This window comes from Micropterus salmoides, unplaced genomic scaffold (genome assembly GCF_014851395.1).
Source record: "Micropterus salmoides isolate LMB-PRFRI ecotype aquatic unplaced genomic scaffold, ASM1485139v1 Ms_hic_scaffold_7, whole genome shotgun sequence".
Lineage (NCBI taxonomy): Eukaryota > Metazoa > Chordata > Actinopteri > Centrarchiformes > Centrarchidae > Micropterus > Micropterus salmoides.
Genome location: NW_024044459.1, coordinates 18015824 through 18304181, shown reverse-complemented (window position 1 = coordinate 18304181; position 288358 = coordinate 18015824). Strand labels below are relative to the sequence as shown.

The window sequence follows — 288358 nt, the reverse complement described above, 5'->3', positions numbered from 1 at the left end:
TGGGAAAATTGGGGGGCTAAATCCTTTCAAAGGGCTGGTGAAAGTTCATAATAAATCTGTTTTTAGCAAATAAAAAAAGAACATTAAGAATCTTCCTGCTGAACATTTACTTCCTAATTGAAATTTATTTATCATGCTTGAGGAATATTTAATGATGTTGGAGTGTGACTGTTGCTCCATAGGATCTAAGAGGGGACATGTGCCCTATGTAGCAACAGTGGATTCCTGTTATTTAATGTGTCATCGGTAATAGTCTTTTTGTCATGGGTAATGTGGGTTACACATTTCTTAGCAAAGGACAGCAGCTTCTCAGGTGGAGGATCAAACTTCAGGCTCTTGAATTTTTAAGTTGGTAAAGTTTTGTGCTTTAATGTTTTGTTTGGAGAAAGGAGGCAAGTTCAGAATAGGGAATGTGTGTGGGTCAAAAAGCGTCAAATACCAGTGAACTAGTTATGAGCAATACTTTTGAATGAAGAACATATTATGAGTTGGAAAAGACTTAATTGAGAGTTATTTGGAAACTATTACTTGTTACATAACAATAGACCTTATTTACAAGTATAACTAAAGATTCTATTTAGGTTACATTATAATTTTCTTTTAAGAATCATACATCCATGTTGCAGTGTGAGTGTCGATTCATGCTATCTAAGAGGGAACTTGTGTCATTATATACCAGCCAACAGTGGACATTTCTGTAATGCAAATCAACAAACAAAATGCACACCTATAAATATAGATTAAAGAAACAAGTACATTGTAAAATTGATTAAAATCATGTCCTAATTGGTCAATATCATATTTGGAAGATTTGGGGGCTAAACCATTTCAAAGGTCTAGTAAAACTTAATAAATATGTTTTTAGCAATTAATAAAAAATTAATACAAAGTATCTTGCTGCTGACCATGTTGTTCCTACTTTTTATTTATTTATCTTAAAGTACTTATGACTCTCCTGACTTGTGGGCAGCCCTTCATTTTGATGCAGTGTCAAGATTGAAAATGGTTAAGCCATCAACTAAAGCTGAGACATCATATTTCATTACAAAACAATAATAACAAATCATGCTTGAGGAATATTTAATGATGTTGGAGTGTGACTGTTGCTCCATACTATCTAAGAGGGGACATGTGTCGTTATGTAGCAACCAACAGTGGATTCCTGTCATTTAATGCCATACAAGTGTGGACCTTTTTTTCTGTAGGCAATGCGGACCAGTAAATATTATGCATTCCTGATGAAAACTCATCAGGACATTAATGCTTCATGAATTAATTTGGGTAGCCCTTTATATTAGGGCTTGTCCATAAAGTACACAGGTACATCTAAGCTTGCAAGTCTGTAACTAAACCAGCATTTTCATTCCACACTTCAACAAGGGATCGACTTTGCCTCTGGATGTCATGTCATCGGTAATAGTCTTTTTCTCATGGGTAATGTGGGTTACACATTTCTTAGCAAAGGACAGCAGCTTCTCAGGTGGAGGATCAAACTTCAGGCTCTTGAAGGTTTAAGTTGGTAAAGTTTTACTTATGACTCCCAAACTTGTGGGCAGCCCTTCATTATAATACAGTGTCAAGAGTGAAAATGTTTAAGCCATCCATTAAAGCTGAGACTTTATATTTCATTACAAAAACATAACAAATCATGCGGAATAATTATTGATGCTGGATGTTGGAGTGTGACTGTTGCTCCATACTATCTAAGAGGGGACATGTGTCGTTTTTAGCAACCAACAGTGGACTCATGTCATTAAATGCCATACAAGTGTGGACCTTTTTTCTGTAGGCCTAATGCAAACATGAAAATACCATGCATTCCTGATGAAAACCCATCAGGACATCATTTATTTGGGTAGCCTTTTATCTTACAGTCTGAAGCTTAATACTAGTTAGGAAATCTACTATTGCTGAGCCTTTAAGTTTTGTTTCAAAAGCATATTATCAAATCATGTGTCAACAGACTGCTTAGTTGAGATTATATTTTTCTCATAGTATTATTGTTTTTGATTCAAACCAGTCTAAGATTCAGTTATTAAGAGCAAATACAAAGTAACTCTTTAAAATGCATACATCACAGGTCATAAAAATGACCATCCCACACAGAAGAATATGAATTCCCCAAAGAGAAAATTAAAATAAGTGCACTAGTGTAATAAGATATTTTATTATTATTAAACGGTATTTGAAACCTAGATCAAGTAATTTTTGTTGGTAATACTGTAGTGCTTGATATCAATGCATGCAGCAAAGTTACTTCTGAATTAAAGTTTAAAGTTTATTTATTTTCAGTTAAAGTGATTAAAGTTTGGATCACGTGAAATGTTTACACATTGCTCACATTAAAGTTAAATTATCCATTTTTGAAAGAAACAAGAAAGTCTTTGAGGTAAAACAGTCATTAGGTGAGAATGAGCACAGACAGTTCCACTGCATAACAATGGAGGTCCCCTCTTGGATAGGTAGCTATCGTTTAAGGATCTAAGTCCCCTCTTGGCAATTTCTTTAAAAAGCCAAAAAAAGCAAATTTGCAGTAATATTATGTTAAAAGACAGTAAAAGTAAATTTTGTATTATATTTATTTTACTTCAAAGGACTGGAAACACAGGTCCACACTTGGCAGTTTACTCCGACGGTGCACTGTTGGATAGGTACGCGTGTATGTGTGTGTGTGTGTGTGTGAGCGCTGCCTGAGCCACGCCCACGGTGAAACAAAAGTTTCAGCATAGTTTTCTTTCTATTTTTTTTTGTTCATTTTGCTTAGGTGCTGTTAAAGTCTTATATTGGTAGGGAAAACCCCCGCTGTTTGTTCTGGCATCGTGTTGGCTTAAATGTTGGTGACATTATTATGTAAACAACAGGTTTAAACACAACCGCAAAATCGAGCTCAGCGAAAGTCATTCGATGAAATACTTATTTGACAGGCCTGTATTTGTGTTTATTTACCAGAGTGTGACTGAGAATTGAACAGTGGGTGAAGGTAACTGTGGTAAGATTAGCAGCATTTAAGTCTGAGTGTCACAATGAGTTGGAATTGCATCTTTACTGTAGAGGAAATGTGACTCATATGTAGGCCCGGGTGATGAGCTGGAGCTGAATAACATTTTCAGTGCTGTCTCTATAGCATAGTTCAGTCTCTTTAAACTGCCTGATAGAATTGTGTTGCTCTAACCATTTTAGTTTCTATATAAATGCACCATAATGTCAAATGTTTGAAGTAGATTCGTTTACGTTCATAATGCAGAGGCAGCCCACTATCTCATACTCTGTCTAATCTAGTGCTCCTCACCTCTCATTATAGAGAAAATCTTTGTTATTTAAATACAATCCAAATAAATCAATTATCTGTAGAGGCATGCAGGTACTGAGGTATTGTAGTTGTAAAAGATATTTCACAGACTGATGGTTGTATTTTGTAGCTGCAGTTATCTGATGTGACAGGCGAATCCCGCTAACTCTGGAGTGTTATGGTTGCAGCAGGTTAAGCAAGGTAGCCCACATCTCCTTGTCCCCAACCATCTCTTTGGTGTATCCCGAGGCCTTGTGAAAGTATAATCGCTCTTGCATATCAGGGTCTGCCCCTGGGTCTGTATGAAATATCTAAGAAAAGCATTTGGGACCTATTCTGATCAGCATTTATAAATAAACAGGATTTCGGCTGCATTTACAAAACATTTTAAGGCTATGAGTAGCTCTTAACTGGGGAATGTAGTAGTGACTCCTGCAAATAATGGCTAACATTAGAAATAATTCACTTTTAGTCATTTACAAAGCACCAGATCCCAAAGTTGTTGTGTGTTTTTTTATTTTTTTTTTTCAATTTGGAGAAAGTGTATGTGGCAACCCAGGGAAAATGTTCTGCATTTTCAGAGCCCTCCCAACTTGTGCGGCTGCTCCAAGCGCTGAACTTCTCTCTGAACTTTTCAAAAAGCTGCTGGCAACCATTCATATATTAAGTGGGGCACTTGTCATGGTCAGGCTTGTCCTGCCTTTTCTGGTCATGTCTGTTTATCCTGAGCTTTGATATGTCAGACAGAAACATAACGGAGACAGAAAATCCCATTTGTGTGATCAGATCGGCCGGAAACTGAATGCTGCTGGTGAGTGTTGTGCTTTCGTCATCCTAAATCTTGTAAGTTTGTTGTTAGCTATATAGTCAACCCCTTATAACTAGTGATTTTTTTCTCTCATTGCACACACACTTCATCCCACTACTCCCTAGTGCCCTGCCAGTGCCTTTCTGTTTATGGACAGTAATGGGCCTAAGTCACAAATGTTTAGTAATAAAATGCTTCATGACTATCACTAGAGTGCTGAATTAAGAGCTCATCCTAATTAAACCAACCAAACCACCAACAAAAAATAAGGCGTGTCCATCACCAAAAATAAATACCAGCTTCCGTCAACACTTAGTGGTTGATGAAAGCGTCAGTATAATAAACTTGACATTGTTGGTAAGTGTCCAGGCTGAGCCCATGAATCCTGTAGCCTGCAGTGTCTGAGGCTGCTGTTTGAAAGGCATCACTCATTGGGGGGCCGTGTTTGTGCCTGTAGGCTGTTGCTCCTCACGCACACATCACTCCTCACACTCATCACATTCATCCATGTTGGCAGACAAAGTGTTTCTATGTGTTTAAATTACGCTCATTCTACTGCTCAAATAAATAGTGTCAAGTAATTGTGAATGTCATCCAGTGTTTCCCCTATATGTATTCAGGAGCGGCGGTGCTCCTCTGCTGAATCATGACCGCCGCTGCTAAAATTTCCCACAATCATTAAACTATGCGCTACAAATGTTTTCACTCGCACTGTGCGAGTACAGCAATACTCAGTGCTTGGCTAACTTCCTCTCCTCACATCTATGTGACAGGTACAGCATAAGAGCAACGTAACTCCGAATCGGGAGGTGCGTAGCGAGTGTTGGCCGAGCGGCAGAAAGTGATGGAGAACGCAAGCGGAGGAAAATATTCTGGCAGTAAATGTACTGTGTCGGTTACAGTGGGTCAGTTACTCAAGACCAAGAAAAGTCTGTCTGTTGTTTCCCCAGCTGCTGGAAAAGTGAAGCCTGTTAGCGCTAGCTAACATCTCCCCTCCCCTTCAGACTGCGCAGCTGAGCAGGGAAGCTTCTACAGTAGGCTGCTATGTAACTGAACATTAGCTCAATTTATAGAAAGTAACTGGTAGCTGTATTTTTTACTGCCTACTTGTCCAATGTTGAGAACATCAGTTACGATCTGAGAGTAAACTGGCATAGCCTACAGCTAGGGTTGAAGCGATGACCGGTTTTACGGTAAACCATGGTAAAATTCCCGACGATTATTATTACCGTACACATTTTAATTACCATGATAACCGGGTATGGTTAACCACGCTACTATAATCTCACGGCGAACACTGTCCAGCCACTCCCAGAAGGTGCATGCGCAGAATGCAACGTGGGTTTGTTTTGGACAATGACAACACGGCGGAAGACAACGCTGCGGAGATTTTTCAGTCACTCTGAAGTCCGGTCATATTTTAATTTTTATGAGAGCGCTGACGGAAACTTGATTGAAGAAAATGACCTTATAGTGAACAGAGGGTGAGTTACCTTTTAGCTTTGGTTTGTCTCTCTGACTTGCTAACAGCGTGTAAACTGAAGCTCTGTGTTGCTGCTCATCAAAACGCTACACGTTGTTCTGCTGCTGTGTGCATCGTTTGTCGGCAGAGTCTATTCAACCACTGCACATGATAACATGTTACGCAGTTTAGTCAACTAACCAGCATATCTAGAAACGCTACAAACTCCTCTGTATTTATGTCAGTTGTTGGACTCAATGCAGTTACTATCACTGTCTTCTAAAGACTATTTGTTTTCATGTAATTGTGCACGGGGTCATTGTATTACCTATTTAATATAAATCTTGATAATGCACACTTGATGATTTTCATATGTTTACAAAATGTATGTGCAAAACAAAATGGCAATTGTATTTGTAGTTTTCAATCTAAAACTTGTTGAAATGGTTTCAGTGTGTGTATCAGTACATTTTAATCTTTTTCGGCACATTTTTCAATACTGTGATAATACTGATAACCGTGATCATTTTGGTCACTATAATCGTGATATGAAATTTTCATACTGTTTCATCCCTACCTACAGCTCTGTCCTATAGCCTACAGACAGATATCTTAAACTATTTTTCAGGTGAGTCTGAAAATGTGGTTGTTAGGAAAAGAAGGGTGGTGCTGAACATGGAGGAGCTGAGGTTAGTAAAGCAAATTAGTGATGCAAACTAGTCCTTTTTAAGCTAATGAGGAAACGTTTCTCTTCGGATTTGAATGTGCAAATAAAATGCACCTGAGAAGGGAGGTCATTTCTCATGTTGCCTATTTTTTTTATTTTAATGTCTATACAGATAAATGTCAAAGGCTGTTAAATGAAGACACAAAAGGCAAACATGAACAGTCGTATCTATAATGATTCTGAGGTCATAGTATAACAGGGTTTTCCTGCCGTTATGCCCAAAACACTGTGCCATAAATGTAAAATCACTGTGGAGCATCACAACCAACTAAATTACTTTCCCCAAATCTATAGGTTGTAGTTCCTCCCCAGTAGACTGATCTTTGGGTGTTATTTATTATCTGCTCTAGCTTTTCCAACTATTTGTTCAGAGATATGGTGAAAATAAAGGCCCGAGATGACCCCCAAACCCCCTCGACCACGACCACCACCAAAGAGCAATGATGCTGAGACATGTTGTGTTGGAGTTTTGTATTCAGACAAAAATTTTGCTTCACCTCCGCTGCTACAACTCCATCCTAGGGAAACACTGGTCATCTGTATTTTTACCCCGGTATTGCATTTATATGATGATTTCACCTAGGCAGACTGGTCCTATCAGGAAATCCACAATTGTAAAGTAAATTTCCTTGTTCATGCAGCAGAATATTGTCTATAAAGCAATACGATCAACCTTGCCTTTACATTCTTAAGTATACACATGTATACTTAATAAGAATGAATAGCCATGTTTTCATCTAATTGTCATGCGAATTTTAAGCGTACTTTTGAAATGTCGCCAAAAAAAAAAGCCACTGCGAAACGTGCGTTTCCATCAGCTGGTTTAGAGCAAATAAAACGGGCTACGGCAAGCGTAGTTACGTCAGTAGTTGGTGTTACACATGGCTGTAATAAACAAGATGTATGGGTTCCTAACCAGAAACAAAACCAGTCGCATGAACCTGATGGCCATTTATCTTAGAAAAATTGAGAGAGGCCTGTGGGTTTGAAACTTACTGGCCCCAAGACAATTTTTACTGTCCCTCCCTCCAAAATTTATTTATCAGTGTTACAACAAAACCAAAGACGTGTAAGTTATGTCATTCTGTTAACATGTTTAATTGTTTATTAAATACATCCTGGATATAAAAAAAATAAAGTAAAATGTAATCACAGTTTAGTTGTTAACTTTTTTATAATTTTAACTAACAGACTCAGACATGACGTGCTCTCTCTCTTGCTGACAGCAATTTAATTAAAAAACAATGTACACAGAGCTGCGGATACAAGTCGCCTCTGTCCTTACTGACAGGTCGCCATGGTAGCAACATATCAATCACAAGGCAGTCCCACCCTAAAGCATATGCTGCTTTCTGGTCTATTTCCACCCAAATAGGACCATCATTTACTAAATAAACATCATTTTGTGTTGAAGACTTGAAACTAGTGACCGAGACCATAAACTCATGAAAGTGTTTACTGAGGTAATAATTCAGATGAGAAGTTGCATCATTTTACTATTTATTCTAATGGAACCGGACTTCTATTTGCAACCAGCGGACTCGCCCCCTGCTGGCCGTTGTAGAGAATGCAGTTTTAAGTTCCGTCAGTATGGTTTCACGGTCAGACCCAGAGGTTGCCGATTGATTGAGATGAGAGAAATCACATTTGACAAACAATTGTCACGTCACTACAACTGTTAATTAGCCAACGGTGTGGATGTTGAGTTTCTAAGGCAATTTTTTTTGTTTTATTAATAGCCTACTAATGTTTTTGTACTGGCCCGATTGGGCCAGTGAGTTGCTAGTTCAACAGTCCCGATGTTACTTTTTACTGGCCCTGGGCCATTGGGCCATTGTGCCACCGTTATTGTTGGGCCCTGACATGTATGGTTGTTTTCAGCTGCTCGGTTTAGGACGTTCTGTGGGTGATTTTCTACATGACAGAATCGGTTTTGATGACACGTCAAAGGTCAGCAAACTCATGTGTCAAGTCATGTCTCCTCATCTTACTGGTTTAATGTGGCTAAACCAGCCCTTTCTTTCTCACCATTCTTCTCTTGCAGTAATATTCTATGATCTTAATCCACATACTTTTGCTATGCTCATTTTCTAAAAGAAATACCAATAAGATTAATGTTTGTTGTCAGACACTTTATATAGACATATGTTGGCTGCAGCCTGCGTCCAGTGCCCTGCTTTGATTTAATGAGGAAAGCAATTAAGAGAAGAATTTTAACAAATCCTATAAAACTTCAACAAATTGCCGCCTACCTCCTTTACTGGCCTAGTGTGGGAACACGTTTTGACAAATAAACGCCTGCCTTAATTAAACGCCTGGTCTGGTTTTTATAGAAGTTCTTTGGATGTATAAAACCTCTTAAACCTCGCGGGGTCGCCCGCTTTAGCTGCTTCTAAGCTGCTTACATTTAGTTAATACAAACATTAATGTTTAAACGTATGATCAATATGTCAGTATGGACACGCCGAACATTGTTAGATCGGTTAGATTCTCCACAATACCACTGTTAAGTTCATTTAACGGAAACAACAAGACCCAAATTCTAATTCTTCTAGATTTACCGGTGTAACCTGCATGGCTACAAGAGAGGAAAAGTTTAAAAAAGTGCTGACTCAGGTTAATTTTGAAGTGCTCGTTAAGTCCGAATGTGTTCATAGTAGTTTCAGTTTTGTGCAAAAAGAATTAAAGGCCTGTCCCATATGGACGCCTGTCCCAAATAAAGGCAGGGTCAATTCAGTGATTTATAGCAAATAAAAGCCCGTGCTACACCCTGTCCCAACCAAAAAACGTGGTGGATTTAAGGTTGTCAAATGTTGTCAAAAACCATTTTAAACTGTCTTGGATATGCCTTCGATGTCATGCCTATCAGACCCAAGGTGAGCCTGTCAAACGACTTCTACTTATCTTTTATCCCTCTTTATCTTTCATCAGCAGTTGTTTCCTGCTTCTGTATCCTCTCACTTTGACTTTAAAGACCAGTTGCTCCATGATCCCTGGAGGCTGCTTAAAGATGAGTGGTGTCTGCATTACAGTTCAGTGGCTCAAGGGAGTAAGTTTTGTTTCAACATCGGAGGGTGGACACATTAAGTGGAGTTCTGAACGTCCACCCCCCAAAAACTTCTGTACAAATTTCTGCCTTTTGTGATCAATTTATAGTGGAAATGTATTTTATTTATGTAAAGGGAAACACGAAATTCAGGTGACAATTCAAAATCTGAAAATCACTACTCAAAAAAATAAAGGGAACACTAAAAACACATCCTAGATCTGAATGAATTAAATAATCTCATTAAATACTCCTTTCTTTACATAGTTGAATGTGCTGACAACAAAATCTCATAAAAAGTATCAATGGATGAAATTTATCAACCCATGGAGGTCTGGATTTGGAGTCACACTCAAAATCAAAGTGTGTGGCCTCCACGTGCCTGTATGACCTCCCTACAACGCCTGGGCATGCTCCTGATGAGGTGGCAGATGGTCTCCTGAGGGATCTCCTCCCAGACCTGGACTAAAGCATCCGCCAACTCCTGGACAGTCTGTGGATTCAGGTCTGGGGAACGGGCGGGCCAGTCCATAGCATCAACGCCTTCCTCTTGCAGGAATTGCTGACACACTCCAGCCACATGAGGTCTAGCATTGTCTTCCATTAGGAAGAACCCAGGGCCAACCGCACCAACATATGGTCTCACAAGGGGTCTGAGGATCTCATCTAGGTACCTAATGGCAGTCAGGCTACCTCTGGTGAGCACATGGAGGGCTGTGCGGCCCACCAAAGAAATGCCACCCCACACCATTACTGACCCCCCCAAACCGGTCATGCTGGAGGATGTTGCAGGCAGCAGAATGTTCTCCACGGCGTCTCCAGACTCTGCCACGTCTGTCACATGTGCTCAGTGTGAACCTGCTTTCATCTGTGAAGAGCACAGGGCGCCAGTGGCGAATTTGCCAATCTTGGTGTTCTTTCTTTCTTTGGCAAATGCCAAACGTCCTGCACGGTGTTGGGCTGTAAGCACAACCCCCACCTGTGGACGTTGGGCCCTCATACAACCCTCATGGAGTCTGTTTCTGACCGTTTGAGCAGACACATGCACATTTGTGGCCTGCTGGAGGTCATTTTGCAGGCTCTGGCAGTGCTCCTCCTTGCACAAAGGCGGAGGTAGCGGTCCTGCTGCTGGGTTGTTGCCCTCCTACGGCCTCCTCCACATCTCCTGATGTACTGGCCTGTCTCCTGGTAGCGCCTCCATGCTCTGGACACTACGCTGACAGACACAGCAAACCTTCTTGCCACAGCTCGCATTGATGTGCCATCCTGGATGAGCTGCACTACCTGAGCCACTTGTGTGGGTTGTAGACTCCGTCTCATGCTACCACTAGAGTGAAAGCACCGCCAGCGTTCAAAAGTGACCAAAACATCAGCCAGGAAGCATAGGAACTGAGAAGTGGTCTGTGGTCACCACCTGCAGAACCCCTCCTTTATTGGGGGTGTCTTGCTAATTGCCTATAATTTCCACCTGTTGTGTATTCCATTTGCACAACAGCATGTGAAATTGATTGTCAATCAGTGTTGCTTCCTAAGTGGGCAGTTTGATTTCACAGGAGTGTGATTGACTTGGAGTTACATTGTGTCGTTTCCTTTATTGTTTTGAGCAGTGTATAATTGAGCCATTCTGTGTTACTTTCAGATACGTCTTCTCCTGCAGATCAACTGTTTAACATCATCCCAGCTCATTCAACACATGTACGCATGATATAGTCTACCCTTCTCTTCTGTGGCTTTTGTTTGATGAGGTAACCTCTTTAAATGTGCATATGGCACCTTTTCACTTTCAGTGATACATGATTTCATTTATAAATCCCTGGACTTTAATAGCCCTTGTGTTTCAGCAAGTTTTTCTTTAATGTTCAAAACTTTATGCATATTCAAAATCTATCTCACAGTGCAAGCATTTTTTTTTTTTACAACTAAACTTACTATAGACCTTTAAATTTGACGACATTCTTTTTTAAATTTTGCGTTGAAAAACGAGGTGGGAGCAAGTCTGACAGAGTGTGTGACCAATGTGTGAGTGCGGGGGGCTTGTGAGAGATTGGTCACCTGTGTGGCCACGTCAACTTCACTCATGTGTCTCGCTTTTGTTCGTAAGAAGTCAACCAACCTTTTCAGCGTACCCTCTTGGATCCGCGGTGTCTCACTGCGGTCCTCATGTGAACAGGCAGAGAGACAGGCGCTCCGCGAGTAAACACCAGCCGCTCTATGGGTGGTAACCATGGCAGTCAATTCTGAGCGGTGCTGTATTTTCTCTATAGGCAAGAAAACATTAAAATATCTTACAGAAATTATTGAAAGACAGCTGTTTTTTGCAGGCTATAGGAGATCTTTTTGGATGCCTAATAGGCCTAATTACTTTCATTGTTGTAGTTTATGTTCAAGTTCACTGTGTGTGTGTGTGTGTGTGTGTGTGACTTTTTTATACTTTTGATATGATGGATGCTTGTATATAAGGAAAACCATTTGAGCAAACTCTGTATATCCCATTCTCTTTTTTGAAAGTGTAGGCTAATTGTTTTTTGTGTCTACCCTTGTACATTTGTGTGCGCTAAGCTTGGTGTAGGCTGTTTCTCGGGGTGCACCCATAGCCACCTTGAAAACTATTAAAGTGTTACTTTAATGGTCAGACCCAAATGTTTGTATTTTGTAATGTGGATCACTTTCTTCCCAGGTGAACATAGTGGTCAGATGTATACCTAATTCGGTACCGGTTACAGCAGCAAAGGATTAGTCCACAAAATGAGGTCTGGTGATTCCTGGCCTGTATTATTGCTAGATTTAGCAATAACACAAACACAAACTGTATCTACTGCACTAGATGTGGTCCACAAGATGTGGAGAAAACCAAGTTTGCTGAGGCAACTGGCACTGCACAGTTTTAACACAACACCTTAGTGAAGCACAACAGCAGCTTAAAACATACATTTTGTCAAGACAGATAGAGTTAAAATGGGGAAAATGCGAAAAATTGTATTCCAGGTTGATTTAAGGTGTACGCGCCTGTGCCCCTAAAATTTTCAGTTAGGGTCTACGGTGCTCCTAGTAAGGTAAGTTAGTCTGGAGCATAGACTGTATAACACAATGGACATAGTGTGTGAGCTGGCCGTCACTCCCGGATAACCAAAAATGGGCAAAGAGGTGGTACGTGGGTGGAGCTGAGGTGACTGGTTGCTGAAACCATTCCTGCCTAGTTTGACGCGACCGAGTTAACTCAGGCTAAGGAGCTAATGCTATATGCTACTCTGCGTTAGCAGAAGTAGCTTTTACCCAGAGGTTGTCTGGTTGGCGTTTGGGAGCCTGTGGCCGCATCGTTACCAGCTGGAGGTAAGTTAACCTGAAACATTACAGCAACACTTAAAGTAACTATTACTCTGTTATTTATGTTATACTAAATAAGGTTTAAAATGCTTCAACGTTTTCGTGTGGGTGTGGTTATTTGCCATACTAGATTATGTGGAGACTAACGTTAACATTACCAGCAGTTATTGTTATGGCTACTGGACATTTGACAGGTGATGTAACATTGTCTGTCTTCAAACGACAACACAAACATTGTTGACTACTGTTATTGACTGTCCTCTATATATCGAGGTATTGCTCCCTTGTTCCTTTTTCTCTCAAATATAACATAATAGTCAATCAAACTGAAAAAAAAAAAACTGAAGCATTTTTTATAGTTAACTTTATATATTACATTAACTACCTGCAACATTTATTACTCATTTGTTTTCCTTCCATAGTCACAGTGTGGATCAGATGTCCCACCTGGTGCCAGAGAGCTGCAGAGACCTGTGAAGCCTCCTCAGTGTGCTGGACATCTGTATCTGATGGGGTAGACTGATGTGTAAAGGCCTTTTCCCCTTCCGTTTACTTTTACATTGAGTTTTAAATATTGTCCATATGTGTTTTTTTGTATATTTAAAAATATATCAATTATGGTTCACATTGCAATAAATTCAATATATTTGCACTAATTTTGTCTTTATTACTGACTGAAAATGTTATATTTCACATTCTGTCTTTCAATTCAAAGGACAAGTTAATCCTACAACACAGATAAAATATCAAATATTAAAGCTGAACTCTTGCTAAGAGAGTTAAGTCTAGAAGTTGAAAAGTGAAAATGGTACACATGAAATGTTGAAAAGTAATTATGTAATTATGCTTTCTACCTTATACTTTAAGATAAATAAGGAGTCTTACACTCAGTACCAGAGCCTGAATAGTTTTTGAAGAGCGCCTTTTTTGCTGCTCAGTTGTAAGTCTATTTCAAATACAGAAGAACTGTGTACACATCCAAACCAACCTGTGGGTAAATGATGAAACAAAGAATGACCTGCATAGAGTAATAATGAATCCCAGTAGGTGGTACCATTAATTGTGACGACGCAAACTCAAACAAAGGTGTCAGAGCTGATGGAATGCACCTGTGGTAAACACGTGCACATCTATACAATGTAAGCCACACAGACCTTCTCAGAGTTAGCAATAAATGACACCTCCTACAGGGCTTCAAAACTATTTAGTGTGCAGATAATTCTTTGGTTTTCACAATAGAGTAACTTCACAGTGAATGTCACATTCATCCCTTAAAGAAATGTCCAAATTAAACAAATGCATATCAACAGCTTCTCACATGCAAATTGTTATCCTATACCATCTTAATATTTTCATTACAGCTGCTATCACATTAAGTTTAGATCACACTATATTTAATTAACAATCATGAATGAAGAATGTGATTTTATTTTAAGTGCATTTATTCTAATTTTATAAAACAATTTAAGTTTAATAAAATAAAAATCATATCTTGCATTCATGGAAACATCAATGAATGTAAGCAGTGCCTCGCAGGTTAAAAATGCATGCAGCTGGAGAGTCTAGACTTACTCAGAAGCCATACAGCTAATTTCTCTCCATATCTAATTTCTTTATCCAACTCAGGAACATCGCCAAAAAAAAAAATGATGCAAAAGTTGTTTTGTATGACTTAAGGTAATATGTTGTAATGGTAAATATAATGACAGAAGGAACCCACTGTCATAATTTGGAATCAGTAGAGTCCAGGTGTTGTGGAGTAAAAGTAAAAACAAAAGGCTGAGCAAAGCAGTAAGCTGCAGGAGCTGGCAGGGCCACACTGGTAGCTGTGACTTTTGTAGAGCTGGAGTCTCGTGCTTCACATCTGGAATGATGCGGTCATCGGCTCATCTGGCACCTGTAAACACAAAAATGGTAGAAAGTTAGTGACAGATCCTTCCCAACTGCCATAAACATACTGAACTCAGCATATATTATATGTGCAATATTAATCTTGCTGCTGGACACCACTTGAACAGTCAAGTTAACTGTCAAGTTAGAGACCAGACAAACTCAGAAGTGTCTGCTAGCGTCCTCAACACCGTCACTCAGTCCAGGTGGAGCCATTTATTGAAGTGACACAGTGACTCTGTTACAGTAATTTTAATGTTACCTAGCCAAATCTAACAATGCCTGTTTGGCAAGTTTACCGTTAACATTGCATAACGTCAGCTAACTGACGAGGTGGGCCATTAACATTACTTAATATGTTTTGACTTCTGTACATTGTAGCATGACTACTTTTGATCTAATAAATTTATGAGAATTAATACAAAATTATGAATTTTAATATTCAGAGAACATTCATAAAGCTTCTCGTTTCGCGGGGCACCACCCGAGATTCCGTTCGCCCAGGGTCTCGGGATTCCCTGTGTATGGTTAATAATTTAGACAATTATTCACTAGTGATCAGTTAGTTAACAATCGCTCAATTATCTTAAATCAGTCAGTCTCAAATCGAAGGGGTAAATTCTCGTGGCAGGGACTTGGAGACAGGCAATACACACAATTCCTTTGATTACAGTGAAATTTATTAACTAACTAAGGTGACTATAAATGCGGTTACATATACATCAAAGAAATAAACAATGAGAATGTGGGGTTCTATTGTGGGGAGCATTTGACTCATACGGCGGAAGAGAACTAATGAAAGTAGTTAGATGATACTAACTCGATTAAATTTGTCTAGGAGTTTAAGGACTAAAGATAATGGATTAACAGACTATTGGACATCATGGATCACAGAATGCCTTGTTTTGCCTTACTGTGGGTCGGCGGCCTGCCTTGGCCGGTTACACAGGTCCCCACGCCAGCTGCCCTATTCCTGGCTTTCTGCTAGGGAATTCTTCGGGGGTGCGCGTGCCGAAGCGCAGTTGAAGAGAACAGGAACAAGAGAGAGCGAGACTGCGTGGGTCGCTGCTTTTGTCTGTTGTGGTGTGGTTCCCAGAGGGCAGTCCTTTGTTCCCCTAAGGGAGGGCTTGTTTTCGGTTTCCCGAGAGACCGTCTTTCTTTAGACATCTTAAAAGTTAATCAAAAACCTATTTGCGTGTATTGTAATCAAATATCTTCTCACAACCAAATCTTAATTGTCAAACGGTTGTACTGTTCTTAGTTTTAAGCACTTGAAGAAAAGGAAAACAATTGTCAGTAGTTAGACTTCAAAAGGTTAGCATTTCATAGGAATCACATCAGATGAGAGGAACTTAACTAGCTTTCTGGATATTTTGGCTGTTACACGTTCTTAGAGAATATAAGCAAGATACACGAATGGCAGGTCAGGGATCCTTGCTGAAAATTAAACACTGCAAAATTAACTTCTTTAGATTCTTTTCAACAACAAATAACACCAACATGGTAACTAACTCAAATGGAGAGGAGAGACCTAATTAAGTAACTTAAAAATTATTTAATTAAACAAGGTAATGCTTTGAGTTTTGAGGAGACAGTACTCTTTGTTTACACAAAGAAGTTCAGGGCAGTGTCTTTGGTGTCCAGGAGGAGAATATCCTTTGATATCCTTTGATGTGATGCAATTAAACAAAGAGGAAGGTCAGTTGCCATGGTTACGTGTGCGGGGGGCAGTTTAGGGTTTCCTGCCCTCTCTTAAAAAGAGTTCCGATAGGCTGTTCAGGAGAAAGCTAGTCTCTGGTGAGTGTTTCTATGTCATTTTAACAGTCAGGCACCGAGGCTTATCTCAGCTGCTGCCAAAGATGGCCAGTTTTACGATCAACTGCCCAGAAGTAGCACTTAGGGAAAGCAACCTTTCAACTCCCCTCCTTTGGGGTCTCTTCAGCCGTCTGTTGAGGGTTGTTATCTCACCCCCTCCTTTTCTTTCTCCCAGGGAGAGAGAAAGAATTTGGAGTAGTCCAAATTTATTTGATGTAAAATGCACAAATCCACACTGTTTGTACACTACAGCATGATTCTTTAAAAACTGCAGTTAGCAGACTCCTGTTATTTTAGCATCGTTACCAAAGTTTGATGCTGGCTAATTAGTTGGTTAGGTAACGTTAGCTAAGCTAACAAGCAAACGTTATGTACCCATACCAGTCTAATTACTGTAACACATAAATAAAATACTAGAATTTCACTCACCAACTTGAGCACAGGCTTCGTGGATGTTCTTTCTCTCCAATAAATCGCACATCATGCCATTATTCGTCCACTGTCTGCATGAGGAAATGTCCAAAAGGCACAAACGGGGCAGAGCTGCTGAGCTTTGTGACTGACTGTATTAGCTGAGCTGACAGACGGCAGTCAGTCGGCTAGCAGTGACAGGGGCAGCAGCCACCTGTCAAAGCGTCCACGCGAATAATGCAGAACTTTAAGGCTTAATATAATTTAAACGGGTGAGTTATAAAGAAATTAACCCCCCTCACAGTTGTCATGAAGGGCAAAATTAGCTATATACACTAAAAAGAATCTTTTGTACCAGGCTGTAAACGTGTTTTATTGTGCTGTAATATTGGGCAATTTAACATGGGGGTCAATACAGATTGACTCCCTTTTGGAGCCAGCCTCAAGTGGCCACTCGATGAATTGCAATTTTAGGCATTTCTGGTATGGCCTCAGTCCGGAAACCGGAAGGTTGCTGCTTGGTCTGGAGCCCTGACTGCCAGGAAATATTAAAACACTTGAAGCAACCTATAATATTATAACTCTCAAAGCAGTTAAAACGACAAAACTCTTAACAGTGGTCCGGTTATTGTTGACAGACTATAAGTCCGCATTTTGGTTTTGGTTGTTCTCTTGCTAATTTGTGTGCCAAATACATTGACTACTGGTGGGCAACAGTGCTTATATTTTAATTGTTTGATTAAATTATTGCTGGGGACAACCACGATTTTTCAGCCTGTAATTATTAAGCTGCTGTGTAATAAAGTTGAAGTCAAGGCCACCATGATTAATTAATAAAGAGAATAATACGCAAATGGTCGTGGGGAAGATATTATGTTATTAAGAGACTCAAACATGACGTGCTCTCCTGCTGACAGCAATTTATGAAAAATGTACACAGAAGCGGACACGAGTCGCCTTTATCCTGATGAACAGGTTGCCATGGTAGCGACCTGTCAATCACAAGGTAGTCCCATCCAAAATCGTACGCTGCATTATTGTCTATTTTCCCCTAAATAGGACAGTAATTTACTCAATGAACATCATGCTGTGTTGAAGAAGACTTGAAACTAGCGACTGAGACTATAAACTCATTTAAAAGTGTTTACTGAGGTAATAAATCAGCTAAGAAGTAGCAACATTTTACCATTATTTCTAATGGAACTCGCCCCCTGCTGGCCGTTAGAGAGAATGCAGCTTTAAGTTCCGTCTGCATGGATTCACTTTCGACCCAGAGGTTGCAGCATGATTGAGATTAGAGAAATAACATTTGACAACCTCTCGTCACGTAACTACAACTCTGGATTGGACATCGGTGCGCGCCAAGAGCTGCAAAACAACTGCAGGATGTTGAGTTTATTGCTCGACAAGTATTATAGATGATGTTGTGCACCCAACAACAGTAGGTGCTGTGGACTAATAAATATGTGTTCATTTGGGTGTTTGTTAGACTACTATGTTATGGCCCGGTTCAGAGGCTACAGCAAATAGAGGAAACCACACTTAAGGGTTTACTAGAAAAGGAATTTTATTAACAAAAGTAATTTAACAAATTATTTTAAAGCTTAACAAATGTGGCTGGCTATACATAGTGCCAGGTTAACTTAAACAAACAAAGAGCAACACGGCATGGTGCTGGGGACCAGTAAGAAGCAAACAGTCAAGTCCACAACAATCAGAAAGGGGTGGGTTTTATGCAATCTAGAGACAGTGGCCAGTGGCTGCTGTTAGAGTTTCTGCGGTGGTAGGTGTGTGCAGTTTCTTCTGTGACATCCAGGGACTCCCATGTCTCGCTTGTCTTGTACAAAATTTAGTAAACTAATAAATTCATCTAATTTATACAGTGGCTGAAGGAGGTGCTGTCCCTCTTACCTTTGGAGAAATGTTGATATAAATTGCATAAAACCCACAAGAATTTCACATTAACATTTTGTTCATTTTGTACAGAATTTTCTTTCATGCAAGTATCAGTGGCCTAACCAAAGGCTGATATACTGTGGGGAGAACAAGTATTTGATACACTGCTGATTTTGCAGGTTTTCCTAATTACTAAGCATGTAGAGGTCTGTCATTTTTATCATAGGTACACTTCAACTGTGAGAGATGGAATCTAAAACAAAAATCCTGAAAATCACATTGTATGATTTTTAAATAATTAATTATTTAATTTATAATAATTATTATTTATTGCATGACATAAGTATTTGATACATCAGAAAAGCAGAACTTAATATTTGGTACAGAAACCTTTGTTTGCAATTACAGAGATCATACGTTTCCTGTAGTTCTTGACCAGGTTTGCACACACTGCAGCAGGGATTTTGGCCCACTCCTTCATACAGACCTTCTCCAGATCTTTCAGCTCCCTCCAAAGATTTTCTATTGGGTTCAGGTCTGGAGACTGGCTAGGCCACTCCAGGACCTGGAGATGCTTCTGACAGAGCCACTCCTTAGTTGCCCTGGCTGTGTGTTTCAGGTGGTTGTCATGCTGGAAGACCTAGCCACGACCCATCTTAAGTGCTCTTACTGAGGGAAGGAGGTTGTTGGCCAAGATTTCGTGGCCCCATCCATCCTCCCCTCAATACGGTGCAGTCGTCCTGTCCCCTTTGCAGAAAAGCAACCCCAAAGAATGATGTTACCACCTGCATGCTTCAAGGTTGGGATGGTGTTCTTAGGGTTGTACTCATCCTTCTTCTTCCTCCAAACATGGCGAGTGGAGTTTAGACCATAAAGCTCTACTTTGTCTCATCAGACCACATGATCTTCTCCCATTCCTCCTCTGGATCGTCCGGATGGTCACTGGCAAACTTCAGATGGGCCTGGACATGCTCTGGCTTGAACAGGGGGACCTTGCGTGCGCTGCAGGATTTTAATCCATGACGGCGTAGTGTGTTACTAATGGTTTTCTTTGACTTTGACTGTGGTCCCAGCTCTCTTCAGGTCATTGACCAGGTCCTGCCAGGTAGTTCTAGGCTGATCTCTCACCTTCCTTATGATCATTGATTTCAAATAATCTGTTAACTTTCTGGACGCGACATACTAATTTTTGCCTGTTTAGGTTCGTAACCTTTTCTGTTCCTCTGACATACCTCCTGATGGAGCTTGATATAGTTGTACTACATTCAAATATTGGTGTGATGAGACCATGGATAGGGCCCTATGAAACACGTTAAATTTTTTGCTAGATTAAGTTTAATTTTTGACAGATTCTGTGTTTTCTGTTAAAATTTTTCTGAATTCTGTTTTACAATTAAGCACCTTTGTCAACAGAAAGAGTTAGCAATCATATGGTGGTGAATAAAATTTCACCAATCCAATAAAATATTACAAATTGAATCAATATAAATTAATTGATGAAAAACAGGCTATTATAATACTATTTAATAGGGGACAGAATGAATGCATTGTCGCTATACATATCAAATAGGTAATTACTTGACAGCCTCCATATGCTGCTGAACACAGGAAATAAGTGGGTCTGACGGAGGCTACTCTCACTTGCTTGACTCAGCTTGATCTCGCGCGTCGGGGTTTTTTTTGTTTGTTTTTTTAGGAATGTACCGTAAAACTTAAAAAGTACCAAATAGCCGCCTACCCCGTTTACTGGCCTGGTGTGGGAACACATTTTGACAAATAGACGTTTTTTTGGGTGTATAAAACCTCTTAAACCCTGCGGGGTTGCCTGCTTTAGCTGCTTGTAAGCTGCTTAGATTTAGTTAATACAAATATTCATTTTTAAATGCATGATCAATAGCCTATGTCAGTATGGACATGATTGGTTAGATTCTCCACAAATCAGTTAATTTAACGGAAACAACAATCTCCAGTGGCTAATTCTTATAGACTGGTTTACTGGTGTAATCTGCAGGTACAAGAGATGAAAAGGTGAAAAGTGCATACTCCCTTTACCTTTAAAGCACTCGTGAAGTCCGAATGTGTCCCTTCCTTGATTATTTATGTTCCTTTAGTTTGTAATGGTTCACCGATCAAAAGAATCAAAACAGCTTTTCATAAAAATTAATCAAAGTGGTGAATCCTGTCATGTGAAGTCCATCGCTCTCTGTCTGCTAACTTCTGCCACACTTCTCACACCCTGTACCCTGTTGTTGTTTTCGTTACGATGCTGCCTTTCAAAATAAAAGCGCTTAAGCCGTCTGTTGGAGCTAGATCAAATGAATGTTGTGTATTTGATATTATGGGATCATTTTTATACAAGTAATATTCTGTTTGAAATAAACTGTTTCATAGTAGCCTATTTCAGTTTTGTGCAAGAGCAATTAAAGGGTCAGTTCACTGATTTTAGCAATAAAAGCCCGGGTCCTTCAATCATGTTATGAGTGTTGTCGCATAGTTTTTTCATCAGAAGACACTCAACTCCCCTGTTGGCAACACACATTTGGAATGCAACAAATCCAACACAAAACACAGCAATCAGCTGATATACTCAGCTCTACTTTTGTTCAAAGTTCTATATACAATAAACAACAATAAAACAATAAAAAAAGCTTATTTTTAAACTGCATTATGTCATGTTATCTTGGTGAAGTCTCATAACTACAAATAACAAATGTTAGGGATAATCTTTATGTTTTTTTCTGAAAAGATGGAATAAAGAATATCGCCCGATATATCAGAATATCGGATTAAAAAATCCTCAAATATCAGTATCGGTCTTAAAAATCCAATGCTGGTCAGGCTCTGTGACACTAACTTTTAATTAGCACTGAAATGAAGTGCCGCTCATACATTACTAATGGTTGTATTTAGCGTGTCATTGATCACCTTGTACGTTGTTTGGATTATCCCTATGCTTAGTAATCAATAGCCTAGTTGTGCGTATTCATTGCCTTTATCGAAATTTATTCATGATTGTATTTATTTATTTTATGCAAATATGTGGTTTGTGTGTATTAAATAGAATGTGGTCATTGTAAATGCCTTTAAGACTAACATAGTCAGCTAGCTAGCCCTAGTCCCAGGCACGTTTTAGAGGGTTTGGCACCTAAACACTTCCTGCTGTCAGTCCTCTTTTATTTTCAGCCACAGTCAGCACACACCCCCTGATCAAGGCAAGGACCCTTACTAACCTGACAGCCAGTCAGGACAGGTGGTGCCGTGACAAGAATGTGTAATTAAGGTCTACCACACAGGGGAATTGAAGCAGAAAAACACTCCCAAAACTATGTTCTATTGTAACTTTCAAATATTCTCAGTTTTACACACACACACACACACACACACACACACACAAGCATGAACTAGAACTCAAATTTATTTTTATTTTATCAGTTTACCTCTTGGGTATGGGTTACACAGCTAGAGTGCATTTAATATTACTCGCATGTGGACATGTTCTTGAATGTATGTGTTCATATCAAGGTCACTGGCTTGTAGCCATTTGGGGAAACTGTAGCTGATACTCAAAGCAACAAAGTTATAATTAATAAATTTATGGCAGACATCAGTACAGTACCTTCTCAATGGACCACAGTCTGCTGTTTGATTTTTCCCTCTGAGGAGAAGACTGTCTACTGGTTTTAATGGCCTATAAATGTGCCTAAATAGGGAATACCTGTTGTGGTTTGTGAATTGTGCAGTTTCCCAGCCTGTTCTCAGTGCAGTTTGATAGGTGACAGACCTCACAAAGCCAGTCTGTCTCACAAGCTCTGTTTTTGCCAGGTCAGAGAAATACCGGACCAATCTATGACAGCGTGTGGATAATGGTGTGACTCACCTCCGCTCAAAACCCCAGAATCTTTTCTGACAACTATTAAAAGTAGGCATTGCAGATACAAAATGAAACATGTTTTTGAATTTCAGATGTATCCAGAAAGGAATTCTCAGGAACAATGTAGGAGAAATCTGTTTTCAAAAAACTTTCAAAATCGAGACAACTGCACACCTGCAACAACCATAATATTTTGGGGGATGTAAACAGGAAGGGTAATAACTAGTAAAGCACTGTCTTTGTCTCACGTCTCTCCCTCGCACATTTGAAAATCTCATCTGAATGAACTGGTGATACTACAGTTTGAGGAGTAAAAACTGCTTAAACCTATTATTTCCTGAAATATTAGATGACCGTGGGTGTTAGATTACATAATGACATCACATAATAGTGAAATGGCAGATTAAATGCTGATACTTGAATTACTCCCCCTAAATTAAAACCCCATTTGGCTTTCTGATGACATTCATTAAAAATGCAGTAAGCTATGCATTCATATTGCATGTGTTTGCATAAAGTTGGCCACGGGTATGACAACAAGACCCAAGTTCCCCAACAGAGAGAGATGTGGACATTTACAGTACACCCATTTATTTTATCATCAAAGTTATTTTTATTTGATTGATTTAATGCCGTGTTTTAATTTTGACTGCTTTCCAGAGTTACAATCATTTGAGGGAATCGTAGGTAGAAAGACTGAAGGTGAGGGAGTGGGCGACAGATGGGAAGCATAGACTCTGGTCTCAGCTAAATGAGCTGTTGCTGGAATTATTGGTCAAATCAATCCAGTGATGCCAGGGCTGTCTACCTGCAGGGCAGGAGTAGGAGTTTTATATCCTTCTCCTAGAATGGAGCAGACACGCGCACACACACACAGAATGAAACTGCATAATCATACAGGAGTGTATGATTTTACCTCTTAAAACCTTCAACTGCAGTGTTCATTCTCCTTCAATTTTCATAATTTTCACTTGGCAAAAACTGTAAAAGTGCAAAAATTATTGTCTATAAGTGATTTGTTGGCTAAAATGTGCTGAAACTACGAACATTGTAATCCAGTCCATTAGTTCTGTGATGAATTCAACTTTTGTGAATATTGACAGTGTAAAGACGTGTTGATTCAGCTTTATGGTAATTTTTGAAGTGTTGCTTTGCATTATACTGTGTTGTCAGGGAAGGCCTAGTAATTGAAATGTACATGAACCCTATAAATGAAATAGTTGAAACAGCCTTCAGTATAATGCAGTCTCATACAACATTACTACAGACTCATAAATTTCCATAGAACTGAGTCAGCACACAAATGAGTAGTAGTCTCAATAAAAAATTAACATTTTAAGATGAAATACAGGGTGACTATGTTTGTTAGCATTGTGCAGGTGTTTCTGGTATGTCTTTCTTCTTGTCTTATTGTGCCACATTTGAACACACTGCAAAATTTTCACTGGAAAACTCAAGTTTTTGTTGACAAACGTGATTGTTTTTAATAGTTTATAGATACATAGTTAATAGATAAGGCACATGAACGTAATGGATTGTACATTTTCAGTCAAATAATGCATTTACTAGGGTACATTACAAGTAGGAACAATTGTTCAGTAAATCTATTTATCAACAGTAGTACAGTACTATCAGATATTTGCAGCAGAGAGTAAAGAAAAGTAGAAAAAGATTTTCCAGAATTTATTCCAGAAACGTTTGCAAGCATTTTAATGTTTATATTATAATGTTACCATGCAATTTTAGACTACATTACTAGGGCTGGCACAACACGTACAACACAAAGTAGACATTTTAAATTATAAAGGGAAACCGAACATGTTCATTAATGGAAATTGACAATACAGTTACAAACTGGCTGTCTCTCTGCTTACAAAGGGTGTTCCTTTGCTCTTCTATTGAAACGTTTGTCTTAAGGCCTTAGTTGCTACTGCCAATAGTTAAAGAATTCATTTGTCAGAGAAACTGATGACGGAGCTAACCCGGACCGTGACCTGGACTCTATTGATGAAGACCCAATGAGTGAAATGTGCTGAGGCAGGAGGATTGGACCACATTTCAATAACACTTGTTCTGTCCAACTGTTTTCCTGCCTGTCAGCTGTTTGTAGGCAGCAGGGGGATCCTGGGAATCTTGCTGATGCTGGAGAGCCACAGTGATTCAAGTTATTTTGATTGGTCATCTCTAGAAAGAAACTTCATGAATTAGAAAGTTATGGCCGGATTATCTCACAAATGACCATCTTAATTATTTTTCCTTTTTCCGTAGTGTGTATGCGTGCGGTGTGTGTGTGTGTGTGTGTGTGTGTATGTGTGTGTGAGTGAGAGAGGAAGAGAGTCAAAAAGCGAGATCCATCCAAGATAACTTGCTCACCATTACTTATGGCAACAGCGCAGATAATGCTAGTGTGGTTCTTTATTACCGTCATCAGTTTTATTGGTGTTGTTAATGCTATGGTTTGTTCCTCTGGCACTCTAATGCAGAAGAGATGAGTTGATCAATCACAGCAAGATTGGCTCCTGGAGGAGAAATAACCTGCGTGAGGCAGGGAGAGGCAGAGTGAGCAGCAGAACGAGATAAAAAGCAAAGAGGAAAAAGGAATATGATATAAAAGAATGAACAAAATAATTGAACAAATGGGCAGAGATGAGTTATTAGTCAAGAGAGAGGAACCATAGTAAGAAAGAAGGAAGAAAATGGTTTGCCCTAGATTGTGTTTTCGTTGGGCATAAAAGTGATTTTAAATTTAGTAAAACGCAACAAATGTGCATAGGAGGAGGAAAGGAGTCTTTTTTTTTTTTGTTCTTCATGAAAGTGAAAGGGTAAGCTTTTGCTAGGAGTGAGGAGGTCCAAGATAAGAATAATAGAAAGATAAAGTGAGTGCTTTACCTTTCTTTGTGCTGCAGACCAAAGCACTACCAGGAGCAGAGATTCACTAATACTAAAAGTACTGTGTGTTTCCTGCTGTACCTTTTATTATTACTGATAGAAACCCGGGCGCAGGACAAGATGAGTTGGATTCTCTTTTCATGTTTTTGACTGCAGTCCTTCATCGCTGTACCTTGCAGCTGTGCACTGCATTAACTAGCCAAAGCTCACATGACCAGCTCTGTCTTTTGACTTGAAGACAGCTCTTTAGCTGCATCACACAAATACATACGTCTGGACAGAAGCAAATCCTGAAGTGATAAACACTCTCGCAGTTACTCAATTTGTCATTTTAGTAGTAGAAGGCAGGGCTTCAGAGTGAGAATGTGGGGTTATTATTGCATTATAATTTTATCATTTCAGTGGAACTGCCCTCAGTACTTACATTTTTTCTTAAAGCTTCCCCACATATGAATCTTTGAATATCTCATTTGGAGGTGTATATTTAAATAGTCTCAGAATTCAGGTGAATTATTGCTGTGTAGATGGTTTTAAAGTTTCATACTTAAAAGGGGATTTTAAGGTAGAAAGTAGGAATGCAAATGCAAACTCAAAACAAGTAAACCATCACTCGCTGTGTTTTCACCCTGTTACCCGATCCATCATGGCTGCCTAGTTTCCACCACTTAGTTTTCTGAGGCGCTTTATGTTCCTGTCTAGCTCCACACAAACTGGGGATTGTGCTGTTGATGCTGATTCAGCCAGAGAGACAGTGTGTTCATGCTACAAGTGGTTAGTAAGCTTGGGGCCCTGTGTTAACAAGCTATGAGCTACTGGAGCTAACAGAGTTAACTGTGACTTTCTGTGAGTTGTTTTTATTTATTTATTTATTTTTAAATGAAAACAAGCTTTGGGGAGTTTGTTTTTGCGTGTATCAGTTTTTTGTATGTCCCCTGTGAAAGCTAGTATTTCAGAATCAATTTAGAGCAACAGTCGCTTTTTGTCACACGCTTCTGATCCAGTTTATCAACTGTAAACAACAGACCACAGAGTGAGGCTGGAAGGGAAAGCGAAGGTGGAATAGTGGAAAATGTGATGTTGCCTCTTGCTTGACAGTTTTCACCAGGTGTGCGAAAGCTATCTGTGATTGCTTGCAGAGTCTGGGGGCGGGAGACCTGTCCAGCATATTTAATGTAAGGAGACAGTTGTTGAGTGTAACAGAAAATAACATGATGTAATTAATCACTTTTAAAATGAGTCACTGTGTTGAGGAAAGCTTTTGGAGTAGTAAGTCTTAACTTCAAAAATACCTCAGGATACTCACAAATTGGGCAAAGTGGTGGCTTTTGCAGTATCTTTTCGTCTTATGTTTGTGACTAAAACTCTCACAACCGCATCACCTTGTTATTGTGATTGAAGAGCAAACTCAAGGTGAAGAAGAGACAATTGGTATCACCAGGCAGTAGATGATGGGGAAGATCAGGGACAGAAAGATGGCAGAGACGTAAACAAACTGTAAAGAAAGGGAAGACTGCAGATAATGCTTTGTAGAGACAAAGACAGAAGATCGTGGATAAAGACAGGGCTGGTGGTGATGGGAAAGGACAGTCTGACGTGTGAGTCTTTGTTTCACATCAAAAAAGTAGATGGTTGGGGGGGGGGGGTAGCTGGTGGTTAAAAATTCAAGTGAGAAGCAAGAAGTGGTGCAGACCAGGAGCCAAGTTATCAGAGCTTAGGAGGAGCAGGAGAGAGAGAGAGAGAGGGATGGCAGTAAGACAGAAGTAGTATTTTGTAGTGTAATTAGAAGAGCTCTTACCCCGGGCCGCCATTGGGGATGTTTTTGTTCTCCACTTGAGCGCCTTGTTGTTTATCTGCGCAGCTGGTTGAGAGAAGAAAGGGAGCAGGAGGGGACCGAGGCTAAGTGTGTAGGTTGGAGACAGATGAGTGAAGGCTTGGGGTGTCATGTTTTTGTAGAAAATATGCACACACCTGTGGAGCTTCCTCGCTGCTGTGTTCTGCCATTATTGGTTGTCAGTTGTGTTTTCACACCTACTGTAGCCCCTAAACCATGGGATGAGCCTTAAACTAAACTGTGGAATGAGCTACCTCCACCATAGGGGTGCACGATAAATAAACACAATATGGTATCGCAATATGACGTTGCGCAATATCCTCTCGACAGTGTCGCAGAAAGTATGCAATATTCCTTTATTTTGTGGCCGGATGCCTCCATTGGCTGTGTGTGTGTGAATGTTAGTTTCTGTTTGAGCACTTAGGCTCAGTGTGTGAATGTGTGTGAATGGTGAATGCGATGTAGTGTAAAAGCGCTTTGAGTGGTCGCAAAGACTAGAAAGACGCTATACAAATATGGAGCATTTATATGTACACAAACATACCCCATGGCGAGTACCACGTTATATGTGTGCAATACTTTGAAAGCGTGTGAGGGGGAAAAAAACAAGAGAGCAAAATGAAAAAGAAAGAAAAGCGAAGTGAGTCAGAAGAGCGAAAGAAATGGAATGACAGTAAAGTAAGAAGATGAGTGCGGCTCAGGGAGACAACAAAACAACGGAGATCGAAGGGGAAACGTATCAAACAGGGCTCATCAACCTGTCTTTTATTTATGTTTAAGAATATAGTTATCGCAGTATTCATGATCGTTATTGCAACATCATATTTTGTCAATATCGTGCAACCCTACGACCACAGGTCAGAATGGCACCCACACTCACTTTTATTCCCGGGCTTTTAATCCAGCATGAGAGCTGTGCGGTCTTTTGTCATTGCCTATGAATTGTTCGTGAACCATTTTTTTTGTGTTGTCGTCTATGTTTCTCTGTGTCCTATGGTTTATTCTTTGTGCAGCACTTAAACCGTAAACCTATTGGATTAAATATTGTTTGTGCACATGTGTACGGCATGCATCCCTGTTTAACGTCCTTGTGTGTCTAGTTAGCATGTATGTAGAGATTACATTAGCCTTTCAGATATTTTAGATATTGGAAAATACTCCACTACAACTAAATGTTCTGCATTCTGAACCATACTAAGGTAAAAGTTTATATTAGCATCTGTCTGATGAGGGATTTCTAACTTTTTCATTGTTATAAAGAGTTTGAACAAAAGTACAGCTGATTATGTCAGCTTAATGCTGTTTTGTGGGGAAATTTATGGGTTGAAACAGGGGAGTTGCAGAGTGCCATCTTGTGGACAAACTATGCAACAACAACACTCATAACATGACTGAATGATTCGTCTCCCCATTTCTTTTTTATATTTAATTTATCGATTTATCTGCAACTAGCTCATATCAGTCGGGCTCTACTTTTTATATTGTGGGGTAGTTTAACCGACAGCAAAGCATCAAATTCTACAAGATCATAATTTTTTGCACTATTTGAGAATGTACTGTATGTTATTTTAGACGAGAGGTGTATATCGAGATTTATATTGTATTTAGTGTCATGGCCTAAAAATATCGAGATATTATTTAGTCATATCCCTCAGGCCTAGTATATATTTGAATGTGGTTTACAAATGTCTGTGGTGCCGGACTAAAACTGCTCATCACTACGGTTTAAATACTTACAATTATTATAATGTGATATTCTAATTATAATATTAACCATTAGTTAGTAGTTAGTTATTGCTTGTGCTTAATACGGAAGTGCTGGGTCATTTGGGAATTTGGTACATTACATATGATTTGCTAATGGCTTCCTGTATGCTTGACCATGTATAAGATGATTGTCCAAGCCATTAAAGTGACGTAGACCTTCTGCAATAGAGTAATCTTTTGACTCAGTATGATTACAGAATCTGTATTGCAGAAGTGTGATTTTACTCTACAAGTCTGTATAGTAATTTTTTTACTCTTTCCTCTTTGTGTGGATATCCAAATGTGAATAACAAAAAATGTAGATGCTAGTAGATTAGAGCACTGGCTGATGTCATTACAAGGGACCTGACTTTCAATTTGCCGACCATAACACAGAAAACTCAGCGTTTTCAAAGCCCAGTCCCTCATGGCTGCCAGATCTGCACCACACATTTTCAGCGCGAATGAAGAAAAAATTATCTTTATCCGGCATGAGAGACCAGCAGAAGGGTGTGATAAAGTAAGTGTCAAGTTGTTCAGATGATGAGTACACTGCACAGGGAAACTGAAGCCACAGAATCACCCTTTTAAACAGCATTTACTACAGGGTTACTTCAATAAAGAAGTAAAGTTAATGAATGTAGGTCACAGTGCCATCACAAGGCTGTTTATTCAAACTAACACTTTTCTTAATGAATCTAGTTAAAACGTACAAAAGGTGTATTAAAAGTAGAGGCCAAGGTTCCCAAAGCCCAAAGATGTGTAACTTCTAGTACGCCAAATAAAATAACCTAAAAAATAGCTACAGAACAAACCAAAACTACAAAACAATCACCAGAAGCCATAAAAAAAAAACAGAAATTGTGTAAAATAACTCACCACTGTTTATCTATTAGTGTAAACTGTAGCCAGTCCAGTGCCATACTTGTACACAGTATTATTTTATGCCTGGACACAGACTCTACTGCTTCTCACAGTAGGTTTAAGATGCAAATTGTACCCTCGCTGAAAAGTAATCTTGTGTGCTGGGTTTTTTTCTGGATCCACATGATTCTACATCTGTACTAACGGGGGCACACGGTAACAAAAGATGCACGTCTTTCAAGTTAACAGTCATGTTCCTGTACCAGCCTTTTCTGCTGTAGACAGAACGTTGGTGTGCTGCTTACACCCACCGTTACACGCCTCCACTCCACCAAAAAGACCAAAAGACAAAAAGGACAGCTGAACAAAACACCACTCCATAGCGCAGAAGAGACAATTCATTCATTAAAATGCAGACTCTTTTAAGTTTTATTAATAATTATAACCCTGCTGGGTATCCCTAATCCAGCTTGTACTCTGATGCAATCCTCTATTATGCAGCAACTTATAAATATATAAATCCTTGAATTAGCCAATCTCCCGACTGACTTCTAAGCTTCCAAGTTAGTGTTTAGGATGATCCCCAGATTGCCCTTTAATTATGAGAAAACAGTTTATTTTCCAGGAAGCAAAACAGTACAACCTATTATCATTTCAGCTGCACCACTGCAAAAAGAAAAGCCTCAAATTGCATTTGACTTGAGGAGCTCTAATTAAACGCTGCTGCAGGTAAGGTTAAAACATGGTCAAATTCTGCAAAAAACATCAGAATTAATGAGACACCTTCAACTCCCTCTCGCTCTAATTTCCTTGGAACGTTCAAGACTGATTTCTAAGTAGTATCCTCTGCCGCAAACTTCTCATTGCTTTACACAAGAAAACACACAAACTCTCATTGACTAGACCTCAAATCAACTGAAGACTAAACTTTGTTCATAAAAACTAAGAAATTTGTTCAGTCTGCTGCAAGGTCTTTTTTTTTAATATGAAGACATTTAAATGCGAGGCCACTGCCTCCGCCACAGAGCACTATAATGCACCATTCAACAGCTCTCTGCAGTTTATTACTAGAGGCTGTTCCCACATCCAGCATTATGGCCTCTACAAAAAATCCACAGTAAGAAGGATATTGATTGCCTGTGTTTTTTGAGACTCCACTGAACAGGTTGCTTTTACCTTACATCAGCTGTGTATCTGCCTGATATGATCACAAATCCAGGATGGCTAGTGCTGGAAAAATTTTAGGCTTTTAGTGAGAGTCTCCTGAGAAATGAGCTGTGCTGAAACTGAGCATCCTAAGCCCCTGATGACTTTAAGAGTTTAAATACCACTTGTACACACAGGCGATAGAGAAATTATGTCAACACCACGTAGAAAATATTGAGGTATTCATCATAACAAGCTCTGACTTTGCCAGAGATTAAAGAGGTCTTGCAATAAGCACTTTGAAATGTGTTTTCAGAGCAACATAAGACAACTAAGTAACTTAACTAAAATTATCTGTGCGCAAATTGCAGGTACTTTTGTCAAACAATCTGTAAAATTCTTAAATAAATCAAGAGTAAAATATGCAGTATATATACAATTGACAAATTCTGTCTTAACATTTTTCTACCCGCTGTGGCTGTTGATATTAAACTTTTATCTCAGTGGTGTGTCTTTGTTGAGACATTGTAAGTTGTCTGTTTTGTTATTGATTACGAGCAGCAGTCATTTTAAATTTCCTTTCCAACTGGATTTCCTCGCGTAAATGAAGGTGAACACAACACATAGGATGGGGTGAACTTAAGTTCAACACTGATTAATGATTTCTGATATGTTGCGTGTTGAAGAAATTCATACCAATTTATCAATCATCGGAGGCAATAGCGTGTGCTATGACAGAAGATATTCGGATGAGGCCACTTGATTTTAAAAAAAAACAAACAAAACAGAACCCAGCTGTTTGTCATTGAAATGGGTGTCCTTGAAATGCAAGTACTCATAGTATTGCAGAGCACTTTGAATACAAGTGCCCCCTTGATGTTTTCGCATGAAATCACATGAATGACACTGGAATTTGAACATCCACAGTTATTGGTCACTGATAACCCTGAATGCAGACTTTATGCATTCAGCTTCTGAGCAGTTCTGCAAGGAAGGAGCATGCACCACCCAAATCTACTACTATAGAGAGTAGTCTTACTCTTACGAACCCATCAAATAAACATGAGTGGAATGCTTCAACATGCATAGACACTGAGTGCAGTATGGACTGGGCGGTATATCGGTATTATGAGGTACACCCACGTAATTTCAAAAGAGAGATAAAATGAGACAATACTGTTTATACCAATATAGTTTGATGTTGAGTTACATAATATGTTTCCATAAACATTTTGCTGTGATTTAATTCCAATAAACGGATCAAACTGATGCCGAAATAACTACAAAATGATGCCGATTTGTTAAACATTATGTTATGCTATGCTAACTTGTTCACAATAAAGTACAACGATAGCTGGAATAAAGTTACAGACACATTTTCTGAACTCACCAGGTAGTTCAACTGCCTCGCTTTCGTTTCCCCAAGCCATGTCCAGTTTTTATATAAATATGAAGTAGTAGTCCCACAGAGCTCTGGGTGCTAACACACACTAACAACAGTAGAACAGGAAATGCACGGAAGCTAGCTTCTGAGAAGCTCCAGTGAAGATAAATCAACGTTGTAATCCTTAAAACTAAAGTAAAAAGCTAATTTAATAAAAGCAGTTAACTTTGAGCTCCTTCCACGGATAAGTGGCTAAGTTGTCAGAGCATAATCTGGACCGACTACCAGACCGTGTTTATTTGTCCAAAAGCTGCAGTGCTGCTCCCGGCTCTTTCTTTTTTACTTCCCCAGAGTTTAGCAGCGTCAGCCAGCAGCGTTCTACTCCCCTGCTCTGCCTGGTCCTCTCCGAACAACGTTCTGAAGCCGTCAGTGACATCCGGACAATCTAAACGCTGATAGGCTTTTGCAACGTAGCTTCAAGCAAATTTCTTGCTCAAGTTGAAAAATTTCATTTCAAAAAAGTGCATCTTCCACACCGCCTGGAGCGAATTCGCACAAACCTCTTTGCACTGACTTTGTATGTAATCAAGTTGCGCCAAATGCTGGATTGGCTTTCAGTATGAACACGCCATTATTACATTACAAGTCGCGACATGGTGGATATTTTCCAAGCGCGGACCAGGTAAAGCGACAGTGAACCCACCAGTGCAGATGTCATTTGTTAGCTACACGTTTTTGTTTTGAAAGGCTACGTCGTCAACATGCCTCCTCAACATGCAGTGCAACAGCCCTTGTGAACGGAATCACAGGTGGTTTTGTTTTTTTTGTTGTTTTTTTTTTACGACTTTATATTACGTAGACTACTACTGATGGAGAATCAATGGATTTAATAAGTGAGTGAACAAATACCCGCTAACATCGATATATATTTTATATCGGCATTCAGCCTAATAGTACCTGGGATATGACTTCTTGTTCCATATCGCCCAGCCCTAGTGCATCATTTTAGAGTATCTGCTGCTGTAGATCAGATCTACTGCATGCCAGATTTTGTATACGTGCTAAATTTGTTGCAGTGTTTTTCAAATTGGAAATTTAACAGTGATTTTGTTATCTTATTGAAAGTTAATGCAAAATTTTGGACATTTTCTTAAGTGTTTTTGTGAGAAGGAAGAGAATTTATGGCTACTTCAAATAATATGTAATTGTAAATGTCATTAAAATGATAGTAGCTATACATGTTGGACAGATACAAAAGATATGGTTACCCTAGAGTATTAAAGAAACACTTTCATACAAGTTTAATAATGACAATGAGGAAACCACACCTTTTATTTATACATTATAAACACCTCTCTGGCAGGTGTGGTTAACCCTCCAAACCACCAAAACCAATTAATACAATAAAGTACATACTGTAGAAAAAGGTACATAGAGAAAAACAGTAATACAAAAAGCAATACTTCAAATATCAAGCACATTTATTATATAATATAAAAATAAACATTTCATCTGTTGTCCCATATATCAGAATCTGCATTGCCTATGTTAAAATGTACTGGTGTACATGATAAACAAATACAGGTGCTGGTCATATAATTAGAATATCATCAAAAAGTTGATTTATTTCAGTAATTCCATTCAAAAAGTGAATACTTGTATAATGTATACATTCATTCCACACAGATTGAGATATTTCAAGTGTTCATTCCTTTTAATTTTGATGATTATAACTGACAACTAATGAAAACCCCAAAATCAGTATCACAGAAAATTAGAATATTGTGAAAAGGTTCAATATTGAAGACACCTGGTGCCACACTCTAATCAGCTAATTAACTCAAAACACCTGCAAAGGCCTTTAAATGGTCTCTCAGTCTAGTTCTGTAGGCTACACAATCATGGGGAAGACTGCTGACTTGACAGCTGTCCAAAAGACGACCATTGACACCTTGCACAAGGAAGGCAAGACACAAAAGGTCATTGCTAAAGAGGCTGGCTGTTCACAGAGCTCTGTGTCCAAGCACATTAATAAAGAGGCGAGGGGAAGGAAAAGATGTGGTAGAAAAAACTGTACAAGCAACAGGGATAACCGTACCCTGGAGAGGATTGTGAAACAAAACCCATTCAAAAATGTGCGGGAAATTCACAAAGAGTGGACTGCAGCTGGAGTCAGTGCTTCAAGAACTTTAGGTTATTTGCATAACCCCAGGTTTTCAGAGTAGCATGAGTGAGATGTCTCATTATCGGATGCGCCTCCCCGCGTATTCCTCAGAGGCATTTATCTCATTACGCCAATCCTGATTAGCTGGTGATCGTGGTGTCTGTGTCTAGAGGACCCACCTACCCTTAAATAGCTTACGCTACAACGCAGACACCATTCAGAATAAGCACCTCTTCTCGCTTCGCCCCAGCAAGAAGGGCTGTCTGGTGAGACATCTCACTCATGCTACTCTGAGAACCGGGGTTACACAAGTAACCTAAAGTTCTCATTCATAGCATTCGTTTCGATGTCTCACTATGGGATATGGAGACTCCCGAATTGCCAGACAAGCTTGTCTCTCTTGGCTCTCAGGAAGCAGCACTCTGTTCCAGCGAGGGCCCTGTGCTCAGCACTGCACACGCCACAAATGTCCTGGATAGGGACCCCTTAAACAGGGCCCAGGATGTAGTAAGGCCACGAGTTGAGTGAGCTCGTAGGCCTGGCGGAGCCTGCAGACCCCGACTAGTGTAGACCAGAGCAATCGACCCCACAGTCCAGTGGGAGAGCCGTTGATTGGTAACGGGCTTGCCCATACAGGGGCTAGCCCAGGACACAAAGAGTTGGTCACTTCTCCGAAACCCCCTAGTCCTGTCCATGTAAAAGCGCAGGGCTCGGACCGGACACAGCACATGCAGCCGCTCCTCCTCAGGGGAGGAGAAAGGCGGCGAAGAGAACGCCCTAAGGTCAATGGGTGAGCACGAGCCAAAGACCTTGGGCACAAAGGCAGGGTTAGGCTTCATCGACACTCTGACATCCCCCCGGAGCAAACTGAGTGCATGAAGGATGCACCAAGAGTGTGTGAATGTCGCTGACCCGTTTTGTGGAAGCCAAAGCCAGCACTAACACTGTCTTCAGAGACAGATGTTTTAAGTCAACCTCCCCCAGAGGTTCAAAAGGGGGGCCAGAGAGTCCATCCAGAACCACTGCCAGATCCCACAGAGGGGCCAATGGCCTGGAAACTGGGAGTAGCCGGCGTGCCCCTTTCATAAAACGGCAGACCAAGGGATGTTGGCTAGCCGGTTTATAATAATAATAATAATAATAAACAAGTTACAAAGTGCTTTAACAAGTGTAAAGACAATAATACAAAAACAATACAAGATAAAAGCATGAAAACAATGAAAAGACTAAAATACAGATAAATATAAAATTAGTAAAATACAATAAAATAAAAGGGATAAAATAAAGTCAAATAAGATCGGGAAAGGCTCTCCTATAAAAGTATGTTTTAAGAAGGGACTTAAAAAAGTTCACTGACTCAGCCGACCTGATTTCCTCGGGCAGGCTGTTCCAGAGCCTCAGGGCCCTGACAGCAAACACTCTGTCCCCTTTAGTTTTCAGTCGAGACTCTGGAACAGACAACAGACCTCTGCCCGAGGATCTCAAGGTACGTGCTGGTGTATATGGGACTAAAAGGTCAGAAATATAACAAGGCGAGAGGCCATGAAGAGCTTTAAAAGTGATCAATAGAATTTTAAAGTCAATTCTAAAACACACTGGGAGCCAGTGTAATGAAGCTAAAATTTCTTTTTTCTGGTTAAAAGCTTGGCAGCTGAGTTCTGGACAGTCTGGAGTCGATCAATAGATTTTTGGGTTAAACAGGTGAAAAGGCTGTTGCAATAATCCAGGCGTGATGAGATGAAGGCGTGTAAAATGGTCTTGGTGTCCTTAAAAGTTAACATAGATCGAATTTTTGCTATATTTCTAAGTTGATAAAAACATGATTGAACAAGCTTTGTGGTGTGCTGTTCGAAATTTAAATTACTATCAAACCAAACACCATGGTTCTTTGCCACAGGCTTCATGTGATTTTCTAGGGAACCAGCAGATGGCAGTATTTGATTTGCCATCTGCTGGGACCCGATGACCAGGATTTCTGTTTTGTCTGAGTTCAGCTGGAGGAAATTATTTGACATCCATTTTTTAACTTCACAAAGGCAGTTGTTAAGTGAACTCAGCATTCCAGGGTCTGTGGATCTGACGGGCAAGTATATTTGTGTGTCATCAGCATAAATATGAAAAGAAATGCCATGTTTATGGATAATATGTCCAAGGGGAAGCAGATACAAGGAAAACAAAATGGGTCCTAAGACCGACCCCTGAGGCACACCATATTTAACTGGACAGAATGAGGAGACATAGTTGTTTACAGACACGCAAAACTTCCTATTTGACAGGTAGGATGAAAACCATTCTAGGGCAGTACCAGAGATCCCCACCCAGTGCCTCAGTCTGTCTAACATCATGTTGTGATCAATGGTGTCAAAAGCAGCGCTAAGGTCCAGGAGTACCAGGACTGAGCACATGCCTTCATCAGCAGACATTAAAAGGTCATTGGTGACTTTAAGCAGGGTAGTCTCAGTGCTGTGGTACTTCCTAAAACCAGACTGAAACTTTTCAAATATTTTGTTGTTTTCCAGTACAGTGAGCAACTGTTTGGACACAATTCTTTCTAGAATCTTTGCAATAAAAGGCAGTTTTGAAATTGGTCTAAAATTATGTGGGAGGGAGGGATCTAAACCAGGTTTCTTTAAAAGTGGGTTCACGCAAGCCATTTTAAAATAATCAGGGACACAACCAGTAGATAGGGGGCTGTTGAAAACAGAGATCAAATGGGGCCCAACAGAATCCATTACTTTCAGTAAAAACTTTGTAGGTATAACATCAAGTGGGCTGGAGGACACTCATTTGTGATACTGTTTTTAAAAGCTCAGACAAGTCGATGGGATAAAACTGGTTAAAACTCTCTTGTTGCTGGTGGGGAACCTCTGAGTAAGAGGCCGCGGGGGTAATAGAGGCTCTGATTGACACCACCTTATTGGTAAAATAAGATAAAAACAATTCACAGTCATCATTACTTCCAGCTGAGGCACAAGGAGGGGCTGGGTTTACCAGCTGATCCACAGTCTTAAACAGAAACCTGGGGTTGTGTTTATGTTTAGTAATGAGTTCAGAAAAATAGTGTGTTCTCGCATCCTTAACCAAGTTATTGTATTTAATTAATAAATCCTTCAGACTGCTTTCCTGCATTCCCTTTTTAGGCTGCGAATGCTGTCATTTATCCAGGGTTGCTTACTAGCTTTAGACGTAGGCCTAACCTTTAGAGGAGCAGTAATATTTAGTGACGACAAGCAGATATGATTGAAGTGATCGACCAGATTGTTGGTGTTGGAATCAGACAGGTGTTGGCTTTGGCTCTGAAAGAATGCGCAAAACTTTGAAACACTTTGTTCATTAAAGAAGCGAGAACACACAGGGCTTGGTGAGGCGGCATGAGTAACAGGCGAATCGCAGCTAAAAATAATACATCTGTGGTCAGATATGGTGATGTCCACTAATTCCACAGAGGAAATGCTGACACCCATGGTAAAAACCAAGTCCAGTGTATGACCACGGTTATGTGTTTGCCCTTTGACATGTTGTTTGAAGTTAAAAGAAGTGGCCATATTTAAAAAGTCAGTTGCATTAACATTGTTGGGGTCATCAACATGAATATTAAAATCGGCACAAAGAACAATTCTGTCATAATTTAAAACCAGAGTAGATAAAAATTCAGGAAGTTCTGATAAAAATCCTCCAGGCGGTTTTGGGGGGCGATAAATTATAACAAATATGATCTCCAACTTTAAGAGTGAGAACTTCAAAGGAGTTAAATTCATCACAGCGTACTTGATGACATTTTAAATATTTCCTATACACGCTCACTAGCCCACCACCACGACCACTGACCCTCGGTTGACTAAAACAATCATATTGAGGCGGACACAGTTCAGCTAGCTGGCTATAGTCATTCATTTGCAACCAGGATTCAGTTAAAAACATAAAATCTAGATTTGCAGACAAGATAAAATCATTTAAGATAAAAGTCTTACTTGAAAGTGATCTCACATTGAAGAGAGCCATTTTAAATGAGTTTGTTCTGGGTGCTGGAGTTGGTGCAGTTGTCCTAATCCTTAAGAGATTACTAATATTTCTGTGTGGGATGTGCACGTTTCGGTTTACTGGTCTATGCGTGATGATGACAGGAATAGAAGTCTTTGGAACAGCGCTGGTAGCAGACGGCTTTACATGCCAGCAGGTGAAGACAGTTGTTTGTGGCAGTGAGGCAGAGATCTGTTCAGTGAGCGGTGGTGTGTCCAGGTGTGCTGCATGTAAGTCATGTGTGGACCGCACCACATTCTGTATGTGCGCAGCTAACATTTCTGAGCCCCGTTTGTTTGGGTGAAGTCCGTCTGTCTTAAAAAGAGGCATTCTTTGCCAGAAAATATTAAAATTATCCACATAACACACACACGATGAGCCCTGCAGGCGGACTGGAGCCAGTTGTGGAGGCCAAGTTGTGGAGGCCAAGGAGTCTACTGAAGCGGCCAGCACCGCGACCAACTGAGGGAATGGGACCAGAGATAAAAACGGACTTTCCACATTGCTTTAAAAAGTTAAAAAGACGGTTAAAATCTGATTTTGTCAGCTCAGACTGCTGAAGAGCTGTGTCATTTGTTCCCACATGGACTATCACCCTTGTGATGGAGGATGGGAGCGACGGCATTAGGTCCTGGAGTTTTTTTTAAAGTGTCAGCCGTGGTGGCACCGGGGAAGCAGTGAGTGGTAGCGTTAAAGAAACGGTGAGAGTCACCAATTATTAGTGTGGTTGGGGAGAAAAGAGGACGAGGAGATGCCGGTTGTGGGGTTCCAGAGCAGGACTGAGCAGAATCTGCTTCAACACTGCGTGCGGACTGAGGATGGAGTGTGTGAGCTGCCGAGTGTTGTGTTGGAGTAGCAATAACAGATCTGAGAGAAGGGCTACCCGACGGTGCAGGGTAGAGACGGCCTCCGGAGCGTCTGAGCACAGCCTCCTTCAGGATCCTACGTCAGGAAGCGGAGGTTTTCGACCGGGATGACGGCCGCCGATCAGGCGGCAGACCGGCGGCCCAGTGCAGGAGATGTAGCCGGTGGAGGAGATGCAACAGTGTCGGCAGGCACTGTGCGCCGAAAGAGATCCGTATCAGGTAGACTCGAAGCCACAGGTGCATCCGCTGGATGGACCGGAGTGTCGTTAGACAAGGCTGCATAGCGGTTGGAGAGGTCGATGTGCGGAGGAGAGGCAGCCCCATCCGAGCCTCTCTTGTAGCCACGGACCACCACTTCAGCCCAGGTTGACTGATGCTTCGGAGTCGAGCAGGAGGAAAGCCTCGAGAGACAAGCCCTGCTCCAACTGTGCCAAAAGGAGCCAGTTGTCTGGATATGTAGACGGAAACCCTGCCATCTCAACGGGGCCACAGCCGCTTCGGTAGACTGCACTAACACTCTCGGGCTCAGGGACGGACAGAAGGGAAGTACTCTGTACTCGTAACATACAACCCGAAAAGCGAACCATAGATATTTCCTGTGTGGAGGATAAATTGCAATGTGGAAATACGCGTCCTTCAGGTCGACAGACGTGAACCAATCGCCCTAGCGCACCAGACGAAGCAGGGATGCATGAGTGAGCATCCTGAACTTGTATTTCCTGAGGTACTTGTTCAGAGCTCGCAGATCCAGGATAGGGCGAAGACCGCCCCCCCCCCCCCCCCCCCCGTTTGGGGGCCAGAAAATACCTGGAGTAAAAGCCGCTCTGACTCCGTTCAGGAGGCACTACACACATCGCTCTCTTTTCTAACAGCGAGACAATTTCCTCCTGTCGAATACGAGCTGACTCCTCCTGAGCCCGGGAGCATACATCGCCTGAGAAGCGAGGGGGGATGACAGCGAATTGAAGCCTGTAACCCCTTGATATCGTTCTCAGCACCCAGGCCGAAGTTGTGAGCGCCACCCACCTTTCCCTCATCAGCGAGAGAGGGGTGGCAGCCCCGGTGTGTCTTTTCCACTGCACGCCGTAAGTAATGGAGTTATGGGGCCACTTAGCGTTACTTCGGCCGCTTAAACTGAGGGGGCCGCGAGACAGCCTGAGCGAAGGTCTGGCGCGGGGCCGCTTGGGGGTGGGCCTCAGCTTTCCGGGGTAGGCAGAGCTGGAGAGCTTCGTCCTCCTTCATCATAGTGTACTTCCGTCAGGGACAATCAGCATGTCCAAGATGTCCTCCTTCTCCCTGTTAGACAGGTTTGTCAGTTTGAGCCATCATGCTCTTTCCTGTAAAACCATCACTCCCATAGATTTACCTGTGGCTTGGACCGAGCAGTGCTGCACGCAGATGCAAATGTCCGTTATCATGGTAATCTCATCCCACACTAAGGGGTCAGGCTTGGTGGCCATGTCCTCCATGAACTCCGCTTGATACGCGGTGAGCATGGAGGAGACATTCAGGGCTCTGACTCTCAAAGCTGATGCTTTGTAAGCCCTCTCAGTCATAGTCATAGGAAAAAGAAAGATGGCGGATTAGGTGAACACTCCTGATGCACCTGCTCGTCTGTAGAACAAAACTGCGCTTCAAATGATCAAATTATATTTAGTTGGCATCTACATGGGCAAGTTGAAATACAGACTAAAGTAACAGCACAGCGTATGGACGCTCCTAATATCATGAGAGGAGAGAAGAAGAAGTTGGAAAAGGAAAGGAAAGGGAAAAGGAAAAGTTTCCGCGTCGTTACAGGAACTAACAGGCATGGCGACGTCGAGGACTGACAACGCTGTCTTGATTGCTGAATTAACTGAAGTTATTTCTACATTAATGGACGATAAACAAAAAAAAATTACTGACAAACTCACAATTGTAGTGGCACAAAATGAGCAGAGACTCCAATTGGCAGAAGAGCGGATATCAACTGTGGAAGATTCCGTCAAGATACTTCAAACTAAAGTGGCTGTAATGGAAACACAGCTGAAAACAGCAAACGACAAAGTGATCGATCTGGAAAGTCGAAGTCGTCGGGACAACCTCAAAATCCTGAATCTGAAAGAAGGAATCGAAGGGACTGACCCGAAAATATTCCTTGAATCTATGCTCCCGAAGCTATTGGGCCTCCAGACTGGCAAGGACAGGGTGAAAATTGATCGGGCTCACCGCGTTGGACCCAAGCAGGATGACAGACCGCGAGCGATGATCATAAAATTACATAATCCTAGCGATAAAGATAAGATTATGCGTGCTGTGAAAGCTAAGGGGTCACTGATGTTCGAGAATAAAAAGCTGTTTATTTATCAAGATTTATCCCCAGCTGTTCGTGAACAACGTCGGGGTTTCAACGAGGTGTGCGAGGCGCTGATCAAAAAGAATATCAGATTCAACATGAAGTTTCCCGCAATCCTGTGCCTGTCACACGGAGGAAATCGCTACTCTTTTAGAAGCCCAGCTGAAGCACGTGAATATTTGACTATATTCAAGGACTAGTTTACACTTTTTGGATTATATCAACATCTCCTATTTATGGATCTTGCTGAACTGAAGGGGGGTGTCTTTGCTGGAAAAGGTAGGACCCCCTGTTTGGGTTATATATAATTTCTTATGCGTGAACTGTGAAGAAGGAGGACCACTCTATCTATCATAACATCATGGAAAACAGTATTGCTTTTTCCTCTTGTAAAGGATACTGCGACTGGACTCATGAAATTACCCTAAGGCTTATTTTGTTAATCAAAGTAACATATTATGTTAGAATGTGGCTGGAAAGCCTCTGATCTGTTACTTGTTTTGTTTGTTTATTCTTTGTTATCTTAATGCCTCTCGTAAAGAGGTCCTATCCACTTTTTTTTGTCTTGTATGCCTGTTTTTTATGTGGCCGCGTATGTTTGTGTGTGTGTGCGCGCGAGTGCGTGCTTGTCTTTTTTTCGTGTGTTTTTTGGGAAAATGCTTTTTTTTACCTTCTATGGGATTTAAAGATTTGACATATGATGGAGATGATATACATCACTGTATTGATGTTGAAAAAAACTTAACCTGTAAATATTACGACCCTGAGCATGTAAAATGTATGAATATAGTAAATAACTTCTCATTTCTGCACTTAAACATAAGAAGTTTGAATAAACATCACGATGAGCTTGTCTCCCTACTCCTAAATACTAAATGCTGCTTCAACATAATTGGTTGTAGTGAGACGTGGCTAAATGACAAATCGTACATAGATGCCTTAAACCTCGAAGACTATAAATTATATCATAAGGACAGATTTGGCAGACCTGGAGGTGGGGTATGCCTCTATGTACGTTCAAACATGCAAGCCGATGTGTGCGATCTTGCCGTAAATGATAATCATACAGACTCTCTCTTTATTGAGATAAAAAATGACAAAGGTAAAAACATTATTGTGGGCGTAATTTACCGCCCCCCAGATTCTGATTTAAACATTTTTAATAATAAACTAGAAGAAATTCTATTACACATAAATAAATTAAATAAAGACTGCGTCCTCCTTGGAGACTTCAATATTGATGTCTCCAAGGACGATGCAGTCAAAAAGGACTTCATTAATACATTACATTCCTCCTCTTTCTTTCCAACAATAAATATATTTACCAGAGTCACAAATACTTCTACAACTGTTATTGACAATATTGTCACAAATATACGAAATGTTAAGCTTGAATCAGGAGTTTTACTTTCTGATATATCTGATCATTACCCAATAATGCTGTTCTTTAATTTTGATTATAAATATTTACCCTTACGTCACCCGATAAAAATTAAAGTAGTAAACGATCGAACAATGTATCAACTTAAGGCAAGTCTGCAAGCTAAAGCATGGGACATTGTTTATTGTTGCTGCGATCCTGGTACTGCATATGATTTCTTGGTAAATGAAATAACAGACTCCATTCGCTGCTCCATTCCTATAAAAACTGTTACAAGCAGAAGGGCAGAACACAAACCCTGGCTAACAAGGGCAATCTCTAACTCCCTTAAACAGAAGAATAAACTTTACCAAAGATATGTTAATAAACCAAATATAGAGAACAAAACTAAATACAATGTTTACAAGAATAAATTGGTATATAATCAGGAAAAGCAAATATAATCACTACTCTGAATTGATAAAAACCTCGCAGGGAGACTCTAAGAAATCATGGAAAGTGTTGAATAATGTTTTGAATAGGGACCATAAAGATACCGTGCTCCCTGATACAACAAATAATACTGATCTTGCAAATGAATTTAATAATTACTTTGTATCAACAGGGGCAAATCTCTCAAAAAACATTACTCAACCACACAGTGTCTCTTACCAACAATATATGTCAGGCAATTATCCAAACTCCTTCTTCCTAAAGCCTACTGATGCCATTGAATTGTATAATATCATAATGGCTCTGAAGAGCTCAAATTCTGCAGGAGAAGATGAAATTAGCAGTAAAATATTGAAAAGTATTGCTAAAGAAATAATTGAACCACTTACACATTGTATTAATCTCTCACTGCTTACAGGAACTGTTCCCAAAATGACAAAAATTGAAAAAATAATTCCGATTTTCAAAACTGGTGATAAAAATGACATCATAAATTATCGTCCCATATCAATTTTACCAACTCTTTCCAAAATATTGGAAAGAGTGGTTTATAATAGACTTATTAATTATCTTAATACACTGAACATACTTAACCCATCCCAGTATGGCTTTAGGAAAAAACACACCACCTGTATGGCGATCCTTGATCTTACTGAAAAGATCAATGATGCCATTGAAAAGGGGGAATATGGTATCGGTATATTCCTAGACCTTTCAAAGGCCTTTGATACCATCGACTTTACCATATTACTGTATAAATTGCACCATTATGGAATCAGAGGTCAACCACTGAATTGGTTCAAGAGTTATTTACACCAGAGGCAACAATATGTAACTATTCACGAACAGAGATCAGAAAACAAACACATTCAATGTGGTGTTCCACAAGGATCCATATTAGGTCCTCTCCTCTTTATTATTTACATTAATGATCTGGAAAATTCCTCAAAGACCCTTCATAAAGTAATCTTTGCAGATGACACTAACCTGTTTCTATCACACAAAAATGAATTTGAACTTCAGAAACTACTTAACAAAGAACTTCAGAATGTGGATAACTGGTTCAAAGTAAATAAACTATCTATAAATACCAGCAAAACAAACTATATAATATTCTGTCCAAACAAAAAACAACTTGATTTCGATGATCTACATTTTCAAATTAAAATAAAGGGAGAGGAAATAAAGAGAGTGAGGACGACTAAATTTCTGGGTGTCTTTATAGATGATCACCTAAATTTCAAACACCATATTGAATATCTTGTCAAAAAGCTATCAAAATATGTTGGACTGTTCTTTAAGCTTAGACATCTGCTTCCTCAAGCAACACTACTTACTCTTTATAAAACACTCTTTGAACCCCATTTAAACTATTGCAATATTATTTGGTGCAATACTTATCATACTTAAAAAAATTTGAAATTCTACAAAAAAAAGTCATTCGTGTCATATCATGGTCTGATTTCAATGCTCCAACTCGTTCTATTTTTCTTGGGTACGGTATTTTAAGACTAAATGAATATAATATATTTCACAATGCATGTACTATGTATCAGGTGGTCTCTGGACTGAATAGCAGTTTGTGTGAGCTTGTTCCCATCCGCTGTCCCCAGCACACTCACCTCACTAGAAATAAGCACATTATTATTGGGAAAAACCGGAGGCGGGTAGTGCTCCAGTCTGTGGTGAGACCGAAGAGTCCAAGCGTGTCGAAGGCAGCTAGCGCCCGGCGACTGAGATGTCAGCTCTTATCTGTGGACAGTTAAGCTAGCTAGCCCATACGAGAGATCGAGATATGCTCCGAAGCGAGAAGAGGTGTTTGAATGGTGTCTGCGTTGTAGCGTAAGCTATTTAAGGGTAGGTGGGTCCACTAGACGCAGACACCACGATCACCAGCCAATCAGGATTGGCGTAATGAGATAAATGCTTCTGAGGAATACGCGGGGAGGTGCATCCCATAGTGAGACATCGAAACGAATGCTATGAATGAGAACCACCACGCACAGACGTATGCAAGACATGGGTTTCAGCTGTCGCATTCCTTGTGTCAAACCACTCTTGAACAAGACACAACGTCAGAAGCGTCTTGCCTGGGCTAAAGACAAAAAGGACTGGACTGCAGCTGAGTGGTCCAAAGTTATGTTCTCTGATGAAAGTAAATTTTGCATTTCCTTTGGAAATCAATGTCCCAGAGTCTGGAGGAAGAGAGGAGAGTCACAGAATCCACGATGCTTGAAGTTCATTGTAAAATTTCCACAATCATTGATGGTTTGGGGTGCCATGTCATCTGCTAGTGTTGGTCCACTGTGTTTTCTGAGGTCCAAGGTCAATGCAGCCATCTACCAGGAAGTTTTAGCTGCTGCTGACCAACTTTATGGAGATGCAGATTTCATTTTCCAACAGTCCACCTGCACACAGTGCCAAAGCTACCAGTAACTGGTTTAAGGACCATGTTCTTAATTTACATGGCTGATGAAAAGCTGATGCTTTTATCCAAAGCGACTTACAATTGCTATTTATGTCAGAGGTCGCACGCCTCTGGAGCAACTAGGGCTAAGTGTCTTGCTCAGGGACACATTGGTGGGTCACAGTGGGGAGTTGAACCCGGGTCTCCCACACCAAAGCCATGCATCTTACCGCCTGGCGCTTATCACCGCCTGTAATTGGCCAGCAAACTCGCCTGACCTTAACCCTATAGAAAATCTATGGGGTATTAAGAGGAAGATGCGATATGCCAGACCCAACAATGCAGAAGAGCTGAAGGCCACTATCAGAGCAACCTGGGCCCTCATAACACCTGAGCAGTGCCACAGACTGATGGACTCCATGCCACGCCGCATTGCTGCAGTAATTCAGGCAAAAGGAGTCCCAACTAAGTATTGAGTGCTGTACATGCTCATACTTTTCATGTTCATACTTTTCAGTTGGCCAACATTTCTACAAATCCTTTTTTTGTATTGGTCTTAAGTAATATTGTAATTTTCGGAGATACTGAATTTGGGATTTTCATTAGTTGTCAGTTTTAATCATCACAAATAAATGAAATAAACATTTGAAATATATCAGTCTGTGTGTAATGAATGAATATAATATCCAAGTTTCACTTTTTGAACTTTTTGATGATATTCTAATTATATGACCGGCATCTGTATGTACCTGACAAAGATCCAAGTAGGACTGAAACGTGCAGTAAGTGCGCAGGCTTTACCTTGTTTCATTCACACTGTTTTCTGATAGCCTTGCACCTATGTGATGTATGATAATCACTCTCCTTCAGCTCGTACCCTACAGTATTCCCATTGTTTCTTTCTTTTTTCCTTTTTTTTTTTTTTTTTTTTCTTTCTTTTTTTTCTTTTTACAGAAAACATGCACATGACCAAAGGCTTCAGATTTGCATTAAATCCAGGTCAGGAGCAGAGTAGAGATATTTTTTCTAGCCAGTCCCTAAGCAAGATGATTTTTTACTAAAATGCTGCTGACCCCTCTGTATTTGGTATTTTTTAATAACACTGTATTGGTGCAAGCCACTGTAAATAAAACTGCTGCAGTAACCGTTGAGGGCAGTTGGTAGTAGGATTTGCTGCTAACGCTACTGTGCTTTGTGTTGATTGCTCCCCTCAGTAACTTTATACTGGTCCAGAAACATTTGATCACCTCTTATTAAAAATTCTTTTTACATTAATACACATCACATTAATACTTTTACAAAAGTGACCTTTGTAGGACCACTGATTGTGTTCCTTGAAGGCTAATAATGCTAATATTTTATTTAATGAAATTGTAACTATTTCTTATGAGTTCAGTTGAGGCACTTTTTTCAGACTGCAGTGGCAATATTGACCTATTCACAGCCTCTATATCCCTGCTTCAGTCTGACATGGTTAAGGAACGTTTTGTGTGTTGTATTATAATATGTAAAACTAACTTGTGGTCTCATAAAGATAACCTTTTTTTCTCCCTTATTTCTCAAATGTTTGGCAGGCACCCAGTCATTCTTAAAACTCTTAGGACTATTTTCTACCAACTTCATCAAGCTCCCGTAAATGCTGTTTTTTTTTTTTTGTTCTGTGTCGACTCAAAACAAATAACATTATTTTCCTTCGATCTCACGTCTTCTCACTTAATCTATCCGTTCCCCTACCTGTGGATTGAAAATGTTTTTGTTGAGCGTGTGCCGTCTTGTTTTCATAAGACTCAAATTGTACATTGTTTTGAGAGTTAGCCCTAGAGTAAGTTTTGGTATTTTTCACTTCGCAGAGAAGGGATAGAGCTTGACAACAAGGTAAACAGTCAGGTCAGCACGAAGACGATTGACCAGTGGTCACGGGTTAGTCACAAGATTGCTGACATAATTGCTGACATAATCTGTACTCATGCGTTGGCGTCTGTAGCCACCTGTCTTAAACTGGACTCTTATCCAGTTTTATTCCACATTTTTTTGTTACGTTTTTTATATCCTTTTTATTTAACTTGAGTTTTTAACTTAAGTTTTATGTGGGTTAAGGATTTTAGTCATCCGACATGGATTTTAAGCTAGATGACCGTAAAAACGCTATCAACGCTACTGACCACAACAAAGCTCCGATGACTATCCTAGCAGAGATAACTCTGCCCCATGAGGACTTTACACTCCTTAAGAAAGCGAACAAAAAGATTGCTGACATTATGGAAGACATCCGACGACTTTCAGAGGATGGCTTTATGGATGTCGCTTCAGTACAAGCCAAACAGATTGTTTCTCTTAGTGTAACCGCTAACATCCAGGACACCGTGCTATGGGACCCCTCTACCCTTCCAAGGCTTTCCTCTTGCTCGACAAGAGAGGCTCGGACGGGGCTGCCTCTCGTCCGCACATCAGCCTCTCCAACCGCTATGCAGCCCTGTCTGACGACACTCCGGTCCATCCAGCAGATGCACCTGATACGGATCCCTTTCGGCAGATAGTGCCTGCCGACAATGTTGCATCTCCTCCACCGGCTACATCTCCCGCACTGGCGGCAAACGGTGATCAGCTGGGCCGCCGGTCTGCCGCTGCGCCTGATCGGCGGCCGTCATCCTGGTCGAAAACCTCCGCTTCCCGACGTAGCTTCCTGAAGGAAGCTGTGATTAGACGCTCCAGTGGCCGTCTCTACCCTGCACCGCGGGGTAGCCCTTCTCTCAGGTCTGTTACTGCTGCTCCAACAAAACACTCGGCAGCTCACACACTCCATCCTCAGTCCACACGCAGTGTTGAACCAGATTCTGCTCAGTCCTGCTCTGGAACCCCACAACCGGCATCTCCTCGTCCCCTTTTCTCCCCAGTCACACTAATAATTGGTGACTCCATAACCAGAAACATCCGTTTCTTTAACACCACCACTCACTGCTTCCCCGGTGTCACCACGGCTGACATTTAAAAAAAACTCCAGGACCTAATGCCGTCGCTCCCGTCCTCCATCACAAGGGTGATAGTCCATGTGGGAACAAATGACACAGCTCTTCAGCAGTCTGAGCTGACAAAATCAGATTTTAACCGTCTTTTTAACTTTTTAAAGCAATGTGGAAAGTCCGTTTTTATCTCTGGTCCCATTCCCACAGTTGGTCTCGGTGCTGGCCGCTTCAGTAGACTCCTTGGCCTCCAGGACTGGCTCTAGTCCGCCTGCAACTTTAATATTTTCTGGCAAAGAATGTCTCTTTTTAAGACAGACGGACTTCACCCAAACAAACGGGGCTCAGAAATGTTAGCTGCTCACATACAGCATGTGGTGCGGTCTACACATGAATTAGTGAATGACTAATCATACATGCAGCACACCTGGACACACCACCGCTCACTGAACAGATCTCTGCCTCACTGCCGCTAAGAACTGTCTCCACCTGCTGACATGTAAAGCCGTCTCCTACCAGCGCTGTTCCAAAGACTTCTATTCCTGTCATCATCACGCATAGACCAGTAAACCGAAATGTGCACATCCCACACAGAAATATTAGTAATCTCTTAAGGATTAGGACAACTGCACCAACTCCAGCACCCAAAACAAACTCATTTAAAATGGCTCTCTTCAATGTGAGATCTCTGTCAAGTAAGACTTTTATCTTAAATGATTTTATCTTGTCTACAAATCTAGATTTTATGTTTTTAACTGGATCCTGGTTGCAAATGAATGACTATAGCCAGCTAGCTGAACTATGTCTGCCTCAATATGATTGCTTTAGTCAACCGAGGGTCAGTGGTCGTGGTAGTGGGCTAGTGAGCGTGTATAGAAAATATTTTAAATGTCATCAAGTATGCTGTGATGAATTTAAGTCCTTTGAAGTTCTCACTCTTAAAGTTGGAGATCATATTTGTTATAATTTATTGCCCCCCAAAACCGCCTGGAGGATTTTTATCAGAACTTCCTGAATTTTTATATACTCTGGTTTTAAATTATGACAGAGTTGTTCTTTGTGCCGATTTTAATATTCATGTGGATGACCCCAACAATGTTAATGCAACTGACTTTTTAAATATGGCCACTTCTTTTAACTTCAAACAACATGTCAAAGGGCAAACACATAACCGTGGTCATACACTGGACTTTTTTTTACCATGGGTGTCAGCGTTTCCTCTATGGAATTAGTGGTCATGACCATATCTGACCACATATGTATTGTTTTTAGCTGCGATTCGCCTGTTACTTATGCCGCCTCACCAAGCTCCGTGTGTTCTCGCATCTTTAATGAACAGTGTTTCAAAGTTTTGTACATTCTTTCAGAGCCAAAGCCAACACCTGTCTGATTCCAACACCAACATCTGGTTGATCACTTCAATCATATCTGCTTGTTGTCACTAAATATCACTGCTCCTCTAAAGGTTAGGCCTACGTCTAAAGCTAGTAAGCAACCCTGGATAAATGACAGCATTCACAGCCTAAAAAGGGAATGCAGGAAAGCAGAGCACAGATGAAAAAAATTTAGTCTCCAAGTCCATTACCTCAGTCTGAAGCATTTATTAATAAACTACAATTACATGGTTAAGGATGCGAGAACACACTATTTTTTCTGAACTCATTACTACACATAACACAATCCCAGGTTTCTGTTTAAGACTGTGGATCAGCTGGTAAACCCAACCCCTCCTTGTGCCTCAGCTGGAAGTAATGATGACTGTGAATTGTTTTTATCTTATTTTACCAATAAGGTGGTGTCAATCAGAGCCTCTATTACCCCCACAGTCTCACCAGCAACAAGAGAGTTTTAACCAGTTTTATCCCATCAACTTGTCTGAGCTTTTAAAAACAGTATCACAAATGAGAGTGTCCTCCAGCCCACTTGATGTTATACCTACAAAGTTTTTACTGAAAGTAATGGATTCTGTTGGGCCCCATTTGATCTGTTTTTTTACAGCTCCCTATCTACTGGTTGTGTCCCTGATTATTTTAAAACGGCTTGCATGAACCCACTTTTAAAGAAACCTGGTTTAGATCCCTCCCTCCCACATAATTTTAGACCAGTGTTTGCTGTCAGGGCCCCGAGGCTCTGGAACAGCCTGCCCGAGGAAATCAGGTCGGCTGAGTCAGTGAACTCTTAAGTCCCTTCTTAAAACATACTTTTAAAAGCGTCTAACCCTTTCTGATTTTATTTGACTTTATTGATCCCTTTTATTTTATTCTATATTACTTATTTTATATTTATCTTAAACGTGTATTTTAGTCTTTTCATTGTTTTCTTGCTTTTATCTTGTATTGTCTTTGTATTATTGTTTTGGGGTATTATTGTCTTTACACTTGTTAAAGTACTTTGAAAAGTGCTCTACAAATAAAGATTATTATGATAAACAGTGACACCACTGTATTCGTTCAACCATACACCCATAGCTAGAGAGAGAAAGAGAGGGAGGGAAGGATTCACATAGAATATCCACCCTTGTCGACCCGTGGGCTCCTCATTGAGCCCACCTAATGATCCTCACATGTCTCCCTCTTTCACTCTGACATATAACCACAAAACCCTCAGCTTTGATTGTATTATATTTATCTGCTATTAAAGTTGTGATCATGAGGCCTCAATAAATTCCCTTCTTTCTTTTTCTCAGAAAGCTTGTAAACCATATGGCAGAATTATAATCACATTTAGATTATCCTTTTAATAAACAACAAAGATAGATCCTCCATATTGGGCTTGAGATGTGGGGCAGGTGGTGGAGCAGCTATAATAACAAAGCAACGCAGTGTAATTGAACAATATTACTTTTTTAAAATTGCACAGGTGTGCCTTTAGTCTGGCCACAATAAAAGTCCAGAGTCTACCTCCTCTCATCTTGCCAGAGTGTTGCACTGGCAGCTCGGAACATGGACTGCCCTCCGTGGTGCCTGGTCCGGTTGTTTGGGCCGGGGGAATCGTGGTGTTTGTGTAAGTGTGGGATCTGTGCGTTCATGCACACAGAGATTATCAGCCCTGTTTAAACAATCTATATGCACGTATGGTTGAACTACAGTAGATTGTGACCTACCTCCAATAGAACTCGTAGTGCTGGAATCACCTACTTGGAAAGAAATGCAAGGGGACTTTGACAGCAACAGGGAGTGCACAGGACCAGCTCGCATTAGTCAGATCATCTGACAAGAGATTACAGATGTCTATTACAGCCTGGCCGCGTAAGTGGCGTTTACAGTTGCACTTGTCATCCAACGAAGGTTAAAATCAAGGGCAACTGGACTTGGTTGAAGATACTGGAAGACGTTTCGTCCCTCATCCAAAGGACTTCTTCAGTTCTGTTCCAGGACTTCTTCAGTTCCAGAACTGAAGAAGTCCTTTGGATGAGGGACGAAACGTCTTCCAGTATCTTCAACCAAGTCCAGTTGCCCTTGATTTTAACCTTCGTTGGATAACTATGACCTGGATGACTGAGAATCTTCATAGACAGTTGCACTTGTCTTCGTTGAGGGACCAGCATGGGGTCCATGGCTAGTGGATCCTCTGACTTTGCCCAACAACAATCCATTTGACTACATATGAATAAATGCACTGATATTTAACCGCGGAGGATGAGCGCTGCTGCTCGTTGGGAACCCGCCTATGTAGGAACATCTTACTATTGGAATAATGAGCTCTTTAAATAAGAGGAATATACTCTGTCGTTGACTATATACCAGGTTTTTGTTGGTCAGAGGCGCAGTCTCTTCTTGCCACCTCAAGATAGCAGTGTGCCGACAACACATCTGACCACACCTCATTTTAAGACCATGACCATGGGCACACAGATGGGTGAACGTACATTTACTACTTGCACAACGTGGGCGCTGGGCGTAATTATGACAACTGCATCGGTCATAAACTAGCAGTGACACTTGCTGTGCACCACTTTGCATCGGGGTTGTAAGATAGGGCCGTAAGATGTCCCGCTGCTGCCAGTGAAACATTTTACTGGACACACTTTTGACTAGTGTAGGGCTCGACAATAAAACAATAACAATTATCGTGATATTTCTTTCAATAACAATATAACAAAAGTTCAATAAATATTCTATAAAGGTTTGATTTTATTCACTTAAATCATACACAAATTAGGACTTACTTTTTTATTAAGAAAAAGGGCTGAAAAAAGCTTTTACTTAATTTTACTCATGCATATTGGTTGACAAAGATTTTATCAATTGCTTTGAATGTTCTACGTCAGATTTGTGAAGTGATCCACTGTTTGGCCTCAAGTGATGACCATAAAGATAAAAATAAAACCACAATTAGCCATCAGGTTTCTTCAAATTTCACTTAGGGACAAAAATCAGCCTTTAAATTTGAAAGAAATAACTATTTGATACTTATTGTGATAATTATCAATATCGAAAGAAATTAAACTTTTTATCGTGATAACCTTTTTGGCCATATTGTCTAGCCCTAGTGTAATGGAAATCATATGTTTTACTGAGTGTAATGATTCACTATGCTTTTCCATAACATTGGTTCATCAATCATCAATCAACTAACTGAACTGAACCAACATGGGGCCGTATAATGAGAGCATCATAGGCTCCCCTGTTCACCTCTGTGATAATAATAATAAATTAATAAATAAAAAAATGGCAGAAATTCACTGATTCCAGATTCCGAAATGTGAATATTGAAAACTAGGCTGGTTTCTTAGTTTTCTATTATAGGAAATGTAATATCTTTGGGTTTTTTGCTGTTGGTCACACAAAACAATCAATTTGAAGATGTCACCTTGGATTTTGGAAATATTTGGCATTTTTCACAAGTTTTTGAAATTTTATTGACCATAATTAATTAAAAAGCTAATCTGTAAATTAAGATAATGGTTAATTGCTGCCCTTCCTTCTGCCCTCCTTCAAATGTGCTCTAGTGCAGTACTTTCTTAGCTACCCTTAAATTCAACACAACAAATTATTTACAACTGATAATTTTTCAAAGTGCGCAAAGGAGTGTGCTCCTTGTCACTATTTTAACCCCATACAATGCTACGTATCCCCCTGTAATGTAAGACACCAATCTTTTTTTCAGGGAATCTCTGCAAGAAAATGACTCTATTCTGTGGGAGAAGTTAAAGAGTGCATCCACTCATGATAAATCTGTCCTCCAAACCTCTTCAGTGTCGTTCTCTCCAGTCTGTTTCTTCAAGAAGAGACACAGTCAAGTCAGTGTGCCTGCCTTGATATAGTTCAGTGAATTCCCTCTGTAAGTGAGTTATTTTCAGCTGTTGAGGAATTTTACTTACTTTAGGGTATAAAGACCGACACATGAATGTCAGGCTTACCACTGAGTCATGCTTTCAATTGAATCAGTGTATTCTTGGCCTGCTTTGCAGCACAGGTGGTGAACAGCATGTCTTTGTAGCCACAGGAAGAGGACTGCTCTGGGTCAAAGATGAAATATTAAAGGCAGTGTAACTTTAATATAACGATAAGATGCTATGGGGCAGTGAATGTTGATCAAACAAGCTTACATTGTTCATTATCAAAGCAGCCTTTGAAGAAGTCTGATTTTTGACTATGCACCAACATGCACACAGACATATTAACATATGTTTACACAATTTATTCCCAAGTATTGCATAAAAGCGTCTAACCCTTCCTGAATATTTTTGGTTCATGAATCAATTACAAAATAGGCCGCTTGCATAAGACAGGTTGCATCATGGTGTTGGTAGATTACATTTCATATATTTGCACACATTTTAATGCATTTGGGTTTTTATGTGCAAAGGTGTGGGCCACATTAGACATTCCATAGTTGTTTAACTTTAGGAGAAGCATAGCAGCAGGTATCTAACCTCTCACCCTTACCGCTGTCTTTTCCAGGTCTGCTCCAGTGTCTTGTATCCCACAGTAGTTAATAAAACATCATTGGCTGTCAGGGAGAGATGAAAACCTGTTTAAGGGTAGGAGTGAGGGAGAAATGTGGAGGCGTGAAAGGGGGAGGGATGACAGGTATCTGACATATAATTAGCACTCTTCTTTTTTTATGAATTATAATTGTGAGGTAAAAACTTTTTATCTCCCAGTATCAGAAATGGCTCAGCAATCAGCAATTATCATCAGATCCTGTCAGGCAAAAACAATCTGATCTACCCCCCCACAATGATTTCTTACATAGTTTTGTGCATGATTTAATATTGAACATCAAAAACAGCAATTCGCTTTCTTTCTCCTCTAATTCTCATTATCTTTTTATTGTCTAGGCCTTTTGTGACTAGATGGTCTCCCAAAGGGCAGAACAAGATCTTATCCAACCACATCGGAGATATTTCAACAATAAATGTGAAAATGATCAACTTTCATTTTTCAGCGTAAACATTTTGACTCTTCCCAAAGCTGACTCTGGCTAATTCAAAGAAGGGTGGGGCTGAGATGGGCAGAATATAGCCCGGTTGCTGCGGCTAGCTTCCTGAAAGGGCACCCACTTGTCACTCAAAGCATCGACACCCTTAATTATGCATAAATTTAAGCCTTAATATAATTTAAACAGGTGAGTTATGTAAGATTTAAGCTGGTCTTCCTGCCCTTGCCGGTATACCACACAGTCAGGATTGCCACAGCCAGTGATAAAAGTAAAAATGTTCCTGACAGGTGACAACAAAACTAACAAGAGAGTTGGAGTGGATGTCAAACACAGTCTGTACACTGCCACACTGTGAACACACCGAGAAGAGGACAAATCAGGAATATTGAAAACACCTGTGAGCCATAGACGGTGTAGAAGCCTTACATGACACACTGTTTGACAAAAGTAATTAGTGTTTAGAGGACAATAGAGATAAAATTTTAATAAGAACAAATACTGTCGTCCAAGAAAAGTGATATTCGCACAACTGTAAACAGAAAGGTGCTTTGGAGACTAAGCTACTAAAGGTAACAAAAAACTCCAGTGAAATGTCATCTCTTACGGTAAATTTACTGGATACATTAGCTTTATTTTTTACAGCTAAATGACTGCTTCAGGCAATGTCATGCTGTCACTGTACCAAAATGTATATTTCATAAATGTGTGGGACCTGATTTTCATTAAAAAAGACGATTATGTGGTTCTCTAAAGAACGTTCAGAAGGATTCTTGTATTAATAGAATTACACTGTAAGTATATTATAAACCATCATGTAATGTGTTTAAATTCTTAATAAAAATAAATAACATTAACAGTTTACCCATAAATATAGAAATGTCCTATCTAATGAGATATTAGTCATAGCTCTGTAACAGTCTCAAAGCCTTTTAATTGGATTGCTGGACAGTTTTTATATGAAGATTTACTGCATGTACTGTACCGCAGACACTGGACAAGTAACAGTGTGATGCAAAAGGGAGGAAATCAACAGAGAGTAAAGGTAAAGAATTCCTTTTGTTCTGGGAAATCAGTGATGCTCTCTGGCTCCATGACGCACAGCTGCTGATTCACAGACTGATTGTGTTCTCACACACACATGGTTGTTCCACTATCTCTGTGGGGACATCTCATTGACATAATGCATTCCTTGGCCCCTTACCCTAACCTTAACCCCTTCCCTAACCCTTGACCTTAACCTTATTGTAACCTGAACCATGAAACCACGTCTTAACCCTTAAAAAGCAATCTTTGCCACTGTGACACAAGTCCTCTTGTGTTAGTGTGCATTCAGTCCCCACTGGCATATAAGAACATGAGACACAGACACACCAGGGATGGCAATTAACTTTTTGGCTCACCTGCCAAGGTGGCTGGTAGATGGAAAAAATCCACCGGCCAGCCACATATACATTTGTTTCAGTATTTTTATTTGAGATAATAAGGTATTATGTTGAATACAAACTTAAAAAAAGAGGAGTGAAATTTGAAGCAAAATTATATTATTGCTATTAAATGTACTTAAGACATAACAGTAAAGTGTTTTCTAAACTTACATGATGCTTATTACTGATTCAACTGAAATTTCATCACTGCTCACTCTTAATTACGCTTTATCATTCAACTTAAACCACCTCATCTGCTCACTTTCTACAATCACCCGCTTCTGGCCTCCTGGTTCTGAGTCCTGTTGCCACAGCATCACAGGTTTTGTGGGATCAACATTTTGTTATACAGCCCTATGGATCATTCTCCTTGATCTCTTGATCTCTCCTTGGAGGACAGCAGGACTATTAGAAGATCTGACAGTGTGTCCAACACTAGACTGGACAACTTTTATTTATTTTATTTTTTTTATTATCTGCTTCAAACTCCTCTTTGTTTTTCGTTTTGGTGGTAACGTTAATTGGGTTAATTGTCGCCACATTACGCCGGAGGCAAGCGAGCTAAAAGCTAAAAACACTCCAAGTACAACTTTTGTAATTAGCTCTTAACACTAGCTTTATTTCACGGGGTACTGCGCCAATATAACAGCTCGCTGCACTGACTGTATGAAGTAGTTTATGTTCATCTCCTATTCCTTATGTTTGATTGGCGTAGATTTGTAAGGAGGTGGGAGTAAGGGGACAGAGACAGGAGTCGGGAGGGAAAGAGGGGAGAGTGAGTGTGAAGCCGTTTTCATACGGAGATCAACGCGGAAAGAATATCCGCATATGTGTCTCATTCGCTTATTCATACTGAATAAAAGTTTGCAGAATTATCCCGCCACCATGTGTGCTTTCACATAGTGGTCCGGCTTTATTGGAACCAGCAGCGTGTAAAAAGACTGTTACATCTGGCATGTGGACTGCGGCTTTTCACAGAGAGATGTCTCGTCTGTCACCAACTTCCCTGACTCAGAGGCGGATAAAATCGGACCCCCCTTTCCGGCTCCGTACCCAACCAGTAAACCCCCCTAATCAGTGTGTTACACGATTTCAGATCCCTTGGTACATCAGGGACCAATTTAAGTGCGACACGCAACAAACAAGAACGTCGGTCTGCTGCTAATTACCGATATTATATGGCGATATCAAGCCAAATACATTTACCATCCAATGTGGCGGGTAGCTTTCCAACATTTAGCAGCCAAACGGAAAATACACCCGCATTTGGTGGGTGGCAGGTGCTAATTTCCATCCCTGAGACGCACACACACATCCAGGTGCGTAGCCGTGTTTACCACATTCATTTTATTTTCATATAGCTTGGTTTACTTGCAATATAAAAAAACAAAAACAAATCACAGTTGACGTCCCTGTGGTGTTATCTGTTTTCCTACTCAGCAGAATCCTCGCTCCCCATTGGTTTCTTTAAGAAAGCTCATAAGCATGTCAAAGACACGCTGTTATCCCTCCACTGCTAAAGCAATGCTCAGATTTAAATGTTCTTTTCAGCGGGAGGAGAAATTCTCTGACAACAGTAAACATTTATCACAGTTAGTGTAGTCACAGTTTGGCTATAGATGTTTTTACTCCACATAATGTAACTAAGAAAAAGGGGTTAGCAGCTCACAGAGTCGATGTGGCGATATACAGGACTTATGATTTGGGCAGTCCCTGTTTTGTTCCTGTCTGTGGCTACACACTGAAGTTTTTACCTATAATCTGATAACTGGTCATTTCCACGATCATTTGGCTCATATTGATGTTGTTCATTTTATTGAAACACACACTGTGTCTACCTTCCACCAGTTTGTTGGTCCCTGTCCTGATTTATACCAGACTGTTTCAAAGTGTTTGCAAACACTCCAGATGGAGATCTAGTTTATATCATAACTCATTCCCATCAGATACTGTTTAAAGATACAGACACTCAAAATTGTCAATTTGTTATTAAATGGACAGTAATTGGGCTGTGGTCACCAGCTTATAGAGAAGTCATTAATTACTGTTAATTGCTCCCATGTGGTGTTTTTTTACAAAGAACGTATAATATTTACCTCTGGATGAGGATGATGGGTTGTCCAAATATGGATTACTGCTCTTTTCCATGGGTTGCCTGTGACGTTTGAGAAAGCTAATTAGCTTGTTGCAGCACTTTTTTGTAAACTTTTGTTCAACATTGCAAAAACTAATATAAGAGAGACTTTGCTGATTAATCACCAGAAACGTTCCGTGGGTCTTATTCCAAGGAATGAGAAAACAGCTAATTTGTATGCAGCGTCAATTTCAGCCAGGACTGCATACAGAACAAACTGGATTGGTTAACAAGTTATTAGTGCAGGAGGTATTGCAACCGCTCCGTTGTGGGAATTCGGTGGAGCTCAGCAGCAGGTGCGCTCTTCCAAATAAATTATGAATATGCAGTGATGCTTATGTACTTTAACATATTTTACTCTAAAGCTGTAGCGTGGTAACATGCAGATGACACGTCCTTGTTGTCTCTTAATCAAATACATACACTGAGTGAAATGTAGACCTTGATTTGCCATTCATGTGGCTGTTTAATTGGATTCGGTGTACTCTGTCAGCATTCAGCACAAACACGCTTTCCATTTGGTCTCTTGTCGGGTTAACAATGGCAATGCTGCTCTTCAGTATTTTCAGTTCAGCTATTGCCATAATAATACGTGGCTTTTATTGTAGTGCTTGACCACGGGTTTCACGTTTTTTCCATCTGATAGAAACCATCCACCATCCTTACATTTTGACTTCCATGAGAAAGGTCAGACTTATTATTATTATTATTTTTTTTTTGTAGCAGGACATCACATCTGTACCTACATACAGATGTGTCCCGGACCCTTAATGTTGCATATGTGAGGACTGGCTGAGATGCCAAAAATGTATATATTGACAGTAAAGATATCTGATCTGATTGAGTCTCTAAATTTCCCATGTCTGTCTTCTTTTCGAACAGACGCTAAGTGTATTTAAAGCCCCCACTAATCACTGAGTGGTTTTGGGAATAGACTTGAACGCACCAACCAACATCAATTCGACTGCAGCTCTAAAATTATCTTCAATCTAATTTGACCTGGCAGCTTGTAATGGCTTCTGATTTTTAATCCTTTCTCATCATGGGCCCACTTAGGTCTGGGGGTATCGTATTAGGAAACTTCAGCGTATTAATTAGACTATAATTGATCACTTAACTTCTGAGGAGAGGAATAACTAAGCTAAGTGTGAAGAGGAACATGTGGCTCAGACTCGAATGCATGTCATGTTTCTACGTACGAGTGTGTGATTTCATATGTTTTATGTTGACAGGTAAGTGAAACTTTTTGTAGTGTTACACAGGTCTGGCCTCGGTACAATGCTGTCTCTAGTTGTTTCTGTGTGGTCTTCTATTCCCTCTGGAGTGGCTTATATAACCCCATTAGAGCCTGTGCTGACTCTGGCTGTGTAATTTACATTTTTACACCCTATACTCCCCGTGTTTGCTGCCTTGTGACCGCCATCACCAAGCTCTGGGAATCTCTTAGCAATGCCTTCATTCCCATTGGAGTTGGTAATGATTGTGGGAACCTGAGCCAGTTGAAATGGAGCATCTCCCTATAGGGAAGGCTTAAGTTTTAATTAGCAAAGTTAATGGGGCAGAGTGGGATCAACAAAGTAGGAGACAGAGATGCTCCTATTCAACCTAATGAGACTCCTGAATCTGATGGGTGTAACCACAGAAACATTTATTAGAAGGGAGTTTGTGCTGGATGACAGCAGGCCACGTCTTCATCCTTTTGTAGTAGAAACAAAGCCTTACGCAAAACTAAAGGGAGACTCTCCCAGGATGGTGGCTTTTATACTGCCGAAGCTCTCTCTTTGGAGAGTGCGCGCTGGCTCTTGATCTGTATTAAATCTACCTTAATCTCAGATGATTACTCATTTGAGCTCAGACACAGCCAATGTTATTAATTAGATAACCTATTTAAGCTAGATCGTATTACATCTTGACTTATGTTGCCAACTCTCATTACTGGGTTTCCGAGTGGGCGAGGGACCAGCATCGTTTACATAAGAGCTGTTTTTCAGCTGATGGCTATGTGCCCTGCTTTTAATGATTTATAACCCTCTAGTGAGTGTCCACCCTGCTCCACCTGTACATACGGCCTCGAGTTCCTCTCAATCTCTAACCTCTTAATGGCTCTTCTGTCCTTGTTTTATTACTACCCACATACAGAAGTGAGAACAAAACTTTTAAACTAAAGTTTTCCTCAAGTCCAATAAGAGGAAACAATGGGAAACCAATACAAGGCAACCAGCAGCAAGAAGCTACTTTCCCCTTAACTGAAAAGAATGAAGGGAAAGTTAAGAATTTGAGAGAATTTGTGATGGTGCAGGGGAAGTAGTGCTGGTTAGATGGTGAAATTGTAGCTATGGGCACTGGGTGATGGATCGGTGAGTGCTGCCAATACACTCCTGCCAAGGACCAGAGGACAAAACGAATTTTGTGTCCCACTGAGGTTGTGTGTGTGTGCGTGCAAGTGGATGTGTGTTTTATTTTCTTAAATTGGAGAGATGAAGCCGTTTTCTCAAAACATGAAAATTCTCTCTGAAAATTCTCATAATTAGCATTGTATCGTAAGGCACCTAAAAGTGACCGCCCTCTCACATTCATATGCGCTCACAAACAATCCATATTACCCAAAACAATGTGAGAATGCATGTTTTAACATGGCTCTGTATAATATACTCTTTTCCCCCAATCTTTTCTTTGGCAGGTCTCTGGGTAGAAGTCTGCAGGGGGCTCACCATGGTGCAGGAGAAGAATAACGGGATAAACAAAGACGTGGTCCTTCCACCAATTCAACAGAATAGACCTGCTGTAAGAACACTGTCTGCATGACTCTCTCCCGCTGCCATCTCCCACTAACTCCATGTGCACTAATCTCAAACTCTTTGTTCGTCATAATCACAAGCGAACATGCACAGCCCCATGTGCTTAATTCTGTTTGATGTTTACCAAATCACAGGGCGTGATGAGTCATACTGATCCATCAGTTATTTAAAGGAATACTTTGACATTTTGGGAAATATGCTTATTTGCAGTTATATGATGTTATATGTTAAATATGTCCAGAGTTCAAAAGGCCAACATCTCTAAACCTCACAAATTAACATTGTATATCTTGTTCGTTTAATCTGTACACAAACAGAGATGTAAAAACAAAATGTAGTGGTTTTACAGGGAGTTGAGTGCATTAACTATTCCTTGACAAACAAGGCATGATGACTTCCCATGAATACGTTTGTTTTTCATGTCTGATAATTATTTGTATTCCCTGTTGAATTTCCAAATACCATAGCTGATGAATACAGTGCTTTGTGGTAGCTGAATGGCTCTGTCGTCAGACCTTCACTGTCTTTTTTGCAGTTCTTTATTTAGACAACAGTTGAGAACATTTTACCAACTTCAAAGCAATAGCCTTGCAGTTACAGAGAGCATTAGAAGTCTGCAACAAATTAACAGCATGACTTGAAACCCTTTCCCTTTAATTATCTTTTTTAATAACAATATGCATCCTATAAAGTTTCTGCACATGAGCTACTAAAGGTACTGATTTTGTTATCGCTTTAGCAACATGCCAGGTTGTCGTTTAAATGACAACTGGCAGGCTAACGGAAAATATACAGTATATAATGGCTTTGGAGAAGAGACACATTCATTCAGAGCTAGATAAGTCCTTGTTGATTCCTTACTTAAGTATTAAATAAACATGATCAAAACTCAGAAAATCATAGTTATTATGAACAACTGGTAAAATAAACAAAGTCAATATATTGATTGCTGTGATTATAAAGGAATTCTTTAAAAAAACATTATTTTTCACAGTTGCATTTTTAGTAACAATTTAGATGTGATGATGAAAGCTTCAAGAGTCTGGATATCTTTGTATAGGTCCCTTGAAAGTGCTTGAATTTTACACTTAAAAAGCTGTACGAATCGTGCATTTATTTTTGACATACTCATAACATTTGGAATGAGATTTTTGTCATTTGATTCACAGATCACTCCATGGTTTTAACACTATGGCCCAATCCCAATGTCCACACTCACAGACTTACAGACTTTGAGGTGCGTTCCCGGGAAGTCCGTGAGGGCTTAGGGCTATCCCACTGTCAAATCGTCAAGTGCGCGAGGGCTCTCTCGCGGACATTTTAAGCCCTTTTTAAACCCTTCTTGTAAGTCCACATTTCTGCAGACTTTGCCGGAGGGAATTGCCCACAGTTCATAGCGGTATGTGTGTACATGTAACTGTGTTTTTTCTCTGCCGCTGGTTCCAGAAAGCTGGATCGCTTTGTGAAAGCACACATGGTTGTGGCATTATGCTGCAAACGATGGTGTAGTATGAATGAGCGAATGCAGAATACTGCCGGATATTCTTTCTGCGTTTATTGTGGGATCTCTGTGTGAAAGCGGCTACTGTGTTTGTGAGAGAGAGGTAGCGAGAGGGGGAGGCTGAGTGAAGATCTGCACTGCGCGCAGCTCCACAATGAAATACGAGTTTACCCATTTTAAGTAAAAAAAGTCAGTATGTGGTGGTCAGCGTTGATATTGTGACGGGCGCCACGAATAAATGCTTGTATGGGAAACACTGGATAGGATTGACTGGTATGCTCCTTTAAGATAGACCTATACTTCAACACGCCAATGTTAGAGTGGTATCAACATTCTCATCTAACTATGGTCAAGAAAGTGAAAACACTTATTTAACATGTGGGCTGGTGTGTTATTTAGCCTCATAATACTAAAACTTTGCCTTCATAGTAAATCACATAATTCATCAGAATTAGTATGGTCATTGGAATTACTGATAGTTCCATCCGAGCTTCGGCATTACAATAATCTTGTCTTTCAATCGACTTTTCCATGGCGAGGCACTAATTCTGTCAGCTGCTGTATTTTCTAGGAACCACCATCATCATCATCATCATCATCATCATTCAACCAGGAGGAACAGTCTATGATTTTAGGAGATTCATTAGCTCATTTTGTCTAAAAGGGGTAATTAGTCTGAATCCTAACTAACACTTAATTTCAGGCACAGTAACAGCCCACACGCACACACTGCATGATAATTAACGGGTGTCGTTGCTGTTTGTTATGTAAATATTTGTACTACTGACCAGCTGTCAACTTGCTGCAGGAGACCTTAAGTCTAGCTGATTAGTATACAGTACACAGTCTGGCCTGTGCTTCAGTGCATGAGCTGTTTATGCCTGATGTGCACTGATTGCCTGATACTGGGTCTCATATGGGGCCTCTATTAATATTTACTGCACTGCAAGTTATTGCATACTCCCATGAATTCAAAGCTAACCCAATCACAGCAACACAGAAATCATAACAAACCGCAAATTTAATCAAGAGCAAAAAAAAAATTGAAGGATTAAAACTGGCTCTTTTTTTTCCTCTTTTAATTTACCGGTGCTATTATGTTTCTGAAAAGCTGGTGAAATCAAACGTAGCTCGCTGACAGAAATATGAAATTTTATTAAAACTGATATTTGTTGTATTAAAAAATAAATAAATGGAATATAATGATGTAAGGCTTTGAGGCATTCTGTATTAGTTTGCAAACCAGATAACAAGTAAGTAAACTCAAAAAACATTAGCTGCCATCACAGTTCACACTTAGTTTTGGGATTTTTTTGCACATGTTGTGAATATTGAGGGGCCCACTGCACATGCCAGTTTATGAGGTACACCGTAGCTAAAACTAATGCAGTCTAACACAGCAGTCCTGCCCCCACTGATATAATTAGACAATTTGACAAAATAATAGAAGCACCTTTAGTATAACGCAATACAATTCAAGAGCACCACAAACTGCAGCCTCCAAAATGACCCCACAGTTGAATCAACACGTCCCTAAAACAGTTTCAACAAAATCTGAACATTATAACCTTCATGAAGGGAGGATTTATTGCAGGACTGTTGTATTAGACTGCATTAGTTTTAGCTAGCTGTACCTGATAAAACTGCAGTGTAAGCTCAATAAATGGATGTAGTTGTGTAATCCCTGTGTATGTGACACCTTTTTTGTGTAATTATGCTTCCTTCCCTCTCAGTTGTCCTGGGAATTAAAGATCAAGAAAGTGCCGAAGATTTTACCTCCCTGTCTTGGCAAGTTCAGACCAATTGTTGGCCAGTGCTGCCACCAGTGCACCCCAGACAGTCTGGTAAGTGTGCAGTGATGAGGTTGGAGAGAGAGAAAGGAAAGGAAGTGTTCACAATTAGACTAATCAAAGGCTGTATGTTATTACCATCTCACAAATGTAATATCTATAATCTAGTGCTGGGAATTTCCTTCCAAATTACAATGAATCAAACAATTTCACTGACTGAAAAGATACTTACATGACATGCTAAGCTTGTTTAGTGAATGTCCCCACTCAGATGGCATCAAGTGTGGACGCTTAAATTGCTTGAATTGGATTGTTCCCAACAGAGCTCATTCTGGGTTGATGTTGACACCCCCTTCATCTGTCTGTGTGTGTTTTTCTGTCATGGCTTAGCGCAAGTCGCTTGGACAAAAGTCTTTCCTTGGCTTCCACAACCTGCTGAGTGTCAAGGAGACACACACTAGGTATTGGTAATATCAACATTATTCAGGCAAACAAAAACATTTTTGTCAGTCCTAACACACTCACCCATGCACATTTTCTGCCTCTGCATTGTGTGTTTTCTATCGTAGGTATCGAGGCTGGCTGGTGCGCAGGGTGTGCTGCGTGCTGTTTGTGAGTGGATGCAAGGTTTACGCGAGTCCTGTTAGCAACAGACTGGAGAGAGTCTGTCAGAGCAACAGGTACCTGAGGGGGATGAGAGAGAGGAGTAGAGATGCCAGAGGAGAGTAAATAAATGATAGGCAGAGATACAGAGAATGAAACAGGGCCTGGAGTTCTGGAGAGAGGGAAAGCGAAAGGAGGAGAGGAGATAAGAAACACAAAGATACAGAAAACGAAGGCTATCATGGGGTCTGTGCAGAGTAAATGAAGAGAAATGGGATAACTTGGGATTGTCGTCACACTTCCCGTATCTCTGTCATAGAGGCTTCGGTTTGTATTGTTTTCTCTCCTTCGGTGTAATTGAGTTTAACCTTTATATAACCTCTTTACTCAGGGATGTTGTTGTTGTCGTCTGACTGGAAGGCAGGCGTTTGCCTATGTGTTGCACAAAAGAGGCTCTGTGCTGTGTTAAGTCTGCTGTCCTGTGACCATGTGTTTCAGGGTGAAGGAGGCGCTCACAGCAGAGCAGGAAGCACCTGAGGAGGGAGACAGCCGAGGGCAGATCAACCGCCTCTCACCGTTCCTCCCCCTCATTAACACCTGCATCTCCCCAGGCCTCCTACGGTCTGTGTGTGTGTGTGTGGGGGTGTGGGGGGTGGGTTTGTGGGTGGGGGGGCGGGCTGATGGGCAAATGGGCAAATGACAAAGTTCAGAGATTGTTGTTTATTATTTATTCATAAAATACTTTTGTTTATTGATTTTAAAGCTGCACTATGCAAACCTTTCACTTCGAAGTAACAAGAAATAAATTTGATATATTCTACATGATCAGTGTGATTGAAGCAAAGATAGAGTTGTGATGTGCAATGAGCCACTAATTTAAAGTTTTATTTTAATTATTATTCCTCAATATTTCTTAAAATAGAAAAACTAGATATTATAATGATATTAATGCTTTTTTTGTAGCCAGCATTTTAAATTATTGCAATTTCATTTTTAAGAGATGATCATGTTTGTACTACTTAATGGATAAGGCTGGTGATATTCTATATTTATGTTATTGTCAACAATTGCCAAAAAAAGACCAAGACCAACAGTTAGTTGGATCTAATAACAAGTATTATATCTGTATCCCAAGCCTGGTACAGCTTATTCCTCTGTGGCATGGACCTCCATGGTTGTCCAGAGCTATTAAAACCCATCAGTGAGCCACATTGTTGGACTGGGTGACATGTTTTTTTCATTACGATGAGCACAGGCACGGTATTTAGTTTGAGTCAATTGCACATACACTTTCCTGCTGCCATAAATGCTCACGAGAGCAAAAAATCTGCTGGAAATTGTACCCAACAAACGCACTGTTTGAGCAATGTGTGCTGAAAAATTTTGACCTTCGAAATCAAAAGCAGTATCGGCCATTTTCCCATTGTTTTTCTCTCCACCCCTGCCTACTTGTCTATTCACTTCAAAGATGACACAGCCTGCAGCTGCACTTTTCAACTCCATAGAACTGAGATGCATCACAGTTCTTTGACAGACCCTCACTAGTGTTACTTAGCTAGTTCAGTGTTGGAATATTACATTACAGCACAGTTGCGTTTCATTCAACTCTGCTGTGAAGAATGCAGGGGGACGCGGTATTAACGAACACAACATACAGCGTTTCAGTAACTATAATGCTCATCTAGCCATATTATAGCTACATCTAAAATAACTTTTACTCGTTATACCACGCACTTCTTTGTGACCTCTTTGTTGCAACCTGCTGGCACTGGGAGAGAGTCACTTCCCACAACAAACCTACCACATCACACATTAGGGTTCAGGGTACCCACAAGGCCGCCTTCCTTTAAGGGGGGCTACTGGATTTTTGCAGGTGAGGAAAGTCAAGCTGTTTATGTAAAGTACCCTTGTGTCATCTACTGACTCTTCTTATTGTTTTTGTTTTTAAACAAATGGCAGTTACATCACACTTGATACCAGGCTTCTTTTTTTTTTTTAAGAAGAATTTGAAAATGTAAATGACACTTGGGGCATAAAACAAATGATCTGTTGTGTGTCGATCTCTGGGGCTGAGAGCAACAAACAGGCTGTAGAGGTTTTGAGAGACATAAACTTCTCATGGGATTTGTTGACAATAACAAAAGTATAGAATACTGCCAGCCTTATCCATAAAGGTACTGCAATACCCAAGAGCTTCAGCTGCCGTTGCTGTGGAGAATAAGCCAGTCAAATGAAGAAGGAATCACAGCTGTAACATATTCACAAATGATTTGTAATGCATTATAAACAAAGCAGAGCACCGTAGTTTCCAAATTCATCCAAAATGGACAGAGAATATGAAAATAACCTGATTTATCTTGATGAATGTGTCATCAGTTTTCTATAAATCAATCTTTAGCTTCTTCTCGTCGATAGCTTTGAGCAGAATTTGAGGCTCGGTTATTAGATTTTCCTTCAAAAAGCTCCTATTTCTATGCACACAGGCTTGTCAAAAGAATGAGTTGTTTTCTCACGCTGTTGTTTTTTATTTTTACTGATGATTAATCTGGTGAAAGTTTGCCTACTCAAGCCTTGGAAGTGTTCCAGCTACCAGTCACCTAACATTGTCTGGGCAGAAAAGGAACAGGACATTTAGATCTTGGACCTTGGATTCCCAAAATAACTTCTTCCTTTTGGCTGCTCTATGCCAGAACAGTCTGTAATCGATCCCGGCAAAAAGATGCGTGTTATATTTTAAATCGAAATTGGGTGTTATGAGTCTGTCAGGTCTTAAGAGCCTGTTCCTGTTGCCACAAACAGTATTAGATTTCTGCAAATGTCTTGTGAAATGGAGTGGAAACTTCTTTTTCCTTTTTTTCTTTAAGGAAACTTTTTTGACTTTCTTTTAGTCTAAGAATCTCTTCAAAATCTGCCCTGTACTATCTTTCTTCTCCTCTCTTTCTCTCTCACTCTCTCTCGTTTACAGCGCCTGCCTTCGTCTCTATCTACAGCTGTCACCCTCACACACAGCCCTCTTTATCGCTTCCCATTCAGATTTTTCCCTATGTCATCAGTTTCTTTCTTATCGTTATCCCTCTTCTCCCCCAACTTTGTCTCAACACCCATCTATCTCATTTACATGTTGTCACACTTAACTCCATTTCCACTTTCTTTGCTGAAGCTCCCTTTTACTTGACATAATGTTATTGGCGGCTACTTCTTCTTAGCTTCACCACTATCTGCGCATTATTCCCTCATGTACATTGTCTCCCTCTCCTCCTTATCTTCAGTAATTAAGTTTAAGCTTCTTCCTTCTTTCTATATATTTCTCCACCCACTATCCTCTCCTGACTAGGTTTGTGGGCTGGATGATGCTGAAGACGTTTGCTTCTGTATTTGGCGTCATAGAAGTTAACCTCAACCATCTGTCGGCTTTGCACAGAGCCTCACAAGAGGTACGAGCATCTAAAAAAACAAAAATGCACATGCATATATCTTTTTTTTCATGCATAATTAAATGTGCCTATAACTGCTACCCTGAAGGGTGCCGACTCTTCCTGCACAACGTGGAAAGCACACGTTGTGTTTGAAGACAGGTATTTCCACACACTTCCACACTAGGTTGTTAAACTAGGTTGTGCCATCTAATGAAATAATAAACAGCCACAGCCCTTTTACCCTGTTGGTACACAAGTAAAGTAAAAACATCTAAATGTATAATTACTTTTCTCTGTAAAAAAAACAACAAAAAAGTATCTATAACCTATAAAGTTTCTCTTACTTGCTTTGTTATACTTTTTATTTATTTTATTTATTTTTACAGAACTCCACTTACATGGTTGACTAAATACATTTAAACATTTCTGAAAATAAGTGTGAGTAAGGCTGCTGTTGCAGAGGTTCCAGGTCTCACTAAAAATGTGTCAATTACATCAAGGCAAATCAATGTTTGTAGTGATGCTTATGGTTTTAAATGGTTGTCAGTGCATATTCAGGGTTTCTTACACAGTGTGAAAAGTATCATCTCTTCTGACTGACTTTTACTTTACTTAGAAATACGTGGGCCGTGTACAAACTGGGGTTAGTTCTTGATTTATTCAGTGTGTATCAATTTACCATCAAATGTATAATCCCATTGTCTATATTTTCACTATAAACTTTGTACAAAGATGGACGACATGGCTCCCTTCATCCCACCGTACAGAAATGAAGCCTAAATATTCCAGATACGGGCACTGTCATCTTGCGCTGGTGACATCATTTGGAGCCAGTCTGCACAGTGGTGATCAGGTCGGAGTTGTGGTATCGAGGTCCCGCCCTTACACCCGGCAGTCTTCAACTGATAGCAGGGCTCAGTTGTCAATCATAACATGAAACCCCCCTATTTATAGAATCAAATAACTAAAAACAAATTTATCAGAACACTTTAACGTACATCCGCATGATGAGAACTAACTAAAATGAAAAAAAAATTTACATGTATTTGTATTTTGATTGGCCAATGTCCAATCCACTAACAATGAGGGGGCGGGTTCATGACCAATCAAGATGTTTTGGCTTCTCTTTTGGGATAGTGTGTCATGTTGTCCATTTTATATACAGTCTATGACTTTCAATTTTACTCTGACATTTACTTCACAAACATTTTCGAAAGAATAATTTAAAACTTGTTTTGTTTTCCAAATGTTTGTGTGTGTGCTTCAACTGTCCTTTTACAGTCTACTTATTTACAGATAAAATAATTGATAAAAGCTAATTCATGACGTCATTGTAACTTTTGACCTTTTTGAGATATTTTGAACAGGTTTGCCAGATAAATAAAACATGAAAAAAGTAATAATGTTTTCATCATGGCATTAAAAGAAGCCAGCAATACTCTACTCTACTAACGTGTTTTAATATTGCCATATTTACTTTTATTACATTACCTGTTTTACTGTAGTGACACTATCATATCCACAAAAGTACAATCATCTCTCTGCTTTTAATTCACATGATATATAACTGACTTTGCAACAGCAGCTCTTCATTTCTATGTCTGGAATGAAAATAAACTTACAGAATAATAGAGCTGTTTTTGACCTTGGAGAAATTGTGTGCCGTCACCCTCTTCACTACATAGTGACTTAAACCACATTCATGCTTAGTCTCTGCCTGCATCTTTCGTAGGTTTTAAATTATAAATGTATTTTCGCCATTCTGCTGATACTGACGCTTGTAAGGGCTTCATTATAATATTGATTGAATATAAGCCCACAGAAACCCTCTCCTCCGTGCGCCACCTCTGCACAGTCCACTATAGTTTGCCATAATGAAGGACGATGTGAAGACTCTTATTTATCTAAAGCCTCTTCTGTAATTCAGGGATCTCTGCTGGTGTATGTGCATGTGCATCAGAACATCATGGACTATGCTCTCATCCCTCTGGTGCTATTCTGTCGCAACCTGAGAGTCCCATACACTATTTGTCCCCTCCAGATTAACAGCTCCTTCCTAAGGTACAGTCATGCACACATGAATCCACATAGAAGCTGCCAGGCATGTTGCACCGAGATAACAAGTATACAATATATATTCTTGTATACAGTATCTTCCCCCACAAATAATGCAGATGCCTTTTTTTGTCCGAAGAGATGCTGAATTTATCACTTTTATTCGCAGTATCATATTTAGGCCAGTCAATTTAATTTTAAACACAGTGTGAAGATGCATCATCACTCCAAGCTTCTTAAATGAAACTACTTATGTCTGAGCTACTGTTTTTTTTATTTATTATTATTTTGGCTCCTGCAATGGGTATGGGGACGTCCCATCCCTGTGCGTTGAGCCGACCAGATGAACCAGAGGGAACTGAGCTACAGTATGCTCTATTTTTCCTGTAGATCAATCCTGCAGAAATTAGGTGTGATCCTCCTGCCACCTTCTGCACAGACTGAGCAGGATGCTGAGATGGACAGTATGTACTCACCTGTCGCGACCACTGTAAGTCTGACCTGTTTTGATGGTTTGGGTTTAAGGTTAAGGTAGTGTAGCTCCATGAGATTTGATGTAGGAATTAACTTCTGAGGCGATTATGAACACCCAAAAACAAAATGTTGCTCTTCACTGTGGTCCGGACCATTAGCCATCAGTGTTTTAACAAATCTAAGAATCTGCAGCTATGCTAGTGGCTCTGAGACACTGTAGTTAGGCACAGCAGTGCTGTGAGCTAAATGCTAACCTTAGAATGCTAACTTGCTCACAACAGCAATGCTAAAATACTGATGGGTAGGTAGGTACATTTATTGTCACAATATAATATATATGTATATTATATAATGAAATTGAGTTTGTAACTCCCTTCTGCTACATAGCAGACAATATACATTAATACAGAAGTAATTATAAAAATTGTAAACAGAAATAAACAATATTCACTGATCAATTTGCTCTGCAGTCTGGTGGTTCAGCAGCTGAAACTTCTGTATCTTTTCCCAGAAGGGTGAACAGGCTGTGGCTTACATTGTTCGAGTTTTATAGGTATTTGGTCATCAACTAAAGTTTTTGACAAATTAAAATTTCACCTGATGGTGGTGCTAAATGAAAAGGCATGGGGTTTAAAGTTATTTCAATACAACCTCTGGGGACCATAAATGTCGGTACCAAATGTCATGGCAACCCATCCACAAATGTGAACCTCATGGTGGCACCAGAGGATTACTGAAGTTAGTGCTGTACGATTCATACCAAGCAGACATCTGCACCAAATGTCAAGGCAACCTATCCAATAGTTTAGTTTAGATATTTCAGTTTGGACTAAAGTGGTGGACCGATGGACCTACTGACACATCAACACCAAAAATATGTAGAATTAATTTTTAGGCATCACTGTCAGTTGAAGGTAATGAGCCTTGATTGGAGCTTGTGGTTAGTGATGCCAACTTCTTCGCACCATCAACCAAACAAAGACAGACTTCTTGTTTCAAATTTGTGTTCTGCACCCCCAATTAAAATGTACTTAAATAACATCACTTAAGTACAGTAACTTCTGCAGTTTTAGCAAAGCTTCCTTTTGAGCCATGGAAGGCTTTCAACAACTATTTTTCACATATGCAAATGTACCCTTCAACAGCCAAAAGCTAATTCAGGTTTCATGTACCCTTTTCTCAGTCACAGAGTCAGAGTCACCAACCATGAAAACACCCTCTCGGTACAAACCCTTCCAGCCTGACAGTTGGAGCAGTTCCTCATTAGCTTTTTAGGTGAACCCAAAAATAGTCTGTTTACAAGTAGATGGGAACAAAGCAATGGGCCTCAAATCAGAAAACATGTTGCTAATGCAGTTTTGCTGGAAAAAATAAAAAAAAAACCTTCATAGACAGCAGGTAATTATATAAAATTGCAGTGTAAGTAAAGGATACCTGTAATATGGCTGTTTAGTGTATGTGCATTCATTCAGTTCATACTCACTCGCATACATGCGCTATTCATTGCACTCCATGGTGGAGTTTTATCACAGTCGGCCCCTCAATCAGAATACAACCTGTCTTTTCTCCCCCTCTTCCTCATTCCCCTGCCTCATCCCACTCTCTATTCAATCTCAAAATTACTAAGTGGCATGAGTTTTGCTACAGAGATTGCAGCTTTGGTGTTGGCTGGAGTGACAAAGCAATGAGGAGAGGGCGGAGAGACGAAAAGAATGGTGGTTAGTTTATGCATTTAGTTTGTGTGAGCTTGGCAGGTCTAAACGGGTTGTTTCCCTTTTTTTCCCCAACCTTATTTTGGAGATTTATGTGGTCTTCATTCATGGCTACCTCCCCTCTCTCACTCACTTTCTGTCCTCTCTTGCATCTATCGCACTTTCTTGTAGTACCTTCTTTGTACTCTTTGTCTAATGCCATGTCCCTATTTACGTAATTTAGATTTTATTGATCAACACCTGTTCATCATTAATATCTTCCTGTCTTTGTATCTAGCAAGGGAGTTTTGTGTTTTGTATCAGTTGTATCACTTTCGTGTTTTGTATCAGTTAGCTTGAAGACGTTTTTCATTTGGAGGAGTTACTGGCTTCATTAAGATCAATATTGTGCCATACAGCTCAATAAAACAGCTCAGTCTGACATTAATCTACAACACTACAGCCACAGTGGAACATAAACAGGTTGTTTATGAGTGACGCAGTGAGTAGTTTTTTTTTTTTTTTTTCATTGACCATTTATATGAGTGTGAGCATATTGGCTGTGCGTGAGAAATCAGGCTTGTTTATTGGTTGTATTTCAACGTTAATAGACCTTTATTGTTTATTGAGTGTAGGCCTGCTTAGCTGCTGTTCAATGGTAATTGAATTTTCCTTGTCTGTAAGGGCAAAATAGTACTTGGGGCAAGGGTAGTGTCTCTGAATGTCATGAAGTATCCCCCCACAGTTGCTTTTTATTTCTGCTTTTTATCCCTCCCTGCTTCCTGCATTGTGACTTCTCCTCCCTTCACTGCCCTCCACTCTGTTTTCCTCTTTGCATTCCCTCCCAGGTCTGGTTTGCTATATTGCTTATGTATATTTTAAAAATGCATGGCAGGCATTTTGTGTTAATGTCTCCCCGACTGCAGTGATTTTAGATCGTTATCTCTATCAATTTTCTCTCTCCCATTTCTCTTTCCTCCCTCCTCAGCTGGTACGTGAGCTGCTACATGAGGGCCAGGCGATAAGTGTTGGTGTGTCAGCGGAGTCTGGACGAGGTGGCCAATGGCTGGCTCGCATCAGACAGCTCATCAAAGAGGGATCTGTCCCCGATGTCAGTCTGGTCCCTGTGGGCATCTCATACGACTGTTTGCCCAAGACAAACAAACAGGTGGATGTGTGTAAACACTCACTTGCCATCTTTAATGTCCACAGGAGCAAGTGAACAGGTTTGGTTCAGAGCACAGGATCTCAAACTGTGAGGTGTGCCTCCACAGGCGGGTGCGGAGGAAGAGACAATAGTACTTCACGAGGTGAAAGGGAAAGGTGCATGCCGGTGTTCTAAACAAGAAGGCAGTTAGTTGTAGTTTGGCCTGCCTACGAACATGTTCAACGGTTGGAGCTGCAGCAGAGGCTGTGACACAGAGTGCATGGATGAACTTAAGGAACTTTTAAACCCTTAATGCCAGATTGTCTCCTCAGAGTCATAACAAATCTGAACACACAAACATGATGCGCATATTTCAGCATGGTAAGACAAAGACTATTTTGACATAACTAACACAGAATATCGGGGGGGGGGCACACTCAAACTTCTTCTTTAAAGGGAAAATTGCCAGTGATTGCTATATCTCCATTAGTCTTGCCCTCTGCTATCTGCACTTTGAGACGATACTAGAGAATGGGTGTAAATTTCCATAATAAGGTCCTTGCCTCATCATTTTGTTCTGTCATTCACACACATTGCACCTACAGTACCGAACACACAGTCCTACTTCTCATAGACACTCAGACTAGCTATTTATCTTATTGCTGATCATAGCTCCTGCTTATTAGGGGTATTGCTGCTGTTATGTCCCTCCTAAAGGCAATGCCTCATTATGATATAATTGCTAACTCACTGTATGTTGCACTGTTATGAATGTGTACGTGTGTGTCTCACAGGTTGGCTTAAGCTCTGTGTTGCAGTGGCTGTGGTCTGTTCTCTGGAGGAGACCAGAAGGAAGTGTGCAGATCCACTTCGCTCAGCCTTTTTCTCTCAAGGTGCACAGAAGAAATGAGCGTGTTATCATACACCTGTCTCCATGTGACACCTCATCACAGGTTATAGACTAAGTGTGGGCGTGTGTTGTGAGCAGTGCAACCAGAAAGTTTCCTTCCCCTGTTGTTTCATTTCAATGATTTTAAGTGATCTTAAGAAGTAAAAGTATTAATAATAAAAAAAAACATGTTTTTTAACAGATTTTTCTTAACCCTGATTATTTCCTGTCCTTCCTTTAACCATTATCTTGTGACCCCTCATATTTATCTTAGGGTCCATTATGGGGTCACAGCTGGACAGGCAAAGAATCAAACTTGCATCGTAAATTGCACTTACCATGGTAGTGGACTGACTAAATTAGCTTCTACAAATGCGTTTTGGAATCTTATTTTAAAAAATGTATCCTCATTCAAAACTTGTGATATTGGGACGTATAAATAACTCGGAGCAACAGATGGTACAGGGTCAGTATTTGTCATTTGCTTGGCAGCAGTATGTTCAGTTTGAGCCCAATTTCCCAACAAACCAGAGTGTTGTTTTCCTTGACCTGAATTTTTACTGGCATAAGAATTCTGACTGTAATGATGAAGTCTGTACGTATTTGAGTGACCGATTATCCTGTTGACAGAGGCAGGATAGTTTGCATGGTTTGGGAGCTCGGCTTTGACATTATTTGTTCAGCCAATGTTGGTTTGAACAGAGCCAGCAGTGGCTCCCAGTCGTCCAGGAACAGGATCAAAAATACCTCTCAGAATAAATCAATATAGTTCAGTCTATAAACTGAAGCCTCCAAAATTATCTATTTTTAGATCAACACCTCTCCAAAACAGTTTATATAAAAACTGAACGTTGTTAGAGTAATTGCAGGACTACATTAGTTTTACCTAGGTGTACCTAATAAACTGGCAACCTAGTATATTGCGATAATAGAGGAATGGGCTGCAGTAATAATATTTGTATTTTAATGTTTTAATGCAAACTTTGTCTAAATTTCTTTACGTGGTGTATGATGAATAAAGAATGAATAAAGAAGAATGATTTAGAGACGCTATTCTTCGAAAGTGCATGTGTGCATCCATATTTTTGTGTGTTTGTGTGTGTAGGAGATATGCGAGTCGGGGAGGTGCCGAGTAGATGAATGGCTCCCTCTACAGGACCTGTTGCTGCCTGTTATCCTCAACAACAGGTAATCAAACCACCTGTGCGCATGCCTGTATGCACGAGTGAGTTTGTATACTGCAAACCACAGTGGGATCTGGATTGTGTTTTATCTAACATCTGTGAAATTAAAAAGTTACTTCCTCTTAAACTTTGAAGATAAACTTTCCTCTAAACCTTGAATCTGGCACAGATACACGATGCAAGCTCTGATGAGGGTTTTCATCCTCTTAGACTCGGTCCAATTACCGTCAGCATTACACAGTCTGCCAGTGAAATAGATAACAGAAAGAAAATAACATCCTCACTCAATCTCTGCTTGGCTTCTGAGGAGCAAAGTGGCTTCTCCTTTCATATGTTTAATTCTTCTGAGAGAGTGGGATGCAGGGGGGAACAAAAGTGAGTGAATTAGATGATGTGATAATGAAAAGAGGAGAGTGGGATAGTTGGATTGGATTGTTATCAGCATGTGAGCAGTTTTAGTTCTTTCTGCATGTCTACATCATTAACATGCTCCGCTACCACTGTGTCTCTGTCATGCTTCCTCATTCTGTTTGTCCCCGGTTGTTTCAGCTTTTGAAGCATTTTTGTTCCCATGTATAAAAAATGCAGCCTATGTGAAGGCTGACATAATGGAAATGGAAATTCCTCACGTACACTTATTTTACAGAGGTACACACGCTTTATTTATTCTTCTTTGAGATTCTCACTGTCGGTAGGACTTGTGTATTAACATAGATGTGACAGGTTCTGTACTTTACATATCGAAACATGCACAGGTAAGAAGCATAAATAACACTCATTTTACTCCAGCGTAGCCTCAGATAAGCCGCTCATTAAATGTATCGCACACGCGTACATTTTTGAGTGATGTAGGTGCTATTTTTATGCGCTTGTATGCACTTAATGTATGTACCTTAGTGTTATTATATCCACTCACGTGTTCCTTTTATTCTCAGAAACATGGTGTTAACTCATCCACTGAACTCTCATAATGGCCATTAAGAATTTATTGAAAATGCAGCTAATTTTGTAATAAGAGTGAATTGGTCATTACTGAAACATGTCATGTAATATAATGAAATACATTTTTTCCATCTGGAGCAAATAATACTTTCATAAAAACTAAACTAAATTCACATGATTTGTTACACAACTGCCTTGACAATTTATGCACTTTACTGCAACACATGATGACATAAGGCCAACAGTTTTCTTTAAACTGCCTTATCCCTCTTTGAAGTTTTAATCCCTAAGGTTTCAGTCCTGGTGAAGAAGTACTTTTTCAGAAATTCAGCAGAAGAGCAACTGGTGTGTCTGTTTACAGTGCAGTCAAACAAGTTTTAATTAAAAAGTCAGTAATTGGCCTTTTCCATTATGCCGTGAGTAACCGCGATCTAATTTCATGCTGAGCAAGGCACGAGTGGCCCTCCACACAACAGCAGACAGAGTAAAGTTGGTTACTTTGCCTTCAACTGTTCATCTAACAGCTCACTGTGTCTGCTCCCTCTTGTTCCATTACTCCCAGCAATATTTAAAACTTATATGCTGTCAAATAAATGCTGAAAGTGCCAATGTTTTGTTTTGTAGACGCATTTTTATGAACGATCGTTAGTGGCAAATACATTGCGTTTCCTGTGGCTTCTTTACAATAATAGCCACCCCGTGTTTCGCAGTTCACGCTTTAAAAGATAAAATGCGATGGGCTACATGCATGCATCGTTTCCTGTGAATCCCTTGTGCATGTGAAGGCAATCCATTAGGACAGTGGCAGGTTCTGATCCATCCATTAGTTATACCTGCTTATCCTTGAGGGTCGCCGGGGTCGGAGGGTCGGATTTTATATCATGTCATGAAAATCTTAGTCATCGTTCACCTGCTTTTCATTTACAATGATTTATAAATCAACAGAGATGATCTAAAATAACATTTTTACATCCTTCTTTCCTCACGTTTTCCCTCCAGAGCTGGCTGTGTGTATGGGCGGAGAAGCATGTCGTGGCTCCTGCCTCATTCTCATCATGCATCTGAACTCAACAAGCCAACTCCTCCAGAGAGAGACCTCAGCATCGCCATCATCCTCCACCTCATCTTCTGTAGGTCCAGGATTATGTACCCTGCTCATAAAAAACTTTTTTATAAGCTCTTGTATTATTATGCATTTGTGTTTGTGTGTGTGTGTGTGTGTGTGTGTGTGTGTCCTATTTCTAGCTACAACCTCCTGTATGGCTGTGATGTCCACCAGTCTGGTGTCCAGTCTTTTGCTGTACAGACACCGCAAGGTACGTGCATCATCCCTGTGTTTGCAAAGCAATTTCCCCTTTGGTGCCATCTGTGTTTAAATCCGCCCCCGGAACCTCTACGGATCCATCGGTACTCCGAGACGCCCATAAACAGAATTGGTTTTCTTGCTAGTGTATTAGAGTGTGACAGTGATTTTCTGAGTCATACCCACCAGTCTTCAACTAATGTCACCAGATGGTTAGTGCTCTCTTCTGATTTTGTAACAAAACTTCATCCGTCTCCTCCACAGGGTGTGCGTGCGTCTGTCCTGTGTCGTGATGTCGTCTGGCTCACGGAGGAACTGTTGTTCAGGAACAAAGACGTCGGTTTTGGGGGAAATTTAGTGGAGATTGTACACTATTCCCTCTATCTGCTTGCCCCTCACCTCATCATAGCTGCAGCGCCGTCTAGGTTGGTTTTCTGAAGAGAAACAAAGAACATTGATAAGCTCTATACTGAAAAACTGTGTCGCTTATCAAAAATCCAATTTCCCTTTCCGTGAAACCTCTGTCTCTATTACTGCTCTTTCCTCCTTTTGGTCCTTCTAGGAAAGACCCACTGATTGTGCCGCATCCTTCTCTTGGTGCCACACTTCACCTCACCCTCCAGGCCCAGATTGTCAGACACACCTTTATTTTGGAAGCTGTCGGTGGTGAGTGACTCGTGTCGCTGACAAAAATGTTCCTCTAACATTTAAGCTTAAATGTCATCTTTAGACCTTGTGTTCTACAGGCACTTTATTTTTCGTGGGAGGCCTTGGCTGTGGCTCCAACTGTTGGCATGTCAGTATGGACATTTTCAGAGTTTATGTACTTAATATTCTGAGCAGAGTCGGGGTACTGTACAATGCTGACAGATATTATGTCTCCTCTAAACATAAAAAGACAAACACGTGATGTGAGCAAAGGTCGTCGTTGGCAGTGCAGTTCTTCAGCTGGTTTCAACTGTTCGGTTCTTGCATGTTATTGTCTTCTGGTTTTCAATTCTGTTTGATGTGTAGAGATAATAAATCAAGTACTGTCCCTGTAACAAGTGAGTTATCCATGCATATAAGACCATTCAACTAGAAAACTCAGATTTACCCCAAACCATGTCTTCTCCAGGTTTTGACTGCCCCTTTTATTAATTTGGAGCTTGTTCTAAATGATCATAAACCTTTGACTGTTCCTTCTGTAATCCATGTTGTCAGTTGAATTCTGATTGATACAGTACTGCATGATAAATATTAAGGACTGCTCTATCAAAAACAAAAAAGTCTAATTGTATTTTATAGCTGATGAGAGCTTGTTTTTCCTTTTAATAATAGAAAACAACAAATAATCCGGTATACTATATGAAGATGAGCATTATTATAGAGCTATCCTGCATGCTCGTGTAACTCCTACACATTTTGGCACTATTTACCACAGTGCTATTCATGAAGCTTATAATGTTCATTTTCAACAAAATCTGAACATTATAACCTTGGAAGTAGGATTTATTGCAGTGACTTTTTAGACTGCATTATTTGTTATCTAGGTGTATCTAGGTATAATAAACTGGCAACATAGTGAATGTGTAACATGTCCTCGGGTCTCATCTGTAAAAGACATCTTGATCTGCATCAATACTGCAGCCCCATTTTAGCATTGCTGTTGGAGGTCAGAATAATGTGTTTTGAAGTACAGGAAGCTACTTCGCCTGCATCATTCATTATTCCTGCATGATGTGTTTTGGTTGTATAGGATGTGAAGCTGGTGGGCTGTGTTCTGCTGAAAGCCTTAATACATGGCTGCTAACCTTCAAGTGGTAAAAATAGAAACAAATCTAGCTATATTTTATTGAGTAGTAGCAAATCTACGGATCATATGATGAAGACTAATTTAAGGACACTTAAGGAAACTGAAATCTCCTAAGCATTATGATTGGTTTCAGTATTTGTCTTCCAGGTTTGATTTTGTGACAGACTGGGACAAAGGCACATAAACAATCCGGGTGTCAAGACTTTCCCACCAGCACATGAAAGCAGGATAATGGGGATAAAAAGTATAAATAAAGAGATAACACTTGTGTAAATGGCCGAGATCCTACTTATTAGGAAAATCTCATCAACTGATCCATTAGCCGAAGTCCGTGTCCAGTGTCCAACACGATTCAGACTGAAACCTGCTTACTTTGGATAACACCAGCTTTCTCACCCGTGTGTATGTGCATGAAGAACCAGAGCAAATGATCAGATGTTTATGTATGTTTTTGTTCTTAGCGTGTGCGGTGTCAGCCATGCTGTGCGAGGTGGCCCGCAGTGGCGTCAGCAGCAGGGTGAGGAGTGACGGCGTGGACGGAGAGGAGGTCAAAGGTGACATGGAGTTTGATGTGGCGCTCTGCCAGTCCGAGCTGACTGAGAGAGCCCTGCAGCTCTGCCATCTCCTGCCTCCGGGCTTCATGCCAGTGAGTTTGAATTCATATCACACACACACACACACACACACACACACACAAGTGTGTCTCATTCAATGGATGTTTAATGGAGCTGAACAGCCATTCATCCTGCTCTGCTGCCTCTATCTCTGGCAGAGAGGTTTCAAATTGTGTGTGTGCGTGTGTGTGTGTGTGTGCGTGCGTGCTCCATCAGACTGACTTTTAGGGCTCCGAATGTGAGCCAGAAATACTATTCCTTTCTCTGTTTGCCCACCTTTCATTTAGGCAGCTGCTCTTTCTTGTCTCTTCTGCTTGCAGCTATGTTTCCCACCCTATTCCTCACTGAAAAATATGGCTGCTGTTCTCATTCTCCTGTCGGCCATCTTTTATTCTGATCCTCTGATCTCTGCTACACACCTTATGCTCTCTGTCAGCTGTCCTCTTAGATATGTGATGGGCTGAAGCTGTTTGTGCCTCTAACCTTGCCTCACCATTGAGCTCACTCATCCTCTCTCTCTCGCTCTCTCTCTTTTTTTCTCTCTCTACCCTCTCTCCCCCCCAGCCCTGTCAGCCGTCCCAGAGTTTTGCTCTGGATGCAGTTGACAGTCTCGTACGCTGTGGCATCCTGATTATGGAAGAAGTAAGATACATTTCTACTTTTTTTTTCACCCTCTAAAATGCTACATAATCTAATTCCACACTGTTTTGAAAAACATTGCCTCAAGTTAATTTCATTTTTCGAAAATTTTAAAACGCTTGATACAATACATTCTTATTTGTTTGAATTTAGTTTCACTTCCACTCCATTATTTTATTTACTGTAGATTATTTTTTATTAATTATTAGATTAATCATTTAGAATAAAAACATTCCCAGAACCCACGATGACTTCTTCAAATAGTTTCTTTGATCTACTGTATAAAACCCAGATATTCAATTGAAACAGAGAGAAGAGGCATATTCTCACATTTTGAGAAGCATGAAACAGTGAATGGTTAACTTGTTTCCTTAATAAATTATTTCATTTTGTCCTCAGGTGTTTTAATACATTGCATTTGTGGAGTTTTATTGATAACTTCAAGTGTGAACTAAATTTTCCATGAGTCATTTGCATAACAAAGCACAGGTGTCATAAGATCTGGTATTCCCTTTTGTCAAACATTTTCCCTTTATAAAGTTTAGTGACCAAAGAGCTTGGCTTTATCATCAACTACTTGTATCCGAATATTTATATATATTTAAAGCGGCTTATTGATATTTTTAATATAATGGATAAAATAACAATGTGAAAACGATGTGACAAGGTGAAAAGGGTCTAAATAACAACTGCACACTACCTGCTCTGCACCAAACATCAGACAGAACAGTTATCGACCTAAAGTTACAGAGAGGTAAAAAGTGTGCAGATCCTTTTTTTCTAAATATCATAATTTGGTGTTTAAAGTCTGTTCTACTCTACATCCTGTGTAGATTCCCAGGGACGTTCCCATCTGTGATTTCTGGAAGAGGGAGTGCACTCTGACCTGGACCACGTCTGACGAGCCTTATCACAGTGACTCTGACTGTGAGGAGCAGGAACTGCGTTCCTACAAGGTACAGAAGAGCACTGCTGGGCCCCTCTGGCTTCTTCACATGCCTTAGAGAAGTACCAGGGGTTACGTTAAGGGGAAATTATTCCATGCTGGCATGACCTACTAATGATGGCACCCTGGGTGACTGTCTACAGGGCGCATACCAAAAAAAACAGAAACACTACATGAAAAGAACCTTGAAGTAACCAAATCTCCATTACAGAAGCACCTACACAAGTGATTCACGTAACTTGAATGCCAATTAGCAGTATGTGTCACCTTTAAAAGAAGCCCAACTGTCCCGACTGTTACATGTGATTTCAAAGCAACACAAGGCAGCTCACAAACTTCCAAAGGGAGTGAACAGCCAGTGTTCAGAGTGCATCAATCACCAACACTGCGAAGTGACTTTGAGGCCTGAATCATGACAGTACATGTAAAACTTAAAACTGCATCATAAAATAGAAACGATCAAAGCACAGTGACATGGATGGTCATCAATCAATAATTTTTTTGTAAAAATGCCATAAAAAAAACTCACATTTTCATTCAAAGGTACACGGAGGAGTTTTAAACAAACCGTAATGTTGACACCCAGTGTTTCTTACCAAAACATTGCGTGTCCATGAGGTTTAACAGACATGCTGAGTGCAGTTCTGGCGTCAGAAAACATTTTCAATGTCACGAATGTATTGAAACCTCTTTTGTTTACAATCTGTGTGGAGCCTGTGGTAGTTGAGACACGCGCGGGAGTCATGTTAGAGTCACATATTCCAAAACCTTGACACGAGTGTCCTGACTGAACGAAAAAGAGCAGTGGTCCACACACTAAATATGGCAAGGGCTCAAAAAAACATTAATGGAACACTTCGGCCTTCAAATTTGTTGTCAGGCAAACATCTGTATGAACAAAAAGCAGGTTACATATACAGACGAAACTGACGGCTTCACCTACAATTAGAAGATCACATGATACGGACAAACACCCATCACCCAGTGTATACTATGTAAATGTCCTACAATAGGCTGTACGATAAGCACACAATCTCATTCAGTTCTATTTGAATTGAACCGATGGGCAATATTGTGTTTTTATGTACTCAGTAGGATCTTCTTACTTGCTTACTTGGGATACAGCCATTATTTGACACCCTGCTTGTATCAGAAACTGGAAAGATCCCTGTAAGTAGCTACAGTAAACTATACAGAAGACATCCAAATAAGTTCTTCCTGCCTGTGCCGCAAGCTAGTTCACCTACTAGTCCAGTGAAACCAATGCCACCTCCACACTGGTATAAAATCCTCTCTCTGACTTCAGCTTTGTCCACTGAGAAAGAGCCTCGCCGGTGTTTTATACAGCTTTTCAACTCTAATCTTTTCACTTTCTCCATCCACTCTTGACGCCTCTGCTCTGCTGGGGACAACAAACACCTCCATACCAAACAGAGGTAGAGACTACATGTAGTCCTTTTTGTTTTTCCAAAGGCATTTGCATTTTTTTTCAGCAATGCAAGCTCAGGAACAATATATTCCATCATAAGTCATTTCTTGTTACTTATCCTCCAACATACACACTGATACAGATCCATCATCCCATTAGTGTTTATATATTTACTTTACAACCACGCTCGGAACCACTTGCTGATCTTATTCTGCAAATACATCTCATCCACATCCACTCATTCAGTCTATTAGGATTTAATTTTTGCCAAGCAGCCTCTCTGGAGCTTGTTCGTAGCTGTTGATTTACCCTTTTATGTTTTAATGTGTTTTTTACTCCTCATACAACTCAACTAATTTGTTCTGACTGCTCTCTCTCTCTTTTCTCTCAGTCATGTTGATTTTGAAGTTCTACTGTGTATTGAAGCTTCTAAGTGCTGCACATTCACATAATGATTGTTTAAATGCAGATTGAATTAGCCCCATTGACTAAATGGCGACTGTTTGTTGAAAAATTGGAGGAGCTCCATTCAAAATGTCACGTTGAATGAAACATCGCTTTGTTGTCAAGTCTTTATGTGTTTTGTGAAACAGTTTGTAAGGAGCAGAAAACAAGGGCCCCCTTGGGCAACGACAAAAACAAAATGATCTGATAAGTTTCCTACACTGGGATGAGTTCAAATGTGCAGAAAGGAGAAGAAACCCATAATACTGTATCTGCTGCAAGCTGTTCAATATGCTGTGCTGGTGTGAGATTCCAGACTTAACATTTTACAATGGTTTTGTATAGCTCAGTTTTTCATTTTACAAGACCAGCTGCACTCGACATTACAGACTCTGCTCCCGTATATTTCCATATTATTGATTGATATCATGATTATAATGGCCCCATACTCACTGTTAAACTATTTATAAAGTGCTTTAATGAACCCCCAGTTTTATGGCCTCCCTCATTTACCAGATGTAACCATTAACTTTTTGCTAAATGTTTGAATACATGAATGCAGAGCAGATGTAGATTTCCAGCTTCTGAATCCCTCAAACAGATGAATGTTTTTTTTATGAAATAATTGTCCAGTTGTTCAATGTACACTATATGACCAAAGGTACATGGGCACCCCTGTCCACATACTTGTGTGTACTTCCAGTGAGGGAAATCTTAATTTTACAGCATGTAATAAACCTTTAGCTTGCAGTGTGCTTTCAACTTTGGGCAGCAGTTTGGGGAAGGCGCTGTCCTGTTTCAACACAGCGCACACGTGCACAAAGCCATGATTAAAGTGATTTTGGTGTGGAAGAACTTCACTGGCCGGCCTAGAGCCCTGACTTCAACCCCATCCAACGCCTTTGGTATGAATTAGAAACCTGAATCTAAGCCAATCTTATTACCCAACAACAGTGCCCGACCTCACTAATGCTCTCGGGGGACTGAATTGGGCGAAATCCCTTCAGCCAAAATCTTTCTAGAGAAGTGGAGCCTTTCAAAGCAGCAGATTAATGCCCAGTGTTTGGAATGAAATGCTCAACAATCACATAATGGGTATAATAACGGGTAATGGGTTTTGGTGTCTACATACTTTTTGCCATGTAGTGTACATAGATTTCAGGACTCATATTGTAGGACTGCTTTCTGATGACAACTGGTTTATGGTGCAAGGTTCAATTTATTCATCCATAAAATCCCATCCTAATCAACCAACACTTATTACAGGACAGGAAAAAAAATACCCATAAAATAAATCTAAAATCTATCTAAGAAAAACTGTTTAAGAGAGAGAGAAGACCATTCAAACAACTGCATAGAAAACTAGGATTCAAATTAGAGTTTACGTCCTTCTTAAACGTTTCTGGTTGTACTATTGTATCTTCTGTGGGATAACAAAGGACAGAGAAGGGAATAAAAAAGGAAAATGCTCTGAAAGTCTTCTGAAGACACAGGGTGAGTCTAGTCTTTCCTTGGTTGTTTCAGTTGTTTGGTCCATCTCTTCTGCCAACAGTATATCACCAGTGTCTTCACACACCACTCAAGAGAAGACAAACCCCCTTTGCCAACACTAGTGCACACAGTGACTCGGTGACTGCCATATATTATTAGTATATTGGTTGTCTTTAACTTAAAGGTTTTAGTTTAGATAAACATAAAAACATCAGGATTTTACTGCATGAAGCCAAATACAAAACTTAACCAGCGCTGGGATTTAAACCTGGGACACCCACATAAAGGTATGTTACTTTTATAGTGTTGTGCCTCTTCATCCTTCAGATGTATTACTTTCTGAGGCAGACAGACCAACTGACAGTGAGGTCTCGTCATGTCAGTGGTTCTGAACCTTTTTTAGGGCCAGCGCCCCCCAATCCAGGTCCCTTACTGCCCCCCATCGAAAAGATGTTGGCTATTTGCCCTAAAAATTGTTGATGATTATTATTATTATTAGGTTATTGTTTGCTGTTGTTAGTATTGTTATTAAAAAACATTTAGAAAACACATCATTGAATGACAAACTTAATTACTTTCCCAGGGAACAAAAAAAGCCAGTAATGTTACTCCCAGAAACTCTGTGTGAAGCCAGAGGCTGTTTTATGAATGGGGATCTTAATAAGTGGGGGGTCTTGGTGTCCACCCCCAGAAGATTTTGAGCATTAAAGACTTAATTTCCTGCATTCTGGTGAAAGTTTCTGCACCAATTTATTGTTGAAATGTTTTTACATAAAGGGAAACGCAAATATGTTACTCTTGTAGATCAACTTAATATCATCACTGCTGAGTTAACACACATGATTTAGTCTTCCCTCCTCTTTTGTGTCTTTTGTTTGGGGATTTAACCTCTATAAAGTTGTTTGAGGCACATTTTCACCTCAGTAATAAATCATTTTAATTCAGTTATTGACTGGATTTTAATAACTCATTTGTTTTAGCAGGGACCGGCAGGGGGAACAGACTTCTTACTGCTGAATCATTAATAGCATCATTAATAATATTGATAATAATAATTATTATTATTAATGTCATATGTAGCCATTTTGCTACAGTTACGCTTCACACAACAGCTGCGGCTGTGTTTGCGACCTGACCTTTCTTTTCTCTGTGAGGGGGAAAAATGTAGAAAGTTGCGTGGTGCTGCAGAGAGCCCCAAGCTGCAGTAGTGAATGGCTTTAATGTTGCAGACCACAATTTTTTGCAAGTAGTTGAAAGTTTAAACTCCTATTTTTGTGAATCTTTGGGGTAAACTCACCTCAAAATTTTCTACCAAACACCCCCCAAAAGTAACTCAACGCCCCCGTTTCCAAGATATTGCTTCCAGCGCCCCCAGTCACACTCTGAACGCCCCAGTGGAGAAACACTCCACTATGTGTTCATTGTAGGGGAAAACGCTCTTTCATCCTTCCTCCAATCCTCATTTTACCATTTCTGACCACTCCTGCTTCGGTCTGTGTGTACTTTTCTAGATAAGCCAGCCAAATCAGTGTCCAGAGATGCTCTTCTTCCTCTGCAGTATGCTAGCTGGTCATCTAAGGTCGCTGTGCTGGGCGACCGCTGGACTGGACCTTCTACACACACCTCTGCCAGGTATGCATGTTTTATGTTTTAGGGGCAGTATTGACCACATGTAATTGGTAGAAACTTGTTTTTGTGGCAACTTGAAGAGACTTAAAGAGGTGGTATTATGCTTTTTGGCTTTTCCGCTCTCCTTTATTGAGTTTTATACCTTTTTTGTGCTTGTAATAGGTTTGCGAAGTGAAAAAGCCCAAAGTCCAGCCCAAAGGGAGTTCCCATCTCCCACAGAAAAGTCTGCTCTGAACTGTTTGAAAACAGCTCGTTTGTAGTCCAGCCATTTCCCTTTCATCCCTGTGACGTCACAGGGATGAAAGCTAAATGCACCTCGCATATAACGCTTGCCAAGTGGCTACTCGGACACGCCCTCAAAAACACCGGTGGAAAAACACTGAGCGGCAGCACACAGTGACATTTAAGCTTCACCCTAAGCCATTTGCAGTGGCCATCAGTATTAAAAATACAGTTAGCATGTCACTGAACCATGACATCTTAGCAGACTGTCCTCACATTGCTTTGAGTGGAATAATTGTCTCAATTTTCATGTCGTTCCTGCTGCAGAAGCAGAATTTGTGGCTCAGATACACTCCCATCTGTGTGACACTGCAAACAAGAAGAAACAGCACTATGGTGAGCTCAACCTGACATCCCCCTCCCCAAAAATGCCCAAAAATGTTCGATTTCTTTGTGTCACAACTTCAAAAGCTTGTCACCTTGCCTTTTCCCACTGATTCAACTTGTGTTGTAACAAGCCAGCAGAGACTGGAGAAGAAACACAGCACAGCTCTCCCACTCACATCATCTTCTTCTTAAAAAAACACATAAGACAAGAGATCAGAAACTACCCAAATGACGCCCTTCAATAATACACAGTATAAAATTTCTAACAATCCCACTGGAAATGGCTTTGTTCTGTTATCCCGACCTGGTTTTTCTATATTGTCTGTTCTTCTGATTCATGTGTGCCTTTGTGCCGTATCTCACAGAGAGCTGCTCAGAGGAGGCTGCACGCACTGCAGTTAGAACACTAATAGACCTGGGGGTGAGTAACAGCCTGTGTGTGTGTGTGTGTGTGTGTGTGTGTCTGTGTATGTGTATGTGTTTCTAAATCTGTCTGTCTGCGGAGAATTACAGAACAACTCAAGACTGAAAGTTTAGGTGCAGTCCAACTCCCAAAAAGTTTGGTTTTAACATTGGTCTGCTACCAGGTGAGCCTGAATCCAACCTAAATCCCTAAATCTCAAATAAATGGTAAATTGCTGGCGGCGCTTTTCAGCCTCAAGCTCAGCGTGAGCAGGAGTCCAGCATTATTTTGATGCAACAAGAGAGAAACTGAGCCCGACTCAAGCCAGCCATATCCAATCATCTTTGAGGCAGAAATGCCAATCTTTAAAGAGAACTCACTGGGCCAAGGAAAACAAGTAATTTAAAATTAGAAATCGGAAAGGTGTAGTACAGGAAACACTTCGTCTTAGTCTCTTAACCATGCTGAAGTGATTTACATTTCACATTTTGGTCTTTAAAAAGAAAATGGCTAGTGTTAATGGCTGTACAGGATCACAGACGCATCTAAATGAAACACAGCTGGGACCTGTGCTATACTTAAGGACATGTACTTTACTTTAGTTCTTCCATTTTCTGTTACTGCGTAACATAACTTGTGATACACAATAATAAATTACACCTCATATGTGCTCAGATCAACATAAATCCTTGTTATAATGAGGACATACACAGGATCTCTCTTTATGCTCTTAAATACTACAAAGTTGTGAACATAAGCCCAACATTTGTCAAGGGAAGAACAAGGATAGAATACAGTACTATGATGCTTAAAACTTTATTTGGACATTTAACGGAAACATTTAATTCTTTTCTCTGTGAGAGGGAAAAATTTAGAAAGTTGTGTGGCGCTGCAGAGAGCCCCCAGCTGCAGTAGTGCATAAATAATGCGTAATATTCATCCAGCCAGAGGGAACGATCACAAACCATTCATAGCATGTCGGTCGTACTAGCGACACAACCCGTACCAGAAAGGGAGTCGGCCGGCGGAGCGTACAGGGCCAGGAGATCGCGGAGCGACCGGCCCGCTGCGGATGGTCTGTAATCGTTTCCTCTGGCTGGATGAAGTCTGACACTCCGCATGATCCACATGATAGAGAAATTTAGAGATCAATGTCAATAAAGCATGCTGTCAATATTTTAGAGAACCACCAAAATATCACAAATCATGATTTTAGGGGAGCTGATGTCTTGTTAAGGGTGCTAAGCTCCCCCTGGCTCCCCCGTAGTTCACACTCTGGGAAGGAGTCTCTCAAATCGTTTGTCGGACAACCTGTTCCTCATCAGAGTCAGCAAAACCCGCCGGGCTAAAGAGCTTCGCCACAGGCACACTAGAGGGTATGCTGTCCTTTCGTGAAACAACATGAAGTAATACCTCCACCCCCGAAAGACGTCTTTGGCAGCTCTGTAATTTCTGCTTCCTCATGAACTGGTGCTGAAGTCAAAAGTTGGGTCGGAAAAGTGTTACGCACGAAAAGGGACGTTTGATTTATTTTTCTCACCTCCTGTCATGCAGATAGTTCAAGATCCAGTTCGCAAGTAACACAACGATTTTGTTATTAGTAACTGTAATGTGATTACTGAAGTTACATTACTGCATTACAGACAAAAGTAATCTGATCACAGTAATGCGTTACCCCCAACACTGGCTGTGCATTAGCCTAAATTATTGCCCTGCTGATGGTAGATTCACCTTCAGACCTCTGACCCGTTTGGGACTGTACTGGATGAGACAAGCGCACTTGCTCTTCATTGGAGGTGGAGAACGGAAACTAACAGAAAACACTTCTGATCAGGGATAATCTCACCACAAATCCACACCAATGGTAACTTCAGCACCTCTGATAAAGAGTAGCTCACAGCGCTTCAGTGGGAAGCCTCCTGGAGTACTGAGACAATCCCAAACAGAGCAAAGGTGTCTCTGAGTGAAGGGGATGCAGAGACAGCAGAGCTACTGGCAAGAGGGTAGACGCCACACTGCAGTCGGAACTTGTGAACTAAACAACTAAATGACTAGAGACTGCCAGTAAATACTAAAACATGAACATATGACTCGAAGCAACCTATTCCTTTATGACTTTATTCTCAATCTCAGTGGCCCTACTACTCCATCGTAGTGTAGTCAGACTACAATTCCACCTTTTGGATTATGTTAGTCTCTCGCTATTTTGCGGCAGACTGTTAACTGTTTGTGTAGCCTACTAAAAACATTGACTTTTAACAGACAGTACTGGTTATATAAATGTCTTTAAATCAAATTATTGCTGGGGACGATTCAGTAGTCGCTGGAGATTTGCAGGAACATGTCCCTGTCGTCCCTACCTAATTCTACGCTCTTGGAGTAGCATCTTTAGTGCTGCGTTTCTAAACAGGATGCGTTCATGTACAGTATTAAGTGTAGGTCACCCGTGTCTTGGCAGCGCTTCAGAGCCCAACACACGATCACTGTAGTGACGAGCATAAACAGAAGAAAATAGACTTGAAGCGAAAAAATACGCTTTGGGTCATGTTAATTCGTCTTTTTCAATCAGACGCACATTACAGAGACTGAACAATATACTTCAGCTGCACAATCTAACGAAAGCAGATATTAAACTTTTTACTTGACCACATTTATGTGACTAGCTATATGTACTACTATCACTGATGATACATTTACTCACAAAATAAATGATCATCTTGTAAAATAGTATTTATTGTTACAGATTAAACCATCCAGCAGATGAGTAGAGAGTAAGTGAATTTTTACCTTTGGTCAGAGCCAGGGTTGCTGTTTCCAACCTTTTTTATGCTAAGCTAAGCTAATCGCCCGCTGGTTGTAGCTTCATATTTACTGCACGGACACGAGAGTGGTATCGATCTGCTCATTAATTCTCAGCAAATAAGCGAATAAGTGTATTCCCCGAAATATTGAACTGTTCCTTTAAGTACATTTTGCTGATAATAATGGGTGTCATGTTTATAATGTGACTTATTTTTGAGGATTTCTCCGTGACACGTTTCCCTTTCTTCCTGTGGGTTGTAAGGTGACCTGACATGAAAACACTCCACTCAGGCACAGTGAACCAAGGATTAAACAGAAGCTTCGATGAGACCAGATAAATGCTTCATATTTATTGTGATGGATTATCAAGCTGCAGCGATTTTCAAGTCTTTGGAAGTTGTTTCTCATACAGAAGAAGGAAGGGAGCAAATGGTGTGTCTTGCAGAAAGGAATAGGCCTATAAGCATCAGTTATCTCCACCTGCATTGACTCTACAAACAACAGCAAGGAATAATAAAAAGTAGGAGGGCAACGTATACGATTGGCACTGACTCAAAATCTAAGAACTGAAGAGAAACACTTGTTCTAGTGAGAAAAATGGGGAAAACTGCAGCTCGCTCAGAACTCGGATTCAGCGTTTGTGTTGTTAATGTCATTGTTTTGGCACAGATTCCCTGCTCTCACAATTTACCACTCAGCCTTTCAACTTAATAAAGTAGACGGTGTCAGCGGCCATCAGTCTCCTCTACCAGTCTGTGGGTTGGGAATCGCTATCTTTTAAAAATAGAGCATCGTTGACCCATATATCTGCAAAGATCTCATGAGGCAATTATTCACTATCTTATCAGGGTTATCAGAAATGGACGTAATTCCACTTCCTGATGTCAAGACAGCTTGATTTCTTTGATCTACAGGTCAAATCAAACGGGAAATGTGTTTCTAGTGTTTATGCAGCTATAAAACAAAAGAAAAGGACAGTGCGATCTGAAATTCTCCTTTTGCCCAATTATTTCAGACCTTGCTAAGTGGCTCAGTTATTTATGTAACATCTTTGTTTTTCATATTTTAAGTGTTTTGAAAAGTTTTGTTTTTTATCTGTGTTATTTACTGTTTTTTATTTGGCCTTGTGCACAAAAGCACACCATAAAGATAAGAAATGCAGCGCCCCCTCAACATTCAAATGAAGGTTGCTGAATAAATAAAAAACATTGTGGTTGCAAGTGTCCTGACGATGCTGGTTTTATGTTCACTTCAGGTCCTTTCAGAGGAGCGGCAAAAAGGAGGCATCTTCCTGGGTGTCAGTACTTTGTTCCAGGTATCAGAGAACAGGCAGAAACTGCACCGCTTCATCTCACAGTACCTCTTCAATTAATGTGTTTAACCGAGCAGCCTGACTCGAGGCCTTGAAGCGGTTTGTTTTGTTTTAGAGAAGTTGTCTGTTAGTGTAAAATAAGCTTGTGTTCGGTGTTAAATACCAGAAGCATGCTGAGCCGGGACGCTCGTGCCTTTTATGTTAATTGTATTTTGATGTTTCCGTGATGAGACATTGATTTTAAGTTTATGTTTTGTAATAGCATTAGCATAAAGCCACAGGAGGCGAGGATTATGAAGTCCCTGTAATCAGTTGAAAGGACTCCGCTCGCTGCAGCTTGTGTTTACCATGTTTATGTTGTAATGAAGGCCGCCGATGTTTTTATTTGTAATGCGAACATTTAGCTTAGTGCTGCTTTTTTTCTGTTTTTCACAAGTTGATCAGTACTACTGACAATAAACACATTTGCTTGAGGCATACCGGTTCTTTGTACAGAAACATAAATGTTTTGCAGTAGTGTAATAATGTCATTTTTATGGATATAATATCTTCCAAACAAGTCATCATTCAGACCTGCGGTCCTCCTGAATATAGATCTTTCTGTGCTGACTCAGACCTCTGGAGAGTTTGTCTGTTCAACCTCTTGACACCGAGAAGCAGAGTCAAATCGATGCCTCGCTTTGATCAGGACGTTGAGCTTTTTCTGGCAGGCACTAATATTTTGGAGTTTACGACCGTCTGCTTGATCAGTCAGTGCGTCAGGGGTTTTTTTTCTTCATTTGAACTCCACCACAAATCACATCTGCATTTCACCAGCTCCCATCGACCGTGAAACTCTACTGCCACCCGGTGTTGATCTGAGTGTCCTATTAAAGCCGCAATACTTTTCACACATGCCTTGCTTAAATCCATACTACACAATTACCGCACACTAATTCTGAGCAGGTATTGAGTATGTGTATTAAGTCATTATATTAATGATTTTTGAGTGTGTTTTGAAGTACACTATTCTCCCACAATACACTACAAACAGGAAGGGCAAGACCTGGGGAAAAAAACCTAGTACTAACTGTGGATGAGGGTGAAACAGCTCCAGAAATACTTATAATACAAAACGTTTTGCTTGGTCTTCAACAGTAATTGGCATCAATTGGCATTTTAAAGTTGCAGATTGAACATCCAGCACAAGCATAGATAATTTCCTGAGTATAAAACCGTTATGTTTATTGATTTGTCATATACTAAACATGCAAGAACAGTATATTAAATATTTGTCTATACTGTATACAAGTACTATGGCACTGCTTAAGATCACACCCATTTAAAACTAATGCAGTCTAATACATCAGTCCTGCAGTAAATACTCCTTCATGAAGCTTAGGAGCATTTTGGAGAATGTAGATTTAGTTGTTTTGTGTTAGTGAAAAGTGCTTCTTATGTTTATATCAACGACAGTAGACTAAATATAAACACCTCTCAGTATACGCACAATGTAGTTCAGCAGAACCACAACCCCACATCCTTCAAAATAATCAACACCTCTGAAACGGTTTCAACAAACTGAATATAACCTTCATGAAGGGGCTGAAGCTAGAAGGTGGCAGAACCGACAAGCTGCTTTAGACAAAATAATCAGCCAAATTAATGTAATGCTGAATTTTTAATCATTTCACACATTTAGTGACTCAGTGGTGAAACATAATTCCCAGGTACAGCATGTCACCTCATCACACTGCTGCAAAATGTAAATGGGTCCATTTAGGCCGGGGATTTCTCTAAAGCTGTGTCTGTCAGAAAAAAGAAATGACCTTCGGTGATTTCAGCAAAAAAGAAAATGAAGCGAGCAGGTACATGAATCAAAGCCCAGATCGCAGTAATTATGAAGAACTTACTGCCAGGTGATGTAAGGGACAAATATTGAAGACAGCATATTTTATTTTATTTATTTATTCCTATCACTGGAAATCTGCTTACATTTTATGAGAAAGTGATGTTAGTAGAAAAAGTTTATATACAATTGATCATCCAGAATATCAAACGTATTTAGAAATTGTTTAAATTTTTCTATGAAAAAAACAAAAAGTCAGGAGGTTCACAGTTCCTGCTCTGTAACATGAGTGGGTGGCTGCTGATGACTCAATATCTGAGGTCGAGCTGCAAAAACACCATGTTGGGACACGTAATTATACAGTTTCATGTTGTAAAAATACCGTGTTTTCCTTCCTCTCAATTATTGTAGTAACATTTATCATGAGTCATATTCTTTACACATTTCCAGCTGATTTTCACACTGAGAAAATGTGAGAGACTTTTAGTAAATTCGTCGTCGATCAGACATGCAGTTTATTACCAGCTGACAATCTTTCATGGATTGTTGGTGTTTTCAGCAGGTTGTCTCGGGGTTTAGACCATTTTGTTGATTATAGACCCTATCTGGTCAATCTGGCACTCCACCACGTCTCCTTTCTGAAAGAAAACACATTTACTCCTTTTAAATACAACCACTCCCCGGATATGTATTCAAATACTGTGTTATGAATTAGCCAGTCCCTTTTAACTCGGCACTGTATGTATATTATATTATGTAGCCTTTAAGTTGGCTAAAGTGAAAGTAAAGCTGCAGTTGTTGTGCAGAACTTGTGCAGACTACCTCAACATTTGTAGATTGTTATTACCTTGAGAAAGACGGGTGGCTTTTTGAACACACCCACGCCTGGAGGAGTGCCCGTCAGGAACACATCTCCTGGAGTCAATGTCACAAACCTGACCGGAGGAAACACACAGAGAGTGGAGGCCCAGATTCAGGAGCAGGAAGAGCATGTGCTAGACTGTAACATCAACTTTACCATGACTTGCTATTGACTGTGGAAAATTAGGAATTCTTTCTCATGTTCATATCATTTTTGTATTCATTTAGATTAGGCAAGGGAATGCAAAACAATAACTTCCCCAAACGATCCCAGTGTATTTACAGATTCTGTGAGATGTGCCCTTATTGGAAAGACGGGCATTGTTGGCAGCAGGAGGGAGGGAGAGGGAGGCTTTTCCATCCAAGAGCGCTCCAGGTGCTTTGGGGCAAAAGGGTTTCAGCCGTGGTGGATAGGTTTTAGCTGAATCATTTCAGCTTCGAGTATGTGATACACGGAGGCCATTTGCTCGCACGGTGCTCCTTTTGTGGATTAATTTGTGAGTCGAGTTGGTTTGCATAATTCTAAAAATGAAAGCTCTGCGCACTCATCTTGAGTCACTGAAGCAGAACAGTTTAAAAGTTCTGTACATATTCTGAAATTTTTTTGTGAGTTTGAAACACGCAACATCTCTGTGAAACAAAGACAGCATCACCATGAGCAGAAATAGTGGACTTACTTTGAGACCCAGGCGACCAGCACCTCCGTCTTGAAGATCATCTGATCAGTGTTGCTGCTCTGGACTGTGTCTCCATTAACAAGGCAGCGGATGCCCAGGTTGTGAGGATCTGGAGGGGGATGATAAAAAATTAAAACAGCACCGTTGACTTAAACTTTAACTAGACTAAAGCACACTCAGTTGTGTTGATTAATGGAAAATACAGGGTTTCTGCATTCGATTCACTTCCATCAAAAAAAGGCCTAAGAAGACATAAATATACTTCAATTTCATGTGTTGGTTTTTTTTGTGGGCTGTTGGGAGACGTTATGCATTTATATATGTGAGACTGATTTTAACATTGAAATGTTTAGTTGTGGAGTTTCAGTCAAAACTGTCATACCCAGAGACGTAAACTTACATTCCCTACTGGTTTTCTGTCATTCTGTTATTAAATTGGGTTATTTGTGGTATTAAAAAGGAAAAAAAATTTTAAAACTTATATTTAATTTTGTAAACACTGCAGAAAATACTCAATAGTAAATTAAAAGTAGCCATTATTATATTAATAAACCTAGAGAGAGTGATATAACTCCTTGATATTAATACTGCTAAATAATCTTTCCTAATCTAACAGTGCTAGGATTAATCCTATAGTATCGATTAACTTATTTGTCTTATCAAGCCATGTTCTGTAGAACAAATATGTAATGAGATTTGTTAGCTTGAGTTCCTGTCAAACATGAAGTCACTTAAATATCTTCTTTGAACATGGCAGCTTATGACTAACATAGCTCTAGTTAGACAGTTAGATCTGTTCACAGGTCTAAGTAAAACATTTTCAAAAACAAAATCATTTTATTTTTTTGAGTCATTGTGAACCTCATCAAGCAGAGACTGCAGATCAATTTACTGTATTCTGGAGGTCGTGCCGTAAACATGATCATCAGGAATGTTTAACCACAGAAATCTATTTTGACTGACATTTATTTATCATAAAGCTCCACTCAGCCAATGGAACCACACTGTTAACAGAACTACAGCTTGTTCCTGACGTGCATCTTTAATTCTGCTTTCTGTTTTGCTCTCCCTGCTGTGGCTTCTCGTTCCCTCTCACCTGCCACAGCATCGGTGGTTACTAATGCAGGGCCGAGAGGACAGAAGCTGTCAAACGTTTTTCCCAGCAGCCACTGCTTCCCGTTGCGCATCTGCCAGTCACGTGCGGTGATGTCATTGGCCACAGTGAACCCAGCCACGTAGGAGAGAGCATCTTCCTCCTGAACAAGAGGAGTGGAAATGGAGTCAGAATAGATGCTTCATCAAAGCGTCATGGCCATCATAGGTGATATTGTGGTGCTCACCTTGATGTGTTTTCCTCTTCGTCCAATCACAAAGGCCAGCTCCACCTCCCAGTCCACCTCCTTCAGTCAGACAAAAGACCAAGATGAAGCAAATACAGCATCAAAAATGACACTAAATCTTAGCAGGTTTTACTATTTATTTAAGTACACTTAAATCAGCCAGTATGCATTTTTAAAATTTAGATCTGAGTGTTCAGTTGATGCACACTGTCCCACAAGGAAATGAAGATGCTGCTCACACTTTCAAAAAATGTAAATATATTTTTAAATGTTGGTGAGACAACTCCACAAAGTTCTTAGAAAACAACTAAAAAGTATTGAATTTATTTAATTTGATGGTGCCATTTAATTGGCATTCGAGCACCACATATCATTTCCTCTTTGTATTAACTGTAAAGGATGTGGATTGTGTGTCCATTCACTGCAAAAACATGACACTATAAAAACAAGTATGTTCACTCTGTATTCATGAATAAATTCATCTTGACTTTTCTTTCAAGATAAAAAAATAATAATATCAAGTGCTTGAGAGACAGTTAAAATAACCCTCATCTCCTGGAGATGAAGAATTTAACTAAAATCTATGCTCAAGTCTCAACATTTTCTACAACTTAACTGTGACACAGATTGTTTGCATTTCCCAGATACTGTTCTGCACCATAACTCACCTGCAACCAGATTTAGCCACCTACCTACTTCATCCATGGGGAGGAAATTTTCTGGGTAGATGAAAGTCTACTATTGTGCTTGACATTTTGACCTAAGATGCCTCAGTGCCCTTCAGATTAGCCATACTTTGTTAGGAGGTGCCAACACGTCCAGAGCTACAGATGAGATGAACGTTTCAGAGTTTGCAGGCTCCCTTTTTTTGGCACACCTGTGTGCATGCTGTACCAATATCGTCTCTGTCGACAGATTTGGGTTGTAATAAACCTATATGTTCAAGTGAAAACAATTTAGGATCATCAAGTTCATTATTTTATTAATCAAAGTGAAGACTGACGAGCACTGTTTTACCTAAATGAGCTGTTGTGGCCTCAGACCACTGGAAGGAGCCTCAGATCTTCAGAGCAGGGACTTCTGGCTGCTCTGAGGTCAAGGTTGAAAGCTATAGGTGATTGTACTTTTGCTTTTGTTGCTTCTTGACCCTGAAACAACCTCCCACATCAGTGCACATCTTTAAACAGCATCTGAAAACCCATTAGTTTTAAGCTTTTTCTTGATTCTATAACTTTTACATTTTTTTTTTCTTCCTGTAAAGCACTTTGTCCCCCTCTTTTTTTGAGAAGTGACACAAAGTTAGAGTGCGTGCTCGCTCTCACCTGGCTCTCTGAAGGCAGATGTATGTCATCATATGGCCCGGTGATGGCGCTGGGGAATTTGCTGAAGATGATCGGTTCTTTGGGGATCGGGGCGTTCTGCTCCAGGCAGTGGTCCCTGTAGTTCAAACCCACACACACCACCTTCTCCGGTGCCAACACGGTGACAGCAGCTGGATGTCCGATCGCTCCACCACACACTGACTGGACGACAAGGCTCTGAGGAGGAGGAAGAGGAGTTAGCGATGAAGTTGACTGAAGAGAAGAAGATGATGTTGAGGAAGATATAAACAAAGAGGATGATGGGAGAATGGGTGCTCATCTAAAAGTCCATTCAGGAAGATGATCATTAAGAAAGGAAAAAGGAACAAGATGATTTAGTTGAGTGACGAAAAGGATTATGAAGGTGATTTAACAAGCAAAAAGGTTGATGTAAAAAGGTGGTCATGATTCAAGATGATCAAGAAGACGATCATTTAGGAAGATGAAAGATTACACAAGAAGGTTGTTGATTTTAGATTACATTTATTTTGGGAAAAGATGATGATTTAAGAGGATTATGGAAACCTTGAAGATGATTTATTCAGGAGATCAAGTTGAGGAAAAAGAGGAAGACATGCTAAATTGGGGAAGATGACCGATGAGGATAAAGAAGGAGGAACTACTGTAGAATCTAAACAGGACGAAGATATGTACTAAAAATATAACTGGATGTGTTTGATACCTCTGTGCACACTCCAGACCCTTGTCTCCCAGCTCCAGCAGCTCTCTCATTGTTGAGGGCATGGTGGGGTCATACGCCTTCAAATCCACCACGCCGAGCCCCTCGCCTTGCTCCACTCCCACTCTGATGCCACCTCCATGGCAATGAAACTGCACCAGGCGCATCGCTGCACTGCTCAGGCCTCGCCGCCTCTGCAGGTTTGTGGTTGGCCTTTGAGAGAGTAAACTCCTGAATATGCGAAAGGAGCGAAAAGGGAGTCTCATCTGTGGAGGACAAAAGAAGTGAAATGTGAGAAGAGGAAGGAAAACAAGATGACTGGTGACAGACAAGAGAAAAGGGAAATCTAACAAGACAAGTATTTCTTTCTAAATATAAGACTCTCTGAGAAATAGGCCTTTTGTGTACATTTTGTGTACATTGTACGTTAAATCTTTGAGTTCAGCTCATGATGAATGGGGGCAAAAACAAGTACTGCATTTATAATTTTTTTCAGTGTAGATTGCAGCAGCTACACAAATCAAAACCCACATTTATTAATAGTTTTTACAGTTAATAATTTGTCTACTAGATGTGATAAAATGGTACCCATTAAAGTTTCCTAAAGGTCAAGGGGACAGCTTCAGACCACAAGTTTTGTCCAACAAAAGTCCCAAACCCCAAGATAGTAAATGAAAAAGTGCAAAGCAGCAAATCCTCACATTTAAGATGCTGGAGCCCTGAGAAGTTTTGGCATTTTTCTTTGATAAATCAGTAATCAATCATCAAAAAAAGATAACCGTTATGTCGACTAATCAATTTATGGACATAGTTTCAGACCTTGTCCTGCTGTGAAATGACAAAACCTCATCATGTCTTTGTACCAAACTGGCCTTTCTTTTGCGAGAGGCTGGTGAAAATTTGCTTATAATGCAAAGAAAAGTGTAATTCTGGTATTTTCTTCTATTGAAAAAAAAACTGCTTGTTTGTTAAATTTTCTCAAATTTCCCAAGCTTCCCTATGAAATCTATCAAGTTATCTGACTGTTACTGTCCAAAGCAAAAGTCTTAAACTCTTAAATACTTCAGTGAGAACAAAATGTCGAAAGGAGGAAAGTACACGTTATGTCTCACACAAGGTACAATGATCATTGCCTCCTAACACTTCATAATTGAGGTGTAAATCATAACCACGATAAGAAAAGCAAGACAGCTGCAGCAGCGTAGCATCTGCCTACCTGCAGCTCGATCTGTAGCTTTGAAGTTTAGCTTTTATCTTAGATAAAATGCCATTTTAAGGAGAAACGTGACACCGTAACCTGCTACCGAATAACCAGGACAGCTACTACGTATTTGTCGCCCTTTGTACTAGTTTTAGTCAATACGAACCTCCACTGCTCTGCACAGACAACACTACCTATAACTACTTCCGGTAAGAGTTTGTAGTCCATGAGGTCAGCCTTGTCAAAAGCGAGATAAAATGCTCAAACGAAGCTAACGACTGAGTGTAGCCATGCTTATGTTATCATACCAAGCTATAATTGCTACATTGGTCATAATCATCTTAATGCTGCTTTTCGCGTTTATTGAATCAGTCCTGGAAACTACAAATCCCTACTGTATCCGTGAATGTGTCTTTAGGTACAGTGGGAATTTAGCAACTTTCGCGGACAAATGTAATTTGCCCTGTCTCTTTTTAAAAAAAAACACTCCTAAACTTTAACAGCTTAAACTGGAACCAAACGGTAACTAGTTCATATCAGTTGACATAATTACCAACTGACATTATAATACCACTAAACGCTACTAAAGATAAGCAGCATTTTACGACTCGGATGGTCGTAATTACGAGCTACGAGAAGCCCGCGAAGGCAGCACGAGTGCAAGTTCATGGTGATCACGTGGCCAACCAGCGCACTGAAGGGAAGGAACCGTAGTCACCGGCTATCAGCTGACTCTTTCATCCTGAAGACACTGGAGGAGGACGACGACGACGACCAACATGTGCACCAGGTGAGATTAACGGATTAACCTGCCTGGTTTGCGTTTTGATTCAACGGTTTTCTAACGTGCAGCTGTCCCCCGCGTGCTCTTTGTTCACGAAACAATCAGCTGAGCAAATGTTTTGTGGAATGTGACACTTTTCCCCCTCCCCAGCGATATAATGTTTCTCCCAGTTGGTTTAATTTAGTAACCTAATGTATCTGTGATAGTTTGGTTATTCATTCACAGCTCATAAATCTGACCCTCTCATGTTTCAAGAGAGGTTTGATATTTTCTGGGTTCAGGTTCCACTTAAAGATCCCGTCATCATTTTTGCTTAAGTTTTACTTTCAGGCTAAGTTACACTTCTCTATACTCTATGGAAGTGTCATATGATGCCAGAAATCTCTGACAAGTGTAAAACTGGTAACATAATCTGAAGTTAACAGTAATATAGCCTCATCATTAGATGGAAACTGTGGCGATTGCTTCCTATAAAGTGCACACTTGGTACAAAGTTTTGATTTCACTGCAGTGAGACATGAAATGAACCTGTCTCATGTTTTTAACAGCTGACATTAAAGCAGATCTCAAAGGTCTTGCAGGCTTCCACACTTTGACCCACACTGTTATCATTAACCTCTATTATAAAACCTGACACAGGAGTCTTAATTGCATCACTCTGATATATCTTATCCGTGTCAGACAAAGCTGGAAATAACTCCATTATCTGTGTGTGTTTCTCTGCCCAGCGTCCAGCCTGTTGAATGGACCACTGACCTCAAGAACCAGAAGTGAGTATTGGGAAGAAATGCTTTGTCTCTAGCTGGGTGTTGGGGAGTTATTTTGTGCACCTTAACAGACTGAAGCTGCGTTAGATGATAGTGATGTCTTTTCTTCTTAGTTTTGATGGCGTCGTGTTGGTGACCCAGAGCCACGACACACTGCCCTCGGAGCTCGAGAGTCTGAAAGCTCCACTGCAGGACTACAGCTCTGTAAGCCTCTGTTCATCTACCACCTGCAGCCAGTCTTTCACAAACCATAAAAACATCTGGTTTTCTCACCTGATCTTTCTTTGTCTCTTTCACACCATACAGATTACTGCAAGTAGCCTAATGGGTGGGACTGTAAAAAACAATACATTTTAGCAGGACTTTTATTTTTGATTTTGGCTTCCAACGATTATGAAAACGAGATAAATTTATAAACAATCATGTCGTATTTCTGTCACACTGATGCCCTCGTGTTGTTTTTCTGTTAGAAATCCAGCACACTCCTTTCCTTTCTCCCACCCTTTGGCCTCTGCGAAAGGGTGTGGCATGTGTATTCAGCTTGAGCCAGGGTGTAGACCTGCTATAACCTGTTGGTCAACATTATTAGCTTAAGCCTACAGCACTTTACACTGCATAAATATGTATCAGCTAGTGGACCTTTAGCTTAAATTATTTATTTTATTATATTTTTCTTACACCCAAGTCACTGCATCTCCCTACAGAACACTACAGTTGAATTTTAGCATTATGTTGTCATCCTATTGCCTCTAAGATACGTTTTGAAGTTAGTGATGTTGGATTCCTATTTCTTATTTCACAGGGTAATGCATATGTAATTTTAAAAATCATTTCATTTTGAAAGTTCAATAAATGTGTGCAAGTCAATAAGTAATCCTGTTAAATAATTGTGATCTCAATATTGGCCAAAATAATCGTGCCTTTTCTTAGTTAAAATTTGTACATTTGCAGGAAATGTTGTCGGACTGTAGTGATTCATCATAAATGGTTCGGTTAGGGTTACATGATGCGTAAAACATCTACATTGTCAAGTTATTACAAGTCGCACAAAAAGAGCTATTTTCAGTCAAAAAAGCAGTGTGTGTGCAATAGGAGCTTAAATTAAGTCAAAGTGCTTTTATATTTATGCAATATGGGGATCAATCAGATGTGACTCCGTCAACACTTGAGACAGTTAACAGGGTCAGAAAGCAGGAAATATAATTTATGCTGCATTAATATAATATAATTTCCTTTCTCAGACATTCCTGTTTATATGCGGGGGGAATTAGTGAATAATTTCACCTCTTCAGGCCTGGGTTGGCCGTATGCTGTACCACCAATGACAACAGGTCTAAAGCAGACACTGCTTCATTTAAAGGGATTGTTATCAAAAGGATTGGGCACCAGGTCACTGAAGGATCTGACGGCATCAGCCTTCCTGCTAACACTGTACACAAAGATGGAGGGTGACGTTTTTATTCTCTCTAGATGGTGTTATGTGTTCTTTAGTGATAATGTTTCCTGGTGTCACTTTTCCCTTTCTGCTCTCCCTGTAGGTGGACAGCGGTCTCGGGGAGGAGGTGGTGGTCCTGAAGGTCCCTGGTCTTCCTGGTAACCGCCTTGTGTTTGCCTCCACCGGCCCAGTAAACCGCGACTACGATGACATCAGGCGTTTCAACGATGCAGCAGTCAACGGCATCAAAAGGTCAGTTCATGGAAGCTGACCCCCCCCCCCACCACCACCACCACACCCCCCACCCCCCACCCCAGTGTCTCATGTTTGTGGTTTACCTCCAGGTTTCTTTGCTGTCTTGCTCATCTGTGTCCTTTTCAGGGCCTTGAAAGCAGGCATGCAGCGCCCCCTGCTGGTCTGCCCTCCACATAAGGACTATAAGAACAACACTCTGGTGGCTGCGCTCGGCGCCCTTCATGCTCTCTACATGGTGAGGGAAGACACTCTTTTCACACTCAGCGTGTCCTGGATGCTCCAACTGCAAGTGGACAGTTTTAAAAGGAAACTCCACTAACTAAAGTTTAGTGTGAAGTACTGCTTAGCTAATAGATGTGGCGTGTGGTGTGGAAGATCGGCCTTGTAATACCTTGTGTGAACTCTAGTCTGTCTTAGCTGTATCTCTGTGTATCCAGATTTAGATGCAAACTTTTAAAAGAAAATGTATATGCCTCCCTCCTTAAAAGCCCCTGGAAGTGCGGGAGGTGAACCTAAAGCCCACCGACTTCAAGGTGTGTGTTCTGGGTCTGTGGGCAGCGCAGGAGGCGGAGGGAAAGAGACTGGTGGAGCTAGCCAATGCTCTGGAGAGCGGGAGGTGGGTCAACTTCTTCACGTCATTCCCTGTTAAGATTTCCTCAGGTTGTGGTGTTCATTTGTTCACCATCCCTCGTCCTGTTTCCCGTCCTCAGACTGGCATGTCGTGACATTGGAGGCTCGGACCCTGAACGTATGGCTTCTCCCCGTGTGGCTGATTACGTCCAGGAGCTCTTCAAGGACAGCCCTGTGCAGGTAGAGAGCAATATTAATACCACGTGTGCAAACAGCATAGCATGATGGTCTTATTTATTGTGATTGTTAGGAGATAGTGATCTGTCATCTAAGAATCTGGAAAATGTTTACAAACAATATCAGTCACAGTTAAGGACAGTTGTTTGGCTCTTCAATGGCCCCAAACAAAAGAACGTGTGTTTGTTAACCTCCTAGGTCGAAGTGGTGAGCGACCTGAAGGTTCTGGAGAAAGAGTACCCCTGTCTAGCTGCAGTCAACCGCTGTGCCAACAGTAGGAGAACATTTTGTTTTTATGACTTAATAAGTGTTTAAATGTTGTTTTTTTTAAAAATACGTTTGGACACATAATATTCATGGTTTCCTCCTACATACAGGTGTACCTCGTCACCAGGCCAAAGTGATCAAGCTGCAGTACTGTGGAGAGGGGCCGGTCCAAACGACGCTCATGTTGGTGGGAAAGGTGAGAGACTCTCAGACTTCAGTCCACTAAAACAATAAAGACAAACTCCGAACATAATAAGTCATGTACTAACCAAAGTCTTCATTTTTAAAGCGTTACACATTTCAGAAAAAAACATGATGTAACGGCTCCAAAATATTCATTAAATGTTTGCTAAACATCACCAGACATTCAACCACGGCATTATAAAAGAGAAATGTATACCATACTACAATAAAATATAATATTGAATTAAAATATTTAATTTAAAAATTATGTATGAGGTAAATATTTGACTCCTGGATCTGAGGTGCATCTGTTAGATTGAAAACGCTTGAGTTATGTGGCACAAGCTACAGAATACGTGAATTAGGCTTTTGTTCTTATTGTTTTTGGAGCTGTAAATGGTTTTATCAATCTAAAGTTTGGTGAAAGGCTGATATGGAACGGTTGTAGTCAACGTGCTGCATGTTTGGTGATCTGACAAATGTGACTCTGCAAATATTATCTGTTGTTAGAGACCCGGGTTCGATTCCCACTGTGGCACATCCACCAATGTGTCCCTGAGCAAGACACTTGACCCCTAGTAGTTTAGTCCGTTCTTACAACATTTAGTGGTTCCAGCTTCTAAAATGTGAAGATTGTTTTACATGATAGCAAATTTATTTTGTTTTTGACTGTTGGTAGGTAAAACTAGACGTTTAAAGAAGTCTCCTTGGGAAATGGAAAATTAATAATAGAGCAGATAATGAAAATTGTGGCCCATCTATTAATCAGGGAAAGGAAGGTTGGTTTTATTTGGTTCAGTATTGGCCACACATTCAATTGTATTATCTGCATGTGACTGACTACTTATTAAACCGAGGTTGGTTCTTCTGTGATGTTTCCAGGGCATCACATACGACACTGGCGGAGCAGACATCAAGGCTGGTGGTTTCATGGCTGGGATGCACAGAGACAAGTGTGGAGCTGCTGCTGTGGCCGGCTTCTTCCAGGTGAACCTGAATAATGAACTTTGCTTTTACTGCGAGTCCACACCTCAGGACTTGAACTTAAAAGTCAGCACTTGTGACAGACATGGAAACTACTGAGTCATGGTTAACAAAAGGTGTAGTGAATGCAAAGAGATGAATATTTTCCTCCATACATGTCTTTATTAAGCCTCCAGATGAAAGTTGGGGCCATTTGTCAAACTTGCTCATCCCATGAGTTAATTAACATGGACAGTGAAACCGGGAGTTTGATTCATTTGTTTATAGTTTGCAGCACTGCTCCTTACATAATCCCCGGTCTCTCTCTAGATTTTAGCCAAGTTGAAGCCAAAACATCTGAAGGTCATCGGCTCCATGGCCATGGTGAGGAACAGTGTCGGTGCAGGTCAGTGTAATATGCTTTTTATTTATTTATTTTTTTCTCCTCCATCATAACTGTTCCTCTTTACATTTCTCTGTTGGATCTGTGTTACAGTACCTCCTCAAGCGACTGTGTGTGTGTGTGTGTGTGTGTGTGTGTGTATATATATATATATATATATATATATATATATATATATATATATATATATATATATATATATATATATATATATATATATATATATATATATATATATATATATATATATATATATATATATATATATATATATATATATATATATATATATATATATATATATATATATATAAATAAATAAATATATAAAAATGTGTGTTTTTTGCCAGACTGCTACGTGGCCGACGAACTGCTGGTTTCCCGTGCGGGTCGCAGAGTGAGAGTGGGAAACACAGATGCTGAGGGACGTATGGTGATGGTCGACCTGCTCTGTGAGATGAAGGAGAAGGTGACCTAACATCTTGTCATTAATACTTCTTAACTAATTTCTGCACCTGAATGTCTCGTCTGCACTTCTGTCCCTTCTCCTTCTCATGATCTCAGCATCTGTGTCTGCAGGCAGTACGTGAGACTTCTCCTCAACTGTTTACTATTGCGACTCTGACTGGTCACGCCATCAGAGCCATGGGACCAGAGTACTCTGTGAGTGCTGCTGTAACACAGACAATACTGAGAGATGGTGCTACTTAAACATTAAAAATGAACCTGCTGCAGTAGAAAAATTTGCGCTGAGTTCAGTTCTGAATCTCTCTTCTTAGATCATCATGGATAACGGACCGGCCCACCGCAGCAACAATGCTGCTCAGTGGCAGAAAGGTGAGACATTTAGTACAGATAAATTTGAAGTTCACTTTTAAACAACAGGATTTTGACAAAATATTCTTAATTCTAGTACCACTTGCTAGGTTTTCCGAGGGCTTTCAACTGTAGCCATGAGATGCAGTTAAAAGTCCCAGAAAATGTAGTTATGTGTGCTGCTTAAATCTGAACTGGAACTGAATAATAATTTAATCCATTAATTGTTTTGTTTTTTTATTCTAAGATTTCTTAGTATTTCTATTTTTAACAAAATGTTTAATTGATGATTAAACATTTGTTATTTCTTCCACAATGCAAACAGTTGCATGCTTTTCTGTTTAATTTATAAACTAAATATGTTTTATTGGTCAGGACAAACCAGCCGCAGCGATTAATCGATTAGTTGTCAACTATTTCAACAGAAACTACACTGAACAAAATTATAAACGCAACACTTTTGTTTTTGCCCCCATTCATCATGAGCTGAACTCAAAGATTTTCTCGATGCACACATAAGGCCTATTTCTCTCAAATATTGTTCACAAATTTGTCAAAATCTGTGTTGGTGAGCACTTCTCCTTGGCCTTCTCCTTTAATCCATCCACCTCAGAGGTGTGACATATCAGGATGCTGATCAGACAGCATGGGTATTGCACAGGTGTGCCTTAGGCTGGCCACAATAAAAGGCCACTTGGAAATGTTTATTTCAACCAGTTTGAATATTACTTGCATAAACATTTTATTTTTTGTGTGTCTCTTGTTTACCACACCAGTAAATCTGAAGTGTTCTTCTAAAATCAACTTAATGAATTAATTGTGTAGAATCTAATCAGTCTAACGATGTGTAGCATGTCCACATATTTGTATGTGCTCAGAAGTAGCTCAAGCAGGTGACCTGGTGGGCTTCAAGAACTTTTATAAAAAAACAGACCAGGCGTCTAAATGACACCTGAGTTTATTTGTCAAAACGTCTAGTACGTGTTTATGGTACTTTTATTTAATAAGTGGTCAGTTCTTTGAATATAACCATTATTTAAAAAAATATAAAAGACAGCCCCCGTGTCCGCGTGGGTTCTTCCCTGGGTGCTCTGGCTTCCTCCCACCATCCAAAGACATGCGGACTAGGTTGATTGGTGATCCTAAATTGTCCTTAGGTGTGAGCGTGAGTGGTTGTTCGTCTATGTGTGGCCCTGCGATGGACTGGCTACCTGTCCAGGGTGTACCCCGCCTTGCGCCCGATGTCAGCTGGGATTGGCTCCAGCCCCCCCGCGACCCTGTACACAGGATCAGCGGTTGACGATGGATGGACAGATGGTTAAAAGACAGCAGGTCATTTATCACGGAGTCATCCTGCTCTTGGATTCAATCCTTCCTTACAAATGCAATACCACGTATTGCAATGAACCAACGTAACGAAACAACAAACCATCTCCAGTACAATTACTTCAGTGGTTTGAGTGCCTTATTTCCGCGATCACTAGCTAACGCATGGTCTTGGTCCTCTCTCATGCAGCTGGAGACGTGTTGGGTGACATGTTCGAGGTGTCCAGTATCAGACGAGAGGACTACGAGTTCCACAAGGGAAAGTCTGAGTACGAGGATATTCTGCAGTGCAACAACCTGCCGTCCTCGGCTACACCTCGAGGACATCAGACCCCTGCAGCTTTCCTCATCATGGCCTCGGGGCTTGACAAGGTGCTCATACGTTGTCATAACGTATTATCTTTTCTGCATGAAAAATATAATATGAAAGAGGTGCAATGATAACTTGTATTATGTTGTTTCCAACGCAGCATGGTGTGGATTCTGCCAAACCTTTGCCGTACTCCCACATTGACATCGCTGGGTCCAGTGGTCCTTTCCCCGGCATCCCAACAGGAGCCCCCATCCTGGCCATGGCAACAAACTACATCCTGTCTGATAGTCTCTAAACAGATACCCCCAGTGTGAAAAGACGACTGTCTTTGCACTCAATCCCAACACAAATTTGTAACCGTCCAAATATAAATGAAATCCCTGCCACATAATACAAAATGTGTCCTGTTTCATGTCTGACATTCCTTTACACTTCAGATTGCTTTTCTGCAATGCAAGAATGCTCTTTTCTAAGATGTTGTGTCGTGCGTCCTGTCTGCGCCAAGTGTCAGATGACCCTGCTCTTAAGTGGTCTCAATCAGTTTACACTCAGGGGTTAAATGGCAGTAAAAAAACATCCTTTTTGTGTCTGTATGAGTGCGACAACCAGGGGACATGGATGTGTGATTAGCGATGCTGTGAGTCAAACCAAGCACTCCTTTATTGATCAATAAAAAGTTGAAAATTCTTGTTGAAAATTAAAAAGTCACTGTTCTTTGCGTAGAATTATTTTTGTGCAGGTTTGCATGTTACACAGGTTATCACAGGGGCCATGATAGGAAGGGAAAAAATCTTGACTTATCAGCCTGCACATGTTCTTGCCTCACAAGAAAAACACAGATACATTGAAAAGGGTAGATTTATTTGTTGTAAAGTGAAATTGAGTTTGTAACTCCCTTCTGCTACATAGCAGACAATATACATTAATATAAAAGCAATTATACAAATAGTAAAAAGAAATAAACTATATTCAGTGGAGCAATATGGAATATGAATTTGAGAAGGCAGCAGGGTGAACAGGCTGTGGCTGGGTGGGTACTGTCCTTTAGTATCCTTTGGGCTCTGCGTAGGCACCTCACCTCACCGATATCACTGATGCTCGGGAGATGGGTACCAATGATGATCTGGGCAGTTTTAATCACCCGCTGCAGAGCCCTCCGGTCCTGGGCCGTGCACATCCCATGCCAGTTTGTGATGTTTCCAGTCAGGATGCTTTCTATTGCTCCTCTGTAAAAGCTGACATGAACTTGGCGTGGGAATTTGGCCTTCTTAAGCTTCCTCAACAAATACAGGTGTTTCTGAGCTTTCTTCACCAGTGTGGGGATGTGAGATGACCACGCCAGGTTCTCTGTGAACCTGCTCCACCTCAACTTTACTGATGTAGACAGGAGTGTTTGGGATTTTGACAACTGTTCAAAAAAAGGTTAGATTCCCATCTTATTCCAGTATCTGCTTTTTTGAGTGTAGATTTTATATATATATAGCATATTAAGTTTAACTTAAACACATGAATTGGGTCCTTTTATGATTTATAATTGTATTTATTTATTGTGTTACGGTTTTTAATCCACTGCCTATTACTCTTTTGTCCATCGGTAGTATTTCTCACTGTATTGTTAGGTTTTCTGTGTTGTTGTCCACAATTTGCAGTTTGCCCTCTCCAATATGGCCGAAATCAGAGTCCGCTTCTTCTAGAGGTTGAAAAGAACCGAGAAGGAAACGGAAATGACGCAAAGACGCCGAGTCATTAAAACCGGACGTTAGCGCGCGCTTGCAGCTCAAACCTTCCCTCTGCAGTGAGAGTGGTGTGTGCGTGCTGCACTTCTGCTAGCTAACAACACAAAGACTGAACTCTTAGAAGAGTCTTTCTCTCTCCTACTCGGTAATAACTCAAACTACAGCCTCCTTTTTAACGGAGTGACACTCCAGAGCTCTTACTTTGAATCTACGCAGGCTTAAATCTCCACAGCAACCATGTTTGAGGCTCGTCTGGTCCAGGGATCCATCCTGAAGAAGGTGCTGGAGGCTCTGAAGGACCTGATCACAGAGGCCTGCTGGGACGTCAGCTCGTCCGGGATCTCCCTGCAGAGCATGGACTCCTCTCACGTCTCCCTGGTCCAGCTCACCCTACGGCACGACGGCTTCGACTCGTACCGCTGCGACAGAAACCTCGCCATGGGAGTCAACCTCAGTAGGTGGGGTAAACGCTACACACAGCTCTCTTAGAAAACATTTCATGTTTAATACTAATCAATACACATTTCACGCCGAATATTAAATCAATCGGCTGCGGTGTTTGGATAAATGAAGCATCTGCTGACTAATGACAGGTGGAGGTGCCAAAGTTTGGCGATACTAAAATCAATGTAAAAGTATTAGCGGTTTGGTCTGTCTCTGTCTAACGTTAACGTTCAAACTGTCAGTTAAATAACATTGTTTTGTCAGTATCCGTGTGTTTTTAATAATTAAACTTTAGAAAAAGGGTGGCCATCTTGGCGCTTTTTGCCCGGGCATGCCTTTTTGTTGAACTACTTTAGTTAACTCTTTACTGCTCACGTGCAGCTGTCTGCATATATGTGTGTTGTTTATAAATAGGTTTATTTTTATATAAATTTGTTTTGTGCTGAAAGCACATCTGGCGCAGTTTGAAGGGACAACAGCCACTCCGTGATGACGTAGCGACGTCATTTGAGCGCCAAATTCTGCAAAGGGAAGGTTGGCGGGAATTTGTAGTTGAACCCGGGAACTTCCACTTCCGTTTCACTGCTCCTTCTTTGTGACGTAACACCGGTGCTCTGGAAGATTTAAGTTTTCAGCTACGATAATGTCCCTTAATGTGTTTGACTTAATTCCTATGTCTTAACGCATGTTTTAGCAACGTATATAATGGTTTGGTTTACCTTAATGCACTAACGTTACTTACAAAGGTATGAGCACAACACGTTTATAAATCGGTATTAAATGTTTATATAAACAACTATCATTTTTTTCATGTTTTAATATAAACTTAGTATAGCTTGAAGGGACTACAAATTTTCGTTTAGTCATACAACCTTGTGCTGTATAATGACAGATGAATAACCATTTTCCTCCTTTTATATAACTGGGGTCTAATGAAGGACTGACAACAAACAGCAACTGTTTTGATTTAAATATAGATCGTTTTAAGTAATTTTTCTTAAGCAAAAGTGCAGAAAAGTCACTGGTCCTGATGTCACATGTGTTTTTGTTTTTTTTAGTCGTCTCATAGTAAATCAGACATCTGTGGTTTTAATTAGGGCTGCAACTAACGATGATTTTTGTTATTGATAAATCTGTCGATCACTTTCATGATTAATTGATATTGATTGAGTTGTTTAGTCTGTAAAGTGTCAGAAAGTGGTGAAAAATGTCAGACGAGCAAAGAAACCAGAAAATATTCATTTAGGAAGCTGAAATCGGAACATTTTTTCTGATTAATTAAATGAATCGATTATAAAAATAGTTGGTGATTAATTTAATAGTTGACAGCTTATCCCACTAATAGTTGCAGATCTAGTTTTAAGGACATGTCTGCTTTTGAACTTATTCACATTTATATTTTCATATACCTATTATGAAAATAATCGCCATAAAAATATTAGAACTAAAACTTTTTAAAATAGTTGTTCATCACATTTTAGTGCGTTGAAAAATATTTAATTTAAGTTGGGAGTTTTATTCTTCTGACGTTACAAAATCAGCTGCCAGGACTTTCTCTCGTTTTTACTTATTGATAGTTCGTTACACGTTTTGACCAGTTTCTTCTCCATGTTGTTCTCTTTACAGTATGTCAAAGATCCTGAAGTGTGCAGGAAACGAAGACATCATCACACTCAGAGCAGAAGACAATGCAGACACACTCGCACTTGTGTTTGAGACGATCAGTACGTTTCTGACTTTAAGTTACTGGCATTGTTTATATATTTCTTATTGAGCATTAATGTCTTATTTAGCTCTTCTTTTCTTGCTCTTACAGACCAGGAGAAGGTCTCAGATTATGAGATGAAATTGATGGACCTGGATGTGGAGCAGCTCGGTATTCCAGTAAGTCATTTGTGGCGTGTCCTTGTCTTTTAGGTCCAACACAATACTGTTCATGCACACTGTTCCTGACTTTTCCCCGTCTCTGCCACTGTCTATCCCTCCAGGAGCAGGAGTACAGCTGCGTGGTGAAGATGCCCTCTGGGGAGTTTGCCCGTATCTGCCGTGACCTTTCCCAGATCGGTGACGCCGTCATGATCTCCTGCGCCAAGGACGGAGTCAAGTTCTCCGCCACAGGAGAGCTGGGCACAGGAAATGTCAAGCTGTCCCAGACCAGCAATGTAGACAAAGAGGACGAGGCGGTGGGTGTTGATGTTTGATGGCGCTTCAGAATAACAGCAGAGTCAGACGATAAATCTGTGGGCTAACGTCGGCTTATAGTTCTTTTAATTCTAATTATAGGTGACTGATTAAAACTAAAGAATAAATATTTATTGCTGGTTTAATGTTTGTTTGTCCCCAGAAGCATGAAGAGCTTTTACTTTACTAGGACCAATTAATCTGCAACTGTTAATTGTTTAATGCATTTTTGGAGCAAAATGCAAATCATTCATTAGTTCAAGCTTCTCGCTTAGTGAAGATTTGTTCCTTTTCTTTGTCGTACGTGTACAATCTTAACATGTTAATTGTTTTAACGGCAGGTAGTGAGACAATTCAAGATGTATTTGTAAAGACATATATTTGATGTTGTCATGGCTCTTGTTTTTGACAGTCCCCCTTCACTTTCCGTTTTTAGGTCACTATTGAGATGAATGAACCCGTCCAGCTGATCTTTGCCCTCAACTACCTGAACTTCTTCACCAAGGCCACACCGCTTTCCAAGACCGTAACCCTCAGCATGTCCGCTGATATCCCCCTTGGTAAGTTTGTCCTTCCTTTTTATTAAAGACTCAAGTCTTCATTTGGATTCTTGTTTGCAGACGTCACCGTGGCCCTAACTTTACTTTTGTCTCTACAGTGGTGGAGTACAAGATTGCTGATATGGGACACGTCAAATACTACTTGGCACCGAAGATCGATGAAGAGGCTTCCTAAGTTTTATTATCTGCCCCAAAAGGGAGAATAGAGAAAAGCAGGCGACTAGGACTTGTCCTGAGTGATTAAAGGGCTGAAGTGATGTCATGGTGGTCGTTGATCACTGTCTGTCGTTTCTGATGTCCTCCTGTCTAATGCGACTCACAGCAGGAGGTCTAGTGTCAACTTTAATTAAGTCAGCCGTATGAATGATGCCATCTGTGCGATGTGATAAAGTGTCAGTACTTCGACTCGTGACTGTGTTCGGAGCGGCTGGCTGCGGTCCAGACAGCCCCGGTGTAAATTTCAGCACTTGGTCACCCCACTTTTGTGTCTTTCTCTCTATTTTTGCCCATTTTTGGTAAAGCAGATTTCAAGTATCCCATTCCTCCTTGTAGATAATGCATTTGTAAATAATTCCTGTGGTTTCATACTGTCAGCCAACCTCCAAATGTTTTTGTATTCATTGATTCAGTCCAAAATAAATGATTCAGGTTGTTACCAACATCCTTTTGTGTGTCTGACATTTGTGGGCAAAAGCTAGTTTTAGACTAAAGAGTTCAATGTGCTTCTCTTTGGAAATCTTTTTTTTTTTTTTTTTTTTATACATCTCAGTCGACCATCTTATTCAGTTGCTGCTGCTAATAGTCTTTGATCATATGTAAAACCCATAGCCGAGCTAATGATGACCTGATATACTTGCCTGCTACACTTAGGCCTGCTGGGGAAATGCATTTTAGATCAACTTTATTCCCTTTGTACTTGCCCTGTGATCATTATTGAGAGCAACTTAAAAGTATCAGACTATGTGTATGAAGAGTCATGCTGGGGTTTGTTACACTATTATGCAACTTATCTGTAGGAATCTCGGACACCCAAAGATTTTTAGTGGTATTAAATATATTTAAATCATCCACCACACCTGCATTTTAATATATCAAAATGAGGGCGTGGTGGATTTAATTAAGCAAAGCCTTATTGAGCATAAAAGTACCAGATGCCTTTTTCACAGCAGATGTTTGAACTTGTCACGGTGGAAAAGGCACACGTGTAACTAATGATTTACGCCTGCACTACTGACATGTCAAATAATTTTGCTCTGTGTCAAATGGCAGTGGTGGAAGTACTCAGATTGTTTAAGTAAAAGCAACACGACAATCTAGAAATACTCTGATCTGAACCTCTGGTACACAAATATGTAGTCTTTATGTAAAAACCTTTTCTAATCTGCCATTGGACAATTTTCATAATCCTTTAAATGAAACCATCTTGACAGGTTGAGAGGTGAAATGTCTTTGTTAAAACTGCTACAACTCATAAATCTGAAATGTGACATGGTACTCATTAAAAATATTTTTTGTAAGCGGTCATATGTTGACGATCACTTGTTAATCTTCATCAACACCGTGTATTTTATAAGCACATTTTGTTTTATGTAAAATCTAATCGTGCTTATGCAGGAAATGACAGTTGCTGCAGCAGTAACCAGGTATAGCCACTAGGTGGAGCTCTTTTACTACGTTTTGCTTTTCTTCAGCAGTAGAAAGCAAATCGCCTGTCAGGTCACATTTAAAAAATTATTTCTTCTGAAGAAAAACACGCTTAATTTCCATTTGGCAGTTTCCCCAAAACAAAAGTGGATGTGGGTTAATTTTTTCAGTCACTTAGTTTCTAAACATCAGATTAGTAATTTACACCTGGCTGACAGGTCACGAGCAGGTCACCTGCGGTTAATTTATTCTAGCAGTTCAACCACATTATGGGGATTTCATAAAAGTTGTTGGCGTCTGGCAGCTTCAGAGCTTTAGGTCTGTTTTCATGCTGGTCAGTGAGCAAACTGAGTAAAACTGCTGAATATTCAGATAATTCACTTAACATGCAGCCAGAAATACCCAAGAGACACAAATCTGTCTGCCTGTCTGCTGCTGGAGCTGTTTACTGTTATAGTGCAGTTGGCTTGTGGTCAGATAGTTTTAATCCCCACAAAGCTTTAATCTGGCTCTAGTGTGAACTGAACTGAACTACTGTACACAAAGCGTGCGCAGTGTGTGTGTATTGACGCAGTGTGTGTGTATTGACGCAGTGTGACAGGAATGACACATTTAATTAAGTTTTGTTTAAATAAAAGAATAGTTTGACATTTTGAGATGAGAAAACCGTTTTATATGAAGCTAGCTTAGCACGAATGCTGGGGAACAGCTAGCCTGTCCCTTTGGGCTCTGGGTAATGGTTACGGCATTTCTCTATTTCAATCACTCAACCAAAAAATCAGTCAGTTAGGCCTAATTCATGGAGAGAATAATCAGATTAACCCTTAATGAAAATAATCATTATTTGCATTCCTATAGGCTCCAAAATAGTTAAAAAAGTAGCTCCACCTCAACCTACTACAACAGTAAAATCCTGCTTTGACAATAATCTAATGATGTAATATGACACAGTCACAGGGGATTGAGCAGGTTAGCATTAAACTTCCATACTTACTTTTACTTAAAGCTGGGGTAAACAGCGCTGGAGAAACTAGCAAGAGACAGATAGATTTTGAAAGTATCCAACAGAAAATCTCATCCTCTCCCTGCAGGCCTTCCTCTGAAGCTACTCCCCCAAAACACAGGTAAACAGGCCAATTTATTGCAGTGCTTCCACAGCCACAGATACCAGATTTTTATTTTACTTTTGTTAACAAATAAAACAAAAAATGCTTCTGAAATAAATTTCCTAACCCAGCTTTTAAGTACAAGTACTAACAGCACACTGTAAAAATATGCGGTTACAAGTAAAAGTGCCGAATTGAACATGTTACTAAAAGCTGGGGTAGGTATTTATTTCAGAAGCATTTTTTGTTAAATTTATTGAAATTTTCTTTGCATCCCGACAGCAATCCAATAAATGAAATGCTGTGACACAAAAATGAAACAAATCTGTTACATGTGGCTGTTGCAGGACTGAAAAAAGAATGGCCAATCAGGTTTTGGCTGGCCTACCTGCCTGTCTACCTACCTGCGCATGCTATGCTGTGCATTGACTGTGCATGACAATGTTGGCTAACCCAGCTTTAAGTAAGGGATCTGAATACTTCCTGCATCACTGTCACTTCACAGTGAGAGTTAGAAGTGCTGTTATGGGGTGTTTGTTACCTTTGGACACGAGACAGTCTAGCTGTTTCAAGTCTTTATGCAAAGATAAGCTAAGCTAAGCTGAGCTGAGCTAACCGACTGCTGGCGGTCGCTTCACAGTCTTATGAGAGCATGAGACTGGCATCAATCTTCTCATCTAGTTAACCTAACTTGGGAAAAAAAGCTAAATAAACATATTTTCCTAAATGTTCCCAAAACGTTTGCTGTCCATTTTTCTGTCCCATTCCCATTTTCTATTTTTTCCAGGCCGTCACTGTAAAATCTGACTTTACTCTTAACTGTCATAGTTAAGAGCAAAGAAATAAAAGCAGCCAGAGGTAGAAGCACACAGCATAGACAGAGCAGATTATAACCTCACAGTGGATTGCCTGCCAGTGTAATCCCAGTGTAATCATCTACTGAAAGGACTGGACTCTAATGAGCTTGCACCCATGCAGTAGGAAAAGAGGATTGTATTCTTTGTATATTTATTTATTCCAAATACCTTTGATTTGGTAAATGTATTTTATAATCCCTAATACCTGTGTGTATGTTGGAGTTGTCTAAATCCACTCAAGCTTGCTTTTTGCTCTGTGTACTGAAATATTCTTGAAAACTCACAGTATTTTATTTTCTAAAACACAATGTACTGCAGCTGTGTGTTAATCTGATGGAGCCACTGTTTCAGATAAGGGATAAAGTGTGTGTCTTCAGATGCAGAGAAGAGAAAAGAGATGGGGCTGTCATCTTAGGATGTGACCGATAAAGCAAAGCGACGGCTTAGCCGTTTAAGCTGCCTCAATATTTAATTAACCACTGCCATCCAGGTTAAGATTAATTACTTCCTGGAACAGAGCAAAGAGGGTCCGACCTGATTGGGGGTTTCCACTTCTGCATTGGCCACAATTTCAGACTCCAATTCAAGTCGCGCTTCGTAATGAAGAATAATGTCAGAGCTGTAATTATGAGATAAATTTAATGAGAAATCAGAGCAGATTTAGACTGAAACAGGCCAGTCAGACATTGTGTTTTTATGTCAGAGCCACATAATTTGAAACTTACCACATCAACCACACAGCTTTTGTATCACACTGACTTATTTGTTTTGTATGTTTTACTTGAATCAGTTTGGGATAACTGTTTAAATGCAGTTTTTTTTACTGTGCAGTACAGTACTAAGTTTTAGGCAGATGTGGAAAAATGCTGCAAAGTAAGAAGTCAAAGTCATGTTAAGTGATTGTATTTTTCAATTAACAAAGTGAGTGAACCGCAGAAAATAGAAAATTCAAAGTTTGATTCATCAGTCCAGGTACCAGTTGCCATTTTATTCATCTGTTCTCCAGTTCCTGTGTTTGTATGCATAGTTGAGTAACATGGCCTTGTTTCCATGTTGCAGGTATGGCTTTTTGGCCGTAAGTCTTCCATGAATGCCACTTTTTTGCCAGCTCTGAGCTGATGGCACTGCTGGACATCTTCCGATTGCAAAGGGAAGTAAACATGATGTGTATACACCTGATGATATACCTACAAAATCCCTGACTTTGTGCAAGTGTACCTATAAGAACTGATGTTGTTTCGAGGGCAAAAGTGGTTAGTAACACCAAATACTGATTTGATTTAGAGTTTTCTTCTCTTCCCCTCACTTTGCATTTTGTTAATTGATAAATATAATCTATAAACATTAAAATCCTTTTCAGTGTGTTTTCCACACCTAAAATGTTTGCACTGCATTTCACATAACTATCTAATCCAAAAGGTGGTAATTACCATCCAATTTTCATTTAACAAGCACAATGAACTGCTTCAGTGATCTGTGGCATTACTTTTTTTTCATCTGCCTATTCAGGCAGCCCGAGGACAACACAACACAGTGTGTCAAGTATTACATTAACAAAAGGGTGCTAAGTTTATACCTTAGCACCCTTTTCACAACAAGGCGCCCTGAAGTGCTTTAAATGAGACATAAAGAAACATAAGACTATAAAAAGACACATAAATTTGATTTGTATGTTATCACATCAGTACATTTACTAAGTACAGTACTTAAGTACAAAGTTAATATACTTGTACTTTGCTTAAGTATTTCCATTGCAGGACACTTTATAGTTCAACTCCACTACATTTATCCAGAAGCCATAGTTCCTAGTTACCAAACCTATCTTTTAAGTAAAGGATCTGAAAACTTCCTTCACCATTGCCTACTGGGAAAAGACCTCTGACAGTTTGTGCAAAACTTGAGTTCCAACTGTTGGCATTGATCAGATATTACAGTTGACAACAATAGAGTAGAGTAGTAGAGTTAAATTTACCTCAAGCCATTGTAATAGACAGCCATCTGTGTCTTTCAGCCAAGCTAGCTGGTTTAGGAGTTTCTATGAGGTTTGTGATACAAAGGGGAAACTAGGCCAAAATATGAACAAGCACCTCCTGGGAAAGGACTGTAAAGTCTGACAAACAAACAGGACTACAAAGCTGAGTCACAGTAGGGGCTCCCCTGATCTTTAGGTCTTGATATTGGTCGACGAGTTCAACAAAACAAAAGGATAACTATAACACAAAACAGAAGAAATTTGAGCCCTGCCATTCATTTGAATTTTTATTTGTATTTCTTACCTTTTATTTAAATGCATGTTTTAGCCTGCTTGTGCTTACATTTGCCTGATCTGTACAGTGTTATCATGAGGCTGCATGCCTGCATCTCTCTGACTCTCTCTATCTCTCTTTCTCTCTTCTGTCTCTGTCTGGCCTTTAAATTGCTTTCTGGAAGCAGGGGATTTTGGCCAAGGAGATAAGGGGGAATGCGATGAAACACTCTGCGAGGCAGGGGGAGTCTACTGAGCGTGGTACATTTACTGAGACAGAGGAGAGAGCAGGTTGTACTCACTCATCCCCTCGGGTCACTGAGGCTAGGTAGACGTGGGCGACATCTTTTCGAACCCATTTCAATCGCCATCAGCCCTATCAGCAACAAAACAAACATGAAAGACATTGAAGCAAATGGTAGATTCAGACTAAAAGTATATTTCAGGATGTACAAGACAGATGCCGCAGAATGACTGAAAGCCTCTGTTTCTCCTCTGTAACAGTTTGATGTGCACCTTCTTGTGGGGTTTTTCTTCCTCCCCTCTTGTCAGTCAGTCAGGTCCTGGAGGGTTGATCCCATCCCAACTCCCAGAGCTGACACTCTGTTACATAAGCCCTCAATGCTCTGCTGTCTCTCCACAAGAGCAGGCTGCATTGATTATTGATGCCAGCATAGGGCGGGCATGGCCGCACCAGTCACACATACTGCACGATCCACCTGCTTCAAACCACTCCGTCGAATATTTCAGATCAGGTTCTTTCTATTGCAAATATTTGGTGGGGATTCCCCACTTTTCATGCACCCAACCACAGCTCCCTCCTCACCACCCTCCTCCTCCTTCGCCTCCCCAAGCTTTGATTTCATGCGGCGTGCCTCACAGTTGACACACATGTATTTCTGACTATGCTCTGCGTGTTGAAGTCATCCCCGCATGGATTAGCATATTAATGGGATGTCCTCTTTGTCCCTGTTTTCTGTCACTCAGATTTCACAGCAGCAAGTGAGAGGACGAGGCGAAATGGGAGAGGAAGAGGGAAGGGAGGTGCAGAGGTGCAGAGATGGAGGTGCGTGCTGTAGCTTGGGAGCCACACACCTGAATTTAATTGGTACCGGTGGAACAAATAATCAATATGGTAATCAATATGTTCTCTGTGACCATTGAAAGTTGTTTTTTGTGTTAGTGACACCAAAACCAGTTTCCCTGTTTCTATCGTCCTGAATCTATAAACCACATTAGATTGCTTTATTTGATGAGTCATGATCCAAATTAAAGACAAAATGCAGCTTATTTTAGACTGCTGTTTTTGATGCTTAAACATGCTGTGTGAATAAATTGTGTACAGATGTCACAATGCATTGCACGTGATTATCGTTATCTATGTGTCACCAAAACTTTTCATGAGCCAAGAAAACCAGCCCCTGTTTTCAGCTTTTTGAGATTTTTCAGACAGTCGGGTGGGTTTTTTAATTGTTTATTTACGCTAACAAATTGGAAAATGTTCTCAATCCATACAGGTGCACTTTAACCTTCACAAAAAAAAATTCTATCCCAATTTTCTAATTCCAGCTTCTCGGTTGGGCAGATTTGCTGCTTTTCTTTGTCTTCTTCAACAGTTAACAGAGGATGTGTAGGTTTGGGGCAGTTCATTGGGCAAAAAAAGCAGGTTTGATCCCGTTGGTCTTTAGGATTGTGATTTATTTGAGAAAATAATGTGTAGATTAATAAATAATTTAAATAATGGTTAGTTGTTGGAGATTCATGTTTTTTAATACACAGTGATGTTGCTCTGTATTGTTGTATTGTTACACTGTGAGTCACCATGATAAAAGTGCTTTGGTCCTCTTTATCGAGCATCGCTCTCTCTCTCTCTCTCTCTGTCTCTTCCTGCAGTTCGCCTCCCGTCACAATCAGATATTCGTCCCTTTTCATCCAGGGATGCCTTGGTTCGCTACTTAGCAACTGTTTCCACGGCTACGAAGTTGCACCCTGTCTCACCCCCATCCCGTCTCCTCGATAAGTCGCCGGTGTCCCTCTGGTCCTTGGCGTCCACTTCCTAAAGCCTTGTGATGATGAAGCGAGTGCAGCGTGGTTTGTCCCGTGCTCAGGAGAGGACATTATCCAGCTCCATGATGCAGTGTTCCTCTGTGTGGGGAGCTAGTGATTATCCTGGAGGACGGCTCTGTATACTGTTGTGAATGTGACCACATCTTACAGATAACACTTTTCCCTCAGTGTTGTCCTCGTACTCTCAGTGTCAGTGTGCTCTGAGAATGTTCACCTCAGCACTAATGTCACTGAGACAAATTGCAGCTCAGTGTCTGCATTTGACCATTAAAGTGTTCATGTTTCTGGTTGTCATTCACACACACACACACACAAACACAGAGTCCACAGAGACACACGGAGATAAGAAGATAATATACAGTAAAGACTGCTCGGTACGTTCACACAGGAATGCAAGTGTTGGAGCTACAGAAAGATCTATTTATATCGCTCCTAAAAATAGACATTCTTCTCCATAGAGACATGAAATCCTTCTGAGCGGTGAATTACTCTCAAGCTGCTGTTGTGTATGTGTGTGTGTGTGTGTGTGTGTGTGTGTGTTATTTGTTGGTTTCTTGCAAAGGTGAAAGCAAATTACCGACTGTATCATCCCAGCTGTGAGGCTCTTTCTTGGGGAATGTCCGCTCTTCCTCTCTCAGCAGACAGGATTTTACAGTGCTTTGATGATCATCCTTCTTTCATAGTGGCGGACTTTGAGCAGACAGACTTTACAGTAGCAAAATGGGGGAAGTGTGTGAATCCGTGGCTAATCTTCCGTGGGAGGGTACTGTCTAGTTGTAATGGAAAAGACAAAACAGCATGAAAATGTCTCTCCAGCCTCTACTTTACTTCGTCTAAACAAAAATTATCAAATGTGCCAAATGACCCATGTCTGAAAGAATAACATTTAACAGAGATCATTTGGATATTTTTTCCCCAGCACTTTCAATGTTGTGTTCACTGTTCTGTTCTGTGTTCTTTGGTTCTGTGGTGAGGCCTTAAGCTTGTGAAATAACACTATCAGTAGCTGCAGCACTGGGTGATGTTGATTTTAGTAGCATTAATTTGCCTGTCACTAACTGACTAATGCTTGATACTATACTTCCTACACATGCTGTACTCAGATACTGTAGATAGATAATAAGAGTACATGATTAATCCCAGTTGGAAATTGCAGTGGCACATCAGATTAATAAACCACAGACAACACTCTCTAAACAAATCCTAAAAGTATAGTTCAGAAAGACAGGCTTTCTCGGTTAAAGTAGTGGGGAAGTCAAATTATTTTTTGTCCTGTTTATCTGTCCAACAGCTGCTTGCTAACTCCGGCACAATTACTTTTAAGTGCCTGCTGTCCTATGGAAATATAAACAAATGACTCACTCAAAGAGATAAGTAAGAATACAGAATATAATAAGCCATATTATGAACTGCCTTTCTTTTGAATTTTGTTTTTTTACATGCCTCCTTAAACCAAAGAACACACTAAGGCAGATACTGGTCCACCCTAAAGACTGCTCTCTTGTCTGTAACAGAAGCCCTAAGGTCAGCAGCCCTGTCCTCGATTCTTATCCTGCTTGACCTATCAGCTGCCTTTGACACAGTCAACCACAGGATCCTGCTATCCGCACTCTCAGCAATGCGCATCTCGGGTAAAGCACTCCTGTGGTTTGAATCCTACCTCTCGGGGCGTTCCTACAATGTTTTGTGGCAAGGATAATTATCCTCCTCCCACTGCCTCTCCACAGGGGTGCCCCAAGGCTCAGTGCTTGGGCCCCTTCTCTTCTCAATTTACACCACCTCACTGGGGCTGATCATGCGCTCGCACGGCTTCTCTTACCACAGCACGCAACTCTACCTATCCGTCCCGCCAGACGATCCCACCGTCTCGGCACGGATCACAGACTGTCTCTGGGACATGTCTTCTTGGATGAAGGCTTGCCACCTTCAACTAAACCTCTCTAAGTCTGAACTCTTGGTCATTCCAGCCAAGCAATCTATCCACCATAACATCAAACTACAAACTGGCTCCTCAACCATCACTCCAACCAGGGTGGTGAGAAATTTGGGTGTCATGATTATTGACCAGCTGTCCTTTTCAGACCATGTTGCTGCTGTCTCTCGGTCATGCCGCTTTGCTCTGTACAACATCAGAAAAATCAGGCCCTACCTCACTCAATATGCCACCCAGCTTCTGGTACAGGCCATGGTTATCTCTCACCTTGACTACTGCAATGCCCTCCTAGCGGGTTTTCCAGCTTGTGTGGTGAAACCCCTACAAATGGTTCAGAACGCAGAAGCGTTTTTGATCAGCCCAAAAGGACGCATGTCCACTCCATTTCTGTGTGATCTCCACTGGCTACCCGTGGCCTCCAGAGTCATATTCAATTCACTAATGCTTGCATACAGAGTGACTACTGGGTCTGCACCCATCTACCTGAACTCCATAATACAAGTTTACATTCCTTCTCTGCCACTAAGCTCACGCAGCCTGGCTCTGCCATCCCTTCACACAAAGCAATCCCAGTCCCGGCTGTTTGCATCTGTGACACCACGATGGTGGAACTAGCTACCACAGGCCATCAGAGCAGGGGCGTCCTTCTCTAACTTCAAGAAGCTCTTGAAAGCTCATCTCTTCTGAGAACACTTCCTCTTATAACACCTCTAACTCCTAACCTCGAACATGCACTTCCTGTACTCTTCTTCTTTTATCCCCTACAATGATCTTTTGTTGATTGCACTTTTTTGCTAACTCTTACTTCTTTCCCTAGGTATTTACCCCATTGATGCGATATGTGCCATTAGCGCTTACTAGTATTTATTGATATTTTATTAATATGTATTGTCAGTTGTAGACCTCGTGCTGTATTTGATGCTCTGTTAATAATTGTATGTTGTTCCTCAAATGTAAGTCACTTCGGATAAAAGTGTCTGCCAAATGAGTAAATGTAAATGTAAATGTCCATGTACCTGTTTAGTTAGCTTTTGGTCTGTGGATTTGTTCAGCTGGTGTTTCCGCATTTTGGTCTGGTCCTGTCTGCTCCCTGTCTTGTTGTGAAGTTTGTCTATGTCTGCCTGATGGCCCTGATTTGTGTCACCTGCTTGCCTGTGTGTGTGTTCAAAGAATATGGGTGAAAGAATGGATTAGCACATGCAGGTAGCAGGGATCGTCTGAGCTACAGAGAGATCTGGAGGTGAGTAAAAAGTATTTTGCGGTAAAAAGGTAGCTGCCTGCTCTCATTGGCTGGATGTGGATGTCGAGTCGGCCGACTCCTCCAGATATTTGGCATGCCAGATATCTGGCAGGCGTCTGCAAAGTGTCAGCGATGCGTCAAGGAGCCGTTTTGATGCGTCGTTGTGTAGTTCACAATTAACGACTGGCAGCCACCAATCGATTGCTGATTAAGCCCTGATCACAGCCTGACGGTCGCCAAGCTCACCGACCGGCAAATCGGGCTTAAAATCGTGTAGGCTTTACAATGCTGTCCTTTCATCCCTTCCCAGAAAACAGAGCTAACGCTCATATTTGGCCTCATGTGCTAATCATGGCCTGACTGTAATGACTGTCGTTACAACAGCCAGGAACACTAACGAACCAAGCGGTACTGATCATCATTACAATGACCCCACAGAGGTTAAATAGCTGGGATTCCCTGCCAGTCATTCAGAACTGAAAAATCCTCTCAGATGAGAGGTGAGAACTGCCTTCTAGTATCCTACACACACAACCTGTACACACTGCTGTCATTGCGTCTGTCCAATAAGAACACGTAGCGTTTGCTTGCCTCCTCTACTTCTGCAGAGACTATAGATGTCATTGGGAGGGAACTAGCAGTTGATTCAAACAGCCCAACTCAACCATCTTTCGACCCCCACAGAGAGAGCCGCTCATCTTCAACCAGAGCTGTTTCCATCATGTTTATTCTGTTTGAGGTGGTGGAGTTCAGATGGAGCTGACCCTTGCACTGATTGTTTGTCCTACTGAGCCGTTCTCTCTGATAACTGTTATCCTTCCTCGCTGGGGAAGACAAATTGAATGCTGAATGTGTGTGTGTGCATTGGTGTGTAGAAAGAATGAGATATTGAACCTGAGATGGTTGAGTAAAGCAAACACAGAAAAAGGGTTCTTGGACACGTTGCTTTGTGAGGACCAATTAGAGTTTTAGACCTGGAAAGTGAGGACGCTTTAGGAAAGTAGACAGACAGACCTTCAAAGGGTTGTCTGAGGGTTCAGATTGGATTTTAAGGTTTAGGTTAGGGTTGGGGTTAGGCATTTAGTTGTGAGGTTAGGGTAAGGGGTTTGGAAATGCATTATGTCAAGGAGGGTCCTCACAAGCACAGACACATTGTGCAAAGGATCCCTCACTCCATCACTCACACATTAATATGCTGTCCTCCTTCATTGGCCTCTAAATGATGCTCACCCAATGAGAGAACATGCAATTATCCGTGTGGTGTCAGCCGTGGATGTATTATATGCTTGCTTGTGTGTGTGTGTGTTTGTTACATAAAGCGAGTGAGGCAGGGATAAAGTGGAAAACAAGACGAGAGAGGAGAGGTGGAGATGGAGATAACGTCAGAGACAAGGACGAGGATGCTGACAGATTTAAGATTAGAAGAAATCCACTTTGTCAAAAGTCACTTTAGAGATAAGAACTTGGAGAACAAGCGGTATAATCTTTTTTCTGACCTTTTGACTTTCCTTACAGACCAGACTATTGTGATATTGTGTTGCATATATTCACAATATTTTCGAATTAGCATGGTCAGTTGATTCTGTCTCGGAGATAACATGTTGAGCTTAAAACCCTGCTTTGTATTAAAAAAATAGTATTGTTAAAATGTTTCTGATTTATCCAAACATGAATATCTATTACAATGACAGCCACATATATCAATGGTTTAAACTTAATATAACCCAGCAGACGTTTTGCAGACTCATAGCTACAGGCGGAGATGGAAGATGCAGATCTTTAACGGTAAATTACAGTGAAAGTACAGAAGTATTAGCAACAAAATATATATTATGAGTACTCAAAAGTTCTCATTATGCAGAATTTCCCCTTTTAATGTTAGAGTATAATTATTGATGCATTAAGTCATACTTGAATGTTGTAGGTGAACGAGGAGAAGCTGATTTTAACTGTATTGTGTTGTGTAGTTTCATCTGTATTAATTCATCATTTCATAAAGTGATCACGTTTTGTATTTAAAAAATCTTAATTTGCAAAGTAAAGCTGTCAAATAAAGTTAGTGGATTAAAAAGTTAAAATAAAAATAAAATTTAAACACTCAATTAAGCTGAAGTACACCTACAGCAAAATTGTACTTACATATAGTATTTGGGCAAATGTACTGTAATTACTTTCCAGAAATGGTTGCAGGTTGAATAAAGTTGTCAGGGAGTTTTGTGGTTATTGACAAAAACGTCTTATTTCAAAGTCCACTGAGTAGCTGTTCGGGAGCTTTTTAATATATCACACTTTGGAAGAAGTATCTCAACTTTTAAGCCAACATGGACGAGAAGTCCTTAAAGTACTCATGAAGACTCAATCTGCTGAAGAAAATCCTGTGACATGACAGAAAACTCCAGAACAGCCACTGATTCATTGAAAGACTTGTATGCATATTTGTGGGTTTCAAATTGCAAATATGAATCTCAAATGCAAGTCAATCAAAGCTATTGTATTGCGTTAGATGAGACGTTTTATAAGTAAAGATAAAAATTTATATTACTCCAGACTCACAAAAAAAAAGTTATTTAAGTTTTAAACTTGTGCTGGTGTGGCTGTGAACTGGAATGTACTCTGATATATAAATAAAGCCAATAACAACACATCAGCAACATAAACAAGTGATCTAAACATTTTCAGGGTGGAAAGTCACAAATTACATTTACTCAAGTACTGTACTGTAGTTTTGAGATACTTGAGTATTTCTTATTCCATTTTACTTTATACTTCTACTCCACTACATATAATATGCAAATGTTTTACTTTTTAACTCAATGCATTATTTAATAACTTCAGTTACTAGTTACCATACAGAGTCTAATTCACCGCTGTCATTCACCGCTGTCATTCACCGCTGTCGTAGATAAGCGGCGTGCATTTGTTATGATTACATTATATTTAAAAACTATAAAGTGCAAAGCAAGTGCAACAACATAAGACATAGCAATATTACTAACTAGTCCAACAGAAAGAAAGCCAGCTCGGAGTCTGTCTGTAGCTTTATTTCTATTTCTATTATTTTTAAGTAACATTTTCAACGCAGGACTTTTACTTGTAACAGAGTGGTATTTGCACTTTTACTTTAGAAAGTATTTCTTCCACCACTGAACATTTTTGATGAGTATAAAAAAATTCTTTAACTGTGACTAAGATATTTCTGGATATTTCTGGTCAAATATATGTTTGGTATTTCTGTGTTGTAATTTCCCTTTTGTTGGTGTTGTATATTTGCAGCATTGTATGATATTATGTATGATTTAGTTTAACAGTGTTCAATTTTAATTGTACTGTAATGTTTGTATATTATTCATCCACCTTTCTTGAAGATGCAAAATTCCTATTAAGGGAAGTACAACTGATCTGATGTGAGGATGTGTTGTTTAAAAAGCACAAATCTGTGTGTAGTCAGGACAATTGCACAGACTGTATGCCAGCAGCCAATTTGCCACTTTTCTGTTTACCACAACTACATCCAGCATCATTTCCTCTATGTTTAATTCTCTTTCCACTAGTGGAAACACTGGAGGCTAACTTTGAAAGTAAACACCATGTGAATGTGTAAATTGATCTCTGCAGTGCTGTCAGGCTCACGTGAAAGCATATGGAAACGTGCCTTCAGCTTTGGTAGCTAACAGGAAACAGTTCTATTAGACAGATGGCCTTTCCCCATTCATCCTGCAGGCTACTTACATTTCTTGGCTGTTCATTATGCAATCAACGTTATGTGTGAGGATGCTTGACCTGGCTTGATTGCTATTTAGCATCTTGCTACAGTCTCTCTCCCTCTCTGCTCCAGGCAGCTCCACAGAGAGCCAAGGTCACTTAAATTGATTCAGTTCCTCATGTGCACACGGATTCTCCAGCAGGGCTCTAATTGCATTTCTGTACCAATCACTCTAATGACAATCACGTACTGTAATCTAATGCAACACACACACACACACACACACACACGCACACACACACACACACACATGCAGGACTTCCCTGTCTTTACTTGAAATGCAGAAATTAGCCTCAGTGATCACAGAGGACAGAAAACATGAATGATAAAGGTCAAAATGATGAATACTTTGTCTCCTTTTATGAGATGCTGCCTTCAAGCACTGTTGTAATTGAACACCATAAATGACATTACAGTGTAATACAAAAATAATCCCCTCAAATTGAATGCCCTAGGTTTAAGATATTACAATTAAGATAAATAATACATTGGCACCTATTTCTAATAAGGGAGTTTTTAAGAGTGTATATGTTGTAACTAATATATGTATTGATTAATGAATCATGCCAATCAAAGCCAGGTTTCATGATGTTTATCCTCCTGCTTTGTCTTTATGATCATTGAGTCTCTCAGCGAAGGTCACCTTCAATTATTTAATAAGTTTTAGTCTATGGATGCCTCTTAGAAGGTTAGAAATGTTAACAGCAACATTAATAAACACTTACAAACCTCTTTACAGCTACGTTATAAATAGCTACATAAAGTGTTGCTTATAGTTGCTAAATAGGAGGGGTTGAAGTTAAGAGTTACCTGCAGCTGCTTTACCTCAAGCTAAATGGTTAAACGTCTATCAGAGGTCTTGATAAAATAAAGCAAAAAAGACAAGCAAATGTCATGCTGGATACACATCAGGAAAAGGGATGTTAAAAATGTAAAGCATAAGTAGATTATTTAGTAACCACTAGCCATTATGTACCACTTATAACCTCTTTATAAAGAGTAGGCCTATCAGCACAATAGAGGAAAAGGATAAAGATAAGAACATATAAATCAGATGCACAATATGTGTCTTAAACTGTATGTGCAAAACCCATTCTTCCGTTTCCTGACATTCCGGATCAACATTAGTCCAGGTGTTCACCCCCTGCAGCTGGTTTCAGGCTGATTGAATTAGGAGAATTAAATCCGCTGCCAGCCTGTTGACGTGCCTTCACATCATTAGGCTTATGCTGTAAAAAGATGAAGGTCCACTTGGTTTCTTCTCAGGCTGCACCCCTTATTCCCCCACCCCCGCGCGCGCGTGTGCGCGCGCGTGTAAATGTGGGCATTCCTTCGCATCCAGAAGAGCGGCAGTCGGAGGTTGAGGGTCCGCGCAGAGAGGACGCACTCCGGCAGAAATCAGCCATCGGCGTCGCCGTTACAAAACAGGAAAACATGCAGGTAAGACACAAATATAATCCTTTTCTTTTTAAACCGACGTGCGACGAGACGACAGGTTGAAATGATTATTTTTTGCAGGTGGCAAAAGCCAAAAAAAAGAAAAGAAAACGCGTCTCAAGTTAAACCAACAGTATGGATCTGCTCGCCAGGTTACTTGTTGGGAAAATTAATATTTGGATTCCTTTTTTATTTCCTGCACGACCCTCAGCGGCTCATTTGCTCCCACTTTTGGCGAAAATCTGAGTTTCGGAGTGAAGTTATGTAATTCCATCCCTGCTGGAGGCTGTGCAGGAGACTCTTCTCTGCAGACGGCTTCCAGCAAGTGTCACTTGGCATCACGTCTCAGCACCACGGCTTTGCCTCCCTCTCACTCCGTTGGTTGTTAACGTGTGTGTTTTATCTGTGTTGGAGAGACCCCCTCGTGTTGCTCCAAGTGATTCTGGCTTAAAATCCCCACAGGCTGCCTTAAATCCTCCATTCTAGGAAGAGGAGGGAGATTGTGTTTACTGCCTCTGAAAAAACAATTTAGCAGATCAGTCGTCAGCAACAAGCAGCCTCTGAGTCTAAATCGGACATAATATACTGGAAAGTGAAAGCCCTGTCTCCCCAAAGTGACTTCCCACACCTTGAAAAGCAATGCTCATTAATGCTCCCAGATTTAGCTATGTTTGAGTTTCTTCCTCTATGAATGTTTCTCATGGTGTGCTGGAAAACAAGGAAAACCTGTTACTAGGAACAGTTAGGAAGGATGGCAGCTCCTCTGCACGCTTACTAAGAGGAAAGCTGCAATATGTGTTTACCTGTTTGTCTGTGCACAGATGTATACATCACTGACAGAAGAAACATTGGTCTACACACAGTCACCTCTGGATGCACACAAACATCTCACATCTACATGAGCACACAGCTCTCATTGGTGAGACTGGTTGGATATTGAAGTAAAAGCAGTGAGGACGAGGCAGAGCTTCTCTGTGAATGATGAGGCTCATCTTCAATCACTCAGCGAGTCACTCTGTCAGTCAGTAAATCGCTCGATCAATCACACAAACATAATCAGATGCAGAGCTGCAGGCTTCAGTTTGTGTGTGGATTTATTTATGCATGTGTGTGCACTTCAAACTTTTTTCCCCCACATCTTTGATTCACCATGTTACCTGCGTTTGTTGGTAATGACTTCAATGTATTCATTTACATTCAAACAATTGTTTCCATTGACGATTATTTCACAGACTGTCTTCTCGATTCATGAGTGAAATATTTGGTCAGGTCGAACCAACAGTTTGAAATGCAAAAATATTCAATTTAATATCACAAAGGAAAAAGAAAAGCAGCAAATACTTATATTTGAGAAGCCAGGATTAGGAAATGTTCTGCATTTATTCTTGAAAATTAAATGAACAGTTCATCAATTCTAAAAATAGTTGCAGATAAATTTTTGTTGATCTTTTCTAGCTGTAATTTTTATTTGTTTTGGGCTTAAAAGCAGCCCATCTCTCACGTGTCATTTACAGTATATAAATGTTAAACAGTTTCAGTTGTGAACATGTTGCACATTATTGGCATTAGCAGTCATTATTAGCACCAGTTTGAGAGGCCGACTGCAGCAGCAAGTCTCCTTCAACATTTAGATCTTTCTCTTTCCCCCTCTCTCTGCTTATTGACATGCAGGTGTTTGAATTAAATCACGCTGTGAGGCACCCGGGTGCCTGATATTTTACTGTGTGACTCACTTCAGTGTATTTTTTGCTGAAGAATGACTGTATGATCAGCGGGGCTTTTGGCTGTTCGCTCATTCTGAGATATTTCTAGTGAAATCAGAGTTTCTGTCACAAAGATTCCTAACATAATCTTATATAAAACATCATTACGTATCAGATTTTTCATCTGTTTCAAAAGGCTCTGCCTGTTCCAAGAATTACTTTGTGTTAAAAATGAATTTACTTGATTTAGTGATCCCATTTCTGCTGGTATGCTTCCATTAAAGGAGAAATCTGGACATATTCCATATTTTTCTTTAACAAACGCTGTCTGTGTAGCCAAAGCCTGATATTTCCTTTTCCTCTATGTCAGAGAGCTCCCTTGTTGTACAAATGCTATCAAAAACACATAACTGAGCCACACTAATGCACTAGGTGACATGTACCTTCATTATTTGTTATGATCATTGGCACTGTAGTTTATTTTGAGTTAGTCCCACAAAAGCCATCCCCAAAAAGAGCACTATTTATTCCTGAATAATGTCTGCTAAAAAGGAAATTATTTTTTTTTAATGAAAGTGCTGCATACATTTGTAAACTTGTTTTAAAGATTTACATCTTCAGTAGGAGCTAAAGGGTTTGGGGCCACAAACAGGGCCGGTGCTTGAAAAGTGTTGGGAGACGGACCTAAGCTTTATTTACATCTGTATGTTAAGGAGTTATGGCGTAGCTACCGAGCCTACACATGAAGCTATGGCGGCTACCGAGGTACCACATGAGGACCACAAGAGTCTTGATTGGTGGGTGGAGATACTGAAGACTAGGAAGAAGTAAGAAAGCCTCAGCAGCTGTCACTCTGTATCAGTAGAAGTATCTGTAGAAGTTATGTGGATGAAACTCTAGTTATATAAGTACATAATTGGAAAGCAACAGTGTAGATACCTACTCTAGGTAATCCTTGACATCATTCATAAATCTGGATTAACACATGGCTCGTTTTGGTCTTTTGATGGGACTCGTTGACAATAACAAAAGTATAGAATGTCTTTATACTCTGTGGCCTTATACTTTAAGTCTTCCATTCACAAAATTTCCTCCATGAACCTTTCAGAAAGAGTGAACGTTAAAGATTCATTTCTGGCTTACTGTATATGTATGTGGGTAAAAAAAAAAGTACCAGCAGAACAAGAGTTCAAAGTGCGAGTAATTCTTACTGTAACTCAGATCTCAACATGTCACGTGGCTGCCTTCTGGTCTATGACGGACTCGGTCATGAAAGAAAGATCATGGTTTGGGTTGACATCACTACTTTATTAAGGTCAGTGGAGCCTCGTCGTCACAGTTCCAATAATACTGGTTTATGTCCTTGGTTATTGTTAAACAAAACAAACTAATGTGGACTGAAAATGGAAACAAACAGCCGTCTCATGTGTTAAAGTGCAATGTTTTGGAGAAGGATCCAGCTGCAGCTCGCAGACAAACGTGAAGGAAACTGAAGGAAGTTGAACTTCCAAATATGGTTCATCCCAGAAGCCACATAATGCGATGCCGTTTATCTCGGCCCACACAGAGATGTTCAGATAAGATCATTTAAGTGTGAACTAATGAATGTACATTATGCTGTCCTGCTGCCTTTGAACCACAGCAACGTACATTCTGACTTCAAAAGTTGGCTTAGGAAAACAAATTAAAAAGGCAGCTGCAGGTTTTTTTTTCTATATTGAATCTTGAATTAATTTCATACAAAGATCTTTAGCCAAAACAAAACGACAAGATAATAAAGCATGACCCAACTAGATACGAAGGGGTGTCACGTAACAATGTTTACAGATTTTAACAGTTTTAATTGCTTTACTATTCTTGCACCATACAATCTTACAGTTCAATATATAGTAGTAAATATATAGTAATATATATTTTACAATCAATATCAATCTTGTTGGTCTCCTTGCCGCAAATTAATAGTTGAACCAGTTCTTAAAGAAATATATAGGGTACTACGTGGGCTGAGATAAACGTCATCACGTATTGTGCGCGGTGTCTTCTGGGACGAACCATATTTTAAGGATAAGTTCAGCTTCCTTCAGCTTGCGTCATGTCTGCGGGCTGCAGCTGGATCTGCTTGATGTTTTGACCTCATCCCTCTACAGATTATCGCTCTACAGTAACGTCACCTCACTTCCTCCTTTGCTCCCGTTGTAATTACCACAGACAATCGAGGCCACTTGAACGTAAACACATGCATTTTGGGGCACCAACTGGTCATGTTTACTTGGGTGGACAGGCTCATATTATCAATTTAGTTGGTTATGGATTTGTTTCTAGCATAGATAGTAAAAGATGATGTATTCTGTTGTTTATTTATCAATTACTGAACACAATCTGTAATTGAAATGTTGTGAGAACCGTCCCACAGTTGCACTCACTGTGACTTTAACACTTACAGAACGAGTTTCTTTCCACGTCAATCAAAGCAGTCATACACAGTCAGCCTGCACAGATCAGTGACCCTATATGAGACAGGCTGACACACGCACACACACACACACAACACACACACATACACACACACACACACACACACAAACACACACACAACCACATACACATACACACACACACACAAACACACACACAACCACATACACATACACACACACACACACACACACACACACACACACACACACACACACACACACACACACACACACACACACACACACACACACACAGAGTCCATTGTGCTGCACCTGATATAGTGTCTGAGGGACCCACCTGTTCAATAGGTGGTGTGATTGGTAGATTTAAATAATTGAACAGGTCTGGTAACTGTATCCTTTAAAGTGGGAACAGGGATGGGCACCACACACTCCTGATCCAACTTCAGCAGCAAACACTAACTAAAATGCTGAAAAAAATATTGTTTCGTGAAATCTTAATTTTATCTCACTGTAGTTTTAATTCTTCCAGGATCTGGGCTTTATGAAAAGGACATATTTATCATTATAAATTAGCTTTCATGCGATAAATTGGTCCAAATGGAGAATTTCTTTTTCTTCAGCATAATCGCACAAGTTAGCGTGCAGAAACACACACAAAGCCACACACAGCCAACATGACTGTACCGAGGGAGGCATAGTGTTCGACCTACAGGGGGGGAAAGCAGTCAGGTGAAAAGCTGCTGTAAAATATAAATCAGTGATTAATTAATGTCATGATGTTCATAGATGGTATCTGTATTATCTGTCAACGCACGTGTGTGTGTGTGTGTGTGTGTGTGTGAGTGTGAGGAGGAGGAGCTGATAATTGTAACATGGCTCCTCTATTGCTGGAAGCCTCCCCAGAGTATTAATTCTTTCTCCACATGAAGGCTCATACATCAAATATAATACTCTTTCTCTCGCTCTCAGTCACGCACACACATACGAACAGCATGCAGTCCATATGGATGTGCCATCTTCCCACAGACACACTGATTCACACTGACAGCCATACTGAGAGGCTCAAGCAGTCAGGACACAAATAGTATCAGATTTCGACCATCAGCCTGCTTGCATATTTTCTTCAGGCGTCATGTAATGAGCCGCACTATGCACAAACATATCAAAATAATTGTAAATATGTAATGCCGATATTTTCTATTAACTCTCAGTAAATGTTACAGTTCTGCTGGCAAATATTTGGAGCAAATTGAATAACAGAAGAGGGCACATTTCATGTTCATCAGTCTGGCTGTCTAACTACCATTGAGCATCTGTGAAGCAGTTTTTCTGTTATCGAGCAACATGGCTTGTTTTTTGTTTTCCAAAAAGATGTGTGTTTTTGCTTCAGCTTCCCTGTTTGTTTTCTGTGTTCTTTCCTTGCAGAATCGTTTTCTGTTGATTAAGACTAATTACATTACAAGAAAAACACGTATTACAAAAGGTCCAGAACGCGCAGTATTTCCTTGTGTAACGGTTGTTAAGTTAAACAGAGAAAGAAAATTAAATAGAAACTGATTTACCACTGCTAATAGTTTGGTTAGGGTTAGTCATCAAAAATGATTTGGTTGATCAGGTGTTGGTCAGGTGAAGGTGAGGGAAATGTTACTGTCATGGTTTAAAGAAAAACAACGTTGAAATTAAAGGAGGGAAGTCACACTTTTTTAACCATCCATGTACGCAGACCTCCTACCTACGAGCTTATGTGGCTCTAAAATAACATAACACTACTTCCATTTGGTGGAGAGAAGGTCAGGTCGCTCAGGTCCTATCTGTTTGACAACACCTGAAGTTGCTCAACGTCCTCCTGGATCCACCTGTTTATATCTGTTTACAATCATTTTTACATCATGATTGTCCATACAGTAATTTTATTATGTTGGTCTATTCTGTACATACAACATCTATTACATGTTTGTCTGTCCTGGGAGAGGGATCCCTTCTCTTCCTGAGGTTTCTGTGAAGGTTCTCAGTCATCCAGGTCATAGTTATCCAAAGAAGGTTAAAGTCAAGGGCAGCTGGACTTTGTTGAAGATACTAGAAGACATTTCATCCCTCTTCCAAGAGGCTTCTACAGTTCTGACTGACTGGTAGGGAAACTCAGCTATTTAACCTCAGTGGGATTGTTTGCATCGTCGATACACCTGGTAGGTTAGTGTTCCTGGCTGTTGTAACGACAGTCGTTATGGTTGTTAGAACCACCCGAGGTCTGAACGACCATTATTGGCATCTTCACCTGAGGCCAAGAGGTAAAGTTTCTTAAGTTTCCTGGGAAGTGATGAAAGGACAGCATTGTAAGTGGGGTGATAAGTGGTGGCGTAGACCTCCTCTTCTGTTCAGTGACGGCTTCTCACACCGGGTGTAAATGGCTTCCTTGACACCTCTTTCAAATAGCTGAGTTTCCCTACCAGTCATTTCAGAACTGAAGAAGCCCAGTTGCCCTTGAATCGAGGGTCAGAGGACAGAGGTTGTCGCATGCCATTACAACTTGTTCTCACTCCAACTCGTCACATATGGACCCTTGGTCAAGACCCTTGGTACACTGAGTACCTCTTTAGCGCTGTTTTTGCATGTGCAGGGCTGCGCGTTCAAGTTAGCAATAATGAATACATCTGACTTTTAAAATAAAACACGTTGGTTTAATATTGTGAAATGCTCACAGTTTGGTTAGGTTTAGAAAAAGATCATTTGAGAAGTTTGTTACATAAGTTAAGTTAGTTGCGAAAGTGTTGTGTTTAAAAGAATCAACATTGACTTTTTGTTTCACACAGGAAAAGAACTCCTGAGTTAATGTCTGGTCTTTTTTATACTAGGCCTACTTGTAGAGTTCTAAAGGGGTACCAGGTGCGTTAAAAAGTAACACCAAAAGGTTTTAATCAAGCGTCCACATGTGATGACTTGGGAGTGAGAACGGGTTATAGTTTGTAAAGCCTTTTGAGGCAAATTTGTGATTTGTGATATTGGGCTGTATGAATTAAAGATCAGTCAGTTCAGCAAACCATGCATGAGTTTGGCGGCCCCGTGGCAGCTGCTTAGTTAGCTTATAGGAAGGGCCGACTCTAGTAGGGAGGAAGGTGGTCGGGATGAATTGTGAGCAAACAAGGGTTGGGACTTTCTTGACACTTTCCGTCTTGAAATATACAAAAAACACAATTTTATGTAACCTTAACCAAGTGCTGCGAATAGCTAAACATCAACATCAACAGTAAAAACACGACTTATGCTTTATTTCATAGGAGTGGATTTTGTGAAGAACCTAAATCAAATACATTGTCAGTGTTATAGATTTTCCCAGTACAGATGTTGTGCAGCATTCATTAAAAACATTTCCTACTTACGTTGTTAAAAAATTTAATTAATTAAACGTTATGTTTCCTTACAAACAAGTCTGTTGTTGCAAATCGGTAGTACATAAACGTAACGTCTGGCAGAAAGGGTTGTAAGTCTCCCATGATGTTGTGATTTGAAAACAGAAATGAACAAAATTGAAGCAGCACGATGTAACCTGACTGAATGTCTAGTATGGATTAAGCTTCAAAACTTCTAAAGCCTACGTTTTCCATAATGCAGCCTTCTTTATGTTAGACTGTCACTGGTAGCCGCCCACATCTGTCAAACTCTACTCCTAGTTTCTAACACCATTTTATAACTCTAGGTATCACTTCATCCCAGCTTACTTTGGAACAAATCTCTCCCGTGTTGTTTGTGAACACATATGCCCAACAAAATGAGCTTACTCCCAGTGAATTTGTGTCGTTCTCATGCTGTTTCACGCCTGCATGGCAGCGATTTGAGACCATCTCACCCATAGCTCGGCTCCTTTGCAGGAAATCCCCGGTGGTAGGATTTATGTGCGAGTGGTTTTTATCAAGTATTTACTGGATCTCTGCCTTTGTGCTGTCAGTCCTTGTCACCGCTCTCCTCCTCCTGCCTGCCCGCCTCATTTCTCTACATATGCAAGCACACATGGGCTCACACACAAAAACACACACTCTGTCTTTCTCACACTCACAGAGGCTGTCCATCCCCCTTATGTTTAGATACCAGTTGGTGTTTCTGCTTCACCCAGAGGTAGCATGCTGACAGGTGCAGAGGGTCAGGTGCTGGTGAGACAGAGAAGGAGTGACTGACTTTGAAATAAATTGGAAGGAATGAGGAGGTGAGGAGATCGGACGACAGCTTTGTGACGACATCTAGGGTGAAAAAAACGATAAAAATGATCATAATATGAACGACTGAATAAATTAGTGATTAAGTTAGGTTTTTGAACTGAAATGTAGATCAATATGATCTCCTCAGAGTTTTATGAGGGAGTGTTGAACAAAAATTTGTATTGAAAGAGAAAGTAGTGCAGGAAGGAATTAACCTTTTGAAATGTTTTTTTTTCTAGTAACTAGCTAATAATGCAGTTAGTCCGGTAGTACTGAAACGTAGCCACTTACTTCGGCTATGCATGTCATGATTTCTGTCCTTGCACAGCACGTATGCATTTACAACGACAGTGGCAGATTTAAAGCTTAAAATATTTTGTAATTGTAATTGTTGAATCAGTGTGTCTTTGGTCTCAGACAGGGGGTACAAAAGCAGCTTCTCATTTCTAGCCGCTGACTGTTTCATTTTGCTGGCTGAAATACAACTGTGGCTAGCAGGTTTATTAGTTAGCTAAGCTAATGTTACCTTCATGAGTTGGTTGATAGCGCTGTTTCCAAATGAGTTTTTAATATTTCCATCTGACTTGTTTTAAAAAGAAAACATCTTGTAAATGGTGTAAAGTTGATCCATATAGAGTACATGAAAATAAAGAAACATTGTATTTCTGTGCAAGCTAAAGCTTGGTAGAAGTCCATTTAGTATGATAAAGAAGAAGATCAACATAAGTTACTGTTTGGCTGCTTATTAACTCACATACATACATATTTTCACACAGTATGTTTTCAATTTTGGTAAGGATCCCTTCAGAGATAGACCTTTTTTTTTTTAAAGAGTAAGATCCTTTTTGTTTAACCAGAAACACTCATTATATCGTTCTATTAAAAGCCACCAGACTCCCTTGACGAAAACACAAATTTTACCCCGGAGCACTCTGAAGTTGATTCACACAGAGCTATGCCTCGTTATTCGACAGTCAATGTTTGGGTGGCGGTTTATCAAACAATCAATTCTGCACTTAATATAACCCAGGTTTGTTGGGTTTGTTGGGATGCCACTTCTGAGTGTTGTTTTCTACTTCTGCATGCAGTATCACTGAGCTGCAGAGTGGGTACGTGGGTGGTTGTTGTATGTGTGACAGATGTAAAGGGATGTGTATTTGTGTATGTGTGTGCATTTAGGTCTCTGTGTATTTATAGTCTGTTCGCTTGTGTCAGCTTGTCTCTGCTCTGAATGCTCATCTACAGATGTGTTGTGGATACGTCTGTGTGGTCTCAGATAGGTTTGCATGGTTATTTTTGTATTTCTACACTTCAGATGTCCTCACAGGGATAGAATATAAAACTCGAGTAGCGCAGCTGCATAAACATCAGCTAATTTATGACAAAACTGTAAACTCTGTGACAAGTTATGGAAGTTAGTGATGTTCCCTTTTCTGAATTTCTCTCCAAAAAGCGAGGCTATTGCTTGTCTAAATTACTTCTAATATTGGCTGGTTTTCAAGTTTGGATCCGGTTCCAAGTAACTAAAATACCCTGATCCATTAAGATTCAAAACATTCATGTCAATCTTTGAGTTTTAGTTGTTAAGTATTACGTTTTGTGCACCTTTTGTTACTTACAATTGTGGGATTCAAAAGGATTCGATTCAGTAATCAGACAATGAATTCAAGATTCTATTCAAAAATAATCATTAATGTGTCTACAAACTATATTATTATTATTATTATTATTATATATTAATTTATACCAGATCAGGACAGCAAGACACAATATTTCATGTAAGCAGCAGTTTTTGTTATTGACATTTTTGAGACATTGTCTGTGAGCCACAGTTTTACGAGAAGCAACACAACTTTCAGTAACGTGAACCTGTTAACATCACGTTACTGTGAAAGGTCAGGAGATCGAATCATCTGTTATAATAACGCCGATTGGATTGTCATTGTATGATGTTTAATTAGAACAGACAACTTTTCAATGATAATTTCCAAACATTCTCATATGCTCAATAACAACATAAATGGTGATATTGTGGTGACAAGTGGCCAAAACTAAAAAAGAAAAACCTGATTACTTTAAAAAATAGAAAATAAAATAATATACAGTGGGTACGGAAAGTATTCAGACCCCTTTAAATTTTTCACTCTTTGTTTCATTGCAGCCATTTTCCAAAAATCAAAAAAGTTCATTTTATTTCTCAGTAATGTACACTCAGCACCCCATCTTGACAGAAAAAAACAGAAATATAGAAATTTTTGCAAATCTTTGCAAATTTATTAAAAAAGAAAAACTGAAATATTACATGGTCATAAGTATTCAGACCCTTTGCCGTGACACTCATATTTAACTCAGGTGCTGTCTATTTCTTCTGATCATCCTTGAGATGGTTCTACACCTTCATTTGAGTCCAGCTGTGTTTGATTATACATTTTTGATGTACATGTGAGCTGGGATGTTATAGCAGAACATGTGAGAGAGCGAGATGCTGTTCATCTGCTAGAATGTTAATCACATGACTTATTAATGGAAACTCCCATCACTGATATGACACTACAACACTACAGCTCTCTCTCTTGCTCTCTATTCCCTTTCCGTCCCTCTTCGTCATTCTTCTCTAACTCCATCAATGTCTTTTCTGTCACAATGAGAGGATCCGTGCTGCTCAACTCAATAAAGCCACACTAACCAATATTTATATTAACAATGGATCAAATGGCTGTGTGTTTCACTCGTAGTGATGAACCCACAGAGAATGATCTTGTGACTCTGCAGTTCATCTCAGCTCTACTGAGCTTTTTAGTGTCTTTCAGCTCATTGTTTTGATGTATGGGGTTTTGATTACTGTTTTAAGTCACTCTTACCGCTCTTATCAACATTAAACAGCAGACTGACACATAGTTATATTCTCTGTTGTAATACTTACATGCAATGTTCTCTGTTTTAATACTTGGGTTACTCAGATAAGGATTTTTAATCCATTCTACCTCATCACTACCAGCACTTATTATTATTATTATTACACTATTTTTTCATTCCTGCTACTTATCATTAAACTTCTGTTAAATACTGGATAATACTGTAAATATCCACATTTAGTACTTTATATTCTTAGATCTTTATGCTTTCTTATACGGTATTCTCTACTTACTAACTTCTACTATTTCTACTCCTTTAATGCCTTTATGTGCAAGTGAGTAAATATCTGTAACAAAGAATGTCCCATTGGGGATCAGTATAATATTGTGATTCTGATTGACGACTAGCTGGTAAACATAGTGGAGCATTTAGCAACTAAAGGGCCCAAAAAAAGGATCTAATAGAAAGTCAATATTAGAGTTACATTCACCAGGTGGACAAAAACAGGACTAAATTCCGCAAATGCTGATCTATGTTAGCTGGATGTGTAAATTGTTAGTTGTTTCATAGATATGCTCAATAACAACTTTAAATGGTGATATTGTAGTGACAAGTGGCCAAAACTAAAAAAAAGCCCTGCTTACTTTAAAAAATAGAAAATAAAATAATATATATGATAAGATATAGTTTCACATTTGATTGGAGTAGTAAGAAAAGGGATCAAATCAAAAAGAGGAGTTAGATTTTGAAGGTGTTCAGTGCAGTTTCATGTGTTTTTCTGCTGGTTTCCCTCAAGCTCTGACATATTTCTGCTTCCATGCCAATATCAGCTTTTCCCCCAAGGTAAATATTGAATTTTGATTTGGTCTGATAGTGTGTTGAACCCCCTCGTATTTGAGTTTTATTTTAGTAAAAATGATGCAGGAAGTGTTGCTGTGTTTCTACCTCTTGTTGTTGGCAGAAGTTTTTTTTCCGCTGAGTTTCCATATTTGCCTGTGTCCACCATTGACTGTATAAAATAAATGAATGTAGCCAATGTGACATATGTGGACTTTACTTTTGAAGCCTCAAGTTTGGCATTTTTTTTGAGCAGAAGTGACCATATTCGTACAAGAGGGTGGAGCTAGCTTGATTAATTAGTAGGGTGCATCCATAATTCATGTTAAATGTGATATTAATTAGGCCAATTTTGGCTAGAGAAAAACAGGATTGAAACTAAATGTACTTAAAGGTTCAGTGTGTCTGTATGTCTGAGGATCTATCAACAGAAATGCAATATAAGATCCATAACTATGTTTTCAGTGATGTATAAAGACCTTATATAATATAACGTTATGTTTTTATTACCTTAGAATGAGACATTTATATCTCCATAACCCCGGGTCCCCCCTTCCATGGAAGTCACCATGTTGCATTGTCATGTTTCTACAGTAGCTGAAAACAGACAAACAGTGCGCGTTTCGTCACTACGTTCTTCTTCTTGTTCTACTTCTGGTAGAATTCAGGCAGTGTAGACACTCACCACTATGTTGAATATGTATGTTAGAAGAAGAAGATGATGTAATAATATCCAGCAGGCGTCGACAAATAAGTTTTGCATCAGAGCAATTTTTTCAACCATTAGATGCTAGATGAAAACATAAAAATTATTTATATTATATATTTATTATATTTAAAGCTAGTGCTATGGTGGTCAGTTAGCTCAGCTGGTAAAGTGTAGGACTTTCACCTAGAATGTTGTGTGTTTGATCCTACTTTGGGACAATTTTTCCCCCCTCTCTTCAACAAATTGATTCTGCAGCGACTGTTTCTCACATTACAGCATGTGCTGCAGTGTTTCGGTGTTTGATCCGCATCCACCAATCTACGGACGCTATTTAATTTCCCCAGTATCTCCAGGCAAAGGACATTTAGGGGAATCACAATTTCTGACGGCTCTTTCAGAGGTGTGTCAGACTCTTTTAATGTATTTCAGAATTTTTCAAAGCAAAACAAATGAAGGATTGAAGCAAAAAACGCTGTCATGACTGAGATCTATTTCAGCACCGCAATGAACGTATTTTTTAATTTTTATAAAATATAGTATATATAGCAGTTTTGTCAAGGGTCCATAATCACAGACAGAACGAATGTGTTTCCCTTGTCAATGTTTGTATTAACTTTATTTAATGTGTGATTTATAATGGACTGTGGTGTAGAAACAGTGACAGTGTTTCACACTCTTCGCTTACATTGCTTGTGTTATCTGTCAGTGGCCAAGTCACAATAACATATGGTTTTACTGAATAATTAAGTAAATATAATGTAATTTGTTAATATATCTACTTAAAGAAACCTAATTTATTGACTGGCTACTCTCTGCTGTCTCAGAAGAGACACTTTTTGTGCTGTGTTAGCCACAGTAGCTGTCCTACACTTTGAAAGTGTAGGGGGCAGTGGTAGACCGGACTGATGGTTGCAATTCGGAACCTCAGCTCTAGATGCCACTAAATCTCACACACTGAACCTTTGATGGAAAAAATGTGCAGCCATGCCATGAAGCTACCCTGCTTTATTGTCTGTTTTCTTATATATGAGACTATAATTTAGAAAATGAACATCCAGCTGTATTGAATAAGATTTTAAACTAGGAATTAAGAACATGAACTCATTAGGAAAGTGTTTACTGAGGGAATAAATCAAGGGAGAAGTAGGCCCATTTTGTCATTAGGTGCTTTTGACTTAATGCGGTGCTGCGCGGAGCTGACTTAACGTGATGCATGCTGGACTTAAAACAACGCATGCTGGTTAGAAATTGTGTCCGACTTTCGCTGGCGCTGCAAAACATCACCGTGTCACATGACATGAAAACCTCACGGGAGCAAGGCGTCTGCAGGCGCCGAGTCCGGCAGCCGCAGTTGCTTTTCCCCGACTGCACCAAGTTGGAACCACACTATTGCCTGGTCTCGCAAATTCCGCGAGATCAGTCATTGATCTCAGCTCACAGTAAGCTGCTGCAGGTAGAATATGTCGGACTTCTCGAACGCACCTATTGACTCCAGTGAAATCAGACTTATTCTTGCAACCAGTAGAGTCGCCCCCTGCTGGCTGAAAGAATCCAGATTTTAAGGATCATCTGCATTGGTAGTGACCTGGCTGTGATCACTCAAAGTTTCCATCCACTTTTTCACGTTTTCAATTTGTACATAAAAACTCTAGAGTGGAAATTTAAATAAACTGCTCTGTGGGAAAGTTGGTGTATAGAAAATGGGACTAAGTGTAATGGAAACAGATTCAGGAAATAAATCATGATATGAATGACATAAATGTCCACTAAAGCTTCTGCTCCACCGAAGATGTAGATAAAACATCAGATCTGTGTGGAGCAATGAAGAGGCCATAACCTTCCTTAAATTAATACATGAAACAAACACAAATGCGTGATATTATGACTGGAGCATTAGCATCCCCTACTGCTTATTACCTTGCAATATTCTCAATATTGAATAAATTAGCATTTCCTTTCGATTCTCTGTGAATTCAGTAACGTTTTTTGTTACAATTGGGTGTCCTCCTCAGTTTCTGGTCACTCACCAGGCCTAGAGAAGCTGCCACTCACTAGTTGCTGTTCAGTGCCAAAAAGCATAAATGTTTTTGTAGTATATGCCCCGAGGTTGATGTACTTATTTTTCTATAACTATATTTTAATTGGTCCAGATTCTCTCTCTGTCGGTACAGTGTTACAGTGAGAAGACTTCATGTAATGAGGCCAGAGTTTACGCTTCATGTAAACCAACATTCATTCAATCACCAACACGGCGACTGATATTCAATCATTCATGGCAGAGCACAGCTATGTGCACTGCGTCGCTGTTCTGTGTTTGCTTATATGAAGATGTGTCTGAGTATTATGGGTATATGCTCTGCCTTATAGGATGGGTGTGTGTTTGTGTATCTGTGTGTGAGGATGTTGTGCAGACATTAAAAGCTACCCCAGGACAGAGCTAACTGAAGCGTTAAGAAGGAACGTAAGATGCTAGTTAAAACTCTGTGTGTGTGCCCATGATTGTGATTATGCCTGCGGGTCCAGTGGTCCGTAAATAAACAGCTAATGTAGCACTGCATTTTCTTGTGTTTACACTGCGTCTGTCTGCATCTGTTTGTCTCGCGGCCTCCTCTTTCCAATTTGTGACTTCCACTAAAAAGTCACATTGAAAACAATTCCTTTCTTCTAATTCACTTTTCCGGAGAAACAAATCACTGCTGAGCTCACTCGCCGCATTTTCTCATATTACTCCTCGCTTCTGCGCCACGGTTGATCTGTGAATAAATAGATGTCAGGATGAATGGAATAGTTTCCGTCATCTCTTTCTATTTACAGTGTGTCGTCGTGTCACGAGCCAGTTCGACTGTGTGTTTGTCTGAGGATGTATCTATGCAAATGTTCACTCCTCTCTGTGTACATTTCTCTTCCTCCTTTCCCGCCCTTTCCTCTCTCATCTTTTGCTCTTTTTATCCATCTGTTCATGTGGAAGATGCACAGAAATAGCCTGTGGGAAATGTATTCCCCAGCAAAGTGCTTTCATATCTCCATCACCTCTATCTTTCCCTCCTCCATCCCTCCGTCCTCTGGCTGTCCTTCTCTCTTCTTCTCAGATCGGCCAGTATTCATTATGCTAATTGACTTCAGTTCTTCCAGGAACATAAGCAGAGCTTGTTCTCCTCACATCTTTTTCTTTTGCTCTCTCACTACCTTAAAGTAAGGGATTTGCCTGGTCAGACTCCCATGGGATCAAATAGCCGTTCAAAATCCTCTGTTTGTGTGTGCTCCCTTCTCCCTCCCTTTCTCTCCCTCTGTCATCCTTTGCTTTCCTCTCCTCTCCACAGAGTAAACAGAGCTACTGTTTGTTCTATGTTCACCTCTTTCATCTTCTTTCCCACACTTGCTCCAGTGTACACACATGTGTGTGTGTGTGTGTGTGTGTGTGTGCGCACTTTAGGAGCAGCTTAATAAAGCTCCTGAAGAGTTTAAGAAAAGACATTCTCATTAAATCATATCACATCAGATAAAATCAGTGTTTGGCCGCAAAATATACTGAAACGATACCAAGATGTGAAGGTAAGAAAATGAAAAATATATTAGTATAAAAACACTTCAATGTCAAGTTTATCTGATCAAAGAGGATAAACGCTGAATGTTAATCAGTTGGAGGGGATTGCATAGTTAGGAGTTATGAAGATAAATTGGAGCTGAAGATGAAAAAATGAACAGAAAGAGGCTTTTAATTCATCTGGTATTAAGCCTGAAGAGGAGATATTTCAAAATGAGATAGAGCTTCACTCAGAAATACTAAAGTAACCTCACCTCTACCCTGATTTCTTAGAAAGCTGATGTCAAGGTTTAAGTCTTTTGGCTGCTCATTTTCACTCATCACAGATCCGAACATTTGTAGATGAAATGAAAATCAACTCTCGTCAAACCTCAATTATTCTTTTTCCTAGTATTCTCTGGCTACAGTATTTGCAGCCAAGCTGCTCTAATCCATCCTTATTAAAACACTTTCAAGACCATATGGTGAGTGAAGCTACATCATGGTGGTGTTGGCTAATAAAACATCTTGTGTGGGGTGCACATTCAAAGGGATCCAACAGTCATTCTGACATTTAATTACTCTGGCAATTAATTAGTGATATATGGATGGGTGAGATTTTTATATACCTGAATATCAAGACATTAAGAAAATATTACAATGTCAGTCAATCACATCACTATAAGTAAATTAGTAAAACCAAATCCTCATTATTCTTACATAAGTTAAAGCCTCCATAATGTTTCTACCTGGTACACCTTTAGGGTTTACTAAATACTGTATAAGGGATGTCACAGTGAAGTAATTTCCCCTGCAGCGCGGTACATGGTGGTATTTCCGTTTTTGTTTTGTTTTTGCAAATTACTTCATTTATAATAAATGAAGTACTTTGGTGCAGTAATGTGTAGTTGCAGTGTATGTTTGTGGATTTAACGTCACTGCCCAGTGAGCCACTACCTGCAGCTTTATCGACTGAGCAAGCTGGGTGCTAACGTTAGTCAAAGTTAAACAACGTTGCCAAGCAAATTTATTCCCACAGCCATATCGTTACCTTCAGGGCATGTCTATCAAGTCATTTACATACCGCAGAAACACGCACACACACCCATCATTTAGTTTCCTTCAATTGAGGCTTATCGTTCACACGATTTCTTTCTTGACTGTCAATATCAATATTATCAATATTACGTTACAACATTACAAGATCCAACATCGCCCAGCCTGCAAGCCACATTAGCCACGCAGTATGCTAATGGCAAGTTAGCTAACCTTCAAAATAAACAGTAAAACACACACAACATAAAATGTACAGCTATCAAGTTTGAAGATGGGCCACAGACAGCCCATTGCTCATCCATCCTTGTGCTTGAACTGTTACCATTACAGCCCTCCCCTTGTTTTTTGTATAGATTTTTTTAAAGCACTGATTTATTCATTTGTAAAACAAGAAGGTATGAAATTTAAATTAGCAATAGCTCAAATAGCTACACGTAATGTATTCTTTCAGCTCATTGTTTTGGTTTAGTCTTCCTGGTCAAAAAAATAACAAAAACATCCCAAACAAATAGGCCAACAATACTTGCCAACCTTGAGACCTCTAAAACAGGGGGTGGTGGCCGCAGTGGGGGGCGTAAGCTCTCTTCTGCATCACATGCATGCTAGTTGTCTGGGTAGAAAGAGTAGAGAAAGAGATGTAGTGCTCACACAGGTTGTACAGTGCCAGAAACAGTAATGAATGCAATGAAAAGGACACAATGTTATGAACTCTGGGAAGAATGAGTGGGCAGTGAAAAACATAATTGTCCCAGGAAAATCGGGACGGTTGGCAAGTATGCAAATAAGATTAGTGAAAGTTATTTTAACTTACACAGGTTGTCTATGAAGATTCTCAGTCATCCAGGTCATAGTTATCCAACGAAGGTTGCCCTTCATTTTAACCTTCGTTGGATAACTTACACAGGTTGTTTTTCAATTTTCTCTCCTAACCGTGATGGGCCTAAACAGAGGAGTGTCTGTCTGATTATATAACAACAGGTTCTGACTGATTATTGCACTAAAATACGTAATAAGCATTCACAAAGTGAAGCTTCAGGAGACAGTAGTTTTGGACACAAAGTTTCCAAAACTCAGATAAGAAAGAAACCCATAAAACACGACAGATCTACTGACTTGAACTCTTTTTGAACCTTTTTTGAAGTGATCCTGAAACACCTCCAGATCAGAAGCTGATCGTATTTTCCAGGCACGCAGATAATCTCCTGCCTAATTTAAAGATCTCAGCCTGGTTTGTTTAATTTCCATAACACCTTAAACGCTGTCTCTCTCTCTCTCTCCCTCCTATTCCCCAATTCTTCCCCTCCCTCCAGGCAGATGGCAAGGTGGTCGATGGCAGCCTGCTGGGAGATGCCAACGGCGTCGAGCCTGCACCAGGCAGAGTTAAGGATTCTGGGAAGTGGCAGAAACCGCGGTTCTCTCGGAAAGCTCTGATGAAGTGCTGCCTGGTCAAATGGATCATCGCCAGCACGCAGCCACAGGACAAAGGTGAGAGAGTGGGGGAAAGACAGAGCTCGAGTGAGTGTGATGCGTTGGTGAGGCTCGCAATGTGATGAATGCACAACAAGTGTGACTAACAGTGTTTGAATTGATTGCTGAATTGACTGGCTGTACGTCTCCTGGCCTCCTGAGGTCCCTGTGGGCACAACTCACTCATTGTGCCAGGCAGATGACCTCAGGGTCAAGTACCCTGAGATCACTTAGTTGCACACACTCATTCATCAAATGTCTCTACACAGCCTCGACCCACCATTACTAATCCCTACACAGACCTGAAATACTCTGATACTCTTCCTCTTCTATGGTTTTTAAGTGCCTCTGACCATTTCTGCCTCTCAAGAACACACATATACATGCACACACTAAAAGACTCATTAGGACTTCCTGGATGTTTTCCCTACCTTCCTAGATCTAGTATGTTGCTTTTACTGGGCTCCGGTCGTGGTTAGTCTCAGTGCTCCACCCAGTGGTCCAGCTGTGATCATGCACACTTAATCTTTTGCCTGCAGAGAGAATGAAAGCATTCAGTCTGTCTGCTGTAGAGCTGCAACGATTAGTCAATTATTCGATTAGTCGGTCAAAAGAAAAGTAATCCACAAATATTTTGATAATCGATTAATCATTAATTTTTTAAGCAAAAAGTGAAATTTGCTGGTTTCATCTTTTTAAATTGAGGAATTGCTGCAATTCTTTGTCTTTTATGATAGTAAATGAAGAGTCTATGGGTTTTGGATCGTTGTTTGGACCAAAGAAGCAATTTGAAGACGTCACTTTGGGCTCTGGAAAATTGTGATGAGCATTTTTCACAATTTCTTGATGATTAGTCGATTAATCGTGAAAATAGTCGGGAGATTAGTCGATAATGAAAATAATCGTTAGTTGCAGCTCTAGTCTGCTGAGCTCTTAGGGTTGTTACATGCTGGTGTGTTGTAGTTTAATCCACATAATTCATTCACCAACTCTTATGTCAGCCTCTTCACATGTTTTTACTGCTGTGTTATCACTTTCCTTTCAAAACGTAAGTCTGGGAGTTTGGTGGTAAAGCACTGTTAATAAATAATAATAATAATAATAATAATGATAATAAAAGCCAACGTTAATAGTTTTAGTTATAGTGTTAGCATTGTTTGAAATCACAAGGAGCAAGAAATATGTTAAGTACGGTATTCTCTAATTTGTCAGTCTGTGAAACTATCAGGTTTCCTTCTCTTTCCCTCCAGTCCTTACCCCTCCCTTCATGACCTCCTTCCGTACCTCGTCATTTCCTGCCCTGCCTCTTCTTTTCCTTCACTGACTCCTTGTTTCCTTCCCTACTTTTCCATGTTCTTCTCCGCCCCATTTCCCTCTTTACCTATATTTCTCCTTCTCTACTTCCTCGTGTCCTGTTCCCTTATTCACTTATCTCCTTTTCCTTATTTCCTCCCTTATTTATCCCTCTCCCTTCCCTGCCTCTTGCTTTCCTTCATACCTACTGTCCTTGTTGCCTTGCCCTACTTATTCCTGTTGATGTATGCCTCGTCTCATGTCCTTCCCTACCTACTTGTCTCCTGCACTACTGTTTTGCTATTTATACTTTCGCCCTCCTCTGCTTTTCCTTCACTACTTCCTTGTTTTCTTCCCTATTTTGTCCTGTCCCTTCCTGCCTTCTCTTTTCTTTCTTTGCACACTTATCTCATTCCCTACTTCTGCCTTTTATCCCTAGCTCCCTCTTTCTGTATTCTCCTCCCAAACTCCTTGAAGCTTATTTTGTGTTGAGAAAAAAACAAAAACAGTTTCAACGGTTTGAATAAAGGCCCCATTAATTAAAAAACAAACATTAACACAGGCTCCAGAAAGATTTAATTAAACCAAATGAGGGATGTGTGTGATTGTGAGCTGCCTTTAAGGTCTGAGGCCAGCTCAGCCTCATGTACCATGTAATGGTACTCTAGCAGGTCACTGAAATGTGAGAGCTAGATCCAGTCGTATAAGACCTGACCTTGTGGCTTATCATGCACACACACACACACACACACACACACACACTTTGCATCAGATAGGTGTCTCCTCGCCTCTTCCTCCCTTGGCTCGAGCAGCAGCACTTCACTAAGTGCTGCCATGTTTTTCCTCACAGATTCACAAGGAAACTTTGCACTTTGGCGGCCCTATGTGGCAACAAGAAACTGTTTAAATATTTGAAAGTTCAAATGGAAACGCTGTTGCAAGCTGTCTGATAAAACATCTTTAGACTTTAAACAGATGGAGATGCAGATCCGGCGTTGCTGGAGAAGGTGTCCCTGTATACCTTAATAACATGTTATCAGTGTTTGTGGGGTTGGGAGGCTCTTCTTAGCTGCACATGTAGTTTTAACTTTCCCTGATGCACATTAACAATGCACTGTAGCACTGTTGCTCTATTACTGTCCCTGGCTTTTACTCTGTTTTTATCAGCTTTGTATCTTCATTTATGTAACTAATCATGGCCATGACTGTGCTTTGATTGTGATTGTTGTGTTTGTCTTATCTGTCCACGCAATTAGATTTGAAACAGGAGCACGGTGCGTAAAGAACAGCACAGCAGAGAAAGAGAAGCAGGGCTGTGATGGGATCTGTTTCATCTGAGGGATGCCAAGGGAAGAGAGATTCATTGCTGGTGGGCAAGCCCTCACCTCTGTAATGGCCAGCAGCTAAAAATAGCAGCACAAAGATGGAGATGCATATCAGAGAGAGGTGGGGGTGGGTGGTGGTGGTGGTGTCAAAGTGGTTCCTGTGGTTTAGTTTAGTCGTGAAGAGGTCGAGACAGGAGCAGGGATGAGCAGGATAACTGGTTGACAGACTGCTGAACATGAAGCAGAGTGTTTGTGGAAAATAAAAATGGGCAGAGGATTCTGTTGTTAACAGAAGGAGAAACTGAGAGTGAGGAGGCTGTGTCTGCTGGTCATAATCGACCAATCAGTTATTTCTCCAATAAATCGATTAATCATATCCAAAGCTGAAGCTACTGGCAATGAGATGTTCTGTCCTCGATGTTGTGTCTGGCGTTTAATGAATTAAGGGTTTTACGTTCTTCAAATACATACAAATTACCCATCATGTTGAGTCAGTATCTTAAATTTTGCATTTTCTGCTTTTATTGCACAGTGAGGGTAGAGTGATCAAAGGAAATAATGAAAGAGAAAGAGAGGGGATGACAAGCAACAGAGTTCCACAGTAAGACTCGAACTTCATGGTCGACGCACAAACGCCCCGGGACATCAAAGCACTGCAAATGTGACTGTGGAGGAAAAAAGGGAAAGATTTTTTAATTCCTCCACTGAATTAACTTCCTGGCAGTGCGGAAAAGCTTCAAAACAGCACTTAAACTGTCATTTAGAGAGATAAAATGTTCACATGTTGGGCTTGATCTCTTTTAGTCATTTTTTTTGCATTTGTATTCCAGTTACTTTACTGACTTGCAGCACGTGGTGTTCGGGTTCGGAAGGCGTGTGCTTTGTAGTCAGCCTATAAAGCTGATTTTGGTTACTGTGACATTAAATATATTAACCAACCTCACGTGTTGCACTGGTCTATAAAGTGTCACAAATGCCCAACACTATTTTTCACAGCCCAAGGTGACATCTTCAAATTGATTGCTGTGCCCACAGATATTCAATATACAGTGAAATACAAAGTAAAAGAAAGAAGAGTAACCAGTAAATGTTAATTATGTTTGCTTAACTTAAGCAATTAACTAATTATTATATTATTATAGTAATTGTTATAATAATTGTTTTAGCACTAATTAATGATTTCCCTTCCAAACCCAGAAATATAAACGGCAAACATACAGTCCCACTCCTGGACTATCTGTTCTAGAGAGGCATGGTGACTTTTTTTTCATTTGATAGTAAGAAACTACACTCAAAGTTTAATCTCTGAATTAAACGTAACTCCCACACATTGGAAGAAGAGTCAGATAACGAGGCCATATCGTGGCGAGATATGAATGTGTGTAATATGAAAAGGGTAATATGACTCGAATTAGATAAGAGAGACAAAGGACGGAGGTGCAGTGAGATGTGGTTTCTTCCCTGAACAGTCAAATATTTCAGCTTCTGTCGGTCAGAGAACGTGAGCTGAACTTCAGAGGGCGTGTCCCGTGTCCCGGTGACCATGCAGCACTGTGGCCTAATGAAGGCTGAAACAGGAGGAGTGTTAACGGGTGTCAGTGTTGTGTGTTGTGGTTTGTCAGGGTCGGTCATTTAAAACGGCTTCAGGACAGACCGGACCTAACATCGGACGATTCAGTTCACCTATACTCTGAGGCGACAAGGGTAGAGGAGAGAAACAAGTGAAAGAGGAGAGAAGAAGAACAGGAGGGGGAGGAAGGAGGAGGGAGTGATCACCTGTAAGCAAACTGGGACACTGTGTTTAAAAAGAAGCTTTCAAGTGTTATCTAAAGGGAAACAGGCAACATCAGACCGAGGAAACATCCTCTGGGAGAGTATTTACTTTTACGTTTCTTTAGTGTGCGCTTTCAAATTTGTCCTACTCAGTGACTGAACACAAGCGTCTTTTTTCTTTTGGCTAATGTTTTGGATGAAGCCTCTCTTTGTTTTTTGTTGTGGGGTGTTTTCGACTGGTTTTGTCTTCTGAGACCCCCATATTTTCTCTTTGCTGCCGGTGGTTCAGGTGGTCAAAGTTTAGAGGATGAATGCATGCACGGCAGAGTGTGAAAAAGAGATCTCCAAGCTGCTGCGCTGCTTCTTTGGCTTCATCACTGGGACACTAGTCAAAGGTACTCGCTCTTTTTTTCTGCTTCTTTAAAACCAAAGTTAAATTGCTGTCAATGATAGAAACTGTATATTTTCCTGTGCCCACAGACTAACACGTCAGTAGAGGTTCCTGTTGTTTACAGTTTCAAGAAAATCAGATTTTTTTGCTGGTATCTGTAACAACATGCTCTTTCATTCAGTATTTATTCAGTGGTGTAAAGTAACTACTGAGGTACATTTCCTCAAGTACTTGTACTTCACATAATTATTTCCATTTTATGCTACTTCTTCTTCTACTCCATTATATTTCAGAGGGAAATATTGTACTCTTCTTCTTTTGTGGTGTCACATTTAAGATGTGTATGAGTTGCTGGCAGTTACACCAAAGAGAAATTTACACTCAAACCTCTCATATGGTTTTATTATTTCATAATAAAAGTCCCAAAGAGGTAAACTTATCCAATATTTAACAGAAAAACAAAAGATTTGATCATCTCACGACCCCTCAGATTTATCCTGTGACCCTTTGGAGGGGCCCCGAGCCCTAGGTTGGGAATCACTTCTACCTAAATTACCTAACTGTATAGAAAGTAATGAAAATTTATTTATTTATAAGTCACACAGGCCAAGTACTAGTACTGTTGATACTTTAAGTACATGCAGCTGATACATTTTACTTTAGTACACTTTTAAAAGTAGGACTTTTACTTGCAATGGAGTATTTTTACATTGTAGTATTGGTACTTTTAAGTAAAGGCTTTGAGTGCCACCACTGTATTGAATACAGGTGTATTGAAGGAGTTATGTAAATTCTCACGTGTGTGTGACTGAAGCTTAATTCATTTGTCGAGTGTGGAATTGTTTGACCCAGTGGGAGACCTGAGTGTGGTGATACACGTTGGGCTTGTTTTTATTCATGTAGCCACATTGTGATTAAGACTTTTTAAGTTTTGTACATTAAGGAACCAGTGTATCTTGACTTTCTTTTATGGCTTCAGATTCAGAAAGTGCTTCCTCATCAAATGTATTTGTTTTGTTTTGTTCTTGTCTTTAAGTAAAGAAAATGTCAAGTGTCACTGAAGTAAACTTTTTGAGCATTTTGTCTGATCAGTGGCACCTTTTCCACATAAAGATTGTTATTTTTATTACTGTCCTGTTCATGTTTTTTACCCGTCTGTCCTTCTTCGCTTAGTCTGTATGTCCTTCCGTTCATCATTGATTAGCTGTAAGTCTAGCCTCCTCCTTCTGCGTCCTTTCATCCAATTCACATCATCAAACCACCAGCGGCTGAATCAGCACTCAGTATCCCTCTCTCTTCAACCCCAATCAGTCCTCTCTTCACTTTCTTTTTTTTTTTTTTTTTTTAAGTTGATCACCAGTCCCATTCTGTCTGTTATTCCCTGCTGTTTCCTCTGTCCCAGATTCTCCTAAGGTTTGTGCAGACAGGGCAGGTTGCAGTGTTTACACATCCTCTTTAGAGAAGCAACAGGAGACAGGACTTGATGATGAATGCCTTCTGTGGAGGAAAAAAGACCCTCTTTTGCCTCCAGCTTTGCTTAGCGTCTCCTCATCTTCTTGACATTTCCCAGTTGGATTGTTCATAATGTAGTACTGCTCAGGTAGGAGTTTTTGTCTCCACTGATCCACCACCTAAACCTAATTCTACCTTCACCGTACGATGAAGGAAGGGAGGAGAAAGAGAGAGATATTTTGGTGTTGGATAAAGAGAAATTAGATTAATAAAGCAACAACCAGGGCAAAAGGAGAGGAGAAAAAACTAGCTTTGATTAAGAAGTCCCTGTTTTAATTACACAGCTAAGGTTGGCTTTGAACCTGCCCAGCTGAGGTGATTTTTATGAAAAGAGGATTATCTCATATGGAAGTGAGACTGGGTTTGGTTTTAATTGGAACATATTAAGCAGTACGGGGTGAGGCAGAGATATCAGGAGTGGGAAAAGCCTGACAGTGCTGCCATCTTTCCCCTAATAACAGGTGTTTGATTTGTGCAGCTCTTGAAGAAAGTTTTAATGTAGAGGCCATGCAGCAAATTTAAATGTCTCAGCTGTTGTTTACTGAGTTTGGAGAGGGTACTTGGCGCCGCTTGTTAGGGAAGATGCGAGCATTAAAAAGACACCGAGGGTATAATCATCTTTATGCAGTGTGCACAGACTCCCGGAGGCTTACTGTTTGATCAGCTGGCTCTGCACATGCAAACATTAAGAAACAAATGCACTTGCAGATTTTCACTCGTGTGCATGATTGCACAGATTTACAGCGAATAACAGGCAAGCTCATGCTGCAAGCTCTGTATATTATGTCTTTGTGGCTTGTTTTATCCATGTACTGGTTGTTCCTCATCAATCATTTCCCTGTGAAGTACAGAAACTGATGATGTGACAAACCACACAGCATCCACCTATTGGTTTGCAGCTGAGTAAGCTTATATATGCTCTAGGAATAGTCAGAAAAAAATGATCTGTTCTCTTATGTTTCATTTCCTTCTCTTTTCTTCTGATTGTGTCAGTGATTGTAGGTGAGCTTCAGCTCTGCTGTGTGCTTTATGGTGTCCAGCGTCCTCTAGTGGACAGATGTTACATGGCTGCTGGTGATCAAGAATATTGTGCAATGATGAGCTGCTGCTAATGATTATCTTCATTATCACTTAATCGATTTATGATTTGGTCTTGCCTGTTACAATTTTTCAGAGTCTGATGTCTTGGGGTGCCTTGTTTTGTCTGACTGACAGTCCAAAATCCAAAGATATTCAGTTGACTATGATAGAAGAGCAGTAAGAAAACCAGAATATATTCATAAACCCACAAATGACCATATTACTATCAAAACTGCCAATTAATTTTCTCTCAATCGACTTTTGTTGCATCTGTTTGCAACATGCATGGGCATGCATAATTCAGCATGAACAGTTTTACCTCATCAGGATGATAAATTGTTAAGGAAGACAAAACATCTAATATTGATCTGGGTTGTTGAGACTATTGGTTTGTTCTGTGTAAATGAAGCATGTTTGTGGAAAGTTAGTGGCGGATTTAACAATTTTTGTAATTGTTTTTCATATGACTGTTTACACGATGAACCAGAGCTAGAACTATTAATTCATTATTATATAATCGTTTGGTCCAAATTTCAAGCAAAATGCCAAATATTTGCTCATTCCAGCTTCTCAAATTTGAGTATATATATGTATTTCTTTTTGATAGTAAACTGAATAATATCTAGTTTTGAACAGTTGGTCAGACAATACAATTTGACATGGTAATTACTTAGTAGGTAGTTACTTTCAGCTCTGAATTATACTGGGTATTTTTATGATAGTTATACATTTTATGTTGTTTTTTAACAAGTAACCGTTAAATCAAGAAAACAATTGTTAGTGGCAGTCCAGCACTGTAAAAAAAAAAATTATGCAGCTTTTGATTGTCTGTCTCATACTGCATGTTTGCAGTGTTTCATGCAGTGACTAAACTGATAAATAATGGAGACATGAACTAAACTATGAGACAAAAACAAGAGAGAGCCTATCAGTAAAGACCTTATACTGTTGTTTACAATCACTGTCAGATCTAACATAGAGGTTTTTATCAGGCAGTTTCATACAGAGATAAAACTACAAGAAAGCAATTTTGTGTTTTTAAAACATTTCACATTGTCGTCATTGTTGTTTTGATGATAGCACTGGGAAACACTTAGACACACTCCTTAAAGCGTCGTGTCCAGAAGTAAATGCTCCAGGATTTACTGTAAATGCAAGTTGTGGATTGTTAAATATAGAACATCCACCAACCTGTGGTAATGACAAACAGGATATGTGGGAAATTAAGACAGGCTCCAATATCTTCCATTTGTCATAACCTGCAACAATCACCCAGTGACCACAATCAAATGTGTTGTGTGAGATACTCAGAAATTGTTATAAGTTACTAGCTACTTTTAAAAGCAATAATATTACTTATAACTGGGTGATAAAAGTAACTAACTAGTTATGTTACTCGTTACATTACTATATTACTGGCTCTAGCCAGCACCTGATTAACTTAGCTTAGCTTAGCATAAAGACTGGGAACAGGGACACAGCTGGTCTGGCTCTGTCCAAAGGTAACAAAATCAGCCTACTGCCTCTTATACTTGCACATTAACAAACAAGATATAATGTGTTAATAAGTGAGATTTAGAGCCATGCTACCTGTTGCCATTGCCAAATTAAGCTAACCAGCTGCTGGCTTTAGCTTTATATTTTACTTAACAGAGAGTGGTATCAGGAAAAACATGCTTGAGCATATTTCCCAACATGCTGAACTAGTCCTTTCATGGTTAACATTCAATTCTAAAATAAGAATGTTTTTGGTTGCAACGTTTCAATGCGTTCACCAAACTGTACCTATCCAAGGAAGGCTAACATCAAGGGCTACTGGACGTGGTTGAAGATACTAGAAGACATTTCATCCAAGGGGCTTCTTCAGTTCTGACTGACTGGTAGGGAATCCCAGCCCTTTAACCTCCGTGGGGTCGCTATCAAGGTAATGAAAACTGCTTGGTTCAGCTGATCAGCAGTTGTGGTTGTTGGAGTCACGAGAGGCCAGGTTTGAACGCTCATCGTTGGCATTGTCACATGAGGCCAAATGTGAGCTTTTGTTCACTCTTGTGAAAAGATGAAAGGACAGCATTGTAGGTGGGGGATGAGTGCTGTCTTAGCCCTCCTCCCCTGTTAAGTGATGGTATCTCTATTTTGGTGTAAATGGTCTCTTTCACTCCTCTTTCCTCCAGGGGAGGAGGGCTAAGACTGCACTTTTCCCCCACCTACAATGCTGTCCTTTCATCTCTTCCCAGGAGAGTGAACAAATACTCACATTTGGCCTCGTGAGAACAGCAACAACGGTCTTTCAAGCTTGGCCTCATATGACTCCACCGATCACAACGACTGTCATTACAACAGCCAGGAGCACTAACGAACCAAGCGGTATCCATCACCTTGATTAATGACCCCACAGAGGTTAAATAGCTGGTATTCCCTGTCAATCATTCAGAAGAACCCCCGTCCAGTTGCCCTTGAATTTAACCTTCCTTGGATCACTATGACCTGGATGACTCTTCACAGACAAACTGTAGCTATGAAATCTCATCCAGTTCATCTTCTTCTTACAATATGTTCTGAACATAGTACATGACCATTGTTTATGTTGTTTTCATATTACAGTATATTTCTTTACTTTACATTTGTGATCCATCCTAATGGTTAATCCGCTTTTTAATATGTTAATGCTTTTTGTGGCATGCCTTGTGTGCCTAATCAAAACAGTGTGAGTATCTTGACTCACTTCCAGATAGAAGGTCAGTAGACTGCCCCTTAATAACCTTGACTGGCATTTTCATTGCCCTTTCTGTGTAATGCAGATCTAAACTGAAGCTAAAAGCTTTCTTGCCTTCATTATACTTTCACGGTGGTGGTAGATTTTGTTGTTGTTGTTCTAGTTTATAGAGTTTGTGTTGTATGGCATTTTCCTGCATGGCGCCAGATTTTTCTACCGTTTCCAGCTGTGTATTCTTGTCAGTAGCAAAACACTATCAAATGAATCTTTGGTTAAGGAATTGGTATGAATACGACAATATTTGACCTTCTCTATTCTGTAAAGTCTGCCTACCAGCACCTCTAAAGCTAACATGCTGCATCTAGTTTATTGATAGGGACAGATGTTATAAACATAGAGACTTGTACAACAATTTTCCAATGAACAACATCACAGCATTTATAGCTACTTACAGTAACAGTAAAACAATTGTGCACATACATGTATACCACCCACCAATCCCTCCCTCCACCCCCCATCCCTACACATGACTATATCTTTTAAAAACTTCTTCAGTTTAGTTTTAAGTTGTTGATGATTTTGTTCTGTTTTTAGCTCAATAGGCAGCTCGTTCCAGATCTTAGCTCCCTTGATTGAAAAGGAAGTCTGGTCGAAGGATGTTTTCCTATAAGATATTTTGCAATTCCCTGCAAGGCCTTTAACCATCTCACAGAGAGCCTGAGAAGTCTGTCCATGCAAACACTTCATGATGAGGTCTGCATTTGCAAATGCAATATAGTTATCAAAACTCAACATGTTCAGGTCTCTTAGGATGTGACAATGATGTGATCTAATGGGCTTTTTGTTTAGTATTTTTAGGGCACAATTGTATAATCCTTCCAACGGTTAAATCACACCTTGCGTGCCACAATGAGGTAACACAGTAACAACTCAACTGTGAGACAATCATCGTGTAAACAAATGTTTTGGCTGCATCAAATGTTAAGCAATCTCTGATTAATTTGAAAAGATATAAATTTGCTTTTATAGTTCTCCCTATTTTTTTTAAACATGTTTATCAAATTTCAAATGAGGGTCCAGCATTAAGCCTAGATATTTAACTTCTGAAACTTGCTCTATATGTCGATTATGCATCTTGACATCCAGTTTTTCCAGAACTGGCCGTCTGCCCGAGGAAAAACAAATAGACAGTTTTTTTTACATTAAGCGTCAGACATGAATTTTGTAGCCATCTTGCTATAGCCTCCAGGTGCTGTGATAATTGATCTGCCACTGCGTTAACTGATTTACCATATGCATATATACATGTGTCATCCGCATTATTTGAAGACCAGCCCCTTCGCAGGATTCCAGGAGGTCATTTATATATCGACTAGTGAGGATCGGTCCTAACTGTGGGATTCCTGTTTTACATTTTAGAAAAGATGATGTTTTGTTGTTGATAATGACACACTGTTCACGATTTGCAAGATATGATTTAAACCAAGCCAAAGTTTTCTTTCTAACTTTGAGAGTTTGGAAACAAGAACATTATGATTAACCCCCACCAAGTTTCCCTTATCTATGTATGATTTCAACAATTTGCACTCTCTGTAGAGAATTTATGTCTAAACCCAAATTGCAATGGGTGCAGATAATTATTTTTTCTAAATGATTCATTATGTGCATTGCCACAATTTTTTCCAAGACCTTTGAAAAGACAGGCAAGATACTTATTGGTTGGTAATTACCCACCTGCTCAGCCGCACCAGATTTAAGAATAGTTAGTACTCTGACATTTCTGGAAACTGTCCTCTAGACAAAGAAATATTGAGCAAGTGAGTTAGTGGTTCAGCAAATATGTGACAATGCCACTTCATCTCTTTTGTTTAATCCCTATCAAGTAAAAACGACACGTGGGTTCATGTGGAGCTATGTGCAGAACTATAGCTTGATCAATATTATTAACTTCCTGAAGAACATAAACATAACTTTCTTTGTTTAAAAGACAGCTCCACAGGATTCCTTTATTATAGATTTTCCAGAAAACCCCTACTGCACTCGTGATTTTCTGCAGGGAGATAATGGAGGCTTGCTTGCAGTGAGAATTTGTTTACCAGAGAGTCTATAAGAGTGAGACTGTGTATAGGAGTTATTATTATGTTTCTGTGTGGAGAGAGCGATCAGAAGAGAGGAAGGAAGGTGAGACAGATAGAAAAAAAAAGGAATATGGAGGTGTGTGATGTGAAAGGTCAGAAGCTCTGCAGTGTTGTTTGATCCCTTTCTCTTTTTTATCTCTCTCTCTCGCTGTGACGTGGTGTCACAAACTCAAACAGATTTTCAAATGTGGCCTCTGACAAAAGCACGTGCAAACACACACACGTACACGCACACACACACACACACACACACACACACTGAAAAACTCTCTCACCTGTCACCTTTTCCACAGTGCCAGGCAGTGCCTTTGTTGGTACGTGAGATTCAGACTTTCAAGCTTTGCTCGTTTTTGAGATTTCTAGAGCCAGTGTTTTAGCAATTTAAAGCACTCTGTTAGCATCTGGTCTCTTAAAGTTTGGATCGTCCCTTATTATACTAATCCAGGATCCAGTATTTCAGAGCAGCTTGTTAGCAGAGTTATCCTTGTTGTTGTGATAGTTCAAGCTGCATTATGGGAGCTGTGATGGCTGCTCTGTCTGTGGAGGCCAGGAGGCGCCTCTCTCGGCCCAGCTGCCTCTCTCACTGCGGCCACAGTGCGGCCAGGTACCATCGCTCAGGTAGGCGCTCATATGGTTTCACCTCCGCATCATCACATTCATTAATTTTTTTTTCTACTCACTCCATCACTCTCTCACTTTGTCTCTCATTTTTTGCTCATTATAATCACAGCGGATCATTGTTTTCTTGGAGTTTGGTCACGTATTAGTTTGCTCAACACATCCCACAAATCACTTTAAAGTCAAACAGTTCAGTTCTGTAAAATACTTTCCTCTATAGTAGACATTAGAGTTGAAATTTGAGTGGGTTGTGCAACTAACTACAAAAATTAAACACACGACTTCTAATATTCCAGAAAGAATGGTAATACATTTACTGTAGTACAATGTTGATGTATTGTACTTTGAGTATTTAAAGTGTGTATGACTTTATTTCTCTACATTTCAGATGTTGAATTTATTTCATAATTATTTGCTAAGCTACTAGTTATGTTTCAGATTAAGAATTTAAGTAAAGTATTGATACATTTGTTGTAGATTTAACTAAATTTAACTAAAATAATATACATAGTTAACCCCTTCAGTGGATCAGTCATGAAGAACTCATGTTGGTTTATCTGAGCTTTGGAAAAACCAATTCTATTGCAGACTCCAAAGATTTCATGCTGGATTAAATGATGCATAAAATGATGCACAAGACATCATGCGTATTTCCATTTAAGAGAATGGTGTAGCCATAAAGAAATATAACTTTGGGTTGAATAGTTCACTCAGAGTCAACACCGTATGTACTTAATGAAGAGTTGTAACAAGCTGATGCAGAATATGTGTGATACTGTGAGACAGTGTGGAATAAGGTGATTTTATCACTTAAAGGGAAAAGCTGTTTAATTTAGCTCCACGTCCACTAGCTGCAACATTAAAAGGCTTCTTACACCACAATACAACAAAAAAACTGACAGGGGGCATTTTGCTCCATGATGAGTTATTAATTCTTTGCATTTACGTTTTTATTCGTTTTAAAGAAGACACTGGAATATGACAGCAAATAAATCTAAATCTAAAACACGTCAGCGTCACTGCAGTTGAACAATTACAAAACATGAAATTAATGAAGTTATATATCTCCCAAACCACCTTTTAGAATTGACTCATGAGATGCTTTCTCCAGCTATGACTTTACCAATTCTTTTAAATTAGGAGCTTTATAATATAAAAATAATTAGTTAACAATGTTTGAGGTTGTAATCGAGTACTTTTACGTTTGATACTGTAAGTATATGTTGCTACTACTTTCGAATGATTGTGATGGATAACTTTTCCTTTGTGGAATTGCTACATTTATTTAAGTAAAATATCTAGATACTGCTTTCACCACTAAAATACCTATATTAACAAGGACTGTTGCTGAATGAACATTGAATGAGCTGCATTTAAATATGTAATTATATTAGACCATGCAAAATATTACAGCTGCAATTTCAAAAGCAAGGAGTAATTTTCTTATGATTTTAAAAATGCCTCTGACATGTTTAAGCATTGTTTCTTGCTCTCCAACTCTGGTGAAGAGTGAGGGGAATTTGCTGATGCGTCTGACTGAGAGGAAACAGTCTGGGTCCTCTCTCCCTATTTACTGACTGTTGTGTCAGCAGGCAGCGCCAAGCCTACCTTTTAAAAACCTGTTAGTGTCTTAATGGCTTGCCGACAGGAACAACCACACACACACATGCACACCGAAGACCTCACAAACTCACTACACTAGCACTGGATATACAAGAGAACAAACTTAAATGCGCAAAAATAGATCCAGAAAGCATCAGTAAGCACATAATGCCCAGATACCTACATGCATGGTGTGTGTGTGTGTGTCTGTGTGCGAATCCCTGTCACATGATCCTAAAACGTAAGTTTGACCTTGATGGTGATTCATCCGCTGCAAAGGTAGACACCACAGACTCTCACTTATTAATGGATAGCAGCTGGAGAATATAAAATAGATGTGTGATTTTATTACTGATGGTTGATTTAGATTTTTCTTGTAAAGTGTAAAAAGCTGAGAAGGGGGGAGCTCCACCACCACCGCCTCACCACAGAGATATTGATCTCTCTCACTCTGGCCTCCCGAGAGCTGTGTCTCATATCTCCAACCAAGTCAATGCATTAACACACACTCTCTCACACACACACATCTGATCTTGATGCATTAGCAAGTGCAGCGTCATCAGTTATCCTCTTCTGACCTGCTAAAAACACACACTCTAATAATATTTTTCCATGTCATCTATGGCAAACTGTTGCACACAATCCAGGGATCCAACACTGTCTTCATTTCAGAGAGAAAAGGGAAAATAGATGAAAGTAAAAGGCCTGCAGAGGAGTTAAAGTGTGGGGAGGTAGGGTGTTGATCTGTGTGTGTGTGTGTGCGTGACACACTGCACATATTTGGGTAATTTAACGTCACACCTCATCTGCAAACTGTAGCAGCTAAGGAAGATGTAGACAGGCAGCCAGGGGCAGCCCCCCCCCAGGAATCTGATTGGCACCCATGGTTCCCCCCATCAGAGTCAGAGGGCGATAAGAAGTTGGTTTGTTAGTATCATATGGATTACTGTTTAGAGGCTCAGGCCCGGGGATCCTAGACCAGAACCTCTGTATGAAGAGACTACTAACATTTCTTTTTGGAAAGTCAACCAAATCACTACAAAGAGACACAAATAGACTAAGAAAAACGACCACAGATAAGGCCACAAGGCCACAAATAAGCACCAAACGACCACAGAGATGCAAAACAAGAGGGACAAGGAGAGAAAAGTGACTAAAAAGAACTGTAAAATGACCTCCCCCCCCCCCCCCCCCTACCCCTATTCAAACATTTCTAAACCCGCCCCTGAAAAGGTAGATGTGGTGGAGGAAAAAGAAGGACACTATGGAGCAGGAAAGTGAAGCAGGGAGTTGAGCAGAGGGTAAGAGAAAGTCTGCGGTTTGCCAAAGTTATGGAATGACAGAGGGGATGGAGGGAGGCAGAGGAGGAGGGGTGGCAAGCTTCGGGCTGCAAAAGCGAATCAGATGGACAGACGGAGAAAAAACAGAAGTGCAGTGGAGTAAGAAGAGACCACCAGAAGGACTGGATGGGTGGAAGGTTTAGGGTGGACAGGGCACTTCAGTTTTAAAGCTCAGCCAGAGTGAGCGCTGACTAAGTGAGGCGAGGGAGGAAAAGTTGCAACTAGAAGCAGCAACAGATAAATTGAAGAAGCTGCAGAGAGAGAGAGGAGTGATGGAAAAGTATGTGCAGAGGAGGTAGACACCAGGGGAGGAGGAGGTTTCATTCCCCACAGCTCCTCTCAGTTTCTTAGGATTTCCCTCCCTGGACGCTGCTGCTCTAAGTGCCTTCTCTCCAGGGCCATACTCTTCCATATCTGGAGCTGGTTTTGGGCAATACAGTGAAGTGGACTGAATCAGACGCGACAGCAACGCAGAAGCTCAATTTTACTATTTATGGTTAAATTAAATCTGTTCGGAAAGGTGTTTGGTGGACCTGAGGATTACTGACTGTAGGAAAGCAGGAAAAGTGGTAACTTGGCTGATTTAAAACCTCACAAGTCCCATAAGTAGATGTCTGATCAATTGTTTTGACTGTTTGGACAATCCAGCCTTATTCTGCCCAGTTTTTACTTTGCATGCAATTGAGCTTTTTATATCTTGACTGACAGGTCTGTTTTAAAAGATGATCTCATCCTGAATGTTTTGAGCGAATGCCGCTAAGACTAGAAAGTCAAATTGTCCCCGGCTTGCAGATAAACAGTATTTACAGTATGTTGTTGTTGCAGAGCTAAGGTTTCAGAAACTGCTTTTGTGGTTGGCATATATAATGGGGTAATTTATTTACATTTGCTAATGTTGTTTTGCCGTTTTATGGCATGGACGATGAGAAGACCAGAGTATTTCTGTTCTCAGATGTTCATTATTTCAGTAAGTCAGCTGGATTCACCCGGACTTTCTCACACCTAATGTGAGCAAAATAATGAAAATGGACCAAGAGTCTGTACCAAATCTTTCCCAAAAGACATTTTCATCTAAAACCAAGAATTTATTAGTGTAAACTATGACGTGAGGACCGATAATAGCTGTTTGGATTAAGAGGGTGAGCAGTAACTTGTGACTTTGCTGAGCTCCTGCGGGTGCGTACAGGAGGAAAGCCTGGAAAGTGACTCTAAACGTCTCGTTTAATGCACTGTAATAAATGGCTCGTGACACAACCCCCATTTTCCCTCATGGGTCTAGAGAGGGAGGTTTTCCATATATGTCGGCTCCCACATATTTTCCACTTCAGCATCAGTGTTGACATTAGAGCAGCCTTCGTCCAGCTCGCTGGCCTGGCTCTCATGCTGTCTCCTGGTCCTGGAAACATTCCACGATTCCTGATTACCTCTGTTGAAAACACTTGTTGTTGACTTGCCTGGCCCAGCTTTACTCTGGGCCAACCCAGGTTTCCTTTCGTCTTATCCCGCCGGGGGCCAGGCCTTTTCGTGCAGGCTGGGCCCTGAGTGGGCTCCCCCTGTCCTGAAGTCATGGGGATCCAGGGCATGGAGCTGTTTGCCATCGGCGTGGTCATCATCCTTTTCATGGCAGTTCTCAAGCAGTTTGGCATCTTGGAGCCCATGTCCTCATTTGAAGGTAAGGGCCCACCTGAGGCCCCTCTACTGGCTAACATATACTTGTGTTTTGGTGCTACGGCATGGCTGTACTTTGGACTGACTATTTCAGTGGGCAACTCTTTACTATTTAACATTTATAAGCACAATAAACATCTAAATGATTTATGACAAACTATAATGTAGTTATACGCAGATATGGGGACATTTTAAGTGTGTAATAATATACAGTATTATTATAACGTGCCCAATGAAGAACTGAATTGATATTATGACAACTGTGTTTTACTATATTGTTATTCATTATCTGTTTATACACCGACTCAACAGAAGGAGTTATAGTTGTTGACAAATACATCTTCAAACACAGTTTCCTCTTACAAAAACATTGCATTGTGTTATAAATCATTTATTAATTGATTATATACTAAAAGCTACTTATAGAGGGGTGGGATGTTAAAGTAAAGCGTTAAAGGTTTTATCTTGTGAACTGTAGTGTTGTCTAGAAACATTTAGGTTGAGTTCCTAAACTAATATAATAATGGTAAAATGCTCCTTTAAGGAATTAGAAAATTCTTGTTAAGCTAAATAAAATGCAGAAAAATTGGATAATCTGAAAAAAGCATTGACACGAAGCTGAAAATAAAATAGGGGTGCTTTTCTTCGCTCATGAAAGGTTTTGGATTTTTCTTTTACTTTTGAAGCCCAAATTCTTGTTTGGATATATCGTAAGAGAGACTTGCCTCCAAGTAAACACAGCTGGCTGTTTTATGCAACCATTCTCCAGTACTTTCAATTACTCGTTTCCTAAAAGGGGAACCAAAAGTATATTCCAGCATTAAATGAAGGAAAGTACGTGCTTTGCTTTACATTTTTAACATCCATGAGATACATTTTAAGAAGTTTTGCTGGTGTATAATAATGATAATTTTGTTGGGTTTAAATTTGCCCACCGCATCTCTATATGCAAATACAGTATCCTCTCCTCTTAGTTTAATTTAAAATATCATATCCTTGTTATAGATTTAACTACCCAACTGCTTATGAAGTAGTTTTAGAAGTAGCAGTTTGCTCCAAACTTCAGCAGGTACAACCATAAACATGTTGCTTACATATTAATGCACCAGTAATAATAACCCATGTATATAAATATAATTAATCATTAAAACATTTTTAGGAGCCATTGTCCTTTGCTGGAAAAATTTGATGATAATACATTTGCACTTTTGTGTATGTAAGTAATAATTTAAGTATTTTCATATTGCCATGTCGATAGTTTACCCCTATACAAAAGTAAGTAAAGTACATTTTATTTACATTACATTGTCTAGAAGTCACAAAGTGGTTTACAATAAAAGACAAAAGCAAGTCATAAAATAAAGACTCAATGAAAAAGTAATGTATAAAACAGAGACGGGGTGTTGTGGTTTTAATTTAACATCTTGCAAAGGGTCAACATCAGTGAAATTGATAAATTTATATTGTGCCTGTAAGATTAAATAAATAAAGAGTGCATCTAATCTCACGTTCCTGGTCAGGCACCTTTGTTACGTCTCTCTTTGCTCTGTCTCCTCATTCCCTGTCAGCTCTGCACTATGTATAAATTAAAAAAATATAAAAGGAAATACACATAAATAAAACTCAAAAACACTACAACTACTACAGTACTACTACATTACTACTAGTAATTATGTTTTTTTATGTTTCAAAATATAATCTAAGATCTGGACTATCGACAACTCTATGTTCGGCATCCGAGTGGGAAAAGGTTAATGTGATGTTTTATTTTGCCTACAAAGAGATGCACCATAAAACCGTTGATGGGCCAATACACTGTACACCTGGGACTGTAAAAGAGCCATCAGATCCTGCTCTTTGAAGGATGCAGTTCCCTTTGATTAGAGTTTTGGGCGTAAGGCCAGCCAGCCAGCCAGAGTGCCCTGCAGTCAATGTGCCAAGACAATTACAGCAGGAAGGCTCCAGTCGGCACATTAGGGCTTCTCATATGGTTCAGCATCATAAGTAATAAATTCAACAAAAACACCAGTAATGTTGTATAATTTATCACTCCTCTGAATCTCTTCAATTCCTCCAATAAGACAGCCTCCTTCCTCCCTCCTCCTCTTGCCACTGTGGCGGGGCCTACACCCGAGTCTAGCATTACTTCACATCAATTATACATGCGGTATCGAACAGGCTTTCTATGAGGCCGCCTAAATATGGAGCCTGGAATACTCCTCCAGGACCCTGAAGGACACTGGCCATTCCTCAGTAGCCTCCGAAATGTCACGTGTCTTCATCCTGATTCCCGCCATGTCATTACTTCATCACCGCCCAGTGTGACAAATTTACCAACTGCTTTTCTCATTATCTCATCTGCTTGAGGATCTTCTCATCGACCTTTACATGTTAAACTTTTTGGCAGCAGATATTATACATTTCATCTCTTTCCAAATTTTCACCTGTCTGAAAAACGGTGAAAAGTGCCTGATGAGGCTGTTATACTTTTTCAGGATTCACAAGTCAAGATGTTGTGCTCCCTGTTGATTGGTCTTGGACAGAAATAGACTCCAAATGCAGCCCTGCTATAAATACCAGCTTTGTGATGGTTGTTATCGAGAATCTCACTGCTGTGCTGATTCAGCCTGCAGTCATTCATGAGCCAGCTTGTCAGGATTGCGATTTTTGCGAGTGATTCACCTGTAGCTCGAGGACAATGAGGTCACGTCCTCAGAGGTATTTCTGGGAATTTGAAAGGTTTAATGACATTAACAAGAGTTCAAATTCAACATTGTATTAATAAATAAATAATTTGAATAAATTAATGTATTAAACAATAATAATTAAAAGCCCATGATAACATCTTAAAATTGCTTTAACAAACCAAAACCTAAATATTTTCATTTTACTATAATGTAAGATTTGGAAACGAAGTTCTTACATTAAGAAGCTGGAACCATTAAAAGTTGCCAGAAAAATTAATATAACATTGTTGCTAATTAGTTGTCTGTCAACAAACTAATTGATTAATTGACGTAATGTTTGATTAACTCATCATTCTGCAATTACACACATATTCTACTTGTTGGTTTTTAGGCTGATTCCTATATTTTAAACATATTCCTTTATTTTTAGGCAAAAAAAAAAATTGAAATAAAAGGGGATGTAGAATTACATGTGTAGAGAGGGCTTAACATAATTTAGGGAGTTAAAATGAACAGAGAATACTTGATTTGTTGAATTAATGTAGAAAATGTGACTGGCCTAGTGGTTTAACAACTATACCATGTAACTGTCATTATTCCTGTCTGTCTCTCTACATTTCAGCACAACTGAGAATTTTAGTTTTAGAGGAGAAATAAACACAATAAAAACACAATAAGACAAGAAGACATTAAAATTATGTATATGTTCAATTTAGGCAAAATCTTTCCACTCAAAAATTTATTTTGTTTAATGTTACATTTCTTGGATGTCTGAGCTTCACTGAATTAATTTGCAAATTCATATATTCAGGATTTTTCAATGAGGGAGAAAGATTAGATGTAATTGAGATTTTGAGAGATTATTAAATTATTTTGTGGAGAAATCGTTTCCGACTGTGTTTTTTTGTTTTTTGTTTTTAGCATCAGCAGTACATTAGACGTCCTTCATCAATCAGCAAACCGTTAAGGTCTTACAGCTTATTTGTTGCACTATTAATATCATCAGCACTCGAGGAAAAGACCCTTTGATGCGCCTTCACAACAAAATGTGCACATTGTCTCCTTATGTGCGTGTGTTTCATGTTTTTCATGTGCATTGAGGTTAAAGTCTCCACCGGAGACCTTAACTGATGGGGAGGTCTCCACGGGCAGAGACTGCATCATAAATGCATACTATCCCATGGGCAGAGAGCAACAAACGTGTGTGTGTGTGCGTGCGTGCGTGCGTGCATGCGTGTAAAATTCAGTGAAATTATCTGATTTAAAACAAAACCTGCTAGCCTTTGATTGTTTTGTTAGTCCCGGTCCTCTCTGCTCAGATGTCGATTTTGGGTTCAGTCCCAACTGGTCCTATTTTGGGCCGACATCTGATGCCAGAGCCTTGTCTTTAGAGATGTACAAGCTCTATTCCGAGGTTCTCCGATGACCAATATCTGGTATTTTTACTCCCATCATGACTCTTGTGCATGATGTGAGTGAATTTCATTTGTTCATCTCTGACGTGTTTGCTCATTTCCTTTCTTGTCTGCTAGATCAATCAGATTGAAATGATGATTGGTATTTCTAGAGGAAAGTATTACAAATTAGAGTATTAAATACTATATCCCTCTTCCCAATTGAATTTAGATTTTCTTTACAACTAAATCTGTGTCCTCATACTGTCCAGGGGCCAAAATCCAGATGAAAGAATGTGGGGGGGAAATGATAATGATCAGGAAATAACCAGGTCTAAGTGACTAAACATTGATTTTAAATTGGGTTAGTGCATTAATAATACAGAGATTTACATAAAAATATAATTGTGTATGAACATGGTTGAGTAAACCAGATGCCCGAAGCAATGGGCCTTTTTTGTGAACAAAAAAGAAAGAAGAATTTTTGTACATGTTGGATGAAGTTACTTGTAATAAAAACAAAAACCTCCTGTGCTGACACACTGTCTGTGTTTTTCTCCACTAGAGGGAGGATTTGTTCTCCATTTCCCTTACATGAGTATGAGTGTGTGACACAGTATTAAATCTGTGTTACGGACCCCAGGAGAGACAGGGGAACAATTAGAAACTGGATCACGGAGCTGCCTGGGAAAATGAGATTCAGGGCACCTGTTGACCTCTGTCAGCAGCCTCTCTGATTGCTTAAAGACAACTTGTTTTGTGTATGTTACATTTAGAAAAATAAATTATAATCTTGTCCATTGTCCAAGCTTCTGCATTAAGTGCCTCGTTGTTTTTACTTGGTTTTTATTTTGTTAGTTTGATGGAAAAAACAGCTGTTCTCTAGTTCCTTGGGAGTTCACAAGTTAATTAGCAGAAATTAAGATGTGAGATGGAGGGAGAAAATAGGAAGGAGTTGCAGTGCATCAGTCATTCAGTTAGTGGCGGATTTTGTGACACCTCAGGATACATGTTGGATGTCTTTTTTTATTTGATTCAAGAGTTTTGTCACCAAGTAGAGGAATACTATTCATTGGAGGAATCCCAAACCAACTGTATGCTTGTGCCGAAAAAACCTACACGTGTGATGTGAGAGTATCTGAGCTTCCTCTCTATCTGATTGGATTTCCCATGGATTAACATGGTAGTCCAGATTTTTCTCTCTATTTGGAGGCATTTTTACAGCAATAATCGGATCCACTTGGCCTTAATAAAAGAGTTGGGCCATCAGACCCTGCTCTTAGTTGTGGAGAATATCCTGAAAGATCCACTAGAGCAGGAGAGAGCATGGAGGGAAAAAAAGGCAGTCAATTAAAAAAGGCAGAAGGGGAGAGCTAAATAGAGTAACAGAAACTGCAGGGAAAAAAATTGTGACAGAAAAGGAGTGATGAGTGACTGACACTGTTTCCGAAACAAGCCGAGAAAGAGAAGAAGAACAGAGAGGGTGAGATTGAACGAGACAGATGGACTCAGAGAAAGGTGTATCGAAAGTCCAATAATGTAGTAGTGAAGGAAAAGAAAGAAAGGACCCTGGAGGAAAAGATAGAAGAAGAGGGGAAGATGAGTGTGAGGTGGGAGACGGAGGGACTCCAGACAGTTGGCATCGTCTGCCTGGTGATCATGTTCCTCAAACTGATGCACCTGCTCGGCCTGATTGACATCACTGAGACCGGTGAGGCAACTTGGGAGAGGGGCAGTGAGGAGGAGGATAAAATGAAGCGAAGAGGCTGGAGTGTATGTTTTTTAATCCACATAAATATTTGTGAATGTTGTTTGACTCAGCTCTGGCTTAATCATGAGAGGAGTATAAGTAGCTGAACAAAAGTTGTAAATAATAAAGATATTATAAAAGGCTGTTGTGGAAAAAACAGATTTGACTTTAAAGAATAAGGCTGTTGATATTTGACAACAAAACACCAAAACCAAAAATGTGTTACTTCTTCCCTTAAGGACTTCCCCAGCCTGCCTGTAGATCTCAGCCCCAAGAACATACATCTTTAAAGATGGGTCACAAATATATAGTTTCATTTTTTTAAAAACAGGTTCACTGATTCCCTAGAAAAGCTGGGCACTGTTGTTTTTAGCAAATGTTACTCATAGCGGCGCAAAGAGTGCATTTGTTGGGGACTATTTTCAGCTGGGTATGAATACACAGTTGGTGCTCTGTGTGCTCTGCCCACAGTGTTTACTAAGTGGAGTTTTACAGATGACTAAATTAAAATGGGTTGCACCACACTAACTTATTACTTAGTTGTTACTAAATACAAGAACCAAATGCAATTTGCTGTTGAATATTATTTTTTACTCTTTACATGTTGATATTTAATCATATTTGCTTGTATCATAATATATTATGTTTATCCAGGTGTTCTCTAGATAATTATATTTTATTTGTTTGTTGTCTGTAATGTACTAACAAATAGAAACATGTCCCTTTAGGACCGACTGCCGACACTTCAGGGCAGTAAGTAGCTGCAGAATGGAGCTTCACAGTTTTATGACCATATTGTGGACTAACTTGGGGATAATTTGAATGTACAAGGATAAACGGCAGTGTTTTCTGTAAATATGTTAACTTGTTTCTATAAAGGAATTCACTTGTTCACCAAGTTTATTTTTGAATGAGGGAAAGTGGATTAATAAACCCTGTGTAACTGTTGTGTAGCTAACTGAACCAACTGACAAAGCTCACGTTAGCTTGTTATATATGTTATATATGACGCGTTTAGAGTGAAGAGTAAAAACAGAAAAATATATAAATAAATGATGTTTAAAAATTATGTAAATCTTGAATATTTTAAATTACATTTCACAAAAATAACACACCTCACCTACGAAACATTATACCAATAACGTTTGACTAAAAGAGTGAACGTCAGTTGAGTTAGCATAATCACATAATTCCCTCATTTCTACAGTATGAATATTATTAACTCTTGCACACAGATTTCTCCATGTATGCAGACTTAAATAAAACAATAACACCCTCATTTGCAAAAGATATATCTTTTGCACCTCTAAAAATGTACTTTTAAGTTATGCTAGCTTGTGATGCTACAGGGACTTCCTGTTTGCATAGTTCATTGCTGTTGATTGGACTGATGTATCACCATATGGGTTTAATTACATTGAACTATAAAATGTAAAAAATGACTTACTAGCTTTTTTAAGCATGTCCCCTTGAGTTGAGAGATGATTTTGTGCAGGACTGAACTTGAATTATTGTTTTAAATGAACCCTAAAAAATCCAAGGTTAAAATTAAGGGCAGCTGGACTTGGTTGAAGATACTTAAAGACGTTTGGCCTCTCATCCGAGAGGCTTCTTCAGTTCTGACGGACTGACAGGGAATCCCAGCTTTTTAACCTCTGTGGGGTCGTTATCAAGGTTGTGGGTACCGCTTGGTTCGTTAGTGCTCCTCCTGGTTGTTGTGACGACAGTCATTGGAGACACCTGAGGCCAAGTCTGGGAGATAAGTGGTGTCGCAAACCTGCTGGAGGTGGTCCCTCCACTCGGGTGTAAATGGCCACCTTGACTCCACTTATCTCCCACATACAATGCTGTCCTTTCATCATTTCGCAGTAAACTAAACAAACGCTCACATTTGGCCTTGGGTGTCTCCAACGACTGTCGTCACAACAGCCAGGAGCACTAACAAACCAAGTGGTATGTATCATCTAGACAACGACCTCACAGAGGCCTCTTGGATGAGAGACGAAAGTATCTTCAACCAAGTCCAGTTGCCCTCAGAATACTATGACCTGGATGACTGAGAGCCGTCACAGGCAACCCTAAACAATATCACATAAGAGTGGTTCAACTCCTTCTGCTAGTTTTGGTTTGTGTTTCTCAGCGTATTATACATTTCTGTGCTCTGCTGGATGTTTTATCAGAATATAACTTGATTCTTTTCCTCTGGACCGCTGAGCACCTATCAAATAAACCTCTCAGTGTCCAATCTGACTAGTTTTCTTTGTTCTGTTTTTCTCTTCCTCTCATTATCACTCTCTCACTGTTCTCCATTTACGCTCTTTCACTCCATCTTGGTGTCAATACCCCTCCTCCTCTTCCTCCTCCTCCTCTCTTCTCTCTGTCTAAAGATGGTGAGTATGGTATCAGAAAAAAACCCAACTAACTTCGAGCACTTGAATGTTTTCCTTTTTCCCAGTCATGCAGTGCTTTCTCTTTAGAGCGTGTGAACTGGTAACCAATAATGCTGCAACACTTAATCGTGCATTTGTGATTTGCTCTGTGAGTAAAAAGTGACTTTGATTGAATTTCTCAAAATCTGATTTTCTGCAGTTTTTTTCTTTTTTCTTTCTTTTTTTTTTTTTTTTTTACAGTAAACAGATCATTATTGAGTTTGGTGACATTTCCACCATAAAGAAAGTACCTCCTCTTCTTTTTCACTCCCTTGTTCGCCTGCCTTTTGCTCCTCTAAAGCTTTTTGATAAATCTCTCTCTTAAACTCGGCTGTTTTCCACACCTCCTCTATACCAAATGCCTCCCCGTTGAATGATCCCACCCCTCCCTGAATGTTGACCTGCATCCACACACTCAATGTCCGCCCCATCCTCCCTGTTTTTCTCTTCATCTTTCCCTTGTCACTCTTTATTTTATCGCTACCTGTCTGTCTATCCATCCCATCCTCTGTCTCTCTCTTTCTTCCACAGACAGCAGCGACAGTGATTTGGAGTTATCGACAGTGCGTCACCAGCCAGAAGGGCTGGACCAGCTGCAGGCTCAGACCAAGTTCACCAGGAAGGAGCTTCAGTCTCTCTATCGAGGCTTCAAGAACGTACGTCCGGCTGCTGATATGTTCTCCATTGCTTTACCACCTTTACTATTCTTTATATAGACTTGAATTATTCTGATATCTTTTTTTTTCTTTCTTGGTTGAGCAGGAGTGTCCCAGTGGGATGGTTGATGAGGAGACATTCAAGACCATCTATTCTCAGTTCTTTCCCCAAGGAGGTTAGAAGTTAAAACAGTCTCTCCTCTCTTGTCCTTTGAGAAATTAGGGATGTTGCAGTTTTTTCTATGAGTGTCCAAAGCAAACATTAAAAAGCCTGGAGAGGGTCCATCCCAATAATTTTCTCCCTTGTTGTTTTGGATGCTTTGGTGAAATGTAGTACACTAAATCTATGAGCCTGACTCCTTTTGTCCACAGATGCTACCACATATGCTCACTTCCTGTTCAACGCATTTGACATAGACAGAAACGGTTCAATCCGCTTTGAGGACTTTGTCATCGGCCTGTCAGTGTTGCTCAGAGGTTCAGTCACTGAGAAGCTCAACTGGGCCTTTAACCTCTACGACATTAATAAGGATGGCTACATCACCAAAGAGGTATGTGTGGCTTATGGAGTATGCAACTTTTTGGACATGAAAAGTTCAACAAGGTGCGACAAAAGCTGGAATCACGCCAAAAGATTGCAGTTATGTGGTATCTAAATGCGTCTGGACCACTGGGTTACCAGGACCCCCATTGATTATGCAATATTGAAATTTGAAATGATTCACAGTTATAACAAATGGTCAAAGCGGTGTCTGTATCCAGAGCCATTGCAGGAAGGTGGCGAGGCTCAGGACTTTAATCGGGAGGTCCTGATCACTAACATGCACACACACAGACCACAGTACAGTTTTTGTTTCTCCAACTTGATAACAAGGTGCTAAAACATCATCACAGCTAGCAGAAACAGCAGCATGCTCACCTTTAACAGCAATGACTTTAACAAAGAAAATAACAGTTCCTAGATGGCTTTCTTATAGTCCCTTTGGCACACTATGAAAAACTCTTTCACTTCTGTCTTTCTCTTCTTCAGGAGATGCTGGCGATTATGAAGTCAATCTATGACATGATGGGGAGGTACACCTACCCCTGTGTGCGAGATGAAGCACCCTATGAACACGTGGACAAGTTTTTCCAGGTTCTGAATGCACATAATTTTAAAAAGATATATATAAGCACACTGTGTTACAAGGCCTCTTTTCAGTTTTTCTACTCAAATGAACATTACAAAGTGCCCTCTAAATGCTCACTAATGTGTCATTTCTCTCTGTTGCGTTGATTCTTTTTCCAACAGAAAATGGATAAAAACCGAGACGGTGTGGTGACCATTGAAGAGTTCATTGAGACCTGTCAGAAGGTGACTTTTTCACCCAGTCCCACCACAAACAGATAAGGGCAACAAAATCAGAAAATCACACTTACTCAGCAACACGTAGTGTACAACAGGTCACGGTTCAGTGCCAGTAACAACATGATGTCACAGGTATTGACCGAGATTATCCACTTACAGTAAAGCACCACTCATGTCTTTGAGAAATACCTCACTTTCCCGTCTTTTGCCTGAATCATGTCCAGACCCTCCCTCTTTTTATTATGGTATGCTTGTTAGGTGTGGCTGAAAAGGAAGTTAACTCAGGCAGATTTATTTTCAAGTAGCAAGAAGTGGACTGGGGTGTGGGAAGTGGACAGACAGGTGAGAGGACACCAAGGCAAGCTCCAGCTTGACGGGCTGCGTCCTCCAGCAAACAATTTAAGGCAGGCGGGCAGGTAGCGTCCTCAAACAGGCGGGGATTCTATTCACAATATTCTCAAATTGGCCACTGAAGTTTCTGACAAACTGGGGAGGAGTGGGTGAAGAGCCGGTGTATTTCACTGAGGTTGATTGTAGGATGAGCCACAGGTCAGTGCTGCTGCCGGTGGAGAACAGCCAGGAGAGAGGGAGCCACAGCGACACGCCCACAACATCACACGCAAGACATGACAGACAAAAAACAGACAGAGACGGCAGGGAGGGGAAACAGTGAAAACAAGGGGACAGAGGTGGTGGCAAGGTGGCTGTTCTCCGCAGACTGGAGCAGGGAAGCCCAGTTGTCCTTCCACAACCTGCGGCAGCGTTGGAAGTGGTGCAGGGAACAGAGGGGGCTGGTAGCCTAGGGAGTCTTCGAATTTTGACAAGCCCGTGGCAGAGCTGGTGAGGAAATTGTGGGCATATTCCACCCAGGCAAGGAGGATACTCCACGTGTTCGGGTTCTGGGTGGTGAAGCACCGTAGGGCTGCCCCCAGATCTTGGTTGGCCCTCTCAGCTTGACAATTAGTCTGCGGGTGGAAACAACCATGAACTGAGGGCCTCTGTCTGAAACGATAGACCATGCAGGTGGAAACATCTGCCTCAATGGAGGACCACCAGAAGCTCCGCCTAAGCAGGGACAGGGTTCTCCGATAGCCAGGGTGACAGGTGAGGCTGGACCACGCTGCGGCTAAACTGCCCCCACCCCGCTGTCAGATGCATCCACCTCCGCTATGAACTGGTTGGAGGAGTCAGGATTAACTAAGATGGGAGCGGAGGTGAACTGGGTTTTTAGCTTGGCAAAGGCTGCTTGGGATTCAGGAGACCATGTAAACGGGGCTTTAACAGAGGTTAGTTGTGTTAATGGAGCAGTTATCTTGCTGTGGTCCCTGACAAACCTGCGGTAAAAGTTTGCAAAGCCCAAAAACTGTTGGAGGTGCCTTCGGATATTGGGGACTGGCTACTATACTACTGCCTTTATCTTGCCTGGATCTACTTTCATCTGCCCGCACCCAATGATATACCCCAAAAAACTCACACAACTGGAGTGGAATTTGCATTTCTCTGCTTTGACGTATAGTCTGTTCTCCAGCAGCCGCTGGAGCACCAGGCAGACATGGGACACGTGTTCAGTTTCTTGAAAAAATCTAAATGTCAGAGATAGACAAAAACAGAGCGGTTCAGGAAGTCTCTGAATACGCCATTGACTAGGTTCTGAAAAACTGCAGAAGCGTTGGTTAACCGAAATGGCATTACCTGATACTCAAAGTGACAGAAGAGGGTTTTCCTCTCGTCTCCTTGCTTGATCTGTACCAGGTGGTACGGGTTACAGAGGTCCAGTCTGGAAAAGATGGTGGCCTGTTGTAGCGGTTCGAAGGCTGATTAGCGGCAGTGGGTACTTGTTTTTAAGGGCGCGGCCCAATCATAGACAATGATTATTCGTCTTTCCCACCACCTCTCATTCACATGATCACTAGTTACCCAAATACAACCCGGGCAATGGTTTTCAAACAAGATTACACCTAATTTCATCTAAGAACACTTCCGAACACTTGTACTACTACAATTATGTTACACAAACTAACATAAAACCAACAATCACAGAAGGACGAAGAGTAATAAAAGGAGGAAAAACACAAAAGCCATTAGTTGTTGGTAGTTAGTTGGTGGTCACCGCACTGTTATTCACTTCTCTGCTATATGGATAGGAGAGACAGAGCCACCTACAGTCCAGTATAGGGAAAGACAGGCATGTCTAGGCTACAGCTGAACCATACATTGTCACACATTATCCAAACCACAAGAGACTGGAGGTGGTTTGTAACAGCAGAATACTTATTTGACTGAAACATGCTGACAAACTAAAACTATAACGTCTGTAGTCTGTAAAAAAAAAAAAAACTTAGTTCATGGTATTTGGATTGACACTGTCAGTCCTTTTGGGGAGTTAAAGGAGAAGCCCCCCCCCTTCCCCAAATACGTAAATATTTACCCACAAGTGTTGTAGACCACCTAATACACGCCTTTTCTTTAAACCTGCGGGAAACTGAACCATGATTCATACACAAATGTGTTTTTTTACATTTTTTGGTTAGATACATGATTTATTTACTGTTTTGAGTTTGAATAACTCGGTAGGCCTGAGCTCCATGAATCTACACCACTGTTGTTCACCTTGAAGCAAGTCAAAACTTGCTTTCTTCATGACTGTACCTAAAGAACATCACCCTTAAACATCCTTAGCGCTATAAAATGTTGATTGACATTTATGGGTTACGGTGGAAGACTTTATCTCTTGATGTTGTGGGTCTGTGTGGGCACAAATCTCAACATATCTTAAAAAAAGCAGTGTCAGTGAGGAAAATATGGGATATGATGGTGCAAATATGCAAGTATTTGACTTTTAACTCCTTGTTGTAATTGCTGTGCCACAAAATTGGAATTATAATGTACCAGCTGTGATGGCCACTTTTTTCTGGACTTCACAAGTAGTTGAGTGCTGAGATTAAACTATGTGGGCTCAATCATGTTGTGTTTGGTTGTCCTGTAAACATCAGTTTTGACTCACATTTACCCCAAACTTAAACACTGGGCAATGTATCTGCTACAGCTTTGCAGCTGTTCTAACATGCCACAGAGGGATTTAGCTACCCTTTGAGGAGAATTGACTAAACTAATATTTTTTTAATAACAATAATGAGAAAGAGCTTTGCAAAAAAATGTAATTTTTTTGTAGAATGCCAAAAATTACGAATGTTTTTATATTGCTTCTAAAGGTACTAGAGGGCTAAAATTTGAGAGCACAACCTCGAATTAATACAAACCACATCTATAGCGAATAAATCTTCTTTTCTCTGTTGTCTTCATTCCAAAAATTCTATTCTAAATTTAAAAGTACTTCAGCAAGTCTTTTAGACAGGATCAAGTCAAGTTAAAAGGATTATACAACAAACAGCACTAATTTCCAAAATCATTCTCTTAGCAGCCACTTTTGCTTGACTTCTTTCTTGGACAGCTAGATACCAGTAAACAAACAACAGGACCGGTTTTAAGTTGCTTTCAATGTACTTACACACAGTCTCAGGAACTAGAAATAGACAAACAGCAACAAACAAGGACAACAAAGCTGAACAAATACTGGTAAAAACATAGAACTATCATGTAAGTAGGTAAAACAAGTGTATATTTAAAATGCAGCAATAACCAACAACAAACAATGTCTATATACAAGTCAAGTGATCTGTAGATTGTAAACAAATACAACTAGTGCATAGAAATAAATATTAAATCGGTAATGTTATTGATTACTTTATATACATGACGTGGGTGGTTATGTACAGTATACATATATTTTTAATTACATTTTATTTTTAACTTTATATTTATGTTTTTTGACTTGCAGTACTTGTTTTAGCTCTCTTCTTCTACTTACTATGTTTATTGTTATGCACCAACATACCAAAGCAAATTCCTTGTATGTGAAAACCTACTTGGGAAAAGATAACCGGATTGGGATGCTGATTCTGACACGTTAAAGCACAGTGTGCATTTGAAACTGTAAATATATCATTTTAAATTGTAGGTAAGTGGATGTTTTAGTGTTACGGGTTACATCCATAATTAATTACTAATAATGAATCAATCACTTTGGTCCGGAAAGAGTTCACTGGAAACTTTGTTGTCACTGTGGCCACTTGATAAAAACACATGATTATGTCCTAAACAAATGTTGACAAATGTTTTTCTTCATCTTTTTTTCCCCCAGGACGAGAACATCATGAACTCCATGCAGCTGTTTGAGAATGTGATATAAAGAATCAGAAAGCTGTCAGTTGTTTTTCCTTCATTAGCATCACATCTACAACTCACAAACAAACACAGCACACCCATGCAAACTCATCCTGGCATACAATGTAGGAACTGTAGCGTTTTTTGTGTTTCTCACCGCGCTCCTTTAGCTGTATCTTGCAACTGCTTCTGGATTGAAAGGACTGCTACAGACAGAAGAAGAGCTTCCTCAGTATACCTCCTGTCTATCATAGTGTGTTTTTGTGTCCTACTTGAAGAATCAGAAGAGCTCCTTGTGTTTTTATCAAGGAATAAGGACGCTTACAATAATCCACTGACCTGAGCACACAAGGATACAAGCTTTAACACTAATACACTTCGTCTCTCTCTCACACACACACACACACACACACAAAAACACACTCTCACATACACACTGATCCGCTGTTTCCTCAAAAGGTTTTAAAGCACTGGATGAAGTGAACTACGAGCAGCACGGAGGAATAAAACGAAATGAACTAAAGCATGTTTGTCATCAAATATGTGATGTGGAATGAGCTTGCACTAAAATTTTACGTATTATGTGCTCCTGAAGTAAAGGCACTGTAGATACCTGCACCTGATACACCACTGGTGGAAACCAGTGTATGTATATATGTATAGTTAACAGTTATATACCCTACGTTGTATTGGTCTCATCTGTGCTGCACTGAGTGATGGAATAGGACCAGAGTATTTGTTTAAAAAAATCTCTGTGTTAATCAGTTTGACATCGTGTTTAGTAGCAAAATTTAAATGTATTATTCAAATATTTCTCTCTCTCTTTTTTATTTTGAAAGATGTCGGATTATGTTTAACTGGTCAGATTGGAAATGTTGAGTCTGTTCAGTACTGTGAGGAAACAAAAGGACTGTTAAAAGTGTGTTCTTGTGCTGAATTAAGGCTTTATCTTGGTTCTTCAGTATCTATGAGCATGCTGACTCTTAAGTGCCACAGTATTATGTACAGTACAGTTAGACCTTTTGTGATGTTGGTTCATTAAAGATGCTGTTGACAGGTGAGGCTTCTACTTTTTTCAGTCCCTTCACCACATTTCCCTCATGCATTCAGATGACGAAGCAGCAAAAACTGTGGATGAACAAACATGAAGTCAACTGACAAGAGTGAAATTAAACAGTAGGAAATGGTGACACAAAAAAAACAAAATAAGGATGTTTTGTCAACAAATGTGAGACCAGAACAACTGAATATTTGTAACTACTAAAACTCTGAAAGTTTTTTTATCCTTTTGTTAGTTAAATTGAGTTACATATTGAGGAAGAGCACTGAAATCCCATTCACATCAGTTGCTTAATCCATGCCTCACCTCCAAGGGCTTATTTATCAGCCATTTGGCTTCCAGCTGACTTGTAATGTCCACTCATATTCATGCAGGAGTACACGGCATCCTTCACAACCTGACAGTTCTTACTATCACTCTGCTGATACCATCATGACATCGTTTGTGGCTTCAGCTCCCTCCACCACCCAGACCTGCTCCTTATGTTCATGTGCAGAATGTAACTAAGTATATGTAATCAAGTACTGTTCTGAGTTTTTCTATTTTATACAATGATATACTTGTACTCCACCATATCTCAGAGGCAAATGTTGTACTTTTTACTCCACTACATTTGTCTGACAGCTTTAGTTACTTCTCATTTTCATAGCGATCCTGTCCAGTGAAAACCATGTATCCCCAAATTTGGTGGTTTTGGATGTGAATTCTTCTGATAAAGTGAAGGATGAAGTTTTCCTTTATGAGTTGAGAGAATTCTCCTACTTCTTAAGCTCAATAAACTATTAAAAACACTCCTTGAATTAGCTGATAATACCTGCATACTTTTACTTAAGTAAGGTTTTGAATGCAGGACTTACTTCTAGTGGAGTATGTTTACAGTTTGGTATTACTTTTACTTCAGTGAAGAATCTGAGTACTTCATCCACCATTCCTTATGTGTTGCAGCTCTTGTTATCGTTGACTTTACTAAGATCTAATGTTCTTGTATGTCTTGGGTTTTCTGGGTTAGATTTGTTTCTCCCAGCAGAGTCCTTGTTGCTGCACTTTTGAGTGCTGACATTTGAGTGCTCCCTCAGAGAGCAATGGCCCTTTCTGCTAAATCTATAAACATTTGCTATAAATGGTCAGTTCCTTTGACATAAATGACTCCAACTGAACTTCCACAGTTTTGTTGTTTATCCCTTTTCTGGCTGAGAACATCATGAAATCCATGCAGCTCACACAATCTGTGATCTAACATCATGAATTCCATCATCAACCCACAAGCTCACACCAGGTTAACTGCCACTTCACACACACACACACACACACACACGCACACACACGCACACACACCTCATGTTACTTTATCCTGCAACTGCTTCTGGACTTAATGCAAACAGCTGGCTTGTGACCCCAACAGCTGACAAAGGCTTCAGTCAGATATATTCAGTGTGTTTACAACATGCACTTAAGTTACCAGGTTACTCAGAGAAATCGTGTTATAATTTCAAGCAGAGAACACATTTAGATGCACTGTAGTAACCTAGTTATTGTAAATCCATGTAGACATGCACAATCAGAGTGTTTACATGCACAACAATCCTAACCACTCATAATGCTATTGACTTTTATCCCCAACATTAATGTCAAGCCAAGACATACAGTAAGTCTGTGTCACTTGGTTGGTCATTTAGCAAAACATAAATAATAATTTATTGTTGTGTTTAATTAATAGCTCATGGCTTTCCAGTTTAATATGTATAGATTTAGTGAGACCGAGACACGTACCAATTAAAAGGAATAAAACACTCTCATGTCTCATAGTTGGCCTACATGTTGTGGTGTAAACAGATCTGGGGTCTGTTTAAGCCCTCTCTCCGCGGATACGGCGGGCCAGTTGGATGTCTTTGGGCATGATGGTGACCCTCTTGGCGTGGATGGCGCACACTGCCCAGGTGTCCTCGAACAGACCGACCAGGTAAGCCTCGCTGGCTTCCTGCAGAGTCATGACGGCGGAGCTCTGGAAGCGCAGGTCGGTCTTGAAGTCCTCAGCGATCTCGAAGGGCAGCTTGCGGATCAGCAGCTCAGTGGACTTCTGGTAGCGGCGGATCTCTCTGAGAGCGATCACTTCACAAATCTAAAGGTAGAACATTCAATACTATTATGATAAAATCTTTTTTTAACAAATATGATCAGTAAATCTTTTTTCATTCCTTTTCCACAAGAAAATAAATATCTTAATAGAAAAAAAAAATAAGAATAAGTGCTAATTTGTTCGTGATTCAAATGAATTCAATCAAACATTTATTGAAGCTATCTTGAACATTTGTTATGTTATTGAAGAATGTTAAATTGCGATAATTATCATTATTGTTTTATTGTCCAGCCCTACTTCAAAACATGTATTTTAAGAGTTCACTCACAAAATTTGTTTGTCTCTTTTAACTCATTAGGCTATTTTGGTTTTATGCCTTCCAAATCCACATATGGTTTAGTCTCACCGCTCCAATAAGCCTTATTTTCAGCAGCAGCAGAAAGAAGGCATAAAACTGCCCCCTTTAGGAAGCCTGCAGGCTCCAGGTTAACTGAGTGTCAATTAATTTGTGGTAATTTGAATAAAAATGTGTTTGGTAATACTGTATGCACCATCTAAGCAATATCTCAGCTCTCAATAATTGAGCCATCATTTGCATGACACTCACCATAGCACATGATCCCCACACCCACTCAGCCCATTTTTAACAGATAGAGGACAGTTAGATGTGATTGTCCCCTGGCTAGTGGTGCTAAATTCCATAGCTGGGTAATTACTAGAATACAGTATCTATTCTGTACAAATTATGTTCTGGAGGTACATAATGGGCACTCTGTGGAAACAAATCTATCTATATAAACTTAAAATAATAATGGTCTTAAAAAGGACCCTTCTTGTAGGCACCAAACATATTTTGTTTTGCTAAATCCCCACAAACTAATGACCAGTTGTTAATTGAAGCATACACAATAATGCACAATGTGGGAGAAACTGGGATGTCATTATGGGCTCTCTGGCAAGTTAAGATGTACCCCTGATCAAGTGGTCAGAGACAGACTCCAAACAAATGCTGCTCCTTGTGTGCTGGTTAGTCACCAGGCCATTGTTTGATAACATGTCACGCCTACCACTTTTTACCTGTTTACCTGCTGTACACTCACTACTTTACATTGTAGCAAAGTGTAATTTCTTCAGTGTTGTCACGTTAAAAAGACATAATCAAATATTTACTAACATGTGAGGGCTGTGCTCACTTTTGTGAGATATTGTATATTGTTCAGGTTATGGAAGTCAGGGATGAAAAATTTGGTTCAGTAATACCTTTGACCCCTATGTCTGTGAAGATTCTCAGTCATCCAGGTCATAGTTATATAACAAAGGTTAAAGTCAAGGGCAACTGGACTTGGTTGAAGATACTCAAATACCAAGTTTTATAAACATGTTAACTCCGGTACCTCTCAAATACTTGTATCTAAGCGTACTTGATGCCATGTAGGCTAAAAATGTTAAACTTAAAGGCCAAAAAACATACAACGTTGCAACAGAGCAAACTTTATGCAACCTGTTGGTTTTGCCCTGTTATCCAACATTCTGCCAGCTGCAGTGGTGGATGAAGTGCTCAGATCCCTTACATAAGTAAAAGTAATACCTCCCTGTAAAGATACTCTGTGAAAAGTAAACGTACTGGATTGAAAATGTTAAGTAAAAGTATGTAACCTAAGTGTATTCATGAAAATCTTCACATTTGTGAACCATTACTGGTTTTTACATGAAAAATGACTTAAATAATCATCAAAATAGTTTTCTGTCAATCAAGTAATGGTTTCAGCTTTCTTTTTACAAACTGTATTTTTTTAAACTCTTCATCTGTTTTGTGTGTGAAAATCCTCCTTTGTAAAGTAACTAGTTACTGAAGCTGTCAGATAAATGTAGTGAAGTAAAAAGTACAATATTTCCCTCTGTAGCAGAGTAGAAGTAGAAAATGGCAGAAGCACTTGGCAGTACTTCAGTAGGCCAGGCTTAATGCACTTAGTTATTAGTGCTAGTTACTACTGGCCAAAGGTGTCACGACATAGACTGTATAAAAGAAGCGTGTGAATGTAGGCCAGTAAAGGCACTGCAAATAAACAACCATCAGATGGCAGTGTTGCGGGATTCACAAGCCTAAAGGCGAGCAGAAATTTTAATACTCCAGGACCCGGTGAACCTGCTGGAGAAGCAACCAGCACAGCGGCAGAAAAAAAGCTGCGCAGCTTTTACAAGAAAGGTCATCACAAAACATTACAAAACTGATGAAGGTACTGTTACTCAAGATCTTCACAGGGGGAGGAGGCGAGAGGTGTGCGTCACCGCTGCGCCGCCCCTGATTGGCTGAGACAGGTTTCGAAGGCGGAGCACTTGATGTCACTGGAGGATGTGGGCATGCGTGGTGACTAACGTAAACCCCGTGGCTCTATGAAAGACAGGATCACTTCGTAGTGGGACGAGTGACTGTTAGCGGTTCAAAACCCTCGTTTGTAGAGGAAGAAGAGCCTGTCTGGGAAGAACCGGGCTGGAAGAAGGTCTCACCGCAGCACGTCCTGTTCGGGCTTCCCTCCGGCTTCAAGTGTAACGCTAGGTCATCTTTGCCCGCCTCATTTCACCGCGATAGACAACACAAACCACGGGGACGAGCCACCGGACGTAACGTTAGCCGAGAAGGGACGTGGGCTCCTCTATTATCACGCAGGTGAGTACAAAACGTGCAGTTGTTAAACCCACGGGACAGAGTAAGCATACATGTAGATGTTATGAAGCAGGTCATTTGGAAACTCGTGCTTTGGATGCCTCCTGTAACGTTACGTCGTCGCAGCTCAAGCTGGCAGCGGAAATTGATTCAGCGGTTAACGGAAAGGTCTCTGTATCCTTAGCTAGCTAGAGGACCTGTGTGCCAGTGTGATCGTGTGTCTGCTGACGCCGAAGTGTGTCCGTGAAACCGCAAGGCCCAGTTAGTCCAACTCAGGGAGAAAACACGCACGCGGGAACTATTAGCTACTTCTGTTTATGCTGTGGAGGCCGGCTGCCTCAAGGTTTCTAGATACGATGACTTTATTGTGTCTCTAAAACACACTGCAGGAAGACTAAACATGCAGCTGGCAATGTCCTTTCATCACCTGAATTAATGAGACCCCGAAAGAGAAGAGCTGATAAGAAAGTACAGCTACCAAGCAGCGGTAACTGGGACACAAGAGCTTATTTGGCCATTAGGATTTATTGGCTCTTGATGATGGGGTTCTTCTGGAAACGTGGCTAAGCAGAGGTGTGTTTGTGCTTACAGTATGTGCGCCTGTGCATGGGTCACAGGCAAATTAACAAATTACCAAACAACTAAAGTACATTACAGGGAAGATCACCTCACACCCACAAGACCTTTTTGAGCGGTGTAGTATTCAGCAGGCCAGTTTGATTTGATATTTATTGAACTCTTGAGTGTGAGCCAGTATATCCTGGGCATGCCTGATGTCCCACTGTGTAAGCGCCATCATTACTAAATCATGATTAAACTTGTTAACAGGCAACCCTTGGGAGGACAGGCAAAGGGTGAGCAGAGCAGTCAGATGTAACTGACATGTATGTTTGTATGATTGTAATTTGCAGGATCAAGGTGTTCAGTTTAGGCCAGTGTTACATGTATGTTTTCTGTTTATTAATTCCTTTAATCCAGGACAATTGTCTCTTATCAGGGACAATAAAAGCAACCCTGAAGCTGGTCTGATAAGAGCCTGATTGCTGAGATCAGCGCTTGGTGGACTGTTTTTATATCGAGTCTTTTCCAAAAGTGGCCATCTTGTATTTCATTTATTCTTAAATTAAACTTGTGTGTTAGGCTTAGTGGGGTTCTTTTGAGCACCTGAGTGATAGTTGTTGCAGCACAATCTGTGTAACACAACACTATTCTTGCATGCTAGAGTATTTTGCATTGCACCTGTGCCTGCAGTTTGCATACGACTCAGGACTGGTAAATTGTGTCTTGTCTTGTGACAAGTGTGTAGGGGCAAGACCAAGGTTTGTGCCAGTGGTTATTTTAATACACTGTCTCAACTTGATGGATTTCTACTTAATGTTGTATACCAAGTCAACCAGCAATATTTAATGGCAATATCAGTGCACAGGTAGTATGTAAAACTGTGCTTCCATAGTTGTACATACTACCTGTGCACTGATATTGCCGGTCATTTGAGCTCTTTTTTTCACTTATCTTAGGATTTATTATCCTGCTGAGTCACTCTTGGAACCCAGCAAAGGCCCAGAATAAGGTTGTTTTTTTTTGAGTGTAACCAACAAATATTTTCAATGTAAATTAATCTTTTGTTTTAATTGATTAGTTGTTTGGTCTGTAAAATTTTGAAAAATATTGATATTCAGTTTGCTTTCTAAGCGGATTAAAGAAACCAGAAAATATTCAGCTTCTTCACTCAAACCACTAATCAAAACTGTTCTGATTTAATTTTATAGTTGACAACTAAAGGCTTGTGCAGACTACACGACTTTCAGTGTCAGCCGATCACCATGCTGTTCACACTACACGACTTGAGTCTTGAAGTCGTTGTGGCGATAACACTACGTGACTAATCGGTGACAGTGGGTCACACACTACGTGAGCTGACAGCGGCTGTGTCACCCGACGCTGGTCTCCAAACCACGTTTTGCCAAGAAAACACACGGGAAATGACGCAAACCTGCACACGAAACAGCTGTTGTTTGTTATTATAAAGATGGCAATTATAAAGACAAAGAATATGGTTGAAAGAATGGATTACCTCAAGCAGGTAGCGGGGATTGTCTGAGCTACAGAGAGAGCTGGAGGTCAGTAAAAAGTGTTTTGCAGTGAAAAATGCTCTGCCAGCTGCCTGCTCTCATGGACGTAGATGTAAAGTCGGCCGACTTCTCCAGATATTTAGCATGCTAGATATCTGGCAGACGCCTGTGATGTGTCGGAGCCGTTTTGATGCGTCGTTGAGTAGTTCACACATAATGAATGACTGGCGACTGCTGATCGATCACCAATTTACCCCTGATCACAGCCTGACGGTCGCAGAGCTCTCCGACCCGCAAATCAGGCTTAAAATCGTGTAGCGTGAACTAGGCTTAATGGATTAATCGTTGCAGTTGTACATGTGAATACAAGGAATTTGGTTGCCATTAGCTTACTATGCACATACAGTATATTTACTGTTATGCCAAAACAATCCATAAAAGCATAAAAATTGGTATAAAATATTAGTTAAAAAGGCAATAAAGCCATAAGGGAAGACGTTTTCAGATTTTATTCAGAACAGTTATCCAGAGAACTCAGGTTCTTGGCAGTGGCCCCAACCTCCTGGTCATTCTCTACCCTTTACGCATATCGTCCACTGTCTCTGATGTGACCGATGGGGGATGCAGAGAGGACCTCAGGTGCAGTTGTGACGTAAAGGGAGCAGGGATGTAGGGACTGTTGACATCCCCAGGTGGTGCCATTGTTTACTCTGATGGTGGTGGATGTAAGATTGTCCAAGCTCTCCTGCTGCTTTCTGTCTGTAAGGAAGTTGAAGATACAATCACGTGTGGGTCAATTACATGTGGATCAATAGCCTTTGTGACCACAGTTTTGGAACTGGTGTGATGGTTGAACATCTTAAATAGAAAGCAACATCACCGTCTCTTGGGACTAGTTGTTTTTAGTCTTGTGCCTTTTTGAAAGTGCTGACATGCATCCTCTTTACAAATCCTAAGTACAGGTTGAGCGGCAGATGAGCTGGTTGGAGTGTTAAGGCTGCAATCCTCCAAACAACCTGTTCTGCAATTGGCTTTCTGTCCTACTAGAGCAACAGCAGAGTGTCATTGAATGGAAGGACGCCAGAAAATATTCAGATGAAATTCAAAACAAAGATGCCACAAAGTCTGGCTGCGTAAAGTACAAGATGAGAAGGGATATGCTTTAAAACCACTACTTATTCCTTTTTTAATAAACTGATTTTGTATGTTTGTTCCATAAACCAAACAAGGATATTGGATGGAAAGGAGATGGAGGTGTGCCAGCCAGTTTGATCAAAATAAGGAACCCTTTTTATTAAAAATCTGGTCCCATCTGTCAGTCAAGTTTATGCCTCCAACTTTTTGTAATGGATTAGTCTGCCGATTAGGTGGCATCTGCCAAAACCCAAATACATTAAATTTAGTATAACTTACGCACCAAATTGGGACATTTGAGAAGCTAGAACCAGTGAATGTTGCTTGACTGATGACTGAAACAATTAATTGATTTTCAAAATAGTTTTAGTCTCATCCAATGCCACATCGCCAACTCCATGTAGTTGATGAAGTTAAATTAAGTAATGTTAACATCAGGACTAAGAGTGTGCAACTCATCTTTCCTTTGTTTCAACGTATAAAGGAACGTCCTTTACATTCAAGCCCTCACCAAACAAGTTCACACAATGCTGATTATGAGTTTCCCCTCCAGGTAAATCTCTGTATTCGCAGTGCGCTAGAGTTTTTAAATCTGGTGTCTGTGGCGACATTTCCCGTGCTGGCGCACCGGTAATGATACGTTTTACGCCACCCAGCAATGACTAGTTTGCCAGAGCGGAAGGGCGTGCATTGTTAAGAGAATTGTTTGTTTATTTTGTTTATTATAATTGTGTATAGTTTGTGTTTATATGCTTTGACAATGTTGTGTTTTCTGAAGTCATGCCAAAAAAGCCACTTGAGTTGAAATCGGAGGGAGGTGGCGCATTTCTGTCTGTATCGACGGAGTTTGGCAGAGCCCTTTGGTCGAAAAACAAACCTAAGAAGTGTACATAACATCTCTACCTAAATGATGGATTATTGTCTCCATACTGTAGAAAGTTGTCTGTATATCTTTTTTTTTTTTTTTTTAACACGAGGCTGAGTATAAAACTGTGCGCCTGCAGTCAAACTCACCTGTATGGAGGACTGATCCTGACAAATTCAGAAATGAATACAGAAATAAATAAATGCTCAATAAATAAATAAGCATCTGATTAAATGCACAAACCGCCGTGCCGCCCAACCTGTTACATGTGTCTATTAAAAGTAAAATAACACAAATGTCAGGGAAATGACTTTACTTAGATTTAAGTACTGCAGTTATACATTGAAATGCCTTCCTACCTTTCTTGAGGTGGTATAAAACATTTCTCCTTAAATTCTGATTTGAGTTGTGGACAACTATGACCCCATGAATTAAAAAATGAAACATTTCACTGCCCAAGTCAGCTATAACCCAAGGCTTGTTCATTAGGCTACATGCTGTACAGTATTTGTCCCAGGATTTATTATGCATTTCTTCTTCATTGCATGATTTAGAATAATAAGTTGAGAAATGGGTCTGTTCTGAGTTCATCCTGCACTGCAGCAGCTAATAAAGCCCATTTAATCCCAAAAATGCTTTTCTTTTAGGCAGGCTGGAGCGGAAAACAACTTACCTTTCTCAAGTTGTACAGTAATGTCACACATGTGTATGAAGGTGGATCAAACACAGCTAACCTTAAATGTCAAAGTAGAGATAAGCCTAGTAGGCCTATTTATTTTCATTCATTACACAAGATGAATAAACCATACGGACAGTTGTAAAAAAAATCTTGAATATTCTCCGCTTGTTATAGTTACACAGTAATATTAGGGATGTGGGCTGTATTAACCGTATCCACTGCTCTCCCATGCTCTAACACACAGTAACGATGAGGTGTGTGCTGTGTCCCATTCTTCCTCTGTATCTACACATAAAACAACAAGGCATGTAAGGGGAAATATAAAAGGAATTTATTTTATTATTTGGGGATTCTTTTCTTTGTTGACTCCGAATCCTCCGACTCCTTCTCCTCAGAATATGGTTATGTTCTCCGCAGGCCTCTCCCTCTGTTTTCTGTGTAAGACATAGAAGTACAGTAACCAGCCTTCATTAAATCATTTTGACTGGTTAAGTGCCGTAAAGTTAACTTTAAATTGACTCCACCACCACACATAAAACACGGCTTACTAGCAATCATACTTAACAGAAGCATAAAATTCTTAACGGTAATTGTCAAGATTAGTTTATTTTGTCACCACCACTAGCTTATATGATATTAACACCACATAAATTAGCCCAGCGGCTAACGGACTTTTACTCTCCTCATAGCTTAACAAATTACATGTAGTATTCATAATATTTCTTACTCACCGCTGGTTAAGTCACTGCATCTCCTGACACAACACCACGGTTGAATTTTCATCCTGAATTGCATTTTTGTTGAAACAGCAGAGCAACAAGCTGCTCCATGTGGGAGCATTTACCGTAAATACTCGAATAGGGGTGTACTCCAGATTTAGCTGCGGCTAACTGACCATGTGACTCTCAGAAACAACAGCTCACTTTCCTGCAGTTCTGTGTCCGTATAAGTTGCTAACTGAAAACTCTGTAGGTCAGTGTGCACATGAAAAGAATGAAGACATGGCTAGTAGTACTGTCTTCAAACAGAGTTGCTAAACACCTCCTCAGCGCACTGAAGGAAGCCATCTGACTGTGTGAGGAGCAAGCTTGTTGATGTGTGCAGGTAGAAAAGGCCTAGAGCTCTCCCGTCTAACTGGTCCACGAATAGGGGGGGGGAGTTCACCCCTTGAGACACAGCCCCTCCTCATTTGCATAATGAGGGAGAAATGTAAAAAAGACAGGCAGAAATATATAACCATTGGGGAAATAAATAGTAGAAAATGCAACAGAAGAATAAACAGACAAATATTAAAACACACACAAATAAATACATTTAAAAAAAGAAGTAATTAATAAAGTTGAAAATTATAATGGACAATAAATAAATAAGGTAATTATTACAAAGGTGAATAAGTAAAGAAACTAATTAAAATAGATATATACATTTATGTCTCCTTGTATAACTTAATTACTACCTACATTTATTTATTTACTTTATTTTTTTGTGCACTTAATCAGATGCTTATTTATTTATTGAGCATTTATTTATTTCTGTATATCTGAATTTGTCAGGATCAGTCCTCCATACACCTGTAGGCATACATCATAAACATGTGTCAACAGTGCTCATGAAAGTATCTCACTGCCAGAAGTTCTTCATTGCAGGTTTAAGATCTCAGCCATGTTTCAGACCATAACATTTACTTACAGGGTGCTCTGTGTGGTTCGTTTTCAGTACTACATCCTGAAACTAGTGTGTTACAGCTGCCGACCAGGTGCTGCCTCCTGTTTTTCTTAAATAAGTCATGAATCTGTAAATCAGGCTTGCAGATATGATGTTCTTCCCCATTTGCGTGAAAGTGCCGTTGCTTAGGAAGAACTTTATCTGCAGTACAGTTCAGCTTACAGAAAACCGCAGTTATTGCATGCATTGTTTTCTCTTAATACTTTCCCTTTTAAAGCTACCAGGTTCCTCATGAAGTATAAGAAACTAACTAAAATCACAATGCTGACAAAAACCGTTCACTTGTGTTTATGTGAAGTGACCCTGAAAACATGTTTTTTAGCTTTTCACAGTAGCTCCACTGAGTCACTCTGACTTGACAGTAAATTAATATAATGCACAGTATCACCTCACAGGATGTCGGGCCAGGAACAGGAACAGTGAGGCGAAGTGGGTCACAGAAATTCCATTCCTGGCCCTGTTGGCAGCGTGTGATTAAGATTACGACATAGTGCTGGGTCATGCTGTGCCTTCCCATTGGTGGGGGTGTGTGTGGATGGTCAACTGTAAGATTTTAGGATGTGCTTCTGAACAGTTTGCCCTGAAACACACGTTTGTTGGTTTACTTTTTTGCTGCGTGGGGGGAGGGGCTTTGACGTTTAGTGGCTACACATTTTGCTCTTCTAATCTCTTGTGTGTAAAATGGGGATTAAATGGCCAAAAGCAGCATTGCACACCATATGATTCTTGCATAACAAGGGCTGAATAACATAGCCATCAGTATTAAACTAAAATACATCATCACTGTAACAGTACCCGAATGATTTATTCTCCTCTGTGCCAGTCATTTGTGAGCTTTTACTGATACTTCAGGGGAAGTTTTCAGGATGACATCAGCTGTTTGTTGAGGATGTATGCTCTTTCACAATTATAAAAGCATTTTTATCAGCCAATCAGAGAAATGTTCTCTTTTTGTGTGTGTGTGTGGTTGGTGCAATTAAGTGTTCAAACCGGTTTGTTTTCCAGCCAAAGACCGAATTCTGCACGTGACTCAGCTGCTCCCGAGTGAAATATAACGAGAGCCCAGTGTTTCCCACAGAATAACGCGGGCGCGCGTGCGTGCAGTCGACATTGACTACCAGCTATATACAGCCTGTTAGCCTTGAAAACCCAGCTGTATTCTAACATTTAACTCAGCTCTTCTTATTAGCTAGGCTCCTTACATGCTTGCTAATAACTTTTATGACCTGGGTCTCCGACATTGACATCATTGTGTTGGACTGATCTGTGCAGCTGTGTTCATAAGGGAGAGGGAGCGAGAACAAGAGAGAGGGACGAGCGAGAGGATATGCTGCACGAATACACGCTGCCTGCAGCTCTGCAATCAGATACAATTTTAAATATGCCTAGTAAGAAAAAAATAAATAAAAATAAAAAATAAAAAAAATCAATATGTGGCGGTCAGTGTTGATATTGTGGCGGGCACCCAAAAATAAATGAACGTATGGGGAAACACTGAGAGCCCAAGAAATGAGACTGAAGCTGCTAGTCAGTGAGTTTTTCACAAGACCTTCCTGATTTATAAATATATAATATAATAAAGATAAATTTATCACAATAAAAGCCTTGTTTAAGCTTGGGCATGCGATTATAATCCAATATATTATTTTTGTCAAATTCAGTGAATCTTTTCTCACAGTCCACTAGCTGTCTGTTCTGTGTGCGCTTTCTAAATTGGCCAGTACGTCTCGTAATGACAAATGCCACTTTGCGTATAATCAAACCTGCCTAACCTGAAGCTTCCTCACAGGACCAGTCCGTCAAAATCAAAGAGTCCTCCTCCCTTAGTGTGGGGGGCTGCTGTTAAAGCTGTACTCGGTGGTTGTCTTATGTACAATTGTACGGTTTTTAAATTATACAAAATTGTTGTTTTTGCTGGTTCACATTTGGCCTGATATAACAAGTCTGTGAATAAATGAGCATTCAATAGATTTTTATTTGCATTTTAAAGATTTTCTGAACGTGAGTGGAGATGTGTGAATGGAAGAGACCAGTGGGGCCACTTTATTGAATTATTGGTTATCGTAGCTCATCATTCTCTGGTACAGATGCTGGAGGGTGTGGCTGTGGGGGGTGTGTGTATAGTAAAGCAATTTCTTTTCCTGATTGAACAGTGTTTTTTAAGCTTCTGTATGTTCCAAATGTGTGAGGGAGACTAGCCTACATTTTTCCATGTTATTTCTACCCTGCTATAGTTCAATCACAAATACCTCAGTTAGACAGAGTGTGTCATTGTTTGCTTGTAAATGTTTATGTTCTGCCTAAGAAGATATATATGTTGAGTGTGACTTCAGGGTAAGACATGCAGCAAAGGCTGGTATTGAACCAGGGACATTTTTAATGCTTTGTTCTATTTCCCTCCAGTCATTACATTGGTGTTATAGTTGTGGTAGCCAACTACCACCAATAAAGCATTCTTGTAGAAATTAACCTTTATAAAATCACTAAAATCTTCAAAGCTGATTGTGGATGCAGCTGTTGACTGCTTGTAAAAATGTAACCTTTCAGAGACTACATAAAAGGACTCTTAATCGCTTTATCTATAAAATGTCATAAAAGAGTGAAAACGCTTTCCAAAGGCCAATCTGACATGTATGACCCAATGATGATCAATACGAAGTGACAGCGAAAAGCAGAAAATTCTCACTTTGAAGACACTGATACTAGCATACCTTTTGGCCTTTTTACTTGAAAGGGGACTGAAACAATTAATGTTTCATCAAAACAGTTGGCCAAAAGTCCATAACTCTAAGAGATTTAATTTTTTATCTGAGGACTAAGAAATCCATCAAATCTTCACATTAAGTGAAATGTTCTCTTGCTTCAGTCTTTCAACAAACTGATTAATTGACTAATCGTTTCAGCTCTACAAGTGGGCAATTTTTTCCAGCCAGCGCGGTCGCTGACTGTCACATGTGTCATGTTTCCTGGGTCGCTCAGGAAATACTACGGATTGACTGCCTGCTCGTTCTGTGTGTGCTGGTCAGTAAAGTCTGATCTGTTTAATCTGACTTCAGCCCCTGTAGGTCACCTTCAGTGTACGGGCAGATAATAAAGTAGAGCAACGTAACCTTGTTGCATGTTAAAAGTCTCATGTACATTGATCTCTATCCTCTCCTGGCTCTGGTATCAGGTTTGTGTCGAGGAGCCTCACCCAGTGATGCAGTCTTCAGATGACCCCTTATCTCTAGGAACCTTATAGGTTTTGTTTGTCCCGTCCCCTGTTTTACCAACACGCTTCATGACTTATATGTTTTTGGGTGGCTGTGCTGATTCTGCTGCTGAGTTAGGTTTGTTTTTTGAAAGTGTGATGAGATATTGAAAATTATACTTTGGCGCTGAGGCAATTAATCAGTAAGTTGATAGGCAGACAGTGAATCTACCTCTATTTTGTTGATCAAAATCCATATATTTGATGGTTTTTGTAGCTTTCGAGTTGCAGTCTTAAATGTTATTTTAAAACTCCAACCTGAATCTTCAGAATGCAGAGCTGTAACGATAAAACAATTTATTTATTGCCATAATCGATTGTTTCATTAACGTTCTCTGCATCTTCAACAATGTGATGAGTTGCTTTTTTTCCTGTTTTATATCCATGTAAATGGAATATCTGGACTGATCTGAGAAAAGACTATATTTTCTGACATCTTATAGATTAAACTATTTTATTTATTGAAAATAATGTGCAGAGTGATCTATAATGAAAATGGCCCTGGTGGTATGTATGGTGAAAATGGGCCTGAAGTGACAGCCTCTCACCTGTTTTTAGTGCAGTTATAGAGTACAATCACAACATTTTCTCTGTAATGACCCACTTTTATGTATCTGAGCAACTCTGTTTGCTGTAAAAACAGAGTCTGCTTTGACATGTCAGGTCAGGCATTTTTAGCTGATCAACTGTTAAGGGGCTGGATGAAGGTAATCTGTCTCCACAGTTACTGTACAAGCAAATTTAAACTGGGAGCAACAGCAGGGGTCTGGCTTGGGTAGGCTTAAAGGATTTCATCCACTTCAAGCAACAATGGATACCTTTTAGTGTTAAACATCCATGCTGCGCTTGATGAGAAAATGCCTGAGGCTGTGGGTGGTTGAACAACCTTTAACAAAGGTGTGCAGTTACAGGACAGGGATACTTTGTCTTAGTACAAATGTGAGGAACTATTATATTGTGCTGCTGATGGCATGCTGTGTGGGTGAAGGTGTTGCTTTGAGAACGGGATGGAAATGCAGTTAAAGGCTGAAACATCTCTGTTCACCCTGCCTAAATGTAATAGTTGTTTCCTGCTGCTCTAGTTTCTGAGAAATGTGTTTAACAGCAGGTGGATGTCCATGCTTTGCTGTACAAACTATAAAGTACCAAAGAAAGCAGGACTGTTTTGGCTTTAGGCCAGCTACATTAAAGGCATAGTTAGCATACATAGCATAGTTCTAATTTTCATCTGAAAGTTCATTACATTTCCCATACAATATGAATTAAACTCATTAATCAGTATAAAGTCTTAATTGTCCTTTCTTTTCAGTAATATCATCAAAACTCTTGCTGCTTGCTTGACTTTGCCATCCTCTTCTTTACGTTGCTGCCTCCTTCAAGCCTTTTGCCAAACCTCCAAATGTGTGTTACGATCCAGGTGGCAAAACTGAGTAGAAGTGAAACAGTACAAATGAATCGCTTGTTTTAAACAACATCCTCCATTTCAAGTGAAGATGCTTTCTTCTGGACCCCCCAAACCAGAAGTCCTGAGAGGATGTTGCACTTTTACTTCCTGCTTTGTACATTTTACTTTTATATTGTTATGCTTTGTGTGTGGATAAATAAACTTACTAAATTTTATTGCTTAATTGACAAAAATAAGTAAATAAATAGACTAATGGAGCAAATGAATGACAGAGATCAGTTGGGCAAAACACAGTAAATAGAAATAAATAAATATGCTGTACCCAGCCATAGCATAAATGGGAAGATGGATGAAAATTGATAAAGTTCAACTGTTCTAAAACAACAAGCTACTGATTCAAGCCTGTACTTAAAATTCTCCTGCTTGTCTCAAAGCGTAGAAATTCTACATCTTTTTTTAACAAGTAGTCAAAACTGTAATAAAAGGTAGACCGAAACATTTTGCATGGCTCATTCAAACCAGTGAACTGCTCAGATGACCTTATCGAGTTACAAAACCAGAACAGCTCTCACACGTGCACACGCTTGTTTTGTCTGCTGGTTACATGATTCAGCCAGTAAATTCGAACGCCTGCGGTGTCTCTTTTGAATTGTGGAAAGGATGTCTTGCTAAGAGCTTTGCTGTTTCTAGGTGACTGAGTACTGATGGGTTATTGCTGCTGACTGCTGCCGCCTTAATTTGATGTTTAGATATTGTGCATGCGTGTATCCGTGCACGCATGCCCAATATCTGAAGTTGGTCATTACTTTAGACCAGAACAGGTAATCCTGTGACATGAAGAATGCCTCTGGGTTTATGTTCCAACCACACACCTCACCAAAAGATTTCAGTGTTTAGTTCCCGTTTTATTTTTAAAGGTGTTCTGATGGTCCCCTTCAGGAAAGATGACTGACTTATCACAGATACAGAATCTGGATGTAGACTTAGAGACTGATCAGCTAAAAGCAGTAATGTTTGGAGAAGGCCTCTTACTAACGCATTAATTGACAGCCCTGACAAATAAATGTGATAAACTAAAGGTAGAACATGGCTTTAAATCCTGACAGCTTGTGGTCAGTAAATTTATTCTGTCTCAACAGCAGCAAACACCATTTTCTGAGTCATAGAGTGTCCTCTGATAATCAGGGACTCTTCTGACCATCCTTGGTACTTTATGGCTTGTTGCTGCGTTGAAACAGTTTTGTATAAACACGCGTTTTGTATAAAACTCTGTTTCACATCGTGTTCCTCTGTAGTGAGACAGGCTGCTCTCTTATCTCCATTCACCTCTGCTCCACTGAGAGGGAGTTGACCAATGTAAACATGACCTCGCAGTTGTTTTACAATCACCCCCCTCGCTCCCCGCTCATGGTGAAATACCAACCCCTCACGTGCACCCTGCCATGTAAAATGTCGCCTAAGATGCATCAAAATGTATTCTAAAATAAAATTCCAGACACTCTAATTTTAACTGTATTAAAATGCAGCAGCCATGCCATGAATCAAAATAAACTGCTGTATTTTTATTTTTTTATTTCAAAAATACTAAATACTCTTCCAAGGTACCATAAAATTACTTTGCAACCTTCCATCTGTCGGCCTATTTGATCCGTCCCTTTATCAGCACACAAATTCAGTGGACAATGTTTGAGAGCAACAGCTTTCCTCTGTCCAATGAGTCATGCAATAAATCTGACCGATCAAATATTCACGTATCCCTCTGATCCCTCCCAGATGAAGGTTAGTTTTAAAGGAACCAACAGTTTAATATTTAATTAACAGTTTGCTAATGACTTATTATTGTATCCTAATTTGGTGCTTGGTAATGAACGGCCTACTTTGCATCATCTGAGCTACAACAAGTACGAGTGCTAGATGGGTTCACAGCCTGCTGTTTAATGTGTGCATTTAACAAGGTAAACATCTCGTGGCATTATAAAGTAATAACCGCAAGATGAGAGGAGGACTCTGTTTTACATCGATGATGCTTGGTGCTGAAACACAGTCAAGATGGACACTGTTTCACAAAGTCAGACTTTGTTATATAAAGATGAAACAATTATCTTGTTGCTGCTGTTTTTCCTTCCCTTTTCATGTGGACGCTCTGACAGACAGTGTTTTCAGTTTGCTGCATGCATGGGCACAGAACTGCGGTATAGGGGAGAAGCAGAAGAAGAAGAAGTCAGCTAGCCACAGCTAAGTGCACTCGTATTCGATTCTGTATGGTAAATTCACTTTCAACGGAGCAGAACGAGCTGACAGGCAGAGTTAGACTTTTTTTCTGTCTGTTTCTCTCTTTACAAAGACACATGTTGCAGTCTGAGAGTCTTATCTGAAGAGGGCAAGGAAGTCTCAATAGCATGTGATGCAAGCATCACATACAATATATAATTTATCAAATTACACCATAGATAGATATAGAGATATAGATAGATATATAGTATAAAAATAAGATTAATTGGATTATATTCACAGGAAGTATAAAACCTGTTACATGTGTCTATTAAAAGTAAAATGACACATGTCAGGGAAATTACTGCAACTGTACATTGAAATACCTTCCTACCTTTCTGATAGGAAGTCTTCTTGAGGTGGTATAAAACATTTCTCCTTAAATTCTGATTTGAGTTGTGGACAACTATGACCACATGAATTAAAAAATGAAACATTTCACTGCCCAAGTCAGCTATAACCCAAGGCCTGTTCATTAGGCTACATGCTGTACAGTATTTGTGGACAGATTTTGTTTGATTTATTATGCATTTCTTCTTCTTCATTGCATGATTTAGAATAATAAGTTGAGAAATGGGTATGTTCTTAGTTCTCCCTGCACTGCAACAGCTAATAAAGCCCATTTAATCCCAAAAATGCTTTTCTTTTAGGCAGGCTGGAGCGGAAAACAACTCACCTTTCTCAAGTTGTACAGTAATGTCACATGTGTATGAAGGTGGATCAAACACAGCTAATCTTAAATGTCAAAGTAGAGATAAGCCTAGTAGGCCTATTTATTTTCATTCATTACACAAGATGAATAAACCATACGGACAGTTGTAAAAAAATCTTGAATGTTCTCCGCTTGTTATAGTTACACAGTAATATTAGGGATGTGGGCTGTATTAACCGTATCCACTGCTCTCCCATGCTCTAACACACAGTAACGATGAGGTGTGTGCTGTGTCCCATTCTTCCTCTGTATCTACACATAAAACAACAAGGCATGTAAGGGGAAATATAAAAGGAATTTATTTTATTATTTGGGGATTCTTTTCTTTGTTGACTCCGACTCCTTCTCCTCAGAATATGGTTATGTTCTCCGCAGGCCTCTCCCTCTGTTTTCTGTGTAAGACATAGAAGTACAGTAACCAGCCTTTATTAAATCATTTTGACTGGTTAAATGCCGTAAAGTTAACTTTAAATTGACTCATAATATTTCTTTCTCACCGCTGATTAAGTCAATGTGTAACCGTAAATGCAACTGTAAATACTCGAATAGGGGTGCACTCCAGATTTAGTTGCGGCTAACTGACCATGTGGCTCTCAGAAACAACAGCCCACTTTCCTGCAGTTCTGTGTCCGTAAAAGAAAATACTGTATGTCAGTGCGTCCACACGAAAAGGGAAGGTAGGCATGACTGGTAGTAGTGTCTTCAGAGTTGCTAAACACCTCAGCACACTGAAGGAAGCTATCTGACTGTGTGAGGAGCAAGCTTGTTGATGTGTGCAGGTAGAGTAGGCCTAGAGCTAGAGCGTCTGACTGGTCCACCAATAGGGGAGAAGTTCACCCCTTGAGACACAGCCCCTCCTCATTTGCATAATGAGGCAGAAATGCATAGAGAAATGTAAAAAGGACAGGCAGAAATATATAACCATTGAGGAAATAAATATCGTAGAAAATACAAAGGAAGAATAAAACAGAAAATATTAAAACACACAAATACATTTCAAAAAGAAGTAATTAATAAAGATTATAACGTACAATAAATATTATTATAATTATTACAAAGATATTCATCTTTGTAATAATTATAATAATATTTATTGTTTAAGTTATTATAAGTAAAGAAACTAATTAAAATTGAGAGAGATGGAGAGATATAGATGTATATAAAAATTAAATAAATAATAATTTGTCTCCTTATATAATTTAATTACTGCCTACATTTATTTTTCTTTTTTGGTGCATTAATCGGATGCTTATTTATTTGAGCATTTATTTGTATATTCAGAATTTGTCAGGATCAGTCCTCCATACTATTCAACCATTCTCTGAAGATGAATAATTAATGACTCATTACTACCAGGTGACAGTAAAAACTAAAATGTTTAGACAATAGTCGTGTAAACTATTTGATTTAAAAATAATAATAATTTAAGGACCATTCAAACAATTTTAATAATGTCGTGATCCATCCCTAATGCATGTCACAGAGCTGTATTTTTCATTGTGAAACATTTAAAGGACTTAGTTTCCCATTTGCTTTTCCTGTTCTGCCAGCCTTGATGAATTGTTGCCAGGGCTGGGACAAAAAATCGGCATTTGTGGCCCAGGCGGCCCACCAATATCGGACACCCCTCACAATACACTATTGATGAAACACTTAGCCCATGAGACGTAACATTGCCCAAAATTGGGGCCATGACAACAAGACAAGAATATATTCTAATAATATTCTAATATCTGGGGTCCTCCCCCAGAAGATTTTAAGCATTAAACACTTAATTTCCTGCACCAGGGAAGTACAAAATTCAGGTGGCAAGTGACAATTCAGAATATAAAAATATAATAGAATATAGTGCAGTAATCAGTCCAATTACTTTTTTGAACAGCACAGAATTTTCTTCTATATTTACATTTCATTGCAGGCTTATTGTGCAAATAAACCTTTTTCATAGCATTTTTATTTGTTAATTAACATTTTTAACAAATGCTTTCAAAAAGTGGTGGCTACATGTCCCCAGTGTAAATGACCCTACCTCCCTGCTCCCTCCCTGCAGGTTGAGCTACTCTATGCTTACCGCTTCACCTCCACTCTCCTCCTGCTCTGTCTCCCCCTCTGCCCTGTCACTTTGTCACTCGCTAACACACGCCTCCTCCTCTGCCTGCCAGTGGCCACGGCTCTCCTTTACTCCAAGTGCCTGTGCCTGCACTACCTCGGTTACTGTAGCTGATGTTGAAGATACTGCAGCCCTGGTAGCAGTCTGGTAGCAGACATATGTGTTATTTACGCGCATTTAGCGGCAGCCGTCTGAAGATTTTTTTGGGGTGGGCCTTAATGCAAGAAACAGAGAGCAGAGGGAGTGGGGGGCTAGTAAGAGATGTGATTGGGCCGGCCCGGTGTCGGTATAGAAAATGATCCAATGGGCTGCTGTCCATGCTTTATGGGCTGATTGTTGGCCCATTTAAAAAACAACAAAAAAACAACAACAACAACAACAAAAAAAAACGTTATATAACTGTAAACGGAAGTTTACAGTTGCTTGGATTGTCTGGAGACTGCATCAAAGTGTCCCAGAGTTATCCTAAAATAAGCCTTGAACCGACCATCATTAAGACTACTACCAGCGTTGTCTCCTCTTTCTGAGGGTCTCCATGTGCCCATACGGATCTCCGTTTCCCTGTATCCTGCGTGTTTGTACATCAATCACCCTCAAACAATGCCAGAGCAAGTGCCCTCTGTTTGTCTATGTTTAAGCAGATGTTTTTTGCAACAAAAAACACAGACCTGTGAGTTGTGATCAAGTTTCTGCTAATATGACAGTTATTACTTTGCAGCAAACCAATGATTACAGATCGCTGGCGCTATAATCTTTGATTAGACTGACAGCCCAGCTGATTTGTTGTTTGCAACATAAAAATACCGCCGCACAATTCTTTTCCAAAATGCACAAAAGGCATTGCTGTGCGTCTCGCATTTTCAAACCTGCAAAACGCTTTCTGTCTGACCAGGGCCTAAAGCAACAGCGGACTTAAAATAGTAAAGAATTTATGACTGAACCGCAGACCAACATCTGGAGACACACACACACACACACACACACACACACACACACACACACACAGTCTCTGTATATCCGCTCCGAAACACACACTTGGCAGATGAAAATGAACACACAAACATGTGGTGAAGCCCTCCTCCAGTGGAATCCCACACAACATGGCACAAGCCTGCACAGGATCCACAGATCAGATTTCCACTGTTAAAGATCCAGGCGGTAACTCTGTCCACCAGCCTCCATATTCTGAGATTACTTAAAATTACCTCTGCAGTTGTCTTTGTTCTTCCTCACACTCTGGTTTCTTTGCTGCTTCTCCTATTTCTTCTCCTTTCTCTGAAACTCCCTCTTACATGCACTTTCCTTGATTTTATCCTCAATGTTTTTGTTTTTTTAATAATGTGGAAAGTTATTCTGTTTTAATGAAATCTCCTTTGTTACATAATCACAAACTCAGTTTCAGTTCTCTCTTCTCTCGCTCCAGTTCCCTGTGTCTCTCTTGTTCTCTCTCTTTGTGTGCATGCGGATGGATTTCCAGTCACACCAGCAGACAGAAAACAACGTGATGATGAGTGAGTTTCTGTCTCTTGGTCCACAGTGGAAAAAAGGTCATTTGAGGATGTCATGCTACTGTAGCATGGCTCTTCTGGTTTTGGCACATGGTTCATCAGGCTTTAAATCACCCAGAGGCTACTGGGATACTTTCTGTCAGACTCCACATCTCACAACTGCCTCTCAGTACTGACAGGGCCTTGGGCTGTGCAGCACTGAGGTCAGTTATGTTTTCATGTGCTGTGTGCAATACTCACTGGTCAAAACATTTCTTTCTAAGGTGGCAACTAACGATTGTTTTCATTATTAATCTGTCAGTTATTTTCCTGATGAATCGATTAGTTTTTTCGTCTACAGAATGTCAGATGGTAAAAGAATAGTGAAAAATGTTGGTCGTGTTTCGCAAAGCCCAAGATGACGCCCTCAAATGTCTTTGTTTTTTCCACATCCAAAAATATTCAGTTTATTGACAGAGGAGTAAAGAAACCAGAAAATATTCAGTTAAGAAACTGAAATGTGAATTTCACTGAATTTTGACAAACTGATGAATCATTTCTAAAACTATTTGCCAATTAATAGCACAACTAAAAATTGTTTTTTAGTCATCGTGGCATTGTTAAAGGATAATTCTGCTTTAATGACGTGGATATGATTATTGCCTATAGTGGAATTCCTCTTTTATCCTTGTTTCTGCCTTTGGAGATTTTACTTAATGAGTACAGTGATTGATGCCTTTGAGACAAAAGATGGCCAAAACTTGGAGAATAACACCGAAATGTTATAAAGCTAGGGCTGAACGATTTGAGGGAAAATCCTAATTGCGATTTTTATGCCAGATATTGCGACTGCGATTCGATTTGCAATTTATTATTATTTTTTGAAGTTTTGCTAAAGTTCAATATTCACTGCCAGTCAATTTTTCACAGAAGCTGCGTCAAGCAGCACAGAGCAGATAAACCAGGCAGGTAGTCAAGACACAGAACGTCATGGAGAATCCGGTCAATTTTCAAAAAAAACCACCCTGTGTAGACTCCTGATCGTACATCAACAATAAACACAGTTAAAACAGAACCACAATTTAAATACGTAGCCTACTTAACCATAGAAAAAGCACAAGCCCTCTAGCTTCCTTTGTTGTAAAATGCACTCGCCCTGTGCCCGCTCTGATTGGTGAGTAGGACCGTAACAGGAGGCGTATGATGCTTGTGATTGGCATGCAGGTCTGTCACACAAGGACAACAATAGAATGAATCTGTAACTGCATGACCGTTTAAAACGGGTCAGATGCGCTGCATAATTAACCTACATTTTAATCACAGTCTTCACGATTAGTTAATTGTGTTCTTTGAAATTGCAATTTCAATTTGAAAACGATTAATCATTCAGTCCTATAAAGCAAAAAATCTTACCCTCCTAACCAGAATCTGTTGTCTCTGTATAAGTTGAAAATTCCATAATATTTTGCAGAACTCAGAGGAAATATATGGTTTTCAACTGTTATTTTTAAAATTTAAGCAGTAGCTCTTAAAAAGATGTCTGGTTTGCCAAACCTTCTTTTACGACTTATTTAAAGACCATTTTTCCAAATATTAACATGTTAATCATGACTGAAGTGGCTTGACTGTGGCATTAAAAACAAATTCAATGCTAAACACTTTTGTATATGAGATTTACCCATAGACTGTATAAAAGAAGTGGACGTAGTCACCGTGACATCACCCATTGGTTTGTGGACTGCCAGCAGCACCGGACGAGACGATATTTGGAGGAGACGGTTGCGCTAGCAAACTTGGTTATTTCTATAATTCACTTTAACTGTGATTTTAACCAGGATGCTATTTTTTGGCTGGTTAAAAACAGGCTTAAAACGTACTTACCGGAAATAATTAACAGCTGATTCCTGATAAGCTTGTTCCCCAGCACTGGTGAAATTTGTGCAGTGGATATAAGTCCCTTTAGCCTGATTTGGCATGGTAGTGACTTGTTAATCACAAGGTAGTCTCGCCCTAAAGCATACACTGCTTTATTGTCTATTTTCCTCTAAATAGAAACATAATTTACTAAATGAACATCAGGCTGTATTGAAGGCTTGAAACTAACAATTGAGACCATAAACTCATGAGGAAAGTGTTTACTGAGGTAATAAATCAAGTGAGAAGTAGGGTCATTTTGTCTTTCCATCAATCGTTAACGCTGGAGCCTGTCCCAGCTGACATCTTGTCACTATTTCTTGTCATTATTTCTTTTTGCAACCAGAGGAGTCGCCCCACGCTGACCGCAAAGCATGCAGGTTTAAGTTGCCTCCGCATTTCGCGCATGGGCGTGGCAAAATGGCTCGCTAGCGCCCCCTACGAAATTAGAAAAAATTTGCCCCTCGTCCACGTTCAACCTACATGCACGAAATTTTCTGGGGACATGTATCATATCAAGACGCACAAAAAAGCCTCAAGAACCCATACCCTAAAATGAAAGTCGGCCATTTTGAATTTTATGGCCATTGTTAGATGATTTACACACTCCGTACTTTAACGAACTCCGGATCGACTTCACCTTTCTGCTGTGCCTTCTAAAGATGAAAAGTTGTGCTATCTGAGTTTTCATCAATGTCCGTGGCGTCAAAGATCAACTCTTGGCCATGAAACAGGAAGTTGTTGTAACTTCAGTGTACATGCTCACATCTGAACAAAACGTTACGTGCTTGATAATTGTCCCACCCCAAACACATCTACACACCAATATTAGTTTATATTTATAGCGCCAAGTGCTATGTAGTGCCACAAAGGGGAAACAGGAAGTGACGTAAAACACCTTCATGCAGCGTCCGAAGCGCGTAGCAAATTCACAGCCGCACCGGCAGAGCTCCAGAATATGCAACACGGCCGCCTCGCACACCGACGCGCTACACGTGCGAGGGCCCGCCCAACGCTGCTTGCAGCTTTAATTTTTTTTTTTTTTTGCCTCTAATTCTTCCTAAAATAACAAGCCCCCTCTGTAGGTGGAAGACTGAACTGCAACTCAGTTCACTCTTGCTGCCTTTTTATAACGCCATGTTTCACCTGGGAATCTGAATGAGAATAAACACCTCAGTCACACTACACACTAACTTTTGCTTGTGATTAAATGCTGTCTGTTAAATTAACTTATGTCTCACCTCCCTCCCCCCCCCTCCTCTTCCTCTTTCCTCCTTTTGATCCTTCTGGCTCTCTCCTCTCTGCCTCCCCCCCCTGTCTCTTCTTCTGTTTTCTCTCTTCTTCTTCTGCCTCCTCCTTCCCGCCCTCTCTTGCCCCTTCCACACAGATGCTCCCAGCCGCCGAGCTTGACAGGAGTGATGGGATGTGTCAACTAGGTATTACACCTATCCCAACATTTTTACACTGCAAGCAGGGAGACTGGCTGGGTGGGAAACGGATATTTTGGGATAAAAATAAAAAAGGGAATTTGAAAAAGGGAATTTGCCATAGAAGGTGCTGATGAGATAAATGGCAGGTTGGCATCAGTTAACTGTTGATGAGGCAGTTAACATCTGTTCCTGACATACAGTGTTATGGATGAGTAAACCATGGAGTTTCACAAAAAAGATTTGATAGAGGCCAGTAGTTTCAGTAGATATCTGCACTTATTCCCTTTTATGCCTGAACAATTTGAATAATATATCTAATTGCAATATTTCTTTGTATAAAGTATTTTTGGGGGCTGGGTGGGCATCCTGTTGTTGGTTTTTTATAGTTAGTAGATGCCATCAGCAACAAAATTCCCCAGCTGGGGAGTTTGTGATTATGTAGTCAGTGTTTTTAAAGCTCAAAGCCATCAGTACACTACTATTTTTCCAGTCAGGGTTCATAGCTACTAAAGTATATGGTTACAGATTAAACTGTCACATTAACGATTTCCTAGCTTTAAAAAAGCCAAGTTCTTTTTAAATATCACAGCTCTTGCAGTTTGATAATGAATGAAATGACCTTTTTAAATTAACAGCTTTGCATCAGAGTCCAATGAAGGAAATGGGATTCTTAGTGGCTTTAAATCACTCTTCACCCATCTATATGACTATTTCAAAGGCTCAGGCCAACATTTTTAAAGCTATTACTTCAGTGATCCATTAGTATTTTGTGATGCTTCTCAAATGAACCTGTCAGTTAACCCTCATGATGTAGTAAAACACTGGTGTGTGACGCAGTTTGATTTACAGTTGGACATGGCTCATGAACTGGCTAACTATCTTAATGAGTTTCATCACAAAGATGTTGTTAAAAGACCAGAGCAGTGTAGTTTTGAAATATGAAATTGTACTATGAATATCCTTACAGTGCAGTGGTGTTGTTGGTGGAGATGTCACCTCAGAGATCACGTTTGCCTGTTGGCCCAAGCTCGATTCATCTACTGTGTGGCTCCTTGGTTGAGAGAATATTTATTCTTGATTTAATAACTGTCGACATGTTGTCTTTTTATTGGATTTGGAAGCTGAGTGATGGCTCTCAACACTGAGATACTCTCACTTTCTCATACTTTTCCCATTTATTAAAAGACAAATATTATTAAAATGATATGAGCAATTAGGATTGCAGAACATTGGTACATTAAGTGTGGGGAAAAAAAACTCAATCTATTTCCTATGCCATTAAAGCCCCATTGAGTTTAATTGTTAATGATAATAAATTGAATAAAAGGCACTGAACAGAAAATAGACTGTACCACCCCACCCCTGCTAGGACAAACCGACATTCCTCTCTCTGCCTCATGCACCTTTTCTCATCATCTGTCAACTCTTCTTTTTCCTCCCAACTCCTTGCATAATCTCGCCTCTGTTTGCCTTCTCACCTCTTCTTGTGTGTCTATCAGACCTGTTTGCAACATGGATTATTAAGTGACGTGTAGAAAGTCTTCTCCCAAAGGCAATTCATAATTTCTAATTTCTTAATCTGTTGAGTCTTAACGATTGGTGCTTATTTTTATTAAAAATCTGCTGATTATTTTTGATTATTCAAATAAGTTGCCAGAAAATAGTTTTAAAAATGCCCGTTATTATTTCTGAAAGGCCTTCAGATTGTTAGTTTTGCCTGATAGTGACAAACCCATATATATTCAGTTTACTATCACATAAGATACAATCAGCACATCGTCACAGGTGACAGTGAAGAACCGGTACGTTGTTCTTGCTTGTAAAAATGACATACACAATCAATTGATTATCAAAATGTTCAATTAGCTGTTTCAGCTCTAGATCTAATCACCAAGCCAAAATTGATGTCTTAAATGTGCTTTTATAATCTGTTTGGCAACCAAAAGACCTACAGCAGCAAAAACAAACCTGAATTTTTTTTTTTTATATGAAACAGAAGAAAAGGAAGCAAATCTGTGAATTTGTAAAGCTATAACCACAACATGTTTTCTCTCTTTTACTGGATTAATTCTGTGTCCAGAATAGCCGGGACAAAAAACCCATCAAGATTCTAATTAAGTATGGCCTGGCAGCCTCTCTGATGGGATCCTTCACAATGAAGTTAGGATATTAGAACCCTTAAAGTTATAAATCAAAATATTGATCTCCGTTTATCTGTCTTTTGTTTTTTCCAACAAGGTGAGGCAGCCCTGGACAATGTAATCGGACTGAAGGATTCATCTGCAGTGTTCACACCGGAGCGAGACAGAGAAAGGACGGCGTACAAAGAAGAGGAGGACGACGACGACATCGCAGACACAAGGATGGGCGTGGGAAAGAATACAACCTCCAAGACGATGGACAGCAGCAGTGACGGAGGAAAATATGAAGAGGAGATCAAACATAGCGCAGATTTCTACCCTATTCCGGTAAACGACTGTGTTTAATGGCCTAGTTATGAAATTTTGCCTCCCGATGCATCATGAAAATGCCTAAAGCAAGCTCACATAATGAACAAATGACAAAGACAGGGTTTGGTTAACATGCACACAACCTTATAATTACTGTCCTCTTCCTCCCCCTTACACCCCACTCATTGACTCTCTCGCTCATATTTGGCACCGCCTTTTGTATGGAATGTATTTGTTTATGCATGCTGCCACGTACACTCTCAAAGTGCTTACTTCATCTCCTGTCAGTACATGCTGCTGCTGCTGCAGCTCAGTCCATCCATTTCCTTTTGGCACCTGGCCAGAGCTTCATGTGTGTTTTTTTTTTTTTTGTTTGTTTTTTTTTTTTTTTTTTTTTGTTTTTAAAGGCAAAATGACAAGAAACTACTTGCTTAGACTGCTGCCTCAGAGACCTACGGAAGAGGATTAGGGCCACATGTGAACAATTTATTTAACTTTATACTCAGAGCTCAAGTATATTTTTCACATGTGGCCCTAATCCTCTTCCGTAGAAACCCGACCCCGCATAAGTGATGGAAAGTGGATGGATGGACTTTTATTTTTAGATTTTATTCTACTTTATACTCAGTCACAGTGTGTTCCTTTTTATAATGACCCTCCCTTTGTTGAAAGACATGACACGGATACTTTCAGGACATACACAGGAAACTACCACACACCCACATGTACTTTGTAAGTATGATCGCATAATATTGGAAACCCATCTTCCAGCTTATCAAAACTGGTCATTTTTTTATAAATAACTTTACATTTGTTTTTCACATGTTGTGTTGACTCACACTTAAAGTTTCACATTCCTTCATGTCTGTCTTTTCATGTGGCTTTTGTCAGTCAGCCAGTTCGGTGTGCGTCATCCTCAATTTGCTGTCTGGGCCACCATGCTTTGGTAAACTGTAATTAAGATTATGAAAGGGGGGAAAAAGGGTGAAAGTCTAAATTGTTTGTGTGTGTGTGTTAAGGTGGTGATAAACGGAGTGAGCAGTGGCAGTGGAGACCACGATACTGAGAACACAGAGCTGATGGCCATCTACACTAAAGATAATCAACGAGCAGAAAAGGTAACTCACGAGGAAAAATGGAGGAGTGAAACCAAAACATCATGTCATCCAGAGTGCTAGTTTCCTCCCACATAGGCCTCGGCTTAGCAGACTGACACATAGTCACATGGTTGAAAAAGCTCTCTCGTAATTGGTTAATCGTCAGTTTCAGTGACTTTTCTTTTCCTCCTCACCTTTGCCCTACATAAATAAAGTTCCGTAAAATTTCAGTCCTAGTAAATTTGGTGGCATTCATGGTTACCGTAATTACAACAAATTTATATTCATACTACAGCAAATCAGCTGGAGTATCACTTGACAGTGCAGCCAAATGAACTGAAGTTGTCTTATTAAGGAAGTCCATAAAAATCTAAGAATACGGAAACTCTTCACTGCTCCTCCTTGTTTCATTACTTAGATGCGTTTTTGATGTTTGCGTGTTTGTCACACGAGCACTGACTTGTGTGACAAACGCATTGTTTCCTGTAACAACTTCACAATAAAACTCGCCCTGTGTGTTGCCGGTTTAATGCTTTTTAATGTGGGGCGGCAGTAACTTAATACAGCTCTGATACAGCCGTGAGCAGAGTGAACAGTAAACGGTGAGGATAATATCATCATTTGCAATGTGCTACCCTGGCAACCTGTTTTTTTTTTTTTTTGTTGTTTTTATTATTTGTTTGTGGGTGTATCTTGGTGTGGTCTGTGTGTAGCCTCTTGTGTTTTTTGTATTTATTTGTTATAAAAGTTGTTATAAACATTGAGTTTGCAGGTAATTGCTGAACATACAGGGCAGCAATCCGAGTGACAATGTGTTTAAATTAAGTAAATAAAAAAAAAAACATGAAAGTTCAAAATTAAATGGCAAAATGGCTATTGCATATAACTGTATAAATAGGATTAAAAATATAATTATATATTTTAGTAATAAGTACAAAGCGAACAAACACAAAGTAAAGTATGACCTCCACTGAGTGACCACCATGAAGTAAAAATCCATCATTACTGCGCCGTTATGTGTTATGATTATATACTGTATTTTCAGAAAAGCCTCCATTTGTGCGGTTTTCCATTTATTTATATATAGATAGCTAGCCATATCCTTTTTATGAATTACTTTTTTTGTCACTATTTAGTATGATTGATGGTATGAATTGAGCTAATATACATTTGGTGTTGGAAAACCTTTAGTTTTTTTAGTAAGTATGTTTCACTAATTACCAGGTTCTTTGTTTTAACAGTAAAACACAAACCCATTTTCACGGCAACTAGTGCAGAAAAGTGCTGATGAGATGTGGACCAGAAATCTGACCAGTGTGTGACTCACCAACACTGTCTCAATGTTATTTTCCTCTTGTTGTCACTGACGATGCATTTTTCTTACTGAGAGAATAAAGTCATGTGTCTCTTTCACACAGTTTTTCTTTCTGTCACTTTCTTTTCTTTGTTTTATAATTCATAAAAATCTGCCTTCCTCATATCTGCTCAGACAAGTTCTCACATCGACATTTGATGTGGCGGTTATTTTCATGTACTTTTGCATAAATAAATTCTTCCAGAAAACTTATTTTTACCCTTTGTGGACAGGACAAAGAACATGTCAAAATGATGAATTCTAAAGAGATAATTTCTTTGTTTCTTTGTCACTGTGCGTGTAGAGCTCAATGTCTGAGACGTTGGACAGCACCGACAGTGTGGATGCGAGGAGGATGGATATGATCTATACCATTGAAGACACCCCACCCTGGTACCTGTGTGTGTTCTTAGGCTTACAGGTAAATCTCCTGACTGATTTTCACAAAGCTTAATGGATGACTTGCGGAGTATTATCAGTCATCAATATATTTTCTTTACCTGACTAGTGTATGTGTTTAAACTGGTAATGTCTCATCATATGAACTGAAAACGCTGTGTAATTAGGGTGTGTCATATCCTTTACTGTGGTTGTACTGTCATCTCAGGGCAGTATTTTTCATCCGACCATTCCCAGTTTTCATGCACGCTATACAAACTTTTCTCACAGTAGTCGTCATCTTGGTGGTTCAGTGGGTTAATGTCCTCACTGTGTGACCACAATGCATTTGTAATGCTACTAAATATAGTAATAGTCCACCTATATACTGAATTTGCGATAAGAGTAAAATAACTTTGTAGGAGGAGTGATTTTTAAATGTTTTTAAAAATGTGTTTTTGTAAAAGATTGTGGTGGAAAACCTGTTCAGGCCAAATAGTGTTTGAGAACAAACAGCAAACACAAAGATGATTACCAACACCAGGAGGGTTATGTTTTCTGTCGGAAAGATAATGATCCTAAAAAAAAGTTTCAAAATGGTAATCAGATATATTTAGTAGGTGTGTGACGATACACTTAGCTCATGAAATGAGATGATACACAATATTGGGATCACAAGATTTTACCTCTATTTTTAAGATATCTTCAATGTCGAATTATTATTATATGAAAATTTTGAGCCATGAACTCGTTTTTTTGGGAGGCTTTTTTCTGCATGAATTTATGGTGGAAATGTTTCTATTTATGTAAACGGAAATGCAAAATTCAGGTGGCGGGTGACGATTCAAAATCTAAAAATATTAACAGAATATAAAGCAGTGCAGCTCTCTGTGTTTTCAAATGTTTTTTCCTGTAGATTCTTTTCTCACGTAATATCATCCCTGCTGAGTCAGCACACCTGCAGGCATGATTTAGTCCTCACTTCTCTTTTGTGTCTTTTGTTTGGGGAAGTAACCTCTATGTGGTTTGCATGTGGCATCTTTTCACCTCCCCAATGATAAATTATTTCATTTTAATTCAGTTATAAACTCCTGGACTTTAATAGCTCCTATGATTCAGCAGGTTTTCTGCTCAGGTTCAAAACTTTCTGCATATTCAGAATCTCTCCCACAGACCTGTGTTCTGACATGTCAAGAAAAAAGTCATATTACGAGAATAAAGTCATCATTTAATGAAAATTCATAATATTTTTGAAGTCTACCTGCCCTATATAATAATGCTGTGCATTATGTTCTTGCTCTGCTTATATGGTATTTTCCCCTTCAGACGGTCTGATAGACACAGGACTGGATGAGACAACGAGGTGAAAATCTGAAAACAACTGAAAACACTTCTGATCAAGCAGAAATTTTACCACAAATGTCAACTTCAGCACCTCTGATAAAGTGCAGCTTACAGTCCCAAACAGAGGAACTCTGAGCCCCAGGTTTTAGATGTTTAGAGATTTATATTGCAAAACTTTTCCAGTATGTGGTGGTTACAACTCTATCACAAACTGTCTGCCTCTCACACCGCGAGAGGGGGTCCGCTTCATTACTATCACAACATACCGCGTATTCGCACCGGATAAACAATCAGTTATACATTTGTTTTTCACTGCATGAGAAAATTCATGTGTGGCTTGACAGCGTTTGAAAAGTGTCCCTTACATGAGACTCAACTGGCGAGAAATCTCGTTTCAAGTTTCAGTATCACAAAATCTCGTGGCACGGGATCTTGTCACACCCCTAATTTTTAGTAACATCCTAAAATGTTTTGTACTGTACTGTCTTTACAAACAGTGTCATGCCAAGTTAAATTATAGACTTGCCATGACACACATACTTTATCTATACGTACCGACTCTGTGGCCTCTTGACTTTGCAGCACTACTTGACATGTTTCAGTGGAACTATCGCGGTGCCATTCCTGCTGGCTGATGCAATGTGCGTTGGCTTCGATCAGTGGGCCACCAGTCAGCTCATAGGGACCATCTTCTTCTGTGTGGGCATCACCACTCTGCTACAGACCACACTGGGCTGCAGGTACACAAACACACACACTATACTGTCTCACATGGACACAGGGAAATGCTTTGATTACCTGCATACTTCAAGTCATACAGGAGATTCATGCCTACATACAAGCACTAAACTGCAGTTTTTCTATACGTAGCTATAGGTACATTGTATTATATCTTTAATTTCCTCACCTCCTTTTTTTATTCCCCCACCCCATCTTTTTCCCACTCTCTAGCTCTCATCTCCAAGTACCGCTTAAAGACGAGGGCCATTCCTCTTCATGTCACTCTGGAGTGTGTTTAAGAGCGTTCGCACACTTTAAGTAGAGCTTACAGGTAGGTAGAGCTTCAAAACAGTGTCTTGATTAAATGTGTATTGATATATTGCACAGATGATTATATATATATATATATATATATATATATATATTTCATATTCTCATTTTCAGTTCCGCATTTCAATCATGTGACTGTGGTGTCTCTTTGGCAAGAGTAGAAAGTAAATTTTCCAGAAGCAGTTATTATTTCATGTTATTCAATTTTATTTATATAGCGCCAAATCACAACAACAGTTATCTCACAGCACTTTTCAGAAAAGAGCAGGTCTAAACTGTACTCTATGATATGTTATTACAGCACAAAGAATGAAGAGATTCCAGAAACTAAAGAAACCAAAATGTGGCCTTGTCCCTGCTTTCAGCCATACAAGATTGGCATCCTCTTTACTCCTCCTGTCTTTTTTTTTCCCTGCCCTCGAGGTGCTCATTCTTTCTCAAGGGTCTCAATCTGGTACCTGGAAACCGTTGATCTCTTTAGTTCACAACGCTTTGATTTTTGATTGGTTGTTGTTCAGACATAACCTGAGCTGGTTTGTGTGCATTTCATAACCAGTGATTCACATGATTAAACTTCGAGGGTTATGTCACTACCGGCACTCACCAATGAAATAACAACTGACCTGAGTCATTACCCGTTGCCTTGGATATTATCTTGTCTTTTGGATCCATGTTTAAATTAACTTGTGACACTTCTTACGTCTTTGTAATGAAATCTTTGTTTCATTATTCTTCCCCGAGTGCAGCTGCCGCTTCGGCCAAATCAAGTCATTCAGATAAACCCAGACAGACACAGATACACTGTTCTTTTTGACACCAATTCCATGGCCTTGACTGATGCCTTGATGAAAGCCGTATGCAAACAGTGGCCTTTGTAACATTCAGAGGGAAGCTCAGAAACTTTTTATTTTATTTTATTACTGGTTAAAAATAAATAAATTTAACTGAATAGGATTAATCGAGGATTAATTACATTGTGAACACAGATGGTGCAGTGCACAAACAGATTCAGGAGAAAACACCAAGTGTCCAGTACATCATACAGATCATTTTTAGCTCTGATGGGCTTTACTTATCAGTCGAAGCAGATTTGTTTAGTTGCTAACTGCAAAAACAATATCTCTTAGATTTTCTGTCTTTGGAGAAATTTGACTGAATGGAAATGGGGAGGGAGAGGAGGACAGCAGGGGAGAAGAGAAAGATGAGGGGAGGATGACCACTATATTATACATACTTACAGGTGTGCGTGCTCCTAAAATGTGTTGCTGGACAGAGTGGACTCTAATCACTTCCACACATCCAGGTAGAGGGTTTGTCTTATGCTGTATAGACTGTAATGTCCTTTTGAAGCAAATTTTGTGTTATATGTCTTAAATAAAATTAAATAAATAAAATTGACTTGGCCTGACAGCAGCAAAGAGATAGAGGGAGGGGGGGGAGTGTGGTGTGGTTTGAGTCATTGAGCCAAGTGAGGTCGTTCACTTTTCCAGGAAAAGGTGAAGTGTACGTGCATATCTGTGTGCCCCTTATCCAAGTATCGTGTGTGTGTGTGTGTGTGTGTGTGTGTGTGCAGCTGCCACCTGCACACATGTGACTTGAATTTGAGATGATTCAATGGTCTTGAAAATGATTTCTTTTACTTTTTTTTTTTTTTTTTTCTTTACCAAGATTCCTCTTTTTCTACAAGTTTTCTCAAATTACATCTGCCCAGTATAACCACAAGCCTCCTAACAGGAGATGAACTACTGTTTTTATTAACCTCGATTAAAGACTTCTGCCTGCATATTTATTTTAAGTTAACAGTGAATCATTCCCAATCAGATTTTTTTGACCAGACAAAGATCTGATTGGGATTTGGTTTAAAGTCATTGTGCAGGCAGAATGCTCTCGTCAACAGGTGTGCTTCTTACAGTTTTTCTCGATTGCTTAAACACACCTCTTAAAATTATGTCTTTTTCCTCGAAACTCTGAACACAAATCCACAACTTCTCACCCAATTCTCCAAACGTCCTATTTTCAGGTCAAAAGAAGCTCTCTGCTGAAAACCATTCAATCTTGCTGAAAAACCAAACTTTGCCCTCAGACATAACACACAAGCCCTCAAAAACACACACTACAACACAGTCTCTCACACTGGTGAGATAAAGTCAAAACAATACTACAAAAACTAGTTATTAGTAATGTTGCTTGTGGTTCTCCCCCTCAAAAACCTTTTCACATGATGAACACAACAGAATAAATAGCAAATGTAAACATTTTTTACTTGTTGGTACAACACACCAAACAACAAATTATTCTGCCCCAACGTCCTGTCTTTGGTTTGGGACAGGCCAGAGACCCTCCCCCTCCACAGCCTCCCCTTTTTCTCCTACCGCTACCTCCTCCCCTTTAATATTCCTCCTTCCTTCTTTGGTGTGTCAGTTTTGACTCTTTGTGTTTCCACCTGGGTAGTTGTGTGCGAATTGAGCTCAACCTGTGCTGATTGAGTGAACAGTATTGAATGTTAGTGCTTTATCAGTGACCACATGGTGTAGGCAATAAGAAATGATGGGATTTGTGTGTAGAGTTTAGGGAAGTGGGTGTGGAGTTAACGTTTTGAAATTTTAGTTCAAAAGCCTGCCAATAGTGTTTAAGCAATTGAGAAAAATTGGTTTTGTTATGCACAGTATGCTCACTTCCTCTTAAGAAAATATGTCCTCCTTGTCCGTCGCATGTGTGTTTTGTTTCTGATCAGATCTTCTGATAACCCTCGGCTGTCATTACTGCTCGTTGCGGTTGTAATTTTCTAAAGGTTATACTGTAGAGTAAGGATGTGCAATTAATCAAATTTTATTTTCAGTGGCTGCCTACGATTTCGAGAACAAGATTATCAAGATAAAACAATTATTGTGCCGCATTTGGTTTCACAGTAATGCTCTCATGTTATAAATCCTGCGCTGCTTTCCTTTACAGCCGTGGCTCTTGCCACAGCTTCTCAGCCAGGCTGTGGCATGTTCAGTTAATCTTGAGCCGAAGATGACTGGGTGGTTTATAACTGGCATAACTTGTTAGTCATCATTATTAACTTAAGCATACAACATTTTACAATGCATAAATTAGACTACAAAGCTCATAGCCTTAAAAAATTACATATTAATATTATTACTTATATTACTCACAATTGTCACTGCATCTCCTGACAGAACAACAAGAGTGAATTTCAACGTTATGTAATGTCACGAGTTGTCATCAACTTAGTTTACCTGTCAACTGCTGAGACCCCCTCCCCCACATATGGCGGCGCACCTGCCCCAACCCAAAGCAGTCAACCTATGGAAACACTGCGCTGCTATCATCCTCTGTCGATCTAAGATGCTGTTTGAAGTTAATAATGTTCGATTACTATTTCTGATTTCATGGGGTAATGCATATATAATTTTAGTAAAACATCATCCGTTAAGGAACTTTTTAAAGGGCATGCTGAAGCATGCAAGTTCAATAAATGCATGATGTTCCCTAAGTCATTGAGTAACTACAAAAATAATCGTGATGTCAATATTGACCAAAATAATTGTGATATGTTTTTTGCCATAAGCGAGCAGCTGTGCTGTAGAACCTGGTTGGTCATCGTTTTGATCACTTAAAAAATGTCAATTGCAGAAAATGTGACATATTTGAGTTTATGTAAGTGCGTGAGTGGTACTGAAAGAGGAAGAAAATGGGGGAGGGAAGGAAACCTCTTCAAGCAATAACTGGTATAACTACCCTGTTCTGTGTGGCCTTAGGTTACCCAACAAAAGACCAGGTGGATTCTCTTACACGCACGCACGCGCACACACGCCAGTAGGAATAGCATGAACTTCATACCAACATTGATGACTTGTAACTGATGTGCCGACACTCGGTAGTTCTACACAGAAAATCACCTTTTTTGATACAAAATTTTAACACCCCCTTGGTTGTACAGGTCTGTGATTATTAAGGCTCATAACATAATTTCTGAATAGCTTTTGCTTTTCTTCTGTTTAGGTTGCCTTTGTTCCAGGCCAGTGCTTTTGCCTTCCTTGCACCAGCCAGAGCCATCCTGTCACTGGAAAAATGGAAGTGTAATAATACAGGTAAACCTTCTTTCTTCTTCTGTCTCTCACTCTTGACTCATTCAATACAGACACTCCCAGCTATTAAAATATTTTGACAAAACCTGTGGGTTACTGTATCCTTTGTTTACTTTGATCCCAACTCCAAATGCTGTCAGCATCAAAGCCTGCAAAGACGGCAGATAATTAACCGGGCCCCAAATGGGATTAGCCAGTTTATATCTGTGTGCTTCTAAATGAATAACTAGAGTCATGAGTCACACAGAGATCTAATTAATCTCTCATCTAACCGTCTTTTTCCATAAGCAGCGGTTCCAGCGTTGAACAGTACAGAGCTCCTCCACACAGAGCACATCTGGCACCCCAGGATACGAGAGGTGAGGCAAAGAGAGACAAATGAGACACTCTGACAGACTTGAAAGGTAGAGAGGAAGCTTAAGGGGAGAAAACTGGATAAGTATAATATTAAAAGATCACTTATAAACATTAAGTAAGCTCAGTAAACATTAGCGTCAGTTGTTATGCACCCTAACTTGAATAACACGTTATTCAACTTGAATAACTGCTTAGGCAGTTTGTTTTACACAACTGTAGTTGAATAACAGATGTTTTTGTTAGCTAATGTGTTTTTTTTCAAGCCCTCCAGCATTACTTTCTGCAGGGTTTGTTTTTCTGTACCCGGAGCTGTTCATTTGTATTGACCTTTTCCGTTTGCGTAAGCAGGTTGAGTTGAATTGTTTTTTTTTTGTTGTTGTTGTTTTTGTTTTTTTATGTGAGACGTAAACGAGACTAAACTCAATCAGACTAAATTCAATTGTTGAATGGAACATCGATGAGCTGAGCGCAGGGTTAACGTGCAGGTGATCAAAGGTGACAGAAGAGAATACAGTGATGGTTAAAGACAGGACAAACAGGATTATCACTCAGAAGTATCAAGCGAACTGGAACCCTGGTGATTCTGTAACATCAATCTCTAATGTTATTTGTCTGAATTTTAATAAACCTAATATTATATTTATTAAAATGTAATAATTTCTTTTATTGCTAGAGAAAGCTTTCTTTATTCCAGGCGTCCGGGGCACCTTCTTTTACAAAAGGCTGCTGGAAACCCTGCCGCACTTTAGCTAAATGGAAGTAAAAATAGAGATTTAAAATGTACTTTCAGTTGCTTCAGTCAGTGAGCCTGCACCTGCACTTCATGGGGTTGAGTTGTTGATTTAAAGTAAACATATTTATAATAAACTTAATTTATACAGCAGTTTTCAAAACAAAGATGCAAAGTGTGTTATATGGTTGAACCAGGATTAAACAGACATTTGAAATTATACGATAATAAAAAAGGAAGAAAATACCACATAGGGAAGCAACAATTCAGCAATACGACAGGGAGATAAAAGTGTTTTAAAAATTCATTAATCTTAAAATCATCTTTAAAACTTGTAACAAATAGCTTAAAACAGGACTGATATAATCTTGTCTTCTATTATTTGTTACAGCTGAGCAGCTGCAATTAATACTAGCTGTGATCTTTTTTGGCTCAACCCTGAATTACAGTGATCTAGAGGTCATATAAACACATGTATGACCTATGAGATGGGGGGGGGGGGGGCTGCAGCAATGTTAGTGGTTAACGTTCTGCTTCCTTTTTCAACATTTCTAAAAATGTCTTTGTTTCATTAACCCCCCCTCGCTACAATTTCTTTGTTCTGCCAGATCCAAGGGGCTATCATCGTGTCGTCCCTGATCGAGGTGTGCATCGGAGCGCTTGGTCTGCCCGGGATCCTGCTGAAGTACATAGGACCTCTGACCATCACGCCCACCGTGGCCCTTATCGGCCTGTCTGGTTTCCAGGCCGCAGGGGAGAGGGCTGGAAAACACTGGGGCATTGCTATGCTGTAAGTACAGACGCAAAGAAATGTGGATTCAGGTGCCAACAAAAAAACCAAAACACTTTTAATGTGACACTCACCCTAAAATCCACTTATCTGTTGTCCCTCAGTGTGTGTTCATGATCTCTTTCAAAATGTATAATGTGTGAGCAACAGGACAGAAGTGCATTCCCGCATATATGAGCTGTAGTGGATAATGCTGCGGGAGTGGTATGACAGGTTTCTATAAACATGAGTTTACAGCCACAAGTTTCACACTATTGCCTTAAGCTTTTGTACAAAGATGGAAGAGTTTTGCTCATTCACTCAACAGACTACAGTGATTGATCCCCTCCCTTTACAGAGGATATATTTGCAGCTCAAGAATGAGCAATTAAGAGGAAGTCCAAGACAGGAAGAAAGCACTAGATCGAATCAAATAGGCCGTGGTGATACAGAGGATTGACTCATCGGGCAAGATCCACTTCAAAGCTGTGACGCTCGTGTGGTGTGACATCAGTTGCTGCTGTGTCATGGCTGTTTAGTCTGTAGCTGGAGGGTCTCTCCTTTCGTTCCACAGGGACAAAACGAAATGTGCTGAGGCAAATTGATTGGCTCTGGAGTCTTCGACAGACGTAGACAGGAGGAAATGAAGCATGCTCATACAGAATTCGTTCTCTCACAGAAGAATATCCTTTATAGACAATAATAATAATGAACACAATTCTCTGACTGTGGTGCATCAAACTGAGGAAGATTGTTTCTGTCTGCAGGACGATTTTCTTGGTGCTGCTCTTCTCTCAGTATGCCAGAAACGTTCACTTCCCTCTGCCAGTCTACAAATACAAGAAGGGCTGGACTTCTTATAGGCTGCAGGTCTTCAAAATGTTTCCTGTAAGTACACAACTTCTCATTAAAGTACCTTTTAATACAGCAGATCTTTGCCTTTTCCACAAACTGTCTGGACTCCTCTTTTTGATTCCTTCTACTTAGTAAATGTTCTCCTCTCTTTTAATGAATTGACCTTGGCTTCTTTACAGTTGTCCCCCCATGCCACCAAAACAAGCTGCGTTCCCGCAAGTCACAAATTATTCAACAGAGCTAATCTCATTCTCCCTGGGAGGTTAAGGGTTTTTCCGTTTGCAGGCCCCTGTGCAGTGTAAAAATCAATGTTTTCCTGCCATCTGCTGGTGATATATTGAATTTTTTTAAAATCTCACAATCTCATGTCGAAGCTACCTATCGGTCTGATTTTTAACTGTCTCCTCAAAAGGCTTCCCTTGTTGTGGGGGTCACTCTTAACTAGGCATGGGCAGGTATGAGATGTTCACGATATGATAAACCTCGGCAAAAGTATCACGGGTTTCAAGGTATTGCAATTATAGCTGTGAAATGTGTTTTTCCATTGAACTTTTCAAGTCAACAACATACTACTGCTGACTATCAAGTAACGCTATAAAATCAAGTTATTGTTTAAGTGTGGATCCACAAACGCATAAGGAGAGAGAGCGCAAGTGTGTCTCACACAACAGGACATAGTTTTTAAAAAACAGATTTTTAACAGATGTACACAATGGTGGAAGACTTAAAGGTTGCTTTTCTATTTTAATGTCTGACTTTAAAATGACAATAATGTTAATATTATTATTTGGTAGAAATATACATAAATTTTATTTATTTTTTTAAATAGCCTAGCAAAAGTCTTGGCGCCTGCTGGAACTTGGGCGGGCCCTACCCACAAAAGCCCGCCCAAGGCAACAGGCCTGGTCTGTATCTTTTGTAATTTAGCGTGTAGTTATGAGAAGGATTTAAATTTGATGCCTTACATTTATTGGGACGGCTCAGAAGTCTGCGTGGTTTGGTTAATATACTAGGAGATACGGAGCTGTAGATTAGAACGGTTAAAGTGGTGGTGGTGTTTTTTTCACTTTGTCTTCGATGTCTTCTCTTCTCTTGCACCCAGATCATCATGGCCATCCTGGTGTCGTGGCTGTTGTGTTTCATTTTCACTGTCACTGATGTTTTCCCTCCGGAGGTGGACAAGTACGGCTACTATGCACGAACAGACGCACGTCAAGGAATCCTCTCAGCTGCACCGTGGTTCAAGATCCCATATCCCTGTAAGTGTGTTTATTATGATGAGGAGGAAGAGCAGGACGGGGCTGTTGGAAAGATTATGCCTGGTCTCCATGAGCCGTTGCTGACCCAGCTGCAGGTAGCCATATGTGGATAGTTTCTGTTGCACATGAGCAGTAAACATTTTCCTTGGACTCAACTTCCCCACATCTCCCTTGTTCTGATAGTTGTTGCTGGGAGGAATAAAAATCTGTGATGTGACACTTTAAGATTAGATTACAAGTACAATAAAGTGCAGTTTGCCATCTGACCAGATCAGTAGCAGAAAATATAATAATATAAAAAAACTCCTGTGCAGAATAAACATGGTGTTTAGTTATAGTCAGAAAGGGTGTTAACTGTGATATACACAAAATTAACAAAATAATATACAAAGTATAGCAGTGGATGAATGGTATATACAGTGGAATGAGTCTGGTTATGTTACAATATAATGTATAAATAGTTAGGAGAGGCAGATATTTGTGTAAATCATACTAAAAATCCTCAGAAAATTAAGAAATTAGAGGTCATATTATGCTTTTTGGCTTTTTCCCTCTCTTTTATTGAGTTATATATACATTCTTATATATAAATTTCAAACGCCCAAAGTCCAGCCCAAAGGGAGTTCCCATCTCCCACAGAAAACTCTGCTCTGAACAGCTCGTTTGTAGTCCAGCCGTTTCCCTTTCACCCCTGTGACGAGACAGCAGAATGCACATCATAATGGCTCGCCAAGCGGCTAGTCTGACGCGCCCTCACAAACACCGATGATAAAACGCGCTGAGCTGCAGCACACAGTGACAAGATGTCCGCCTGCTGCCTCCCCTCTCCCTTCCAAACACTAGCTACCCTCCAGGCAGTTGATGGACATAAAGTTGTTACTGTGATGTAGAGACAGAGCTCAGTTAAAACTTTATTGATGAAAGATACTTTTGTTACAGATTAATAACTCATCACTCTGAAACTCTTGCTCCAGTCTATGTTGCCAAGCTGGTCGGCAACATGTACAGCTGAACCAAAGCAGTGTTTACCAGCTTTTCAGGGCCCGCCCTACTCTGCTTCTGATTGGCTAGTAGTCCTTAACTAGCTAAAACGAAGCTCTGCAACAAGTGGGGGAAAAAAAGGAGCTGCAGAAATGTGCAGTATGACAAATGATATCATGTAAACTCCTAAATCAGAATCAGCTTTTTTTGCCAGGTATGTGTACACATACGAGGAATTTGACTCAGGATTGTACATTGCTCACGATGTGCTTACTAATAAAATCAGACACAGGCTTCAGTGTAGGCAACACAAATATACATACTATGAACAAAAACAATCTAGACATATTGACAAATAGTGCAGTGAGCAGAGTGCAAAGGATGTAGGAGTTTGTACATGTCGGAGGTGGATGTCATATACAGGTACATATACTTATTTATTCCAGCATCCTTTGCACTATGCTTCATTGCACTGTGTACATGTGTAAGTAGTTTGTGCAGGAGTAATGAGTTGAGGTAGGTGGATTGGTATACAGTATCTACAATACTGTAGATACTATACGCTTTGTGTATTATTTTGTAAACATGATTTTGAACCTGAAAATGAGAATAATATGACCTCTTTAAACTGAGAAGTGTAAAATAGATTTAAAAACTGCATCTTAAATATGACCCACAACTAAACCCCTGCCAGATGTGATGAGTTTAGATGACCTGCGCTTTGTTTTTTACCTCTACAGTGCAGTGGGGATTTCCTACCGTCACAGCTGCTGGTGTGATCGGCATGATGAGTGCAGTGGTGGCCAGCATCATCGAATCAATTGGAGATTACTACGCCTGTGCACGTCTCTCTTGTGCCCCTCCACCTCCCATCCACGCCATCAATCGGTAACTCTTCAGTTTGTTATTTCTGTTTTATGTTAATTCTCAGTTTGTTGTTGAAGCGGCGCACAGGCAATTTGCTGTCTGGAAGATGCTTTAATTACGTTGTTTTTCTGCTGTCTCTGTAGGGGGATATTTGTTGAGGGCATTTCCTGTGTGCTGGATGGTCTTTTCGGGACAGGAAACGGCTCCACCTCCTCCAGTCCAAATATAGGCGTCCTAGGAATCACAAAGGTAACATGCCTGCCCCCATTTCATTTCATTCCTTTTATCCAGCATTTTGATTTTGTTACCCTTTCTACATTTATTTGACCTGATGTTTATGATTACATACGATACATGTGATACGTGAGCCTCTTCGTTTCTTTCCTTCTCTGAAAGTACCCATATAGTTATTGTATTTATTTTACCATGATGGTTTAATTGTGCAAAAAAGCTGAAACAATAAATCACTTTATTCATTAGTCAATCGGCAGAAAATTAAGTAACTACTTATCGTTTCAGTCACTTTTCAAGCAGAAATGCTGAACATTTGCTGGTGCCAGCTTCTTAAAAGGGAGGATTATCTTCTTTTAACTCTTTAAAAAAAAACTTTTAACACTGCAAAAACTAAAATTTTAAAAATTAAAAATTAATTAATTTAAAAAATTATCTTAATTGAAGGCAAAATATACTTGTTTTTTTGTCTGACAAGATATTTCTTCTTACCAGGCTGCTTTTTATGTTAGAGTATTTCACTTGTTTCAAGTTTTTTGGCCTTAAGTAGCAAGTGAAATATTCTTGTTCTGTTGCCAGATAATTTTGCTTATTTTAATGCTTTTTTTCCCCTTGCTAAGTTTTTCCAGTGTATGATTTTTAAATTGAACATTTGGTTGTTGTTTTTTTATATAAAAGAGCAGGGCCATTTTCTTTAAAAATTTCTGACATTCATACACAAAATAATAAGCTAATTAATTGATAATGAAGGTAATCTTTAGTTGCAGCTCAACAAAATATAAAATTCCCCCGCTTTCTCAAATAAATTCCTACCCATTATCCCTTTTTATACGTGTATTTTATAAGTGTCATTCCATTAAGGTGGAGGTATAAATAAACTGAGACATACACACCACTCCACCACTACCTTGGTTACTACCAGAAAAGTCAGCACTCTGGGTTTAAATACAACACTCTGCAACTGGATATTGGACTTCCTCACAAACAGACCCCAGTCAGTTCGAATTGGCGGACTCGCCTCCTCCACTCTAGTGCTCAACACCGAAGCCCCCAAGGGCTGTGTGCTCAGCCCCCTCCTGTTCACGCTGTACACCCACGACTGCATCCCTCAACATGAAGAGAACTCTGTTGTGAAGTTTGCGGACGTTGTTCAGCGAACAACCTACTGCTCAACATCAGCAATACCAAGGAGCTGATTGTTGATTTCAGGAAAAGGGAGCGGGTGAACAGTTTCAGGTTCCTGGGAGTCAGCATCACGGAGAACCTGACATGGTCGTCTCACATCTCTATGCTGGTGAAGAAAGCTCAAACGCCTGTATTTCTTGAGGAAGATTAAGAAGGCCAAATTCCTGTGCTGTGTTCATGTCAGCTTTTACAGAGGAGCAATAGAAAGCATCCTGACTGGAAACATGTCAAACTAGCATGGGATGTGCACGGCCCAGGACCAGAGGGCTCTGCAGCAGGTGATTAAAAACTGCTCAGAAGATCATTGGTACCCATCTCCCGAGCATCAATGATATTGGTGAGGTGCCTACGCAGAGCCCAAAGGATACTAAAGGACCCAGCCACAGCCTGTTCACCCTGCTGCCTTCTGGGAAGAGCCCTTTTATTTCGTCTCTCACTGTGACCCTGACTGGCCTTTTTCTCTTTGCTTACTCTGATTTCTGGTCTTTCAGGTGGGCAGCAGACGAGTGATTCAGTATGGAGCTGCCATGATGCTGCTGCTGGGGCTCGTGGGTAAATTCAGCGCCCTGTTTGCCTCTCTGCCTGACCCTGTCCTGGGAGCTCTGTTCTGCACGCTGTTTGGTATGATCACAGCGGTGGGACTTTCCAACCTGCAGTTTGTTGATCTCAACTCATCCAGGAACCTCTTTGTTCTGGGTTTCTCCATCTTCTTCGGTCTGATGCTGCCGAGCTACCTCAAACAGAACCCGCTGGTCACTGGTGAGTGGAGGGCAGAGATTCTTACAAACTAGGACCCGGCGATATAAGCTGACAAATTTGGTTTGACGATTAATGGAAATTAGCAGTATAGAGCAGTACTATAAATGAGTCATTACTCTGAGTAACTTTTCTTTAAGACAAAGTTAAATAGCTTCTGTATCACATCTCTTTCGACTGCCTTTTTGATACTTCCTCGCCATGCACACGTCATATAGTATGAATATAAATGTGGTGCAGGTGGTGGAAACTGCTCGTGAAGCTGCAACTCCTTTTTTGACAGTGATTACATTTAGCTTTGTAAATTCTGTCATTTGTTTTTTAAAACAAGTATTTTTTCTGTACCACCTGACCTCCAGCTGTACTTCCCTCCAACTTTTGAGACATGTCTAAGTTAGATTGGACACTTATGGTTTATTACACCACTTAAAACTGCTAAAACTAGGTGAAACCTCTCAGACTGGACTTTCTCTGTTTATAAATAAAACCGTACAAGTACACAGTTACTAGGTATTGAGGGTAATTCATTGTTGACAATATCCCTAGGGGAATTAATAAAATCTTTTAGCATGCTAACGTGACTGATATCAGGTCTGTTAAAGAATCATAATGACTTAAAGACATTACTACTAAACACCCGTCTCTTATCTTTCTCAGGCATAGTTGAGATTGACCAAGTGTTGAACGTGCTCCTCACCACTGCGATGTTTGTCGGAGGCTCAGTCGCCTTCATTTTGGACAATACAATCCCCGGTAAGGTGTTTAACCCACTATTTCTTTATTTTTTTCACATTTGTGAAACTGATGATGTTAATGGCCCTAAAAATGAATTTACATTGTGCCATAGCATTTATAACTAGATGATACTGATGATGATGTAATGGTAGTTTAGAGTATGCAAAACATTTAAAGGAAGAAAATCACAAGATGTGATTGCCAAGCAGGTACAGGCACACATGCATAAAGGCAGAATGTGCTGGGGGCTGGTTATATATCCTGTTTGGGAACATCTTAAGACTTAATTGTGAGTTTTAAGGAACTCCTGATTTAATCTTTCTTCCTTTCCTCCTTAGGGACCCCTGAAGAACGAGGCATCGGGAGGCTGAAACGTGGCTCTGGTGTCAGTGCAACAGAACTGGAAGGGATGCGATCTTATGATCTGCCATTTGGAATGGACTTTATCCGCAGATACCCCATCTTCAAGTATTTCCCCATCAGCCCCACCTTCACAGGCTACCAGTGGGGGAGGCTACGGGAAGCCTGCAGGAGCAGGCATGGGGATGTGGTGAAGGGAGGAGGAATGGGAGGGGAGGGAGGCGTAGCACAGGGAGAGAGTGGGGTATAGCCAACGTGCAGGAGCTGAAAAATCTTCTGGGGAGCAAGGGATGGTACACTAAAATAGGCTAATAAAAGTGGGAGAGTGGAAGACAGAAGCGGTGCAGGATTCGGGATTGTGCGGAACCGTCAGTATGTGTTTTCTTTAGCTTGTCAGTCTTTTCCCACTTCCCACTATGCTATTTTAAGCATGCTATAGCAAGTCACAGCATGCAGTAAAAGATGTCACCATGCAGAGGTTTGTTGATGTGCGTGCATGTGTATACAGTGTGCAGAAAGAGATGATGGGTTTGTGCATTAATTAACTTGCACTTTAATCCAGAAGGAGACAGATGGACGTCAAACAATCATAGCTTAATGTTTGATGATTCACTGCTAACTTGTACTGCCCATTTTATAAAACGTGTTCTTCTAAAAGCGCAGTGTCATTTGAGGATTATGCAAATATCTGTTTTTCGACTCATTTGCCTCTAGACTTGTTATGCAACCACATTAGAGATGTGCACACATGCTCACACACCAATCACAGCCTAACCGAAACTAGCTTGAGCGCCACGATGCACTTCAGGGTCATGCAGATGGATGGAAGTGGTTTGTCAGGTGCCCTTAGTCATGCAAAGTGATAGTGCAAAAAATACATTTCACAATCTGCCACCTGAGTTCAAAACCAGAATGTCACTCCACAACTCGCGCCCCCATTTCTTCAGTGAAACTCCTCAGAGACCCGTTGAGCAGCACATCCGCTCATCTCATGCTAAAAAACATCTCCCCCCCTTTCTTTATATAGTAGCGCTAATATTCACAAACCAGTTTACATCTCTCTGTGTGTCAGTATTGTGCACTAGTTACTAACGAGACCAAAACCCTATTTTTCCTGAACACACCCTTGTCTCATTTGGCTGTCAAATGGGATATAAAGTCTTTCACTTCATTAAGGAACAACATTTATTTTAGCAAGATTTTTGCTTAATCTTAATTTATTTCATTTATATCTCCTCGAACACACGTATGCACGTACATAACATACATAACGAAACAAGCTTTTAATACTGCCGTGATTACAGCAGTGCATTTGCAAAAACTAGATTAATGGCACACAGTAACAGAGACTTGGAGGATCAGAGAGCTCTTTCTTAAGCCTAGTATTTATGTACACAAGATGTGGATCTTCTCTCACAGTTTTTAGGTGTCACTTCTGCTCTGCTTTACCAGTAATGTGTGTTCATGTGGGATTTACAAATGCTGTACCATAAATGAAACCCCCCTGCCTCTATCCAAACACACTTATTTCCATCACTTACATACTTGTGGTTAGAAGTCAGAGGTGGTGGTTTAGTTTGAATATGAAGTTTTTGAGTGTTGTAAGAGGTTTTTTGGAGAGTTGAAATTCTTTTGTTTTGTTTATCGACTCACAGATGACAATGTGTGTTTTTCAGCTGATCATGACTGTTGCTGTTTCACCTATTTAATGGTGTTGATGACTTTCCCTTACATTCCTCCTCCTCCCCGTCCTCAGTCACCTGGACGCCTCCCACTCTTATCCCACTTCCAATATATTTAACAGCTGATGTTATGTTGCTCTTCATGTCTGTAGCAGCACATTTGGCTGAGTAACCCAATTTATTAACCCAGGCGTGACCTTACAGAGTGAGTCTCTGATTTTGACCACACTGTGTGCCTCTGGTGTTTTGAAGCAAATTACAAAATACCATACAGTTTTGCAACATTATAATCTTGGGGAAATGTAGAAATAACGCACAATGAGAAACATAACAGATAAGAAAACTAAATATTTCACTCAAATGAGACTTTTATAAAACCAAAAGGCCAAAAGCTCTTTTTTTTTTATTTCTTCTTGTTCTGTTTCCATATACCAAAACAATTCTTAAAGCACTGGCATTTGAAATCTCATCCCAAATTTTCTCTCCCTTTTATCTCTTTATATCTAAACTATTTATTTATTTATGAGAAGAAAGTTGATGCTTAATGATTGCTTGAAGCAGGTTTATGTGTCTCTTGCACAATGTTGAAAGTATATTTATAAGTTTACTTGTTCTTGCCCTGCAAAGATTGGTGTGATGATGATGATTGACTGGCTACTCCTGTACCCTCAGATAGTTGGTGCTTTTTAAAAACTCACCTGGAGACAACAGTTTTGTAAAGCTGGTTTCTAATGTGAGATTTAAGCTGCTTCTATGTCATTCCATTTATGCCATATTTTTAACAACGGGATAGTTTAGTCAGAGTCAGGGCCTTTTTACTACAAGTACTGTTTGCACATGTAATGGTGCCAAGAACATCAGGGTCTGAGTGAGGAATACTCACTAACCTGAGACCCTAAAATGTCACTAGTGTGCTTTTTCAGATTTATAGTAAAGTGTGAATGTTTGTTTTATTTGATGACCTGAAGACAAGTGGATGGACCGCTTTGTGATTTCATATTTTTTGGGCCTTAGTCAATGAGCCTATGTTTGACTTGGCTCTCATAGACTCCATACATTACTCTAGGGATTTGGTCACATAATGTTCCCAACGCAGATGTTTGTGAAAAAAATCTAACAGTTATCCAGCAGTGGGTTGCAGCTTGACAGGTTTTTTTTGTCTGTCTGTGAATGATAAAATGTTTGCACAGGACAAAAACGGTTTAACTCTTAATATTCCCGCAGAATGTGGTGCTCTGCTCTTCTACTTTGCTGGATGTACTTGTAGCTAGTCTACAGTACTGTGCTGGCAGTGACCGTGTTGCACCAAAATCTGTGACCTGAATAGGAATTTCATCTGGCTATATTGCCACAGCTAATGTTTTTTTTTTATTATTATCATCATACTCAACAGACTGGTCGTTTATTCTGCAGTGTCACAGCTATCAAAATGTGTGACCCTGTCTAAATTATACTGGGTCACCATTTTCACTAACGCCTATCAAAATTTATTATGCATTAAAGTAAGATAAAAACATATGCAGTGGTAAAATAGCTGAAATTCCTAGTCAGGCCACAGAATCAAATGGGTGTCGGGATTTGGTGTAACACTGGCAGAGAGTTGAAATTTAAGCAGTCGGTTTTCTGGGTAGGCCGTAGATATCAGTGACACGACCGAACCACAGAGGAACATAAGGAGTGCTGAGGTCACAGAAGCGGCGAGGCTAGCTAGTGACCACTGATGAGTGCAGAAATTGTAACTCTAAAACTTCACCATCCTCAGCCAAGTGTTGGCTGTGTAAGAAGCGTTGGTAAAATTAGCAATGTGGTGTTTGTAGACCAGCTGATGTTTTCTGACTTCCCTGCCCACGTTGACTTCCCTTGCTCCAGGAGCTGGTGACAATCAGAGCAGTCACCGCCTCCTGCTCCTTCTGCGATCAATTGATTGAAGGTGGTTTGGCATCTCTTGTAGTGAATTCTGTAATACATGGCATGCACACACAATAATCACATGACCAACTTGTGACCTTGTTTTCTGTTATAACATGCAATCATCACATCCTCTCTCCACACACTCTCTGTTTACCCACCCAAGTCCTGCAGTGAAAATCTACAGGTGTCGTCTCATGTTTAGTGTACCTGGTTTTCTCCCCGGGAGTTTGTACTGTTATTTGTTGATGCAGGAGAATGACACCTGCTGGCCACCTGACTGAGAGCCTGAGTTACTGGCCACCGAGTGAATCCGCCTTATCACTTAATGGCAAGATGAACATTGGTTATTGATGGAGGCTGCTTCCCCTTCATTTTAACTTTAACCTTTCAGTTTTACCGTACGTTCTGTTATTTCAGGATACTAAACGCATGCATATGTGTTTCTCATTCTCACATAATTGTTAGAGTAAAAACATTTCAGCCCCAACTCGATGGTATTCTGTCTTGAATTACATACATGTCAGTTTAACCAACAGATGGCTCTTAAGAAGGTGGCCATAAGGTATAACACAAAGACATCAATCCCTTTCAGTTATTTTGAAGGGGGTGATACCTGAAGAATATACTTTTGTGTATTAAGTGTTTTATCTTTTTCAATGTTTTTGTCTTTTTTATACATCGTCATGTTTTTGCAAGCAAATATTTGTAAGAAACAAATAACTTTTAATCTTAAATCATGCTGGAAAACGCACCATTTTATTGTACTTTTTTTTTTTTTTTTTTTTTTTTAAAGAAGTAAATACATTTTAATCCTATTTTGAATCTGTGGTTTGGTGAAATCCTTTTTGTTTGTTTGTTAGGACCTTTTCATATTGTATTTTTTTACTCTAACATTGCTTTCTGTCACACATTACCAATATAAATGAGAGTGAGCTGAGAAACTTTAAATTGATGTAAAAATAAATGTATATTTAATGGAGTAAAGTTTGCTAAACCTTCTAGAAGACAAATTGTGTAAACTAATTGTAGCAACAAAATGTTTATTCTTTGTTCCTAAAACTATTTAATAAGATGTTACCAAATTAATGCAGTCTTTTGTCTTTATTGGTCACCAACTGTGATTGTGATGATAAAACAGATTCTCTGACAGTTTGGATTAACCACAATAAAAAGACTGACTGGTTGTCCAGAGATTGATGTGTTTTACAGGAAGATATAAAGGCTACTGACCATGAGTTTCTTCTGTCTGTCACATTTTTCCTCGCAGTTGTCACCCTATTTGAATACAACTATCAAAATACAGCTAGCTATTGAGACTGCAGGTGGTCAGATGTAGTCAAATTAATGATTTTATGTAAATAGTTTTACGTTAAAATTAGCCTTATAATGTAGGTAAAGCTGGATTATAAACCAGGCAAAGTGGCAACTTCCCAACATCCCTGTTTGTTTGGGAATATGCACTACTAATGCACAGTTTCAACTTATACAGTAAAGGCTTTGAGATGGGCCCTGCTTTTTACCAAATGTTAAAGCCCTCTTGAAAAGAGGGTCCCTTTGTCAAAATGTAGTTTCAAGTTTGTTTGTTTGTTTATTTCTGCTGATCCTGGACACGATGCAGAGAGTGAATGGAGATTATTAGGGACACTGCAGCTCAGTGTTTGCCATGCATGCATGCAGCTACACAGGAGCTCTCTTTGCCAAACGTTTATTAACAAACAAACACCACTGTTTTCAGTGTTTGTTTTATCTGACTGCTTCAAGAACAACAAAAATACTCTTACTTTTGTTTTCTCATTATTGTGGTATCCTATTTCCATCAGGAAAAAGAAATCATGAAATTTTAGGAAAAATAAAAATACATATCAAAATTTTAACATACTTATATTCATGAGATCCTAAGCTGGCAATAGAAATGTTGACTTCCATCAAATGTATGGTATCAAAATGTTGTCTCACTATTGACCATTTACTTTTATAATAACGAAGTCTCAACATTGTTTCACATGGGACGTTTAAAAATCAGTTGCAGTCTTGCTAAAGTAAATTTGGGTTTCTATTGAATAGTAATGACTGCCTTATTATTCACCAGACTGACGGTGTGCGCATGCTCTGCTCTCCCATTGTTTCCGTGTTTTCATTCATCTTCGCACGCAGCGTGAACAAAGGGGCGTCAGGGTCGCTCTCCGATTGGCTCCCGGCCGTGGCCCCCCGACGTTGCTGTGCCGCGAGCTCCGCCGCAGCAGATGGACCTCTCGCGCTCTCCTCCTCCTCCTCCTCCTACTAGCTGCTGGATGCACGCGCCCCAGTGATTGTTTCGAACGGCAGGAGAGCGAGCTGACCGAGGAGTTTACCGTTAACGGGCAGTTCAGCCGCCGCGGAGAGAAGGACGGAGGTGGGAGAGGAGAACCGGAGAGCCCGTACTCCCGGGTTTGGTGATCCGACACAGGAGCTCCAAAACTCCGCAGGAATCAAGTAGGCTGATCCTGATGGTGTCTGTGGGTGGATGATGTGGAGTGGGTGTAGTTTGACTTGTTTGTGCTAAAACAAGACTTAAAATGTTTTGACAACATAAAATGCCAAACAGAAACCTTTATATCATTTATTTTTATTCTATAAAAGCAGAGACGACACAGTTACAGACTAAAAACCTCGAAATTCAGGATTATGTGGCGTTTTAAACTGACATGCAGTGATACGGTGTGCTCCGTAGCACTTCAGTGTGATGGTCCAGACTAAATCCTGAATTAAAACGATATATATTCCGTATCTAATCACATTTGTGGTCTCTAGCAGGGAGTGTGCATATGTATTTAGAAAAACAGGTTACATAACAAGCAGTAGATAGTTAAGATTCCTCTCGGCACACATAAGCCTGGCTAGACAGAGGCAGTGCTTCAGGACTGAGGGTCTGCCAAAAAAGTGAATACCTAATGTTTTGGCTTGTAACCCAGTTTAGTTAAAGTAGAGTTAGCTAAAAAGCAATGCAGTTTAATACAGCAGCGCTGCTACAAGTCCCACAAGTGATGGAGCTCATAATGTTAAAATGATTGATTTAACTGTAGGCTCATTCTGATAAACTAGCAACTGAGTGTAATGTTAAGCTTTACTAAGATGTGCAGTAAGTAAGGGCTGCAACAAATGATTATTTTCTCAGTTAATCATTTCATCTATAAAAGCAAATCACAAGTTCCATCTTAAAATGTCTTGTTTTGTCTGACCAAACAGTCCAAACCCCGAAGATATTCAGACTGCCATGAGAAAACCGGACAGTATTCACATTTAAAAAGCTGATTTTTGTTTTAAAAACAACTTGAATCATTAATCGCTTGTCAGAGAAGCTGCAGATTGATTGTGGATCGACTAATAGTTTCCGCTCTACAGTCAACTAAGCAGAAAGACCAGCTTAATCTGGAGAATCTGGATGCCATATGTAGATTCAAAGTCGAGCCTTGCAACGTCTTTGACAACCCCAGCAGGCCTAACAAGGAGCAGGAGAGACAAACACTATTTTTGGCTCAGCGTTGTGGACTAGTTGTTGGAGCTTAGATGTTTTTTGTGTTGCTATGACAGTGGTGACAAAGGCAGAGCATTAGTAATGTGGGAGCTGAAGGCAGGGGTGGTGGTGGAGAGGAGGTTTGGAGCTATTCATCATCCATTTCAGCCCAAGTCTTTGACAGAGGAGGTTCAGAGGCAAGAGGGCAGAAAACAAGTGCGCGTGTGTGTGTGTGTGTGTGTGTGTGTGTGTGTGTGTGTTCAATAGCACAGTGGATGGCTTTTAGTCGTTCACAGGGGAATACGAAGGAGACGGAGGAAAGAGCTGAATGAGGAAAGATTTTCCTAATCAGAAACACTGGACAGAGGTTAATAAATTGAGTTCCTGTGGTGAGAAACAACTGAGCCGATGAATGAGACAAGAGGTAAAGGGATGGAGACTGAGGACTGGCTGGTGGTGTAATGAGTTTTCAGGGAGTCAGTGAGGTCTACATTTTGACTGCTGTCCTGTACAGAGTGGAGCTCCCTGATCTGAATCAAGACTACGTCAGCTGTGGGTCAGTCTGGCTGCATTTATATGCCGCTGTTGACTATAAATCGAAAAGCAGAGACAGCTTTCTGCAGTTTGAAGATAAGATTCAATGTAATTTTTCCTTTGGGAAATTGTTGCATAGCAGAACAAAGTAGGAAACCGTGCAAATATAAAGAGTCAGTGTCATACAGATAATTTCCACCAACAGCCATCTCTGTTTTGGTTAAAAGGCGAGGTTATTTATACAATTTTAATCTTGAGACATTTTGTTAATACAGACTCTGAACATAGTAGGCTAAAAGTCAAAGTAGAAGATTATGTTGATCTTGTTTTCCTTAATTTAAGGGATCACATGGTCTGCTGTGGTGGTGCTGGACTATACTGCCAAACATTAGATATTAATATAAATACTGCAGCAATGTTTTGGGGGTAACTGGTGGTGCTTTGAGGCAATATTTCCCATCCAAAATAGGTTGCGAAGATGGTCTCTGACAAAAATACATCACGTTATGTGGTTATGATGATGTCTAAATAAGTTTCAGAGTAAATTTTTCACCTGCCTTTTTGACTGGGCAGGGCTGAAGCTACCGCTGAAGACACTGTGCTAATGTCCGCAGTATTTTTTCGTTGGGATTTTAACTACATGGGTTCTTCAACTTAAACTGTGGTGGGCAGTTTTCAGGCTAATTCCATTTTATTTTTAGACTCATTATAGTTAAATTTGTGTTCTTTCAGGTCAACAAAATAAGGACAACAATTTAGATCTTGACATCGAACATTTAAAGAAAAGATAATCAAGCAGTTAACTGAATAAATAATACAAATGTTGGTGTCTACGAAAGCAGGGCTGTGTTGGAGGGATTTTGACTCACGATCTCAGTAATACTAAAATGTTTGTGGAACTGGGTATTAAACCTAAATGCTTTTTTGTCTGAACAGTTTCACAGTTTTGTTTTTTTATCACATAGGCAACGTTCCTGCACAGCTGCCTGTGTTTGGACAACATCTAACATTTGAGAGGTTTTCTGTCTTTTCTTTATATACATTGCTCAAAAAAATAAAAGGGAACATTAAAATAACACATCCTAGATCTGAATGAATGAAATAATCTCATTAAATACTCCTTTCTTTACATAGTTGAATGTGCTGACAAAAAAATCACACAAAAATTATCAATGGAAATCAAATTTATCAACCCATGGAGGTCTGGATTTGGAATCACACTCAAAATCAAAGTGGAAAACCGCACTACAGGCCGATCCAGCTTTGATGTAATGTCCTTAAAACAAGTCAAAATGAGGCTCAGTAGTGTGTGTGGCCAACTACCTGTATGACCTCCCTACAACGCCTGGGCATGCTCCTGATGAGGTGGCGGATGGTCTCCTGAGGGATCTTCTCCCAGACCTGGACTAAAGCATCCGCCAACTCCTGCACAGCTTGGTGCAACGTGGCGTTGGTGGATGGAGCGAGACATGATGTCCCAGATGTGCTCAGTTGGATTCAGGTCTGGGGAACGGGCGGGCCAGTTCATAGCATCAATGCCTTCCTCTTGCAGGAACTGCTGACACACTCCAGCCACATGAGGTCTAGCATTGTCTTGCATTAGGAAGAACCCAGGGCCAACCGCACCAGCATATGGTCTCACAAGGGGTCTGAGGATCTCATCTCGGTACCTGATGGCAGTCAGGCTACCTCTGGCGAGCACATGGAGGGCTGTGCGGCCCACCAAAGAAATGCCACCCCACACCATTACTGACCCCCGCAAACCGGTCATGCTGGAGGATGTTGCAGGCAGCAGAACGTTCTCCACGGCGTCTCCAGACTCTGTCACGTCTGTCACGTGTGCTCAGTGTGAACCTGCTTTCATCTGTGAAGAGCACAGGGCGCCAGTGGCGAATTGGCCAATCTTAGTGTTCTCTGGCAAATGCCAAACATCCTGCACTGGGCTGTAAGCACAACCCCCACCTGTGGACGTCGGGCCCTCATACCACCCTCATGGAGTCAGTTTCTGACCGTTTGAGCAGACACATGCACATTTGTGGCCTGCTGGAGGTCATTTTGCAGGGCTCTGGCAGTGCTCCTCCTGCTCCTCCTTGCACAAAGGCGGAGGTAGCGGTCCTGCTGCTGGGTTGTTGCCCTCCTACGGCCTCCTCCACATCTCCTGATGTACTGGCCTGTCTCCTGGTAGCGCCTCCATGCTCTGGACACTACGCTGACAGACACAGCAAACCTTCTTGCCACAGCTCGCATTGATGTGCCATCCTGGATGAGCTGCACTACCTGAGCCACTTGTGTGGGTTGTAGACTCCGTCTCATGCTACCACTAGAGTGAAAGCACTGCCAGCATTCAAAAGTGACCAAAACATCAGCCAGGAAGCATAGGAACTGAGAAGTGGTCTGTGGTCACCACCTGCAGAACCACTCCTTTATTAGGGGTGTCTTGCTAATTGCCTATAATTTCCACATGTTGTCTTTTCCATTTGCACAACAGCGTGTGACATTGATTGTCAATCAGTGTTGCTTCCTAAGTGGACAGTTTGATTTCACAGGAGTGTGATTGATTTCACAGGAGTGTGATTGATTTGGAGTTACATTGTGTTGTTTAAGTGTTCCCTTTATTTTTTTGAGCAGTGTATATCTCCGAGCTGTGATCCTGTGATTTTACTGAGATCTTGAGCTGAATAAAACCATTAACCATTAAAAAAAATACAAGCGCATTAAGCCTAAACATTTTAAAACCACTTTTTTCACCAACAGCAAACACTAAACTGGGTGCACATTTATTACAACGCACTCTGGCAGTAGCTTTAAAGGTTAAATGTCTGATTTAATCTTTAGTTCAGGAAGTAACATCAGGCAAGGATCAATTTTATCAGGTGACAGTTTAGTTGACTTGAAGTTCACGTTGGTCTCGTGACTTGCCAGACAATTACAACATTGTCTTGGTTTGTCAGCTGGCCACATGTCTGTCTCGGACCACTGGCATCACCTGTTAATGAGTCTACGAGCACAGCCGCCCTTGACCACGACAGCGGTATTAAAGGCTAATGATTTCCTTTTGTGGAGGTGAATGGTGAGCATTCGAGTACTTGACAGGCAAATATAGGTGCTGAAATATTGATAGACCTTGGCAGGGGGCCTGAGCTGATTGGTGTTTAATATTTAATTCGTCCACAATAACTGAACACGATTATTCCAGAGATTGACAGCCTCAATTTATTTATCAGCACTGTGTGTTTGAAATCACTTGCCAGGTTTTGAATATCTTTGTTGATAATATGTTTAGATATGTGTCAAATCTGAGAGTTTGGGTCACGAAAGAGGGATAAAAATAAGGCAGTTTAGTGTGGGTCTTATCTTGTATCTTTCTGCCCGTGCTCTTTGTTTGGGTGTACATGATAATTCTTCCGTACTGCTTGAATTGAGGAAGTTATGGGCTGTGTAGAGGCTAGTGTCAGTTTCCTGTGTGACTGACTTGGTAAAGGAGGAAGCGATTTAACGGAAGGCGAGCACTTCCTTTAAATGCACCCACTCTTCCTCGTCTGTTCGCTGTCACACTCACAAGAAAGGACCCCGTGGGCCGCTTGAAATTGACCTGAGTGACAGAACTTCTGATACCTGAGGATACATACAGAGTCTACCTGCCTAACCCCTCTCTCTCTCTCTCTCCCACATCTGCAGCTCCCTCTTTCTGGAGACTCAACAACATCACACAGTCTTCACTACGGTAGGATCGCTTGTAGTCTTGAAACTCACATTTAAATCCATACTTATTTGGCTGGTGTGTCTCTCTGACTTATTAATATTTTGCTAGTTGATCTGTTACAGAGGCACTGGATGTGTTGTGTAAGACAGTACTAAGGGAAGAAGCCAGGTTTTTGATGAAAGGGGCTGAATTGATCATCGATTTCTCTAAGTTACATTATTGTGGTAAAGAAATCTGTGCTTAAATTGTAACAACAGTAATTAACATTGTAGACTTGACTGTCACTGTGATTGTTTACACTGCAAACACAAGTTCAAAAGGTCTGCTTTTATTTTGACACCATACAGAAAAGATAGCAATTCTGTGAGGCTGACCTTAGTGGTGCTTTAAGCTAAATGCTTACGTCAACACAACTGATGTTGAGCAGGGTTGCCATTTTAGTTTAGCCTGCTTTAATTGATTAATTAGCTGGTTAGATAAGTCTTTGAGGAAAAGTCAGAGGATCAGCAAAGTTATTACTTTCAGCAACGTGAATTTTCTGTTCCCAATTTCATATCCATTTCAAAACTAAAAACCAACCTCCTGGTGGTGCTAGATAAAGTCAGTAGGATTCACCCTCGGGACCAAATTTCAGTAATATTTCAGTCAGGACTAAAGTGATGGACACATTGGTAATGCCATCCATGGAGCCATGTTTACAAATGCATTCAGAAATGGTCCACAAAAATGTAAATTATTTGAAGGTCGGTATTAAAATGGTCTTTGTTTGTGCGTGAAATGCAAAGAAAGAGAGAAACAAACATTAACTTCAGTCATCCAGATAATAAAATGTCCAGACAGTTTATAGAGTTTGAGATGAATCCTCTTCAGTTCCTCACCTATATATCCAAAAAGAGAGACTGCATGCACTGTATGTATAGATACAGACATGAGAGGTAAATGCATATAATGTGTGCTTGTTCAGGCAGCTGACATGATTTGGCCCTGCGGGTGGCCCGTGTGTCCTGCACCTGTTCATCTCCTTCTGGAGGCTTCTGTCCTGCCTCCTCTGCAGACACACAAATATACACAAACGTACACACTCGTTCAGCAAACAGGGAGGGGAAACTCTACGGAGGCATGGCTGAGTGCCATTAAAAACAGCTGCATGTGTGTGTGGTTATGTGTAAAAGACAGGCAAAGACATAAGGAGAGAATTAAAGGGGTGGCAGGAAAGAAGAAATATATTGGAGGAAGAGTGTGTGGAGAGCAGCTGTCTCACTCCATCACACGCCAAATGTTTTGATTGTGTAGTGAGACCTATTGCAGTGCCATTTGAACTTTTAAGTGTTGTCTCTTGAAGGAAATACATTGACAGGAAATAAGATATGATCTGCTGTTATTGTATACTGTGTGGAGCTTTACCTCCTCCTCCTCTTCCTGCAATCACTTTCCTCTCCAGGCTGCCCTCTCCATGTCTGTTGCTCGCTGCTGGTCATGAGGAGTCATGAGACCGAATCAGATGGGTGAAAATTATTAACTCTCTGTGTTGCTTCTGTGTGTCTCAGCTCCTCTCATGCTGACTGAGAATGGATGATACAGAGTACGGGGTTCAGATTGGAGAGAACAAGTTCATCAGCAAGTAAGGACTGAACGCCACGCTGTTCCTCACATGAACACACGCATACACAAACAAACGTCAGTATGTGCATATGAAACAGTTGAACTGTAGTTATTTAGATTTTTCACTCATGTTAAACAGCCTGACTTGTGAGAACAAATGTATTTATGCTTTATTCACCTTTTGGTATAAAACATTCAGTCAGGATGTTAAATCACCACACTGATAGGGATGCTTATTGATTCAAAGGTTCTGTGTGTAATTTTTAGTGGCGTTTTTTAGTTGCGAATTGCAACCAACTGCTCAAATCTCCCCTCACCCCTCCCTTTGCGAGTTGTTGTTGTTCTTCATTATTTAAGGTCTTTATACACCACTGAAAACATAGTTATGTATATTGTATTGCGTTTCTGTCAATAGATCCTTCTAAATATTACACACTGGACCTTTTAAAGGGTAACTTTATATTTTTGTATCTGTGTGACTAATTGGGACAACATCTTTTGAAACTGGTCCAGTATTGAGTGCACAGCTGCTGGCAGAAATCCCTGCAGGCTATTGCCCCCCATCAAAGTATGTCCCCTAAAGTTTTTGTTTTTGCCACTGACGGACTCAGATTGTTATTACAAGTGTCTGACAGCACTGTGCAAAGGATCCCTACAGAGATAGACCTGTTTTTAAATCGCTGCTCTTTCTCCAGGGTAGCAGTCCTCTCACATCTTAAGACATACAACCTCTACTATGAAGGACAGAATCTACAGCTCAGACACAGAGAAGTGAGTATTTACAGCAGTGTGTCTGCGTGCTTACTCTTATTTTAATGTTGTATTGTTTTATCCTCCTTTCCAACAGAAGCATCTGAATGTCTCCACTCTTCACTACTTTTCCTCCGTCTTCCTGTCGCCATTTTAAATTTAATATACCCGACCCATTATATGGTGAATCCCAAAGGAGTAATAACTGTCCATTGTGTGTATTTATATATGTGTGTGTGTGTGTGCGCATTGATCACAGCTTCTCTCTCACCAACAGGAAGAGGGGGAGCTGATTGTCGAGGGCTTGCTGAATATCTTCTGGGGCCTGCGGCGACCAATCAGGCTTCAGATGCAGGATGACCACGAGCGAATCCGACCGCCCCCCTCCTCTACGTCCTGGCACTCGGGTTGCAATCTGGACAGTCAGGGGTAAGAGGTCCAGACAGATCCAGTTACATCTTGCTGACCGGAAATGGTGATACGCAATATGTCAGCGGGGGCAAATATAGATTATGTCTAGATTGTCTTTGTGTCATCCCTTTTTGTTGATGTGCGATGTCATTACTTGATATTCCAGCTTTAAATCCATGCAACAAATGCATAATTGATTTCCACAGTTTGCTAAATCCTTTGATGAAGCACTTATTTGCTTTGGTCCATAGACAGAAGTGAACCCTTTAACCCTCACCTCTGGCTCGGTTTTGGATTTTGCCCCAAGCTGCCACAGATCAACCACAGCCCCATTTTCTGCTCTGTAACCCCATTCATCAGAAGAAGTTGTTCCAGGGAAAATAGCACTCACAGGCATGCAGCAGACATTTTGGGTGTTTCGGGGGCCAATTTACTTACAGGAAATACACACAATTACACTTCATGAAAAAGGGCATTAACTAACACCACAGCTATAAAGTTGCTTTTTTACTTTGATTCCAGTTAGCCTCATTTATCTGCAGCAACAGCGGTCTTGCTATCAGCATACAGACAACCTCTCAAGCAGAGAGCTCCAAAGAGGCCAAATAATCCATACTGATATTGCTGGTGCAAAAACTTACTTAAAATATCAAAAGAAATAGTCTCTCAAATCCTGACAGCACATCTCAAACATAGAAAAACTGCTTCAACAAAGAGTAACAGGTGTTACAAGTTGAAACTAACCAACAGGGATGTGACGCACATACTGTATAGGTGGTGTACAAGTGGTTAACAAAATGCCGCTTCTTGGCAGGGAATCTATTAAAACTCACCTCTTTATCCGTGTTTGCAGTGATGATGTGGTTACTCCAAAGTTAATGTCCTTGTTCTTGCACTGTTTACATTATTACTTACTGCACTATTGAGGGGTCTCGTTTATAAACGGTACGTACAAAACAGGGCTGGAAACATGCGTACGCTACTTCCTAAGAAAGATTGTGATCTATAAAAAACAAACTTGACAGGAGAATGTGCTCTGCGTACGCACTTAAACTGGGGAAATGAGAAACAGCGCAACATGAATGAAATGAATACTGCTGTGTAAAAAAAATCTAAATGTTACCTCTGAGTACTGTAGGTTTAAAGCCTTTCTGAATAAACACCCGTTTGATTGACTTTCCCTGAAGTTCACAAAAAAAAACATCCTTAAAGATCATTTGCAGCACACAGAAAAAGATCCAGATTCAGGATAATAAACACAAACAAAGATATCTGTTTCTGCAAAAGAACGCCTCAATTATGTTGTACAGTTTAATCAGGAGCAATATTAATTAATAGCCTACTAGCATGCAGTGCAATTTATTCTCATAAATAAGGTGAACAGGAGGACAAATTACATTTAAATTGATGCTGTTTTCAGTGCATCAGTCGAGCAAATAGGAGAGCATAGTGTCATATATTGTTATCAGATGTTTGTTGCCTTTTCAAGCCAAATGCTGTGCGCAAGCGTCTGAATGTTGATGCGCTGCTTGTAAAAACACATTATAGAAACATTATTTTATATCATTTACAAGAAGCCATATTTATTTTAACTCATCGGCAGCCTTGTTTAGTGAGTGGACTGTTTGTGTAGCCTAAATAAATATTCAAACACAAGTGGAAGTCATTTGGTTTACTCTCTTTCAAACGGGGGAATCCAAATTAATACCTGGGCCATCCCGTCTTGCGTGTGTGTTCCCCTCCGGTCAGTGACGTCACTACTCAGGAGGGTTGCCCCTTCCTGCGCATCGGTTATAAAGGGATGGAGCTCCCCGTGCCCCCTTTCCTTCGGTGCACAAGCGTTGCGTGAAAGTGCGTTTTTTACCCACCAAACCATGTTTCAGCTTCACCTTAAAGGAATGTCAGTGCTCCAGCAGTCAGTACATATTAATATTAAAGAGGCATTTCACTGACCATTTATAGACAACTATGGGCGTTTGGAGGGTTGGACATGGAGCTCCCTCACATGCGCCATATTTCAAGTTGATTGTGATTATGAAGGGAACTTGCTTACAGATGTGCACACGCACGGTTTTATAAGTCTGAATATTTTTGTGCGTACGCTATTTTTGGCTTTTGGGCGCACGTACACTTTTAGTGAGGATTCTATGAACAGTTTTATAAATGAGACCCCTGTTCTGTAACTCCCCTCACATTTGTCTACAAACAAAACCTTTTCCATTTATAGCCAGATAATAACAGTTTGTATCTGCAAAGAAACTCGGTTGTATCTTTATAGTTTTGCTAGCTTGCAGCTCTTGTCCTCTGGCTCTGTGTCTCGTTGTCTCTCACTCTTGTACGCTCTCGTGTCCTTTTTGAAGTTCCCCCACCAGCACAGATGGTCAACAGCAGAGCCCGCCCACAGTGGAAGTGACGCCACCTGACAACCAACCGGAGGACAACGGTGTGATGGAAGAACAGACAGCAGGTGAGTGGCTTTACTGACTATATAAACATGGTAACATACTCCCTTGGCTTTAACAGGGATCCAGTTCAATTCCTAATTACTAAATAACACTGCTTTATTTGTGTTGTCTTATCAGTTGCCAAGACAAAAAAAGAAATGTTGCATTATGTCATTAAGATCAAATTAGCTTAATTCGTCGCGACGAAGGAATTAAAGCCTTATTCTTAGTTTGTTTTAGAGGTTTTTTTTCAACCCTTAGAGGAGTAAACTGTATATTAATAACTCCATTAGTAGAAATGAAAACATAAGTAAGGTTTTCATTTGACATTTCACTCTCATATTTGTTTCATCCTCTCCTTACGTGAACATTAGAAATACTAATTTTGTTTCCAGCTCTGCACAGTTGATGTTTACTGTCAGTGTCATTAAATTCAGTGTTTAGTGTTAAGATAAATAACCATCAAGAATAGTCAGTCTTATAAGTTCCCAGTTTAAAGATAAGTTAAGGACACTGAATAATAACTGATAATCTAAGCTAATGATGGTTGATTGGACAGAGGAGAGTGAGAGCTCCGCTCAGCTCCTCAGGACGAAGAGTGATGCCGGGGTCTTAAGACGGGGCCAGCGACGGTCACCGAGCGACCAGAGGAAAATTCGACGCAATCGCTTCTCCATCAACGGACACTTCTACAACCACAAGGTGATGCCAGACAAGTGTTTGCCAATGGATCCCAAGAAAGTCTGACAAAACAACACAGTATAATGTACAAGCAGAGAGTTTAATTTGAGAGTAATTTGTAGCAATTTTGATGTTTAAATTTATTTTAAACCCACGCTTGTCCACATCTGTAGACAAATATATAAACACATAAAGTGACATAGGAAACTCAGTGTGTGTTCTATTGTGTTTTTCAGACAGCAGTTTTTACTCCTTCTTACGGCTCGGTGACTAATGTTCGGATTAACAGCTGCATGAGCACGCCTCAGGTGCTACGAGTTCTCCTCAACAAGTTTAAAATTGAAAACAGCGCAGATGAGTTTGCGCTATACCTCGTCCATACAAGTGGAGGTGAGTGTGAATTATTCCTTTTATTTCTTATTTGTCAAGTTTATTGATGGAAAACACTACAATGATGTATATTTATATTTATTTTCCATATATGATTTGTTATTTTTGTTCTGTTAATCGCTACCTGTGGATGTGTTTAATGTTTCAGAGCGTGTGAAACTGAAGCGAAATGACTATCCTCTGGTACTGAGAATAATGCAGGGTCCATGTGAGCAGGTCTGCAAGGTTTTCCTCATGGAAGAAGACCTGGGAGAAGAAGTCACATATGATGTAAGTCATCACACTCAGTGGTTTTTTTTAAAGGATTTGATACAGAGCAATAAATGAACATGTCATATTCCGTCTGTTTGATAGCGTGCAGCTACCTTGCCTCTGTGTGTTCCATATCGCTTTATTTATCTCACCTTAGTCTCTTTTTTTTATGCTTTGTCATTATATTTCCCCTCCCTTCCACCAGGTGGCGCAGTACATCAAGTTTGAAATGCCTGTCCTGCAGAGTTTCATCACCAAACTGAAGGAGGAGGAGGACAGAGAGGTGCAGAAACTCAGGAGAAGGTACAACAACATACTGTATGTAATCTACTTCACGCCTCATCTCTGCCACAGTCATCAACACGTTCAGCTGTTCTTACAAACATTGTAGTACAGTAGTTTACATTGTAATTATTATCAAATGTATCTTCGCAAACATTTATTCCTCCTCTGTCTGTGTGTGTCTGTACTTGTAGGTATACGTACTTGCGGTGTATAATTGAGAAGCAGCTCAGTTGTCTTCCAGAGGGGGCGACGTGTATGTGATCTGCTCATCAAACCACTCCCAGAGTACCACATCCTCCTCCCAGCTGTGACCAAGAGAGTGACCAAGAACCCAATGTATGTGTTTCAGCGATTATCCTGCTCCTCTGAATTCCTGCCTCTGCGTGGGGTCTTTTTCAAATCATCCAGTCGGTCAACATACAGACGAAACTTTGAGTGTGACCATCTCAGCAATAGTCTTGTAAAGAGTCTTGATTCAGACTCGATCACTTCATCTCCTTCTGCTTTTCTCTTTGTCGTCACACACAGTGCACACAGAAAGACATTCCTCTACACTTCAGTGAGATTAACCTTTTTTCAGAATGAGCCTAAAACTACACATCCCGTCTCTACCCTCCAGACTGCCAGAAGCCGATACCCAAAATCAGTTTAAAGCACAAACATCATATAATATGGTCTTTGTAAAGTGCCTGTTAAAAGGTTTCTCCAAGCACAAAGACACACAGCATAACATTAGTACAGCTGTAAAGTACATAGAACCACATCAGCCGACACTGTTTGGGTCAATGTGAAACCGACCAGACCACGAGCAGACACCGAGTCCCCACATTGCACTGCGTGCCTATATGTTCCTCACTGTTTTGGAATTTGTTCATCGCAGCCGAGACATTCACTGAAGGGATTATTGAAGGCCGTGTGAACAGATAATCTGTTTATGTTGCGTCCGTCAGTCTGTTGGTGGCCTGACGTCTCATTCAAACTGAATGTTTGTGATTGAAGTCAAAGGGATAGTTTGGGGAAACGCCTATTCACTTTCTTGCCAAGAGTTAGATGTTTGTTTGTGTGAGTACAGCCAGCAGCGGATTAGCTTAGCATAGCACAAATACTGTAAACACAGGGGGGAAACAGTTAGCCTGGCTCTGTCCGAAGGTAATAAAATGCACCTACCAGCACCTCTAAAGCTCACTGATTACCATGTTATATCTCATTTGTTTTAATCTGTAAAAAGAAAAAATTTATGACAAATTGTGGTTAATGTGTTGTTTCTTGGTCGGGACACGTTACCTTTCCATTTTATGCTATATTTATGAGGCAAATATTGTACAATTTGCTTCAGTACACCAATTTGACAACTGTCTAATAAATATATATATATATTGCTCTAAATACAATATCTTACATAATGAATAACTTTTGATACTTTAGTATTTTGCTGATAATACTTAATTGGTATTTGTACATTTTGAATGCAGAGGTTACTAGTTTACTTACTAGTATTAAAAAGTACATCTATAGGATGGCCTTTCTACATCTACTATACTTTTATTTATCATGAGATATGCTATTCCTTGGTCAGGACACAGCATTTTGTCATTTTCTACACGTGTTAATTAGTGAGCAAATTTTGTTACCTTTGGACGGAGTCTGGCTAGCTGTTTCCAGTCTGTGTGCTAAGGTAACCTGCTACTTGCTGTAGCTTCATATTTACAGCACAGAGTACAGAGTGCTACCAATTTCCTCATCAAACTCAATGAAGCTCAAACTTTTCCTTTAAAGAAAAGAAATTCCTGAAACAACCGAACACTTTTTGGGCCCCTTTTAGTGTCTGGTTCATTGTCCTCAGTTGCATTAATGCCTTATGTAAGAAGACAAGATGATGTCGTGTTGAAGCACAGTAAAAAACTGTTTGAATGATGAGCAACATAATTCTTCACACAATGACTCCTGGTAGGAGTTGGATGTTGGACTGGCTATACACAAGACGAGTGAAATCCCACTGAAAGACTGTGAATTACGCAGATGACCTTAGATGGAAGAATGTTGTGAATGTATGAATGAGCATTTCAAAGCAGTTCGCCTCCACATGTACAGCGCTTCCCTTAAGTCTGCTTTAGTCTGTGTGAGCACAGCCTGTCTGTTCAATATTTCTAATGTACACTGTTGAAAATGTCATCAAGGGTGTGTGTGTGTGATTCTGAGTGTGTGCATGTTGTATTTTTAGTGACTCTTAAGACTTGCCTGCTTTTATATTGTGTCTTTTACAAAATAATGAAGGAACTTTAGTCTTCAAGATGTTAGGAGCTCATGCCACTACCTGGAAAAATCTAGGGAGGGGGGGTTCATACAATGATTGTTATTTAATAAAAAAAAAGATAAACATACTATATCTGTAATCTCTTTAAATCTTGTCCAGGTCACTGTGTGAAAAGCCTACTGTGTTATGTAATGATGTTTAAATCTTGTGTAATTTAAAATGACGAGATACAACTTTAGTCATAGTCGAAGCTTCGGGAGAGCTCGCTAAGTGGTTTTCTGGTTTGTTCACTTAGTGGGCGGTTAAATAATTTAGACAAAATTAGAAACACAAATGTAAAAACACACACACACAAACACACACAGTTAGCCTATTTATGTCTGATGTTGAACAGCAGCTTACTGTACACTCAGCCAATGAGCAGGTGCCAGACAGAGTGATCCACTTCACCTGATAACCTCGTCAGGAGGACCACAGGCTGGCCCTGAAACATACTTCTCACTGTCAGAGGAGCTGCAAACACACGCTCTCTGGTTTTTACCGTTGGAAGAGGAGCATCATCTGAACCGCTGCACTGCAGACAGCCACTCAACAGGTGAGACTTTTTACTGTAAGAAGAGATTAATTTTTAGAATGAATGAAGGACATTTTTGTTATTGGTTATAACTATGCATGTAAATCACCATAAATTCATGGTACAAGACAGTGTATACATTGTCAAACAGCTAAAACATCTTTAACAGTCAAATCTTCAGACCATCATTGAGTACAATAGTATTCATAATTTAATGACAGTATCATGTAGTAGAAGAAAATTCTATCTATTAAATCATAGATCTTGCCTTCATTTCCAGGCTTTTGAGACAAAGCAGTCAAACAACACCGTGAACCAGAACATTTCAGGGTTTTGTGTATTTTGAATTAAGATGTGTTTCTTATTTAATATAACCTGGTATGAAGCTTTATCTAATTTTCAGCAGGTTTGATTTCTTGTTGTGAGGATGTGATGTTATTTAATATGTCCTCTACCCTTTACCCTTACCTTTTTTAAAAATCAGAATGAAGTGTTTTACCCTCTTTGTTGCTCTGAGCTGTAATCTGAGAGTCACTGGATTATTCTCAAACTAAGTGACCCGGTGTAATTATAGCTCAACTCATCTTTTAAGAAGACACAGATTAGACTACGTAGTTTGTTGACGGCAGAGTGAATGATGTCATGCTGCTCACTGGGTGAAGTCAGTGGTGGAAGAAGTATTCAGATTGTTTACATAAGTGAAAGTAGTACTACAACACTATAATAATACTCCCTCACAAGTAAAAGTCCTGAATTTAAACTTCTATTTAAGTAAAAGTATAGACGTATTCACAAATTCTATTATTGATGTATTCAAATGTATACTTTAGTGTTCCGAGAGGTGGAGCCAGTTTCAACAGCTTCATATACTTGATAAAAATGCATCATATTTTGTAAACAGATCATATAGGTTGTTAAACCTCAATCTGAAAAGTAACTGAAGCTGTTAAATGAACTTTAGTGAAGTTAAAAGTACAGTATTTACCTCTGAAATGTAGTGTAGCATAAAATAAAACTAGTGTTTAATTACAGTACTTTTACTGTAAATAAATGTACTTCCTCTTCACCGCTGCATTCTTTACATACTTAACAACATTTTGTTATTATGTAGGAAAAAAATGCTGTCTCCATTATGGAAGAGAACGTTCAACACAGTATATTTTGATTTTGGTACTGCAAACATTTTTACTGCTTCTTGATTTTTCCATTTTATGCATAACATGTCATATCAACTATGACTGTCTACATATTATATATACTACTACTAGAAATACACACATTATGGCTGCCAGAGTAGAAGGTATTGTAATGGATGTATTGTAAATAGCCTTTTAAATGTAATTTATTTTTTATTTTCATTTATCTGTTCCTCCTGTCAGATAAGTGTTTAGGTTAAAATTTACAAAACCTCAGTGCTAACAAACAATTGTCCATTGATGACCATGATGCAGCAGGTCTCGTTAGATCTGGAACCAGATTAAATCTGATCCCAGGTCAGCTGTTTATTTGTTACAGTGCTTGTATAAACTGTGTTTCTCAAAGCTGGTTAAGAGTCTGTACTGCTCCTAATTTATCAGCAATGTAAAAATAACACAGCAGGACGAAAGCTGCCATGAGAACATCTCATCAGCCTTCGGGAAGCAGTACAAGTACAGTTACTTTGTACAAGTACAATTTGATGTACTTGCACTTTACTTTCCATTTTATGCTATATTTTTAAGGCAAATATTGTACTGTTTACTTGGGTACACCAATATGACAGCTATAATTACTTGTTACTAAATTTTGCCTTCAAAATATATGATACAACTTATATAAAACTAAAATATAATGCATTTTATAAATTAAACAACCATGTATAAATTAATAAAAAATGACCTTCCTCTCAGACAGCAACATTTAACGCATCAATAATAATAAACCAATGATATTTTATAGATACAATATTACATTTTGCATAATGAATACTTTTACTTTGAACACTTTATCCTTAATTGGTATTGTTCAGGGCTTGCAAGTTTACATACTGGTATTTAATAAGTAAATTTAAGGCCTTAACATCTAAGATAGTTTTTTTTATCATGAGATGACTTTTTGTTTTACAATGATAATTGTTTTTAAAGCTGCTTCTGTCCTGTCAGGGTCTTTATTTTCGTAACCGTCAGAAGTCATTGTGCTTCTTGCTTAAAAAGTACTTATTACTACGAGTAACAGTAACAGTTTTGACAAAGTACGCTGTGGCATTGCTACTTTTATTTCAGGAAAAGATCTGAATATTTCTTCCACCACCGTGAAGAACTGAAAAGTCCAGAATCACCTGATCTTTACAGAACAGAACAGAAAATACTTTTTCCAAAGTCAATCTTCCTAAAAATTCCTTTTCATTTGTCTTATTTTTACAGCATAAAAAAAAAATCATGTCTGGCCTGCAGAAACTCTCCCTCACAGTTGCCCTCTGCCTGCTGCTCCTTGCCACACTGTTGCCCAGCTCTGAGGCCCGGCGTGGAGGTGGTGGTGGCTTTGGCCGAGGTGGAGGAGGCTTCGGCCGAGGTGGAGGTCGGGGCTGGGGCGGTGGTGGTGGCCAGGCCTACAGACCCATCCAGAGCAGTGGCCCCAGTGCAGGGAAAGTAGCTGGGGCAGCTGCAGCGGGCGCAATAGGAGGAGCAATGATCGGGTCTGCCCTGAGCCGCCCTGGGTACGGGTATGGAGGGTATGGAGGAGGGTATGGAGGATATGGGTATGGAGGGGGCTATGGAGGAGGGTATGGCTATCCACATTATGGAGTTGGCGGTGGCTACGGCCCCAGGCCTGGCTATGGCTATGAACCAGAGGGCTCTGGAGATATGGAGTACTACACTGGAGCATCTAGCGGCCCCATCTACAACAGCATCATCGTTGTCATCGGCTCCCTGATGTCCCTGCTGATTGGCCACTGGGTGGCAGTCATGTAGAGCAGGAGACAGAGCTGGGATCCTTAAAACAGACACAGACCCTGACTAAAAATAACCCACAACCTGACAGAAGACATTTTTTGGTTTAAAGTCAAATATGAAATATGACCCTTGAAATATGAAAAGCTGTGGTCAGTTTGTTTCCCCGACACTTGGCCCTCCATGTAGACAGGAAGAGGAATTTTGACCCATTTAACCTCTACAACATGCCGGTGTGATGCCACATTTCAGTCTGCAACTGTACTGACAAACAAAGAAAACCACTTCCTGTAGATATTTATTGTCATTCCCATTTCTCTTAATGTGGTCAGTCTTTTTGTACTTTTGATGATTGTGGTGGTGACGGCGATATTTATGATGGTGATGATTTAAAATTTGATGAAAAAAACATTCTCTGTAGTCAATCTGTAACGATAGACCAGGAATAAATTAGATTAGTTTATTCATGTTAAGCCTACCTCAAGAAGCCGGAGTTTAAGAGCAGCTACACATTTAATTTGATAATGCCATTTCTCAGTATATTCTTCATAACTTAATCTTTTAGAGCGTTTTTCAATCTGCCTGCTCTGCATCTTGTTATATTTTCAGTACATTGCTTGTATACTTTACCTTATTAAAGTACATGTTTTATGCCATTTTGTAGAGGTTTATATACAAATGTTTGATATTGTTATATAAGTAAAAAGAACTTAGAACAAACATTTGTGTAAATTTTTATTGTCTACATTATTGTGAGAAGAAACCATTCTTATGTTACCTGCTGATGAGAAAAACTGTAACAAAACCTGTCGCTGAAATACGTGTTTTCGATTGTATAGGAGACTTGATAAGCACAGGTTGAATGTAACCAAGTACATTTACTCAAGAACTGAACTTTTTACAGTACAAATTTGAGGTGCTATTACTTTACCTGAGTATTTCCATTTTATGCTGCTATATCCGTCTATTCTGTGACCTCTCAGGGGTAAATCTACTCCACTACATTTGTCTGACAGCTTTAGTTACTTTCCGGATTACAATTTATCATACCCAACCTGTCCAGTGAAAACAAAGTATCTCCAAATTAATTTTGACTTTGATTTGTTCTGGTAAACTGAAGAATGACATGGTCCTTTATGGGGTGTGTAAAATCTCCTACTTCTTAAGATAAATAAAAAGATAAACTTTTTTTTGATGATGATGATGCATTGCTGTATTGAACATTAGCACAACCTTAAATAACAACAGCAGTAAAATGAAACATACACATTAAAGAAGCAGTGATATTCATCCAGAAACATTAGATACAATAAAACATTAACAGGGAACATTTTACTGCACAATGAGTACTTTTACTTAGGTAAGGTTTTGAATGCAGGACTTTTACTTGTAGTGGAGTATTTTGACAGCATAGTATCACTACTTTTACTTCAGTAAAGGACTTGAATACTTCTACTTCGCTGCTGTTAAGTGAACAAGACCAAGAGTCAACAGCCTCACTACCAGTTCTGCGGGGCTGCACAGAGGTGGTCTGAGCTAAACGCTCACAGTGACAAAGCTAACGTGCTGATGGATAATATTACAATGTTTAACAACTTAGTTGTGTGTTTTAGCATGCTAATATTTCCCATTATAATTACCATTAAACACATTACAACTGAGGTTGATGGAAATCTCATTCGTCTAGAAAATATTTAAACAGAAACCAAAGAATTGCACAAATTTAAATTTGGTGATGCTGGTAGAAAGAAGAACAATCAGGAGATCACTCAAGTTATTACAGGTTATTACACCGAGGGGAACATGTATGTCAGAACAAAATTCAATCCTAATCTATCCAATAGTTGTTGAGATACTTTAGTCTAGAGCAGAGGTTTTCAAAGTCTAGGACTGGGCCCTCCCTCAGACAAAGCTTGGGAAAAGGTTAGCTTCCTTGATTAGTTTCGCGCAGTCCCTGGATGCCTTTGGGATCATGATTATGTGATCATATAATCAATTGATAAGATATACTAATGCTATATAATATTGCTGTATGACATAACCAAATACATAATAATGGTCTGTCCAAAGGTATTTATTAGTTTCTGACTTCTTTGAGCTCTCTCTTTAACCAAATCACACACTTTGAGGCTCTTCTATAACTCCTGTTGATGACTAACATAATAACTAGAAATTTAACCTCCATCAACGCCTCACTGTGTATTATAAAAACATGACAGTTCCATTAAGGTGCACAAGCTTGGTGGTTTGTGTTCAGCCTGTGTTTTATCAACATATGGAAACCTGATGGGGGGCTGTGGAGCTGCATGACTCTCAGCCTGTGAGCTGACATTTAACAGCCTGCTGCCTCCTATCATGTCACAGCAGACTGGACAGGGCTCCGGTTTGCTTTCTTCTCTGCCTACATTACAGCAGTAAGCATCGTAAAAATCTGGTGGTGTTTATTTGAATGCAACATTCAGCACAGTGATCTTTGGACCTTTCACACTCGGTAGCCATGCTTCATTACAGGTTCAGACCTGGAGCACTGGAGACGTGTTGACACAGCCCTCATGTTGTTATTCATTATGTGAAATGTTGCCACAACATACTTGATATTTTTACTCTTTCTGAGTTTGTCTGCAGTTTGTCATCTATGACAAATTAAGTCAGGGATAGAGGTTTGTTATTATGAACCTCTTTATATATATATATATATGTGTGTGTGTGTGTGTGTGTGTGTATATGTATGTATATATGTATGCATACATATATCTATATACATATATATGTATATATGCTTTCCACATTGAGGTTTATATTATATACTAATACCTTGATGTAGAAGTTAGTATATACTATGTTATGATGATGTCAGTGTAAATTGAAACATCAATATATTCACATACAGACGTAACACACATACCCCTCAACCCAATGTCTTACCCTCTGCAAATTTAACATGCACTTTTGTATTTTTACTTAAGTAAGACTTTTAAATACTTGTAATTGTAACAGGGTTTTTTTACATTATTAAGGCCCCCTGAATACTTAGCATGTTGTCATATACAGAGGCCAGTAATTCATACCCATTACTAAGCTTGTTAGGGAATAACATCAAAAGCACACAAAGCATGACGTGCAACATACAGGGAACCCACAAATGGGTACATACAAAAACAACATACATACATATACACACGAAAAAATGTAATATGTTGATTCAGATCATTTCATTTTCCAGCTTTTAAAAAAATCTCAATGTTTATGAAAATCTAAATTCAAATGTAAATGCGTTAGTTTGTAAATTTCCTTGTGGTTCCTATTATATCAGTATATATATATATATATATAATATAATAATATATATAATATATAATAAATCAGGTGTCAAGTAATTTGTGCTCAATCCACCAGAAACCCTGATTAACTTCACAATGTGTTAGATCCAAGTCATCTTCGCGAAAGCTTTTCATATAAAGCTTGTTTTCAGTCAAAACTTTCTTGCACACCCGATTCTAAAAGTCATAAAAAAAATATCCACAAATGCAAGTAAGTAAAGTTATTTGTTTATTTGACAAGATAAGCAAAAAGTGCAAGTCATCCCTCAGTATTCAGTTGAAGCTCCAGCAGCACAGCAAATGTGATCCGTCACAGTGAAAGACATTCACGTCTTTTAAAGCGGTTTAAAATACATTCAAAGCCAGACACAAGATAACGTAGGCTTCAACAACACGTTAAAAAAGGTACACTGTGGGGTTTTTGATCACTATAGTGGTCAGAGATTGTTCAACAGTTAATGAAAAAATGTTTGTTGTGATGAAATGTGTGGTTAAAGATGCAGCGGTCATGACAGTACTCTGCAGTGGCGGCAGGAGGCGGACGTGGGAGTAATAAATGGAAAAATCAAGAAGGAAAAGGTGTTGAGGCTTTTCGTTTATTGGCAAAACTGAAGTCAAAGAGGATTTTATACCAACGGGGAGGAGGTCACAACATGTTTTTGTTATATTTTATGTAGCTTCAAATTATCCCACTTGCCACACTGGGTCTCGAATAATGACCGAGTCAAATGAATTATGGAGGTAAGAAATGTGTTCATCATGTGTTTTGTCCAGTCGTGTTGAATTCGAGATGTTTGTTTGCAATTAAAACTCCAGAGAGTACCTTTTAATTGTTTTTAAGTCACCATAGTCTATGGTTAGAAAAGATATTGTACAAATCTTAAGTAATATACTGTGCACATCTTGATATGCAGGCTTAGCAACCATATACAGTTGCAGATGAATTCAGCTCAGAATTAGTACATCAGGGGTTTAAATCTTCTTAAGAGCACTTCTGCAATCACAAGCTATCCCACAGAGGGGGGAAGAAAGGCAAAACATTGGACAGAAGAGGAAGGTGTGTTTATAAAAAGACTAGAAAATATAAAACACACTAAATACATACAAATACCATACAATGCAATGGCAGTGTACATGGAAACATGTTAAGACAACACACATCAATATTAAGAAAAAGCCCACTTTGCTTTGCATTGATTCCAGTGTAACAATTTAAGGAGTGTTAGGATACAGCATACATCTACATCTGTCTGCTTATGAATAAGATATAATAATTAGTCGTTAGGACCTCATGTGATAAAAGTCCATTAATGGTTTAAAATACAAAGATATTAGTAGATATGATCTATTACAGATACTCCGTCATGCTAATTGTAACACAGTGGAAACCGCTCATAGTGATCACGGTTACAGTCACCAACTCTTTATATGGATCAGAAAGCTTAGGACAGGATCATTGCTTTACAAATGCTGTTTAAATAATTAGCTCATAGTAATCAAGTTACTGCTTACAGTGTTAATTTTGGGGTCTTTTCATACATATGGGGAAAAAAAGAATATTTTATTCAAAACGTTTGTTTTCAAACTCTGACATCAGTTTGGCATTGGTAGCCTACAGTTTATTTCCAGGCCTGGTAAAAATTTAGAAATGCACCGAAACCAGTGCTAAGCTGTGGCTTAAAAGCCTATTTGCACTACTGACGTTACTGTATTTGTAAACAGCACAACACTGTTTTACTGTTAAAGCGTAATTATACTTTTTACTGTCCTGTATTTTAAAAAACAGTCACTAATATTCAGTAAATCGCGAAGCTGTCCAGTTCATTACCTTATATGTAATAAATACACAAATGTTAATTAGATGGTCTGCCTGACAAATAAAGAAAATGATTAACTTTACCCGGACAGACGTGATCTCTATACGAGGTTTTTAAAGTTCACCGTTTTAGAAGTCTTCCGATATCAGCATCCTTGTTGGTAATATACTCATATTACATCTAAAGCGCATGTCCATTATTGTAAAGCGGTGTATTTACACAGATTATCACCATGACAGAGCAAGTCCTACAGGTGCAAAGTAACCCTTGCACATGCTTTGTCCTCTGAGACAAAAAAGAAAAGAAAAAACAACCTAGCCAGTTTCCTTGAATAAATAATAATTTTTTCTGAAACACACATCACAAACACAGAAAGATGAGTCACTGGTGGTGCCACTCCTTACTTCTATGGCTAGGGTTAGTGTTGAATAACATGCTCTGTGTTATTTTATTAAATCTAAATGGACATTAATGGGTCAGACTCCTCAACGCCAACAAAAGCCTGGAGTTTTAGAGTACAGTTAATGGACCATTTCTCTTTCAGAAGAGGAAAAAGGAAGTGCTATTTGTTGCAAACATGGTGACTCTCTAGTAGTCTAACTGTTCCCTTTCCTTTCCTTGAATAAATAGTAAGGACATGCATGAGGATGCAAAAAAACCCCACATAAAGTAGAAATTCACACACAATGAAGAAAAGGGAAAAAAAGGTTTCTTTCTCCCTAATAATTTTCCATCCATTTACTTAATTCCTTTAGCACATTCTCCATCACTTTCACTGCTAATGAAAGCGTCAGTGCAGCAGCATTAGCATGTTGCTATTCAGTAGCATCAGTATAGTACTGGTGACCACAGCTAAAAGCCCTCGCGAGCCCATCTCCAGTCCCTGCACCCCTCCGGTTTGTCTCTTCAAGTACTTTTCAGAGTAAACCATGTACAGCTCTATGCATCTCCGGACCTTCAGCTGATTGATCAGTGCTGGGTAGCCGATCTCCACGATGCTGACTGTATCATCGTCTTCATCAGTGCTGACAGCCTGAGAAGGCACAGGATTGACTTCAGGCTGATTTAGAGGGCTGGGAGTTGAAGGTGCAGTGCTATTGACCTCCTCCGTGTTGCTGCCTGTGCCAGTGTGCGGACCTGAGGTGACAACAGTGGTTGTGGTTGTAGTTGTGGCAGCAGGTTTGCTGTTTGGCTGTCGGTTCCCTGCAGGCAGAAGGTCTGTCCTCTTCATGCAGGCGTCCATGTAGCCGTCATAGGTCTCAGGGAGTTGGCTGTACCTGTAGTCTCTGCTGTAGTCGTTGGTGTCGGTAGACCTCGCACCATATTTCCTGTACATGTAGTTGTTGTAGTAATACTCCTCCTGGGAGTTGTGGAAGTTGAAGGGAGGACGGGGGAACCTTCCTAAACCGTAGCCCAGGGCCATTCCTACTATAGCCCCTCCACCTGCTGCCATCATCGCACTGCGCCCAAACCCTCTGGAATTATCGTTGGGACGCACGCCCATTGCATGAACTGATTGGGAAAAGGGAGAGCCGCCCCCAACACCGCGGCCCCCGTAACCAAAGCTGCCACCATAGCGAGGGCTCAGGATTTGGTTGTTTGGGTTTTGGTTGATGTATCCACCTGGATAACCACCATAACCACCATAGCCTCCTCCGTATGGGGAGCCCCGTGCTGGATACTGGTAGCCTCTTCCACCCGGCTGCTGGGGGTAACTACCCGGATACCCAGGTCTGCCTGATTGCGGAGGGTAGCCTCCTTGATTGGGTTGTCCAGGCTGTTTGGGGTACCAACCCTGAGAGTTGGAGCCCTGATTAGTGTTAGTGTGGGTGCTGCCTCGGTTGGACGGGGGAGACTTTGACTTTGTGCCGGAGCCTTTCCCAAAGCCACCACCTTTCCCAAAGCCACCGCCTCCTCCTCCCTTCCTGGCCAGTGAAAGATGGGTATGAAACAAAAGTAGTGACAGACATATCACAGATAATGAATTCAGCTTCATCTTCGCCCTGTAGGGAGGGTTGGGGAGACAAAAGAAAAATTAAGAAATGGAGAAAAAGGATTTTTATCAGTTTACACTCAAAAGACAGAATTGTCTGTCTCTCCAATCCAACTTTAACATAGATGAGAACATGCACCTAACATGAGTTTCATTGAGCTGAGAGAACTGGGAACATTAGAGCAAGTATTTTGGCTACTCTGTGTTATGTCTTCTGTTTATCTTGTTTTACTAACTCAAGCTAGTACAAGCAATATATCATTAAATCATGTTGATAAAATATTTGTAACAGCCTCAACATGTTTTTGCACCACGCAGTCTTGCGCACCTACTTTACCCCATAGTTTCAACAAGGTCTGTGGACCCAAAGTAGGATCCTAGGTCAACTTGAAATAAGTACAGTGCGCGTTAATGTTACAGAAGATGATCAAACGGTACTCTTTCCAGTCATCTGTAACTTCAGGTGCCTTTGCATCATGTTAGGTATGTTACTATCAAAGCCATCAATTATACCATCAATTCACCAATTAAAAAAAAAAAAAAAAAAAAACTTAATGTCTCATTAATAATAATAATAATCATCTTACTTTTTCTTGAGGAAATTTAAGATGACAAAATTCCAATGCAAAGTTAACATCCTAACTGGAAACATCACAAACTGGCATGGGATGTGCACGGCCCAGGACAGGAGGGCTCTGCAGCGGGTGATTAAAACTGCTTAGATCATCATTGATACCCATCTGCTGAGCACCAGTGATATCAGTGAGGTGAGGTGCCTGCACAGTACCCACCCAGCCACAGCCTGTTCACCCTGCTGCCGTCTAGCAAGCGATACAGAAGTATCCCCTGTCGTACCACCAGACTACAGAACAGCTTCTTCCCTCAGGCTGTGAGACTCAATTCATCCTCAGTGTGTAGCATAAAGGGACTACAGCTTTCATTTTGCTGTACAACCTTGTGTTGTATCAATTTGAATAAATGACCTATAAAAGTCTGTATCTCATATTATGAGATAAGCACCTTGTAATTAAGAGAAAAGATGTGATCCATCATCCATATTTGAGAAGGAAAAACCATAAAGACACTTTAGGTGTGATTTTAAAATATATATCTTGACATTTTATAATTTTGTCTACCGCGTAGTAGGTTTTGCCCTACTGTTTATACCATGGTAATATACATTTCTGGATGTATATTTACATTTAGCAGACACTTTTATCCAAAGTGACTTACATTTGAGGAATATAAGGCTATTATGGGCAGTGTTGCAAATCAATGAGCATGACTGATTTACAGTCATATCAGATGTTAACATCAATGTCAAAGTATCTTGGTATCTAAAATAAGTATATTATATATGGATATAATATAAAGAGTACGGTCTACGCTGTGAGATAACTGTTTGATTTGGCGCTATATAAATAAAATTGAATATAATAAAATCTAATATTACATGTATCATGATAGAGGATTTTACTAGGGCTCTAACAATTAACAATTTCATTGTCGATTAACCAGACAATTTCTTTTCATCATTTATTTCCCACAATCAATTTCCACAAAAATAGCTTTAAGAATTTCTCGGTCTTTAAATAAATTCCTTGTAAAATGTAATTCCTTGTTTCCGTCCAAACATATTTGATTTGCTATAATAATGACATTTTTTTTTTTTTGGGGGGGGGGGGGGGGGGTATCTTGAAAAATGACAAAAATGATTATTCAACCATAAAAATAGTAATTGAACTGATCATTTTACTCAAACAGTTACAGCTTTATTATTCATATAGCTAACCCTTAACCTGATTTAATTATTTTTTATTTTAATGCTGTATGATACGATGAAACGACCTGTATGACAATATTTTCAAGGATCAGGTTGTAAAACGAAATCAAAGTTCCCTTCATGCTACACACACAGAACTTCACTCACAATTAAATGTATACTAAAATATGGTAAGATAACACACAAAGCAATATACACAGGTGACTGATTATCAGGTTTATGCTCAGTCTCATCTGTTGTCAATACAAGCCCCACTATGGCTGCTTGCTAAATATTGATGGTCTTAACTTACCAGTTGTTGTGTGTAAACTCACTCTGATAACAGGCACAACTCAAACAGACGTCTCTCTTCTTAACTGCTCATTAACATTTTTAATACCGACATATGTGTTGTGGTGGCAGCCCAGCTGACGGTGAGTGTCCTGGTTATTTCTCCTTTTTGTTGTCTGTGATTCTCTCTCTCTCTCTCTCTCTCTCTCTCTCTCTCTCTCAGCCACACCTGCCAGCAATCAGCCTCATCTCCAATAGTACTTCTACCCCGGTTCCCCACTCCGTCGCTGCTTGATCGTCGTTGCTCCTAACCCGGTGCCCCTTGATCCCTCAAGCTATCGCGTAACCTGCATGATCTGTCTCACTGTTCTTGGTTTTTCCGGAGCCACTTATCCTGTTTGTCTGCCTGTCTCTCCCCAGGTTCACTCACCCTCGTCCTCTGTCAAGTCGGCTGGGCTCGCTCACCTGCCCTCTCCCCTCGGACTTCCCCCCCACGGCGTCCTCCCAGTTCTCCCGTGCCTCCTCTCCCTCGGCCCCCAGTGCTCCCCGGCTTCCACCTCTGCCCTCAACTTCAGTCCCTCAACCCCTTCTTTCCCCTAAATAAACCTGTTAATCCCCAGAGTTGCGTTTGGGTCCACTCTGTCCCCACACCACACCTTAACAATATGGCCTTTAAACTGGGCTAAAACATTCACAGACCCAGCTACCACCACACCTCAACTTACATAATCATTAATTATAATTAGTTAGACAGGATACGAATCTCATTTTGAGATAATGAGATTTATCTAATTATGAGACGCTGAGTGGCTAATTATTATGGGGTACGTACAGAAGGCATAATTAAGAGATGAATTTGGGCTTTAGCCTATAAATAAAATTGAATAAATCAACCTTTTTCTTTATTTTTGGTAACGTTAAGGCCTACATAGCCTACTTAGTAGCTAGTATTTATTTCTTTTAACTGTATTTTAATTTCTAATCTTTAATTTCTTTCGTAAGATGGTTTTGAAAAGTGCCCTACAAGATTTAATAAATCATCTGTTTGCTAACATTAGTTTACGTCTCCACCCTTAATTCGTCCACTTCTACCAGACATTTCTCATGGCAGTCACAGGACACAAAAACAAGAAGACTTCTGTGTTTTATGGTGGGGATGGGGATGCATGATGCAACAAATAACCTGCTCCGGAGAACGACAGCTCCGAACAAACAAAGCAACCAGACACAGCTTGTTTATAAATGCATACTGCAGACATACAATAGCTAACCTACTTCTGTCAGTGCATTAACAGTGCTCGCACTTTAATGTGGCCTTCCAGCTACCACTGCCCTTTATTCGGTTAAAAGATGGCGCTTGACAGTGTCAAGTAACTATCGAGCGTAATTTACACATTGATGAGAACAGCGTTGAGATACGGGTTTATTGCCTCGTGGGAGGTAAAAAAAACAATATCCATTTAATTCCCCAAACCCGGATTAAAAAACGGGAGGGTGCGGTTACTTTAAATGAGGGACAAGCCTTAACGTACCTCCAGTGGTGGCTGCTTGGATCCGCTCTTCTCCACTCGACTGTTGGTTCACTTCAAACGGTTAAAACGTCTTTAGTTCGGAAACTGGGTGAATTTCATATGACGTAACGTGGCACGAGGGACATGGGTCGCATAGAGACAGCCGAGGGGGGCGGGGTTTCACTGAACACTTTTCCCAGCATCCTCACCCATGATGATGGTGATGATGATGTCCACCTTTTTATATACACCTCACACGGAAAATCACCACAGCTAAATGAATAGTGTGCCACTATTTTAAAAAATGTACGGAATGATAGCCTACTAGTGGTGGGAATAATCAGAATCAGCCAAGTTGTTTTTACACAGAAAAGGAATTGTTTTTGGCGACTGGGTGCGCAACAGCAATAAACATAAATAATCATAAAGATATCTAAAAAAAAAAAATAATTAGTTTGACAGAATTTATACAAGTATTTGGATGTGCAATAGAAGAATCAGAATCAGATCTGATATGTTGTGCAAACATTAGGTGGGTGGCATGACAGTCAGAGTCAGTGGGAGACCTGGCCTTGTTGATGAGGTCAGCTGCAGAGGGGAAGAAACTGCTCATGTGGCTTGAGGTTTTTTTTTTCCTGATGGACTGCAGTCTCCTGCCTGAATAAAGCACAGGTTATGTGCTCAAATAAAATAATGAAGCACTTTACTTGCTGCCTCCATTTAATCCATCCATATACTTCAGAAGGACATTTTGTACATTTACATCAGGATTTTACATTCAAAACATATGGTTTTTAAAATATGAAAATGTTCTAGTAAACATTACATATAGTCCTTATTTCTACTGTCAGGTACTCAGTGTTTACAACTCTTAAATATTTTACATACATTTATGAAGTCGCAGACAAAAAACCAGTAGAGACCGTAGTGCTAAACAAACAATAGATTTCAGACCCTGTCTAACAACAAGCCTACTTACATGTTGATGCATTTATAAGTAGCCAAGCTGAAAGGGTAATTAAGTACTGATAAAGCTTTTGTACTTTTATGCAGGATGTTTACTTGTAATATAATCTACTTTGTTGTGTTATTGTGGCATTGCTACTTTTATTTAAATAAACCACCAAGAAAAGTTAGTAATATCTGAGAGCAAAGCATAATACAGTGAGTAAACTATAGAGGCCACTTTTGTCTATCAGTTTATTCAAGAAGTTTCAAGTTTACAGTTGATGTTTCTATTTGTTGACACATTTGAAAGTTTTACAGTATGTAAATAGTCCCAAGAATTCAAGTCCTCAAGGATCAAAGAATTTTAACATTACTAAACCTGATGCATTTTCAAAATTTAAGCCAGAGGTTTCTGGGTGTTCGTAGGTATATAGATTGTTCAATAAAAGCAGTATCCTGACAAAAGAGAAACGTCCCAAACCAAAGGCTACGTTTCAGCATAGCTTACAACTCTCATATTAAACAAAATGCCACTTTGTTGGTAGTTAAAGGAGAACTAGCGACACGATTCGGGCAAAGGCATACCGTTTAACCACTTGGTGTTAAACTCAAAAGCTCTCAGGTGATCATTGGCAGAACTGTGTTTTTGTGGTAAAAGCAGAGCGTGCTAAGAGTTGTAATAAGGTTAGCTGAGCTCTGGTAGAAAAAACAGGTGGTTGTGGACGCTTTTAGGAGCCAGAACAGAGAGCCCAGTGCCCTAATTCATTCCTGACTACAGATGATGCCACCTGCTGGCCATTGAAAATCCTGACTCTTGTGTGAGGAAAAATTATGTGAGAGTTAAAGACCTGCAATTCAGTCAATATTTGAAACCATATAAGCCACTGATTAATGAGCTATATGTTGAGGCTATAGCGGCTTCCTTACAGTAATAATGCTACATTTTCACATGAAGAAAGTTTTATTACTCTTATCATCAACACAAAGACAATATATTTTCACAGAGAAATAAAGCAAATCACACACCATGGTGGCACTGATGTAACACATCAATGTCAATCATAGGTAGTTCAAAATCAGTACAGCAGATATAATTCATACATCAGTTTTACACTAAAGATTTTTGCAATCTCAAGCAGAGAAGGGAAATAAGTGGGAAAAGTGAGGCAAGTATATAAATAAATATATCAAGACTTACATACTGTACAAGGCAAAGGCAGGTCATATGGATTTCATCCACAACTGGTAGAAATACCGTTGTCTAAAAATACTCCATTACCAGTAGGCTAAAACTCCTGAATTCAAAATGTTACTTAAGTGAAAGTATATATACACACATATTTTTCCATACTCTTTTCTTTTTCCATTCTTATCTATACCTGGAAATTACTACTTTACTATTACTTTACATACTGTGTAGGAACCCAGTTAATTATTTAATGGTTCAAGTGTGTAGTATTTAGGAGTATTACAAAGACCTTACATAATGAACCGTTATGGTTTTATTAACTTAGAATGAGCCATTTCTAGCTACATACTCTGCGGGTCCTCTTACACGGAGGTCGCCATGTTGAGCCGCCATGTTTCTACAGTAGCCCAAAAAGACAAACTGCTCTACAGAGCGCATTTGTCACTTTGTTGAATACACACGAAGAAGAAGAACAACAACAACAAGTAACATTAGTAGTGGTAGTGGTCGTTGGTTTATTAGAAGTAAGAAGAGAAAAGAAATTTGGACAAATGGAGGCCCACAAGTATTATTTAGCCTACAGTGTGTGTCGGCCAACGTAGCTTCTCCTACGCGCTGACAAAGGAAGGGGTGAACGATGACTTGAGTAGTTGAAGTCACCACTAGATGCTACTAAAACGTACACACTGAACCTTTTAACACACTCTTATGTACACCTCATTTCTATATTTTTCCATCACTTTCACTGCTAATGAAAGCGTCAGTGCAGCAGCATTAGCATGTTGCTATTCAGTAGCATCAGTATAGTACTGGTGACCACAGCTAAAAGCCCTCGCGAGCCCATCTCCAGTCCCTGCACCCCTCCGGTTTGTCTCTTCAAGTACTTTTCAGAGTAAACCATGTACAGCTCTAAGCATCTCCGGACCTTCAGCTGATTGATCAGTGCTGGGTAGCCGATCTCCACGATGCTGACTGTATCATCGTCTTCATCAACAGTAGCAGTTTTTCTGAGAACCTGTGAAGCTGGAGGCACAGGATTGGCTTCAGACTCATGCAGAGGTGCAGAGGTCAAGGAGTTTTCTGCTGCAGTGTTGTTGCTCTTTGTTGCATTGCTGCCAGTGGCTGTGGCAGCAATGGCTGTGTTAGTTACAGAAGTAGTTGTGGTTGTAGTTGTGGCAGCAGGTTTGCTGTTTGGCTGTCGGTTCCCTGCAGGCAGAAGGTCTGTCCTCTTCATGCAGGCGTCCATGTAGCCGTCATAGGTCTCAGGGAGTTGGCTGTACCTGTAGTCTCTGCTGTAGTCGTTGGTGTCGGTAGACCTCGCACCATATTTCCTGTACATGTAGTTGTTGTAGTAATACTCCTCCTGGGAATTGTGGAAGTTGAAGGGAGGACGGGGGAACCTTCCTAACCCGTAGCCCAGGGCCATTCCTACTATAGCCCCTCCACCTGCTGCCATCATCGCACTGCGCCCAAACCCTCTGGAATTATCGTTGGGACGCACGCCCATTGCATGAACTGATTGGGAAAAGGGAGAGCCGCCCCCAACACCATGGCCCCCGTAACCAAAGCTGCCACCATAGTGAGGGCTCAGGATTTGGTTGTTTGGGTTTTGGTTGATGTATCCACCTGGATAACCACCATAACTGGCATAACCACCATAACTTCCTCCGTATGGGGAGCCCCGTGCTGGGTAACCTGCAGCTGGATAACCTGGCTGCTGGGGGTAACCTCCTTGGTTAAATTGTTTAGGCTGTTTGGGGTACCCACCCTTAGACATGGGGTCCAGATTTGTTGTTTTGGGGGTCTTTTTAAAGACATTTATTTTTTTAAAAAGCCCTACTTTTTTCTTGGCCAATGCCAAACTAATATGAAGCAAAAGAAGGGAAAGACACAACACAGCTATTACAGTCAGCTTCATCCTTCCGCTGCAGAGAGAAGAACAGAAAATATAACAACATGTAGAATTTATGATTTACAATAAAAAAAAGTCATTTATTAAAGAGCCATCTTTCTGGAAACAGTCAAATTCCCAAATTCCTGATAATAGGCTAAATTACCACAACTCACAGCAACTTTCAAGTACAAGACAAGCTGGTTTTTCTTGTTCTCAGTGTACTTTTGGAGGGGATTTATCGAACTATTCACTACATTACATTATGTTCACATACATTAACAGCCATGATATGTTTTTGCACTGTTTTTGTTTTACATCATTTGCTCCACATGAAGCTGTGGGTTCAACATAGCTGCCAAGGCTTAAAATAGCACAGACCTTTCAGACTCTCAGATACTGCAGGCGACCAAATATTACTCTTTACAGTCCGGTTGGTAATTAATGTTGCGTTGTTTTCTTGAGAGAGACCAAAGAGCAGAACATATTTATTACATGACAGGAGTACCCTGAGGTTTAATGGTGGGTTGGAGGCGCACTTTGAGAACTTTACAGAAAACAACCCAGCCATGGAAAAAGAAACAACAGATCTATTAACGTTACCTTCTTTGAAAGCGAATAGTCATAAACACATAGGCTACTCTACATACTGCTGACCTTGTAATGTGTCCACAACACCGCCGTTTCTTTCTTTTGCTTCCCAAACCTTTGGTATCAGCCCCTCCTCCTTTTAGGGGTAAAAATAAACTAGTGAGAGGAATTACGGGTACTTTAAAGGAGCAGGGTCTGGCTCCCAAACCCTCTTCACTTAGTAGTACCACTTCTGCTGGTTGCATGTTTATTTGCTGCAAGAAATAAATAGGCAACATTCTTCATCTGTAATACATTGAAATATTCATCATATTCATATCCTAGTCATATTGATTTGTTAAAAGGTCGGACATGTCAATAATAACTATCCTAGCTGTAGCTATAACAAAAATAACACTCTAAACTGATCCAAGAAATCACAAATCATTACCCATCAACTAATTTAAAGCCCCAGCAAATCTAATGTTCTTCAAAGTAAACATTGTTTAAATTATTGTATTTAGGGGGTTCAACCTAATGAATATACACATTTGCACTTGGCCTTGCATTAATTGGTTTAGGCATGGATTTGTCTACAGATGGTGCCACCTGCTGGCCACGGAAAACCATACATTCAGACATCCTGAAGTGATGAGTGTTTCTGAGAACTCATAATAATCATAGACAATAAAAAGTCAAAAACAAAATCATTAAGCCAGTGTAGCAAAGCAGCTACTCATTAACTATGAGGTTTCCTTTCAGTAATACAGTTATATGTTTGTGTGTTAATACTTGTGTCACCAATACGAGCCAGTGGTGATATTTTCACTGATCAATTAGATAAATTGGATATCGCAGGCACCACAGAGAGAGAGGACACGACTGTAAAGGGTTCATGATTTTAATCATGTGAATAACTTTCATGTCATCACCCCAACGCTAATTTGCCATGGTACATTTAATGCAGGGTAAGTAGTAACTGGACAGCAGTATTTGAACTGAAGGAAACGAATCTGAAGACAGAGGAAACATCATGATGGTGTTGATGAACCAAACCAGTACTGTGGTAGTAGGAAGTAATAGTTTCCTGACAGGCAGAGTTGTCGACACAAACTATGATATTGTTGAGTGAAAAACAAACAAACCCTGTTCCAAGAGGTGACACAAGGAAGGTTATGCAGGACGAGTTGGAGCATCTGATGACAAATGCACTGTGGATGCAGAAGACTGCATCCAGTTCAATAACCGGGTAAAGACATTTACACTTTTCAGTCTCACGTGCACAGCAGAAATCTGAATCCAGTCATTCACATTAACTGCTGAGATAGTAACAGTCAAACTCAAGCACATCAACATGACACGTCTTTCTCAACAGGTCGGCGATAGGTGTTGTTAAAAAGCACCAACTGCCGTTAAGTGTTGCATACATCAGTTCATGTCTACTCAGAATATCAGGGGAAATCTTTCAAATATGGCAGCAGAGCACAAACCAGAGATGATAAAGCAAATTATTTCAATTTATTTTTTCTTTATCCCCTTTCCACCACAAGCGCAGAGGTGATTGATTTTTCATCAGTGCCAACACTGGTGATTATAAGGAAAGGATTAATTTAGATTGATACTTGGATCAAATGGGGCAGGGAAAAGGAGACATTCAACTAAAGAGGAAAATGTGCAACTGGGCACTTTAAACACACCGCGGTGAATGATCAAACCACAATGGTACAATATAGAAAATCTGTTCTTTGATGAAAAATGCAAACACAATCGCCCCTTTAACTTTAGGCACATATGTAAAACAAATACTAGAGATCTTCATAAGCAATATTTTTCCCTAATAAATATCCTTTTATTTATGGCATCCACTTCTGGGAGCTGCCCACAGATGGATAGCAATGAGGAAAAATGGTGTGGAGACAAAAACTTCAGTTACTCTTGAGCATTGTCCAACACACAAAACTGCACTTACACAGTACACATTTCTGTGGTAAACTTTCCAATAACAGCTTTCAGGGTGATATATTTATGTGCGCTTCATGAAGTAGGATAGGTGGGCGAATCAGTCAATGATATTAATTATCTCTTTTAATGCCACAATACTAAAAGTAACATTAATCTAATTTGTGGCTTCGAGATTTTAGTTTCTTCCCCATATTGATAATATATCATCACGTATTTTCTCTTTTCAGTTTACAGAAATCTTAGCATCATAGTGTTAAAACACAATACATACACTGCATCTGCAAATAAAATCTGCAATATTATGTTTCCAGTCAGTGGAAGCAGACTGCACTTTACCAGTCACCTCTGGGTTTAAGGAGTGACCTCTCTCTTAATAATATACCAGTCTTCATTTGCTCATTGCAGCAGCAAGTAACAACGCTCCGTCACCCTGTTCAGAGGCAGGGCCAGTCCAAATCTGCTAGCCCACCAACACATCACCCGACGAAGGAGGGACAGCTACTGAACCAAAAAGTTCAGCCAAGTATTTCTGAAGAGCTGATGACTTGTCTTATTATCCTGACTGAAGTATCCAAACAAAACAAAATAAAACCGCTAAGAGAGAAAAACTTTTACTTACTTTTTTCATAGCAAAATGTACGAAGCTGCTGCTGTGATGTAAGACTGAGACAGAAATTTACAGGATATTTACAAATGTACAGGAGCAGGAGGGAGACTGTCTAGACTGTAGGGAGACACCATTAAACAGACGGTCGACCAGGCTCTGTCACGGGCGGCGTGGGCGTCACGTACAGGACAGTAGGTCAAAGAAATCACACCATTAGTGGTCTGCCAGTCCAGTGAAGTTTCAGGCTGGTTTGTCCAGCTCTAACAGACAGTTACAGAGAATGGAGTGCAACAAATGTGGGTATGAAGAAGCAGCTGCTGAGATGAGGCTGAGGAGGCAGCAGACCTTTCCTGGGTGTTACCAGAAAGAGGGACGTGGAGGCAGCAGGACTCCTGGATGATCATTAACATGCCAGACAGTGCAGAACGGTGATTTCCACCCTCCCCTCATCTTTAGTCCAGATGCTCCTGCTCTGCTTTACACGCCATTGGCACTCATCTTGCTCTTCTGGGACACCTCTGTTGCTGCTTTAGCCTGTGGAAGAGGTTACAGCACTTTGTATAACTTCAATAACCAGTATTTATCAACAAAAATGTATTACACAGTCTGCAGTGGAAGTTCCTTGTTATGGATTAATTTAGGATTGCATGATACAAATTTATTTTAATGTTTATTGCATTTTGCCTTTATTTCATAGTAGAGATGTCTAAGAACTATAATTGAGAGCATACACAAACATTTTTGTAACTTTTCTTATGGAAAATTCTTTCTTTATTAGCACCAGAATAAGCATTTGCTATTCTCACATGGGTCCCTTCAACTGTTTGTTGATAATAAAACACTGACTATTAAAGAACTGTTACTTTTTTCCCCCGAAACTGTAGCAGGTTACCGGACCTTCTCTCTCGCGCAACCAAATCTTAAAATAAAAAGTGCTCCAGGTTAGGCTACTGGAAAGAGCTTTTCTTTACAAATAAAGTCAAACTGAAAATGAACTGCAGTATAACACAGCTCAGCTTTATTCTAGTGTTCATTCACAAAACTACTTGCTCACCTTGTTTTTCCCTTAAAGTCTATGTGTGGAGACACACGGCTAATTTTGGCCTTACAGGTTAAATACATAATAGTACAATAGTGTGTTACTGTCTGTGACACTGTGCTCATGATATCATGAGTTTAAATGACCGGTACAGGATCGGATATACGAGACTGATCGGCACCGTTCACGGCCAATTAAGCTGAAAACTGGCAGATTCCGGTCACCAGCTGATCAATCAGTACATCTCTATATAATAGCTCACAGCCTTTAAGTGGCAGGAATAATAGGATAGAGAGTAAAGACTGGGACAGGATGATACAAAAGTCAGCAGACAAACAGTGAACAAGCCGACACTACAGGAATCTATAATGCTGAGTTGTGATGCATCTGCACAAGTAAAAAACTGAAAACAAAGGGACAATTTAACGAGCAGCCTTAATAATAAGGTGAGTCTAGTCAACAAGAGCTGAATAATAGTGCAGTTCTCTTAGTTTGTGCTGCACTGACGGACCTCAGCGCTCCCAGATTACTGGGCTCTCTAAACTAAACATGTGATCAACAACCTTCTCTTACCAAAAAGTAAAAATCCTATGTCTGTCTATCAGCAGACGACAGAATCAAAGTCTTACTTGACAAGTTAAAACTTATTTAGTAAGACTAGACCTGTCCAGGGTGTACCCCCACCTTTCACCCGATGTCAGCTGGGACTGGATCCAGCCCCCCCGCAACCCTGTACGCAGGATAAGCAGTTGACAATGGATGGATGTAAGTAAGAATAAAATGCGTGCCCGTGTACTGGACCTCCTTAAAACAGCACCATTGAACGTATGATACACATCTTTGTTTAGAAATTAGTGTGGAATGTGTACACAAAGTGGTGAAACATCAACTTGACATTTAAACACATGTATGCAGAGACCGTGTGAGAAAGAGTGAGTGAACGAGGGAGACGACTAGCTTGTGTCGCTTTTCTAAAAACACAAACGTATGCCATCAGAATAATGTCAAAGGTGCTACGAACTCATTAAAAAAAACACAACTGACACACAGGCTTTAAAATGGGGTTTGATGTCACATAGTATCTCTGGTTGGTTTTTAAAAAAAAAAAACTCTTGGAAGAGTCACTTGGAAGCGCGCGAGACAGTGATAGGTCTATATTTAATCAGCTATTTTTAAACCTCACACAGATTAACTTGTTCCCTCGGTTCCAACTTTGACAGCAGATTTCTGTTTTTGTGATGGTTACTCTGTCAAATTTCTCAATATTACTTCCATATATCTAATAACTAAACCGATTTCCATCCAGTCTCTGTACTTTCTCTACTGTGCTCAAGCACTTTCTGTTGAGAGGAATGGCTGGTTTTCCTGAGTCCCACTGTGAGAGATTAGCCTGTCATGTGAGAAAGATCAAAGCCAGGAAGAACTAACTGGATTATAAAACCCTGTGTCATGTCAAATCCCATACAGGTCCAAGGAACAATGGGTGCTCACCTGAAGGACTTCAGCAGGAGTCAGAGGTTTGTCTGACACCACAGGTGCCTTGTCCCGTAGCTCCTCCACCTACAACACACACAAACAGAAAAATAGGACAAATATAAGATTGAGGTTTTTGCAGGACTTCATGGTTCTTCTGTACAACTTCCCCTCTAGACATGTTTTTCTTTTGTTTTTCTATGATTCATAGATCTATTTTAAACGTTGCTTTCATGGGAAAACCATGCATCTCCAAAAAGGTCAACTTTTCATGAGCTAAGGTTTTTTTTGTCCTGTGTGACCAGGCTTTTTGTTGACAATCTGATGGTTTATTTAACTTAAAGAAATTGTTTAAACATTTTGGGAACCACAATTGAGAGGTGTGATACCACCCTCATGTCTGTAGGTTAAATATAAAGCTACAGCTAGCAGCCGATTAGCATAGCTTAGCACAAAGACTGGTTGAACAGCTAAATATACAAGTGTGTGTAATATGTGTAAATGGATTACTTCCTAAAGTGGTGTGAGAAGTCAAGCCTCTTTCTAAACACCACGAAAACAAAATGTCCATTGATTTTAGAACGTTGCAATCATCTAATTCTATTTTTATTAACGGGGAGCCTATACAGTCTGTTTCAAATTACAAATACCTTGGCATGTGCTCGACCATAAGCTTAAATGGGATCTGTGGTCCGACCTCATAAGCACTAAGACATAACAAAAGAATGTACTTTATAAAGAAATCGTCATCTTCTGTCCACAACAAAATGCTTCAGATGTTTTATTGTGCTTTTATTGAAAGTGTTTTGGCCTTTTGCATCATTTTCTGGTTTGGCAAGGCTACTGAGGCACAGAAATAGTCTGTAAGAAAAACTGTAACAACGGCCAGTAAACTATTAGGGATCAAGTTACCAAGTATGGGATGTATCTATAGGCAACAAAACAAAAAAACATTGTGGGAGACAAGAGGCACCCCCTTGCCCCGTCATTTGAAATGTTGCCATCTGGGTGACGATACTGCCTCCCTCCATTTACCAAAAATAGATTAAAATCTTCATTTGTGCCTCAAGCAATCAAGTTTTTAAACAGGTACGGCACATATTTTCGCCAAATAGGCAGAACGCTCAGCTGGTCTGGTCTGCCTGCTTTAATCGGCAGCGAGGTGCAGGGATATGGGAATTATGTTTCATTAGTGTGTGTATTAGTAAGTTTATCAGTATGTCTGATGGTTATCTCTGTGCCGTATGATGTAATGCCTACTTGATTGTGCTGCAAACTAATTTCCCTATGGGGATGAATAAAGATTGATGATGATGGTGGTATTGAACAAACAAGATATAACGTGTTTTTAGACATACGGGTAGGTGAACTTAGCTGTTTCACCGTTTCCAGTCTTTGTGCTAAGCTGGCTGTAGCTTCATATTTATGTACAGAGGCGAGAGTGGTATCAATCCTCTCATCTAATCTAAGCAAGAAAGCAAATAAGCACATTTCCCTAAATGTTGAACTATTCCTTTAAGAAGCTGAAGAATTTTCTTAATCCATGAAGGAATATCGGTCCTTAATCTTTCAGTCTGTGCAAAAATCACCAAATTTTATTTGCCGTTTACATGTTTCATATCCCTGGGCTCTGTCGTCAATACAGTTCTACTTATCTCATTGCTGCTGTGCGTTTAGTGGTGGTGTTTTAAAGAGTGCACTGACCGGTCTGTCTTTAATGATGAGAGCAGGGTCCGCCAACATGTCAGCACTGACTGAGGTCGTGTTCGCTCCTGTATTCTCCACTGGAGGAGGAGTAGCTTTCTGCAAAAACAACAACAATACATCTGATAAGAAGACCATATCTAACTAAAGACCACCTGCTCTGGTTTCTTTCTTGTCGCCCCTCCACTCAAAAATGTGTTTCGCATGTTGTTTTTCACTTGGATCTTTGACCTTCGCTGTGCAGAGCGATGTAAGTGCACAGTTTGACACTAGAAGGCTTGTTTCCACATTTATCTGCTGAAGGGGGAAAGTTTCTCTGTGCTCAACCTCCAATCTAAGTTTAAGACGCGACGTCCCAACTGGTTGGGCAACCAATCGTGCTCAAATATGCAATTTAAACGTCAGAAATGTAGATCCTTTAAAACTCCAGGACACATAATCTGAGAATTTAAGTTAAGTAGGAGACATGTTGTGTCCAGCAGTTAAACAAGTTAAATGAGGGAGGATGTCATTTTATTAATTTAATACTTGTTAAAGAAGCAGTCTGTAACAACTGAACATACAATGCAAAAACCTTTAAGGTCTTTCTGCTCCTGGCTCCGATTGGTTGTTTTGTTCAGGCAGAGGTGGATTCTTGCAAATGGCACTAAGAGCACTAGGAGAAGGAACCTGATTTGTTTTTTCTTCAAATTATCTGACTCAAAGTCAGGACAAAGTGACATTGTCAGCAAATTGTCAGCAAATATGGCAAAAATAATTTCTTTATAAAAGTTGCCTACTGGACCTTTAAATAATTAAATGAATAAAACATTATTTATAGCAGAGTATATTTATGTGTCTGGAGGAGATTAATAACAATTAATAAGGGTTTAGGGTTATTAATAGAGCTGCGAGAGCCGATTAATCGATGAGTTGACAGAGAGAAAGTGAATCAGCAACTATTTTGATAACTGATTAATAGTTTCAGTCATTTTTAAAAATGACAAAATTTACTTTGACGTGTTCTGACATTATGACATGAAATAAATTATTTGACTCTTTATGAGACAAAATCAAGCAATTTGAAGACACCGTGTCTCGCCGTGGAAAGTTGTGATGGGCATTTCTTACCGCTTTTTAAATTCACAGACTGAAAATAATCACTTGTTCCAGCCCAGGTTACTAATACAGTGACAGAAACCACCAAAATAGTTATGAAACAGCTTGTGCTAAGGAGAGCAAACACTAAAACATCAATGGCCTGCATAGCAGCTATTTAAACAGCTGGAATGTGAAGCTGAGGGCAACTTTTTCTAATCTGTACATTCAAGTGAAAATTAAATGGTGCAGCCTGTTAAGATTTTAAGTAGATTGTAAAGGTCGAACCTCGAGTTTGGGAACAGGCGGGATGACTGGGGCTTTTGGTTTGAGGTCCGTCAGATACATGGCTCTGGAGAGAAGCAGCAGCGATGGAGGAACGTTCTCCTTCAGGTGCAGGTCCAGCCACTAGATGGAGAAGGACATTTATTATTCACAGTGACATAAGACGACAGATTCTTTTATTAAGCATGTGTTGCACTGAGTCTCTTCCAGCCTGTCCATTTTGTTTTAACAACAAACTTAGAGAATGATCACTACAAGTAAAGCGCTTCATCTTTCCCTTCACGCTGGCAAAGCCAAATCTCATATATCTGATAAACAGAAGAAATGAAAATCTGCTCGTTACTTGTTTCATTTCAATCTGTCAACTGCACGAAATGTGTATAATTCAAATTCATAGTTATATCTGTGTAAAATATTCAGCATTGGGAGATGTTAATCTGGGAAATCCTACATTTGTGAAACCAGGATTTAGTGTCTATCTACCAACACTCAGCTGCTCACCTGCTGCAGCTGCACACGTAGCTGGTCTGTGGTGAGACCCAGAGACCGCATCCCTCGACTACGACATGCTGCCTGTAATTCTGACACACTCATGGCTGGCACACCCTCTGCTGCAATCATCTGTGAAGAAACAGAGAGGGAAGTCAAGAAACTACACGTCAAGAGGGACAAGAATAATTACACATCTGTATTTCATTCAATATGTAATCAGTTTAATCACAATGACACCTTTCCATTGTGGGTACTAATGTACACAACATAATGTACACACTAATATTTTTATTATTACAATAACTGCCTTTTTAGATTGTGGCTGTTTCAGAGAAGCACTGCTTTCTGTTCATTTCACTACGATATAAAATTAGATTTGCAGAATCGTCACAGTAAACTTTTAGTGCGTTCAGATTGATGTCACATTATTTTAATGTGGTAAGGAACATTACAGGACTGTCCTTGCCTAGACAATCAGGGCGGCTGAGTCTATGAACTCTTAAAAATCCCTTCTTAAAAACGTACTTTTATAGGAGAGCCTTTTCTGATTTTGGTTGATTTTATTTATTTATTTTCTTTTAAAATTTAATTTGCATTTCATTGTCTTTGCTGTTGTGAAAGCACTTTGTAACATGGTTTTGAAAAGTGCTCTATAAAGATTATTATTATTGCTGCAATAAGGCAGCAAAAAAAAAAGGATAAATTATATTTTACTTTGATGGATTACTTAACTCATAATAGTATGAATGGACATCTAAAGTCTGCCTGACAGACAGGACATAAAAACTTGTGGGAGAATAGTTGGCAGCAGTAAAGTATATTTGCAGAAATGGGCTAAAACATGCTAAACTGCTAGCATGTCTCTTCCTGGTTTCATAACCTTTGTCTGTTTCTTCCTCTCATGACATTAAAATCATGCCTACAGTCCCTCGACCACAAAACTACCAGCTCACCTCATCGTCTGACTTGATGGTCCTGAGTTGCATCATCAGCTGAAAACGCAGCAAGTTGTTTGTGCCGATGGGCTGCAGCTCCAGCAGCTTACACAGAGCCACCAGCTGGGGGCGCTCCAGGTGCTCTAGCGTCAGCTCGTCCTCAAACAGCTTCGAAAACCGGACGATGTCCTTCGTGGTGGGCTGCTCACCGGTGCCCCGAACCTGACAAGGACACACAAAGAAACCATGCTGAGCAAATATTATCCGAGTCCAGACCGGCTGTATTAGTAGTTTCAGACCTGCAGATTATTATTTGTTATAATTAATAAAAATCACAAGCCTTACTTGGACATTGCACTCACAATCAATTGTAACTACTTTTTATTAATACTACTCTCAGAACTGCCACATTTAACACTCTACTCTACGGCTCTCAAAACTTTCCCCCCCCTCACAAATGCAGTTTTGTTTTAATTCTGGAAAGTCCTCTAGACATCTTAGTTTCCTAATTACAATCATGACAATAAACAACTACGGTTCAGTTTGTTTACCAAGTCTTATCACTTTTTAAACGCTGATTTGGGAACATTCAGATCTTAATAACAGTACAGCGGAAACAGTACAGCATTAATAAAATGGATGTTGCTGTGTAAAATGTGTGCATGGGCTTCCACAGACTGTTGGGACACACACGATGTTAATGCTACCTGCTGGACATATGTGGAGAAGCGCTGCGTCTCGTCATCTGTCTGAGCTTTTGCTTTATTCCTTCGAGCCATCTCAGCGATGGTCTCTTGGAGAAACTTGGCCAGCTCCAGCTTAGCTGCCAGACCCTTCTTCTGCTTCTCCTCCTGCATGAAGTAGAGGGAGGGGAGACAGGTCGGTTAAAGAAATATGCCTCAAATATGGCAACAGTTCGATGCATTAATATACAGTAATCACACTGTGTTGATTGTATTCAAGTTCTATATAGTTCAATATTACAGAGTTAAATTAAATACTTTTAGAAGATGTAGTCATTGGCTCGGAGGTCAGGTACAAAAACTGGGGTCTTTAAACAATTTGAGACAGTTGCAGATAATGAATAATCTAAAAGTAGAAATGTGATTTATAATGTAGTCTGTTCGGACCTTTCCTTTGTGTTTCTTTGAAAGGCAAATCATAAAAAGCTGAGGGGCTGGTGATTTTTACTTTTTAAAAAAAAGGTATTAGCCATCAGGTAGACAAATAAATAAATAAATTTGGCCAAACAATCGTAAACGCCTTAAAAATTCTAACAACTTAATAAAAAAAAAAGGACCACATATAAGGACAATGTTAAATCACAATATATACATTTTACACTTCTCTCTGGTATCTCCCACCCAGGATTTGACACTGTACTGAAATCTATCACTTCCTATGTTGAGCCATATTTTCAGACACCTCTGTGCTGTCCAAGAGCACGAGAGCATATCTGTGAATCACTCAAACGTGCTGCCGAACAACCAGGGAACATCAGAGAACAAAAGGAATGTCATGTTATTGGTATATTAAAAATTCTTGGATAATAAGCTTTATAAAACTCTTTACAGGTTTGTAGAGCATGTGGTGTATATATTGTGCTACAACTCCCAAAGTAAATTGCCTGGATTAGATAAAGTCAGCTGCCTGCATGACCAGAAGGTCTTAGTGCAACAGCCACAGCCAAATCTGAGGAGTTATATAACCATAATGAAACCAGTTGTGTCGTGGCTTTCCAATTAGTCACTGAGGTGCAGCAGTGTTAGCGACCTCAAATGATGTGTGCGCCGCAGGCACCAGCTCTATAACGCACACTCCAATTGTAGTGTCTAGACACTTACCTTTGCTTCTCCATTTATTGATTAAAGATGTTTACAAAGGGTTCCTCAAAAACTGTATGCTTCACCTGGTATGAAACACACCTGACTGCATGACCCTTTCTGTATAAATACAGTCTCAGTATATGTAAATGTGCTCACAGTGTACAAAAAGTGTATTACATAAAAATAAACACAGAAGGCAAACAACTTCAAAGATGGCTCTAACACCAGTCATGAGGTCATTTGGGCGGCTGTGTGTGTACATAATACATGCCTTCTTCGACTCTGTCTCGAAGGTGGAGGGCAACATCTCTGGGAAGAGTTTGAGGAAGACCGGAAGAAGGAACTCCATGAAAGGAACGATGACAAACACCATGAAGGGCACCAGACGGAACAGATCGGCACAAGTCCTCATCAGCTACAAACAAAAAGGAAAACAACGCTGATGTCACAAAATGTGGACGGTAACACGGGCCAGTATTCACCATAGCCCCGCTGTCAGTGCCCAAGTCATTGGAGGTGTGTTTCCCTGTAAGATCTTATTACACATGCACTCAAGCTCTGCCAGTCCTCTTCTAAAATAGCCCAAATATAGTTTTACCATGGCATGTGCACAACTTGGGTCACCGAGGATGCATACACATATTGCAATCTGTGTACATCGATCAGTCAGTGCGACAGTACCAGAATGTGCTTTTTAAATTATCCACCAGTGTCTTGTCTCCGTTTATCTTTCAATGTTTTCTGATATTTGCATAAATACGTTCAGGGACTCAAATATTGAAACTGGCCTTAAAAAAATCCAGCTGTGGTCTAGCTTTAATAAAGTCACATGCATTTTAGATTTTGGATGCATGACAGCGGCATTTTCAGGAGCATCAGGCCTCTGAAGTGCTGCTCTTTCAGATCGGGGTCAGGAGCATAACACAGTAATAGTGACTAGCAGGGTTGGGGTTTAACGGATGACATGTAACACCATTACGTAATCAGTATACAAAAAAAGTAACTGTATTCCGTTACAGTACCAAAAATAAAAACGTAATCAGATTACAGGTACATTTTGTAAAAATGGGGATTACTCAGAGGGATTACTTTAAGCAGAAAGTTTCCATGAAACAGAAAACGCAACGATATTTGCCTTCATATATATATTTTTTTTTTATATACACAGTCCATGGTATGTTACGTGTTTCTGTAAAAACCAAAAGGTAGGGAGGGATGTGTCGCAGGTATTGATTGGTGTTTACATTTGCTAGTAAAGCAGAGTGTGTGTTAACGTTACGCCCACCCACCCCATCATGCAGACTCCAGGTTCCAGTTATCAGTGAGTGAACACGGTGTTCTGACGATATATGCTACCGCCAAGTAGCACATCTCAATAAGTAGCATAGCATAAATCGACATAACACCGACTCCGGTTCCCATTCAGGCGCCGCTTCCCTCCATCACTCCCCGACAGGTCCCCCCGCCCCTGTCCTGAAAACCTCCAGTGCTTGAGTAAGTAAACACCTTTATACAGTGTAAAGTAAACACTAACACTCCCGCGGTACATGAGCTCCCAGTACTGGCAGAGCCAATCTGACCAGTGGTTGCACAGCTAACTGAGCTAATAACAGCAGCTAGCTGTTAACTAACTTCAGCAACAAGCAAAGCCATCTGTCCATCAGGAAACTGTGAATCACAGAGGCGAGGCAGAGCAACCGGGGACATCAGAGAGAAAACTGGTATAGTAATAATTATTCAGTGTCACATATTAGCACTGCATGAGGCTCAAACTACAGCTGAACTCTAAATATCCCTGTGCAATATCAAATAGTCTATTAGTGTAAAATGATTTAAACCGAATGCATTTCACAGTTTCATTTATTTAGTGCCACAGATTAAATGTAACCTGTTTCAGGATTATTAGGAGTTTTAATAGTACAGCCTCACATGTCCTTCATTTATTTTCTTTTTTTTGCTCCCTTCTGAAAGAAAACTAGTCTGCAGGTGGGCACGCATCCCACACAGCTGCATACCTGCTGCTGCTCACACAGTACACATTCCTTATTGACATGTTAATGTGTGAAACATTCAAAGAAACCCTAAAGTCATAAAATATGCCTTGCTGGCTTCCTGATAACGACCCAGAAGGAGTGGGGGGGGATGACTACTTCTAGAGCGCAATGTTTTGTAATGACAAACAAACAACACGACTGTAAAGGAGCCAGACAGACATGCTGCTGTTTTATCCATGTTAGCAGCTTGGCTCTGGGGATAAAAAATTTTATGTGCACAGTTACACTTTCAGGTCAATTACTATCAAAAACGATAGCTTTAATGGTTTCACTGAAGAGAAAAGACATTTCATGCTCAATATATGCTGATTTTAGAGCAACACGTTTTAGAAAAATCTTCATTTGTGATGAGTTGTGTTTTAAGAAAGGAGCAGAAAAGTTCTTTGTCTGCATATTTAAAAAGTTATGTTCTTGGCGACATACGTTTCTCCAATGCAACTGTATATAACTAAAGGGTATTTTTGGCGTTTTCCAAGTCCATGTGTGCTGGGCACTTGTGTCTATGCATGACACAGTAACTTCCTGACTGTAAATGATCTAGATCCCTGTGCCGCACATTGCAGGAGGTTTCCAATTGAAGATAAATAAACCCTGTAACACAGAGACTCTACATACAGACGGACGACGCGTCTTCGCTTCCTCTCACTGTACAAAATTTAAATAAAGCCAAAATGTTCCATATACTGGTGCTGCCATTCTTGTGCTGGTGATATCAATTGGAGCCAGAGTCTGCGCAGTAGTGATCAGGGTTCAAGCCGCGGCATCGAGGTCAATTACGACCAGGGTTCAGCTGTTAATCATAACATGAAACCCCCTTTTTATAGCATCAAAGAGTAAATTAAAACCAAAGTTATCAGAAAAACAAGCACTTGAACATACATCAGCATGATGAGAACTACCTAAAATGGCAAAAACCATCTTTGGGAAATATGTTTTTAATGTGTTCTTTGATTTTTTTTTAAGCTCAGTCCACATCCCATTTTGCTTCACTTACCCGTCTCCTCTCTCGGCGTGTGAGCAGCTGTCCATGTAGCAGCCTCCACACCATCCTGCCTGCAATCTTGATGTCGATGCCGAGTAATCGGAAGCCATTGTAGTAATGCTTCAACTCATCCACAATCCTCTGATACACAGACTTTTTCAAGACCGCCCTCTCCTGCACCGGAGGGACGGCGGCTGCTGTGGTGGCGGTTGTGGATGTGGGCGTCGGAGTGGGAGATGATGGGGGTTGGGGCTGGGATGAAGTGGTCACAGAGTCATTTTTTGCCGCTGGAGAAGCATCCTGTGCGGCTGCAGGTGAGGCCTTAGTGTCCTCCTGCTTTATGTCTTGGTGCCAAACACCTGAGCTGTGTAGAGAGCGGGCGAGCAGGGCGGAGTTGTGTCCACGGCTGAGGCCTCTGTAACAGTGGGAGTAGCCGTAGCGGGAGTGCCTAAGTGTCAATAAGGACGAGCCGTGGCCTGGAGGGTCTATGTGGAAAAAGGCTTTGGAAGACAAGGAGGAGCAGCTGTGCCTCTTGGATAACAAATACGATCCCCTGTTGACAGAGACAAGAAAAACTGGTTAGTTGTTACACTGTGCAAGGGAATGTTAGAAAAAGTAAAGCACGTATATGATACTGCTCAAATGTGTATTTGCTGAACTGATTAAGTGATCAACAATTAATCAGTTAATTGATACTGTCAAACATCCTAGCTCAGAGAAACAATGACCTGATTCTTTGTGTGTGACTTTCTACTTTGGCAATATTGTTGATCCTAAACATTCATGCCAATAAAGCATAGTGAATTTAATTTAGTTGACAGCACATCAAGCACAGATAGCCCCGTATCAAAATACTGGTAGCTTACTCTAGAAAGGATGAAAGCCGAAGATTACCGTAGTTATTTAAACTTGGATCAATTTTTATGAAAAAGGTTTTCTTTAAAATCGGTGAACCCTTATGGACTAAAGAAATATCAATAATCACGGATTTACACATATTCAGACTTTATGACACCACCACTTCTTTACAGTGCGTCTTGTTAAACATGCCGGTAATTCTGAATTAATTATACTTTGTTGCTCATGGTTTCCATAACATGAACTGAACGACTGAATTGTGGAGAATCTAACTGATCTTACGATGTGCATCGTGTCCATATTGACATTTGTGTGTGTATGTGGGACCTAAGGAGCTGAACTAGCTCAAGCAGGCGACCCGAAGGGCTTCAAGAGCTTTTATACATCCAAAGAACTTCTATAATAACCAGACCAGGCATCTAATTGAGACCTAGGTTTATGTGTTTAAACGTGTAGCCACACCAGGCCAGTAAAAAAGACAGGAGTCTAAATTTAAATTTCTTGTTATGGCTTCTCATGGACATCTCTACAGGCCCTGGAGCTGCGACAATTAGGTGATTAGTCACTGATAAAAAAACTAATAGCCAACTATTTTGATATTTGATTAATGTTTTACTTCTTTTTTTTTTGGCATAAATACTTAAAACTCTTTTATAATCCAAAAGATTGACTGATTAAATAAAATAATAAAAATTAATAATAAGCAGATTAATCAATAATGAACCTAATTGTTAATTACAGTCCTGATAGCTTGAATGTATTTATCATCAATTATATAAATAATGATTAAAAAAAAATAAGCTGCCAGATTAAATAATAAAAATACATATTGGTTGCAGCATCACTGCACACAATCTACACCACCAAATGCTGATGTAGTATGAATATTTTAGGAATATTTAAAAGTAACCACTACAAAGAAGCAACTAACAACTATTTATATTATCAGTTAATCTGATTATTTTTATAGTTTAATTGCTACTTACGCTAGTCTATAAAACATCTAAAAATAGTGAAAAATGCCCATCCCAAGTTTTAAAACCCAAAACCTTTACATTGCTGGTATTGTTTTACAAAGATATACAATACAGAAAAGCAGCAAATCCTTGATTAATGGCTTAAAAGCACTGATCTAAAATTGTTCTTGACTTATCGTTTCAACACTACACACCTCACAGAAGTAACTCAATAACACATCTAAATGTATTGTTTAAACAAGCCTTTGTTTGGTCCTTGTAGGCCGCCGTTTACTCATCAACCAATCACAAAGAAGCACAACTATGGTCGTCTATCAAACAGGCTCCTCACTGTCCGCATGTCAGGCAGCTATAAGCAAAACTACCACATCTACCACATTGTGTAACCTGTTCCTCTGTGTTGCTTTAATGATTAACTAGCTGAGTAGGCATTTACCCCCGTCTGGTACAGCAGGTTTCAAATTATAGAAAAAGACATTCAGATGATTTCGGATCTTTATTTGGAGAATGAACATTCTCAATCAAATTACCAGAAAATAGTTTTTCAAATATTATTTAATTAAAGAAGCTTCATAAAAATCAAAATATATATTTAAAAAAAAATAAAATAAAAATGATGGCCATACCTCCGCTAACATTGTGGAAATTACACTTAATTTGTAAGGAAAAGGACACATGTTGGCAACACATTCAGGGTTATGGTTAGAGAGTCAACATCAGATACAGTGACTCCCATGCATTGATTTATTTTTGGCAGCCCACCACAATATCCGCCACATATTGAATTTTTTTTCTATTTAAAGTGGATAAAGTTTTTTATTTTGTCAATGAGCTGCACACAGCGCATTGATTCACTCAGTCCCTCCTGCCCTGCTCTCAAACTCTCTCAACAAAACACATTGAGATCGGACCTGTGTGTGAATAGCCCCTCCTCTCAGCGCACACTCGGCACTGGGTTGTTAAGGTTAGCACGTTGTACGCTAGTCAATATCGACTGTTCGTGTAAGTGGCCAACGGTAATTCTTTAACTCTGATTCTGAATCAGAATTCCTTGTATGTGTAAACAGTCTTTTCTGATTACTGAATGTTTGCTCTCTTAATCAAGAGGTATAACTAAATATTTTTACTGACTCAAAAGGGATCATCCTGAGTGGCGCAGGCAGTCTGAACCAGAGGTATTAGCAAAACTGAGTACCTAGAAAAGGTGGAAAAGCTAAGTAGCCCAACTGGTGTAATTAACTATCCAATGAATTTGCTTTGAATATTTCCAGGCAGAGAGAGGCTAGGGAAGGGATAGCTGTAGCTAATGAGGAGGAGAACAGCAGCCAACATGCTGCGGTGGGAGAGCCAGCTAGGGCAGAACAACAGGTGAGATTGCCACAGAGATGTAGCAGCAGCGCAGGTCAGGGAAGCAGATTTCTCAGGAAAATTCATTTCTATTCTTCACTGTTTTTATTTGATAGAAGCAACGGAGCTGTGTATATTGTTCTGTTATTTGTCACAAAGTACTTGGCAATCAAAATATTTGTAGTTGAGCACCTATATACAATATTTATAAAATTTAAGAAAGAGTGGGAGTGCCTCCCTCAGTGTGCTCGCACAAAAAGGTTACTTAATAAACAAAAGCTGTTTAGAAACTAATTATGGCGTCCTATGGCTAATACAGTCATGCTGGATAAACATTTGAGAAACTCATTTGCATTCCTTACCACTCTTAAATATTTTGGTGAATCATCACTCCACCCATTAACCTCTCAAGCCTCTCCATTCATCTGTTCTTGAGCAGCATTATTTATTGTTTTAAGAACATCTTCAGACACAGTAGGCAACAACACAGACCTGGCATCATAATACACCTGATCTGTGTCTCGAGTGATCATGTAATTTCTCTTCCCCTACTCCCCACTGTCATGAACACAGTTGGGGGTTGCTTGATGTACCGATTTCTATGACTGACATACATTATAACTGTATTAAATCCACCTCCCTCTATACCTGTTAAAAATGAAACACATTGTGTGTGTTGACTGTATTTCCGTCCCCATGAAACATTTTCAAAGCCAATTAATTCCTACATTGTTTACATACATGTTTACTACCAGACAAAATAACTAGATAGATAGATAGATAGATAGATATTCCCATAGTTTTTATCACCATGTTACCCAACCCTAATGTACAACTGAGTTAATTTGTGTAACAAACTGTGGGGTCGCATTAAGAAACCAGGGTAGTGAACCTGAGGACAAACCTGGACTTTGAGATGCCACCATGAAGCACAGCTGCCTGTTAATTTCAGTGTGTTCTACTCTAGTAGCCCCGTTTAATTTTGCATCATCAGTAGAAATCACAGTAGCTGTGTGGGTGTACCTCTTGTGTCTGACTTGAATCATGGGATGCATGAATAAGCTTCACTGCAGCAGACACTATGTAAACAGAGACAGCCTGTGCTTTTGGCTCTCCATCACAGCAGAGACTGAACTCAAGAGCTTGCAACTACAGTCACTGACTTTGTGAAGAGAACTGGTTACAGGGTGACGGCCTGCTTTGCAAGAGTTTCTTTGTTTCACTCACTTGCAGAAGTGTAGGTGCTTTAGCCGTACTTACCTTGATCTTGTGACTGCAAGGAGCACCTGATGACTAAAGACTGCCATTGTAGGAAAAGATCACAATTTTCTGTAGAAGCACACATGGAGAGAGGGAGAGAGAGAGAGCATACCGGTGTCAGATTACAGTTTACTCACAAGGTGCAGCAACAGGCTGACTGGAAAAATACAAAATGTAGAACACGAACATCTGTCCCGATCACACAGAGGTCTCCTGGCAAACTGACAGAAGTTTGCTTTGAAAGTTAGCCAACTGTTTATGACATAGCTAACATCAGCTTGAGGACACCAGACAGCACGCTAGCTCAATATTATGTAACAACACAGCAGCAACAAAGCTCAACAGCCGCTAGTTATCTGACAGATACCACCGTCAACCTGGTCCATTAACGACTTAATTTACCATTAAAATCGACCAATAATAAGATCTTACGTGAGTGTATCTTAAATAAAAAGATTAACTCACACATTACATTGGGTTAAGTTAATGCATTTTCTGCTAAAAAGTTCACTCACTGCTAAACTGAGAAAATCTACAAAACTTTGGTCATTTCCCACTAACCTTAGCTAATTTAACTAAGTAACGCCTATATTACACATCCCAAATGTCTTAAAAACTATCGTAATGTTACTACTCCTGAGTACGTTACGTTCACATTAGCCTCATGCTAGCAAACTCCCTCCGCTAGCCTGGCCGGTTAGCTTGCTGTTGCTAAAGCTAGCTGGTGAAATGGAAGCCCACTAACCTCCAGCGTCAATGACGGAGCGATGGCTGCCGCTGCTGACTGGGCGTTGTAAGGCTTCTCGGTGAGACGACAACAATGTAATCCATCCACAACAATCGATAGAGCTAAACGAGAGTGACGGCCGAGGTGGTGATAAACCCATTTACGGTGGGTTTATACTTTAAAATCGCGTCTCAATGCGTCGTGTTTCAGCAGCAGACCGTCGACTCTCTCTGTGTGCAGACAGCTGCACTGAGGGGTCACAGCGTAACAGGCGTGAGTGTTGTGCGTAGCGACCGAAGATCGTCTGTGTCCTGTGAAGACGATTTACTCTTAGTTAAAAAAGCCGTCCCACTTTCCTACTGTTATTTTGCCTCAGAGCGTCTTAAATTTAATTTAAATTTTAATTCAGTCTATAAAAAATTTATTTTAGAATATATTTTTATGATAGATATAGTTTACAATTCACCGGATATTCAATATTCTTTATTCTATATTATGTTTTTGCTGGGCAAGTATTTGTTCACGGCCTTTTTGAGGCTATGAAGTTGTTGTATTCACCTAAGGACTTATCTTTTTGTTGTTTCTGTATTTGTCTTAGTTGTAGTGTGTTTCTTAAATTGTTGATTGTTGTTTTGTTTGTGTCTATAATTGTAATGTCTTTGGTTTGTTTCTTGTTTTTGTACTGTATTATATATTAGCCCCTCCTCAAAAAAACAGATGGTTCATCTCGAGGGATGTATCCTATTTAATAAACTTGTACAACAACAAAAGTAATGATTAGGGTTAACTCTGAAACATTTTGAATTAGTATGTTCATAATTATCCTTCTCTTAAGGCAAA

General features: G+C 40.0%; 12 protein-coding genes and 1 long non-coding RNA gene across 24 annotated transcripts; 8 read left to right on the top strand and 5 right to left on the bottom strand.

Annotated features, from left to right (window-relative positions):
• The first annotated feature begins 10975 nt into the window (after positions 1–10975).
• On the top strand, positions 10976–13312 carry LOC119891823. Of its 2 annotated transcripts, none has more exons than XR_005442486.1 (3): positions 10976–11077; positions 12593–12662; positions 13079–13312. It is a non-coding gene; the product is annotated as an uncharacterized LOC119891823 (long non-coding RNA). The 2 variants fall into 2 exon arrangements; XR_005442487.1 differs by having other exon boundaries at positions 12590–12662.
• Positions 13313–55825: 42513 nt separating this feature from the next.
• gpat2 (glycerol-3-phosphate acyltransferase 2, mitochondrial) lies at positions 55826–93292 on the top strand. The gene is made up of 23 exons (XM_038703725.1): positions 55826–55920; positions 61590–61693; positions 64942–65052; positions 65389–65459; positions 65568–65678; positions 66100–66222; positions 68936–69035; positions 70945–71078; positions 71463–71562; positions 74226–74405; positions 75179–75277; positions 76379–76461; positions 78399–78529; positions 78645–78715; positions 78967–79127; positions 79265–79368; positions 80959–81143; positions 81676–81753; positions 82584–82706; positions 87572–87692; positions 88239–88307; positions 88664–88719; positions 92759–93292. Exons 2-23 carry the CDS (start codon positions 61622–61624, stop codon positions 92873–92875), a joined length of 2400 nt encoding a protein of 799 aa, XP_038559653.1. The 5' UTR covers positions 55826–55920; positions 61590–61621; the 3' UTR covers positions 92876–93292.
• A 1440-nt stretch (positions 93293–94732) lies between these two features.
• Positions 94733–100940, bottom strand: fahd2a (fumarylacetoacetate hydrolase domain containing 2A). The gene is given in 9 exon segments (XM_038702856.1): positions 94733–95281; positions 95491–95578; positions 96182–96290; positions 97278–97437; positions 97522–97581; positions 98844–99001; positions 99004–99059; positions 99565–99827; positions 100778–100940. Coding segments are annotated over 8 exon segments (957 nt in total). The 5' UTR covers positions 100778–100940; the 3' UTR covers positions 94733–95218.
• Positions 100941–101448: 508 nt separating this feature from the next.
• zgc:152830 (uncharacterized protein LOC767682 homolog) lies at positions 101449–109767 on the top strand. Its single transcript, XM_038702855.1, has 16 exons — positions 101449–101552; positions 102275–102316; positions 102427–102517; positions 103852–104000; positions 104130–104238; positions 104492–104619; positions 104714–104813; positions 105009–105084; positions 105188–105273; positions 106143–106247; positions 106554–106629; positions 106977–107095; positions 107206–107289; positions 107406–107463; positions 108959–109140; positions 109239–109767. The coding sequence occupies exons 1-16, from the start codon at positions 101542–101544 to the stop codon at positions 109374–109376; spliced, it is 1554 nt and encodes a 517-aa protein (XP_038558783.1). The 5' UTR covers positions 101449–101541; the 3' UTR covers positions 109377–109767.
• A 1115-nt stretch (positions 109768–110882) lies between these two features.
• On the top strand, positions 110883–114663 carry LOC119891324 (proliferating cell nuclear antigen). The gene is made up of 6 exons (XM_038702854.1): positions 110883–111275; positions 112888–112985; positions 113078–113145; positions 113250–113444; positions 113879–114002; positions 114101–114663. The coding sequence occupies exons 1-6, from the start codon at positions 111055–111057 to the stop codon at positions 114175–114177; spliced, it is 783 nt and encodes a 260-aa protein (XP_038558782.1). The 5' UTR covers positions 110883–111054; the 3' UTR covers positions 114178–114663.
• A 15418-nt stretch (positions 114664–130081) lies between these two features.
• Positions 130082–182078, top strand: kcnip3b (Kv channel interacting protein 3b, calsenilin). Of its 5 annotated transcripts, XM_038704726.1 has the most exons (9): positions 130082–130297; positions 148920–149094; positions 174748–174750; positions 175321–175445; positions 175552–175621; positions 175818–175996; positions 176476–176580; positions 176737–176799; positions 180995–182078. In XM_038704726.1, the coding sequence occupies exons 1-9, from the start codon at positions 130097–130099 to the stop codon at positions 181040–181042; spliced, it is 969 nt and encodes a 322-aa protein (XP_038560654.1). In that variant the 5' UTR covers positions 130082–130096; the 3' UTR covers positions 181043–182078. The 5 variants fall into 5 exon arrangements, with proteins under 5 accessions (XP_038560654.1, XP_038560655.1, XP_038560656.1 ...); XM_038704727.1 differs by lacking the exon at positions 174748–174750; XM_038704728.1 differs by lacking the exons at positions 130082–130297; positions 148920–149094 and adding an exon at positions 165171–166533.
• Positions 182079–183635: 1557 nt separating this feature from the next.
• On the bottom strand, positions 183636–185210 carry LOC119891720 (histone H3.3-like). Its single transcript, XM_038703549.1, has 2 exons — positions 185190–185210; positions 183636–184196 (listed from the first exon to the last, which is right to left on the bottom strand). The coding sequence occupies exons 1-2, from the start codon at positions 185208–185210 to the stop codon at positions 183924–183926; spliced, it is 294 nt and encodes a 97-aa protein (XP_038559477.1). The 3' UTR covers positions 183636–183923.
• Positions 185211–186531: 1321 nt separating this feature from the next.
• slc23a2 (solute carrier family 23 member 2) lies at positions 186532–233502 on the top strand. Of its 6 annotated transcripts, none has more exons than XM_038702454.1 (16): positions 186532–186822; positions 207831–207879; positions 210112–210341; positions 211343–211441; positions 213079–213195; positions 215079–215236; positions 219555–219643; positions 219929–219999; positions 221336–221517; positions 222264–222384; positions 223454–223610; positions 225332–225479; positions 225602–225707; positions 227366–227633; positions 228288–228383; positions 228704–233502. In XM_038702454.1, exons 2-16 carry the CDS (start codon positions 207831–207833, stop codon positions 228973–228975), a joined length of 2163 nt encoding a protein of 720 aa, XP_038558382.1. In that variant the 5' UTR covers positions 186532–186822; the 3' UTR covers positions 228976–233502. The 6 variants fall into 6 exon arrangements, with proteins under 6 accessions (XP_038558382.1, XP_038558384.1, XP_038558385.1 ...); XM_038702456.1 differs by having other exon boundaries at positions 186533–186822; positions 219932–219999; XM_038702455.1 differs by lacking the exon at positions 186532–186822 and adding an exon at positions 204423–204553 and having other exon boundaries at positions 228704–233404.
• Positions 233503–234549: 1047 nt separating this feature from the next.
• Positions 234550–249244, top strand: rassf2b (Ras association domain family member 2b). 2 transcript variants are annotated; one of them, XM_038704138.1, is made up of 11 exons: positions 234550–234790; positions 240024–240069; positions 241596–241669; positions 242346–242421; positions 242678–242829; positions 245172–245278; positions 245815–245957; positions 246173–246326; positions 246475–246596; positions 246784–246896; positions 247055–249244. In XM_038704138.1, exons 3-11 carry the CDS (start codon positions 241617–241619, stop codon positions 247122–247124), a joined length of 990 nt encoding a protein of 329 aa, XP_038560066.1. In that variant the 5' UTR covers positions 234550–234790; positions 240024–240069; positions 241596–241616; the 3' UTR covers positions 247125–249244. The 2 variants fall into 2 exon arrangements, with proteins under 2 accessions (XP_038560066.1, XP_038560067.1); XM_038704139.1 differs by lacking the exon at positions 234550–234790 and having other exon boundaries at positions 239856–240069; positions 246784–246881.
• A 128-nt stretch (positions 249245–249372) lies between these two features.
• Positions 249373–253813, top strand: LOC119892057 (ctenidin-3-like). Its single transcript, XM_038704140.1, has 2 exons — positions 249373–249712; positions 252094–253813. Exon 2 carries the CDS (start codon positions 252109–252111, stop codon positions 252640–252642), a length of 534 nt encoding a protein of 177 aa, XP_038560068.1. The 5' UTR covers positions 249373–249712; positions 252094–252108; the 3' UTR covers positions 252643–253813.
• A 2344-nt stretch (positions 253814–256157) lies between these two features.
• On the bottom strand, positions 256158–268655 carry LOC119891155. The gene is made up of 3 exons (XM_038702501.1): positions 268001–268655; positions 266193–267377; positions 256158–258528 (listed from the first exon to the last, which is right to left on the bottom strand). The coding sequence occupies exons 1-2, from the start codon at positions 268210–268212 to the stop codon at positions 266213–266215; spliced, it is 1377 nt and encodes a 458-aa protein (XP_038558429.1). The 5' UTR covers positions 268213–268655; the 3' UTR covers positions 256158–258528; positions 266193–266212.
• LOC119891156 (major prion protein homolog) lies at positions 256159–263490 on the bottom strand. The gene is made up of 2 exons (XM_038702502.1): positions 263337–263490; positions 256159–259761 (listed from the first exon to the last, which is right to left on the bottom strand). Exon 2 carries the CDS (start codon positions 259752–259754, stop codon positions 258549–258551), a length of 1206 nt encoding a protein of 401 aa, XP_038558430.1. The 5' UTR covers positions 259755–259761; positions 263337–263490; the 3' UTR covers positions 256159–258548.
• A 145-nt stretch (positions 268656–268800) lies between the features above and the next one.
• letm2 (leucine zipper-EF-hand containing transmembrane protein 2) lies at positions 268801–287777 on the bottom strand. The gene is made up of 11 exons (XM_038702498.1): positions 287537–287777; positions 286792–286860; positions 282362–282902; positions 279585–279728; positions 278195–278338; positions 277506–277709; positions 276562–276681; positions 276064–276183; positions 274699–274797; positions 273013–273081; positions 268801–271016 (listed from the first exon to the last, which is right to left on the bottom strand). The coding sequence occupies exons 2-11, from the start codon at positions 286836–286838 to the stop codon at positions 270960–270962; spliced, it is 1545 nt and encodes a 514-aa protein (XP_038558426.1). The 5' UTR covers positions 286839–286860; positions 287537–287777; the 3' UTR covers positions 268801–270959.
• Positions 287778–288358: the final 581 nt, after the last annotated feature.

Excerpts from the sequence above, each read along its gene's own strand:
- gpat2 (XM_038703725.1), top strand. The coding sequence starts at position 61,622 with ATGGTGCAGGAGAAGAATAACGGGATAAACAAAGACGTGGTCCTTCCA. Across the intron at positions 76,462-78,398 it reads CCTGTTATCCTCAACAACAG|AGCTGGCTGTGTGTATGGGC; the intron begins GTAATCAAACCA and ends TTTTCCCTCCAG. Across the intron at positions 87,693-88,238 it reads TCTACACACACCTCTGCCAG|AAGCAGAATTTGTGGCTCAG; the intron begins GTATGCATGTTT and ends TTCCTGCTGCAG.
- zgc:152830 (XM_038702855.1), top strand. Across the intron at positions 102,518-103,851 it reads CACTGCAGGACTACAGCTCT|GTGGACAGCGGTCTCGGGGA; the intron begins GTAAGCCTCTGT and ends CTCTCCCTGTAG. Across the intron at positions 105,085-105,187 it reads AGTCAACCGCTGTGCCAACA|GTGTACCTCGTCACCAGGCC; the intron begins GTAGGAGAACAT and ends TCCTACATACAG.
- LOC119891324 (XM_038702854.1), top strand. The coding sequence starts at position 111,055 with ATGTTTGAGGCTCGTCTGGTCCAGGGATCCATCCTGAAGAAGGTGCTG. Across the intron at positions 111,276-112,887 it reads ATGGGAGTCAACCTCAGTAG|TATGTCAAAGATCCTGAAGT; the intron begins GTGGGGTAAACG and ends TTCTCTTTACAG. Across the intron at positions 114,003-114,100 it reads GTCCGCTGATATCCCCCTTG|TGGTGGAGTACAAGATTGCT; the intron begins GTAAGTTTGTCC and ends TTGTCTCTACAG.
- kcnip3b (XM_038704726.1), top strand. The coding sequence starts at position 130,097 with ATGAAGGTCCACTTGGTTTCTTCTCAGGCTGCACCCCTTATTCCCCCA. Across the intron at positions 176,581-176,736 it reads ACGTGGACAAGTTTTTCCAG|AAAATGGATAAAAACCGAGA; the intron begins GTTCTGAATGCA and ends TTTTTCCAACAG. Across the intron at positions 176,800-180,994 it reads TCATTGAGACCTGTCAGAAG|GACGAGAACATCATGAACTC; the intron begins GTGACTTTTTCA and ends TTTTTCCCCCAG.
- LOC119891720 (XM_038703549.1), bottom strand. The coding sequence starts at position 185,210 with ATGTTATCAAACAATGGCCTG. Across the intron at positions 184,197-185,189 it reads TGTTATCAAACAATGGCCTG|ATTTGTGAAGTGATCGCTCT; the intron begins GTGACTAACCAG and ends TTCTACCTTTAG.
- slc23a2 (XM_038702452.1), top strand. The coding sequence starts at position 204,502 with ATGCGGATGGATTTCCAGTCACACCAGCAGACAGAAAACAACGTGATG. Across the intron at positions 213,196-215,078 it reads GTGTGTTCTTAGGCTTACAG|CACTACTTGACATGTTTCAG; the intron begins GTAAATCTCCTG and ends TTGACTTTGCAG. Across the intron at positions 215,237-219,554 it reads CAGACCACACTGGGCTGCAG|GTTGCCTTTGTTCCAGGCCA; the intron begins GTACACAAACAC and ends TCTTCTGTTTAG.
- rassf2b (XM_038704138.1), top strand. The coding sequence starts at position 241,617 with ATGGATGATACAGAGTACGGGGTTCAGATTGGAGAGAACAAGTTCATC. Across the intron at positions 241,670-242,345 it reads GAGAACAAGTTCATCAGCAA|GGTAGCAGTCCTCTCACATC; the intron begins GTAAGGACTGAA and ends CTCTTTCTCCAG. Across the intron at positions 246,897-247,054 it reads AGAAGGTACAACAACATACT|GTATACGTACTTGCGGTGTA; the intron begins GTATGTAATCTA and ends CTGTACTTGTAG.
- LOC119892057 (XM_038704140.1), top strand. The coding sequence starts at position 252,109 with ATGTCTGGCCTGCAGAAACTCTCCCTCACAGTTGCCCTCTGCCTGCTG.
- LOC119891156 (XM_038702502.1), bottom strand. The coding sequence starts at position 259,754 with ATGAAGCTGAATTCATTATCTGTGATATGTCTGTCACTACTTTTGTTT.
- LOC119891155 (XM_038702501.1), bottom strand. The coding sequence starts at position 268,212 with ATGTTGCCTATTTATTTCTTGCAGCAAATAAACATGCAACCAGCAGAA. Across the intron at positions 267,378-268,000 it reads TGTTGTGGACACATTACAAG|CGGAAGGATGAAGCTGACTG; the intron begins GTCAGCAGTATG and ends TTCTCTCTGCAG.
- letm2 (XM_038702498.1), bottom strand. The coding sequence starts at position 286,838 with ATGGCAGTCTTTAGTCATCAGGTGCTCCTTGCAGTCACAAGATCAAG. Across the intron at positions 282,903-286,791 it reads CTTGCAGTCACAAGATCAAG|GGGATCGTATTTGTTATCCA; the intron begins GTAAGTACGGCT and ends CTCTGTCAACAG. Across the intron at positions 277,710-278,194 it reads TCTCCACATATGTCCAGCAG|GTTCGGGGCACCGGTGAGCA; the intron begins GTAGCATTAACA and ends TGTCCTTGTCAG.